Below are 213,479 nucleotides of genomic sequence, written 5' to 3'. Positions count from 1 at the left end.
CAGGGAGCAAGCTGCTGCAGATATGCACAATGCTGGATTGTGTGGTAAGTATGTAATTGCTATGCATTCTAAAGTGTTTCACATTTGTGAAACACCATTCATTTTGTTAACCACTTGCCGCTCCAGAGCAGTAGATTTACTGCAATGGAGCGGCATGGGCAGGGTCAGTGACATACATATACATGGCACCTACCAGGTCTGTAGGCACACATGCGTGCCTCCTGCTGACCTGTGCTGTCATTGGTGACAGCACAAGTTTGTCAGTATGTTCCAGACAATGATTTTGGCCAGGACCTTGCTGATTGGCTATAGTCTTTTGTAGACACAGACACAGGATGTTCTAGGTTCTAGGTGAGAGTCGCTGCGCATCGCTGGATCGGATCAGGCTCAGGTAAGGATAAGGGAGTGCTGGGGGGATCTTGTAGCAGAGAAGGTGTTTTAACCTTAATGCACAAAGTGCATTAAGGTAAAAAAAACTTTGAGGCATTAGAACCGCTTTAACAACACCCCTTGACCTTTTTTAGCTGTTTTTCACTGAAGACCTCTACAATTTGGTTGTGGAGCAAACTATCCTTTATGCTAACCAGTACATCCCTGCCTACCCAAATTTATACTTTGGCAGGCCATTCAGGTAGAAACCTCTCATGGTTTCTGAATTTAAAACTTTTTTTCGGTCTAACCCTTAACATGAGTATTACAAAAAAGAATAAATTATGGTCCTATTGGTCCACAGACCTGATTCATCATATGCCTGTGTTCTCTTCTGCAATGTTCAGAAACCACTATGAGACAATAATGTGTTTTATGCATTTTAGTGAAAATACCCTTTGTCGCCCTTGGAGTGACTCTGAATATGATCGGCTCTACAAACTACCTCTCTGAAAAATTTGCAAATATTTCTAGCCAAGCACACCCTTGGGTGATGCTTGGCTAGATATATAGGTTCAGCTCCCACCTGAATCTGGTGACACCTCCGTTTATACCCAGAACACTTCGACACTCTGAGAATATTTTTTATGGGTTTTATTGAAGAAGACAAACCCTGAAAAAGAACTAGCTGATTTAACACAGGTAATGTACATAAAACACAGATACCACTTTGCATAACACAGTTAGTAAGAAATCACTCTTCACCAAAGACTCCAAAAACTGACTAGTATCACATGAGAGTGACATTGACACATGAAACAATACCTGTTAATGAGGTTTAGCAGCTTATTGACATTTGTTATAGGAGTACTATCTAGAGCAGAAATATCCTACCTAACCACTGGCCAGTGGGATGAAATTTAAAGTCTCTCAACGTTGCGGCCCTTAATTCAATGGAAGAGTACTCACTCTCTGCATGGGAGAGTATTTGTAATCCAGGGGTAGCAGGATAGCACATTCTCATTTAGGCAGAATCTTCCAGTGAACATTGCAATAGAAAGAAACAACACTTCAACAAAATGTTTACCATACAGGTGAAATCCTGATATACTGACACTTGCTCAGTATATTCAAAGCAGCAAGCTTCTGTGAGGACTTTAAACTAAACACACTCTTCAGCCAAAGCACAAGTCTTGAGGAGACAATCACCAGTAATATAGAGACAGAGTTCTCTCATCAATCAGCAACAGGAATAGCTAATTCTGAGCAGCTTGGGCTTTCCAAGATCTGTGTCACTCTGAGAATTAGAGAGCAGGCTTTCTCATGACCATTCTCCAGAGATGATCAGCAAATGCAGGAATATCAAAATCTCCTTTCATTACAGAGTACTCACTGTTTCTGGATTGTCCTCTAGATAGCATTAGACAGTAGTAGAAATCCTCTCTCTTTCAGCAGCTCCAGACTTTGAGAGACACATGCACTTGAGTGGCTGTAATCCTGAGTATCAAGCAGGACAATCCTTGATTTGCACACTGTCCTCCTGCAACAATTCCTCTGCTACACACTCTCAGCCCAGCCCATGGGCTCTAGCAGCACAGAGAGTGATACTCTGTGACTTTACACCAGGAACCCTTGCTCCATGCGGTCCCGTGAAAATGTCTGCCTCCCCACATGTGCTTCTTCTTCCTTTTTCCTCTCTCCTTTTCTCCACAGCCAATCATACGTTCAGCTGCAACAGTGCTGCTATGGGTGGATCCTTCTCAGCTGTAGTAACAACCAATCAGAGCACAGTCCTGCTTTTCCTGTCTGTCACTCACAAAGAGAGAAAAGAAAAAAAATGCTTTGAAACTGCTGTTTAAGATTTAAAGCAACCAGCACATCTCTACATATGTATATGCCCCAACAAAACATCTGCGTAGACGAGTCCCTCATACATTTCACTGACAGGCTTAAAATCAACCAGTATCTCCCATGCAAGCGTGCTGATCTCAAAATGTATAAACCCTGACTGTCCAGACTACATGGGGAGCAGTGGCAAGACAGTATGGGACTTGATGTTGTCTTTTTTTCAAACGGGGTACCATTTGTATGTGCACCGTGAGGCCTAATTGCCTAATCCCCCAACAGCCCGTTAACACCCAACTTAGAAAGGGGAGAAAGCTTGCTTGTGGAATGGTAAAATACTCACAGTGAAGTGGAAGGACAAACAAGATGTATTCATCCTGCCTTCCATTCTCACAGACACGACGGTGCAATTTAACACAGCATCTGGCATAAAATACCTTCTGGGTGTCTAAGAAAAGGGTCATTTGGGGGTGTCTTAACTTTCCTTTCATTTTAGAGCCTCCAAAACTGTGATAGGTAGTCAGGAAGTGAAATGAGGAAATTGCGTCCTTTGAAAACCTGAAAGTGGTCATTGATTTTGGACCTCTGTACGCAGCTAGGCTCCTAAAAAGTCTCACACATGTTGTATCCCCATAGTCAGAAGAAGTACCAGAATGTGTTTTGAGTGTGATTTCACATATACCCATGGCATGTGTGAGAAATAGTGAGTGAGAAGTGACAACTTTGTGTAAAAAAAAAAAAAATAATTTGTCATTTTCCAAAAATTTGTGACAAAAAAAAAAAATCTTCCATGGACTCAACATGCCCCTCATCAAATACCTCTGGGTGTCTACTTTTCAAAAAGGGGTCATTTGGAGGAGGGTTTGTACTGCCCTGCCATTTTAGTACCTCAAGAAATGTGATCAGTCAGAAAGTAAAAGATGCGTAAATTCCAGCATCTATACTATAGTTTGTAGACGCTATAACTTTTGCACAAACCAATTAATATATACTTATTGGGTTTTTTGTACCAAAGACATGTAGCAGAATACATTTCAGCCTAAATTTATGAGGAAATTGTCTTTTGTTGGATGTTGTTTATAACAGAAAGTAGACTTTTTTTTCAAAATTATCAGACTTTTTCGTTATATCTCAAAAACAAAACACCCAGTGGTGATCAAATACCACCAAAATAAAGATTTTTGGTGTGAAAAAAAATAATATAAATTTCATTTGCGGTAAAGTGTTGCATGATTGAGTAATTGCCAGTTAAAGTAGTGCTGTTCTGTGCTGAATAGCGAAAAAATCCTCTGGTCAAGAAGAGGGTAAAATCATCCGGAGGTCAAGTGGTTAAAGAATAACTCCACTTTTTTATTGAGAAAAAAAATCCCCTCTGGATGATCAACATACATTGCAAGTATTTTAATAATTGTTTTGCAAATTCCGGTCTGTTGCTCCTCTGAAAAAAAAGCTGTATGTTTGATTATGCCATGTGCAAACTGAATCTGAATGTGAGTGACTTTTTCATTATTGCCAACAAACCCACGCTGTGGCCAATCACAGCTCAGATCAGCAGGGGGCGCAATCACCCCAAAACTGGAAGCAGCTGATGCACTTGCAGTGTTCTAATGAGGAAAATAAAAAGGTAAAAAATTACTCTTGCGCTATTTTCAGTTAAATGTGACACAATACAGTAACTGTGATATATACAGTGCATCCAGAAAGTATTCGCAGTGCTTAACTTTTGCCACATTTTGTTATGTTACAGCCTTATTCCAAAATGGATTAAATTCATTTTTTTCCCTCAACATTCTACAAACAACACCCTATAATAACAATGTGAAAAAAGTTATTTTTGAAATCTTTGCAATTTAATAAAAATAAAAAACCAAAAGAACCCCACATGTACATAAGTATTCACAGCCTTTGCTCAATACTTTGTTGAAGCACCTTTATCACCAATTACAGCCTCAAGTCGTTTTGAGTATGATGCTTCAAGCTTGGCACACCTATTTTTGGGCAATTTCACCCATTCTTCTTTGCAGTAACTCTCAAGCTCCATCAGGTTGGATGGGGAGCGTCGGTGCACAGTCATTTTCAGATCTCTCCAGAGATGTTCAATTGGGTTCAAGTCTGGGCTCTGGCTGTGCTTAGGGTCATTGTCCTGTTGAAAGATGAACCATTGCCCCAGTCTAAGGCCCAGAGCGCTCTGGAACAGGTTTTCATCAAGGATGTCTCTGTACATTGCTGCATTCATCTTTCCTTCAATCCTGACTAGTCTCCCAGTTCCTGCTGCTGAAAAACATCCCCACAGCATGATGCTCCACCACCATGCTTCACTGTAGGGATGGTATTGGCCAGGTGGTGAGCGGTGCCTGGTTTCCTCCAGACATGATGCTTGGCATTCAGGCCAAAGAGTTCAATCTTTGCTTCCTCAGACCAGAGTTTTGTTTCTCATGGTTTGAGAGTCCCTCAGGTGACTTTTGGCAAACTGCAGGCGGGCTGCCATTTGCCTTTTACTGAGGAGTGGCTTCCCTCTGGCCACTCTACCATACAGGCCTGATTGGAGTGCTGCAGAGATGGTTGTTCTTCTGAAAGGTTCTCCTCTCTCCATAGAGAAATGCTGGAGCTCTTTCAGAGTGACCATTGGGTGCTTGGTTACCTCCCTGGCTTAGGCCCTTCTCCCTCAATCGCTCATTTTAGCCAGGCGGCCCGCTCTAGGAAGATTCCTGGTGGTTCCAAACTTCTTCCATTTATGGATGATGGAAGTCACTGTGCTCATTGGGACCTTCAATGCTGCAGAAATGTTTCTGTACCCTTCCCCATTGAATGAATTTTATTAAAAATATTGCACTTACATGTTTAAACACCATTAAAATCACATATGAAGTAAACAATCACAGACTGTACTTCTGCATATGCCACTTCCGGTTCACGTCTGCCTCTGGCCACATTTTTGCAAAGTTTATGAAAAGCAAGATATGACTAAAAATACATTAAAAATAATGTTAGGGCACATAAATACCATATATTGCCCAATTGTTTAGTAAAATAAATAATGCTTTAATAGCCTCTACAAGTCACCAGTTTAGAGATAACAGTAAGTAATGGACCTAGAACTATTGCTCTCACTCTGACATCCACAGCGACATACTGTATAACATATGTAACAGAATTGACATCTTTGTGCATAGGTGCCAAGATCACATGCATTTATGTATGTATGTGTGTGTATATGTGCATGTATGTGGGGGTGAGCTTAAGAAATATTTCTGGGTGATTTTTTTGTGCTTGGGTGTAACTTTAATTTTTTACACTTTTGTTTACAGTTTTTTACTACAGTTTTTTTACTACTGATGAGCAGAAAAAGTCAGGCAGATCACAAGTTAACAATTACTGATATAGATAATGTACCTAACTGATTATTAAAACTTCATTTTTTGGAGTAATATATTTTGAAAACTGTCTTTTTATTGATTGAAAAGGTATACAGAACAGATAAGGTAAGAATCCACAATGTCTCACAATCAAGACCAGAGTGGGTGTACTGTGCTTCCATAACAAATAGAATGAGCATGTACCAATGTGGGTGATCTACCTTTCAAAGAATACAGCAGGGAGCACAACAATCAAAACATCAAATGGCAATCGCAGTATAACATGAGAGAAATAAGTAGTGCAGACATAGAGCACGCATACAGACTGTAATATGACATTATCAGGTAGGCATTTTAAGTAAATAACGGTGGATACCTGAAAATGAAAAATAGAAGACAGGAGAGGAAGGAGAAGGGAAGAGGAAGAAAAGGGTATCCGATGCACTCCATGACCCATCCCCCAAGGCAGAAATGATGACTGGTCAAGGAGGATATTCAAAGGTGTGCCACAACTCCAAAACACTACTATGCCTGTCTAAAGAGTCATATAAGGAGGCCGTTAGGAATTTCATCCTTTGGACATCACAGAGAAAGCATGAAGCTCCGTCCAGAGAAGGAAGCTCACCACGTTTCCATTGAAGAGCCACCAAGCACGGTGCTGTCTGAGAAGGTGCAATAGCAGCCTTTTAGATGTTTTAGAGAACTTAGAAGGGGGCAAGAGGAAAGTTTTTGGAGTGAATGGGAACCAGTGATCAAAGATTCAAAGGATAAGGACGTGTACTGCTCGCCAATAAGGTTAGCTGCCTTGAGACATATTGTCTGCCAGGTGCAAAGGGTAGCTCCTCTCCCAAAATGTGTTCCCAGTTTGCATATAAAGATGCTTCAGAGGGGGATGGGAAGGTGAGGAAATTAGGACTTTGTAGATTTGGGAGATTAGCTCCTTGCTAGACAGGCCATCTAAGCAAATTCTCCAAACATGGTTAATTTAGAGGGATTGAAGGGATTTTGTCAGAGATTGGGAGTAATGGCAGATTTGCCATATAAAAGCATGCTTAGGAAGGTCATGGGCTCTCTGAAGATCCTGGAAAGACCATATAATCCTAGTTCTGGGATCCACCAAATGGCCATTTTGGAACAGACTTGCTCCTTTCGGAGTATTCAAATGTTACTTTGGATTCTGCATTGGATCGGCGCAATGCTGGGGGTGCGACTCCTTCTCACGACGTCTTGCAGGAGGCACGTATGTGCTCGCTTCTGCAGTCTGCGGGGCTGGTGGACGGTTGGAGGGAACTTCACCCTACTGAGTGTGACTTCACGTTCTACTCCAATCCTCATGACAGTTTTTGTAGAACTGACCACATATTTATACAGGTGCAACATCTTCCATTAGTCAGGTGGATATCTATCCCTTTCTTGCCCTGGTCGGACCATGATCCCCTGGTCCTACTTCTTCGGGTATGGCACGGTGCCCTTTTCATTGGCGTATTAATGAGTCTTTATTGACAACTCAGGTCACCTGTCAGCAAATTGAGTCCTTCATATGGACATATTTTGCGGACAACTCAGGATCTGTTTTTTCAGCAGTGCCCCTATGGGAGGCACATAAAGCTATGGTGCAGGGTCACATTATACAGCAGGCTCAAATGCGGGAGCAGCACCTTTCAGAACTTCCTTCTCTTTTGGCCTTGGCAGATGCTCCTTGGAAGTCACACCTGTCTGCTGCCCATAAATGTACGTGAGACACCCAGTCTGTAGAACTGGACTTACTTGCTTCTTCGGAGGCTGTACAGGCCCAATGTTGTACCAAACATAAGCTTTATACCTGTGCTAATAAGCCGGGTCCGATGCTGGCTAGGAAACTTAATTCTGTGGGGAAACCCTATAAGCCGGTCCAGTTGCAGCTGCCTGTGGGGGGTTGTACTTCCAATCCCCAGTGGATCGTCTCGTGCTTTGCGGACTTCCTTTCGCATTTGTACGCCAAACCGGATTCCTTTCCTGTAGATCAGGCGGAAGCATTTTTTCAGGATTTGCGGCTCCCTGGGTTGTCTGAAGTGGCACAGATAGCCCTCGATGCAAGTGTGTCTGTATCAGAAGTACTTCAAGCTATCAAATCCTTGCAGTCCTCTGCGGCCCTGGGTCCAGATGGCTTCTTGGGCCTCTATTACAAGAAATTTGCAACTCTGTTGGCACTCTTTTTGGCTAGCTACTTCAATTACTTGCGACAAGGCTCTTTGCTGTCTCCGGATGCGCTCAGAGCCATGATTCCTAAGACAACGGAGGATGTGCAGGAACTGCAAGCCTTTCAGCCCAATTCACTTCTTAATGAAGATTCGAAGATATTGGGCAAGACTCTCGGTCTTTGGATCAATAAATATTTGTGTAGCCTGGTCCAAAGGGACCAAGTGGATTTCGTCCCTGGGAGGCAGGCGGGCGACAATGTTCGTAAGGTGGTTCACCTTATACACCTTTTGCAAAATTCTGGGATTCTTAATGTCTTTGGACATACAGTATACAAGGCTTTCAATTCCTTATCCTGGGAATATCTGAGGTTCGTGTTGTCCCATGCGGGATTTTGGTGATTCTATCCTTTCTTGGATTCAGGCTTTGTACTCTTCCCCTTCGACTTCGGTTAAGTATGCAGAGTATTTCTCAGATCCCTTTCCTATTTGGCGAGGGACAAGACAGAGATGTCTTCTGTCTCCGGCGCTCTTTGTCTTGGCGCTTGAGCCGTTGGCCTTAGAGCTCTGGGCTGATTGTAACGTATTGGGGTCCCATATGTGGGATAAAAATTTAAGCTGAGTTTTTTTGCGGAAGATGCCCTCTTGACTCTCACTAATCCCTTGACGACACTCCCAAACGTGCGACGGGTGCTTGTGCATTTCTCCTTGATTTTGGACCTCCCTATAAATTTAGATAAGACTGTCTCTCTCAATATCACCTTGGCCTTGGATTTGGTTTCGTAGTCCCATTTTCCTTACAAATGGGCTTCATCTTCGTTTGAATACTTGGGCATCCATCTGACCCCACTTATGGTGCTTTGTTTGCTGCCAACTATTTTCCATTGCTTCGTTCCGTGTCCTCTCTTATGCGATCTTGGCAATTTCCGTTCTTGTCTTGGATAGGATGAGTTCATTCGCTGAAAATTACTATTCTGCCAAAGTTGTTATATTATTTCCACACCCTTCCAGTACGGGTTCCCTCTTATTTCCTTCGGCTGATTCAGGCAAGGATTATGCGATATATCTGGGCTGACCAGCGCCCCAGAGTCTCTAGAAACACGCTTTTTGTTCATAGGCTGCCTGTAGGCTCATCAGCAGAAGTTGGCCTCCTATTTGTTGTTGGCAACAAGAATGATCGCTCAGGCCTGGAAAAGTACATCTGTCCCTCTTCAGGGGTTGCGGGACCGTATGTCCACTCTGATGCTTTAGGAACAGATGTCGAGTATCCATACTGACTCCCGACGCAAATTTTAGAAAATCTGGGAGCCATGGTTGACACATGTTTTTCCCACGCTCCCCCAGCTAGTCTGGGTCTAGGTTGTTGATCAATATTAGGTGTTCCCGTATCCCTAATGTAGGTCTTCTCTTCTTTTTCTTTTCTTTTTGTCTTTGTCTGATTTTTGTGAGGCGGTAAAGATCTGCCTTTGGTTTACTTCACTGTTGAAGGTGAAACACTATATTTTTCACATTTTCTGTGCCATTGATGGCCCCTGCACGGGCGTGCCTTTTGCACTGCTGGTGTTGTAGCATTGTTTCTTTTGTACCCTATGTGCCATTGACAGCCCCTGTGTGCCTTTTGCTCCAGCTCTTTCTTGTTTAAGATACCGTATTTTCCGGCGTATAAGACGACCCCCTACTTTTCCTGCTAAAATGTAGTGTTTGGGCTATACTCGCCGTATAAGACTACCCCTCTTCCAATGCACACCAGTGGGAGGAATAGTGCCCCATCATCGGTGTCAGTGGGAGGAATAGTGCCCCATCATCGGTGTCAGTGGGAGGAATAGTGCCCCATCATTGGTGTCAGTGGGAGGAATAGTGCCCCATCATTGTATTAGTGGGAGGAATAGTGCCTCATCATTGGCATTAGTGGAAGGAATAGTGCCCCATCATTGGTATTAGTGGGAGGAATAGTGCCCCATCATTGGTGTCACAGCGACGAATCGTGCCCCATCATTGGTGTCAGTGGGAGGAATAGCACCCCATCATTGGTGTCAGTGGGAGGAATAGCACCCCATCATTTGTGTCAGTGAGAGGAATCGTGCCCCATCATTGGTATCAGTGGCAGGAATAGTGCCCTATCATTAGTATCAGTGGGAGGAATAGTGCCCCATCTTTGGTGTCAGTGGGGGGAATCGTACCCCATCATTAGTATCAGTGGGAGGAATAGTGCCCCATCTTTGGTGTCAGTGGGAGGAATAGTGCCCCAACATTGGTGTCAGTGGGAGGAATAGTGTCCCATCATTGGTGTCAGTGGCGGGTGGAATAGTGCCCCATCATTGTTGTCAGTGGGGGGTGGAATAGTGCCCCATCATTGGTGTCAGTGGGGGGGGAGGAATAGTGCCCCATCGTTGGTGACAGTGGGGGGAGGAATAGTGCCCCATCGTTGGTGTCAGTGGGAGGAATAATTCCCCATCATTAGTATCAGTGACACCAATGATGGGGCACTATTCCTCCCACTGACACCAATTACACTTGCTGACCGATGTTCTAGTATGGTGTTGCTGCAGCCAGCATATGTGGTTGCAGCAGCACCTCTACACTGCACACTTACCGGCCGCTCCTTCACTCGATTTTCGCGGGGCCGCTCGGCTCCGCCCCCTCGCCGGTGATTGGCCGCCTGTGTTCCTTTCCTGACCTACAGTTCTGGCGGCCAATCACCAGTGAGGAGGCGGAGCCGAGCAGCCGCACTAACATCCAGTGGCCGAACTGAAGGAGCAGCCGCGCTTCCTGGACCGGATCGTCAGGGGACCGGATCCAGGTAAGAAACAGCAGCCCCTGCCCACCCCTGTGCTTAGTGTCCCTTCCGTTGGAAGGGGGGGGCGGCGGCGGCGGCGGCACCACGCCGCCCCCTAAACAGTGTCAGTATGCCGTATACGGGCGTATAAGACGACCCCCTACTTTGAGAGGATTTTCAAGGGGTAAAAAGTCGTCTTATATGCCGGAAAATACGGTATTTAAAATTAATAAAAATAATTGAAATACAAAAAAGTCCCTGACCATTTTCAAAAAATGCACTGGGTGAAAATGCAGAGATGTGAACCTGTCCCCTAAGAAATCATGTTAAATGGACTGCTGCGCGTTTCTGCAAAATGCAACAGAAAAAGCATAGGTGTGAACCTAGACTTATTAGCGTCACCATTGTCTGGTTTTCATGACTTTTCCATTAAAATACACCAAATAAAAGGAGAAAGGACATTAGTGATGTAGTCTGTTCCCATGTAAAGATAAACTCTGTGCCAGTAAAAGATTGTTGTAGTAACTAAACAGTGTCTTGTAAACAAAAAAAAGATGAGAATAAAGTGTTCATTTATGTGCACTATATGATCTGCTAATAAAACTTACAGAGGAGGCAAGTGTAACCTGGACTGTAGCTAATATTACAGCTTACTGAATTTGATTTTTAGGCTTATTTTCCTTTATTTTTGCCGGGTGATCCTGCCAGTAACACGCATGTCCTGTGTGTGACTCCACTCTATGGAGGAGCAACAGAGACACCTTTGGACAACAGCACTGTCTGGAGAGAGTAGTGTTAGATGGACTAATAGATTTAAGTCAGCCATACACTAAGCCCTGGTTCACACAGGCATATTTGGATGTATTTTGAAGTGCAGTGATTTACATGACATGATAAATAACATGTTCACTATGGATTACCAGAAAGGTTTGTGTCCGAATCTGAACCTGTGTGATATGATTTTTAGGTCTGTAGAGAGAGGGTCATCAACCAGTAGATCGAGACTAGGTGACTGGTAGATTGTGGTCTGGGTATGTTGACCCGTTATCTCACAGCACCAAACAGAGTGCAATGCAGAGGGACTACTTGGAGCTATAGTAGGGAGCAAGAGCTGCATAAGCCGATGCCTCCTCTATAGTGCTGGCTCCTATCCCATGCAGAGTGATACCAACTGCACTCCACCTCTTATCCCCGCAAAGTGGTCTCCAGAGTGGTGCTAGCAGCAAGAAAGAAGAGATCTTCAGGTCATTGTGAAACAATACATTGTGCATAATAATAAAGGGCTGCTTTCACGCTGATGTGCTGCAGTTTACCCACACAGCGGGTGCAGTGCAGTGTACCTGTAGCTTTCCTGTGGATTTGCTGTGCTTATCCATAGACTTCTATTATATCCTGTGGTGAATGCAGGAGTTTTGGTAAGCTATTCTGCACTACAAACAAATAGGATATTAGCGAGCGCTACCACAAAAATTAGCCGCTGGAACACCAAAAGGCAACCAAAACAATCCTTCCAATGTAAATAATAGAAAAATAGGTGCAGCGCTAAAATAAGACAATATGCATATTAAAGTGCAGAGTGATCATTGATAGCATAACCATCTAAAACATAAATGCATTGATATTAAATATATAAAGTGCAAAGAACATCACTCAAAGGTGATAGTGGTAGTGACAAAATATCCCAAAATAAACGCGAGGATCCTTTCCAGGTCACAATCAGCGTGTATGGGTAACTGATCCAGGGGTGACAGATGAAGTAACTAAATGAACAAAATGCGCACTCACCAGAAGTGCGTTTAAAACACGCATTTGAAATTATTCCTGTCTCATCAGGTAAAATCTGGTCATCTGCTCCCAGGTTCGGCCAGGTTCCTATACATCATAGGGTCCTTATGTAGGTGTCACAGCGTCTGGTCACGTCTGTGTCAGGTTTTTCGTGGTCATTTAATGTGTATCACCCTGTAGGGTCATCACTCAGATGGGCTCTGCGAATGACGGCGCTCACAAGGAGAGCCTATTTGCTGTGACAGCATGCTGGCTCTCTTGAGTCTCAGAAGAGGAGTTCTCAGTTGCCACGTAACAAGTGCTCAATAGATGGTTGCAGAGTTCACTGGGTGTTGTAGACAGGTAGGATTCATTACTGAATATTGGATGTACATCAAGGAGCACGTCTTCATCCTCACATTAGACCGTTCCTTCATCAGCTCCTCCTCCGACATGTAAAATTCAATAAAATGCAGAATATAATAGAAGTCTGTGCCACAGTGCAGCTAACCAAGAAAGGTTGCATATGCACTGCATTGCATGCATGGTGCAAGTAAACTGCAGCACATCAGTGTGAAAGCAGCCTTATAGGGGGCTCAGAACAGTAAGGGTTAATTTATATTTGCAGTTTGGGGGTAGTAAAACCCCATAGTTAGGACGTGTTTTTACCACCCCTGCCAGAACCACGCCCCCTTTAGCTGCAGTGGCCAGGGGTTTACACCTTGCATCTGACAAGCATGACCTATTTAAGTTAATGAGGCTGCTCTGCAAGTGCCTTGCAACCTTGTGAAGAACAGAAAACAAGAGATTAAAGCAGGCAGCATTGTGTTGCTTTCTGCATACCTGCTTTAACCACTTGGACTCCGCATAAGCATGCAGTTGCAAGGCGCTTGCAGAGTTGCCCCATTTACTTCAATGGGTTGCAATTGGAAGGCGGTAGCACCCACCAAAAGCAACAGGGGGTTTAATTCCTGCTGTGGCATGTGTACACCCATGGCTGCTGCCCCAGCAGCTAAATGGGGTAGGGATTGGGGGCAGTAAAACTGCCGAATGTAATTAATTAATTAATTAAGGGCTCATTCACAAGTGCAGCAGGCACCGTTGCGCTTTTGAACAGCGATACAAATGTGTTTGACAAGTGGTGAGGAGGAAGCGATATGTTGCCTCCTCATCACCTAATTCAAACCCATGAATGCCGTGCAATGGATGTGATTGCAACATGGTAGTACAGCAACTAGAAGTTTGAATCAGTTGTGAGGAGGCAACACTGTGCCTGGTGATCGTTGACTTCTCCCATGTTGTTTAGGTAAATCTCCACCTCTTTAACCTCTTCACGCTGACCGTACGCAAATATGTGGCCTCCCAACGGCTGAGCCTTGACGCCAAGCGGCTGCATATTCGTGTACCATTTGTAAACAAACACGTGCTGAGAAAGCGCGCCCTGCGTGCTCCCAGCACATTTGTCAGCATCCCACAGAAAGGTCCTGATCTCTCCTTGCGATCAGGACCTTTCCGATCCTGTGACTGCCAGGACAGCCAATCACGGCGGTCACATGACCCTAAACCCTGCCCCGCCTCCTGATGTCAGAAACCCCTCAAAGGGCCTGGAGGCACCAGCGTGAAGGGGTTAAGGTTGCTTTCCTCTGCTATAGAGGTTAATGAACACCATAATGGTTCTGTGTTCACATGTAATCCAATTCCAATGCGTTTTTCAGAGGTTTATAATGTGCTCCTGATGAGAGAGAATCCAAAGCTGTACAAAAATTGCATGAAAAACACATTCCTATGCTGCAACATTTGTCAAGCCATCAAATATACTGAGAATTTTGTTCGCAAATCTAATAGTGCTTTAGCCATATCCAAAAGTCAAAAGCAGGTTGACACCGGTCACACAATGTTTGAATGTAAGACTGGCGTGAGCTTCAGCAGGATAAAGTTCCTATGGTTTGCTCGGGACAGTCTGCTCTTATAAAGCTGGGCACATGCTCAGTGACTGCTTCAAGTGAATGCATTCTGATCAGTGCCTTAGGATATTATTACACATCTAGACTTCACAATATATGTTTCAAAAATATATTAGCCTTGGCACAACTTCAACTAGATTTATTAGCCAACAGGGCATCCTCAGTTCCCAAAGGGTTACAATTTTAAAACAACCAGGTAAGTTGATAACATAGCATAAGCCTTTTTTTTTAAGTCAACCAGGTCTGTAAATGCTGCTTGAATATTTTTAACCACTTCAAGTCTGGATACTTTCACCCCCTTCCTGCCCAGGCCAATTTTCAGCTTTCAGTGCTATCACACTTTGAATGACAGTTGCGCGGTCATGCAACACTGTACCCATATGAATTTTTTAGCATTTTTTTGAGACAGATAAAACTTTGTTTTGGTGGTATTTATTTATCACTGGGAAGTGGTGTTTTTATTATAACATTTTGCAAATAAATAGTCTTTCTTCATAAATATTGGCCAAAATGTATTCATCTGTCTTTTTAGTAAAAAAAAAAATTAACCCAAATTAGTTAATAACCAAAAATTCTAATTTAAAAAAAAAAAATTTAATTTGTATTTAATTTTTTTATATTATTATTATTTTTGGGTTTTTTTTTAACATACTGTCTCCCTAGCAGTACAGTGTCATCATAGTGACACTGTACTACTTGTGGGGGGTGATGAAGATTTTTTTTTTTTTAAATTCACTGATTGCTTTTACATCCATAAAGGCTGTAAAAGCAATCATTTCTCCTTCTCTCTGGCTGCATTCTTGCAGCCATTGAGAAATACAGTGGGCTGTTGTGAATAGTCATGTACCATGTGACCTCTGTGATCATTCACAGATTTCACTAGTAGTAAGCAATGATGTCAGGAAGTGACATCTTGCTTACTACTATTCATGTGATCACTGATTGGCCAATCAGTGATCACATGACGCAGACCTCACACAGAGGTCTCGTACAGCGATCAGGGGAATGTGCACAGGCAGGGAATGCGGGAGGACATTTATAAACGGCCACCCACTCCTGCACTGCTCCCGTCCGGCCGTTTATGTACATGGGCCAGACGGGAAGTGGTTAAGTAAACTCCATCTAACTCATCCATCAATACACCTGAAATGTACAACAGATCAAGTGCTTGATATCAAAATAGTTGAACTTCAAGGTCTGGTTTTTAGGTGTTCCCCTTCACTTAAAAAAAAAACACTTGAAAGGGTTAAAAAGATAAATATTATACTTACCTTTTGTCCAGCTATCCTGGTGCAGGGGGTGATTGTCATTATCCTGATGAGATCCCAAGGCATGGTGAGCACTCCAAATCTTGTGGGAGGATCTATAGCACAGTTTTGGGAGCATCTTCTCAGTGAGATTTAGTGTAATTGTCCATAAACTTGATCTGCACAACCGACGTAGCTATAAACTTTTGTCTTTATTCAGTAAACCACAGTGTAAAAGTTACAGTAACAGGCAGTTGACGTGTTTCAGACTAGACAGCTTTAGTCGTAACTAAAGCCGTCTAGGCTGAAATGCGTCAACTCTTTATTACTGCAACTTTTACACTGTGGTTTACTGAATAAAGACAAAAGTTTATAGCTACGTCGGTTGTGCAGATCAAGTTTATGCACAATTACACTAAATCTCACTGAGAAGATGCTCCCAGAACTGTGCAGATCAAGATCGGTGCAGATCAAGTTTTATAGACCTTAGATTGTACACCCCTTGAGGGTTAGGGACTGATGTGAATGTACAATATATATATGTGTAAAGCACTGCGTAAATGGGCGGTGCTATATAAGAACCTGAAATAAATAAATAAATAAATAATAGACAATTATTATCAGCTGTGTGACTGGAGATCAGGAGCCCGCCAGCTCTATTAATAGAGGTCTGTATGAGTAGTAGCACCACATTTTCTTATCCTCAGTAATAGATTTAGAGTAATGTGTTGTTGGACTATACAACAATTTCCTAAATTAGAATTGATTGGTGGGAAAAATCATAACATAAACATGACTAAATGATAAAATAAAGTTTTTATTTAACTACAAACATAGGAATGTCACAAACAATGAAAAAAAAGATGTCTTCATATTTAATGAGCTATCCAATTGTTACAATGTAGAGGTGTGGTGGATCTGAGGAATTGATTGGCTGGATTTTCCAACCAATTTTCCAGAGATCCACATAAAAATGCTCACTGAAATGCCCTGTGTGCTGTGAACTTGTAGCTGCTGGCCAGGGACTCTTTGGACTCTTTGCTACCTCCTGTGGATTATTTGCCTTAATGGATACTTGCCATCTGCCTGAGGTACAGCCACTTTATAAAGCACTTAGAGAAATCTGTATAGGAATGGGTGTGAGAAGCTACTTTTCAAGGACTATTTCTGTATGTTTGCCTTTCTTCAGTAAAGTTACCATTAACTGTTAATTGCCTGGTCTGAAGTCTCTCTGCATGCACAGTATATCTAAAGAACATTGCTTGCAACACAACAAGGGAACTACGGTAAGTTAGAGGAAGATGCAATACATGGGTCTAACATACGGAGTACTATCCAGTGGAAGACAATGTGTTGTTACTAAGGACTACAGTGTTTATGCCATTGCTTGAGGCAGTCAATAAGCCAGGACAAGGGTGACAGGCAGGGGTAACGTTTCCTTTGGTAATAAAGGGGTGTTGTGCTTGTCCCCTTCACTAGTGTCCATTTCCCTGCATTGTGGACTGGACAGTAAGCCCAGAGTGCCTAGGGACCCAGTCTGAAGTCAAGGAAGAGAGAAAGCACAGTGGTTGGAAAAGAAGAGAGAGAAAAAAGTATTCTATATCCCATAGCAACCATGGAATGTGTCACAGCTTTTATGAATGAAACTCATTCATGACAGTTCAAAGCATTGCTGTTAAAGTGACCATCACTATAACAGCAATCAAAGTGTTAAAAAAAAACCCAGATCCATGCCCCCCAGAATAGTACAGTGCTACTGTGGTGACAAGGAACTACTCTAATGAAAGTATGTGAAAAAAATAATAAAACAAAATTATAAAATGTTTTAAAAAATTTAATACAATTTTGGGTTTTTTTTTAACATATTGTTACTACTAGTCAGTGTCCCTGATCACTGCCACACCAGTCATATGATAACGCTGTACTGTGCTGGTGACAGTATGTAAAAATAAAAAAAAAATTGTGAAAAATTATGCATTTAATTTCTTCATTTTCCCAAACACTGGGACAAAAAATTACAACTTTAAAAAAACTCGCCATGCCTCTTACCAATACCTCAGACTGTCTTCTTTCCAAAAAGGGGTCATTTTGGTGGCACTTGTACTGTCCTGGCATTTTAATAGCCTCAAGAAGTGAGATCAGTACATCAGGACTGATCAATTTTCAAATTTACTGTATATACCATAATTTGTAGAGGCTACAAACGTTTGCACAAACCAATCAATATGCATTCATTGGGATTTTTTTACCAAAGACATGTAGCTGAATACATTTTGGCCTAAATTTAAGAAGAATTTAGATTTTATTTTTTTTCATTGAATATGTTTCATAAAAGAAAGTAGAAAATAATGTTAGTTTTTTTTCATCTATATAATAAAAAATAAAAAACCCAGTGGTGATCAAATACCACCAAAAAAAGCTCTATTTGTGTGGAAAAAAGGTTATATAAATGTCATTTTTTTTTTACAAATTTGCATGACCATGCAATTGCCAGTTAAAATAGCGCAGTGCTAAATAGCGTAAAATGGCCTGGTCATGAAGGGGGTAAAACCTTCCGGAGCTTAAGTGGTTAATGTTGACTATCACATGACCCCAGCTCCCAGCCTGAAGTTCAGGCATTAGTGAGTGCAGTTCCACTTGTCCCCACATGGGCGCTTAAGCCCCACCTACAACCATAATAAAGACACACCTACATCAACACCTCTCAAAACATGCCTCTTGAGTCTTCTGTCCAACCAACATTTTTCATAGGATTCTACCACGATTATTGATATCGTTCAGCAGATAACACCAGCAGGAAGGGCATTAAGAGATCCGGCATCCCTCCACACAGTGTGTAACTGGCTACTGCAGCTGCCAATCCGATCACAGAAATTCAACTGGAATATAGCAGCCAGCTACACATTGTGCAGATCAAGGCTGTGTCTGTACGGGAATCTGATCTCAGTTACGGTGAAGGAAATAAGTATTTGATCCCCTGCTGATTTTGAATGCTTGCCCACTCACAAAGAAATGATCAGTCTAAAAATCGAATGGTAGGTGTATTGTAACACTGAGAGACAGAATAGCAACAAAAAATTCAAAAGAAATGCATGTCTTAGGCCCCATGTACACGGGACACTTCTGGATGATGGAAACTGACTGCTGGAAAACGTAGGTAAAAAAAGTCTGTTTAGCCGCATTTGCATAACGCGCTGATGTGCGTTTATGCGTGTTTATGTGCGTTTGCATTTTAGAAGCGTTTTTTAACCATTTCAATACCGGGCACTTTTACCCCCTTCCTGCCCAGGCCATTTTTCAGGTTTCAGCGCTCTCACACTTTGAATGACAATTGCGCGGTCATGCAACATTGTACCCAAACTAAAATGTTATCATTTTCTTCACACAACTAGAGCTTTCTTTTGGTGGTATTTAATCACCACCGGGATTTTTATTTTTTGCTCAATTAACAAAAAAAGACCAAAATGTTTGAAAAAAAACACGTTTTTCTTTGTTTCTGTTATAAACATTTGCAAATAAATAATTGTTCTTCATAAATTTAGGCCGAGATGTATTCTGCTACATGTCTTTGGTGAAAATAACCAAAATTAGGATGTATTTATTAGTTTGTAGGAAAGTTATAGAGTTCACAAACTATGGTATAGATCTGAATATTGATCAATCCTGAAGTACTGACAGCCAATCTAATTTCTTGAGGTCCAAGAATGTCAGAACAGTACAGATATCCTTCAAATTACTTTTTTGCAAAGTAGACAGTCCGACGTACTTTATAAGAGGCATTGCAAGTTTTTTGAAGTTGTATTTTTTTGTCATAATTTTTCGGAAAATTAAAAAAATTATTTTCACTATTTTTTTTTACATACTGTCACCAGTGCAGTGCAGTGTCATCATATAACTGGCATGGCGGTGATCAGGGGCACTGAGAGTATGAAAAAAAAATATATAATTTTTTTTTTTTTTTTTTTATAATTTTTTATTTTTTATTACATTTTTTTTCTTTTTTTTCTTAAGATTTTTTTTTCATATTTCACTATGACCAAAGTAGTACAATGTTACCATAGTAACATTGTACTAATTTGGGGAAGTGATCAGTATTTTTATTTTTTTTTATACAATTTGCTTATAGCAAAGAATTACTTTGCTATAAGCAAGCATTTACCTGAATGACATCGATTCATTCAGGGTTTTTTTTTTTTTTTGTGCTTAGCTGTGATTTGGCCATGGCTAATCAGATGACACAGCTGGGCTGTGATTGGCCCAGCTTGTGCATGTGATCGCTGTGACCATTCACAGCTAGGCACACTAGTATACAATGGATGGCATGAATGAAGCCATCCATTGTATACAACTGTCATGTGACCTGCTGTGATTGGTCACAGCAGGTCACATGGTACTGGCAACGGGGCCGGTACTCAGATCTGTCATCGGCCATGTCCGAGGTACGCGGCCGGTGACAGATCGCGCTGCTGTGCGGCTCTGCAGGTGCGCAAACTGTGCATGCCCGGGAGGATGCCATATGGCGTCCACCCAGAACGCTGAGGGATTTTGCCGGCCGCCAAACGGCCATTGGCTGGTGTCAGGGAGTGAGGAGCCAGACACACAAGGAGGTGCAATTAAAGGTAGGTTTATTAATATCAAAATAAGACAAGAGCCTATGCAAGTCCAATAGTGGAAATCGCAGTCGGGATCAAGAGTCAGGAAGAATCGTCGCAGAGCCGGGATCAGGAGCCAAGAAGAATCGTCACCAGAGCCGGGATCAGGAGCCAGGAAGAATCGTCACCAGAGCCGGGATTAGGAGCCAGGAAGAATGGTCGCCAGAGCTGGGGTCAGAAGCCAGGAGGAGTCTTAGCCAAAGCCGATTCGGTATCCAGGAAAGCAATGAGTAGCAAAACAGGAGCTTGCTGCTGTGCAAGAGACAGGACACGAATGCAATGGACAGCTACAAACAGCAGACTTATATGTGATAAGCCGCCACCTCCTGGGGGAGGAGCCACAGAGGGCTGAAAGCATAAAGGATCCCACAATGTTTTGCAGACACCTAAGATGGATGCCAGCACATGGAGCAGCACAAGCCCTGAGGAAGGGTAGGACCTTAACAGCCGGGCAGCAAATGGTTAAAGATAAGCACAGGAGAACCTCCCAAATGCCCAGCATGCACTGAAAAGTGGTAAATTATTAACTATTTCAGACTGTTTCAGAGAAATACACAGAGTAGAAGCAGAGACAGCAGTATATGTTGACATTAGCTAGGTGTGAGTTGCTCATTAACATTTCTTTTGTTCCAAGGGTGGGAAGGTGTCTGCTGGAGTGAGTCATTAAAGCCACCTGGCAGGGGGCCTGCAAGAGGAATTTGAGGTGTGAATGGACATTAACATATATCTTCCACTAGACCATCTGGGAATATTAGTGTCATATTGTGCCATATTGGGGCACTCTATTACTGTATATGTGGGTAATGTGTGATATTATGTGCTGGCCTTGTTTTAAATCCCATTATGTTATTTAGGGGGGCACCGCATAGTGTTGTGTGCATATATTAGAAGGTTCTGATGTACTTTTGCAGTGACTAATCTGTGTTTTGCATTATAGACGGCTGTATTGTGAAAGGGACATTTTATATATATCTTGTGTGCAAGGTAATTTTTTAATTGTATTGTTACATCCATATATGAATGAGGGCTAGCAATATAGTGCAATATCAATAACTGCATAATCATTTGATTCCATGTTCTTTATTTTTTTGTTCTAAATTTTTTTTTTTTTTCCCCCAAATCACAAAACCTGGTTTCATGGGGCATTTTACGTTTCCACATCCATGGTCATGAAAATTAAAAGCAGGAATAAAATTCACTTTCTGTCCATTTTCTTCTGCATTATGAACATATCATGACCTCAGTGCCTGAATTGTGGAGTCAGTGTTGAAACATGGCACTTATAGATGATGTTTCTCGATCCTTTAGGACAGCAACATTTTCAAATGCGCCTCAGATTAATTTTAATGTGTACGGTATCTGCGGGAAATGTGCCAAAACATTCAACAGCTATCATGTAACTGTAAAGAGAATAAATAGCAGAAGCAGCACTTTAGTATATTGTACACTGCTTGTAGCTTAAAGGCATAAGTCCACGTTTTGCAAAAAATTGAAAAAATGCACCCTAAGGCACATTATTAAAATAAAAATGTGCATTAGTTCAACGTTTGCATTGTTTACATCTCATCCCCAGGTCCATTCAATAGTATACAGCCTACCGGTCTCCCTGCCGCAAGTATGGTGATGTAATTGTTTACCGATACCGCTGCCATTCAGATCTGTGAATGGATGACACAACTGTGTGGGCAGAGCAACGCAAAGTGGTTTTAAATAAAAAAAAAAACAATAGGGTGCTTTAGAGAGAAGCACCTCGCAAATTTAAGTAAGTGGGGAGGAAGGACGGTTTTGAGGGTGCTGTCAGAATACATTGACCAGTGGCTGCAGATGATGGATTTCTGCTGAGCAGGGATGGCCACACACTGACCAAAATTCATCCAGTCCCTCCTGAATAGGCCGAATTTTGATCTGTCTATGGCCATATGGGTGTAACATGGAAAATGTTCGCAAAGGTGAACTAAACCTTTAATAAACCTCCATTGTCAACTTCTGGTCTCCCTAAATATCATTAACACAGTTGGCAAATACTGTATTGTAGCATCATAATATATTACTATTCATTACATGTTGTGAAATAACCCATGAAGCAAGGTTTACAGAAACCAGAAAACAAATGTAAAGTGAATTTTATATATCTCTATTAAAGTATTATTAACCACTAGCCTACAGGGCACTTATACCCCCTTCCTGCCCAGGCCAATTTCCAGCTTTCAGCGCTGTCACACTTTGAATGACAATTGCGCGGTCATGCAACACTGTACCCATATGAAATTTTTATCATTTTTTGTGACAGATAGCTTTATTTTGGTGGTATTTAATCACCTCTGGGTTTTTTATTTTTTCTTAAATAAACCAAAAACCACTGAAAATTTTGAAAAAAAAAGTTTTTGTTATAAAATGTTGTATATAAGTGATTTTTCTCCTTCACTGATGTGCGCTAATGAGGCTGCAGTGATGGGCACTGATAGGCTGCACTGATGGACACTGATAGGTGGCACTGATGGGCACTGATGAGGAGGCACTGATAGGTGGCACTGATGGACATTGACAGGCTTCACTGATGGGCACTGATATATGGCACTGATATATGGCACTGATAGGTGGCACTGATAGGCGGCACTGACTGGCACTCATAGGCAGCACTGACTGGCACTGTTAGGTGGCACTGATAGGCAGCACTGACGGGCACTGATAGGCAGCACTGATGCACACTGATAGGCGGCACTGACTGGCACTGATAGGCGGCACTGACTGGCACTGATAGGTGGCACTGATTGGAAGCACTGATAGGTGGCGCTGATAGGCATTGATAGGTGGCACTGACTGGCACTGAAATGCAGCTCAGATGGGCACTGATATGTGGCATTGATGTGCACTGGTAGGCACTGATATGTGGCATTGATGTGGCACTGATGGGCACTGGCAGGTGGCATGGATGAGCACTGAGAGCTGGCACTGATGGACACTGACAGGTGGCACTGCTGGGGCTACACAGATCATCAGGGCACACTGATCATCAGTGCCCTGATGATCAGTGTACATGTCCCCTCCGAGGAATGCCGATTACCGGCTCTCCTCTCGAGCTGTTAGCGTGACAGCTCGAGAGGAGAGAAATGCCAATAACCGGCATTTCTCTATTGACATATGATCAGCTGTGATTGGACACAGCAGATTACATGACCGAGCCGACATCTTTCGCTCTTTCCGTGGATCGGTGATCCGCTGTGTCCGAGGGACACAGCGCACTGCCGATTGCTGCGCTACGCGCTCCCAGAGCTGCGCATGCGCGGTGAGAATGGGAGGACGTCATATGACGTCCTCCCAGAACGAGAGAACCATCTTGTGCCTGTCATTGGACTATATGGCGGGCGGGAGGCGGTTAAACCCACCGTGTTTTTAGCTTAGCACATTAAGCACAATAAAATAAACACTCCCCTGTAAACTTTTAGTTAAAATTCTTACCACTGCACTTTTTTTTTCTATGTTCAATGCTGCTGGCTCCTGCTCTCTTTGTGTCTTTGTGCTGCTTCTCCGAAATTCTGGTCTTCAGAGTTAACAGTGAACAATGTATTCTCCAATCAGTCTGTTAGCTTGGAGAAATGGAGAAGGAGAAAAGGAGTGCCTTACCATTCTAGGCCAAGGCTCTGTGTGTTTCTATTGATGCATACAGTGATGGGCAGACCAGGGCAAATTGCGGACCTAGGGCCACAACCAGCCCTTTGGCTGTCCTAATCCATCCCTTAATGCCTCCAGTCACTGTCACTATGCCTCTCTGAACCTGTTAGCTTCTTTACTTCCTAAGAGCCCCACTGCATGGGGAAAAAAATGTGCCCAGAATTCTGGTTTAATTTACCACCTACAGTCCTGAACTGTTTGGATGTTTTTTTTAGCCCTTAGAGAGCAATATGTGACTGCTGGAGACCCAGACCACAGTGTAAGAGTTGTAGTCCATCTCTCCAGCATGCTGCCAACACAGGGAGGCGTTCACAGTACTAAACAAGCACACAAAATAAAAAAATTAAAAACTTATTCTGTTAAGCAGCCTGACTGTATATGAACAAAAAAAGTAAAGCTTCAGCTGAGCTTTAAACAAATATATTTTTTGTGAATCTGCTGCAAAGTTCCTCAAAATTGCGCCAATAAGAGCAGTTCCTGTTGTAGACGCTTTATATAATGTGAATCCTTGTGAGCTATTAAGAATGAGGTATTCTGTGGGTGTTAAACAATTAAGTGCTAGTTTTTTGTGTTAGGTGCGCTGGCACTTACACAAACTCACTTGGTAGTGTCAGATCAATATATAAGGTATTAATAATGCCGCGCTCCTATTTGTATACATATATATCTCTATGTCTCTATATCCAATCTGTGCTCATTCTACTTAATAAATAGTGATATTCCATAAACTAATATAATTAAATAATTGCTGATATATTGCCAATACACACATACACAACCTAAATTTGTGTGATAAATAATAATCAATATAGGACCTTGATATAATGTGAATAATAAATAAGTGAATATATCAATAAAAGTATAAATATAATTAGTGCCACTCTAATTATATGTGATCAATCCGGCAATATTAGTGCAAAAATATACTAATGTGCACGTGCATAAGTGTAATACATGAAAAATAAATAAATAAAGTCTTTATAAGCAAGTGCCAAAGTGCAGGTGAATCCTTGTTCCCTCTTGCCAGGTGCCTTGTGGTCTTCCTATGCGCTCACCTTTAAGTTTGCCTGAATGAATTCAGGCAAAAAAGCTTTTTGATCCTTCCAGGATCGGTGGGTTGATGCTCTGTGTGATTAGATGTGCCAAGGTGTAGATGTAGGTACTCCTGTACTCTCCTCTTTCTCCTTTAACAACTGCTAATACACCGATATAAAGACCAGCTCTTTCTCCTTATTCCCCTCCAGGGGTCACCTCCTTCTCATTTCCTCCTCTCACCCATGTGGAATTTAAGGGTCAGATGTAGATAAAAGAAAAACAAACCATTGTGCTTTATCCTTTTAAAAGTGGAAATTTATTTCTGCCTGTAGCGATATTTCACAGCGATACACAGTTCCTTGGTAGTCCAGGGCGGCATAAATAACACAGTCAATAATGGGTGAGCAATCCTGTACCTCTGCTCTCCCTCCCTGCCTGCCACTGTCTGCGTTGGAATCGCCGAGCCTCGCCGCTGCAATGTCGTGACGTCAGAGCCCCTCCCCTACGCGTTGCGTCACAGGGTCACGTGACTTCATCAGGGGGATAATGATTGGATCCAATCATTATCCCCCTGATGAAGTCACGTGACCCTGTGACGCAACGCGTAGGGGAGGGGCTCTGACGTCACGACATTGCAGCGGCGAGGCTCGGCGATTCCAACGCAGACAGTGGCAGGCAGGGAGGGAGAGCAGAGGTACAGGATTGCTCACCCATTATTGACTGTGTTATTTATGCCGCCCTGGACTACCAAGGAACTGTGTATCGCTGTGAAATATCGCTACAGGCAGAAATAAATTTCCACTTTTAAAAGGATAAAGCACAATGGTTTGTTTTTCTTTTATCTACATCTGACCCTTAAATTCCACATGAGTGAGAGGAGGAAATGAGAAGGAGGTGACCCCTGGAGGGGAATAAGGAGAAAGAGCTGGTCTTTATATCGGTGTATGAGCAGTTGTTAAAGGAGAAAGAGGAGAGTACAGGAGTACCTACATCTACACCTTGGCACATCTAATCACACAGAGCATCAACCCACCGATCCTGGAAGGATCAAAAAGCTTTTTTGCCTGAATTCATTCAGGCAAACTTAAAGGTGAGCGCATAGGGAGACCACAAGGCACCTGGCAAGAGGGAACAAGGATTCACCTGCACTTTGGCACTTGCTTATAAAGACTTTATTTATTTATTTTTCATGTATTACACTTATGCACGTGCACATTAGTATATTTTTGCACTAATATTGCCGGATTGATCACATATAATTAGAGTGGCACTAATTATATTTATACTTTTATTGATATATTCACTTATTTATTATTCACATTATATCAAGGTCCTATATTGATTATTATTTATCACACAAATTTAGGTCCTGTTGTAGACGGCTCTGTGCCTTCTTTCCATTGCCCATGGGACTGTGAATGCCACCTGAAGGTCTGATAAGCAACTACCCAATGACCAAGTGCAGCAGCATGAGCAGCAGGATCACCAGGCAAGAACCTTTAAAAGAGGTTCAAAAACTGTTTAAAAACTGCATTATACAATGAGAAAGTATGGCAGGCATACTAGTGAAGATTTTGAGTTTACATCCACTTTACAAATTGCCTTGACATTCATCTAACAAATGCCAGAACTTACTTATGCTTACCTTAGTTATGGAAATCAACCAAGAAAAAAAAAGTAATAATGTTTTTGATTTGTGTCTTTTGGACCGGCTTGAAGTTCAGCTTTAACCTACCTGGCTCAGCCCCAGCTCCTGTCATCCATCCAAAGGAGTGGTGTTAATTCTCATAAATAATAATGTTTCATGAATAAAGTATTGCTATTTCAATTTTTTTTAGCCTTGTTTACTTTGAACTTGACTGTTCAGCTCAGGAGTAAGAGGTCATTTACAGCTAGCCCTGTTAATACACAGAAAAGAAGAAGCCCTTTTATCCTGCCAAAATAATTGTTATTTCTGTCCAGGCAGTCCTGAGGTTTACACAGCTCTGCCACATAACACAGTCCTGTCTGGCAGGATATGAGACCTATTTTTCTCTGCTGCAGTTAAGGGATAATTAAAGCTGAATTCCAGATGAATATAAAAGACACACATTAATGTAGCTCTGTATTTCTGTGCATTTGGATCCATGCACCCGCTCCTGCCCGCATGTAAATTTTGACATGCAACTGTGGTCATGCAGCCACTGCATCTGCATCCACTTCTATGGGCTGCCTATCTGCAGCTCCAAGGTGAATGCAGACACATCAAGATGTGGCTCTGCACTGTGGACAGGGCTCATTGTCCATCTGAATGAGCCATAAATATTCAGCATTAATCCTTGTCTCTTTCTTCAGTCTCTACTTTAGTGCATACTGATCCAGGAAGGTAAATGAACTGTTATCTTTGTATATAAAAATGTATCACAGGGAAAGTTGCTGAATCTATCATGGGAAAACATGAAGAAGGAGGACGGATTACAGTGTATGGAAATGTATTTGACAAAGAGAAAACAGGTGTCGCACACACCTAGTGCATTATCCAAGGTTTATTGTAAAGAGTAGAAAAATGACGATGGCCACAACGGCAGGCAAGGTGTCCTCACTGTCAGTGCGGTCAAATGGCTGACGCGTTTCGGGGACGAATCCCTTTCCTCAGAGCTAATGACCAGCCTCTGATGCAGATGTGTAATGGATGAAAAGTGGGAGCCTTGCTGGTGATGGCTGAGTGGGATGGTGTGGGAGTGTGCTTTGTGCCTGTGGGGCAATGGCTGCTGGAAAATTATTTTTTACTCTTTACAATAAACCTTGGATAATGCACTAGGTGTGTGCGCCACCTGTTTTCTCTTTATCCAGTGGCTGATTTCCCCGTCTGAGGAGGGTTGCACCCCTGAAGCATTTCCTTTGGTTTTCGCTGTCCTGATACCCTTGGCTTCCCTTTTGGCTGTGCATATCCTGAGGCGCTGGAGAGTACATACGATATCCGGTTCAAATGTATTTGACAGATTACAGTGTATGGAAATGTATTTGACAGATTACAGTGTATGGAAATGTAATATAGTTATTTGGGTCTTACATGCTAAAAATCAGACTTCCCTCTTATTTTTTAAGTGTGATTAAGGTTCACTTTTTCATTAATAAGATGACTGTTGTGGTCATTTTTGCTTTAGTAGCCCTTTATTAGGGTAAAGAGTGAATTCTGCATTTTAAAAAAATCTTTGGAACCTGTCCCTATTATTTCTAGATTGTGAATACACTGATCTGAAGCTCATATTCATCAGCATATTTGTGTAATTTGGCTTTGGATGCAGAACTCTTCACTCGAGGCTTTAGAAACCACAGGGACTCAGACACATGACACAGGGATGTCATGAAACGTATACAGCTAATGCTCATTTCCATGCAGCTACTGCTCATGCACATGTACCAGTACATAGACAAGCTCGGGTTAGTATCTAGCATGCACAGACACATCAGCGCACCTGTGTGTGCCAGAGTGCATATTGGTGCACGTGGCCACACAAATTGGTGTCAAGCTGCCTATTTAAAGGAGACCCTCGTGTGTGCTAATCGCTGTTCTTCAGCTTCCTCATGGTCAGTGGTCCTGCTTTTGGTGACTGATCTTCCATTGCTGACCTGGATTGTTCCTGACCTTGCTCTGTGTATTTTTGGATACCAACCCTGGCTTGCCTCTGACTGTTCTCTGCCTGGTATTGACCACAGCCTGGTTCTTGACAACATTACTGCCTCACTGTGTATGACCCTGGCTCACCTTGACTACGTACTTGACATGACAGTCACATCCTATTAAGTTATTTGCACCCATGCTTCTTTGAGCCTTGTACCTCCATCACCATATTCAGACCAATACCGCAAGGGAAGCCCTCTCGTCAACTCGGCCTCCAATCAAGGTACGTAACACCCTTGCTTTGCCTCTGAGCAACCAACAAGCAAACCCCCACTGTCACATTTTATATTCAGTTTCAAATGGTGCTTTATGCATTGACATACCTCCTTAGACCCAGTCTGTCTGGATAGTATGGTCACTTGCTGACTTGGCACCATCCACAGGCAATAGATTATTAAAACAGTGCAGCGCATGATCATTTAGAAAAACCTTTATGATATAGATATGTTGGAAAAATATTTTTATGCAGATAAGTGGTGTATTCGGGCGGCACAGTGACTTAGTGGTTAGCACTTCTGCCTTGCAGTAATTGGGTTATAGGTTCAATTAACAATCATGGTGCCTCCTGTGTTCGCGTGGGTTCCCTCCGGGTACTCCGGTTTCCTCCCACACTCCAAAGACATGCTGGTAGGTTAATTGGCTCCTGTCTAAATTGTCCTAGTTTCATCCCTGGTAGGAGTTGGGGAAAGTCCTGGCAACCTACCCTGTAAAATAATTGCTAAGAGAATTCATGAAAAAAGTCGCTTACAAGTGACGGTCCATGCAATCGCCAAGGGTCGGATACGACTGAATGGATAGATAGATAGAATTGGTGTATTGCAGGTTTATTTAGTTTTGTTTGTCAATATTCACCCTGAAAATGACTGCGCATAAGTGTCCTTGACTTATTTATTATCATCCACAGGCAGCTTAATTCTTCAAAAGGATACAGCATTTGAATCCAAAGCAATTTTACTTCAGTTAATTGTAATACAGAGGATATTTTCAGTCTTTTCAACTGTAAGAAGACAAGTTTCCTGAGCTATATCTCTGCAAAGCACTGACTGAGGGAACATGGAAGAAATGGGGTGGATGGGTGGACTGAACTAGCTATTGTTAAAACAGGAGGGGAGGACAGAGGAAGAAACCAAAATAACATAGTGAGCAAGTTGTATTGGCTCAAAACCACCACTAGATGACACTACCAATACTACATGATACTAATGAACAATAATAACCTGAAGCAATTCAATATACCACAGAAAAATACATATAAGTGGGATGAAATACTTAACATTGAATACGAGAACAAACTATGTACAAACATGAATACAAATAAACGTGCAGCGCTTAGTCCTCATGCACACTTGATTTTTTTTATAGCTGCTGTTTTTGGCTTTTGACTTTTTTTCTACAGCTAGTAAACCCATGGGTGGAGCATTACATGCTGACGTCATGCCGCCGCTGCTGGAGCTTGGAGCGGCGGCCATCTTGGTATGATTTTATACACACAAATATGAATGTATCCACATGGATTGCTTTTAAGGTTTTAAAATGAATACTACACTATAGTATATACAGTATATAAGGGGGGCAGCAGCAGCAGGACACCTAACCAATAGGAATGCATATGGTCAGTAAACTTTTTGATTTATCTTTGTATGTACCCCACACCAACCAACCCTGAATAAAAAGCATCTAAAGCAGTATCACGCTATGAGGTCTCTTATTGGGCACTCTGTGTGAGTGCTATCATTCACAGTGCCCATCTGGAGGACTCAGGACCCTGGTGGTGATACCTGGTAGCGGTTTCAGATTACTTCACTTCTGTGGAACTGAGATGGTGACCTGGGTACAATCTGATCTGGGATCTGATGATCGTTTTATGGCCTGGTGACGCAGGATTACATATTGCGTATATTATACGCACATCTGGTGAGTGCGTTTTTCACCTATTTGTGTGATCACACCTATCATCACACCTTGGATCAGGACGTCCACTCACCTTTAATTGGGATCTCTGCATGATCCGCACTATTACACTGAACTTTTGTATTTATTGATCACCATAGAGTGATATCATGCATGTTTATATGTTGTGCGTATAAACTGTGCTCTAGTATTTAGCGCTGCACCAGTTATTTAATATATATGTTTGATTTGGAGGTTTTACTTGGTTACCTTTACGGTGTATCAGCTGCTCACTAACGTTTTTGTGTATATATATATTGATACACTTTTTGCATTTAAGTCGCGCTCACTATAACATCTTTTATTACAATACTACACTATATGCCATACCTTCGGCTCCTGTGGTGAGCTTCTTTTCCCTAGTAGGTATCTGTAAGCCCCTTTTCCTGGTGAAGTTCGGTCCCTGCTTATGGCTTTCTGAGATACCCCACAAGGATCAGCACAAACGCTACTATACCAGTGGCGTTCTGGTGAGTGCACACCCATAAGAGGTGGTGGATTCCCTCTTTGGATCATGAGCACTTTTTGAATATCCCACTTGGTAATGCTGCACCTTGTAGTACCACCGATTTCTTCACTAGATGAAGAACACATATTTATATCACCTTGGCATTGCTGTGATTTGTAGTACCACAGACAATTTGTATTTATCACACAAGGTCTGCTGAGACTTGTAGTGATATGGAAATTTTCAAATTTTTTATTATTTATTATATATTATTTGATGTATAAAGATTTGGTGAGGAATATGTGTATTTATCAGGTTCATATCACATTGATACTGTATGCACACTATATTTACTTACGCAGTTTATGACTGAATTGGAGTTTTAATATTTAGTGCTGCACTATTATTTGTTTTCAGTTTTGTGGGTCTTATTACCTCTGCCCAAATTGTGCTAGCAGCTTTATACATTCTGTACTCGCCTTATATCGTGTGTACAAACATAGACGTGACAGTGGACTGGAAGTTGCAAACATCTTAAAATACTTTGAGGTGTCCCACATAGTCCCAGTAATGGCACATAACATCAAAGCAGATAAACCTCCCCTTCTGGTTTAGCTACAAAGCTCTATATGCCTCATCTACTGCATGTCACTTGACACAATACCTTGAATCCTGTCCAAAGATCACAATACTTCAGCACTGTGCTCAAAAGCAATCTTATGACTTGGGATCCAGTATTATTCTCAAGCTCCTTAATCTCCTCCAACCTGCTATTATCAACACTGCTTAGTACCGGTAATCCTCTTTTGCTCCCAGCTTTTAAATGTCATCTTGCATTTTGATGGTGGACCTCCTACAACTTTCCTCACCACTTGCCAGCTACTATACCCCAGAAAGCCTATCCGTGGGAAACCATCCTTGGGCTTGAACACCTTCCCCCTAGAAAATTATTTCCTCATATTCTGATTAATTATTGACTTGCATACGTTATATCAAGTAAGAACCTTTCTCATCACCTTACCAATTTTGAACTTATGTTCCTTGACAATTCTTGCACCCACTAGGGTCCTCTCACAGCTCTACTTAAAGCCGAACCCACTATCCTCCAACTGGACAAGGAGCTAAGATCAGTAAAGTCCCTAGAAAAACAGGCATTCATCGAGAAATCCGTATCCAAATACTCTAATATATCAACTGTAGAGCCATCCTATGATGTTATGATGAGATGGCACTTGGTCTTCTTTAGAACTGGGCACTTCAAACCTTTGTCCTCCAGGAAATGCCTCTATGGCTGTGAATTGGATAATTTTATGAAACACAGCTGGTGGTCCTGCCACACAGCAACCAGATTTTGGTCCAAAGTATTCTGCATCCTTTGTTTTACATTGATATTAGATCAGTCCACTGGCCAGCACTTCTGCTGGTAAAATCAATGCCCTTTTTCTAAGCCACCAAAAGCTAGCAAACTTCATCTTCCTGGCAGCCAAACAAATCATACCTTGCATGTGCGACTCAATGTACATTTAGCAAAAACATTGCTGGCAGGAAGGTAAGATGCTTTTTTTGCAATAGAGACATAAAATTATTTTCTGCTTTAAAAACTTGCCTCTCAGCAATGTTTGTTAAATATGACTTTATTTACACTTTAAGTCTTTGTTTACAGGGACAGCCTTGGGATAGTAAAACAGGCAGTTGATCTGCACTTTTGTCCTCTTGACCGCCCACTGAAACTGGTGGCCACCAGTGTTCAAGGAACTTCACTCAACCTCTGGAGGAACTCTCGGGTAACATCAAACCCTGGTTTAGAAGCCTGGTCTAAAATGACTGGAGAAGCCACAAGGGGTTATTTTCCTAGTAGGTGGTCCTCTAGATGAACACCAGAATTCCAAAAATACACACAGGAGTCAGAAGCAGACAAAAGACTTCCTCTTTAAACTTGAAATCCCCTTTAAACCATTACACACTTGTGAAAAGTTTATGCTTTTCCTGTTTGTTTTTGTGGCCTGTGCTGCGCTCCTGTGGTATGACTCCATACATATTTTATTACCCACAGAAGTCATTAAGGTCTTATGTGCTTTGTAGGAGTGTACATTATTAACAGTTAGAGTTTCAGTCAATTGTCTGAAATAGAATCAACTGTCAGTACTGTGAGGGTTTAACCAAAGTGATATAAGAAGAAGTCCATGAGGTGAGAATTCCTTCTAAAGACCATGGTTTCATTTGACCACTATTGGAATTTAATAATCACGTAGAGAATTCTTGTTCCAAGCAAGGCAGCTAGGATAGTTGAAGATATGCTTAGACACTTGTAAAGTGAAGCCTTTTTCTGCCATAGGAATCAAGACCGTCCTTATAAGCTGTAGTGATCCAATGCTACCCAGGTATGCAAAATGCAGATCTTGCCCCATGCAAGTTCACTTAAAAAGATACAAGACTTGCAACTGAACACAAACTTGGAATCTAAAGGGACTGGAGTAATACCATGTCACCAAAGCTATTTTTTATTGGGGCTGTGTTATAACTCTATTTGTTTCTTTGTTGGGGGGTTGTATTTAGGAGTATTTATTTAATCTCTTTGCATCATCTAAGGCTAGGTATTTCAGTGGGTATATGCAACCACTTTAAAGTTTATTCTTCCTATATTTTGCCATTCTTGGCTCCATCTCCTCTTTTATCAAAATGCTACTAAACTGTTCATTCATTACATTCTTAGTTTATACCCAGTGATGTCATTAAAGGGTCTCTTTGCTGTGTGCTGTGCTGTACATAACATCCTGGAAACCTCACCTTGCCCTGCCTCATTACTCTGTTCAAGAGCCCTCAGTCCTGATGTAAGCAGTGGGCTGGCTCTTGGGAGGAGTTATGCAAATTTAAAAGTACCTTGATGAATGGGTGTCAGTCTGAATTAGTAGGCATTCCTAGGCAGGCAACATTGACATCCAATGAATAAAGAGTAGGGGTGCACGGAAATTTCAGGTGGAACATTTCGGCCAAAAACACCCTTTTGGCTGTTGACCAATATGAAAATAAGCACCGATACCGCTGCTGAAAATAACCCCGCTAACTCACCACTGCTGCCCCTCGCCACTGCCCACCCGCCACTGCTGCCTCCTGCCTTAGCTGAGTAACCTCCAAATGATTTTGATGCTGGGCATAGAGATAAGTGAAGGAAAGATGGCCTCCACTCATCTCTATGCCCTTGGAGGCCCGGAGCGATGTCACTTCCGGTTCTGGCACCTTGAAAACAATGCCTTTTTTTTTTTTGATCTAATGCTTTACATTGTACAGGAGAGATGTGGGGTCTTATTGGCCCCATATCTCTCCATAAAAAAGACCTGTCGCTAATTATTTCTATCACAAGGGATGCATGCATTCCTTGTGATAGGAATAAAAGCGATTACATTTTTTTAAAGGGACAGTGTAAAAAAACAAACTAAAAAAATTAAATAAATCATTTTTAAAAATTTTTAAAGTGCCCCCGTCCCCCCACGCTCACAAGTAGTGGTGAATGCATACGTAGGCCATGCCCACATGTAAACGGTGTTCGAACCACACATGAAATGCATCGCCATAAATGTCAGAGCAAGAGCAATAATTCTAGCACTATACTTTCTCTGTAACTTTACACTGGTAACCTGTAGAATTTTTTAAAGAGTCACTCATGGAGACTTTTAAGTACTGTAGTTTGACGCCATTCCACGAGCATGTGTGCAATTTTAAAGCATGACATATTGGGTATATATTTACTTGTCTTAACATCATCCTATATATTTAAATAAAAATGGGGTATATATTGTGTTTTTTTTAAATCATTAAATCATTTCCAAAAAATATATATTAATTTTTAAAAACTGTCCATTTCGGTTTCGTTTTTCGGCCAAGTGAATCCTGAATTTTCAGTTTTGGCACCAGAATTTTCATTTCGGTGCACCACTAATAAAGAAGGTAGGTCAGAGATAATAAAGCTGAGAAGGCTGGATGTCCCCCAGCCAGGAGATGACACAGCTTCTAATGCACACTATGAGAAGCTCACAACCTGCAGTAAAATCAGAATAAATAATACCAGTAGAGAAGAGTCTGCAATACTGTACAAGACTGAAAGTACGGCTGGAGTTCAGCATTAAATTAGGAATACTGACATTCACAAATGCATATTTGGTTTATACACACATCTTTTATGCTAATTAAGAAAAAGAAATCAACTTTTTACTTGAGAAGTGGTTCCACTGCACTGATGCTTGACACTCTTCTACATAGAAATATGTATATTACTTTTGACTATTAAACTGGAACTATACTCACCTCTACTCCAGCAATGCGGTGTCCAGGAGCTCCCTCGACAGCAACTAACATTTTCATTCGGTCTTCTAGGTTCTGATCTTCTGCTATTTTGATTGGTCAGTTTGAGATTACATCAGTCCTGTGTATTTGCCGGAGTTCCATCATCTTGGCAGAAGCCACAATTGTACACTGAGCTGCTTGTTAAGTAAGGTTGGTTCTCAGGGGAGACATTGTTGTATGCAGTCCCTTTGTTGACAATTAATAAATACGGCAAGAGGAGCTAAGAGCAGAGGCATCCCTAGGGTTGGTGTCACCCAGTGCGGTAACACTTGGTGACACCCCCTCCGACGATCCCCGCAGGATGGATCGGATCTGCGGATTGAGCATAATGGATCGGACTCCGAGCCATTATGCTCAATCCGTAGATCCGATCCATCCTGCGGGGATCGTCGGCTTTCTTTACAACTTACCTTTTCTAGGTGCATGCTGACGATCCCCGCAGGATGATTTCACCATTTTTAAGCTGACCTCATCTGATTTCTGATGCCATATTTTAATATTCATAGAAAACTTTCCAGGCACCTACTGTATATGTTACACAGCAGCCGAGTATTACACAGTATGGCAGAACATTAAAGTGGTGCTAAAGGTTCAAGGTTTTTTATCTTCATGTATTCTATGTACAAAGGTAAAAAGCCTTCTGTCTGCAGCAGCCCCCCTAGCCCTCCCCAATCCTTACCTGACTCTTCCTCCTCATTAACTGAGACAGCAATGGGAGCCCATTGGTTGCCTCTGCTGTCAATCACAGACAGTGAGCCAATGAAGAGAGAAAGGGGGTGGGGCCAAGCCGCAGCTCTATGTGTTTTGTGGATGCATAGAGCAGCAGCGCAGGAACAAGCATGCAGTGGTGCCCCCAGAGCTAGCAGCTTTCCCTGGGGGCACTGCTCAAGGGGAAGGAGCCAGGAGCGCCACAGGGACCCGAAAAATAGAGGATTGGTGCTGCTCTGTGCAAAATCACTCTACAGAGCAGGTAAGTATAGATATGTTTGTTTGTTTTTTCTTTTTTAAACAAACTTTAGTGTAACTTTAACCTCATAAAGTAATTTTTACCATGTGTATTCCTTGGTACCTAAGGTAATAAGATTCCTTGCATGGTAAGGTGTTATTTATAGGGTCACAGTCATGCTGTCTATTTTATATACTGTATTCACCTAATTCTACTTGTATATGATTTACATTCCAAGTTGGCTAACATGTACTGTGATTTTTTAAGGAAAAAATGGTGCATAGTGGCTATCCCTGATGGGATGTAGTGTCTATATCAGACCTGGGCATTTTTTGACCCCCTGACCAATCTACCCCTTTGGCTGTCCTTGTCCAACCCAGGTGAGGTCAGTCACGAATTAGAAACCCCTGGACACAGAGTGGACATTCAACAAGATGGAAGTGGCTGTGCTTTCACCCTCGTTGGTCCACCAGTCATCAAGATGGTGTCAGTTGTATTTCCCCCCTTTCTGAGCAACATCAGTTGTGTAGGAGGGGTGGGGCCTACCCTCAAGCAAATGGGGCAGACTATGGCAGGTGGACAACAACGATATGATGCAGGTGAGGGCATATGGGGAAGTCTTGCCAGGTCCCGTTCGCCACCTCACAGGTAAGGGGCTGAGCCTACACCACCAGTCAGCCTTAGATTCCACCTTGCTGTGAAAGTGATGTCACACTGTAGGAATGCGTATAATCATTAGGAAATATATAAATACCCTTATGGGGTGTCCATAGACAGGCTGCTCTACTGACTATGTATGTTTGGCCCAAAGAGGCACTAGCTTACCATATTTAATATGGCTCTCCATAACAGGTCCAGTTTCTCAAGTGGCCCCTTGGGGAAATGAATTGCCCAATCCTATGTAGTGAATCCCATGATGATTAATTGCTTCAACTGCCATTATTTTTGGTGACAATTCTCAGGCACAGTGCTATATTGTGCAGTAAAGTTACAGAACCAGAATGTAGGATGGAACATATCCTGACCTCACAATAATTCATTTATGAAATATTGACGTTTTTTTATTTTTAGTTCAAACATAAGCTTGGTCTCTACTACTTTCTATTCCCTGTGACAATTGGCTGGAATATTTGCGGTATCAACAAATCAAACATTTTCCTTGCCTCATGTATTAGGAATCAGAAATTCATGATCATTTCTCTGAAAAGCAAGGACTAAATGGTAGTTCTGTAACAAGTTTAGACACAAGCTTCACACAAGTGTAATCTGGGTGTATGACTCTAATAATTTAATCACTGAAATGCTTGATACACTAAACCAACTAATTGTTTGACACTCTTCTGGAACAGTGTTTGTAACCACAGACAGCTCTTATAGACAGATTGTCACAAACTTGACAGCAACTCACAGGTAAACTTACTGTGTCAGAGAGGCCTAGAGTCACAGGGAAGGCCTACATGGCATTTGCTCTCACTGTTCCAACTTTTCCATATTGATTTTAAAAAATGCACCATCTCACACAGCAGCAAAGGATTATTTATTTTTTATGAAGCTCTACAAACTCCTAGTATGTTGCCAAAGCACCACATAAATATACTCGAACACAAGCACAGACAAACTTTGCTTATCAAAGCTCTGTGCTCTCCTTCCAAATAGCACTCTACTCACCCTTATAACTTCGATGGTCACCCGGCACTGACACCCAGCATTTTCTGTGAGCATAAGAATTGGAAAAAGAATGAAAGGGTTCATATTCAGCCATTCAGCTGACATGCTAATAAAAAATCAAAAGTTAAAATAAATTATTTTACTTCTTCCCACCTTCTCCTGGTGGTCCTCTTGTCAGAAGAAGGTGGCTTCCCAATCACATGATCATTGCAATATGTAATCACATAATCAGAAGCCCTCATGCTGGCTCCCAATTGCAAACAGAGACTGGGAGATATTGGGCAAAACATATTAGTGTGCTGGCGCATGCAGGTCCAGAACCTCAGAGCCCATGGACACATATGTGCAGTGGCTGGGCATTAGGGCTCACATACCCTGCTATCACACATACAAATTACACTGCCATAAAGGGGTGTACAAGAAAAATGACATTTCCAATCTGGCACAGAGGCCAAGGACTAACAGGCTTCAAGAAAATTAACCAACACAATAATGTCCAAACCAACAGGATTTCTAAACGTAACGTCACCAGAGACAAAACCACCCAGAATGGGGTTTACTGAAAGCGGAACATCACTCTCTAGTCAACATTGACTATTTTTAATCTTTATGCTGCTAGCATTAGCAAACAAATAGGAAAGTAAATCATATTTACTTTTTTCAACTTTTTTTACATTTCCTCAGTTACTTCCTTGTTTTCATTCCTAGGCAAAGGATATCATACATCACAGGAGTCCTCATGAGGGGAGTAGGGGAGGTTTTCTCAGCTAAGCACACCTTACTGCCTGCATGCCTAAGCTACTGTAAGGGCAGATGGATTCCAGGAAGTAAATACATGAATCATCTGCCCGTACTTAAGATGACTGTAGCAAACTTGCTCATCAGTGTTGGACGCAGAGTTCCCCTTTTTTATTGGGAGTATGCCTCAATCCTTTATTCTCCTTCCCCCTCCCTTCCTGAGAGGCACAGTGACAAATGGTGGGCTGGTTATGGGTCAACAGCAGGTTAAGGCATCCTTAGTTCAGTGCCGAGCAGTCTGCGTAAGTGTAGCCTTCCTCACCTAAGTCATGATAAGGCCAGTGTTCCTCAGAGAATTGGGAAGCACTGATCCAAGAACCTGTGTAGGCTCACACATCATAAAACAGATAAGGCAGCTTCTCCCAGGAATTGAAAGAGATTGTACCTCATAAAACCTAACAGTTAAAGGTGACAGAATGAAATGAACATTCCTCAAGTCAGGTTTTCCCCTATGTTTCATGTCATGGATTATGACAGATGTTGGTTCTAATTCAGAGTTCGCCCGACTGACCCCTCCCAAAACAGCGTATTGGCCAGTTACTCAGCGCCATTCCCCCTGCTGGGGGACTTTTAAAAACTAAGGTAACAGGCCTAAAGAGTTAAGAAAAAGACATCTCCTAATTTTAACATCGTAACAGCAGGAGATCAAAGACCTTTTCTGTTCTGCAACTTGGATCTGCTTACCTTAAGGCTTAACATGGCAAGTAACTTAACCTTTTAACTTCTTCCTGTTATCTCTTTGCTGTGCTGGGCTGTTTCCTATTTTTTATATATAAATATATATCTTAGTTACATCTTTTTCTGTAAATATTTTATTGCACCTGTTTGACTCTTTTAGTAATAAATCTTTCTTTATGAAAGTGTTAAACTGTTTCTAAGCACTTACTTGCAATTCACGAATTCCTGCCTTTTGAAGAGACGCTACTGTGTTTGTTTAATCCTCTGCCCAATCGGCCTGCGGTGACCGTATTGGACAGGCGACTTTTCAACCATTACAGTGTATATTGGATAAAGAGAGTTTCCCCTTTCTCTGTACAAAAAGGGGTGGTGGTGACCCAGTAACAAGCGCATTCAGGCTGCGGTGCGTCGATTGCGTTCCATTAGCTGGACAATCGTTCTGCAGGGCGCAGCTAAGTGTGGCATTGTCACGTGCGTCACATCGCGGTTTTAGATCGGCCGGTCCTTTGGTCACGAGTTTGGTGAGAAGGTCTGGGGTCTGGCGCTGCGGGAGTGACATATTATTGTTGGTTGCGGTCGTGCGATTGTCGCATGTTGATGGTGGCGATCACGCGACCGTGACAATGACCACTGCCAGAAATACTAGGGGTTGGTTTTCAAAGTGAGTTCTCAGCAAAATAAAGCATGGGGACATGGATGGGTGGGGGGGGGGGGTGGGGGGAAGGGGGGGGGGGGTGAGAGATCCTTTGAATATTAAAAATTCATGAAATAGCATTTTTGATTTGTGGTGCTCAGATGCAGTGTAATTCTGCTTTAATGTTACAACCCATTCGCATTACCTCCTTCTAGCTCATATCACCATCAAAAACCAAATCAAAAGAGTGACATTTTTTACTCATGGCGAAGAGGTACCACATTTTCTTTTCATTGCATGTCTTTAGACCCAACGTCTTCTGCTCTTTCTTGGAGAAAGTGTAGTCAGATTGGTTTATTTAGTCAAATATAGAGAAACTACACTGTAATGTACAGGCATTGTGGGTTTGGGGCCACACACCCTCCCCTGCTTACCTGTCAAACTGGCCTGTGGGTTGAGTCCGTGCAGCTGCTGTGTCTGCATTCACTTATGCCAGGTGAAGCAAGCTAGTCAAATGCCTCATTCACACTGTATAGTCCTCAGTGCCCATGTGAAAGAAGCCTTACTGTGTGGGCAAATGAAGGTAAATATTGCAACAAAAAAAAGTTATTTTCAATAATGCTGGCCTCTTAAATATTATATTTAATATTACATTTGTATTCTGTTTTATTTTACTTTATTTGCTTATAAAATACTTCTTGCTTTAGTTAAAAGACCCTTATCATGGGAGAAATATAGGCAGCCACAGCTGACTTACTTTTTAAAATTCTACATGCCTGGCTTCCATGATGATCCTCTGGTTTCAACAGAAGAAGCAAAACTCCTGATCTGCATACGTTTTCCATGTCAGTGACCCAGAAAAGATTGAAGCCAGAGGATAAGGCAGCATTGATGCCAGGCAAGAGAGAGGTCAGAATTGGTAGGATATATACAGTATATTTATTCTTTAGTACATAATTCTGAAAGGTATGCAAAGGAGTGTAAAGGAAATGCATAGTCTGATTATTGATCTTTTCAGATATACAAGAGAGTTCAGTTTGATTTTAAGAATGCAATCAATGTTCGTTAATATTTTACATTTTTTTCTATGTACAGTTTGTAATGATATATGTGCAGCCATATTAATTTATTACATATGAAGACTCTTCTTCCTGCTTTGCAGTGCTACACGATAGGTCTGCTTTATGGCTCCTCTTCACTAGACTATAGAGGACATTTATCAAGTCCATCATACAGCAGGGCAATGGTTAACAGGAGCAGTGAGACAGATTAGGAAACAGATTTGCAACAAGGTTACAGTTTAAACCATAAATCCCTCCCTCTGCCAATCTAGAATAGCACTGAGACAGAATAAAACCTGACCTTCACCACTTCTTAAAGGAGAAGTACGGACAAATCTCTATGGATCACAGGAGTACAGTTAGATCTGCACTCCTGTGACCTGTTTTCAGCAGACAGTGGGTTAAAGTCCATTGTCAGCTGACGTCAGCTAGTCCAGGCTGTGGAGAAATTCTAACTTTAATGTCAGGATGCACCCAGATGCCGCTGAGAGTCTGAGTCAACCACTTCCGCCCTGAGGAGGCACAGCCCAGCACTCCAATGAGCACTGGATGGTCAGAGCAGAGAGTAAGAGACTGACAGTCACCAGCTCTCTGTTCAGTGAAGGCCCGAGATCTGATCAATCAGTGGTCCTTGATCGCTCAGTTCTTGGTCTTAGAAGGGTGGGGGACAGATGCAGCATCGGACTAGATAGGTAAGTATGACTGTTTGTTTTTTTACAGTACTGCACTTCTCTTTTATATGTGCATCTGTTTAGGACCTGTCTCATCTACAGTGATAAATCTGTCAAACACCTGTACCTGGACAATATTGAAGCAAAAAAAAAAAAAAAAACATTCAGTACATCTCTCTAATACATCCATATTTTCCCATGCGTTACATGCTGTAAGTATAGAAAATACTTGCTAATATTCCAGAAAGCCATCATGATCTGTTTGAGCTGACAACACATTGCCTCTAGTGTGCTAAAATATCAACCAGACTTGTCTGTACTGGCTTCTGGACTACAGATCTCCACCCCTACCCCTCTCTGCCTCATTCTACCTGCATACTTAACCAAAAAAGTGCTACTGCTTTCTTTCCTTCCACATTGCTGTCTCCCACTCGTGATGGGCTGCATGTTCGAGTCAAATGTAAGAATATGGGCCGTTTGTGTGTTCGTTGAACGCACGAATGATGCGAGCGTTCATTGGGCTACTCTCCCACTGCACCCCACAATACACTGTGCTCTGTGCATGGTAATTGGCAAAAAGCAGTGCACCTGACAATTCCTTTGACATTCAGCTGTCAGCAGGGAACCCTGCTGACAGCTGAATCATGAATGAATGTTTCACTTCTAAAATACCACATGACAATAATATAACTCATGCAGTATTTCAGTAACTGAGTGGTATCTTACCGTATACTCAAATGCGGTAAGATACCGCTCAGTAAATTTTCCCTGTTCAAAGTTCGCAGTCAAACTTTTGGTAGGTTCAAATGTTTGACTGCAAACCAAACAGGGGGGTGTTCAGCCCATCGCTATCTGCCACAGCCTCTTCTCCCCTATGCACCGGCAGTCCCAGGTCCTCTGACATTACCAAATACAATGCAAAGCCCTATAACCCTGCATTGGATGTGAGAATGCCAAGGGACAGACAGAGAAGAAGGAAGGGGTACCATATGCCAGTGGAGTGGGGGATCAAGTAATTAAAAAAAAGTTTTTTTTCTGGTATGCTAGACCTAAATGAGCATTTAAATCTTGCAGTGGGGCTGCACCCCCAGATTTCCCCCAGAAATCAACTTGAAAGCTGGTTTTGCTACATGAACAAAGTTAAAGAAAAAAAATAATGCTGGCACATAATCTGGAGGTGGGGAAGTGGGTCTGGATGTGAATTTTAGTCATGCATATATAATTCCTTTAAGAAGAGAGGCTAAAAGACTGCAGATTGATTGATTGCTCATTTGAGTGGCTAATCTACCAAAAACACATCACACATCTACAAATAATACACCCTGTTCCAAATTATTATGCAAATGATATTTTTCTTATTTACCTAAATAATTGATGTAAATAACAGTCAGCATAATTCTCATGTTATCAACTGTTAAGAGTACAATTCAAATTTTATTGAACAAACCTCCTAATGATAACAGTATTTTCGCTAAACATAAAAAACTTACAATGCACTGTTCCAAATTATTATGCACAGTAAGTTTCAAAACACTTTAAAGGTTGTAAAGAACTGAAAATTGTCATTTGTTGTGTTTGCAGCATATTTACTGAAATCAAAAGCTATTTCAATCAAACTTTTAACAACATTTTAACTTTTTAAACATTTTAACAGGTCACGTTACATTGTAACATAGGACCCCTTATTTGATAGCAGCTTCACAAGTCTTGCATCCATTGAACTTGTGAGTTTTTGGACAGCTTCTGCTTGAATTTGTTTGCAAGATGTCAGAATAGCCTCCCAGAGCTGCTGTTTGGATGTAAACTGCCTCCCACCCTCATAGATATTTTGCTTGAGGATGCTCCAAAGGTTCTCAATAGGATTGAGGTCAGGGGAGGATGGAGTCCACACCATGACTTTCTCTCCTTTTATCCCCATAGCAGCCATTGATGCAGAGGTATTCTTTGCAGCATGAGATGGTGCATTGTCATGCATGAAGATGATTTTATTACGGAAAGTATAATTCTTCCTTCTGTATCAGGGAAGAAAGTGGTCAGTCATAAACTTCAAATACTTTGCAGAGGTCATCTTTACACCTTCGGGGACCCTAAAGGGGCCGACCAGCTCTGTTCCCATGATTCCGGCCCAAAACATGACTCCACCACCTCTTTGCTGACGTCGCAGCCTTGTTGGAACAGGGTGGCCGTCCACCAACCATCCACTACTCCATCCATCTGGACCATCCAGGGTTGCACTGCACTCATCAGTGAACAGGACTTTTTGAAAATTAGTCTTCATGTATCTTTCTGCCCAACGCAGCCGTTTCTGCTTGTGAGCATTGGTTAGTGGTGGCTGAATAGAAGGTTTATGCACAGTTGCAAGACTCTGAAGGACTCTACACCTTGATGTCAGTGGGACTCCAGAGGCACCAGCAGCTTCAAATATCTGTTTGCTGCTATGTAATGGTATTTTAGCAGCTGCTCTTTTGATCCGGTGCATGGATCTGGCAGAAATCTTCCTCAATGTGCCTTTATCTGCACAAACCCGTCTGTGCTCTGAATCAGCCACAAATCTCTTAATAGTGCGATGATCACGCTTAAGTTTTCGTAAAATATCTAATGTTTTCATACCTCGTCCAAGGCATTGAACTATTTCACTCTTTTCAGCAGCAGAGAGATCCTTTTTCTTCCCCATATTGCTTGAAAATGGTGCTCTGCTTAATGTGGAACACCCTCCTTTAGTAGTTTTTCCTTAAATTGGACTCACCGGCCAATCTAATTATCACAGTTGTCCGAGATTGTTTTCAGTGATCAAAAGAGCCCTGACACACAATGCCATCCATGAGTTAAACTGAAAAACAAAATATTTCCTCTTTGTGACACTTAAATAGAATTTGCATAATAATTTGGAACAGGGTGTATATTTCATAGAGTAACAGTATAATGAAAGGGCAAATCATGAACAATATAAAAATGCTATCTACTCAGCAATAAACTCTACAATAATAACTCAAAATTTGTACTGCATGAAAATACAATGTAGTTTCGCTTTAAAACCTGTCCAATGTTAATATGTGGTTTACTATTGTCACCTAGTGGTTATATTATGATATTACAACTTGGTTAAATGTACTTTTTAACTAAACTTGTAGATGATAAGAACTTTCCAGTGGTTCTAAATATTTTAGTGGGCCCAGCAGTCTTTGGAACAATGTATTTTATGGCAGTCATCATAGCTAGAATTTACTTTGCACAAAGGTGATTTTTATGTTTTGTTAATAAAACTATGTCAGGTTTAGAACTACATATAATAAATATAACAATTCCAAATGCACATGCACCACTTCAAAGTCCTTTAACTTTCCAAAGTAAAAAAAAAAATGCTATCAAATGGCAGTAGCTTCTGTGTAGTAAGTATAATGTCTAATTCCCTACAAAGCATTAGTAAAGCTGCATTACACCCCGGTCACATCGGGGGCAATTGGCATGTGATTTGAATGCCCTGCGACTTGCAAATTACATGCCAAGTCACACCCTATTGTCCGCAATTAGATAGATCCTATTGGTGCGGTTCTGACTTGGTTGGAGCTGCACCGATTTCTAAAGTAGTACATGCACCACTTTTGTTGCGATTTGCATAGACATCTGTGGCAGATGTCTTGCAAGTCGCAACTGAAATCGGCAGGTCACCTGATTTTGAAATTGTGCAATTTCACTGTAAGTCGTAAAATTTCAAAATCGGCTTTAATGTGACCGGGGTGTTAATGTCATAATGGTAGGGAGAACAAAAGCTGTATGAAACAAAAGGAGCAAAATATTGAGCATGCCACTAGTGCATTAATTATGTGCAATTACTGAGATAATGTATGAAAAATTGTGCAATCACAAATGTTCTATAGTAAACTAGCACAGGGATCTCCAAAAATTTCAGTGTGAGGGTCATGTTATATATTTTACAAATATTTGTGATTTGAATAAAAAATCTGTTTTAGAAATTAATGAATACACTTGAATTGAATGAATTGGTTTTACTTGGAGTTTTTTTCACAATGATATGATTCAGAACAACAGAGAAAAAACATTACTAAAACAAAGCAATGTTCTTACAGTGCCTTGTGCTGCATTGTGCTGTGACTGGCCAAAGCATTGCACCTGATCTATGGTCAGGTGCATTGCTTTGGCCAATCATGGTTCTCACAATGCACTGTGAGAGCACAGTGCATTGTTGGGCGCTCGGCAGGCCAACAGCCCGACTTACACCCTTACTGTTCATGTGTTTGACTCAAACATCAAGCCCAACACTAATAAGGACTAAGCACCACTAAAAACACAAAAAAATGTCACTGGTCACTCTAGATGAAGGGGCAACTGAAAGACATCTTTGGAAAGCCACATTGTGAATCTTGGGAGATTGAAGTTTTAGATAGACTAGCTTTAGCTTTAGATACATTAAACAAATTGATGCCAAACTCCATCTAACACTTTTTAAGCAGTTACAGCAACAGATTATTTCCTTTTGGGATAAAGGTTTTACATAAATAAATAAAAGCTGACCATTGTAAGCACCCCTGTCAGTGTTAAATGATTTGTCTCGACACCCTAACTGCTAAATCTGCAGGACAGCTTAGTCACTGACCTGAACACCAGGTGATAATAGAAGAAAGAAAGCCTAAAGAAAGGAAACTAATGCAGTCATCACATATATAATAATACATCCCATATACAATAATAATTGGTAAGCTGCAATCTAAGAAATGTTTGCTTTAAGGTTTAATACCACTTTACCAAAATTTTAAAAAAATGTATACATTGGTAAAGGAAAGCTGTATTTTTTTCATATTTGTGTTCATTTATCAGCTGTTGCAGAGATACAGTTTACAGTCTGTAAAAAAACAAAAACCACAACATGTAAAAAAAAATATAAGCCAGAAAGTCCAATTTTTTTTTACATTTTTTATCAGTTCATAATAAAAACCTAAAACGTATACACACTTAGAAAATATAAAAGTTATTTAGGTGCGCAAATTAGTATAAAGGTTTAGCAAAGTTAGTCTATGCATACCAACACTGTTAAATTTGACCTGGGCATCCAGATATCAAAGACCTCTCAACAGAGTGAAAGAGAAAGTCTGCCATTGTTGATCTCCTGCTTTTTTAGCTGTTTGGCTGACCTGGGAAAAAACATGTAGCTAGTCAGAGGATAGTCTGAAATAATTTTTATTGGTAGCTTAAAATGTACATCAGACCAAAAATGTTTTATCTAGTTTTAAATAGAGTAGGGAGAGATTATAACTCCTGTCACATTTTTTACTACTACCTCCGGAGACTTCCTTGACTTTAGAATACACTGATCAGTGTTGCAGCATATTGACTGCGGAGCTGATCAAGCGGAAAAATACGAACGAGCGTTTGAACAGAAGTTGAATGGTACATCAAGCACAGTGGCAGCACATGGATCAAAGTTCAACTATGCCCTACTAAACTTGCTGACTTTCTATCCATGAATGGGCAGCTTAAATCTTTCATCCAACTTCTAAATTGTTGCACTTGTTCATTTCAAAATAAAGAAATGTAATGGCAAAAAACACTCATGGGTTTAACCAATAATTTAGCCAATAATGATTTTGTGTATTTATTATTTTTTGTATATTTATTCTCCATAATAGTGGTGTGTTTTTGCCTACAAATCTTCTTTATTAATAGGTGTCCCTGTTTGCTATCTCAGAAATTTGAGAGGGATATATGTATTTAAATTGTATATTTAGCTGTTTGGCTGGAATTTATTGTTTTGTGTCTGCTGGGCCAAAAGCATGTTTGGTATTATTGTTGTAACACATAGTTTGAGAGGCTAACACAATAAAAAAAAAAGTATGATAAGACAGCGCTACAATACCATGTGTGATACATGTGATTTAAAGCAATATTATTATTGTACAGTATTTATAAAGCGCCAACAGTTTGCTCAGCGCTGTACATTACAAAGGGAGACAGAACATGCGACAGTACAATAACAATACAATGTGACACACGAGGGGTTCGAGGGCCCTGCTCCTTCGAGCTTACAATCTAGGAGCAATAAACAAATTGTCCACATTAAAGAATCCAGATTAAAAGTGCTCCTGTGCCCTTCCCATCAAAGTAAGTTAATCAGACAACACAATTCCTAGTGAATCCACCTTCTGTGAACAGATCACCCCGTTCACCTGCGCGACTCTCCATCACACCCCGCACTCACCAGATGTATGCAACTTCTAGCCTACACAAGAAAGTCAGTAAGAGCTTCCTGGTACCCAATGGACTCCAAAAGAATGCCATAAGGCCTCCAGCCAATCAAGTCCTCAATATAGATACTCTGCCCCTTTAAGGATCACTTCACTCATCCAACATGTCCAAAGGGCATGGATTTAGTGGATAAACTGAACCATGCCAAGATAAAATAATGTTTACTGTTTATTAAAATATATTCAAGTTAAAAATGCTCATAGGCACTCACAGTAATAGCATATATTGCAGTAATGTAATCCAGTGTTACTAGGCCACAGAACGGTCTATGTTGGGGCTGGAGCTCATGTTCTGTGACCAGTACCCTCCAATGTGATGATGGAGAGGATCCCGGGTGGGAGCACAGTATAGGAATGTATGACTCCTGACATACAAAAAGGAAAGATTTATTTCCCGCATTCTATCTATTGCATGTAGATCTTGCCAGGATATGCAAGGACTTGGGATGCTAAATTTTTAATTCATTGCTGGGCTCTCCGACAAGCATTTGACATGGAGACAAACACCTCAGAGGTGGAACCTGAGAAAACTTAGCATTGACCCTTTCTGGTCAAGTGGAGGTAAAAATTAATACTGCCATTGGGAACAAACCCTGAAATCTAGATTTAAAGCTGTATTAGACCTCATATTAGTGTGAGGTTCACCTAAGAAGGTGAGGGTAGACATGCAAATCATATGGTGGAGTGGACACTGGGGAGAGTTTAGAGTCATTCACTTGATGATGAATTGCATAGAAGTTTCACGGTGGTGAAGGTTTGAAGGACTTGGGCCATTGTATTTTATTCACTGAACTTTGCACTTGGGCAGTTTGCTTTTATACTCTGGAATTTATATTTTTTCACATTAGGACTATAGAGGTAAAGAACTATTGGTTATGTTTGTTTCTATAAAGAGATTATATGGGTATTATGTATTTTTTTTTTCATCACATACAGGAGGAAGTGTTTTTGTCACTCTGATAACATTTATTGATTTTTTTAATTAATTTTTATATACATATTTTTGCATGATATAATAATTTATCACATATATGAGAGCGTTTTATCACTGTGATAACATATATCAGTGTTTTATTTATTTATTCATTTTTAATTCATTTATAAGGGGAAGTGCTATACCATTTATATATTTGCACAGTACTTGTTTATCTTTTTTTGTTTTTCATAGTACTTTTTTTTGTTTGTTTACCCAATGCAAGGACAGGGCAATTATGTCATATGACTTCACATGTTCACATCAACATGTCAGAATACAAAAGCACAGCAGGAGAGATCCCTGCATCAACATAACGTGTGTTGATGCAGTGATCTGTCCATTTTTTTGTTTTTTGGGGTTTTTTTTTATTCAACCCGCTGGTTGATTGAACGAAAAAAACTGTGTGTGTGTGTACCCAGCTTAAGGATCAGTAGATTGATGTTAGATGCCAAAAGCCTGACCACTCTAATTGCTGTGGCAAGATTAAAAAAACATCAAAAGTAAATATATCTTCATCTGCCATATCTTCTTTTAGCATGATGTGTCAATGTCTGTCAACAGCTTATAAAAATAAAGAACTATATGATATTGAGGAGAAGGCAGTTATTTTGAACAGCTTAACTTTATGGTTGTGGAATTATTAAGCTACAAATAACTTTTACTGTAACACACATTCATTTTTAGCCTGAGGACCAACTAGTAGAGGTCATACTAGAACGAATATGTACAGTGTAAAGTTCAGCCATGTACACACAGAAATAGAACATAATCATCACCTGTTAAATAAAGAAAAGGGAAAATCAGTCAAATGAAAACTTATTGAGGGAAAAGGCTTCTTTCAAAAAGCTTCATTTTCCAACTCAGTAAACCACCCCTGCTTCTATGTTTTGCACTCATTTAAGTAACCTATGCAGATTGACTCTCTGCCTGATCTAAAATTAATATCTAAAGAATAAAGAGGATACAAAATGTTTGTTTTCTGAAGCCCGGAGGTTTTGTAGAGCTTTGAATGGAATAAAATCTACATTCCAAGGTCCACATCTTACCTGGTAGCAAGACCTCATTATTAGTCTCAGCTGTCCCAGGCCTTTATATGTGAACTGACTGATGCCCAGGGCTGTCTATCACTTGCTGTTTTTGCTGTGAGAACATACTGATAGGTGAAAAGGCTGGCTGTTGACAGAACACTAAAAAGGTACAAGTGCTATCTGTTTGTGTTGGGGAACCCGTTAAGTGGCATCCTGTTAATCAGAAACTGAGATTCGTTATTAGCTTAACCAAGCAGATGTTTTGTTTTGTTTTTTTTATATTACTGACTTGCCATGTGAAACCCTCCTATCTGAACACTGTGCTTACTTGCTGCCTTGCTGGATAAAATTCTTCAATTATCTAATCAGCCAATCATGTGGCAGCAGCACAATGCATTTCATCATGCAAGTACAATTCAAGCAATTCTGGAGCTTTAGTTCGGAAGTTCAGCATCAGAACTAGATAAAATCTGGTCTCAGTAATTTTGATCATAGCATGATTGTTGATGCCAGCAGGGCTGGTTTAAATATTTCTGTAACTGCCATTCTCCTGGAATTTTCATGTACAACTGTGTATAGAGTTTACTAAGAATGGTGCAAAAACTAAGAAACATTCAGTGAGTGGCAGTTCTGCATACAGAAACTCCTTCTTGATGAGGGAAGTCGAAGGAGAACAGCCAGACTGGTTTAAACTGGGAGAAAGGTTACAGTGACTCATAAAAATACCCTTTACAGCTATGGTGAGCATAGAAGCGTCTCAGAATGCACAACTCATCAAAAATGTAGGATGGAAGACAACTTAAGGTTCTGCTCTTGTCAGCCAAGAACAGAAAGTTGAAGCTGCAGTGAGCACAGATTCGCCAGAATCGGACAGGTAAAAAGTAGAAACGCATAGTCTGGTCTGATAATTTTTTGCTGAGACACAGAAATGATAGGACAGTCACCAGAATTGAATTCAAGATGTGACAGAGTGGAAAATGTAATCTGGCTGACAGTTAAACTCTTATTAGAAACACATCCATCTTTGGTAACAAGGCCCCTTTTTACTCAGAAGGTTTGATCAGGTTCGCCTGTCAGTTTTTCTGATGGACCTGATTGGATGATACATTCACCCCTTTGGACAGGTGGGTGTAAACAGACGCGTGTCCGTTTATACTGCCTACCGCTAATCCAGTCTGCTAGAAAAAAAAAAAAGGGAAGGGAATCTATCCTCTTCCGTTTACGCAGATTGGAGGGTATTCAGATGTAAACAGACAGCAAAGTCCGCTTACACCTGCCCACTCATAGAGCAGAATGGACTCTGTCCCTTTTTGCTTTGCAAAAACTGAGAGAACACTGATGTATCATCTGCCCACTCTGCTACAATCAGCAGGGGATCTTTGAGCAGATGCCCTGCTGATTGGAACAAAGTCCTCCTCCTCCAAAAGAGGCCTAAAGGACAAGGTAGGGTAGAAATTACAAACTATGTACACAGATAAACTCTAGGGAGGTGGTGCAGGGTGAGATTTGTATACTTCTAGTTACTATACCTGGAACAGTTATTTGGTGGCAATGCCAAAAAAAAAAACAAATTTCACAAAACAAAGTGCCTTTATAAATAGTAAAAAGTGAGCAAATCTATAACACCTTTTTACCCATCTTTGTGGCTTTTTTATGTTGTAATGGCACTCAATCTCCCCAGAGGTCCAGATCTGGATGCAGGGAGAGCAGTGTATGTCATTTTTTATTCAGTTTTACCCAGGTGGAATTGAAAGTAGAATAAAGGTATACTGTAGGTAGGAAATGTCATAATTTTTCTTGTGTTTATGCATTCAAATGTATGTTTGAAGGGACACTGTTAGCGTACCTATTCAGAGAAAAGTGACCTAACCACAGATACTAACTTTCCACCATCACTCCTTCCTCTGTTGCAGCCTTATGTTTACGCAGCTTTGGGGTGTGTCCATCAGACCCGGCGACTTTTTTAGCTTATGTATTGTCATTTGCAATACATATTTGGACTGTAGCCCGGGAGTGGTGTGCGAGGCCCACAAGATTGTATACAAACATATGATATACATACTATGGAATCTCGCCACAAGCATGCCCCCTACTCTGGAGAGAGATTTGTTGTATGTCCGTTAACAGGTGATGGACCTTATATGATTCAGGGATAAGGCCATACTTCAATCCTCTCATCAAGTATCTTATGAATTGGGCAACAAATGTGGTTGACTTCAAGCTAGATCACTACAAGACCAACAGGTGATGACCTAAGCACTCCGTATCACCAGCACAGATAGAAGGATAGCTACCCTCTCTAAACCTATCACTCAGGCCTTTGGGGAATTTTATTACCCCTTGTACAACCTTTGTACTCCGCCTCTCTCCCAAGGACAATTGGAGAAGTATCTGACATCCTCTGGTATGCCCAGACTCCCCTCACCAATCAGACAGAAATTGACAGCCTTTATTTCCCTTGAAGAATTACAGTTTGCAGTAAGCTCCACTAAATCGGGCAAAGCCCCAGGCACCGATGGTTTTCCCTTACAATACTAAAAATTTTTGCTTCCTTATTTGGGCCCTCATATGGTCAAGCTGCTCAATTCTTTGGGCGATTTGGCCTCCTTCTCCTGGGAAACCTTGCAAGCCCATAAAACAGGTCTCCACAAGGGTGGTCAGGATCCTTCCTCTTGCAGCAGCTATAGGCAGATTTCCCTCCTAAACATTGATTTGAAGCTGTTTACAAAGATTGTGGCTTCTCGTCGTCAACAATATCTACCGTATCTAATCCAGCTAGATTGGGTGAGGTTTATTACGACCCGTGAAGCTCCTTTTAACACTATTATTAAGGTACTTTATCTGATTCAGGTTGCCAACCAGACTAATACCCCCTGTGTGTTCCTTGGCACCAATGCAGAGAAGGCCTTTGCGTTGGGTTAACTGGAGGATTATGTATTCTCTCTGATCCTTCCCCTATTAAGAATAGCACCAGGCGGGGTTGCCCATTATTGCCTTTTCTCTTCACCCTCACTGTACATCCTTTTTATGAATCATCAGGTGGAATCTGGATACCCAGGGGCTGGGGGTCGGAGGTGTTCATCATAAGATCTCAGCTTGTTGATGATATGATGTTTGCACTTACCTATCCTGGGATATCTATCCCCAATTTTCTCCATAAGTTTGAGTGATATGGGGCCCTCTCCCATCTTAAAATTAACTTTGCCAATTTGGAGGTAATGGGGGTGGTGATACTACATTCTCTCTTTTGCTCTTTACAGGCAAACTTTAAATTTAAGTGGACCGCTACAGCCCTGAAATATCTGGGCACTTTGATCCCTTCTCAGTTGTCTGACACCTTTGATTTTAACTTTCAATCTCTTTTGACTAATTTGCACCGGGGCCCTTGCTCTTTGTGCATTGTAATATCATTAAAATGTGTATGTTACCCGAGTTTCTTTACTTTTTTCAATCTTTTTCCCATGCACATCCGCTCTGTGTTTTGTAAACAGGCCCACGCTCTCCTGTATGATTTTATATGGGCTCATGGTAGGCCCCAGATCATTGTCAACTTTTGACTTTGCCCAAGCAGTTTGACGGGTTAGCCGTTCTGCATTTGCAAAAATATTATCAAGCAATGCACCTCAGGAGACTTGTAGAACAGTATCACCTTGGAGAAATTATAATATGGCCAAGCATTGAACAGGCCCAAACTTTGATACCACTCAGTCAGGCTCCATGAGGCCATGCCGATTTGCCTCCTCCGCTCAAAACGAACCCACTAATTGGCTCAATGTCATATGTATGTTCCCTTCTTTTCACGTCAACTTCCCTGGCTCCCAAGAATTCATCTGTTTCCAGTTTTAGGAAACCTGGGCTGAGAGTTATAGACAGCTTCTTTAGGACTCTTCTACATTTAGGCCATTTCCAAGACTCTCACTTTTTGATGACAGGCTCTTGGTCTTCTATGCGGAATCTTATGAATCCGACAGGTTCCTATCAGTTGGACTTCTGGAGGGCTGTTTAATTATGTCTCTCAATTACTTTCTCCGCCCACTTCCACCTCCAAATAGTTTTTAATGTACATTAACCACTTTGGAAGACTACTGCTCAAAGTGCTCTCAGAACTGTATGCGCTACTGGTTCTGCCTCCCGTGGATTTTTCCTTACCATACGTTGCGAAATGGGAAGCGGATCTGGGGAGGACCTTTAAGGAATCCCAGAAAACCACCATAGTACGATTTGCCATAAATTCCTCACTTTTCACAACAATACAAGATAATAATTTCAAAATCTTAGCGCACTGGTACAAAACCCCTTCAGTTTTGCACAAGCTCTTTCCAGTTACCTTGGACAGATGCTGGCAGTGCCAAGTGGAGCAGGGAACGTTCTTAAACATTTTCTGCTCCTGTCTTAGACTCAAGCACAAACAGTTAAAAAATTTACAGTTTACCCTGTCCCTGACAACCCGACATTTTTCCTCCTGCATGTTACCAATATGCAGTCTAAAACCTATAAACAGTGGGTTCTGCATCATCTTCTCATTAAATATTTAAAGTAAGGTATGGCGCTTCACATACATGCTTAAACAAACAGTGTTTTGACTACAATACAAAAAATAAACACATAGTGTTGTATATAAATTAGCCCAAAAAAAAGTCCAAAAAAGTCCCACACCACAATTGTGAATCAGAAACAGTGTATAGTCTTCTGATGCCTAAACAATTGCTTCATGCAAATCCTCTTTGTGCTCCACCACCGTATGCCATAATATTGCACTCACCAACCATCCATGACCCCTTATTTAAATGAAGGTCTAATGTGCTTTGTGTATTAGAATATCAGTGGATTTCCTCTCAACTTTCTCCCAATTTAATTCTGCAGTTCAAAATCATCATAAATCGGAAGGAATTTCTCATAGTGTAGTAAATTTATTGTAAAATCTATAAAAACAAGAATACACTCACATTAGTTGGGGCCCAATCCTCAGCACTAATACACTCAGCTCTGTACTGCTATCGCCGCTCATGCACTAGAGTCGGCATGCGTTCCATTGACTGGAAGCGGATGTGACGTCAATGGACTCGGATGTTGCCGGACGCAACACTCTGCCTCTACATGTTTACCCAATCTGGCATCTTAAGGAAGTTCACATCTGTCATTTTCCCTGGGTCTTTTATACTATGCACAATTTTCCTATTTGGTTATACTACAAAGGCTACCATGTTATTACCGGGTAATAATATATTTGCTAATTATGGTCATATCTGAGTGGATTTTAGCTGAGGTATGAATCCCAATATAAAACAACATAAATATACATCAGTATATACAATGCTGATTGAAATGTTTATACAATACCAATTAAAATATTTTAGAAGGATTAACAAAACCCCTTTTAGCCCCCTTTTTATTTATTTTTAAATCCTATCATATAACCTAAAGTTCAAGTAATTTAGCAGGTACCCAAAATTCATAAAAACAGAACTAAACCACCAGGTAGATCCATCATTAGTGGGAAAGAGCCTTTGTATTCCAGATTGGGAGAGTACTTAGATATATACCTTCAGAGTTTAGCAGGCAAGGGCAAAGCCTTCTTAGAAGATAGGAAAGATCTCTTAAACATACTTAAAAAAGTTCCAGTAAATAGTAACCCCATCATGGCAACAGTAGACATTGAGTCATTATACACTAGCATCAAACAAAAGGATGGATTAAAGGTCACCGAATGGGCCTTATACACACTTCCTAATCTAAATAAATTATTACTTGGAATGTTTGGAAATGGCCATGGCTAATAATAATTTTTGGTATGGAGGTGAATACTATGATCAAATAAAAGGTGTAGCCATGGGGTCAAGATATGCACTAAGTGTGGCCAATATTTGAATAAGTGGAAGGAAGAGGAAGTTTTTTCTAAACAGCTTCCTCAATTAGTTATAAAAGATTTATCGATGATATATTCATTGTGTGGGAAGCTAATAAAGAGGAATTGCTATCATATCTGGAGTGATTAAAAAACAATAAGTATGGTATCAGGTTCACTAGTAACATTGATGAACAAATGTTGGAATATATAGATCTCCAAATTTGGAAGGAAGGAAAAACATTTTGCAAACGTACCCCTTTCAAGATGAATGATAGAAATGGGTATATATCAGTCAGGAGTTGTCACCATCCAAGATGGGTGTGAGCCATCCAGAAGGGACAATTCATGAGGATTAAAAGGAATTGTCAAAAAGAGGAAGATTACAAAATCCAGTCAAATAAATTAATCGAAAGATTTATAGAAAAAGGATACAAAAAGGAAATATTAGAAAAAACAAGAGATGGGGTAAATAGAATGGACAGAGAGGAACTATTGAAAGATAAAGAGAGGGTTAGGAATAAATTTGATCTGGCTTTTTATAACTGGTTATAATTTACAGTATAAAAAATTTAGAAAGATGTATTGAGAAATACTGGCCAATTTGACTTAATGACCACTCCCTAAAAAAGATTTTGCAAAAAAAACCTTAGTTTATATATAAGAGAGCTCCGGGGATCAGGAATATAATAGCAAACAATGTAATAAAACCTCCCAGAAAACAAGTAACCTTTCTGGAAAGAAAGGCTTTTTACAGATGTTACAGATGTAGAGCATGTAAAACAACAAAGGATAAAAAAAGAATGATGTCAGAATTTATCTCCAACATGAGGAAAAAATATCAAATCAACAAATTCTCAACATGTGACAGCAGATGTTTCACCTATCTGCTAACTTGCCCATGCAGCCTATATTATGTAGACTGCACAACTAGAAAGTTATCTAAAAGAGTGGGAGAGCATTTAACCAACATCAAAAATGGTTTCAAAAAGCATAGAGTATCAAATTCTTTTAGGTTGGTACACAATAAGGATCCTACACTTTTGTCTTTTTATGGCATTGATAGAGTCACTAAGCATTGGAGGGGAAGTGATTTAGTTAAGGAAATTTCTATAAATGAAATAAATGGATATTCAAACTTAAAGTGATACTAAACCCAGGACCCTGCATTCACTATATCTGGTCTCCCACAGTACACACAACACGGAAATGCAATTATTTTAGTAAATATAAACTGCTAAATACCTTTCTCATCAGCAGTATATACCAGTCTTGTGACTTCAGTCACTGCTCTAGGAGGATGTGAATCCTTCTGTCTGGACAGTGCTGATTGGCCCTGTGCTGATCACATGCACTCTCCCAAGAAAAAAAAAAACCTCTCTAGCAATACACACCAAACTGAGCATGTGCATGTGACTACAGATTCAGTCTGGATCTGGCAGTCATTTCAACAAGAGGAGGGGCAAAGAAGAAAGGATTAAAGAGCCTTTTTACACAATGCAGAGGATTAACCCCTTAGGTTCCACAGTGAGTATAACAAGAATGCTTTCCTGCATATACAGACTGATTTTACTGTTCTGGGTTTAGTAACACGTTAACTCATTGGTACCAAATGGATTAAACATAGATATTGTTTTTAAGGGCTTTCTTTATCCATGTTGAACAAATATGAAATACTGGTTGGGATATATTGCCTATAAGATAAGAGGGAAGAGGTATAGAGGGTTTTCTCTAAAAAGTATGTGTTGTTAGTTTTTGCCCATTAGATGGCACTTCAAATATGATAGGATTTAAAATTAAATAAAAAGGGGGTTAAAAGGGGTTTTGTTAATCCTTCAAAATATTTTAATCGGTGTTGTATAAACATTTCAATCGTCATTGTATATACTAATGTATTTTTATGTTGTTTTATATTGGAATTCATAACTTGGCTAAAATCCACTCAGATATGACCATAATTAGTAAATATATTATTTCCCAGTTAGCTGCCTAGCATGGTAGTCTTTATAGTCAGTGGCGTCCCAAGGGGGGTGCGGGCCACTCCGGGTGACACCATCACAAGGGGTGTAGGAGCAGGATGCCAGCAGAGCTTCTGGGATAGCTGCCTCTGATGTAGCAGTAAAATGAGTATCCTGGACCCGTGAAGATGTATCCCCTGAAGAAATTGCTCATGTGCCGGTTTCAGGTGAAAGAAGCCCGACTTTAGCACACAGCTGGTACAGTTAACCCCTTACAGGCTGCAAACCGCTGAAACTGATCCCGTGGATCACTATGGGTTGCAAGATCAGTTAACCCCGTATAGGGGATACATATCTTCACGGGTCTGGGATACTCATTTTACCGCTACACCGGCACTGCTCCTTCCTTCAGGGGATACATATCTTCACAGGTCCGCTCCTTCCTCTCTGAAGGGGCGACACCACATATTACCGCACCGGGTGACACCAACCCAAGGGACGCCTCTGTTTGTAGTATCACCCAATAGGAAAATTGGGCATAGTGTAAAAGACCCAGGGAAAATGGCAGACTTGAGCTTCCTGAAGATGCCAGATTGGCAAAACATGTAGAGGCAGAGTGTTGTGTCCGGCCACATCCGGGTCCATTGGCATCACATCCGCTCCCGGTCAACGGAACGTTTGCCGACTCTAGTGCATGAGCGGCGATAGTGGTACAGAGCTGAGTGTATTAGTGCCAAGGATTGGGCACCAACTAATGTGAATGTATTCTCATTTTTTTTTATATGTTTACAATAAATTTACTACACTATGAGAAATTTCTCCTTTTGATTTATGATGATTTTGAACTGCAGAATTAAATTGGGAGAATGTTGAGAGGAGATCCACTGATGTTCTAATACCTTGGGGACACAAAGTGCATTAGACCTTCTTTTAAATAAGGGGTCATGGATGGTTGGTGAGTGTAATATATTGGCATACGGTGATGAAGCACAAAGAGGATTTGCATGAAGCAATTTTTTGGGCATCAGAAGACTATGCACTGTTTCTGATTCACAATAGTGGTGTGGGACTTTTTTTGGACTTGCTAATTCATATACAACACTATGTATTTATTTTTTGTATTATAGTCAAAACACTTTGTATAAGCATGTATGTGAAGCACCATACCTTACTTTAAATATTTGATCACAAGTGATTTTGCACTTTAAGGGGCAGCTAACACATCTTACTTTATATGTTGGTTTGTTATATGGTTGATATAGAATTTCACCTTTCTTAGAGAATACACAATTATACAGTATATTATCCTTGGATGGGAAGAGAAGGCACTCAGTTTTTATACTAATTGTCATCTTTTGAATGCTGCCAAGTCCTGTATCTCTCTGCGGTGGAGGGAGCTGCAGCCTCTGCCCACTGGGTTTTGGCTACAGGTAAAGGAACTGAACCAAATTGAGGATCTTGTGCTGATGCACCAACATAAATGTAAGGTTTACTCCAAAACTTGGACTCTTTGGAACGTGTTTATATATTCCGAGGAGGGAAAGTCTCTTCTCTCAGTGAGATCTACTGGCTGTTAAATATATGACTGCTTTTTCAAGCTGGATGCAGGTGTAGTCCTTAATGGCACCTCTCCCTCTTTCATCCCCCCCCTCCTTTTTTTCTCCCTCCCTTCTTCTTGCCTTCTCCCATTCTTTCCTATTTGGTCTAGTCTTAGGAAAGCTATAAAATATTCAGCAGTATCCCACATCATCTTTTAGACTTCATAGGTCCTCCTTTGGCTGTTACTTCTTGACCTCCCGATCCACGGGGCAACCCAATGTTTCCAAAGTCCTTATTTGGGCTATATTTTATAAGTTGTAGTTGTATACATTGTAATTGCTGAGAGGGTTCATTTTGTATTTGGTACTTTGGCATTATTGTATTTGCCTTGTTGTAATGTTCTGCATCAGGGATCTCAAAAATTTCTAAACAAAGGGCAAGTTTATTATCATTCGTACTTTAGAAGGGCTGGACTGTGGCAAGTAGAAGTCAAAAATGTCCCAGCATTGTTAACCATTCCCCATCGTTGGTGTTTGCAAGAGGAATATTAGCCCCATTATTGATGTCTTTAGAAAGCATAGTGCTCCATCATTGGTGTCAGTGGGAGGATAAGTGCATCATCATTGGTGTCATTAGAGAAAAGAGTGCCCCATCATTGGTGTCAGTGAGAGGAATGGCGCCCCATCATTGGTGTCATTAGAGAAAAGAGTGCCCCATCATTGGTGTCAGTGAGAGGAATGGCGCCCCATCATTGGTGTCATTAGAAAGAATAGTGCACCATCATTGGTGTCAGTGGGAGGAATAGTGCCTCATCATTGGTGTCATTAGAGAAAATAGTGCCCTATCATTGGTGTCAGTGGGAGGATAAGTGCATCATCATTGGTGTCATTAGAGAAAATAATGCCCCATCATTGGTGTCAGTGAGAGGAATGGTGCCCCATCATTGGTGTCATTGTAAAGAATAGTACCCCATTATTGGTGTCAGTGGGAGGAATAGTACCTCATCATTGGTGTCATTAGAAAAAATAGTGCCCTATCATTGGTGTAATTAGAAAGAATAGTGCACCATCATTGGTGTCAGTGGGAGAAATCGTGCCTCATCATTGGTGTCAGTGGGAGGAATAGTGCCCCATCACTGGTGTCAGTGGGAGGAGTAGTGCCCCATTGTTAATTTTAGTGGGATGAATAGTACCCCAAGGGCTAGATAAAGGCTAACAAAGGGCTGTATCTGGCCCCCGGGCCACACTGTTCTATGTTGTTGGATCCTGCTGCTTTTTTAAATAAAATAAAAACAAAATAAGCTTTAATTTAGTTGTTTTAGAACATAGGGGGAAAAAATACTATACATTAAAAAACTAATTATTGACAATTCGATCAAAAATAAGAAAATGGCAAATGTGAATAGAAACATGGTAAATATTCCTAAATATTGAGAATTCTGATGTTATACTGTTCTATACATTATATAATCCTAACTACTGTTCCCTTTACATACCCCAGACCACTGCACTGTGTAAGTTGTGCTGAACATCATATACTTCTTACTGCTGAACTTTGTATACTGTGGTATACTTTGCATACCTGACTGTTGCACTTCCAGCTTACAGAGTTGTGAGGATTATGTAATCTATAGCCCCATGTACAAGGCAAACTGGTCAGAAGTATGTAACACACCAATCAGAAAAGCCAAAATGATATCTCTCCAGGTGAGTGGCTGACTCTCACATGTTGTGAACTGGAACCCAGAGTGCTGCACAGCTCATCTGTGAGATTTAGTAACATGCACAAATCTGGAATATGCCGCACTCCTTGGTATCTTTATTGAAGCATTAAAATGACATTCCATGTATGACAGGAACATTAAAAAGGTGGTGCGTTTCACTCTCATAAATGAAGTGTAAGTGGTGAATTTAGCATGAAACTCATTACCTTTTTAATGATCCTGTCATACCTGTGATGTCATTTTCATACTTCAATAAAGATACCAAAGATACCAGCAATATTTCAGATTTGAGTATGTAACATACAGTTCTTTGCATAAAGAGCAGTGGTCAGAAGCGAGTAACAAAATATCCCAGCACACAGACTGCAGTTGTACAGAGTGTGTAATGTGCAGCACAGCATACAGAGTACATGGCTCAGGAATATAAAGCATTCATCAGTTCAGTCCAGCAGCTATTAATATGTAACATACGTCAGTAAGAGGTATGTAACATTTAACAAGCATACAGAGCATGGCAGTCAGGATTATGTAATGTACAAGGTATGTTACTAAAACCTCACTGTTGAACCCTGTATGCCATGCTATACATTACATTTGATCATTGAAGTATGTTTACATTGCTGTCCCCCAGTAAGTCTCAGTCCTCCTCTGCAAACAAACCCCTCCTCAATCCCCAAAGGTAACCATCCACAACTTACCTCTGCACACCCCTTTCACCACTTACCTCTTTTCCCTACTACCACAGCTCACCCCGTGTCCCCATCCACAGGTCACCTCTGAGTCCCTGTCCACAGCTCACCCCTGGGACCCCATCCTAAGCTCACCTCTACACCCCAGTCACCAATCCCTTCCTTTCCCTGCTCTCACCTCTGTAGCCACCCTGCCCCCATACACAGGTCTCATCCCTGCAACCAGCATTCCCCTCTTGTGCACAGCTCTCATCTCTGCATCCAGTTCCCCCCTACATCATCCACAGTTATCACTTTTGCACCCAGCACTCTCCATCCACAGTTCTCACCTCTACATTCAGCCTTCCTTATCCACAATTCTGAACTCTGCACCCAACCCTCCCCTTCCACACCTCCCACTCTATACCCAACACCTCCCCATCATCCACAGCTCTCACCTCTACACTCAGTCCCCCCCCCATCCACAGCTCTCACTTCTGCACCCAGTACTCTCCATCCACAGTACTCTCCAGTCTAACATCTGTACCCTCTTACCTCCACCAATCACAGCTCTCATCTCTGTACACCACAAAACCTTTCTCCCATCCAAGGTTTACCACTTGTTTTCTATTGTAAAGAGGTGAAATTATCCCTGCCACAGCCTGCATGGATGGACGCAGCATAATGACTTGCTGCACTGCCTCTATAACCAGTCAGCTGCAGTGTGCAAGTAAACATGGCAGAAAACCTTAGCACCTGAGAATCCAGCTGAGAAATGTGGGGCACATGTCCCAGGTGCCCAGCACTAAGCATGTGCGATTGTTTTGTAACAAATCAATTTTCATCTGAAAATTTGATTTTCGGAGATTCGGATGTACTGTATACAAACCTCCAAATGGACATAGTAACAGATGTAAAGTTATCCAAAAACAGTTGTAACAAAATTAACTAATGCATTTGTTTCATTCAGGTGACATCACATGATTTGGCAGTAGTTTGGGCCCATGGGGAAATTAATTACATTTTCGAATTTGTTTGATAATTCGGATTCCAGTAAATTTGTTATTTAACCCCTTGGTGCTTCCTGGTCCCTTAGGGGTTTGTGATGCCGGGAGGGGAGGTGAGGTTTAGGGTCATGTGACCACCGTGATTGGCTGTCACGGAGGTCACTTGATCGGAAAGCTGCTGACCCTGAGTAGCGAATGAGTTCTTTCCGTGAGGCGCCGGTAAATGTGCCAGGAGCACATCCTGTATTTACACTGAGTATGCAAATATGCGGCTCTTTGGCGCCAAGGTCCAGCTGCCGAGTGTTCACATATTTGCATGCACTCAGCGCCAACAAATTAAACTGAATTTGTAATTATCACAGTTAGTCAGTTCATTTCCACAGTCTAATGCAATTCTTAAATTTGAAACATTAGAGGCCACTGATTTTTGTATTATTTATTCTATTTTGTCCGAAAATATAGAATCGTCCTGAATAGTTTTCGATATATGAATATTGAATCCACCTGAAATATATAGCAATCTTCTGAAAAAAAAGCAAATTTTTTTCAATCCACCCAGACCTAACAAATGCCAAATCTAACGAAATGAATCCCGAAAACGAACCGAATCAACATAACAAATTTCCAGCTTGCACATGTCTACCCAGAGCTAGTGACAACCTGGATCCAGGGATCTTGTGATCTACACTGCCTCGGCTGAGAACTAAGGAACAGAGATTTTCTACTGTATTTACAACTTGGCAAGGAAAGAGCTCTTTTTATTACTTAGATTAATTGTGATATTTGGTACTGCAGGCATGTGCCCTACTAAATTATTTGAAGAGTAAATATAAATGGTTGGTTCACCTAAAAGTGATACCATAGCTATATGGGGAACCCTAAGGACTGAGGTAGTCCCTGATTTTCCTATGTGTTGATACTTCACCATAAAAACCTCCCTCAAAGAATTCCTAACTGGTGTCTCTGTCTACCTGGGATATTTCCATTCTCCATAACATAAAATATGTAATCAGTATAGAGTATGTAGCAATATTCAACAGGTAGAGTGAGAACCCCCCATAAAGGCTACAAATGGTGTACAGAAGTCTCACCAATGGAATCCCAGTGAGATATAACAAACTAGCAGATTTTTCCAGTATCAAAAGCTGAAATATTCTGAACAAATTGACAAATTTGATAAATCCAGTTTAAAATTCTTATCAGATAGGATTAAAATACACTGACAGTCATGGCATTAGGGTACCCTCATGGAAGTATCTATTCTGAGTGCTCAGATTTATCAGTAGTAGCCTAGACATAGCAGTTATCAGTGAAATGTAAACGTAGTTATTTTCTAAACTACATTTGATAGCTGTTTAGCCAATTTGTATAAGAAAAAAAAGAAAAATCAGGCAAGAAAATAATAATCTATAATCAGCTTGATGTCCTAGGCCTCCTTCACTCGGGTGACTAGGGTCATACAGATGATTTCAGTGACAAGAATTTGCGGATTGCATGTGATCTGCTTTGGCCACTCAGCCTTTTCAAGGCAATGACAAGGTTAGAGAAGCTGTCACTACTTACATGAATCAACACATCCAGCAGTGACTTGAGGGTAGGGATAGATGTCTGAGCACGGATGCATCCAGGGTCAGAAATTTGTCCCTTTATGCAAAAATCTGCTGTATGTCTCTGTTAGCCCATGTCAAGGAGGCCAGTTAGGATCTGTAGGAGCTTAGATATAGCAGTTATCAGTAATCTTTAGCATTTTGTGTACCTATTTATATATGCAATTATTTGTTTGTTTGACTATTTGGTTGCTGCTGTTTCACATATCCAGTTTGGTGTATAGGCAGACTGCAAGATGCAAGCAATGAGTCTGTAGCTTGCCCATTCCATATCACTGATTACATTTATTAAATGAACAATCACTCAATTCCCTAGAACTCTGCGATGACATTAATTCAAAATTATGTTCAACAGATCTTCTGAGGAAGACTCTACAAAGTGCTTCATTTAATTTGTGCTTGCCCTCTCTGCCTCAGACAAGCAGTTATAACTGCAATATTGCCCTAATTCATTTATGGAATTTTCTTGATAATATTAGAGTGAAATGACGCTGCAAAAAATAAATGTATAATTTTCAAAGGGCATGCTTGCTGAATTACAGTTCAGCAGTTTGCAGGAATCTTGGCTAGACATTCTCATTTTTTATCTTGCTAATGTTTTATTATAGAACTGTGTATGTACAGTATACAAAACATCAGTAATCTGGGAAAAATGCAAGAAGTATTTTCAACATTTCAACTTAACTTTCAAGCAGTATAAGCCACTTGCCTACCAGGCACTTTTACCCCACATGGCACTAACAATTACTAATATTGAAACAAACTTGGTAAAAGCAGTCAGACAGGCCTGTACTGAAAACCTCCATATTTCTTTTACAGCAGATGTGCAGGTTGTGTAAATATAAAAGGACAGTCTAACAGGCAATAGAAATGTCCCAGTGCTCTCCTTAATCACACAGACCTAGTCAGACATGCCCCTTACCCTTCTTTGCAATACATGTCGGTGTAAAGAACCTTGCGCTGAGGGGTGTGGCTATTCCTCAGCTCTGCCAATGGAGTCCATTTCACTGTAAGAGGGAGCAGCAATTTCATTAAGATAAAAGGTATTTAAAACAAAATTACAAGCAAAAAAGATAAAGGAAGTGTATGACTTAAATTTAAAGCCCATCTCTGACAATGTTTTATTTTAGGTATAAAAGATCCACCTGTCCCTCTACAGTGCCCACTTTTTTTGTTTTATTTTTAATTTTCTTCTGTCTAGCCCTGCTCTTCGGCATGTAGTGGTACAGGGGTAGGGGTCTGTAGGGCATCCTCCATGATGTAGGTGTACCCTGCAGTGGTAGGGCATGTTGCGGAGAACAGTCACCCAGTGCACAGCTAGGCAGCTCTGGTTCCTGGTCTCTGCACCAGGAATTGCTGCAGTAATAGCAGTTACCTGGCAGAATTTTCTGATGAATTAGAACTAAAAGGAGCCACTGTTACATAAGGGAACAATGTTGATCTATGTAAACATAAGATTAGTCCTACGTCTACATTTAAAGATCAAGTGCACTTTGCTATAAAGTGTCTTTTTCTACTGTCCTTCACCCTCCCTTACATAAATAAAGTATGCTAATGAACGCTGATCTCCTCCCTTAAGCTATGGCTTTGTGTAGATACAAATAACAGATCCATGAAGCTTACTGATTAAGGAACCTTTGATGCATTTCACAGTGAAAGTACTTACTCATAAGGTCAGTCTGTGAGTAAGCAGTCTCAGTGCATGACAAGTTAAAGCTTCCTTGTTGATATTTGCTTGTTAGTGCCTTCTATCTGTTTAATAAACCTCAGATTAAGTAGAAAGTGCCAAGGAATAGTTTTTCTGTTTTTTATACTTGGGGTGGTGTGAATGGTAAGGACCAGGAACTGTGAGTTAATACTGCAATAGTAGACTGGGAAGTTGGTCTCCCTGATGGCAGCAAAATTAAAATTAGTTCTGGCTTTGTTTATGGCCTTCAAGGCATTACCCTATGCAGTTGACTGTGCCTACAGAGTTCTGTTCCTTGGAAATTAATTGGGATATCTCATAGGGCTGGAGATGCTCTAAATCTTTTCTATAAGACATAAAAGCACAGGCAAGTATTTCTAAAGTGTGTATTTATATTGTTTTCAAACCTTTTTGTTAGTTTATCAGAAAATGTAGGATCAGTCTTCTGTTCATATGTTTTCAAAAATAAACAAACTCCTTTTATTTGGATAAACGTTTATTTGTTACTTTATAAATCTATATCTAGTAGCACTAGGCAGCAAGTAATGCATGTTCTAATAACCTTCTATGTCACCAATTTGGCTTCCATTTCATTTCCAGATCAATTTTTGGGTACAAAATCCAATCTGAGAACTATCAGGTCTTATGCAGATTGAAAGAACTTCCATTTTTGGAATTGTAAGGTGTAAAAAAGTATTATTCTAGATAAAAATAAGGAGTGGAAACAGAACAAAAAAAGCTCTACGTTCTCACCGTTCATCCTACATTTCTTTCCAAACAAAGTCATCTTTTTCATTAACAAAGTCTGGACAGTCATGAACCTTTTCCAGTTCCGAATTCCAAAGTTTCCTCTAAAACATCTTCTCTAACAGTCCCAAGGCTTGAATGATCTTATAGACATCATCAGCTTCCAACTCATGCCCCTAAACCTTACTATTACTTTCATGTACATTAACAATCTTTTATACTTATTCAGAACAATCCTTTCAAAGGTTTGTTAGTTGACCAAACTGTCCTATTTGTGTATACCATTCCAGTGTATTACTGTAAAAGGTTAGAGAGGGGATAATACAAATTGACATGTTTTATGGAATACCACCAATTACAGAGTATGCCATTATCAGATATTCATGTATGAATTGCCTGAATGAAGACCCCTCCCCTTTATAAGTGTAACCCAGGAAATGGAGAGTCCGGCTTTTCGGGGGAATGCAGACTTAGCTGCTAGGAGGAATGCAGACTTACATGCCACTGGTATATTGTATGTGGTGCAAAACAAAACCTTTGTTTAATTTGCATGTGACAGTTAAAAAGAAATTACAATATTCAAATGCAGAACCTCCATTGTAATTTAGCAGAGTATAGCAAAAAGTATGGAAATTTGGTCTAAACAATAGTGCTTGTACAGCCTCAATGGGCATAACTAAATGTAAGCGATTATCAATTATCGATTTTTTTTTTTCTATGCCAGGCATTTCAGAAGGGAAGGCCAGTGATGACAGCTTATAATTATTTTAAATGGATAAAACAGCTGAGATATTTGTCAAAGCAACATATGATCAATTAAATGATGCGGTAAATAAAAATGAAAATCTCTGCGAAACAGTCATCTTGCAACATGTGCATTTGCAAGCAGTGTTAAGCCAGGAATGATCACATGCAGCAGAAAATAATTGTATACTTTAATTATGATTTAGTACAGTAACACTACAAATAGTAATCCCATTGTTGCCACATTACTTTTTGGTAACAGGCCAGTTGCACCACATCACATTTTAGACTAAATTTATGGTCAAGCCATGTTTTCATACCTGCATTCCAGGCTAACAACTATACAGTATACATTGGTGAAAAACATGTAAGGATAATATTTTTCCAGCAAAAGGATTTGCAATTCTGATAATCCAGTTCTGAGATTTACATAGCTCTGTCACACACAGGGGCGGACTGACAGCTCATGGGGCCCCCGGGCAATAGGGGATCATGGGGCCCCTGTGTCCTTGCCCAAACTCAAAAAAGCGTATGAAAAAGGTACCAGGGGCATCTCATGGGGCCCCCTATGGACCCTGGGCCCCCTACGAACCCTGGGCCCTTGGGCAGTGCCCGAGTTTCCAAATGGTCAGTCCACCCCTGGTCACACAGACTGTCTAGAAGGACAAGAGACCTGATTTTTTTCTTTGCTGCAATTCTATAACACTTACAGATTTTATCTCTACCCCAACCTGTGACTTAACAGTGAAAGGAGAAGCAGGAGACTGATGAACTCTCTGTGATACTGTGCTCTGCTATTAGCATATTCCTAGCACTGCAACACAACTGATTGGCATCTTAAGCTGTTTTTTACTCTCCCAATCTGATTTCAGCTGTACAGGGGCTGCAAGAAACTGACAACGCAAATTCAGGTACTTACACTAATTAAATAAAAAAATAATACATTTGCGGATGTATAACTAAGTACATGGCAGTATTTACAGCCTGGAATTCAGCTGTAATTAATCTATAAAAAGTAGGAATTTGTTCAAACTATATGGCAGTTTCAAGAACCTTGCTTTAAGTTTGAGAAATTTGCGTTGAACCTCATTGAAATCTATGGAGGAAGAATCTTCATTATTTAATTCTGGCCATTTGTAGGGCTAATAAGCAAGCTATTGTTAAATAAAAGGCATAGGAAGTCAGGCACTGCCATGGAGGGAAGGGAGCATGTACTAAAGCCAAAACAAAAAGCAAAACTAAAAAAAAAAAATGTAAAAATGTATCTATTCTATCTATTCACATTACTGTTAGCTCTCCCAAAGAGCTCCAAAACACAATGATACATTTTGCTGTTGTAAGCCCACTCATTTATAGAAAATGGTCTGGGTTATCTATTTCTTCCTTCAAATGATTGGCTTTTCTGACCAGGATTAAAGCCTATGCACTGCATTATAGATTCTCCCTATTTTTGGCTGAGAACCTGCATGTTTTGGGGCAACAGTTGGTGATTTGAAAGGCTCATAAATCATGGAGATTTGCTGAAAACCCATGGTAGTGGCGAAACCAAAATGTATCCCTGATGACCATATATACTATAATATCTCTGTTCAATGCTATGTAACAAGACTAAGGTTAATTTGGAAAAAAAAATGAAAAATTACCTTTACTTCTTGAGTTAAGGATAATTTGCACTTGTTGAACAAATCTCACTCAATTCATTAACATCTCTTTATTACGTACAGTATATCCTAAAAACACTAGCATAATGGGCCTGGAATAAAGAACTGGACAGCACCAATTTACTTAATGCAGCTCCATATTACACAGTGCTATGTTGAAACCTACAGCAGTCAATCAGAGCAGCGTTCATTAGTACGACTACAATAAACATTTCAAATTTATTTTCTGATTAGTTTCTGTAGGCCAGACAAGTCATTAATATCTGCATTAAGTATTTAAAAAAGCCCCAAGACATGTATAAACAAGACATTTGCCTTCAGTAAATAAGTCATTAAACTATGTTCACAAATGTCTTGTATTTATTTTACAAAAGAAGCCACAAAATATTGTGATGTAACAGATGTGTTAATTAGACATGCACACCAAGTTCAAACAAGGTAACATGCAGTTTCATCTTCAGCAATGATTCAAAAGAAAATTAAAAAAGAGTTGCACCAACACAGCAATATGGTTACTTGATATTTCAGGTTTGGTAATGATCTCCCAATATTTTAACCTGGACACAGGTGCAGAATGTGCATGCATGCCTTATTCACTGACTAAGTTAATTTTGCACTTATTATATGTCCATTCTGATCACCAATCAAATGTCATTTTATTGTTTATGGTGGTATGACAGAAAACATATTCCTTAATTAGCCCCTTATGTTTTGATGCACCAACCTTCTACCACATTAGATGCAATGTCCACATTTTTGTTCAACCTTTCTCAGTACATGCTCATTCTTTAAAGCATTTTCCATTACATTCCTGTTACGTTCTGTACATTTCAAAACTGAGTCTTTTCTTATATTCATATATATTTTCCTTCAGGTTATAGTTCATCTTCATTTTTCAATTCGTAATCTATCAACAGGTATTTCTGACCATTTATATGTATTTCAACTTGTTTAGTTTCTTGGCATTGGTGTACAATGTACATTGGTGTCTCAAAAGAAAGGAGCAAGGACTGCACAAGTGTTATTCTACCTCTGCATGTTACAAAACATCTAAGCAACAGAACTTCCAACAACATTTTTACTAAAAGAGCAAAGAATATCAGAGATGATTATCTGCAAAATTAGAAGTGAACTCTGGCTGGCCTCCATACGTTAGGCTGCATTCCTGTTTTCGCAGCAGAGAACCTGGGTTTTGGCACCTGGATTCTAGAAATTGGTGCTCTGGGATTGGTGACAGAACTTGTAGGACTTAAAACTGTAGCAGCATTATAATTCTCATGTGGAGATTCCAGAATAGGAGAATGATATTGTGCAGTGCCAGAAACTTTGGCAGGCCTAGGCTGGTTGGTCAGATCTGTTCTCCAAACTGGTTCTGCAAGCGTTGTTGCTGATCGGGGGGTTAGCACAGTTGGAGTCATGTTTACAGATGATGACATTGGAGTTGGAGTTGAGAAGCGCTTAATCTCATGAGCTCTAGTTTTCACAGGAATCTGTCTGCCTTGACTCACAGAGAGATTTGGTTTTGGGGCATCCTGTCTAGAAGAATCAGCAAAACAGAACATTGCTGGATTGAGCTGGTAAGGTTGATGACGCATAAAATCAATAGCTTGCATTCTCGGCTTACCAGCAACACCTTTTTTCACTTTGCTTTCTACCTTGCTCCCTTGAGATTTTGAGGCTGCTAATGGACAAAATGGAGACACCAAAGGATTGTATGCAATTGGAGGTGGTGCACGAATATTTGGTGAATATTTCCAAGAGGAGGGAAGAGATGGAGTTGGTGAAGGTGTTCTTGGCCTTGAGTTAGGTCTGGATTGAGATCTGTGTTCTGAGTCTACCACGAATTTGTCCACACGGCTTTGTCGTTTTGCAAACAACTCTGCTCCTTTACCTTTCAGCTGGGGGAAATCTTGGCACCCATTAACAAATTCTTCTACAGGTGCTTTTAAAATAGGTTTTGGAGCCACAGGTGGAGGAACTTTATTTTTTCGTGCTGAAGGCTGCATAAAATTGCAAGCTTCAGCACCTAAGCTAAGAAAATCCTCTTCTGGGCCAGACTCAAATCCTGTTGCATGTTGGGGTTTGTCATCAAGGTTCTGAACCATAGTCAAAAGTTCTGGGTTAGGTTGGTATTTTTTTTCCTCTTTTTTAACAAACATCTGTTTCCTCCCCCCTCTTTTCCGAGCATCGTTTAAGATACCAGTGCGCCCAGCAGGCACAGAGATTTTTTGTTCTCTTGAAGTTGCAGAATCTGGGGATTGGACTGCTGGTGACAGATAAGATGTGTGACTTGCAGGACTCATATACTGTGATGCTGTAGGTGTCACTGGGGTTGCTGGAGCATTAGGTACAAGATTTGATTGTGAAGTAATTGGTGGTGGTCCTGATGGACGTGATGGAGATGAGAGATATATTGAAGCAGTAGTAGTCCGTGGTGTCCCTGCTGCTGGAATATAAAGAGATGCAACTGAGCTAACTGGAGTTTTTTGAGGACTTATAGATGTGTCAGGTGTAAGTGGTGTGAATGGAGGAGGAGCAATATTTTGCACTGGTATGCTTTCATTTTTTTTTGCTGGCATAGGATTAAATATGACTGATGAGGCTACAGATCGTTGCTCTACTTGACCTGGAGTAAATGGTCGTGCAGACCTGTTGAAGATCGCCATTCCAGAGACTGGTGACTGGGTATTACCAAGTTGTGGAGATAGAGTGTTAGCGGGGGCTAGTGATATCTGTGCACTTGTCACTTTTATGTTCTCTGAGCCTTGAGCCTGCTGGCTTCTTTCTAAATTAACCTGATGGTTCACATTTCCATTGACCATTGACTTCCGAGGAGGGGCAATGGGAGTTTTTTGAAAAATCTGAGGGTTTTGTACTGAAATATTTTCAACAGCATGTTCTGACCTTTGCCTTTGCAGTTCAAACAATGCTGCACCTTTGCCAGATGCCTCACTCAAACCCTTTTCTTCCAGATGTTCATGTTCCATCTTTGGCTTTTCAATGTCAAGATATGTGCTGTCCCAATCAGAATTGTTTGTTAGACTACGTGCATCAGAAAAGCCTTCCTCATCAAATTCTGATTCACTTGTTGGAAGGACACCGTCTTCGTCTTCAATGTAACGATCTTCGTCTACACTTCCGTAACTCACAAGTGTATATTTCTTTGCTCTTTGCCGTCTTTTCTTAAACATAAGAACCCCCTTTGAGTGGGGATTTGGAGCATCAGTTAACAAAGATGCAATGGTTCTACATTTGGTTCTAGCTTCTTTTACATTTTTCTCCTGGGCACTTTCACTACGGTGCAGTTCTGAAAGAGAACATGAGAAAACAATGGCTTAGTAGCTATTCTTATGAAATTAATATTGTGCATATTTATAAACTGTAATATCAACAATAAGTTTAGCACATTCTTTTAAAAAGGAGGTTCCATCATTTTTTTAAGTCCTAGGGAAATGTATACTTTGTTGTCTTGGAATCAGGGCCAGATTTTTGCATATCCAACATAAACTGTGACCCAGAGCAGCAGGACTTCCTGGGCAGTCTAATTCTGTACACCTAGAACCACACTTCTAGCAAAGTAAGGTGACATTTTGCCCTGCTCTTCATCAGTTGTAAACATAATTATGCAGAGTAATCTCTTTCAGATTTCCATCCCTGTCACTAGCATATTTTGTATAGCATTGACACCTAATGTTGTTAGCATGATGATCGGTGAGAGTGGGTGGCACAAGACAGTTGGCCTAAAGTACAGAAAGGATTAATCAAACCCTGCCTAGGATAAAGCCACAGATTATTAGAGTTTTGTACATTGGAATAATTTCATACATAAAGACCTGTTGTATCCTAGGCTCCCTAAAACATCTGATCAGTTGATAAGTATACTAGAAAACTCAAGAGACCTCAACATGGGAAGTTTTTGAATGGTAATACAAGGGTCTAAGAAAGAGCTGCACAGTAAGACATAATAGTTTACATTCACATGGACACATGAGCATAAACATCCACATGCATGTGAACACTGGAGGGAGAATCAGACTTTTGATTCCCAGATCATTAAATCACCCAATCACTCTTTAATTGTATGGCTAACTTTTGGCAAGGAGCATACATAAACCACTCTGGAAGTATTACTGAAAATCAGAGTCACTTTCAAGCCATTGTTGAAGGCAATAAAGGGGGATTGCATTACATCTGTGGTTTGTCATTGGGTATACTAGCCAAGGTTGGGCATACTGAGTTTTTTATTTAAGGTACATCTTTACTTTAAATGTATGTTTACCAAACCTGTGCTGATAAACACGACCTGTGTTTCAGCAGAAAGTGATTTTCGAAGTGGGTAACTTTGCTGCTACAGTATATCTAAAAGTGGGTGTGTGCCACCAAAGGAATGTTATAGAAAGTTTTCTTTTAATTGTAACTTTTTTTTTTCTTGGCTTTATTGGGATTTCAAATAAGCACAGGTGTGCATTATTTGTAAAGCTTACTACTCACTTAAATTGTCCTGTTGAAATAATACACTTAATTTCCGCTGTACATCTGTTGCCTGGAGAGTTGGCAATGTAAGTGGCATTACTAAAAGGAAAGATGGCATGCTGTATTTATATCATATAACGATGAGTGTACTGTCATAGATTCTGTCCTATGAAGCTGTTTACCTTAAGATAACATTTTTAACTTTCAAAAAGCAAATTAAAAGTATTTTTTAATGAGTAACTTTTAAATAACCTTTTCAAATGAGTTGAGTTTACCTATATTTTGTGATATGTGCTGCAAATAAGCGATTTGTACCATTTTTTTCATTTAGTTTTTTTTTTTCATAATAATGCATGCAAAAAATTAATACACATTATTGAAAGCAAAGTTTCTGTCCCTATGAGATGGTGACAGGAGAACACCCACACAGTTTTACTTAGATGTATATAAAACACTATAAAATGTAAAGTTATTTTAATTTCATACAGATATGGTTAGGATCAGCACATTATTCAATAGATGAACTCCTGTAATTTAGAACTTTCTGCATAAAACAAACAATAGCTGTGCCCTGAAACCAAGCAAGGGAATGACGTATTATTTATACCTTTCAACTACAGTTTTGGAATAATACAAAGAAAATGAAGTAGCAATCTAAAAATATAAAAATCATAAAAAAGGTTATTAAAAAATTCTTATAATTTAATGTAATGTGAACAAATATGGACTAAATTTTTTCAGATGCTTTGTATTCTACTCCAAAAAAAAAGAATGTAAAACTTTCAGTAAGCTTAAAGGTCTATCTATAACTTTCACAATGATCACCACACAGAATGGGATATTAATCTATTCAAAGCGAGTATTGCGACAACCAGGAATGTGTTACTATCAACTGAAGCAAATCAACCCACTTTAAATGCACTTCTCTTACCAAGCTCTTCACATTGTCAAGCCAGTCACTCAACACCTATGCCTTCAATGTATAAAGAGAGCCATGACAAATCAAAGTTTTCACTGTACTAAAAATATTAACATATTCATCATTTCACTCTAAACAAACAATAAGTATAAGCCGATAAAAAGAACACATTCTGTTGTGTAGCTGAATCTATTATTTTACAATTAGGAGAATTACCTGCATAGAGATTATCTGTGCTGTGGTAGGAAGATATCGGTGAATCAGGCATGACACATGCACCATTAGAATCACAATGTTCCATATAGAGCTGACCGGGGACAAGTACACTCCAAGCTGGAGCCAAACCAAAGTAGGAAAATCTCCCCAGCTCCGCACTGCCCTTTCTACAAGCCTTTTTAAGTCCCCACTTTTGTCTTCCCTGGCATAGCTGTTGGCTTCACTGGCTTGCAGAAACTGATGAGGTCATAGAGTCTATTTTTAAGTGCCAGGGCTTATCACTGAACTGGGCTATGGACATTGTCACCTGTCACTTCAGCTATGTTCCTCCACGTCTGTGATTGAGTTAGAAAGAAATATTTTCTCCCAGCAGTAATTCTTCTACCCCCCTTCCCCTTTAAAAGAAGCGTGAAACAATGATATGTATTCCGGTCTGGAAACATTAGGTCAATGCACTCAAAATACCATAGTTATCCATAAACGTCCTGATAGAAAATCAGTATTCATCTTAGCTTTGCCAAACAGAAGAGTAGAAACGTGTGGGCAATGGGGTTGCTATTGAAAAGGCATCATCGAACTTTGGGCTAGTATTTGCAGTCATAATTAGACTAAAGGAAGATTTACTAAGGATGTACTTTTTTTTTTAAGTTATTCTGCATTCACTTTAAAGACCCAATCTAGTACAGATCAATTTAAAAAAAAATATGACTTTTCTGCGCACATGATTGGTTAATTGAAGTGATTTAAAAAAGATGTACTCCTTTAGTAAACTGACTCTTCTGAGTTCTAATTAGCCACCTTGTAATTGAGAATAAATAGTATTTTTGTGAGGAAATAATAATTTTTTTCCAAATTAATTTTTTCACAAATTAATTGATTTGTTAGGGCTGTCCCAGAAAATTCAAACAGTACATACTAGCTAACAACAGGATTGCCCTAAAGAAAAACGGAACTCTGGAATCTGTACTCAAAAAGAATTAGGCAGAGGGCAAAGGTGTAGTCACCAGAATTGAGCAAGGTCACCCTGCAGCTGCTCTCACTTAGAATGCCTTATTTTTCACTATGCCTCTGTGCAGGCAGCTATCTTGGTAGAGGCAGGGCCAGGGGCGGACTGACAACTCATGGGGCCCCCGGGCAATAGGGGATCATGGATCACAGTCAGTCCGCCCCTGGGCAGGGCTTACTTACTCATATCTGAACCTCCAGTAAAGAGAACAGTCAACAGCAATGTAGTGACATCACCAAATTTCACTACAAATCTCCTAAGAATAGCAGTCAGAGGCAGGACTGCCTTAGATCTCATACAACAGATAGGCAGCTATAACCCTGTAGGACAGTATTAACTAGACACCCTCACATACAAGGAAGTGCACTGCTACTTTTCAGAAGAAACTCCGGACAAAAGTTAGATTTTTCAGTGTGTCCTGCTCACTGCTGCACAGTGAGGGAAATTTTCTCCCCACAGCCATTGGGTCCTTCTCATAGTGCTGATCTTCCCATGCCGCTGGAGCTAACATCAGCTGCTGCATGCATAAAAGAGTCAAAAGACTTGCTCGCCCCTTCTGTTCCTCTCCTCCATTGCAGTAATTTTTCCCAGAATGTAATTGTTTTGTGATTTGAGGAGCTGAATCCTGCCTTTCCTCTGAGTGTCCATTCATAGAATTCCTTTTGCCCTGGGAAAGAATAGTACAAGTTCTAAGAATGGAGGAGATGGGCAGAAGGGGCAGGTGAGCAGAACAGCTCTTTCACATTCACAGAGGCTGATGTAAACGCTTGAAGATCAGTGTTAGGTATATTTATGCCGAGTTGTTCCGGTGGATGGTCGTGTCCCCCACCGAGCTGGCTAGCGGTCTGGTCTTTTGTCCCGCCCGCTACCTAGCCTTTATGTGGGTGTTTTACCCACAATGGATAATTATATTGTTTGAATCAATCTCCATGCTACACAGGTATCTTGGTTGTATATCAGATGTCTTATTGTCTTCTTTTTTCTTTTTCGTCTCTTTCTCTTTGTCCTTTGTCATGTGTGTTTTGTGTTTTTGCAAATTTTTTTCCAGGGCTCCCGGGGACCGCGGTGGATTTACTCTTCCTTTTTTAGATCACCATGTCGCTGAACTGGTTATCACTGAATGTCCAGGGGATGAACTCTCCACAGAAACGGGTAAAGATATTTAAGTTTCTCCGGGCTCGCCAAGTTGACATTGCTTGTTTGCAGGAAACTAATTTTTCCACTAATTCTGACCCAAAATATTTTGATGCACGTTACCCTCAGATATTTCAAGCTAATGGCCCTACAAAACAGAGAGGCGTATTGGTCGCCTTTCATAGTAAAACTCCATTTGTCTGTGTGAGGAGTATTGCAGATCCCAATGGCAGATACCTTTTGCTCCAGGGCACGATTCATGGAATAGATGTTACTATACTGTCCTACTACGCTCCTAACGTTAACCCTGGGCCTTTTCTGTCACACTTATGTTCTCTTCTGGCTACACACCAACGGGGGCACGCTTTTGATGTCAGGGGATTCAAATTTAGTACTAAACCCTGCATTAGATAAATATCCAGTAGAGCGCTCTGACCCTTCAGCATCAGCGAAGTCCTTTGTACGCATGTTAAATACCCATGATCTGGTAGATTTATGGCGTGAATTTCATCCTCGGGGGAAAGACTACACTTATTATTCACACCCTCATCATTCTCATTCCAGAATTGACCATGCATTCGTTTCACGTAAACACCTCCCTTTGGTTTGCTCTATTTCAATTTTAACGGTTCCATGGTCAGATCATGAGCCTATTTTGGTAGTCTGCCGATCTCTCCTATGTAGGCCGGCCTCCTCATCGTGGATGATGAATGACTCCTTGCTTTCGCTGAAGGAGATTCAGACGGAGCTACATCGTAAGTCTCAGGAATATTTCCAATTAAATTCGGGTTCTGTCTCTTCTTCGGTAACGTTATGGGAAGCATACAAGGCGGTTCTTAGCGGTCATATTATCCACATAGCTTCGAGGCAAAAGAAGGAAAGACAGTTTAAATAACGTCAGTTGGAATCAAAGTTAGCTTCTGTGTCGGCCCAATTTAAACAGTCACCTTCCCCGTCGAATCGTAGAATGTTGGATCAGGCTCGTTTGGAATTGGATCTGTGCTTAACAGATGAGGCTGAGCGCTCCTTACGTTGGACTCACCAGAAATGGTATAGCAAAGCAAACAAACCAGACTCTATGTTGGCCCGTAGACTACGTTCTTTCGCGCAACATCCCAAACCGATATCTCTACGCACTCGCCACAATACCCTTACGAGCAATCCTGTAGCGGTCTTGGAGGAGTTCCGGCACCGACTAGCTAAACTCTACTCTGATCCCACTCGGGCTGACCCTCAGTCCATTTCTGACTTTTTAGCACGTCTACCCTTGCCTACTTTAACGCCGGCCCATAAGGAATTGATGGACCGTAATATTCAAATATCTGAGGTTTTGCAATGCATAGCAGACCTGAAAACGGGCAAATGTCCAGGTCCTGACGGATATACGGCATTATGCTACAAGAAATTAGCTGATGTGCTTGCTCCCCACCTTGCCGCTATGTTTAACACGGTGAAAGGAGGATCGAATTTTTCCCCGGACTCCTTAACTGCTAATGTGGTTATGATCCCTAAACCGGATCGAGATCACTCTTCTTGGGCGAATTATAGGCCTATTTCTCTTATCAATATCGACATGAAGATTTTTACCAAGATCTTGGCTACTCGATTGAATTCCTTCCTTTCTCGTTTGATCAAAAAGGACCAGGTGGGATTTGTTCCCCACAGGCAGGCTGGAGATGCTATCAGACGTATTTTACAATTGCAACATTTGGCCCACACTCGCAAACTCGATATGATGCTCTTATCCTTAGACATCAATAAGGCCTTCGACACTTTATCCTGGCCGTATCTCCTATCGGTCCTTCACCGCTTTGGCTTTGGCCCTTCCTTCCTGCGCTGGATCTCTTCGTTGTACACATCTCCTCAAGCGAAGCTTAGATACTACGGATTCGAGTCTTCTACGTTCTCGGTTGCCAGAGGCACTAGACAAGGCTGCCCGCTTTCTCCTTTACTTTTTATTTTAGCCTTGGAACCGTTGGCTGAAGCCATCCGTTTACATCCTGATATTAAGGGGATTGATGTGGCAGGCTCCCAACATAAATTGTCTTTGTTTGCAGACGACATATTATTGTCAATCTCGAACCCGGGGATTACTCTGCCCAATTTGCTCGCAGTCCTCGATTCCTTTGCGATCCTTTCAGGTTTACATGTCAACCCAGCAAAATCAAGAGCTATGTCAGTTACCCTCCCACCATCATTTTTGGTTACTTTGAAGCAAACGTTCCCTTTTCAATGGCTTTCGGCATTACCATATTTAGGAATTAAGCTTACCTCGACCTATGATGGACTGTATCAGGCTAATTTTCCTACTGCTTTTCATGAGCTGACTGAGTTATTGTCCTCTTGGTCTCATTTCCCGCTTTCATGGTTCAGCAGAATTAATGCAATCCGTATGACCTATCTCCCAAAACTACTTTACCTATTCCGTGTTTTGCCAGTTCCAGTACCTTCGCATATATTGCGTATCCATCAGCGAAAACTTCTGTCCTTTATCTGGAGCTCCTCTCGACCCAGAATTAGCAAACATATCTTATTTGCGCGACGGAGTGCGGGCGGGTTATCTGTTCCGAATCTCCAGTCTTATTATTTGGCGGCTAACATTGCCCCCTTGGCTCATGTTCGTGCATCTCATCACTTCCCTCTGTGGGCTGTTGTGGATATGATGGACTCTCACCTGATACCGCTCTCCTCCTTGCCATGGCTTCCTACTTCTCAACGTCCATCTACCCTTAGCCCAACGCTGACGTTTTCGTTACGTCTTTGGGATTCTATCAAATACTCCGCTAGCCTTATCTCTCCTCACCTGCCGCTGTTATGTCTATTACATAACCCATTATTCCCTCCGGGTAGGGATAATCCTAGACAGTTTGCATGGTGGCAGGCGCATGGTTTTTATGATGTTCACTCACTTTTATCTCCCACTAGAATAATTACCTTTGACGCTCTGCGCTCTTCTTATAATATCCCCCTTCGAGAATATTTTGGTTACCTTCAACTTCATCACTTCCTAAAAACACTGATACGTACGCATTCAGGACCTTATCGTCTGTCCCCCTTTGAAAGCCAGTGCAGACATAGACCTCATGCCCCAGGCTTGATCTCTCTGATTTATTCTTCCATTATATCTTATAGAACCCCTCCGGTTCGTTCCTACCATCAGCATTGGCAGTCTGAATTAGGGGGGACCCTGGATCAACAGGACTGGCAGAACATGACCCAAGCAATATCTAAATGTTCTAGGAATGTCACTATCCTTGAGAATGCCTACAAAATTCTATATCGATGGTATTATACGCCTGCTCGCCTAGCTAGTTTCATCCCTACATATTCCCCAGTCTGTTTTCAGGGTTGCCAACAATTGGGCACCATGGCCCACATCTGGTGGACTTGTCCTAAAGTAAGCAGATTATGGATTAGGGTGTACACCCTTCTCCGCACTATCCTTCACACGGATATTAAGCGTAATCCGTATGAAGCGCTTCTATTTAAACCATTGGAGGGTCTTCTCCGTTCTGAACGGCAGCTGGCATCACACCTATTTATGGCAACTAAATTGACAATTGCAAGAGCTTGGAAGACTCCTGTCCTTAGTTTTGAAGCCGTCAAAAACCGGATGAATTTCATCATGGTTAATGAAAAATTGACGGCTATATTGTTGGATACCCATACAAAATTTTTGCAGATATGGCGTCCCTGGTTGGATGTAGCTCAACCCTCGAGATTCGACCAATCCCTTCTGTCGATATGAAGTTGGATTTTGCTGTGATCCCCTTGGAGCCCCAACTTCCCCCCCTTCCCTTTTTTTTTCTTTTTTTTTTTTTTGTTGTTTGTGATGTCCGTGTCTCTCTACTGTATGTCTTTTCCTATCTTGCTTTTCAATCTGTTCTTAAATATATTTCACGGATTGTGCTTGTTGTTTTCTGCGCTACATCCGCAATACTATTTACGCAATTTAGATTTTCTTATACACTCTCTAGGTTGTGTACATGAACAATTTTTTGGAGAGGTCTCTTCTCGTGCCTCTCCTGTTGTTTATAATGTTGATGTAGCTAAAATTCTCTTTGGAGTTTACATTATCATTGACTCACAAAGGTTTATAACCCCTTCCCCCACCGTTTCCTACAGGGCTTCTATGTAAACTCTTCAGCATATACCTTTATTGATGCATGCCTTGAATAAGCTCTTTGTTATTTAATCTGATTCATAATTGTTGGTCATTGAATTTATGCTCCGAATGTCTGTTTATCTTTGCTTAATATTCAATAAAGCTCTTTGTAAAAGAAGATCAGTGTTAGGAGGAGGGCTTTAACTTCAGCTTTACATTTGACTTTACTTGTGCTTTGTTTACCCATTCTGCAAATCTTGTTCCGTTTCCTGGTTATAACTCCAACTTGTCCCTTGCTTCCTGGTATCTGTCTGTCTACTGGCTTATACTCATGCTTGTTTTTCAATTCCATCTGCCATCAGATTTAACCTTTAGCCTAAGTAATGACTGACTGGAATCTCAGCCTGCTTTAAGACTACACTCATTCCTGATGATTTGGTACTCTGGTTGAATGTCTGCTCATCAGCTGTTCAGAGGGATGCAAACCTCAAGGCTGTGACCTAGAAGTTTCAAACATTAAAAGCCAAAACTCCTTTTGAGGGTTCACTGATAAAGACTTGGTATTCCTTTAGTCTGTCCCTTGGGGGCCCACGCCAAAAACTGGTAAAAATGGGTTCATGCCAGTCTCCAGCAGCCACAAACACTCGTTCCATGTTGGTTGGTTCCATGCCATACCATGCCATGGTTGGTTTCTTCCATGCCAATGGCTATTGCTCCGGTCAACTTTACATTTTACATGTGTAAACTGGTTATACATGTACTCAGCCCTCTATTTACCATGTTCCAGTTATTATCTTGACGTTGTAGCTGTGTGACATGTTTTGCTAAGTCTTCCTGAATATCCACATCCTTAGAAAAGATCATAATGCTGTAAGCTTCTCTGTGACTAATGAGGCCTGTACCGAGAATTGCACTGAGGGGTTTAGGAGAGGGTTGCCCTAGTCTCCAAAAACCTGAAAGTCATGACTTTTCAAGGAACTCCTTCAGCACTCTGGAGAGCTGAACTGTTGCAGTAACGGTATAATCTGTCAGTTGTCCTGGCTTTTTAAAGACAAAATATACCATATTATGCGAATGTGTGACAAAGTTGGTAATGGCTGGTGATTAGACATGTTATTTAATATAATAAGGTTTTCATTGTTTTTAATGAGAGTACAATCTGTGCCCTTTAAATTGCATGCTACCAAATGCATTATCAGGGTCAACATGGGGTATACAGTGTGTCCTTTCTGTGCCAGACATTTAAGTGTTGCTCAGTGTATTAGGTTGCAAAATAATTGTATTTGTCACATATCTCCTCTCCCTGAAGTTAATGATTGGATCATAGTGCTACTGAAAACGACTTACAGAAATTGCTTTCTTTGCACTTGAATCACCTGTTCAGACATTCCACAGGCCTTAGTAGCCACAAGTGCTGCATACTTAGCATTACTTTCTTCAAAACTAGTTGATTTAACTCATGCTTACCATTTAGAAAACTTGGTAGTTATAGCATAGAAAGATGATAAAGGCACAGAAAAGGTTATCTATAAAACCTGCAGAGAAGGGGTAATCCTTGCTGCACACATACATCCATAAGGGCTCGTTCACACCATGGTGCAGAGACGTCAGTTTTTCTGCACATGTTCTGCAAAATCAGTTGTTTTCTATGTGCCCTATTCACACCGCAATACTCGTATCACGTGCAGATTTTTGCAATGTGTATAAAACTCATTGAAGCGCGCATGAAAATTATGTCTCTGCAAGTGAAATCTGTTGGTCAGTTTCCATCAGTTTTTCTGCACATGTGGTGTGAACGAGACCTAAGGGTTGCCAACTTAACTGACCTATGTAATTAATACAGGTTCCATGGTTTTTGATATATCATTTCTTGCCACAAGCCTGTGCAATATAAAATGTATATAAATCCAAAAACAACAATGCAATATATAACAGCTTACAAATCCTTAAATGTGGTGGCTGCATTAGACTTTTTGTGCGGGCTTTTTTTCCTTTATTTTCACCTATTGGTCTGACTAGCAACACACTTCCGGGCTTAGGGTGACTCCACTCTATGGAGGGGAAATGCAGCAACCTTTGGACAGCAGCATTGTCAGCCTGTGAGAAAGGTATTGTTAGATGCACTAGCAAATTTAGATGGACTTGACTAACAAATTAAAGCCAAACGCCAGCTAACACTTTTCAAGCAGTTACAGCAACAGTTTTTATTTCCGTTTAAGATAACGTTTTAAGATTAATGAACAGATTAATGAACAGATTAATGAAAAAGCAGACCATTGTAAGCACCTCATCAATGTTAAATGGTCTGTCTCAACCATTTATATGCCACTTCTGCTGGACAGCTTGGTCTGTTAACTGCCTGCCACCCGCCATATATGGAAATGACGGGAGGGTGGCAGTTCTCTCATTCTGGGAGGATGTCACATGACGTCCTCCCACTGTAGCTGCAGATGCGCGCCAGCGGAGGCACGCAGTGTGGCGATCGGTGGTACGTTGTGTTCCTGGGACTCAGCGCATCACCGATCACAATAAAAAGCTGATGACATAGGTTCTATCATATGATCAGCTGTGTCCAATCACAGCTGATCACATGTAAATAGGAATTGCCAGTTATCGGCTGTCCTCTCCTCACGCTGACAGCACGTGAGGAGAGCCGGTAATAGGCATTCTTTAGATGGGACATGCACAATAATCATCAGGGCACTGATCATCAGTGTAGCCCCATCCGTGCCATCTGTCAGTGTCTATCAATGCCACATATCAGTGCCCATTAGTGCACATCAATGCCACATATAAGTGCACTTCATTGTCACATATCAGTGCCCATCAGAGCTGCTTTTCAGTGCCAACTATAAGTGCTTAAAAGTGCTGCATATCAATGCCAGTCAGTGCCGCCTATCCGTGACGCCTATCAGTGCCAGTCAGTTCTGCCTATCAGTATTCGTCAGTGCCCATCAGTGTTGCCATACAGTTCCAATCAGTGCCACTTATCAGTGCCAGTCAGTGCTGCCTATCAGTGCTATATATGAGTGCTGCCTTTCAGTGCCCATCGGTGATGCCTGTCAGTGCCCACCAGTGATGCATCAATGCCCACCAGTGCCGTTATCAGTGCCCATCACTGCAGACTCATTAGATCACATCAATAAAGGAGAAAAATAACTTATTTACTACATTTTATAACGGAAACTAAGAAAAAAAACTTTTTTTTTCTTCACATTTTCAATGTTTTTTTAGTTTGTTTAGCAAAAACTAAAAAAACCCTAGTGATGATCAAATACCACCAAAAGAAAGCTCTATCTGTCTCAAAAAAAAAATTATAAACATGTTTGGGTTCAGTGTTGCATGACCGCGCAATTGTCATTCAAAGTGCGACAGCACTGAAAGCTGAAAATTGGCCTGGGCAGGAAGGGGGTAAAAGTGCCCTGTAGGCAAGTGGATAAAGAAAGCTGAATCATAACAGACTTACTGGCTGGCCCAATAGGTAAGAAGAAAGGAAAAAAACCTAAAAAAGAAATCTAATGTAGGCATCACTAATGAGAAAAGAAGTCTGGATGGCAGCATTTCTAAAACCCCCTTAAGGGAACCCCCTAATACATTTTGCAATGTACTAGCACTTACTCAGCTACAGTACTTCAGCTGTGAGCTCTGGTGGCACCTGAACAGGGGCGGACTGACAACTCATGGGGCCCCCGGGCAATAGGGGATCATGGGGCCCCTGTGTCCTTGCCCAAACTCAAAAAAGCCTATGAAAAAGGTAGGCCTGAGTTTCCATATGGTCAGTCCGCCCCTGCACCTGAATGTACTACTGTGGCAGATGGTAAGCTGCTTGACCTGGAGCAGTAATGTAGTCACCACAAGGATTTTGCTTTAGAGATTAGATACACTCTAAGTGGTTTAATAATTATTAAAATATATATTTGTGTATAAGGGCCAGTTCACACCAGGAATCACACAGGAACGTGCTCTAGGTTCCAGCATGATTCACATGTGGTTCAGTGCGGACCGCAGCAAAAACAGTGCATGCAGAGCAACCGAATCGCATGTTATCTGCAATCTGGTGCAGGGAAACACACTGCACTTGCAACCTGTTTCATTAACATATTATTATTATTATACAGTATTTATAAAGCGCCAATAGTTCACTCAGCGCTGTACATTACAAAGGGGGACAGAACATGTGACAGAACAATACCAATACAATGCAAAACATGAGGGGATCGAGGGCCCTGCTCTTTCGAGCTTACAATCTAGAAGGGATGGGATAGTGGTACAGGAGGAGATAGCTGTGGGGGATGGAGTGGTAGGAAGAGTGGAGGAGGTCAGCAAGTTAGCAGGGGGTGAGGTAGGCTTCCCTGAAGAGATGGGTTTTCAGGGTGCGCCTAAAGGAGAGGAGAGTAGGTGATAATCTGATGGGTTGGGGCAGGGAGTTCCAGAGGATGGGTGACACCCTGGAGAAGTCCTGGAGGCGGGCATGGGAGGAGGAGGCCAGGGAACTAGAGAGAAGGAGGTCTTGTGAGGAGCGGAGTGTGCGTGCTGGGCGGTACTTGGATATTAGGTCAGTGATGTAGTTCGGGGCAGTATGGTGGACAGCTTTGTACGTCAGTGTTAGGATTTTAAATTTGATCCATTGCGCAATCGGAAGCCAGTGGAGGGATTGGCAGAGGGGGGTGGCGGAAACCGAGCGTTTGGAAAGGTGAATGAGTCTGGCAGCCGTAATCAGGATCGACTGAAGCGGGGATAGCCAGCGGCGAGGCAGGCCAGTGAGGAGGGAGTTGCAGTAGTCGAGTCGTGATATGATGAGGGAGTGGATGAGCTGTTTAGTGGTTTCTGGGGTTAGGAACGTGCGGATTTTGGCGATGTTGCGGAGGTGGAGTCTGCACGAGTTTGTTAAAGATTGGACTTGGGGCTGGAAGGATAGGTTGGAGTCCAGAATGACACCAAGTACTCTGGCCTGCAGAGCGGGTTTGATATTGGCGTTGTTGGATGTGATGTAGAAGTCAATGGGGGGTGGGGTTCGGGCTGGGGGGAAGACAAGGAGCTCGGTTTTGGAGAGATTCAGTTTAAGGAAGTGGAGCGACATCCAATCTGATATGTCGCTCAGTAGGTGTGTGATTTGGGCAGAGACCGAGGGGGTGAGGTGGGGGGTTGAGAGATAGATTTGTGTGTCGTCGGCATAGAGGTGGTAGTTGAAGCCGTGAGAGTGTATGAGTTGGCCAAGGGAGGAGGTGTAGATGGAGAAGAGAAGGGGCCCAAGGACAGAGCCTTGAGGGACCCCAACAGAGAGGGGGAGTGAGGGGGAGGTGGTAGCATTATAGGTAACGCTGAAAGAGCGTTGTGACAGGTAGGATGAGAGCCAGGAGAGAGCAGAATCTCTGAGGCCGAGGGAGTGTAGTATTTTGAGGAGGAGGGGGTGGTCAACTGTGTCGAAGGCCGCAGAGAGGTCAAGGAGTAGGAGCACTGAATAGTGGCCATTAGCTTTGGCGGTTAGAAGGTCGTTGGAGAGTTTGAGTAAGGCGGTTTCGGTGGAGTGTAGGGGGCGGAAGCCAGACTGTAGGGGATCGAGGAGGTTGTTGTTGTTGAGGTGAGAGCATAGGCGGGTGTAGACGAGGCGCTCGAGGAGTTTAGATGTAAGTGGGAGCAGGGAGATGGGTCTGAGGTTGTTCGGGTCATTGGGGTCCAGGGAGGGCTTTTTAAGTATGGGGGTGATGTGTGCATGCTTCAGTGGGGAGGGGAAAGTGCCGGAGGAGAGGGAGAGATTAAAGATGTGGGTGAGGGAGCGTAGGATGGAGGGGGAGGGAGGTCGTAGGAATTGTGAGGGGATAGGGTCGAGGGGGCAGGTGGTGAGGCGGGCATCAGAGAGGATCTTGGAGACTTCCTCGATGGTAGTAAGGTCAAAGGTGCGGAGTGTTGGGGGAGCTTCAGTATGAGGAATGTAGGGTGGGGTGGGAGAGGAGGTCAGAGCAGTGGTGAGGCCGTGGGAGAGGGGTGAAGAGGGGGTAGCTAAGTGAGGGGGAAGGGGGTTGGAGGGAGTTTGAGCAGCGACGAAGTCCCTGCGGGTAATGTCGAGGGGGAGGGGGGATGATGGGGTAGCTGTGTGAGAGGGGACGGGTTGAGAGGGCGTGTGAGTTGTGGCAATGTCCTTGCGAATTGTGTCAATCTTGTTTTTGAAGTGATTGGCAATCTCAAGGGCGGTGAGTGAGGTGCTGGGTGGAGGTGGGGGTGGAGAGAGTAGAGAGTTGAAGGTGGAGAAGAGTCGGCGAGGATTGGAGGAGAGGGCCTTGATGAGGGTCAGGAAGTAGGCTTGTTTGGCTGCGTGGAGGGAGGAGGTGTAGGTGCGGAAGGCAGATTTGTAGCAGGTGAAAGCTTGTTGGGATTTTGTTTTGCGCCATAGTCGCTCCAGGGCTCGACTGCGTCGTTTGAGGGTTTTGGTGTGATCAGTCTGCCAGGGCTGGAGCGGTCGGAGTCTGATGTTGCGTGTGGTTAAAGGCGCTAGTGAGTCAAGGGCTGCTGACAGCGCGTTGTTGTAGGCAGTCATAGCCAAGTCGGGGCAGGACAGGGGGAGGATGCGGTCGTGGAGTTGATCAGCTGCAGAGTGGAGGGGGGCAGGGTTAAGGTTGCGGAGGTTACGGCTGGTAGTAGTGTGACATTTGGAGGGCTAGGCGTTGGAGGACGAGGAGATAGAGAAGGTGATCAGGTTGTGGTCAGAGAGAGGGAAGGGGGTGTTAGTGAGGTTGTGGGGAGCGCAGCGGTTGGAGAAGACAAGATCAAGGATATTACCGTCGGAGTGGGTGGTGGATTGTATGCACTGTGCAAGTGCAAAGGAGGAGGTTAAGTGGAGGAGACGGGCTGTGTCCGGGTTGTCAAGGTTGACAGGGATGTTGAAATCCCCAAGAATGATGGTGGGTAGCTCAGAGGAGAGGAAGAAGGGTAGCCAGGAGGAGAAGTCTTCCAGGAAGCGGGGTATGGATCCAGGAGGCCGGTATATCACAGCAATCTTCAGGGGGGTTGGGGAGAATAGTCGGACGCAGTGGGCCTCGAAGGAGGAGAAGGATAGGGAGGGGGGGTTTGGGAGGACTCGGAAGGTGCTCTGCGGTGACAGGAGCAGACCAACCCCACCACCTTTACGACCGTTAGGTCTGGGTGAGTGGGTCCAGGTGAGACCTCCATAGGAGAGTGCAGCAGGGGAGGTAGAGTCAGTGGGCTGGATCCAGGTTTCCGTGATCGCCAGGAGGTTGAGGGAGCGGGAAACAAAGAGGTCGTGGATGGCGGTAAGCTTGTTGCACACCGATCTGGCGTTCAGGAGTGCACATGAAAATGGGGGGGAGATTTTAGGGAGCAGGGGGACAGATACTAGGTTGCGGGGGTTGCGGTAGGACATGGAGGCGGGAGGGTGTTGTGCGGGTGAGGGAGGTGGTGGAGGGCCAGGATTCGGGGAGATGTCTCCCGCGGCTAGGAGGAGGAGAAGGGTGAGAAAGGTGGCATGGGAGCGGAATGTGCAGGAGCGTGAGAAACTCCTAGTGGAGGTGTTCGGGTCAGTGGGAGAGTGGAATAATAGGAGGAGGTGGTGGGTGCCATAGAGGGGCGAAGGAAGCAGTGAGGACACAATATACAAATGTTTAGGAGGAGCAGAGGGATATAGTGAATGGATTTTGGGAATGGAGGAGAGGAAAATGAGGAGTAGAAGAGGCATTTTGGGGGTGATGAGAGCAGTAGTAGGGAGATGATAGCAATGAGGGGGAGATGTGCAAGTTTTGGGGTGGAGCAGAGGGGTAAAGCAATGGGATTTGGGAACAGAGGATAGTAGTATGAAGAGGAGTGTATTATATATCACTGACGCACGCTGCAGATCACTACTGCAATAAGTTTTGAACACGGTGCGACATACCATCACGGAACACAGGTTTCCCACGCAACGTTTTTTTGTACAAAGGGCCTAATTTTTAAAGCTAACACACCAGGATACAGCTCCTTATTGGGGAATTCAGCTGGGAGCCAATGGATTATAGTCAAGTGCTTATCCATGTGTTAACTACTTGACCTCCGGAAAGTTTTAATCCCCTTCATGACCAGGGCATTTTTGCTATTCAGCACTATGCTACTTTTACTGTCAATTGCTCGGTCGTGCAGCACTGTACCCAAATGTCATTTTTATCATTTTTGTCATACAAGTAGAGCTTGCTTTTGGTGGGTTTTTTATTTTTTGCTACATAAACAAAAAAATACAGATTTTTTTTTAAACACATATTTTTCTTTGTTTCTGTATTTTTGCAGACAATCTTTCTTCTTTGGTAAAAATAACCCAAATCAGTGTATATTTTTTAGTCTGTGAAAGTTATTGAGTCTACAAACTATGGTATATATTTGAAAATTGATCAATCCTGATGTACTGACTACCTATCTCTTTTCTTGAGGTCCTAAAATGCCAGGACAGTACAAATTCCCCCCAAATGAGCCCTTTTTGGAAAGTAGACAGCCCAAGGTACTTAAAATAAGAAACATGGCAAGTTTTTTGAAGTTGTAATTTTTTTGTCACAATGTTTTTGAAAATGAAATTAAAAAATAGTGTTTTTTTAAATAAAATGTGTTTTTTTCCACCATTTTTTTACATGCTATCATCAGTGCAGTACAGTGTCATCATATAACTGGTGTTGCGGTGATCAGGAATACTGACTGGTGACAATATGTAATTCAATTTTTAGAATTTTCTCTTTTTTTTTTACTTGTTTTTTTTTCAACATACTATAATTAGAGTAGTTTAATGGCACCATAGTGACACTGTACTACTCTGGGAAGAGGGCAGGGGGGTGATCAAGTTTTTTTTTTTACACTGTGACCGCTTGTTACAGTGATGATCACAACAATCGTTTGAACAGTCATAAACAGCTTTCATTCATGACTCATTGTTTGATATTGTGATGCTCTGATTGGCCCACAGCTATTGCATGGTACAGGGTGCTGTGATTGGCCCAGGTACCATGTGATCACTGACAGATCACATACACTAGTAAACAATGATTTCATGAATGTCACATGTGATCACACAATGATCACAGGGTATCTGGGCTACTCATGTACAAGTAGACCAGGGGGTGCCCTAGTGCGCATGAGCACTTCAACATGCGGATATGCCGCGGTGCCTGGGGGAGTTGCCCACCAGCAGTAAATTTACTGTTGGCGGTTTGCTAAAGCTTTGTGATTTGAGCCTAATATGTTCTACCTCAGGTTTAGAGTGTCAAGAGCGCTCAGAGGACACACAGACTAAGGCTTGTCCTACACTAATAGCTGCCACAAAAGTCATAAGTCCATTCTGGGTTTAAAACTGAAGTTTTAGGCTGCACTTACAACTGCGATTAGACTCGCACTTCAATAAGCTGTGAGAATCCCAGCGGCGGTTCCCAAGTTAGCTGTGGGAGGCCCTATTGACAGCAATGGGAAGCTTCTGGCTCCCGCAGCTAATCGCGGTTACTTGCATGTAATCATTCATGTAGCAATCACATGCGAGTGATCGGCCCTGGATGCAGTTTGTGTCCAGGGCCAATCACTCACATGATTGTTGTATGAGTGATTATATGTGAGTGGCCACGATAAGCTGCGGGAGGCAGAAGCTCTACTGCGCAGGGCTCTCTGCTTCCAAATTGCATTATAACTGTAATGTCTACCTTCATTTTGTAAAATGCTACGCAAACTGTTGGCGCTATATAAATCCTGTATAATAATAATTAGCTGTGGGAGTCAGCAGCCTATCGTTGCTTATAATGGGGCTCCCTCCTACAGCAAATCACCGGAACCCCTGCTGTGGTTCTTGCATCTAATTGCAGGCAGGGTGCATTCACAAGTTTGGTACAAAATCTCGAAGGCTTATAAGGATTTTCTCGTGGTATTGTTTTCTTCCTCCACACTCTATTTTTCAAGCTTTCTCTTAGTTTCAGAGTCCAGCGTCATCACTCTATTTGCAGTCTGTGCCATCACTCTGCTTGCATCCAGCACTAAATTCAGAGTCTCACTCAGATGTTTAGAGATTGGAAGACAGAACAGTGCCCTCTAGAAGACCAACTGCCAAAGTATCACCGATATACTGTCACCAAAAAATTTTCAAGTAGCTAGTGATCGCAGGAGGTCAAGAAGTCATATGTTTTGGATGAGGCAAATGGCTGGAGAATTAACTTTTCGTCAAATTCTTAAATTACTTTTCGTAGCATGTCTCTACAGGGTTTGGAGAGCCTTGCAGAAGTAATTTAGCACGGAAATAAATGTACACCATTAATTAATGCAAGTCAAGCAAACTGTTATCATTCTCTCAATACTCAGTTGAATTAATTTCCTTATCTGTGGTTCATATATTTCTTGAAGTTCTAACTGTAAAATAAAAATAGACTGAGGAATGCAGTAGTGTACCTAGCATATCTGGCACCCGGGGTGGATCATTTTTAAAACAAAACCTGCATCCCCATACATCAGAATTATTTTTAGTAATAATCATGAAATTTATATTCTAAGCTGGCTGGGGTGGGAGCAGAATTGGCTGATGAAGGGCAGATAGCAATAGCAGCTGTAAGCATTGTTGAAACTTCATGCACAAATACTGAACCTAGTATGTCAATCTTCCCAACATGCAGGAGCTCTGAAAGGCCACAGAAAACCTGGAAGCATGGCCAATAAAGTGCATGACACTTTATGGTGTATTGCCTGTAGAGTATGATAAGTCCCAGTAAGTAATAAAAAGTAGTATTGTTAAACCCCATAACATTGGTAGTCAGTGAAAGGCTATAATAACCCCCCCCCCCCCCCAATTGGTGGTCAGTAGCTGGCTGTAATAATTGGTGATCAGTGGCAGGCTCAGGCTGTAAAAATAACCCCTGCCAAAATCATTGGTGGTCAGTGAAAGACTGGAACAATACAATAACTTTTCCCGGCATTGGTGGTTTACTTACCTGAGCACACACTTTTGGGCTGCTGCCTTTCTCTGTTGGCCGTGATTATAATTCATATGTCTGGCAGAGATCACTCTGTCTGACAATTTAGAAATGCAGGGAACAGTCCAGCACCTTGCACACAGCTCCCACTCTGCACCAAGGCACCCTCAAAGTAGCAGTACTCAATGTGGACTACCCCCTGCATTCCCCTAGGAACAACACTAGAGGAATATGATAGTGATACATGTTTTATTGAATGAAAAGACATAATAAAACACAATAAAACTATAAAATTGAGTCATTTTGACACTTGTAATAAAGACATACCAAATCAGATGCTATTAACTACACCAAGAAGTTTAAACATCAGAAAATTCAATTTACATTTTAATTATTGAATGAAGCGCATTTACCATGACCTCATATAATTACTCTTCTGCTTTGCTACAGTTATTAAAATAGATGGGAGCTTTTGATCGGAAACTGCACAATGCTGTGTCACATAAATCTATTTCAGATGCAAGCAGCTTGTCTAATAGAAAGTGATTACAACCTAAAGAATTTCTGTGGCTGTAAAATATTTGTAGTGCAAAAGCAAAGGAATTTTTTTTTCTAGCAAGGTTGAATTTTGGCTCCTTCACACTAGCAGCTTCTGAAAATGTAGGCATTATTGTGTGTGAATTGCCATGTGTTTTCAGATATATTGAGATTGATTTACTAAAAGGAGATTGGTGAATTGTTTACATCAATCATGTGCAAACAAATATTCTGTTTTAGATTATTTACTTTGCATCTTATTGACTATACAAAGTGAACATGGCTTCAACTTAAAAACTCACTGCAGTTTGAGGCCATTCAGTTGACTTAAAGCAGAACTACACTGCATATGAGCACCACAAACCAAAACTGCTTTTCATTCATTTTTAATATTCAAAGCAAATTCCCCATTCGATCCATGTCTCCATGCTTTATTTTGCTGAGAAATCACTTAGAAAACCACCCCCTAGCATTTCTGGCTATGGCCATCTTGAGTAAGGGCAGATGATTCATGCAGCATTTATTTCCTGGAATCCATATGCCCTTAGCTCAGATATGCAAACAGGAGGGTGTATATAAAGTGAATAAGTGCAGAGCTCAAAATAAAATATATGCGAAGTGTAAATATACAAAGTTCACAAAAAAATATACATGCATGTATACAATAGTTCTCATAAAAAAGTGCAATATAAATTAACACCACAAAGTGACAAAAAATGGTGATTGACACTGATGAGGGCACAATTCACTAAAGCTTATCTCATGAGTTAAGTCAGTCACACGACCACAAATTTCATGGGATAATGTCAATTCACTATTGCTAGTATGCGGTATTTACCGAAAATAGCAAAAACACTCAGTAAATACCACATAAAAAGTCAATTCACAAAAGGAAATAAATAATTAAATGCATGCAGTAATTAGGTAGTGGTCCAGGCATGCGGTATGTACTGGTATCTGTCAGTACTGTCATGGGTCGTTAAGGAATAGGAGGCCGCGGAGTCCTTAACAACCTATGAGTCATCAGCTGTCTGCGGGGTTCCCCACTGACAGCTGAATGTAAAAAAAAGAATAGTCGGCAATTAAAAAATATAAAGAAAAAAACAGCATGAGGTCCCCCTTCTATCCATACCAAGCCCTTTGGGTCTGGTATAGATTTTGAGGGGAACTCCCATGCCAAAATTAAAAAAAAATGGCATGGGGTCCACCCAAAATCCATACCAAGCATGCAGCCCAGCAGATCAGGAAAGAGGGGGGACGAGCAAACTTCCCCCCCCTGAACCATACCAGGCCACATGCCCTCAAAGGGGCTCCCCCCCAAAAGCACCTTGTTCCCATGCTGATAGGGACTCTTCACAACCATTGTCGGTGGTTTTAAGGGCTGCAGGTGGGGGGCTTATCGGAATCTGGAAGCCACCTTTAGCAAGGGGCCCCCAGATCCATGCTTGCAATTCTAGTGAGTGCATAGTTGTGGAGGAGTCACCCAGGGATTTTTCACTGGTTGATCATCTGCACTGATGAACTGTTATTTGTAAACAGTCTATTTCTAATTTTGGACATTTTCTTTATTTGAGTACTTTGTGTCAATCACCATTTTTTGTCACTTTGTGGTGTTAATTTATATTGCACTTTATTGATGAGATCTGTTGTATACATGCATATATTTTTTTTGCGAACTTTGTATATTTACACTTATATACATATATTTTATGTACTTATGCACTTTATATATTCATCTGTTGGTCTGTCACCATTTTTTGTGCCAGTTGCCCCTTTTCTCTGAGCACTCACTTTTTTTGCTATTGAAATAGGAGGGTGTGCTTAGCTGAGAAAGCCCCTCCTGAAGACTCCTGGGATGTATGACATCATTTGCCTAGGCAAGAAATCAGGAAGTAAGTGAATAAATGTAAAAAAAAAAAAAGATGGAAACAAGGAAATATAATACATATTCCTATCTATTTACTAATGCTAGCAGCCTAAAGATTAAAAATCATCATTGTTGATTGAGAGCATACCCGGGTTGGGACAAAAAATAGGCCCGGGCATTTGAGACTGAGCGGCCCAGTTTTTTTTTCTTTAAACCAAATTACAAATAATGCCAACTACCAGTTTCTAAGAGAGGGGAGTATGGGGGGGTGAGATAGAGGGGGGTGGAAGGATGAGAAAGAGAGGTATGGGGGGTGAGGGAGAGAGAGGGGGATGAAAGAGAGAGGGGGATGAGAGAGAGAGGGGGGATGAGAGACAGGGGAGGATGAGCAATAGAGGGGGGATGGGGGGAGAGAAAGAGGGGGGATGAGTGAGAGAGGGGGGAGATGAGGGGGGATGAGAGATAAGAGGGGAGATGGGGGATGAGAGAGGGGGGAGATGAGAGAGAGGGGGAGATGAGGGTTAGAAAGGGGGTGGGGGGGTGAGAGAGAGGGGGGGTGAGGGAAAGAGAGGGGGATGAAAGAGAGAGGGAGGATTAGGGTGGGGGAGAGAGGGGATGAGAGAGAAGGGGGGATGAAGGAGAGAGAGGAGGGATGAGAGAGAGGGTATGCGTGAGAGAGGGGTAGGGGAATGAGATAGAGCGGGGATGGTGGGAGAGAGAAGGGGGTGAGAGAGAGAGGGGGAGATGAGAGAGAGGGGAGATGAGGGGGTTGGGGATGAAAGAGGAGGGGGATGAAAGAGAGAGGGGGATGAGAGAGGGGGGGGTGTCAGGGTCCTGTCCACAGCAGGAGTTCTGGAAGGTCTGGCATTTCTGCCAATACTCTACATGGTCTCAGAAGGACACATCAGCCTCAGTCTGGTGCCAGACGGCCTTTATAAGGAGACTTATCACTTCCTCTGGTTGCTGGATGAACTCTAGCTCCCCGTGCTCTCTGCAGTCTGTGACCACTCTAATCCTGCAACTGGACAACCAATAGATGGTGTCCTCATCACCCAAACAGCAATGTGTGTGCTTTCAAAGAAGGACCCTCTCACTGCAATGAGGAAGAGACAAGACTTGAGACCTAGTGTGTCATGTAACCATAAATGTATCTGAAGATTTATCTGCTAAACTTTTGTCCTCCCTTGTTTCTGCCCCATCAATAAGCTATAATTTTTTTTAATAATACTTTTCTGTTTTCATTTCATACCTCATTTTAGACTCAGTGAGAAGCACAGTGTGCAGTGAAATCAATTATTTCAGTACAAGAAAGCAGCCTATAAAACTGTCCAAAACTGAAGGTAAAGCTTGAGTCCAACTTAAAGAAGTTGTAAAACCTCACATATACCCAGTGAGGTCATTGGCTTCAGGTGATACATAGAGATGAAACAAATACTCCTACATAAGTTGTACCCATCTATCTGCAGTCTTCTCTACTCTACATCCATGCAAAGTGCATAATAAGCTTGTCAGAGAGCTCAGAAAAAGGGGGTAAAGAGCTGAAATTCCACACTGTAGAGCATGAGGAGAGCTCTGAGAGTTGATCGGAGGGAACAGACACACCCCCTTTGCACAGAACACAGGAACATAGCTGATGCTGTCAATCTACTAGAGGTCCCTCCTCTGTCACCATTTTTCTCTTGGTGTCAGAAAAACTTATAAGTGATTCATGCTGATAGTAGAGGAAGTAAGCAGCAGACAGAAACGACACTTATTGCTCTTAATCATGACAAGTACACACTATAGAGGGATATGCTTTGTTCATATATCATCTCTGAGGTTTACAACCACTTTAAGGATTTTTTTAAAAAACAAATATGGCCATTATTTTACCCAATTAATCTCATGCTCCCCACACCTCTACAAAACTGTATAGCTGCAGTACAAAAGTAAATAAACTTTGCTAAAAAATCCGTAAAAATAAATTGTACCACTCTTTAAAACACTACTTAATAAAAAAAGCTAATGTGCTCAATAATATGCAGTCCAAACCAATGTGCTTATATAGAATTAATACAATAGTCCAACTCCTAAAACCAGTGCATACAATAATGAAAAAGGTGCTTATGATGATGACATCAAATAAAGTCTATTAAACCAATATTCTTCAATAAAAAGAGATATAGGTGAAAAAGTGTTCATTCCACCATCACCAACTCTTGTGGACAAACTCTAATCTACAGAGTTTGGACCTTAAAGTTATAAAAGGTCAAAAAGGTTGGGATGAGCTATAGTGGAGAATTAAACTCTCCCCTTCAAGACAGCCAGCATGAGGAAACACCCAATATTGCAACTTCTCTGAGCCATGCAGTCACCGCTCCCCTCAAGGTCCATGCACCACTCTCTGTCTTCTAGTCCTTCCAATTGCCTTCACTCCAGGCTTTGAGTTCCTTCTGTATGGGCGCACTCTGCAGCTCTCCTCCCAGCTGCTGCTTCTGCATCCAAAACTCATAAGACTTCTCACTCTACTCACTTTGAACTGCGTTTGGTTCAGTTTGCGCCATCTGCGCACCTTTTTCATTATTATATGTACTGTTTTTATTAACTGGATTTTTGTATTAATTTTATGTAAGTGCTTTACTCTGTGGTACAATTTATTTTTCTATGATATGGCCATTAGTTTTTGGGGAGACGTAATGGGAAAACATGTTTAACAAATCTGCATTGCATCAATGATCTATAATTGCCTGTAGAATAATAATTTAATTCTCAAACCTACCATTGTAAGTGTTAGGAAATATATCCAGGTATCTATATTCTCACACAATTAGCAGGCACTTGAGACCTTAACATTTTGCAATTTTTATATTGAATCTCTCTATAATGCTTTCTCTTTCTCTCTTATTTTAAATGTAAGCTGGTTTAAAGTGGATGATACTGGAAGCAACCTGTAACCAATTATAACCTTCAGTTAGCAGCCAAATGCTAAATATCTTGCTACTGTTAGTATGCAGAGCAACTCCAAGTATGAAAATGATCTGCAGAAGAACCTGCTTCTCCTCTAAACTGGTGTGCATGCAGGAAGGTCACTATCCCAGGAAGGGATTTACAGCTGGTATTAAATTAATTGATGATTTTATAATGAAATAATAAAGCTGACCATATTTAGAGGTTTAAGCAGCACAACGTCTCTATGATCTTTTAGAGGTGTCTGTACTCACAAGACCCAAGAGCAGATGCTTGTCTTCCTCTGTGATACCAGAACAGATGTTCAGTAGATGGCCATGTCTATATCTGATACAGAATGTCTGCCAAAAATGTTTTAGCTTTGGATAGAGTGGTAAGGGGTTAGAACCTCTTTGAGCTTTTATGCTTCCAATGTCCCCATTGGTGAAAGTTTTGTTTAGGGTTATTTCATACTGTACTGCACATTATTATTATTATACAGGACTTATATAGCACCAACAATATAAAGGGAGACAGTACAGCTACAATACAGTCAAAACAAGAGGATTAAGAGGGCCCTACTCATAAGAGCTTACAATCCAATAGGGTACATAAAAACGTGTTGCTCTGGATCGAAAATGCATTGTGTATGTGTGCAATTTTACATGCATTTTAACGTTCACTATGTTGCTTTTCTATGCACATTGGCATGAGTTTTCATGTTTGCAGTTTTGAAGTGACGGTAAAAATGCTAACAAATTATTTTGTATATCTTTATTTTTTGTTGCATTGTGTTGCAATTACATAAGAGTGTTTGTGCTGTGTTAAAATGCAGACAGGTTGCATTTAACACAGTACAACACACTGCAGCACACATTTACAAAACATTGTGATGTAAACAGGGCACATAGAAAACTACTGTTTTCTATGTGTCTGTAACACCCTACTAGATAGGTGCTAGGTTTAGATAGATTTATAGATTGATACCTTGCACACTGTAATCAGTGTTGCTGTGTTCTGCTAGTTAATTCTGTTTCGTGTGATCAGCTGCAGCTACACTGATAGCTTTCTCTGCATCCAGAAGGCTTGAGAAGCTTCTGGATAATAGATCTGGAGCTATGCCGATGGCAGAATGAATATTGATACAGCCATGGCCTATTCCAGAGAGAGAGAGAAGCTCTGAAGGAATGCAGGGTTACATAGTTACATAGTTAGTCTGGCTGAAAAAAGACAAAAGTCCATTCAGTTCAACCAAAAAAAAAAAACTTAGAATCCTATACCCACAGTTGATCCAGAGAAAGGCAAAAACATCCAGCAAAGCATGAACCAATTTGCTCCTGCAGGGGAAAACTTCCTTCCTGATCCCCGAGAGGCAATTGGATATTCTCTGGATCAACTTTACCTATGAATGTTAGTATCCAGTTATATTCTGTGTATCCAAGAAAGAACCCAGGCCTTTTTTAAAGCAATCCACTGAGCTGGCCAGAACTAACTCTTGAGGGAGTCTATTCCACGTTTTCACAGCTATCACTGTGAAGAAACCTTTCCGTGTTTGGAGATTACATTTCTTTTCCTCCAGATGTAAAGAGTGCCCCCTTGTCCTCTGTGATGACCTCAGGGTGAATAGCTTTACTCTGAGTTCACTATATGAAAAGCTGATGTATTTATACATGTTGATCATATCCCCCCTTAATCACCTCATCTCAAGAGAGAATAAATTCAGTTCCTCCAATATTTCCTCATAGGTGACCTCCTCCATGCCTCTTATCAGTTTAGTTGCCCTTCTCTGCACTTTCTTCAGTTCCCCAATGTTCTTTTTGTGAATTGGTGCCCAAAACTGAACTGCATATTCCAGATGAGGTCCTACTAATGATTTGTACAGGGGTAATATGATATATCTTTAGAAACTGCAGCTTGGAATTGCATGCCATTATTCAGCTTGTGATCTACCAGAACTCCCAGATCCTTCTCCACCATTGATTCCCCCAGTTGTACTCCCCCTAATACAGTATGTATGATGCATGCATATTCTTAGCCCCTTAGGGTAACTGTGTATATTCTGTGAGCGCACTGAGTTCTGGGTTTTTTCTGTTTAGGATTGTTCCAGCTTGAAGAGGACATGCTGACCTCCCAGGCAATGCTACTGCTTCTACTGCCATAGGCTGCAGGCCAATGCTGACACCTGAGTTCTGCTAAAGCAGACTGAAAGGCCATCTACTGAAGATCTGGTCTGGTATCACAGAGGAAGACAAGCATCTGCTCTTGGGCCTTGTAAGTACAGACACCTCTAGAGGATCATTGTGCAGCTTAAACCTCTTGTCAGGAATGGACTGGCCAGTAATGGTGGGACTCGCCTGCCTTATGGGCTGCAGTACCAGGGCTGGCCAGTGGGTGCTCCCAGCAATCAGAGACTCAACCTTGCAGCCAGCTAAACACCTGAAACTGCTTATACTGGTGTATTTAAGGGATGGCCAGGCCTGCAGACTCTGCCTTGGTGTGTGTTTTTCCTGAGCCCTGTATCCTGTTCCTGCATCCTGTTCCTGTTCCTGTCTTGTTGCTGACCCTGCCTGATCTGACCTCTGCTGACTTCTCCTGCTCTGACCCCGGCTCGTTCCTGACCATCCCTCTGCCTGACCCTCTGTACCACGCTGCCCGCTACCTGCTGAACCTGGCTTGTGACCCCGACCATTCTCCGCTTGCTCCCCCTGTACCTACCTGCCCGATTGATATTGACCCGGCCTGCCTGACGACGCTTGCATTGTATGTACTGTTATCTGTGGGTGGTTTGGTTTGGTTCGTTTGCACTGTGTTATGTTTTAGTATTGCACTGCGTTTATGTTTGTATTGTTAGTGTCAATAAATTATATTGTTTATAACATATCTGAAGTCTGCGTTTCCCTGCGTCAGTCACACACCTCTGGTCATACCCGGGAGCCCTGACACCTCTCTAGCACTAAGGAGTCAGCTACGAGTCTAGCTAAAGAGGACAGCAGCTGGTGTTCCACTTAATCTCCTACCTAGAGGGACTCTGCTCTAGTTTGCTACTACTATTACTTCTACTGCTGCCTTAAAGCTGAAGTGTACTCTTTATTTCAAGCATGGACTTCTTCATAGTTTATCTGAAATATTACCTAAAGTCCTCATCTGTACATAGTTTCTGTTTTTGGAGTATCCCGCCTAATTCTACCATCCCTACCCAAGTTTTCCAAAAATAAAAACAACAAAAACAACACCCCTAGACTGGTCAATGAAGAAAAGTGTGAATGGGCCTATGTGCCTGGCTGTGGGGCAAAGTTTTTGGGGAAGACCTGGACAGTATTCCTGTGGCTCCTGCGGGAGTAGCCCTACATGCCCTTACAGTGACTTGCATTGATCCATTGCAGGTCACCGCACTGTGCTGGAGACGGGAGGTGAGAGAAAATCTGTCCTAAGAGGGGAGAAATCCCACATTTGACACTTGTCACTGGATCAGGTATCAAGACGTCTTGAGAACGCCCTGTGGGAGGGGCGAAACGTGTCGACGCATCTCCAGTCTGCCGCTCTTACGCCCTGCGTCACTTCCGGTGAGTGGAACGCACGCTGCAGGGTGCGTTCCAGGAGGCCATCTTCATTCTTTGAGCTGTGTCTGTTATCCTCTGCAAACCAGGAGTCAGTGAGGTCACTGGATTGGATTTTGGTCCTATGGATTTGTGTGTGCCAATGGAGGCAATAAACTAATGCTTTTAACTTTCCTCAAACATGTGAGTGGCCTGGTATTATTTAATACTATACATGTTACTAGCAGTATTACACTGTTTTTTTTCTCTTTTGCACTGGTATGGAGCTTTTATTAGGAGTATATGGAAGGAGTACATCAAGCCATACAAGGTGAAAGAAGCTTTGGAAGATATAGAGTGGGCGTAGGATCCCTAAAATCCTAAAAGGCGCATTACTCACTAATATCTGGTGAGTGCGGTTGATGTTGATTTCACACTGATGAAGGTGGAAGCACATTTCTTTTGGAGATTTTTTACTTGTGTTTTGGGAAGAAAGAATTTGTTTCTGCACACAAAATCAATTTTTTTAGACACTAATTAATTATTTATTATTATTTTTATTTTTATTTCAATATTATATTTTTTATATATATATATATTTTTTTTTTTTTTGACTGAATAACAATTTTTTTGATTGATATAACATATCTTTGACTGATATTGTATATGGTGAGGAGGTTGATTTGCGCTGTTTATATACTATAATATCTATTGGTGTGATACACTGGTGCGCAGCAGCATTTTTTTACCTCTATTACTTATTGGCAGGTATTCCTGTGTGCTGGGGTGTGAGAGATATTTATAATGTTTCTTCATATCACTTCCTAACTACCTATCACAGTTTCACAGTATTTTGCAGATCTCATTTGTTGCCACCAGTTTTTGGAAAACAAAGTAAGAAAATGAAAATATATTTTTTCTTTTTTTTTCTTTTCAAAACCCTGTGACAAAAATGATATCTGCAAAATACTCACCAGGTCTCTTATCAAATTGCTTGGGGTGTCTACTTTCCAAAAAGGGGTAATTTGGGGGGGGTACTTCTACTATCTTGGCATTTCAGGGCCAACACTAGAAGCTTATGCCAGACGTCACCCACTTTTCTAACCACTTGAAGACCAAGCCTTTTCTGACACTTTTTGTTTACTTGAAAAAACTGTTTTTTTGCTAGAAAATTACTTTGAACATCCAAACGTTATATATGTTTTTAAAGCAAACGCCCTAGAGAATAAAACGGTGGGTGTTAAATTTTTTTATGTCTCACAGTATTGTGCAGCGATTCAGAAATTTTAGAATTTAAATAGACAAAAACACAATATATTGCCCAATTGTTTGATAAAATATAAAAGATGATGTTACACAGAGTAAATGGATACCAAACATGACATGCTTTAAAACTACGCACACCCGTGCAACGGCGACAAATTACGTAAATTTGTTGTATCCATAGGAAATGCTTTAAAAGCCTTTACAGGCCACCACTTTCGATTTACAAAGATGGTATAGTGCTAGAATTACTGGCCTGAATCTGCAATGAGACCTCACATGCATGGTGCAGTCTCTGTTTACATACCGCCATGGGACCACCACTTGCGTTTGCACAGGGATGGGGGTGAAATTGTTTTTTTAATTATTTAGTTTGCTTTTTTTAATTATTTTTACACTGTACCTTTCATTTTTTTTCAATCACTTTCATTGTTTTCACTGGGAATTTAAATATCCCCTGTGATAGCAATAGGCAGTGACAAGTATTCTTTTCTGGTCTATTAGACTCTAGAGCTCTCCTCTGCCCTTAAAGCATCTGATCACACCAAGATCGGTGTGATCAGATGCTTTCCCAATTTTGAAATGGTGCTGTTTATATCTAGTGAAACGGAAATGATGAAATGCTCGTAGCTTCCGGTCTTTTAGACCATAGATTCCAGTCTCCGATCAGCTCTATTGTCAACCAGTAGCTGGCTGCATTTTTGGGTTCCCCTGTGGGATGGGAGAGCCCAAGAAAACCTTGGAGGGAGGTGGGAGGAGTGGGAGAGTCACTTCCTGCTGCTTGTAAAAGTGATCCAGCAGCTAAATAGCAGCCAGGATTGTTTTTACATGAAAGCCATCTATCAACTGAAAAAAACAATACCAGGATGATGCCTGTAGCTGCAGGCATCTTCCCAGTATAACTACTCAAAGTCCAGCAAAGTACCAGTACATTGCTGGTCCATGTTGGGCATATATGTAATAGCAGAGAACATAGGCATATAATGAATCGGGTCTGTGGACCAATATGGCCGCAATTCATTCCTTTTTGTAATGCCCATGTTGAGGGTTAGGCCCAAAAAAGTTTTACATTCAGAAACTGTGATGTTTCCATGCAAATCATCTGGCAACAGCTGAATTTGGGTGGACGGCAATGTATCGCTGTGTGTATAATCAATCAATTGATACAAATCTTCCGTGAAAAACAACGGAGGGGCTAAACACTAGTGCTGACAGAGAACAGGGCTGATCCTGCTAACACTGTGTATTTGTGGACACTATACAAAGGAGACACTAGTATAGTTCTGTTCATGATCAATATATTGACCTGCAAAAATACTATACTAGTAATGGTGGTGATCAGCGACCTATAGCGTGAGTGCCATAGTGTGCAGGCAATCTAACGCTAGCTGACCCTGGCTGGGAGGGGAACTTACAGACCCTGACGTTATCTGATGTTGCTAGTGGCAGGAATACAGTGATCAGTGAAAAATCCTATATACTGACACTGTACTAATGGCACTGGCTGAGTAACAGGGTGATCAAAGGGTTAATAGGGGCGATCAAAGAGTTTTATGTGCTAATCTAATGTGTGTGTGTGTGTAACATGTAGTGTTTTACTCGGTGTTATGTTCATTCTTATCTCCCTGAAAGGCATAGGGGGTAGCAGGGGGCTCACGCATGTGCACACACACCTGGAAACAGAATGTGATGTAAGACTATGTCACTTTGCCCAGAGCCGCTGCTCACCCTCACATTGTTTGCGTATGGGCGGCAAGTAGTTTAACCATTTCAATACCGGGCAATTTTACACCTTCCTGCCCAGGCCATTTTTCACGTTTCAGCGCTCTCACACTTTGAATGACAATTGCGCGGTCATACAACATTGTACCCAAACTAAAATTTTATCATTTTCTTCACACAACTAGAGCTTTCCTTTGGTGGTATTTAATCACCGCTGGGGTTTTTATTTTTTGCTAAATTAACAAAAAAAGACTACAAATTTTGAAAAAAAAACACGTTTTTCTTTGTTTCTGTTATAAAAGTTTGTAAATAAATAATTGTTCTTCATAAATTTAGGCCGAGATGTATTCTACTACATGTCTTTGGTGAAAATAACCCAAATTAGGATGTATTTTTTAGTTTGTAGGAAAGTTATAGAGTTCACAAACTATGGTATAGATCTGAAAATTGATCAATCCTGAAGTACTGACAGCCAATCTAATTTTTTGAGGTCCAAGAATGTCAGAACAGTACAGATATCCCCCAAATGACCCCTTTTTGCAAAGTAAACAGTCCGATGTATTTCATAAGAGGCATGGCGCGTTTTTTGAAGTTGTATTTTTTTGTCATAATTTTTTGGAAAATTAAAAAATTAAAAAATTTTTCACTATTTTTTTTTTACATACTGTCACCAGTGCAGTACAGCATCATCATATAACTGGTATGGCGGTGAACAGGGACACTGACTGGTGACAGTATGAAAAAAAATATACATATATTTTTTTTTCTTTATTTAATTTTTTTTATATTTTTAATTTTTTATTACATTTTTTTTTTTTTTTAAGATTTTTTTTTCCTATTTTACTATGACCAAAGTAGTACAATGTTACCATAGTAACATTGTACTACTTTGGGGAAGTGATCAGTATTTTTTTTTTTACACAATTTGCTTATAGCAAAGAATTACTTTGCTATAAGCAAGCATTTACCTGAATGAAATCGATTCATTCAGGTTTTTTTTTTTTTTTTTTTTGTGCTTAGCTGTGATTTGGCCACAGCTAATCACATGACATGTGCATGTGACCTGCTGTGATCATTCACAGCTAGGCACTAGTATACAATGGATGGCATGAATTAAGCCATCCATTGTATACAACTGTCATGTGACCTGCTGTGATTGGTCACAGCAGGTCACATGGTACTGGCAACGGGGGCCGGCACTCAGATCTGTCATCGGCCGTGTCCGAGGTACACGGCCGGTGACAGATCGCGCTGCTGCGCGGCCCTGCAACCGCGCAAACTGCGCATATGCGGGAGCACGCCAAATGGCGCGCACCTGGAAAGGTGAAGCATTTTTGCCACCGCCAAACAGCTATAGGCCGGGCGGCTAATGGTTAAAAAAATAAAAATTTTAATTCTCTCAATAATTTTTTTTTTACTATTTATTTTTAACTACTTTCATCAGAGCTCTGCAATGTTACCATAGTAACATTGTACTACTCTGGGGGGGGAAAGTGATCAGGGATTTTTTTTTTTCACACTTTGCAATGCAGTAGCAATGAAGATCATTGCTCTGCAATGCAATGCTTGCCTTGAGCTGTCATGAATGTGTTAAGTTCATGACAGTTCATAATAACAGTGATCTGTGATTGGCTCCAGCTGATCACATGGTACAGGGTGCTGACCCCATGTGTCATGTGAGTGCTATGAACCAATCACAACCCTCCAGGAGTCGTCATTGTGATCATCTGATTGCATAGGGATCACATGATAACCGGGTCCCGATTGCCGGGATCCTCATTCTGCTGTGTTCTCCAGAAAATTGGAGAAACAAAAAGCCAAATCTGACACATACTGCGCAAAGCCCCCAAAATGGACTGAACAAAATTATTGGCACCTTCTCAAAATTGTAAGAAATAATTGCATTCCAAGTTTGTTATGCTCCTGTAATTTGTAATTACACTCACCTCTATGAATTAACAGATCTTAATGTTTCGGTGTCCACTGTGCGCAACATTGTCAAGAAGTCCATGAAACTGTAGCTAAGCTTCCTGGACATGGACGGAAGAGAAAAACTTGATCAGAGATTGCAATGAAGGATTGTTCAAATGGTGGATAAAGAACCTTGATCAAACTCCAGACAAATTCAAGCTGACCTCAAGGCAAAGGGTACAACTGTGTCAGCTCGCACTATACGTTGCCATCTGAATGAAAAGGGGCGCTATGGTAGGAGACCCAGTTGGACCCCACTGCTGACACAGAAACAGAAAAAGCATATTGGAGTTTGACAAAACTAACCTGAGGAAGCCAAAATTCTTTTGGGAGAATGTGCTGTGGAAAGATGAAACAAAATTGCAGCTTTTTGATAAAGCCCATCATTCTACTGTTTTCAGAAAAAGCAATGAGGCCTTTATAGAAAAGAATGCAATTCCTATGGTCAAACATGGTGGAGGTTTACTGATGTTTTGGGGTTGCTTTGCTGGTTCAGGCACTAAATGTCTTGGCTGTGTGCATGGCATTATGAAATCTGAAGACTACTAAAGAATTCTGGGGTGTAATGTAGGGCCCATTATTAGAACATTGGGTCTCTGTCAGAGGTCATGGGTCTTACAGCAGGACAATGACCCAAAGCACACATCGAAAAGCACCCTGAAATGGTTTCAGACAAAGCGCTGGAGAGTACTGAACTGGCCAGCAATGAGTCCAGATCTCAATCCCATAGAGCACCTGTGGAGAGATCTCAAAACAGCAGTTGGGAAAAGGAACCTTCCAATCTGAGAGACCTGGAACAGTTGGTGAAAGAAGAGTGGTCCAAAATTCAGCTAGAGAGGTGGAAGAAACTCATTGATGGTTACAGGAAATTATTGATGTCAGTTATTTTTTCCAAGGGGTATGCTGTCAAATATTAAATTGAGTGTGCCAATAATTTTGTCGAGTCCATTTTTGGGGTTTTGCGTGGAATGTGTCAGATTTGGCTTTTTGTTTCTCCACTTTTATGTGTCATACCAATACAAGCAAAAGAAATAAACATGAGAATGCCTAAACATTTGCAATGACAACAATTTTCTAGGTGGTGCATTATCTGACAGAAATGCAGGGGTGCCAATATTTTTGGCCATGGCTGTATATAGTAAAGAATTAATCACCCAGTGGTTATTAAATACATAAAAAAGAAAGTTATATCTGTCTCAAAAATAATATCAAATACATTTGAGTACATCACAGCACTGGAAACTGAAAATGGCCTGGTAATAAGGAAGTACTACAAGTTAGTGTTCAAGTGGTTAAAGTGTAAGTCTAGCCAAAACATTTTTTTTTGTTTGGATAGAATGGGGAAGGGTCAAATTCTGTGTTAGGTTTTTCCTGATATTCAGGTCTCCAGTCTCCAGATTTACCCTCACCTACTGTCCAGGTGACATCATAAATTGAGAGAGAATCTGCAACCAGGAGACAAACCACAATTAAAAAGCTTATAGGGGGTCCTATATTTCCAATAATTTACTTTTAATTGAATTTCCATCTGTGTTGCTAATTTAGATTTATGTTCCCTTCCTGTCTTGTGAAATCAATGCCACTGAGATGTAAGGGGAAATCTCTGTAACAGAACTTGGATAGCAAAACCAACAGAGGTTCTAACTTTAACTCACTCTATCCAAAATTAAAAAGAAAAAAAATTGTTAGGATATACACTTGAATTACTCTACAGCTGGCCATAGATGGATCACAATTTGGCTGTTTCATCAGGGACCAGACGAATTTCGATCCGTCTGTGGGCAGACTGGTTGTCAGACTACAATAGCTCCATGGGAGGGATTCCCTCATCCACCTCAAATGTGTAGATGGTGAAATCGATTCATTTTCTTTCATTCAACCTACTGATTGAACGAAAGAAAATGAATCATGTATGGCCTGCCTTCATTTTATTAGGGAGCGTTTCATATACACAGTTGTTATTTTTTTTAGAATGCCCTTAGTGCTATAAATGTAACAATGCTTAGCATTCTAACATAAAGCATATGGTATTAATTTCAATAATTCAAAATGTATTTTAAAAAAGATCTGTGAAAATACAGTTTACATGAAACTTGTTAAAATAAATATAACAGTAACAGCAAAAACATTAAGAATTCATGAACAATATCAACAGAAAGAATATAAAGGAATGGAGAAGGAAATTGGCTAGTAAAAATTAATGGGGAAAGGAACCATATTAGTGAACTTTTTTCTTCTTCAAGGTAGATAATCTAGGACAATAATGCAGAATGAATTTAAAATGTATTTATGTTACCTTTAAGAGGGGTAGATGATAGTGTTGATAATAATTGCACTGAGCAGTACAAGCGTACTCGGTTTAATAATTGATTGTATACAAATTTTGAACACTAGGAAAACCTGAACTACTCTGAGTTATTTGTTGATGATATAGGCATCAAAGAAATCTTCTAAACTTTCTCTGTAATTATTTTGAAATAAACAAGCATTTCTGGAATGAATGCTATATTTGTGCACATATGTATAATCATACGTTCGCTCAGAAATAGAAAAAAGGGCATACTTACTGAACAAAGACTTGAAAGGTCAGAATTCAATTGATGTGTCTATCATTAAGAATTAAGTTGGACAACCTCATGACTGGTACGTGGTCTCTACTTGGTGAAACCCCTCCTATAAAGTTGAGCTAATTTCTATGCTTCTGGCAGTGACTCTGCTTTGGGATGACTCCAGATGTATAACAGATGACGTTTACATCCATAAAGGCCGGGACGTTCCCTTCCACAAATGGAACTATTGACAAAATGAAGCCTCTAATCTTTCAGCTGTCTCTATGTAATAGTCTTATTTATATGACCTGCGTAATCATTATTAATTCTATAAACACATATGCAATAGTTACAGAGATGATAGCCATTCCATAATCAGCAACCTGATGTTTCTTGCTTGCATACTAGATAGTTTCCACATTATTAAAGACTCACACATGGTTGACCCTGCAGCTCAATCCAAAGGCTGAGCAACAGGATCATTATTCAGTTTGGCCATGTAGAGGGCCAAAATGATGAAGTAAGAGCTACTTTGCTCCAGCGATCAGCGGAAAACAAGTCAATAGCATTAGTCCCCTGAATAGGTTTTTGCATCATACTATATCAAAATACTTGTTAAAATATATCTAAATATTTTTTGTTTAGTTTTGGATAGAGTGGCAAAGTGGTGAGGTGTTGACAGATTTTTATTGCTGTCTTTTCCTCTCTTTTTGTCCAGTCGACCATTGTCACCAGCACCTAAAGTGAGAGGAAATAATATCTGGTGACCAATGCCATCAGAACAGGAATAGATGGGAAATATTGCAATGGGGTACTGCTGCTTGTTACAACTGTTCCCAGTAATTTCCCTCACTTTGGAGAAATTTTTTCTTACTTCATGTGTGTCAACAGTAGGGAAAGTGAAGGGAAATCTCCCCATGGAATCAAGTTAGCAAGAAAAAAAAAAGAGACAGGCATTTTAACTATTAGCGTATCTACTCTATCCAAAGTAAAAGAAAAGTTTTGCCAGATACATAGTACATACAATTACCTACAACATTATCTGCCTTCATTCAGCAGGAGTCATATTAGCAAATCACCTAGGCATGCATTCCTAACAATTTCAATTGCTGAACTAAAATTGATGACATCCTTCTGATTTCACTAGGAAGACCAACAGGATCTTCAAGGCATGTATTCCTCACACTTTCAATTGTTGGGTCTAAAGCAGGATATAAAATATTCATAAGCAAAGGTAGCCTTGAGAAAATTGTATGTCAAAATGATTAGTAAATCCAGAGATGTATAGGTAGTTGGTGTTATCTAAAAATGTCTACATATATTGGAAAATATAGGTTGGGCCCCTCACACTTCTTGAATCAAATTAGTGGTCAATGAGGCAATCCAATACAACTAAAGGAGAGGTTTGGGGTTTTCAAAAAAATAAACATTCACACTCGCCTCTATGCTGCAGCCTCGCTGTGATGCTGCAGCTGTCCCAACAATATTGTCAGGATCCTTCCAGGTCCTGGAGTGGTTCTGCTCCCAAAAGGAAAAACATGTTTGCTGTAATTGCTTATAATGTGTTATTTCGAGTTTGGCTTAAATTTGTTAGTGTATATAAATCTGCTAGTACATCTAACACATGCTCTCATCCCAGGCTGACAATGCTACTGTCCAAAGGTGTTTACTGTGCTCATTCATCCGGAGTGGGGGCACTCCAATATAGGATGTGCATTACTGGCTAGATCACTAAGTGAAAACAGAGGGGAAAAAATCCTAAGAAAAGAAAACTAATGAAGCCACCACATCTAATGTTTGGTAAGCTACAATATATTACATTTTTGATTTTGGGTTTAAAATCGCTTTAAGCTGGATTCTCTTGACTTTCTGTCCTAAAGTCACAACAGGAAGTTAGAGGCATTCTCTCCAAAGTGAGGTAAAATATCCTCTTAGACAGTTGCCACCCCAGCAACTGTCCCTGTTGGAAGATCTCCCCTCACCTGCTGTTCTGTAGACAACTGTAAAACCCATGACTTTATGTTCCATTGACAATAGTCTCCTGAGCTCACAAAGAGGGAGAATCTTCTAGCTGGGACACAGATGGCAATATAGGGGTTCTAACCATTTCCTACTCTATTCAAATAAAAAAAAATGTCTTTGCTACAGATGCACCCTAAGTAAATATAGGAATGTTAAAAAATAGAAAGGGGGTAGACCGATTTTATTGCAATAAAAGTTGTGGTTTGCATACAGTATTACTTCAAGTATTTCGATATCTGAATTTACTGATCATCCCAGTTATTATTATTATTATTATTACAGGTACTAATATTCATATATCAATTTACGCAGCGCTTTACACATATTTTTTTTTTTACATTCACATCAGTCCCTAACCCTCAAGGAGTGTACAATCTAAGGTCCCTAACACTCATTCATACATACACATGCTAGGGCCAATTTAGACAGGAGACAATTAACCTACCAGCATATCTTTGGATTTTACCTTTAATTAATCTTTCACTGGATCCTTAGTTTGAAATATACAGGTTTGCCATGACTGTACTTTAAGAAATCTTTCAACACGAAAACTGACACTAAGAACATTCTAGGTCGGATGAAACTGAAAATCTTAAACCCTGTCCATACTCGAAATCCAATTACTGTGACCCAGGGCATTGTTCTCATGCTGACATCACTGAATTGAGCTATATATGTCCAATCACTGATGTAAGATCAATAATTAGGCTTGACTTATTGGATCTCTGCCTAATGATTGATCTGACATAGGGCACCAGCATTCCCAGGCTTTGTGAAGGGGAACTTATTGTGTTATCTCTGCCTTCCTTTCTGCCATTGCCAACATAGAAAAACTGTGCATATTCTGCTCTATGTTATAGGAATAACAAATCAAGAGGCGGTGCAACTCTTTTTCCAAGTGGCACTTACAGGAACCTTGTTCATTTATCTTGTATTATTACTTCCTATTCTGGAAAAAAAGGAAAAGAGAGGTGAATCCCACCCGTGTAGGAGTGGCTGGAGTCTCTTATCTAGTGATGAGCTGGCCACACTTAGGTTTAGTTCAGGCAGGGTTCAGTGAATATGCCGAATCCGAACACAATTAAAGGATAAGTTAACCTTTTGACAAGTTTGCAGGTACAAAAATGTGCACTTATTATTTTTTGTCACAGGAGCCTGTAAAGCATGGCCTGCAGACCTATCAGTATATCTGCTTGCCTGTACGAGATGTACGGGCAAGCAGATATAGTGACAGAAAGAATCAATGAACTACCATGGCGCTCCACAGTCCATGAATGACTTGTAGTTCACAGAACTCTGTGAATAAATGATGCAACCATGTGGGTGTACCCCAGTATGGCCTCTGTTTTTAAAAAGTGACTGCTTGTACAGGGAAGGGGGAGAGAATCAGGCAGTGGCTGTTACATTGGGAACATGTTACATGTTCCACACTAAAAACAGGTGGAGCATGTAACATGTTCCCAAAGGTGAACTTATCCTTTAAAATCAATGGGATCTAAATGTTAAAAAATAATTCAACGAACAGTTAAAAATTGCTGGGAGCAGTGATCTTAGTAATGCTTAAAGTGAAACATTATACATGCAAAACTCAGTTAATTTACATTTCTGACTGATGCCCTGTCCCTGCCTGTGAAATGGGGCATCTGTGTGATGCATACAACCTACTGCAAGAACACTGACATTTACAAAGAAAAAAGGTTGTTTAAATCACCGACAAAATTACAGCTCCCTGTCACTTCGCTCTGTTTGTGAATAAAGCAGCTGGGGATTTTATTAATCTACACCAGACCCTTTTCCTAGATGTGGGTCTGGTATAGATATTAATGGGTAACCCCCCCTCCCCCCCAAATTCTATATCAAACCATTTGAGTCTGGTATGGCTTTCAATGGGGGACCCCACACAAATGTCAAGAAACGAAAGTGATATTCCACCCCCCCATTCCATATCTTACCTGTATCTGAGCAATGGCAAGCCAATAAAGGGGTGGGATGTATGTGTGCCCTCCTGAACCATACTAGACCTTATGCCCTAAACATGAGGGGGGATACTTTGCCAGGGAAGAGACCCCCTGGCAATGCACTGATTGCTGAGGACAAGGTCCTTTTCCCCCACAACTGTGGCCAATGGTTGTGGGGGTTTGAGGGTGGGGGCTTATCAGAATCTGTAATCCTCTTTTAACAATAGGGAGACTTCCAGATACTGCCCCACTATAGGAGAATGAGTAAGTGGCACATAGTGATACCTGGTATACATACTGTATACAAAACAACACTGGTTTTACTGCTGCCAGCTATTTTTTTCAGAACTCTTCAATTTATTTTGAATAACAACTTTTGATGTTTGAGAACAAGACTTATGTCCAGATCCAAGGCATCCACCATGGGCAGCTGCTGAACCATCCTTTGCCAATGTATTTGCTGGCTATTTAGGAGAAGCATACATTTACCCCTCACAATTGTATTGTACCAATGTGAAGGGCTTCATGAGATTTATAGATGACATTGTTGTCATACTGGATGGCAGTAACCTTGATTTTAAGGGTAAGTTCACACTAGCTTTGTTAGCAGGCATTAGACAGGCATTTGGGAAGTGTTTTTAATGCTCCTCAAACGCCTATGAAAATTCTGCACATGGCAGCACACAGTGCTGTTCACATTGAAGTGTTTGCGTTGCGGCACAATTGTCGCCTCATGTCGAGTCAGGAGGCGTTGAAGCCTCCAATTCAAGTCTATGGTGATGCTCCTCAAACACCTGGCAGGCATTTGTGGGGCGTTTGCGAGGCGGTTGCAAGGCGTTTGCAGAGCGTTAGTACGATTAAACCAGCAAACACCTATCAAACACCTCAAAAACGTGCATAGGGCATTTGGGGAGCGTTTGAGGAGCATCAAAACCGCTTCCCAAACGTCTGTCAAAGGGGCGTTTGGCAAGAGTTAGAAATTAGTCAAGTGTGAACGAGCCCTAAGGCGTATGTTGGATTTCTCAGTGGAATTTCTCCAGGAATAGTGTTTAACCCAGAGATCTCTGAAAGTCTTCCTTTTCCTCAGTGCGTATTATAGTTTTAAATGGAAAAATGTCAACTCCAGTGTTCAGGCTGCTACATTACCACAGCTCCTACTCTAGACACCTTGTACAAAGCCTACCCATTGCATGTATTATACAGTTGTTCAGATCCAGACAAAAAAACAACTGAGTGTATCAGAAATCACAAATCAGAAATTTATATGTGGGGATTACACCACGGCAGTTCTTGATCAAACACTTCAGAATGCAAGGAAACTGAGCACAAAGTTGTGAGACAAATTACTGTTGAAAGAATTTAACAGGGCCTCAGACTTTGTAAAGAAGTCTGATTAGAGAAGGCCACCATCTCTAATATGAACATACTACAAGCTGACAAGGACCTAGCCCCCAAGGTTAAGGTCACAGGTTTATCTGTGAAACAGAACACTGCAAGACTATCTTGTACAGGCTGACCCTAGGACTAGGTACAATAGAATAGTATTGCAAATGTGACATAAAACAGGCTGCGTCATTTATTTATATCCTCATTTTTATTGCATCTTGTTTGATCCTTTTACTGTGAGCCTCCGGGTGTCTTATGCCACACTGGGCAATTTTATTTTATTCCCTCTTTGTTGGTTGTTTTTTTTTGCCGTTCTCAATAGCAGTAGGATGAGATGAGGCCAAGATCACTTGCTAAAATCTCAGCCTAGAGCCAAAATTTGCTTCCCGACAGCCATTACAGTTTGCAGCATAGGCACAGGCAGGTAGGACCAGCTCATTCACAATGTTTTTGCAGAGGATGCATTAAGGTAAAAAAAAAAACCTTCTGCCTTTAAAACCACTTTAGGGTGTGCTGGCAACATATCTTCTGAACTTCTGAAAAACTTCCTGTCTGAGGACAACTGCTCCCCCCATTTCTTCTATGGCATCAAAGAGACAGGGAGTGAGGGAAAATCTCCCCAAAAGCTAGAAATAAAAAACTTTATATATTTTTTCTCTCTCTATTTCTGCTCTATCCAAAACAAAAAAAATGGCTAAAGTTTAAAAAAAAAAAACCTGTTGCTTAGAAGCCCTTAAAATAGAACTTATTTTGATTTTGGATAGAGCAAGGGAGGGTTATAGCCCCTATAAGATTTTGTTGCCATCTGTGTTCCCATTGGGGAAATATCCCTTCACCTCCTGTCCCATAGCCAAAACAAGAATTAGTGTTCTGTATACCTGTTCTGGTGACAATGCTAAATTTGGGATTTTCTTGCACTTTTACTTACAGTGATAACAGTAAACCAGAAAAGTAGAGAGGATGAACCTCCCTAGCGTAACACAGAAAACAATGCAAACCTGACAGATGTTCTGATCCCTCTCCACTCCATTTGATAATGATATATCCCAACTCCTATCACAATTAATTTTTTGGGACAGCTTGGCCTGCGTGTAGTTGTAAAATAGCAATATTGTGCACAACTGCCATGTTTACTACAAACATGTTTACTACATTGATTAAAATGAACTTGTTACTGTCAGGAAGCGTGGCGTCCTGTCGGCCGGCGCACGCGTACTGGCGATGGCTCACGCCGGGACACAAGCACAAGGTCCCGGCGAGCCGAAAATGACAGGACGCCGCGCATGCGCAGTAGGAGCCACGGGCACACCTCGGGCGGCCAATGACAGCCCGGGGGCGCGCCCTGGACGGCCAATGACAGTGCAGGGCGCAATATTTAAAGATGCCCTGCACTGTCACTATTGCCGCAAGGTCTATCTGTGTTCCTGGATCCTGTACCTAAGTTATTGACCCTGATTGACCCTGATTTTGCTGCCTTCTCCTGTGTTTGACCCGGATCGTCCTGACTACGCTGCCTTCTCCTGTATTTGACCCGGATTGTCCTGACTACTCTGCCTTCTCCCCTCCTGACTCCCGGCTTGTTTTGACCTATCTACGGACTGACTTATCCTGCTGACCCTGCGTGTGACCTGACGATTCTCCGCCTGCCGATTCTGTACCTCGCCTACCCCACAGGACCACTGCTCGTGACCTATCCTGCTAGGTTCCGCCGTCCTCCTCACATCTGGCTCTCCCGGTACCAATACATCCCCGGAGGTTCCTTCTGCCACTGGTGGGCCTGCTCAGAGGTCGTGACCTGGTCCTGGTCTGTTTCAAGTCCATCCCCACCATCAGGGGCCCTGGTGAAAGCACAGACCGGGACTTAGACTCCACGCTTTGGGTAGGTCTGTCAAGTGGGCTGCCAGAGTCACCACCTGGCGGATCATAACAGTTACATAGTTAACACAAGAAAACAATATAAGCAGAGGTTATCTCAAGTGAAAACCAGGGGCGGACTGACAACTCATGGGGCCCCGGGCAATAGGGGATCATGGGGCCCCTGTGTCCTTGCCCAAACTCAAAAAAGCCTATGAAAAAGGTACCAGGGGCATCTCATGGGGCCCCCTACTGACCCCGGGCCCTCGAACAGTGCCCGAGTTTCCAAATGGTCAGTCCGCCCCTGGTGAAAACCATATATCAAAACGCTCATTAGATCTGGGGATATAGTTTGCTAACATTATAACCACATCTACACTTTTCCTGCGAAACTCCAGCTTGGCCCTCCCCTTCCTTCTCCTGGGACTTTCTATTGACCAGTGATGACATTTATCTCACTATCACAATTATACAAGCAGGAAATTACATTTCTGGAGGTCTCCAGGTTGCTATATTGTATTTAAATGTACAGGACATTACAGCATCTGCAGATTGGAAAAGGAAGGTAATTTTTAATACAATTAAATAACATGGCTTGTGTAGCATTTGTACAGTATGTTATTTTAATTTTTTTTCAGCTATAATTTTTTTTTCAGAAAGGTGGAGTTGCCCTTTAACCTGCACAGAAAGAGTTAAAATTTGGCTATACTGTTTTAGTTGCTTATGCATTTTTTCTACTTATGCCCAGTTTTAACTGCCCATGTTTTTGACATGTTTATCACACTTAAAAAGAGGGAGGGGGAAATAAATTAGCAAAATGTAAAGATCCTTACAATTTGTGAAAAATAGTTTAAATAATATATCCCTTATTTATGCAAGGAATTTATCCCGGGTAACTGTGTACCACATTATATCCAGTATCAAGGTACAAATCCATTGATCTGATTACTTTTAGATGAAGATACTTTGCTTCGAATATCAGACAGCTGAGAACAGCTGAACATGCTTTTCTGGGTACTGATCTCATACCGAAAATGTCTCTTGCTCGCTGGTCAGAAAATAGCTAACATGTAATGTGTGTGTGAACTAGTAAAATAGTAATCTTTGTTAAAGCAGCTTCTTCATTTTGGTCTTTTGATGGGATGTAATAGAACTGTGCAAGTAGTTAAAACCAACTATCTAGAGTCATTACATGGACATTAACACATCTAAGCAGGATGTTGTACTAATGATTTGTGCTGCTTTCAACAGCTGTGTTACTTAATATGCCTTTTCTATTACAGTTTCAATATCTGCCGCATACTTTATACATACTTTATGCATACGTTATGCATACTTTATGCATTCCTGAGCATCAGGAAATCTATACCACACAGAGAAATGCTGCTAAGATCATATATATATATATATGTATATATATATATATATATATATATATATATATATATATAGTATATAGCAGGGGCGGACTGACAACTCATGGGGCCCCCGGGCAATAGGGGATCATGGGGCCCCTGTGTCCTTGCCCAAACTCAAAAAGGCCTATGAAAAAGGTACCGGGGGCATCTCATGGGGCCCCCTACTGACCCCGGGCCCTCAAGCAGTGCCCTAGTTTCCAAATGGTCAGTCCGCCCCTGGTATATAGCACCCTCCTAGACAGGTTAGGTAAATCTAGTACCTACCAGGCTCACTGTAAATCAGTGTGGCTGATTGTGATTGTTAAGGTCTATTCTGTGTTTCACAGGCTTCAGGTTTTATTGCTCTCCCTGCAATCCAGAATTCTCTGAGTGATTCTGGAACATAGACAAGGCAAATGGGCAGTATGAATATTTATACTGTCTTAGCCAATCCCTGTTGGAAGCTGCACAGATGGTTGCTGTGAAGGTGTATAAATAGTCTGAGACCTGGAACAGAAGGATCTTGTCCCCAAGGAGGTGCTCACAGCCTTGGGGGGGTGCTGTTTTGCCCCCTTGGCATGCCTGCCATGTGTCTGCTGTTCATTGCAGTCCCAGCTGGGCTGGCTGGGGGGCAAATTTTACTGAAAATTGCTGAAGCTGACTGAGGGGATTTGTCATCTGAGGAACTAGTCTTGTATCACTGGGAGAAAGTGTCTGTAAGATATTGGAAGGAGACAACCCATCATCTAAGGACATTAGTGAGTACAGACTGGTATGAGAGATCCTAGAGACTGTGTGCTGTTGCCACTCCTCTGGTGCAAGGTGGAGGCGAGGTTCTAGTATGGGCTGGTATTATTATTATAATAATACCAGCCCATACCAGAACCCCAAATCCACCTTGCTGGCGTCTGAGCCAAAGTGGGACACTATATCATTACTGATCCAGCCACGGGCCCATCCATCTGGTCTGTCAAGAGTAAAGTTTGGTAGAGGGGGGATTATGGTGTGGGGTCATTCTTCAGGGGTTGGGCTTTGACCCTTAATTCCAGTGAAGGGAACTCTTAAGGCCTCAGCATACCAAGACATTTTGGACAATTTCATGCTCCCAACTCTGTGGGAACAGTTTGGGGATGGCTCTCTCTTGTTCCAACATGACTGCGCACCAGTACACAAAGCAAGGTCCAAAAAGACATGGATGAGCGCGTTTGGGAGGGGGGAGGAACTTGACTGACTTGGTCCTGATCTCAACCCGATAGAACACCTTTGGGGTGAATTAGAGTGGAGATTGAGAGCCAGACCTTCTCGTCCGACATCAGTGCCTGACCTCAAAAATGTGCTTCTGGAAGAATGGTCAAACATTCCCATAGACACACTCCTAAACATTGTGGACAGCCTTCCCAGAAGACTTGAAGAGTTTCATATATATATGAAGTGTCCTGTGATTTATTCATGTGTAAGCAATAAACTGAGCTCTTTTGTGTTGCAACCCTTTCCTTTTTTGGTTTATTTTTGGTGGATTCACCTGGATGTGTGCATGACTTTTGCTGATAGTGCTGTTCACCCTTGCACACCTATACATACATATAACAATTTATGACCACCCCCCTAATATTGAGTAGGTCCTCCTTTTGCTGCCAAAACAGCCTGGCCAGTTGAGGCATGGACACCACTAGACATCTGAGGGTATGTTGAGGTAGCTGGCACCAAGCCACATCTCAAAGATGCTCAACTGAATTGTGATCTGGAGAATTTGGAGGCCTAGTCAGCACCTCAAATTTGTTGTGTTACTCCAAAATTCTTGCACCATCTTTGCAGTGTGGCAGGATATTACAGAATTTATATAGCACCAACAGTTTATGCAGCGCTTAACAAAATTAAGGGGGTCAGTACAATTACAAAACAGTTCAGTACAGAAGGAATAGGAGGGCCCTACTCATGGAGTTTACAATCTAAAGGGAGGGGAAGGTGGTACAAAAGGTAATAGCTGCAGGGGATGATCTGATAGGCGTGACTCAAGTACAGTTCTTAGGTGAAGGTGGGGTAGGCTTCCCTGATAAATGAGTTTTCAAGGCTTGCCTAAAGGTGGACAGGGTAGGAGCTGACCAGACATACTGGGGCAGGGAGTTCCAGAGGATAGGAGAGGCTCTGCAGAAGTCCTGGAGGCGAGCATGGGAGGAGGTAACAAGGGAACTGGAGAACCGGAGGTCTTGGGAGGAGCGGTTTGGGCAATAACTGCAGATGAGGTTGGTGATATAGCTGGGGGTGTTGTTGTGGATGGCTTTGTACGTTGTGATTAGAATTTTATATGTTAGGCTAGTGGAAGCCAGTGAAGAGACTGGCAGAGAGGGGCAGCAGTCACTGATCGGCTGTTGGAGCAGTGGAGAGCTGGGCTGCTGTAAATTTACAGTTGGTAAAAATTATATGATTTTTTTTTACCTGTCCATAAATGTCTGGGAGCAGGCAGCGAGTACCCATAACAAAGATGGCTATGGTCGGCTTTGAAACTGGGCATACCCAGTTCCAGAGCTGGCCGAATGGTACTTGGGCTTAGTGGGGGGGGACGGGTGCGTGGTGACATGGTAGTGCTTGGTCCCTTTCCTGAAAATTGTAAGAGTCTGAGAATGTAAGGAGGGGGAATGCCAGCCCAGGAGGAGAAGAGGATCAAAGCAAGGCTGACTGACCCTGCCCTCTGTGCTCTCCCTGCACCCAAGCAATTACAGAGGAGGTCAGTTTGACAACTCCAGCCAGGCCACACAGTCTGTGGGGAAGGGGGGGTCACTGATGCAAGGGTGGTGAGTTAATACACTGAGGTAAGGGGAGAAACTGATATCAAGGTCCCCCTTATAACAGTAACCCTCCCCCCCATTACCTTAGTGTATTCCCTCTGTTGAAGGTGGTCTGTGGTCACCAGAGTCCACCTTCTCCCCACCCCCCCCCCCACATCAGATTTCCCAGCGTTCAACTAGCTGCTGAGTGCCTGGAAGTAAAGGAATGGCAAGGCAAAGGAATATCCCCTTTTCTGTGCAGCCCAGCATGAATACAAAAAAATACATAAAAAATGAATAATAAAATAATGAAATACCATAAGTAAAAACAAAAATAAGAAATATACCTATTCAAGTGCATACGCACTTCTAGATGCTATCCATTAACTGGAATAACTGGAGATACAGTGGTGGGATTGCTTTTATAGAGAGTTTAGAAGGTAGTCAGCCTGCCAGGCTCTGAAAAACTACAAATACAAGAACAAATTGAAAAAAAACAATCACAATTTCTCATGAAGCGTTACGCTGATACTGCACAACTGAAAAAGCAGGATACCTGACGTGTTTCGAGGCAGAAAAAATCTCTTCTTCAGAGTTGCCTACATATAGGGTACGACAACCTGTAGTATAAACATAATCATAAGTATGCTGGTACAAAATATAATAAAAATGTATTCGTCATTGAACATCCTATACTGTATGCTACATACAATACTGACCCTTTTATGAGAAGACTGGTACATCAATAACCACCACAAGTGTCCTGCTTTTCCATTTGTGCAATATCAGTGTAAAGCTTCATGAGAAACTGTGATTGTTGAAAAAAAATAACCGCTGTCCAATTATTTCCTGATTTTATCTCATTTTGTATAATAAAGTTTTCCTTGTTTTATCACGTGAACACTACTTGTGCCTTAAAAGTCTCACCATTAGAGGGTTTATTCAATTTTGCTTAGTATAAGGACGATGGCATTGTCCAACACCACACCAATACCTGTTATGTGGTTTTGAAGTGTCTATTTAACTAAAGACAATAAGGTTTGATACAGCAAAAAAAAAAAAACTAACAAACTATACTATGAACCTATTTTACCACTGGCTAATCTGTATGAACTTGAGGGCTTTAGCTTTATTTTTTAAGAGTAAATTTCCTATAGCTCGCAGATCTGTTGTGGCAGCCACATACACATTTCCATTCAAGCCTATGTGGATAAAATGCATGCTTAGTATAGTAGCCAATAGTGCTGCCTATCTAAGTATGGGGTAGGGACAAGACAACTACACTGCACTGGCTACAGTGACAGTTGCTCCTCCTCCCCATCCTTAGCCAATCAGCAAACACTGTAACCCCCCCCCCCTCCAGCCCGCCACATTTTACTGTATACAGTATGTGGCTTACCGCCAAAGTTAAAAAAGCTATAGATAATAAGAAAATGTAAATATAAAAATAAAGGAACACTATCATCATTTAAACATTACAAAGAATATAACAGAATATGCAAAAAGGAAATAAAGGAATATAACATAATATGCAAAAATTGAAAACGTAACACAGAAGAAGATAGCAGAATCAACCCTAAGAAATTCTTCAAATATATTAATACTAAAATGATCCGGTCCGAGCATGTAGGCCCTTTAAAAATAATCTAGAGTGGGTGACTGGGGACACAGAGAAGGCAAATTTATTAAAAACCTTCTTCAGCTCTGTGTATACAAAGGAGCATGGGGGAGCTCTTGTCCATAATGGGCATGGTATTGACACAGCTCCAGATGATCCACATTGGCTCACAATTGATATGATCCAGAAATATTTAGACAGAATAAAGGTGAATAAAGCAGCTGGATCAGATGGCATACACCCACGGGTCCTTAAGGAATTGAGCTCTGTCATTTCAAAGCCATTGTTTCTCATTTTTAGGGACTCTTTAATGACTGGCATAGTACCAAGTAATTATAGACCTGTTAGTTTAACTTCTATAGTTGGATAGATACTGGAGAGTTTAATAAAGATAGATGAGTTCTTGCTAGAAAAAATATTTTAAGCAACAGACAGCATGGATTCATGAAAGACAGAAGTTATCAAACAAATCTGATTTATTTTAATGAGGAGGTGAGCAGAACCTTGGACAGAGGGGTGGCGGTGGACGTGGTATACTTGGATTTTGCAAAAGCGTTTGACACAGTTCCCCACACATGGCTAATGTGTAAGGTAAAGTCTACAGGCTTGGAAAAATCTGTTATGTAAATGGATAGAAAACTGGCTAAAAGGTCGTATTCAGAGAGTAGCGGTAAATGATTCATACTCTGAATGGTCTAGGGCTGTCAGTGGTGTACCCCAAGGTTCAGTGTTGGGACCCTTACTATCTATAAACGATATAGGGTCTGGGATTATAAATACCATTTTAGTCTTTGCAGATGACACCAAGCTGTGCAGTGGAATAACGTCCTTACAGGATGTCTCCAACTTACAAACCAACCTCAATGCACTGTTTATTTGGGCAACTATGTGGCAAATGAGGTTTAATGTTGATAAATGTAAGGTTATGCACTTGGGGGCTAAGAATATGCATGCATCATACATACTAGGGGAGTACAACTGGGAAAATCAATGGTGGAGAAGGATCTGAGAGTTCTAGTAGGTCATAAACTTAATAAATGCATGCAATGCCAAGCTGCGGTTTCAAAAGCGAGCAAAATCCTCTCTTGTTTTAAAAGAGGTATAGACTCCAGATAGAGAGATATTATTTTACCCCTGTACAAATCATTAGTAAGACCTCACCTGGAATATGCAGTTCAGTTTTGGGCACCAATTCACAAAAAGAACATTGGGGAACTGGAGAAAGTACAGAGAAGGGCAAATAAACTGATAAGAGGCATGGAGGAGCTCAGCTATGAGGAAAAATTAGAGGAACTGAATATATTCTCTCTTGAGAAGAGGAGATTAAGGGGGGGATATGATCAACATGTATAAATACATCAGAGGTTCATCAGGGTTGACCCTGAGGTCATCACAGAGGACAAGGGGGCACTCTTTACATCTGGAGGAAAAGAAATATAATCTCTAAACAGGGAAAGGTTTCTTCACAGTGAGAGCTGTGAAAATGTGGAATAGACTCCCTCAAGAGTTGGCTCTGGCCAGCTCAGTAGATTGCTTTAATAAAGGCCTGGATTGTTTCTTGGATACACAGAATATAACTGGATACTAACATTTATAGGTAAAATTGATCCAGGGAATAGCCGATTGCCTCTCAGGGGATCAGGAAGGAATTTTTTCCCCTCCAGGAGCAAATTGGATCATGCTTTGCTGGGTTTTTTTTGCCTTCCTCTGGATCAACTGTGGGTGTAGGATTATAACCTTTTTTTTAATGGTTGAACTGGATGGACTTTTGTCTTTTTTCAGCCGAACTAACTGTTTAACTGTGTGTAACTGTATTGTTGCTGTATTGTCTCCCTTATATTGTAAAGTGATGAGCAAACTGTTGACGCTATATAAATCCTGTATAATAACAATAATATCTGCAGTCCCTGACCATTTCCTGTAGTATGTCTGCAGTTTCTGACCATCTCCTGTAGTATGTCTGCAGTCTCTGACCATCTCCTGTACCATGTCTGCAGTCTCTGACCATCTCCTGTACCATGTCTGCAGTCTCTGACCATCTCCTGTACCATGTCTGCAGTCTCTGACCATCTCCTGTACCATGTCTGCAGTCTCTGACCATCTCCTGTACCATGTCTGCAGTCTCTGACCATCTCCTGTAGTATGTATGTAGTCTCTGACCATCTCCTGTAGTATGTCTGCAGTCTCTGACCATCTCCTGTACCATGTCTGCAGTCTCTGACCATCACCTGTAGTATGTCTGCAGTCTCTGACCATCACCTGTAGTGTGTGCCTGGTAGGTGTACAGGGAATTTTTTCTAAACTGGCGCACAGGCTGATTTGCATCACATGCTGTAGCCACATTTGACAATGGACTTGCAGTCCCTGCTGCTGGTGGAGTAATATTAGCCTCCTCACTGCCTGCCTCCTTCAGCAAGTAAGTGCTAAGGAGAGGGCCTCTCAGTCTTAGGGGAATAGCAGCAAAACAGTGCCAGGATCAGGCTGGCAGCTATCATCATTATCATCAGTGCAGCAGGCAGTGGCAGAGCAGAGGCAATGGTCAATCTCCAGGAGTCAGCACACAGAGGGATCATCTGCTTTCTCACAAAAGATACAGGGAGATCAAAGTGCACACACATTTCCCCATGCCATGCCCTGCTGTTGCCCATGATGAATTGTACAGTGAGAAGCCATATGTTATCATCATCATCATCACACAGTACAGCGGCTTTTGAGCCACAGCACTTGTATTGTGTGATTATCATGATGATAATAGTAGGACATTGAAATGCATCCTACATTGGCTACATTCACACCAGCGTTTAGGGCCAGTATAGCGGCAGTTCCTCCTGTATCTTTCAGCAGGTAGGTGCAGTTGCTGGCCCTGTTTTCTATAATGACAGGTCACTGGTGGCCTGCATTTTGTTTTGAGGCACACTCAGGGGAGGAGCCAGGGGTGGGGTCAAGGGTAGGGTCAAAGGGGTCCCCATCAAGTAGGCTATATGGGGCCCCATGATTTCTTACAGCTGTCCTGTCTGCAGTCTCTGACCAACTCTTGTAGGAAACTTGTAGTCTTTGCCTATCTCCTGTTGCTTGCCTGCAGTCTCTGAAAGCTTTCTGTAGCATTATCTTCAGTGAATTATATGCATGGCCCTTGGTGATATCAGATGCTGCACTTGATACCCTGTGTATTAAGAAACTTGATCGCCACTGCTTATGGCAAACAGCAAAGTTGATTACATATAATAAACCCGAACATGCCCTAATCTAGTAGGTTTTGTCAATCTTTCTACCTTGTTAATTGACATTCAAGCAAACATCTCAGCAGAGTTCACTGACTGAGCTCAGGTGGGTGCAATCAGAAAGGCAGAGATATGATCAAGAGAGTATTCTTTATCCACTGGAGAATGTCATTTTAAATGGTCTCATATATTTATGACATTACCACCTAAAATATTATCAGTAGCAAGTTTTATGTTTCATTCTGCCAAGCAGGTGACACTCCATGATTCCCGGTTCTGCAATGCAACATCCTGAGTTGCCTCTCTGTCCCCAACCTGTTCACTAGACCATGGACAAGCAACACCACCTCTATTCATTGAGCAGGCAGATGACATAGGAAGCTGTAGTACTGAACCAGGGAATAGTTAACTCTAAAATGTGGTGTTTGGTTTACAACAGTGACTGAACAGAATTACAAATCCATTTCAGGTGTGGGCCATTTTTGTATATCCCATTTAGACATGTTTGACATATGTTGCCATTCATCTGTATGGAATTTAGGTTTTGGATGCAGCAGGCTTTAAAGATATTCAGCAAATTACATTGCAGATAACAGCCTAAATGCTAATTACTATTCTGGGAATAGCTTAGAAATGGTATCACTGTCTATGATATACTTGTGAAGTACATTCTTCTTCTTCCGTCATCTGTGAGCTTGCTGGAATGGAATCCCTCAGACACTTTTAGGTGTCAGTACTCTATACATATTTAAATTTAGTCTTACCTGTCAGAAAATATTTCCTAATCAGGAGTTTTGGTTGGAATCCATGCCCCTTTTTTTTTATTATAGTGTGTAAAATTCTAGATTTCTATTAACCCCCAATGTGCAGTAGACACTGGGATGTAGGCTCACTGGTTCTTTACATTCACTAAGTAAGGGCTTGGGCATCTGACCAAAAATTCAAATGAAGAATGCTTTCATATACTTCCAAGTTGCTGTGTCTCGCTGCTACAGCACAGAACATCTTAATGCATGATAATGACTTGCCTTAATGCAACAGATAGTGCAAATGGGCCTTTATAGATTTTTGTACTTTATATAATTCCTATTGACTTATCAAAGTAAAGGAAAATAGGTACAGCACTGAAACTCATATAGGCCAAATAGAATTAATCTTTTACTGATTTGACTTACCTCTCTGACAAGAGTATAATTAAATTGGATTGGTTAAACAGTTATTAAATATTAAGCAATCAGAAGACATTCCTTAATAAAGCCTAAGCTGGTCCTATCACTGCCTCTTTTTACATTTAGGTGTTTTCTCTAAGGGCTCATTTACACTTGCTGTGAATTTAACACACATTAAAGCTCCTACCACTTCAACATGCTTTTTAATGTGTTTTTAATGCTTCGTTGATGCTTTGATGATGCTTCGATGATGCTTCAGTGATGCTTTTTTGAAGCTTTAATGAAGCTTGGCAAATGCCCTGTATGTGTGGGTTGATTTTTTATTTGAATGAAAGGGGCCCAAAAGACCCCCAGCTCAGTATTACCCCTACTCAGCAGATCCCCAGCTCATTAGTACCCCTGTTCAGCAGATCCCCAGCTCATTGGTACTCTCGTTGAACCCATCCCTAACTTATTAATACCCTCATTCAGCAGATCACCTGCTCAGGAGTACCCCTACCTCTTCTGATGTCACACTTAGTAGTATCCCCAGCTTTACTGATCCTCTGCTCATAGTAACTTCCAGCTCTGCTGATCCCCCGCTCAATAGTAACCCCAGCTCTGCTGATCCCCCACTCAGTAGTAACCCCCAGTTCTGCTGAACCCCCACTCAGTAGTAGCCCCCAGCTCTGTTGATCCTCTGGTTTGCCAATCATCACCACTCCCCTCTCACTATATTGCTCCCATGCTGCGAACCATGTGTGACATTGCTAGTTTCTTCTGCTCCAGTTCCCCAGCTCTGCAGATCCTCTGCCACTCAGTTCTCTCTCTCCGTTCCCACTCACCTTCTATATGTTCTCACCTACTATAGCATTCTTATGTTGCACACCACGTGTGCCATCTGCTAAACACTCCATTCCAGTCCAGACCCTGCTCCCCTTCCTGCTGCTTCTTGCTGTATACCAGATGTGACGTCTGCACCAGCCACTTCCAGAATATACACATGAACCAGAAGTGACTGCTGATTACTTCTTTCTGGTTCACTTGTTGGTTTTCCAGTGCATCCTGGGATATCTCATACCTGCAAAACCTCCAAAACAAACCGAAACTAAAGCTGAATAAAACCCTCTCAAAAGCTACAAGTTCTATAGCAAGCTTTGTCATAGATGTCTATAGAGACTTTGGAGACGCCTTGAAGCTCCAAGAAAGTGACACTGGTATAATTTTTTAAGCAAAGCAAAGCAAATGTAACATGTAAAAAGGACTGTAAGCTTACCATTTTATTTAATGACAGGTGCTTAGATTGACATATGGAGTATATAAAGTTACTTTCACTGGTAAATGGTTTAACCTGTTAGTTTATATGGTTGTCCCTACCTCTTCTTTCCTTTTCCTCCCCTATCCTTTTCCCTTCCCCTACTCTCCCTAAGGTTCTCAGTTGTACAATATTTTGAAAGTTTTGTTGCTCGCATATCTTGACCTATATTTTGTGGTCGTTATTTCTCATTGTAAGCTGGACTTGTTGCGCAACTATACTAACTGCCTGTATGACTCTGAACATATCAACGTTTCATGTTCCTTCTCCTGTAACTGTATTTGCTAAAATTTCAGTAAAAAGTATTTGAATATAAAAAAGCATGTCCAATGCCACATTTTGACGCAAGTGTCAATAAGCCCTAAAGCTGTATAGCAAGCTTCATTTCATAATGTAGTGTACAATAACACCCTATAATCACTCTGCCTGCAGTGTATAGTAAAACCCGAATTCTGACTGGCTGTAGTTGAATACACACACTATCATATTACATATTGTATATTTGATAGGACCTTCTCAGGAGATTCCGTTCACCTCTTACAAAGTCAGACAACTCCCCCAATTTCTGCCCTAAAGGTAAATTCTAGTCCTTTAAATTATTTCTTAACTATACATGAGGCTTAAACATCAATTGCATAAGAACATTTTTGGTAGGCCTAAGCAAATGTTTGAGTTGGCCATGTATGTTTCAAACTTCATTAGATTTACCAACACCTATGCACTGTGATCTATGTAGTACACAGGGGCAGACTGACCATTCAGGCACCCGGGCACTACCCGAGGGCCCCGGGGTCAGTAGGGGGCCCCATGAGATGCCCTTGGTACCTTTCATAGGCTTTTTTGGGTGTGGTTTGAGTGTAGGCAAGGACACGGGGCCCCATGATTTCCTATTGCCCGGGGGCCCCATGAGTTGATTGTATATACTGTACACAATGGATTGCTTATGCACACTCCATTAGTTGTGGTGTGCTGCATTAAAAAAAAAAAAAAGATGTAGGTCTGGTTTTTATTCTCTGTGTGATAGCAGCCTATTCTAAATAAATATACTGCCTGAAAGGCAATTTGTCACTAAAATTAAATTGCCTAAAAAGCTGTCCCTGAAAAAGAAGAATGTAAATATGTACCTCTATTGCTGCCTGCACTGCTGAATGCTGTTATTTTACAGAAAAGCATCCCCTCAGATAGTTGCAGAAACCAACACTTTCACTAAATACAAACCCATAACTCTTTAGGTGTTAGTAATTCTTAGGAACTCCAGCAATCATACTAACAGGTGACTACAGAGAGTGCTCATAATTACATGTGAGATTTCTACATAAAGAGGGAATTCAGTTTAATACAGTAGAATTCAGAATTCCCTTCCCATTGTTTTAACAATCAGGTACATATTAGAGAGAAAAAATGAAGTGGTTGAAGAGGCAGAAGGTTTTTTTTTACCATAATGCATTCTCTGCCTTAAGGTAAAAAACCTTCTGTGATCAGCACCCCAACCCCTAAATACTTACTTGAATCTCAATCCAGTACTGAACCTGAAAGCAAAAGCATTGCTTTCTCTCTCTCTTCTCACTGGAAATGGAGGCAACAACGGGAGAAATTGGCTCCTGCAGCTGTTAATCAAATCCAATGAGCAAGGAGCTGGGGAAGGGCCAAGCCACGCTGCGTGTATCAATAGACACACACATTGCAGCTCAGGATCAAGCCCGCAGGAATGCCCCCATAGTAAGCGGTTTTCTATGGGGGCACTCCAGAGGTAGGAGGAGCCAGGAGCACCGACGGGGACCCTAGAAGTGGAGGATCGGGGCTGTTCTGTGCAAAACCACTGACCCTATGCCTCAATGATGGGGCATAATTCCCAACACTGACACCAATGAAAGGTCACAACTCCCCCAATGACACCAACAATGGAGCCCAACGACACCAATGATGGCCACAATTCCTCCCAATGACACTAAAGACAAAGCTCAATTCCTCCCCAATGACACCAACAATGGGGCCTAATGACACCAATGATGGGGCACAATTCCTCCCAATGACACTAAAGATGAAGCACAATTCCCCCCAATGACACCAACAATGGAGCCCAATGACACCAACGATGGGACACAATTCCTCCCAATGACACTAAAGATGAAGCACAATTCCCCCTAAGGATACCAACAATGGGGCCCAATGGCACCAACAATGGGGCACAATTCCTCCCACTGACTCCAAAGATAGGGCATTGTTTATTCCACTGACGTCTGGCCCCCCTTAAGTCTGAAGGACAGTAAACTGGTCCTTTGTTTAGAAGGTTTGGAGACCCCTGCCTTACATCATCTGTAATGATCAGATTTCATCGTAGCCTCTTCAGCCTGGGCTCCTTTTAGTTTAAAATCTGGCAAGAGTTCGCTGCATATTAATCAGAATGTATAAAGGACATTTCACAGAGAAAGCCAACAGTCTACGGACGCATGTGATGGGGTGCAAGTGGGGCTGCATTTCCTCTCTTCAGCAGATCATCTCATCTGGATGCATGCATTAGAATTTCTGCTTTTATTTTGAAAAGGAAGGAGGTAATGGCTGTGTCATCTGAGGGCAGGCCAAGCAGCTAAATGTAGATCATTACCAAAGATGAGGTATGGAATATTGGAAGGAGACTGGTTGCTGAGAGTAGGGAAAGAGTTTTTGTGGGGGCTTTCATAATACCGCTTTTACCCTTTAAGAGGGATGAGATCCGAAAAGATCTAACATTACTTGACGTGTACATACGCCAGTCATTGCATGCAAGATGAGCACCCCAGAAGCTTGTTAACTGATTTACAGAACCATATTGCCTATTTATCTGTGCAATACCAGAAAAGAGCAAATAGAAAATTGAATAAAATCTGCACATGCCCAGTAAATATTTCATCTGATTTGGGTTCCATGAGATTTTGGATCCATAAACAGCCAGGCTATCACCTAACATGTGGAACAGAAACTGACAATTACCAGTAACAGGTTAATGGAGTTCAGACATCAGAAGAGATTGTCAGCATGCTTGAAAATATTTGACCCCTTTTAAGGACGTGTTTCCCTTTCCTCATATCAAAGAAAATGGTTCATTTACAGTTTTATAATAAGGAAAATTACTGATTGTGTGTATTGATCAGTACTATGATGGGTTGATCTACCAATCAGATAATTGGCCCGTGTATAGATAGCAAACCATAGCCCTTTAATATTGGTGGAGAATACAGTATATGCCTTCATTATGTGACCGTTTCTATTGTTCTCTCAGCAGTCATATAGGATCCAGCAGTCTGGCATTTGTGCTTAGCATCCAGCTGAATAAAATTTGTACAAATATGGTTGAGTGGCCCAAGTAAAATATGTATGGCCTGGGTAAGGATGACCATAAATGAACACATATCTTGCCTAAGATTATGAGTGGGGAGAAATCTTCTTGCATGACCTGCCAAAATCTTCTGCCTATCTAAGTTAACAGGTCAATGTGGCTCTGTGAAGGTTCCTGTCCCTTTCCCCATATAGGAAGTAAAGGCCACCAACCGGTTTCATTTTGGGAGATCTCTGTTTAATAATAGAACTACAGATCATGGCTCTTTAAATCTCTGGACAACTTGATCATCACAAATAATGCATAAAACTGTTGATTCCTGCAATCAGGGAATGCACGTGCAATCTTATTGTCTGCAGATAGATTATAGCCTCTGTATAAACAAGACTGTTAACAAGTCATATATAGGAAATGGGTATTGACGCCTACTGATGAAGTCATAAAATATTACATCTTTCGCAGGTTACCTATCAACACTACATAGCCAGAAAAAGGATATTAGAGAAGATATTGTAAACAAGAAGCAACGATTAAAGGATCAGTTTTCTACTGGCAAGATTCTTTAATTTGTGCTCAGACTGCTGAAATCTTATCTGACCTCAGTTAAGTAGAAAAACTAGAGCCGGAGAAGTAGATCATCTATTGAAAGTTGATGACATTTAATCCCCTAGCAAAGAAAGTTCAGGCATGCGGAGACAGAACTTTAATATCTCATCTGGGTATCTGGCATTTTAATATTACTGACAACTGCCAAATTAATGATAGCACGTCTAGGGGCAAATAATGTAATGTTTGGAATTACAAGTACTGAGACTGGTAGGGGATATTTTTGGAGACAGATGAGAGTTCTTACTTACTTGCTTCTTTGGCTTTATCTGAGTAGGTTGTGGTCAGATCTTCGTCTACCGGGTGATCCACCGGTCCTATCATAGGAATAAGATGCCTCTCAGCTCTGATGTTCTTGGTGGTATGAGGCAGAAGTAAAGACTCAGGTGAGTCTGCAGTGACATTGGATATTGGTTCAGACTCTTCAGCTGGCAGGAAGCCTTCCACATCTGAGAAGGGGGTTTCAGCTCTGCTAGCATCAGGCTCATATTTTATTTCTCTTTTGGCCACTCCGCTTGTTGGCTGCAAGATATCTTCAGCTGCACCTCCAGGACCACTTTCATACCCACTCATTTCAGATAATGATTGCTGCTCGTTCTCTGCCTTGGTGTTGCTTCCAGGCGGGGATCTTGGACTCTTCTTTCGTGCCCTACGGTGCTTCTCTTGGGGTGCTTGCTGCTGGTTATGATGCTGTTGTGCACTCTGGAGATGTCCTGGAGATGCCCTGATGTCAGCGTCGCTGTCAGTTTCCCCGTAGTAGGCTTCACTATCAGGAGGAGAGGTAATGCTCTCCAGGTGCAGCAGTCGTGGTTGGCCAGTTGTGGTGGAGATGGATGGGGATGTACCCCAGGAACTGGGGGGTTCTGGGCTTCTGATGGAGTTTGGGCTGCTAGGGGAAGGATTCACTTTGTGGGACCGAGGTGTCTGGGCTCCAGCTGCTGCCCTGTATGGGATGAAAAAAAAAAAACAAACAGGGTCACATTACATGTAGTCAGTTCTAAGTTGGGAGGAGTGCACAGAAGAGGAGAATGCTTCAGCACCAGTGCTATGAGATGGATAAAGAGTACAAGAGACACACAGGCTATCCAGGCTATATACTTATCCTCTCAATACTTCTCCTCCCTGGGGAAACACTATGTGCCAACATTGGGCTCTAGTGGGACAGGCTTGTGCTTAAAATTACAGAGCACTCAGTAATAACAAAATATTTCAACTTCAGAATTTGAATAGCAATTACTTTATCAGCTAATAATAAGAAAAAAATAAAATGGCAATATTTCTAATACGTAACATGCTACTGAAATTCCTATAAACTTAAGCTGATTTTCCCATTGGAACACACTTACTTTCCTGCAAACTGGCCTTCAGCAAACGTTGTTTCCTGTAGCAATTGTTTAACATTCTTTACCATTTTCAAAGCTGTAAAAGTAAAACCTACAGTAATTGTTTACTTTTCTTTTTCTTCCCTTCTGAAGCACATGATTCCTGTTAGGTTCTGCTAATCTGGCCAAACTGTGATTTTATGTATCTCACGTGACACTCATGATTAGACTAATGGGACTAAAACATCAGGACTTTAACTTAATATGTATATAATCTTTCCGTCCTTAAATTTTTATCACAAACTCGTGAACAGTTAATCCAGAAACATATTTAGCAATCAAACATTTTTGGTCATTCTACTTTCTCAACATTCTGCACATTTTTATTTTGCATGCTGCTTCTTAGCTTTCAATTATTCAGGGCCTTCTGTCACAGACTGTTAAACGTATTTGTTAAAAATACATTGCACTTTGCATCCTAGCATTCTCCTGAAAGGTCCAAGAATAGGGAGATAGCAGGATGCTAGCTTCTATGGTAGAAGTTCACCCCCTGCTGGGGCAACAACAGTACTGCTCACAGAATATTTGGCAAAATATTATACTGGAATTTTGTAGTGTGCAAAATGACTGTATAATTTAAAATACATCAGCTAAACACAAAAATTTGGGAGGCATGTTATACATTACCATGAAACTATTCTCTATTGTATGTGCAGTATTTAATAATACACTTTTATCCCCTGTGGATTTGTAAAGCACTCTCCTCCTGCCAGTCCTGCCCTGGACAAGTGCTGTGCCTTAACATCTTGGTTGCATTACTTTGTCTGCCTTCTATTTCTTTGGCTGCAGCATGTCCATTTGCATTGCAGGGAAGGCAATTAAATGTATGCATCTGAGTAGCTCTGCCTTTAAATTCAAAAGGCAGTGTTTGACAGCAACAACTGTGTACACAGGCCCTTAAAGAAAAGGACTTGGAGGTAAGTATTGTTCATTTTACCTTGAGGTTAGATAAGGAGGTGTTTCTCCTCTATATGACTCACTTAGTAGTCTGTGCATTCTGATCTCCCTATTTTTCATGGTTATTTTAGAGCACAGCTGTGAATCAGCCTCCATAAAGCTGCAGCTCTTACTTGGAGCATACCACCACTTGCAGGCTGCAAGTGGTAAATATAATATATTAATATACAGCATTTTAACTTTAACTGGTTAAAAAAAATATAATCAAATTAAAATAAAAAATACTTCTATCCCAATTAAATGGCATCTTAGTGTCATGGTATTGTGAGACCATGCTGCCTTGACAATGGGATCCCAAGTGATCCCGAAAAGTTAGCTCTTTGCTTTTAAAAATAAATTTCCTTTTTGAAGAAAGGGCAATGGGGACAATTCACAAAGCAATATCTTAAGGCATCCAACTATGATAAGGTAAGATACCGCAGAGCGTTTTACAAATAGTTTGCTGGCATTCCCTAAAAAACGCTACTAAAATACTGCATTAATTATTTTATGAAGTCGTGCAGTATTTTAGTACTGAAAACATGCAGTAATGTAACACCTGGTGGTAGCAGGCATGTTTATTGATAGTAGTAACTACCGGTTGTTAAGGAGCGGGTGGCCACCAGCGTTCTTTAAAACCAGTAATTGTCATGAATGGCAAGGAGCAGGCGGCCACCGCGTCCTTAACAACCTATGAATCTTCAGCTTTATTTCAACGGGGTTCCCCGCTGGCAACTGAATGTATAAAAAAGAATTGCTGGCAATAAAAAAATAAGAAAAAAAGGTGTTTTTAGGAAAAAATGCATGGGCCCCCCCCCCAGATTTATACAAGACCCTTATCTGAGCATGCAGCATGGAAGATCAGGAAAGGGGGGGGAGACGAGTGAGCAACTACCCCTTCTGAATGATACCAAGCCACATTCCCTCAACATGGAGCAGTGCTTTGGGGCAGGGGGGCTGCAAGAGCCTCTTCCCCATAACCCTGGCTAGTGGTTGTGGGGGTCTGCGGACGGGGGGCTTATCAACCCCCCCCCCATGTGAATGAGTATGGGGTATATGGTACCCCTACTCATTCACCAAAAAAAATGTAGGATAAAAAATACACATTAGGCAGTTTCGGACAAGTCCTTTATTAAAAAAACAAAAATTAAAAAAAGTCTCAGTGACATCACCAGGGCCCCGCTCTTAGTTATTTAAGAACTGTCAAATAACAGCCTTTGTCGGGAGCGGAGTTCTTTTTTTTTACGGGTCAGCGGTGGCAGCAGGCTGACGATGGATCTACACTGGGGGACTTTTTTACATTTTTGTTTTTTTAATAAAGGACTTGTCAAAAACTGCCAGCTGTCTTCTTTTACACTACACGTTTTTGTGGTGAATGAGTAAGGGTACCATGCACCCCATACTCATTCACATAAGGGGGGCTGGGATCTTGGGGCCCCCTTGCTAAAGGGGGCTTCCAGATTCCGATAAGCCTTACACCTGAAGACCCCCACAACCTCTGGCCAGGGTTGTGTGGAAGAGGTCCTTGCCCCAAAGCACTCCTTCCATCCCATATTAAGGGTATGTGGCCTGGTACGGTTCGGGGGAGCGCTCGCTGGCCCTCCTTTCCTGACCTGCCAGGCTGCATGCTCAGGGGAGGATCTGGTTTGTATTTTAGGGAGGACCCCACATAATTTTTTTCCTTAATTTTGTATTGCTGGCAATTCTTTTTTTTACATTCAGCTGTCAGCAAGGAACCACACTGACAGCTGATGGCTCATCAGTTGTTGAGAAAGCTGGCAGCTGCCCTTCCTTAACAACCAGCAGACATTCCTTAAAAACTGCATGCCTCGACCACTACTTAATTACTGCATGCATTTAGTTATTTGTTTCCCGGTCGGTGATGTCACAAGGGGCGGGGTCACTCAGTGACATCACCAGGGCCCCGCTCTTAGTTATTTAAGAACTGTCAGACAGTTGGAGCCTTTGTTGGGAGCTGAGTTCTTTTTTTTTTTACGGGTCAGCGGTGGCGGCAGGCATCATGATTGATGATGGATCTACACTGGGGGACTTTTTTAATTTTTGTTTTTTTAATAAAGGACTTGTCAAAAACTACCAGCTGTCTTTTTTTACATTACACTTTTTTGTGGTGAAAGAGTAAGGGTACCATGCACCCCATACTCATTCACATAAGGGGGGCTGGGATCTTGGGGCCCCCTTGCTAAAGGGGGTTTCCAGATTCCGATAAGCCCCACACCTGAAGACCCCCACAACCTCTGGCCAGGGTTGTGGGAAAGAGGTCCTTGCCCCAAAGCACTCCTTCCATCCCATATTAAGGGTATGTGGCCTGGTACAGTTCGGGGGAGTGCTCGCTGGCCCTCCTTTCCTGACCTGCCAGGCTGCATGCTCAGGGGAGGATTTTACGGAGGACCCACATCATTTTTTTCCTTAATTTTGTATTGCCAGCAATTCTGTTTTTTTTACATTCAGCTGTCAGCAAGGAACCCCACTGACAGCTGATGGCTCATCAGTTGTTGAGGAAGCTGGCAGCTGCCCCTCCTTAACAACCAGCAGATATTCCTTAAAAACTGCATGCCTCAACCACTACTTAACTACTGCATCCAATTAGTTGTTTCCTTTTGGGAATTGTCTTTTTATGCAGTATTTGCCAAGCGATTTTGCTATTTGTGGTAAATACCTCATACTAGCTGTAGTGAAATTACATTTTCAGTATCACATGCAATATGTTGTCATGTGACCAACATAACACATGTGATACCTTTAGTGAATTGTCCCCAAGGTGCTAGTGATATACTTTTGCATTTATACACAATCTTACCACTTCAGCACACTCAAAACCTTTTTTTGTGTTTATCTGATAAACCTCACATTGAATTAAGCTATTTAATCTTCCCTCTATCGCAGTGGTGTATTTAGGTTTCGTGCTGCCCTAGGCAATACAAAAATCATCTCCCCCCCACCACCACCACCACAGAGAGACCCTGATAGCGACCAACACCCCCCTCCCCCATGAAGAGAGCCTGACATTGACCAACATCACATCAGCCCCCCCCCCCCACCCACAAGAGAGCCTTCCAATACCAGCGCCCCCCAATACACTGACAACCCACCCCCCACCCCGGCGAGAGAGAGAAGACACTTACCTCCAGAGTTCCAGACATCCCTGGAAATAAGAGTCAGGCTCTGCATACACCATCAAGAAACCTGCAGCCTCTCTCAGATCCCACCTGGTCCCCATGCTGCGTGTTTCCCTTTTTCCAACCCTTCTTTTGAGGGGGTGGCGCTGCCCCCCTGGAAAATGCTGCTGCCCCCTTGAAAAATGCCACCCTAGGCAAATGCCTTGCTTGCCTTGTGGTAAATACGCCCCTGCTCTATCGTATCACAACTCTTTAGTAATCCCTAGATAGCAGCTGTGAAACTTTGTGTAAAAACTGGTTTAAACCACCTAGTAAACTAATGCTTAGGACAATACATTTTTCATCATTTTACAGTTTGGTACCCACATGTGAGAAGTGTAATATTCTAGACCAAATCAAAAAATATGTATTTGTTCTACTAAGGCCTCATTCACACGGATGTTTATATGCTGAAATGTCTTCCAGCATTAAATCCCTGGTACTTTTCTGTACTCAGGGAGCCTCACATGAATGGCTGTACCCAGGGCTGTGGATAAGGGGGCACCACCAGTCCACCTGTACGGGACCCAGGACAGCAGGGGGGCCTAGGCAGCTGGGTGAATTGGATGTGGGCAGGGAGGGTGATTGGCACAGTGGGGGGGGGGGGGGCAATTACTGGAACCGATCCCCTGTATGATGCTTTCTGCAGCATCTGCAAGCTGGTTTCTTCTCCTCTCCCTCCCGCTGGTTGTCAGCTGCAGCAGAGAGAGCCAAACAGGGGATTGGTTACAGTATATGCCCCCCCTCCCACTATGCTGACCACCCTCACTGTGCACATCTTATTCACCCAGCTGCCTGGGCCCCCACAGTGCCAGCTTTCCTTCTCTCCTTCCCACAAGCAGCTGCAAGCACACAATAGGATCCTTCTGGATGGAAAATGGGGGAAGGGTCTGATAATAATATCAAAATAACCAGCCCCTTCCTTTCCTGAATGAACACAATGTGTGATTGGTACTAATTACTCACTGTGTTTGTTCATAACTGAAGTACAGTAAACTGTTTTGTTTTATTTAAGGGGGCCCTTTCAGGTTGGCTGTATGGGGCCCCTTGGTTTTGAACAGCAGCCCTGGCTGTAGCTATCCATACTTGCTCCACATTTGTTGAAACATTCCTTACATGTCTGTAGAAGCGACCAGAGTGTACCCGCACATGCGTATATGGCACATTTCCCTAAATGCCATGTACAGCCTTTTATTTGTGTTGGTGGCTGTACTAGGCACCTGCGGCTCCCCATGCATTTTATTTTGATAGAAGACTTGTCAGCATGCAAATGTACATGGGCATCAGGCCTTAATTGATATACCAAAAAAAAAAAAATCAGACCTCAAGGCCATCATGGTCCCTGTTTACTCTACCCAAATTTTGGCCTCACTGAGCAGTCTTTCAGTTTTCTTGTGTGCAGGCACAACTTGTTCTATAGAAATAAATAGGAGTAACCAGCAATGTAACATATGATATGAACTCAACATGTCTATGTTGATTTTGTGCATTTTAGCACATCTGTGTTACAGAGATCCTCTCTTCCTTAATGTGGTTCCCCCAATATGCACAATGCATGAGCAAAAACATATGCCTGCATTGACCCATTAAGACAAGTTTAATATTTACATACATGGTACTTAGACTTTGAATAACAGTTGAGCTTATCAAAAAGTTTATGTAGGCACTAGATATGTGCCTTTGGAGCAGGAAGGCAGACAACTTTGGTTTATCTGCAAATGGATTTTTGGTGGTTGACCAATACTTTTTCCGACCAGGTTCTGTCTGGTTGGGCTAACTGACAAATAATAATTCTCTATTCAGCCCGGTTGAACAAAGAATCTATTGTGTGTCATATTGAAGTGGAACTGAACACAAGAAAAAATTTAAGTTGGCTGTTTTTGACATAGGGTTTGCATGTCTCTTCTACCAAAAAAAACCTCTTTTTTACTAGTAAGGCTTTTTGAATTAACATGGTCTGCTTCAGAAAAGTTGGCACAAGCAACTGAGAAGTGGCAAGGGAAAGTGCAAAACTGTAATTGCTGGAACATGGAAACTTGAAGTTAAAGCAGAGCTTTACTCAGAAGGGGAAGTTCCGCTTTAAGCCTTGTCCCCTGCTGCCCATTAAAGATTGGCACCTTTGGGGAGCGGGTGGGGGAGGGGGTACCCAAATTTGACTGGTACCAGCTCCCACTTGTTATCCACCCCCCCTGTAGTCTTTTGGGACACATGACAGGTTCCAGAACAGGGGCAGACTGATAACTCATGGGGCCCCCGGGCAATAGGGGATCATGGGGCCCCTGTGTCCTTGCCCACACTCAAAGCACACCCAAAAAAGCCTATAAAAAAGGTACCAGGGGCATTTCATGGGGCCCCCTACTGACCCCGGGCCCTCGGGCAGTGCCCGAGTGCTCGAATGGTCAGTACACCCCTGTTCCAGAAGACTATGGGGCCATTCACAAAGCACAGTGCTTCTTGCACATGCGGAGTGGGCACCCGGCTGTGAAGCCGCAAGTGCCCACACTGAAGATGCCAGGGAGAGAAGACGGCCGGTGAAACCAGCGGTGGTGAGGACACCGCTGGACTGAGGGACAGGTAAGTGTCTGTATTTTAAAAGCCAGCAGCTACAGTTTTTGTAGCTGCTGACTTTTTTTCTCAGGTGGAACCAGGGGCGGACTGACCATTTGGAAACTCGGACACTGCCCGAGGGCCCGGGGTCAGTAGGGGGCCCCATGAGATGCCCCTGGTACCTTTTTCATAGGCTTTCTTGAGTTTGGGCAAGGACACAGGGGTCCCATGATCCCCTATTGCCTGGGGGCCCCATGAGCTGTCAGTCCGCCCCTGGGTGGAACTCCGCTTTAAGATTGCAATAATGTGCAAGTATGTTGTGCATACTTACATATTATGGCAAGTGCTCCCGCCACATCCTCAGTTAATGCTACAGAGGAATCTGCTAGAACTGGCAAGGTAAAAAGCAAACATTATAAATGCTTTGAGTCAGGACCACTGTTAGATATCACAACCTACCTGACAGGCCCTCCCACTGCCAGAGAAAATATCACAATTATATTTATGGTAAAAAATACACTAAAAACTTTATTAATGAACACAATCCCAACAAAATTTCTGTTAAATCTAAATGATAAAGCTGTACTGAGCTAATAAATAAATGTGTGTGTGTAATTGAGGTCTTGGGGCCCATTCACATGGGTGCTGTGGCCTGTATCGTGTTAATCAGTAGTTTGTTTATGTGGCTGGAGCCGTTTGCAGGCAACCTATGTTACACTATGGAAACACTGCAGGTCCTAATTTGACAGGCATATGGGTGCAGGTGTACAGCCCTGAACACAGACATTCAGGGCCACTTCCCCACGCCTGCACACCTGTCAGATGAAAACCTGTGTTCATACAGCTGCTGTGTCCGCATAGTGTAACAGGTGGCTCGAGCCACATGGACAGCCCCCTAATTCATGCTGTACAGGCCAGAGGACCTGTGTGAATGTGGCATTTTTTGACAATTGTTTTTCCTCAACCCATTAATTTCAATGGGCTTCCTAACATGTGGGAACATGCAAAAATACTGCAGGCCTATTATTTTAAAAGTGTGTTGCACCTAACCACACAGTAGTGTGGTAACAAGCGTTTTGGTGGCTGTGAACGCATCTGTGTTTACCAGACATGTGGAGGTGCAATTAAGTATTCATGGTACCTGCGCACATCTGCAAAGGACATATGTGTTTCTTTGCTGTGCAGGTAAATGCATGCTCTTGCATGAGTTTCTGCACCACAAATGGTGTGAACAAGTCCTAAGGGCTGGTTCACACTATAGAAACGCAGTCTAGATGTGTTCCAGATGCGTTTTTGCATGCGCGTTTTTGATGCATTTTTAGCGTGTTCTGGTGTGTTTTTTATGCATTTTTGACACGTTCCAGTGCGTTTTTTATGCATTCCAGTTCATTTTTTCCCGTCTTTTTCTTCAATTAAGTTAGGGACATGTGCGTTCCAGTGCATTTTTGGTGCATTCCGGTGCGTTACAGTACAGTTTTGTGCAGAATAAATGCAGCATGTTCAACTTTTTTTTCTGCAACTGGAACTGCAAGCTCTGATGTGAACTATGACATTGAAAACCTACTTTCTGTGCATTTTGGTTGCAGAAAAAAAGCAACTGAAACTCATGTAGTGCTAACTGACCCTGAAGGTTATTATAGGTAAGGGAATGGGACTGACCAGGAATTGTGAACGCAATCAGACTAGTAGTGAGATTCAATTAGGAATCTTATAATGATGCTAAATTTGAGCTGTAGGTGATAGGAAATGAGACACATTAACTAGATCAGTAAATAAATAGTTAAATAAAAAGAGCTTAGAGGCGATATATCGATTGGCAGAGGGATCAGGTGGGGGGGGTCAAGTTGTATAAGAAGAGAGGTTTGTATCAGTGAACAGAAAGGGATCAGCAGTCTGGGTGAGAGGAGAGAAACAAAGTTGCAATCAAATGTAAACAGGAAACTTGAAGTGTCAAACCCTTGGAGTTTGCACTGGAAGTCCCCTTGGTGTACCTCCTCAGACCCCAAATTAATCCTTCCTCTTTCACCACTATGCACTGAGGGGATCCCTCAGCAAGGGATTCCAAGATCTTCCAATTAAGTAGTCCAGGGTGAGAACAAGTTGGGTCTTGCATCTGACTGCGCTCTCCCTTTCTCTAGCCCAGTGTTTCTCAACTCCAGTCCTCATGGACCCCCAACAGGTCATGTTTTCAGGATTTCCATTATTTTGCACAGGTGATTTGATCAGTTTCACTGCCTTAGTAATTACCACAGCTGTTTCATCTGAGGGAAATCCTGAAAACATGACCTGTTGGGGGTCCATGAGGACTGGAGTTGAGAAACACTGCTCTAGCCCAAGGGTGTCGAAGTACTCACACTGTCCTGTTCTGTTAGCTTGGTGGGTTGCAGCTGATTTCAGGTCCTACTCTGGGCTGGCTTCTTCCCTTCTAACAGGATTGTCCTCCCTAGGAGACTTGGAACAGTGGAGATCCTCCTTTCCAGCAACCAGCTTGCAGGTAGGCTCCCATCCCTGAGGCCCCCTCCCAGGCTCCCCTCTCCAGCACCTTCCTTCATTCCATTTTCCACCTGACTCCCTTGCTGCACAGGCTCATATTTAAGCATTGCCCTTGGCCACCATGCCCAACCTCCTGCCTCGGGATTGGTCACGTTCCCCTAAACATGCAAATCTGGGTCTCCTCCTCTCCTTTGCCCCTCTTCCAGAACGTTCCAGAAGTTTCTGGAAGGGTGGGAGGGCTCCAGAAGCCCTGACCTGTAGAGCCTCCCAGCCTGTCCTGAAGTGAACCCACTACCTCACTCCCAGGCTGACTCATCCCAGGCTTCTAACAAGCCTCTAGCTCACAAAAACATCCTATCTAGTACTAGATGGCTCTACACACTCTTGCATGCATGTATCAGTTGTGCCTCCCAACATTAGATGCAACAATAGAAACGGGTTCTCCCTTCCCCTCCATTCTAAGCTAACAGACTGTCTTGAGACTGCACTGTCCATTGTTAACTCTTCCCTGTGAAGTTCAGAGAAGCAGCACTGAGTGAGCTGGAGCCAGCAGCAATTAAAGGTTTAAACTGCAAGTCCTGTATTAAGAATTTTAGCAAATACTTACCTGGGAAATAGAGGAATGAACACTGCTCAGATCAGCCCCTGGAGCCGGATGTGTGGAATAGCCTCAGCTGCCGCTCCGGCTGCACCAGCTGACACCGGGGGGCTTGATCACAGAGGCCAAACTATTTTAAATACCTGATACAAACAGCAGCTATAAGCAGAGTAGGTCTGAAAAAGGTGGTTATAGACTATATATTAGTACAAAGAGATCTGATATTTTCCATTATCCATTTAGTTACTGAATCAACAAAATACTTCCTTTTCATTCAAAATGTTTTCATTATGTGATTTTCAGAAAGGTCTTACACTTCTTAATACTCTCTAGTACTATATTGATCTGGGTATAAGAATTCTGTTGTCAGCCATCTTACCTGATAACCATCACTGTAATGTTATATTATAGTCTTTCCTATTATTTTCTTACATCAACTCAGCTATATACACTGATGTGATGTAGAGAATAATTAAGATAGCACAGATATTTTGCTGTGTACGTTTGCAGATATGTTTCCAGAGCTATCAGTTGCCTGTGGCAAGGCCCTGGTTCCAGACAGCTATTTGAAAGACATTAGCGTTCAGCCAACAAGCAACTTACATGTGAGCTGTCAAGAGAAGCAGTTAATGCCATGTGAAAATCAATAGTGCACTGCTGTGAGTGATGCTATTTCTCCCCAACAGGTGGAAAGAGTCCTTCATGATGGGATTAGGTAAGGTGGGTGAGGGGATCACTATTTTCAGACATGTTAAGCTGTTGACTTTGCTGCTATAATAAACTATTATGTCTCCTGCTTGTTCAGTAGGCAGTTGTATACTACAGAAGAAAAAAAGGTCTGCGGGTCAGATTTCATGCATTTACTGATTTGATGCAGTTTACAGATTCCTTTGTCATTTATTATTTTTACACTTGTCATCTACATATTGTCATTAAACTCTGGCTGTCTCTAGGTCTTTATTCTGGATATCACAGTCACTGTTACTCATTTGTGGGTTTATTACAAATCAGAAAATACAAACTTTTCCCCAAACCCAATTAAAGTCTATAGGGGCTTAATCTTAGAGTCTAATAACCAAATTGTCAAAAAAGGAAGCCAGGCACTGCCATGGCAGAATATTATTATTATACAGGATTTATATAGCGCCAACAGTTTGCTCAACGCTTTACAATATAACGGGAGACAATACAGCAACAATACAGTTCAATACAAGAGGGATAGGAGGGCCCTGCTCCTTGGTGCTTACAATCTAGGAGGGAGGGGCCAGTGGAACAAAAGGTAGTAACTGTGGGGGAATATAAAAAAAATATAAATAAAATAACGTACAGTAGGGACAGGGCCTTTTCATGACTACAGTGAAGATACACAAAAATTTAAAATAGAGGAGGGTTGTTAAAGCTGGGGAGGGGGTTGTTAAAGCTGTGCATGGTGTTATATTTACTATATTGCCAAAAGTATTTGAATACCCCTCCAAATCATTGGATTCAGGTGTTTCAATCATCTCCATGGCCACAGGTGTATAAAATCAAGCACCTAGGCATGCAGACTGCTTCGACAAACATTTTTGAAAGAATGGGTCGCTCTCAGGAGCTCAGTGAATTCAAGCGTGGTACTGTGATAGTTTGTCACCTGTGCAATAAGTCCATCCACGGTCAACTGTCAGTGGTATTATAACAAAGTGGAAGCAACTGGGAACAACAGCAACTCAATCACAAAGTGGTAGGCCACATAAAATCATAGAGCGGGGTCAGCACATGCTGAAATGCACAGTGCGCAGAAGTCGTCAACTGTCTGCTGCGGTTCCAACATGACTGCACACCAGTGCACAAAGCAAGGTCCATAAAGACATGGATGAGTGAGTTAGGGGTGGAGGAACTTGACTGGGCTGCACAGAGTCCTGACCTCAACTCAGCAGAACACCTTTGGGATGAATTAGAGCGGAGACTGCAAGCCAGGCCTTCTTGTCCGACATCACTGCCTGACCTCACAAATGCGCTTCTGGAAGAATGGTCAAATAAATGGTCAAATTAAACAGGGCTTTTTTCTCAGAGAAAGGTGTAGGAACTCACCCCCTCTCCTAGGTCACTTTTTTTTCCACCTCCAAACCGCCCCCCCCCCCCCCAGAAAGGCCTTTATCTCTACCCCTATACACCTCCTAGCACCGCTACTTTAGAGAACAGGGAACAAAGTAAAATTTGGGGGGCTATGCAAGTAATTTGTATGGAATTTGTTAACAAAAAGCAATGCAGTAAAGTGTACAAAACATTGGAATTATCCATTGATTTTAACATTATTGTCATATGTATCTTCTCTTCTTCTCTCTTTGCTTCTCACATCAGAGACAACTCCCATATTCAGCAAAGAGCCATTCCTCACATGCAGCAAAGAGACAATCCCCATAGCCAGCAAAGAGACAGCCCAATCCAGCAAATAGACATCCCCCATTCAGCAAAGAGACAGCCCCCATATCCTGCAAAGAGACAGCCCCCATATCCAGCAAAGAGACATCCCACAATCCCACATATCCAGCAAAGAGGCACCCATTATTCAGCAAAGAGACAGCCCCCATATCCAGAAAAGAGACATCCCCATACAGCAAAAAGACATCCCCCATATCCAGCAAAGACACTCCCCAATCCAGCAAAGAGACCACAGGTCCACATCCAAGCAGCTTTGACAAACACAGCCCCATCCAGCAACATTGTCAGTTTACCAAAAAAGCAATATATAACAACTTTTATCCACTTCACTGTCTTCTCCACAGCACACTGAACACTGGACAGTCAGGACAGGCTACTCACAGTGCAGCTCTACCACACAGCTGTGGCTGCCGCCCAAAGGAGCATCTGGTCTGCAGGGTGTGCAGATGATATCACTCCACCTTCTGCTCTCAACTGGAACTACCTTAGCTGCATTGGCTTATGTGGCCAGCTCACTCCATGACTGCCCTGCTAAGCCGTATAGAAACTGCTTAGCTCCCTCACAATCTTTGGCAGAGGTGCCGAAATGCACGTTCCTCCAGAAAAAAAGCCCTGGGTTTAGATAAATTTAGTTTTTGTCTCTTCTGTAGCCAGTAGAGCAGGATCTGATTGCTTTTGGCCATTCTGGGTTTTGTTGGTTACAGACTCAACTACTCCCACTGTATTCTGGTAAATTCTGGAATATAGTGGGTTGGAAGAGGCAGATCCTGGGATTAATATTCAGGTAGCCTCAGCCAATCTCTGGTCAAGAGGGTTACTAGCAGGAGGTTGAGGTGTGCATAAATAGTCTGGGGCTTGGGACAGCCGGGTCCTTGTCCTAAAGGAGAGAGACTCACCCTGGAAGGGCTGTCTGCCCTTCTGGGCAACTTAGCTGAAGACTGAAGGAGATTCATCAAGGTCTCATCTCAGGGAGCGCTAGGGGGCCTATTGCTAAATCTGAGAGACTTATCTGAGAGACTGTTCCAAAATTGCTGGCTCAGGGCTGCTTCCAGAATGGTAGTTCCTGGAGCTGTATGTCCATATTCTCTTGCACAAGAGGTTTAGGCCTGTTCACACTTGAGTGTTTTGTAGTTCGAAGCTCAAAAATGCTCAACAAGAATTGTTTTTAATAGCTTTTGTTCACATCTGAGCGTCTTTTTGCTTGTAGCAAAAGGACTGTCACTCAAAAAAGTACATGAGCTACTTTTCAGGCAGAATTGAGTGGTTTTGTCCCCATAGACTTCAATGGAAACACCTGAAAAGCGCAACACAAGCCTTTTTTTGTCTGTTTTTTCAAGTGTTTTGTCACGCATTTTCTGCTGAAACAGCAGCCCTTTTTCAGCAGTACTCCACAACTTTTAATTGAAAAGTGCCTGAAAAAAACGCCTGAGGCTGCATTCACATATGGACGTTTTGAATTGTGGGCAAAATCACCACGATTCTGCCTACGATTTCAAAACGCTCTGCTAAAATGACAAATCACAGAACCATGTGTTCAGGTGCCATCATTTTAATAGCAACCAAAATTGCGATAAATCGCACTGCAATCTTGGCACACTGCATCGCGCAAAGCATGTCACCCAAAAGAAGTTCCTAAACTTCTTTTGGGCAACACACTTTGCACAATAAGGGTTTCCAAGATTGCAGCACTATTTATTGTGCGACAGTTGTGGTAGAATTGCCGTTCAGGAACTTCTTTTGGGTGACATGCTTTGTGCTATGCAGTTTGCTGCAATTGCAGTGTGATTTGTCATTTTAGCAGAGCATTTTGAAATCGCAGGCAGAATCTTAGGGATTCTGCCCACAATTCAAAATGCCCATGTGTGAATGCAGCCTGACAAAAGCTGCAAAACCATGCAATTCTGTTCCAAATAAACGCTCAAAAACACTTGAAAACATGCTTGGAAAAACACTTGAAAACATGCAATGAGGCTGCATTAACACATGGGCGTTTTGAGTCATTGGCAGAATCGACGCATGTCATCCAAAAGAAGTTCAGGAACTTATTCTGGGTGATGCGCAATGTTGTTTGCATAATTGCAGGGGGGTAACCGTGGCAGAACTGCACCGCATTTTAAGTTGTCATTCAAATTAATGGCACCTGAACACGCGGTTACGCTATTTGTCATTTTAGCAGAGTGTTTTGAAATCGCAGGCAGAATCGCAGTGATTCTGCCCGCGATTCAAAGCGCCTATGTGTGAATGCTGCCTTAAGTGTGAATGTAGCCTTATCCTGGAGAGGTTAGCTACTATTTGTAGCTAGTGTGAATGTGGCCTTATCCTGAAGAGGTTAGCTACTGCCAGATAGTGTCCTCTGTTAAATCTGCACTAGATTTTGAGTATCCCAAGACTCACCCTATACCTTATTCAAGTTCTTCGAGCAAAAAATCTTAAGACACTTCCTGTCTAGTTCTTGTGTAGAGACACTAGGAAGCTGCTGGGTGCCTGGATGCTTGCGCTAATTTGAGAATAGAACTTGGGACAAACAGCAGGACCTCTCAGGGGTCTGTGTGCTACATATAGAACAGTCTGAGGTTCATGGACAACCTGAGAGAGGAAGAGAGGGGTAAAGGGCATATTAGTAATGCTGGCAGACAACTGGCTGCTCTGCTCCTGGGAGGATGTAGGCAATGAAGGTTTTGTCAGCCAGTCAATTATCTGCTGGGTGCATTGTGACTGTATTGGTTGGCCACTTTTGGCAAAGTATCCCAGAGTGGGGCTGGAAAACATAGAATTCCCATGAGATGTGGTGCCCATTTTAGAGCAGACAAGGTATGATGGGAAATCTTGCATGGGAAATGGAGAGGGCAGCTACCATCATGTGAGCAGTGAGAAGTCTACATGACCACCCTTGCTTGGGAGCAGAACTGCTCCCTTACAATGAGAGAATCTCCCATGGCTGATAGGAGAAATGAGGCACAGGCATATTTTACGTGAGGAATTCCCCTTTGGGGAAAAACAGGAGAAACCATAAGTGCACCAGAATAAAGACAGCAAAGTGCTGCGAGTGTCCATGCTGGAAAAGACTTTACCCTTGGTGCAGCCTTACGATGATAGGCAAGTAAGAAGTGGCATCTTTTAAGAGACCAACTGAGCAGTATCACTGAGAACACGCAAGCACCCAAAGTTTTAGTAGATGTTTATTCTGTTGAGACTCACCTTGATCCACTATGTTGGAAATGTCTCCTCAAAAGTTATGTTATGGTAAAACCAAATAAAACAATCTGAATCCGACTGGACGTTCTGTGTACAGTATGTAATGTGGTGGGATGAAGAGTGAATGAGATCACTAATGGTCCCTGCGGGAAAGGAGTTAGTCTGTACAGGGAACACTGGGGTACAGTATTGCACATGGGTTTCCCAGTACTTTAAGTAGACCAACTGCTCCAGGGAACCCAAGGTTGCAGGAAAGAAATTTGCTCCGTATATGGGCTGCTTTAGAGTGGCCATACATTATACAATTTTCTTGTACAGTTTTTCTTTAGATTTATAAAACCATAAAATATGAGGTCAAACCTAAACACTTTCAATTTGTATGCAATCAGGCAGGCCTTTGCACTACATAGTTGAAGGTAAATCTAAAGGAAATTAAACAGGAAAATTGTGTAATGTATGGGCAGCTTAACAGATTCCTTTTTTTGATACACGCACAGGTAGATAAATCATACTATTCAGACACTAATTGCTCTACCTGTGTGTGCCTGGCGTTACTGCTGGTGGGGTTTCAGGACCAGTTTGGGAAACAGTGAAGAGTGAATGCAAAAGCAAGAGGATTTCTTTAATGTTCCACTACCTAGAAGAACATACCTTTATTTCCTCACATTTCCATTCAGCTGCTAGGAACAGGTGCTAGGAACAAAGGAAATACCCAATAATCTGGGGTATGGAGGAACATGTGGCTCATTCCCCTTCCTCTCATGTGACAACACTGATTCCTGATGATTGAACCTGCACTGCAAGTCCTCCTCCTTCAGAGCTTAAGCAGAGATTCCTGGCTCACTGCCAGCTGCACAGTAGGCCGAGTTCACACATCAACAGAGAGCTGCTGGAGTGTTTTACCACTCCAGCAGCTGTCCATTTCTGGCTGCGGTAGGGGGCAGTGTGGAGCGCGATTCAGCGCAACGCACTGCTCCCTTGTTTTTGTTTTGTACAAACTTTATTTGAAGTGTACAAAATGTACACTTCATTCACAGCAATGTGCAGCAGCACAATGCGCAGCACTGCTGTATATTAAAAGGAAATAAATCTCATGCATGCCACAGGATGTAAATACACCACCAGAAATATAATTCAAGCCACCAATGAATCTTCAGTGTTGTGCACCACCATGTTCCACCACCATCTGTCAAGCACGCTTATCTCATCATTTGACCCATATCCCACACAGGTCAAAAAGAGCTCAGTGATGTCAAGATCCAATCATTTGAAACTATAGGTCAGCAGCGTCCCCACGGGTCCAAGATGCGTGTCCACCTAAATGGTCACTTAGTCCAATAGGTATTCATAGAATAAAGAAAAAGGGGCTTCCCATAGTGTAATAATGATTAACCACTTTCTGACTGCATGATTTAGTTATACGGTGGCAGAGTGGTATTCCTGCAGTGGATCACGTCCTGGAACTTCTGGGTAGGGGGCACAAACGTGTCACACGATTAGACACAGCACAAGTCGGTCAGCGGATGCCAGCCAATGGATGACCGCTGGCACTGTCGGATCAGTGAGGAGAAAGACAGAAAAGAGCTCTGCCTATGTAAACAAGGCAGAGTTCTCTCCTGTCAGCGGAGGTGTGCTGGATTTTGTTTCCCTGCAAAACACATCCCTTAGTGAAAGCACCAGAAAGTACACACAAAAACACTGGTTAAGCACACATTTAACCCTTTGATGGCCCTAGATGTTTAACCCCTTCCCAGCCAGTGTCAATAGTTATTTGTCAGTGCATATTTTTAGCACGATCACTGAATTAGTGTCACTGATTCCCACAAAGTGTCAGTTAGTGTCAAATTGTCTGCCACAATATCGCAGTCCTACTATAAGTCACTGATCTCCGCCAATGCTAGTATTTAAACAAATCCAGTATACTGTATATTCCATAGTTTGTATAATGTTTGTGTAAACCAGGGCTCGATAAATCCCGGGCACCAGGTCACCACAGCGACCAGAAATCGTGTCCTGGTGCCCGGGCTTCCACTGCCAGCACCAGGTGCAGGGACCCCTCGGGCAGCCACCCACTGAGCTCCTCACCTTCTCTCCTCCATTGGCCATTGACCTTGAGTGGGGGAGCAATGATTGGGCAGTCTATCAGTCTCTTCCCTCTCCATTGACTGGAGCTTCCTGCCCTTTTGTGACCCCCCCCCCAATCAGGAGGCAAGCTGGGGATAGCAGCTTCTCTGATTGGCTGGCCAGGAAGATGGTGAAGACAGCGCACAGAGTAACCGAGAGTGAGCCGCGGCTCTGCCTGATGGCTGAGAGTGACCAGCCCAAGGTTGGGCCTAGGAGCTAGCCAAACTCTACTCCCCAGGTGAGAGGAGACACCTCAGGTACCCCACCAACAGGAATAGAGGAGAAGAGAGGAGACAGTGTATGAGGAGGGGGAGCACAGATTAAATTCTCATTTCCAGGAGTCGGAGGTTGGGGAGAGCTGCTTAGCAAACAAGGCCCATTAGCTTTGTCTGGCTAATATACACTATGGAACAACTGTGCATGTCAGTCCATATATACCAGTGAACCAAATCACTCGTCTTCTCCCATTAGATCAGTCATATTCATATTAGCATTCATGTGATCACTGATTGACCAATCAGTGATCACTTGAATCGGGACCACACACAGAGGTCCTGTACAGCAATTTGTGTCTGCCGGACACAACGGAGAACGGGCACAGATATTGGTGCTGCGCTCCCAGGGAGCACGCATAGGCTTTAGAAATGTCCCCCCTCGCATCGGCAGTGCTCCCTTCCGGCCGTTTATCAGCATGCGCCAAATGGGAAGAGGTTAAAAGGGCAGCAAACAACAGTCATAAAGAAATTTCTTAACGAATCGCACAGACCGGAACTGAAGCACTAATACAACTTGACCGGCAAGGTGCAGATATTGCAGCAGGCTCTGGTGGTTTGATGTGGTGAAAGTATAATGATTAGAAGGCCACAAGGAAGGTTAGGCTGGACAATCTTGGCCTTAGCCCATGTAACTTGTGAAACAAAGGATGCTAAACTGAGAAGAAAGTAACTGAAGATAGCAATGTCATTTGCAACTTAGATTATTTGGGTATGGAGCTCTCTCACCAGATCTGAGGCCTCAGTCAAGTAATGGATAGTCATTCTGTAGATGGGGGGGGCCACCAGCTCTCACCGTCCACTTCCTGTCCTCTTGCTCCCGGGCTTCTGTATTTATCTGCCCCCCGCCCATTAGCTAGCTCTTCTGGGAAATGTAGTTTGTTAACTCATTATTAAACAAGGAAGTCCTGCTATCAGCCTACAAGTCCAACAAAGCTTTTCTTCAACAGAGTCTGTCTAACTGGACTGCAGAACACTGCCATCTTGCGCCCATTTAACGTCCTGCAGCCAGTATTTCTGCAGGGTGTTACATCAGTATAATTTTCAGGCAGTTAGTATTGACAGAATGAGTAGTGTGCAATGGCCTGTTTGGGAAAGACTTAGTATTTATTACTAAGTTGCAATCTCTGGTTTTGAATTCCTCCAGACAGTACAAGAAGGTAATTCAGACATTCACTCTTACAAGTTATCAGCATTAAAGCTGAATTCCAGGATAGGAAAATATTGTTTAAATACAAGAGGTGTGTGTATTCTTACTTGAATCTTGATTTACGTTGTGTGTTTATTTCACATCTGTGCTATAATTCCTTGTAAAAATGTGCCTTTATGAAGGAGCTTCCTGTGATAAAGACCAGTCACTGCTACTCCCTCTCCTTGTGCAGGGTGACTGGTCTTGTATCCACACCCTCCTATAGTTTTCTGTAGATAAACTAGTGTGTGGGGCCTGCTGGGTCGCTCCTACAGCTCAGCTCATTCCACAGGTTATGTGCAGCAGAGTGCTGATGCCACTGCTACTTTTACAAGATAATACCTGGGTTTGCAAAAGCATTTACTGCACACAAATAAGAATTATATACTTTGAGTTATTTTAAAGGAAATCTTTAAATGAACGTGTTTGTACCTGGAGTTCACAATTAAGATAAATAAAAAAGATTTTTACCGTTTAACACGGATGTGGAGAGTGCCCCCTGATGAGTCTATTATCTGCATTGCTTCTGCATGAGATAGTCCTGTACAGGCTTTTCCATTGATGGAGATAAGTTCATCGTTTTCTCTTAGTCCGCCTCGGCATGCCTTGCTGCGCTTACGAACCTACAAAATAAATAAAGGAAAATATGATTCTTGATGTCATGTGATCAGTAAGGATTGAACTAAGCTGGCAATTAAACCTCCTTTCTACTGAGAGATAAAACTGTGTGCTGCCAGTCATCTTCAAGAGAAAATCGCTTTCAAGTGTAATTCCTGGCTATACCTAACTAATCTTAAATATTCTCCCTCCCCTCCTAACACATAATCTCACTAACCTATGTAGGAATGATGTATATACTATCATCAGGCCACTTTGGTTTGGTCATGTGATCCGGCTGCCCTGTGTCAGTCAGTTACAGCTGCAGGGGAGAGGAGGGAGCACTGACAGCAGATGGGCCACAGGAGCCTATGCGTGATGTCTCCGCTGTCATACATGATGAGCTGTTGTCACTGCTGGCTAACACAGGGGAGATCACCTGGCCAGACCAGAGCGGCCTGAAAATAGGTAAGCATACAGTATATATCTTTCTTACACAGGTTAGTCATCATAGGCGTTAAGAGGGGGGAGGGAGCATTTTTAAGATTAGTTAGGTATAGCCTGGAATTCCACTTTAAACCTAGTATAATCCATAACTTGTCAAACTTGCCGTACACCATAGCGGCCAATCAGATTTTTGTTTTGTGACGCATAATCAGTGAAAGCTGATTGATTGATTTGGGCTACTGTACTCTGCTTTTGTCTGACTGAAAAAGCTCATATAAGTTTACTTAAAGTGGTTCTATGCATAAAGGTGAAAAACCTTCTGTGCTGCAGCTCCCGTTTTTTTCTTTCCTGAGCCCGATCCGATCCAGCAATGTGCACGAGGGAAGCTGCTCTAGCTACTGTCTCCCTCCTCATAGGGCAGATTGATAGCAGCGAGAGCCATTGGCTCCCGCTGCTGTCAATCAAATGCTGTGACACGACAGAGGAGGGTGGGCCGATCTGCCTGCTCTGTGTCAATGGATACGGACAGGGCGGCACAGGAGTGAGCACACACGGGTGCCCCCATGGAAAGCAGCTTTCTGCAGGGGCACCAGTCAAAGAAGAGGAGCCTGGAGCACTGGCAAGGGACACCCAGAAGAAGAGGATCGGGCTGCTCTGTGCAAAAGCATTGCACAGAGCAGGTAAGTATAGACATGTTTGTTATTTTATTATTATTATATATATTGTTATTTTAATTTTTTTTAAAAATGAGGGTTCAACCACTTCTTGTCCTGCCCATGTACATAAATGGCCGGACGGGAGCAGCGCAGGAGTGGGTTGCCATTAATAAACAGTGCCCGCAATCATAACCTGTGCCGCTCCCTGGGAGCGCGCAGCACCACGGTCCGGTGCCCGCTGCGTCCTCCGGACACAGTGGAACACCGATCGCTGTATGGGACCTCTGTGTGAGGTCCCGATTCATGTGATCACTGGTTGGCCAATCAGTGATCACATGAATAGTACTACGCAAGATGTCACTTCCTGACATCATTGCTTACTACTAGTGAAATCTCTGAATGATCACAGAGGTCGCATGGTACAAGGCTATTCACAACAGTCTTGTACCATGTGACAAGCTGTGACCAATCACAGCTCTCACAGTATTTCTCAATCGCTGCAAGAATGCAGTCAGAGAGAAGGAGAAATTATTGCTTTTACAGCCTTTATGAGTGTAAAAGCAATCTTCATCACCCCCCACAAGCAGTACAGTGTCACTATGGTGACACTGTACTGCTAGGGTGACAGTATGTTAAAATAAACAAAAAACATAAATAGTAATTTAAAAAATAAAATAAAAATGTAAAAAAAAATTTTTGAAAAATTATAATTTTTTGGTTATAAACTAATTAGTTTTTTTTTTACTAAAAAGATAACTGAATAAATTTTGCCCAAGATTTATGAAGAAAGATTATTTATTTGCTAAATTTTATAAGAAAAACACTTTTTTGGACTTTTTAATTTATATAGCAAAACAAATTAAAATCCCAGTGGTGAATAAACACCACCAAAATAAAGTTTTATCTGTCTCAAAAAAATGCTAAAAAATGCATATGGGTACAGTGTTGCATGACCGCGCAATTGTCATTCAAAATGTGATAACACTGAAAGCTGAAAATTGGCCTGGACAGGAAGGGGGTAAAAGTGTTCGGACTTGAAGTGGTTAATAACACTTGAACATTTTATCTTAATATGCATTTTGTGCTGCACATATCATAGTGAATAAGAGTGTAACTCCATCCAATGTTCTTCTATTTTATACAAAATGGAGGGCAAGTGTGATCGTTTATCAGGATATTATTTCTGTCTGTGTTCTCACTGGAAAGATTTTCCCTTTTTCCTGCCCTGCTGGCAATATTGTCACCAGAACAGCAAGTGAAAAAACACACATGTAGTAATAAAAACTGTTGATTTCAGTTGAGAGCTCATGAAATTTGAAAATTACAATTACATTACTTCAAATAAAGTTCAGTATCCTTGTTTTAAAGCAGAATGAAACCCACCTTTTCCCAAAACAGTTATATTCAAGGCATGACTTGAATGATTACAGACACTAGTGTGCTTATATTAGCTCCTAACTGAACTGTCAAGCCATCAAATGGGTGGTGTCATAACTGATCACATGTGTAGCAACATGGCAACTGCAGACCCAACAGAGGCTAGGATGACAGCTTTCTTGGCTGTAAAGGATAGAAGGGTTTAGTTTTGCTTTAAAGCTGTGCAAACTGAGCCAAATGTCATTTATTATGATTCCGTTATTATACATACAGTCTATGGCTTAATTCACAAGGTTAACTCTGGAAAAAACATGTTTAGCTTCATCAGAGTGACAGTTATTATCAGAGTCCAATGAGGATTGAAAATTACAGCCACATAACTAAATTAAACATCAATGTCCTGGTGTGTTAGCCCTCACACACTGGATGGCTGTTTTTGGCGTTTGACATTTTTTTCTACAGCCAATAAACCCCCCCCCCCCCCCCGCATGTTATCCTATGTGTCCATGCACACATAGGCTGTAAGCAACGTTTTTTGGCTGGGACATTTTTTGGCAGAAAAAAAATCCAAAACTAGTGAGTTTCTAGAGGAGTTTTTTAGCTGTAAAAACGCTCTAACGCTGCAAAATGCTGAAAAACATGGTAAAATGCATTTGTGGGCATTTTTTTTACCAAAAAAAAAAATAAAAATAAAAAAACGCTGAAAAACGCTAAAAAAAATGAAAAACTCACATTTTTAACATGACTTTACACAGCTAGCGTTACCAGCATTATTAAAATGTCAAGTGTGCATGAGGGCTTAGATTTGTGAATTGAGTCTTAAATGACCAAAAGCTTGTGGATAGCTGACCATCACCATCATCATATTGTCTCTTGAGAAGAGGAGATTAAGGGGGGATATGATCAACATGTATAAATACATCAGTGATTCATACAGCGAAATCAGTGTAGAGTTATTCACCCTGAGGTCATCACAGAGGACAAGGGGGCACTCTTTACATCTGGAGGAAAAACAATTTATTCTCCAAACATGGAGAGGTTTCTTCGCAGTGAGAGCTGTGAAAATGTGGAATAGACTCCCTCAAGAGTTGGTTCTGGCCAGCTCAGTGGATTGCTTTAAAAAAGGCCTGGATTGTTTCTTAGATACACAGAATATAACTGGATACTAACATTTATAGGTAAAGTTGATCCAGGGAATATCCTATTGCCTCTCAGGGAATCAGGAAGGATTTTTTTCCCCTGCAGGAGCAAATTGGATCATACTTTGCTGGGTTATTTTTCCTTCCTCTGGATCAACTGTGGGTATCGGAATATAACTTTTTTTAAATGGGATGGACTGGATGGACTTTTGTCTTTTTGCAGCCAGACTAACTATGTAACTATCACACTGATATTAGCTTGTTGGACACCCCATTACAAAACGTTGGGCATGTGTGTCCATTTACCCAACAGACCATTTGTGAGGTCAGGTACTAATGTTGGATGGCTGTTAATTGGTGTACCACTTTAACCTAATGGTATTCGGTAGGATTCAGGGCTCTGTACAGGCTACTTGAGTTCCTCTGCACCAAACTCATCAAATTAGACCTTTATGTGTGCAAGAACACAGCCATGCTGGAACAAAAAAGAACCTTTTTAGCCACAAACTTGGAAGCGCACCTTAGTATGCCATAGCCCTTCACTGAAAACACCTGAGCCCAAAAATTTGAGGCGTTTTCCAGATACGTTTTACAAACATTCTTGAGCTGCGTTCTAACCAAATGTCTATACAGATGTGCTTTGTTCCTATAAGGAGTTATTTATTTATTACAAGTATTTATACAGTACTGTCAATTTATGCAGTTCTTTACATACTGTGAATTCACATTAGTCCCTGCTCTCAGGGAGCTTACAATCTAAAATATCTGTAAATCCAATGTAGCCAGATACTTGGCTAAGAATGGACAAGGAGAGAAACACTGGCTGCAATTGCTCTCTAGCTGCTGCCCTGTGGTGCTGAACTGGTTAACAGCTATATCAGTCAGAGGAAGGGGCTGTTGAGCAGGAAGGGTTCAATAGCCTCAGGCAGTGCTGCACTGTGGGAACTGTAGTCCAGAGGAGAGACACTCTACTGTAATCAAGAGCATTTCCCAGAGAGAGATTACCAGGAGGAAGGTAAATAGCTGCAATTTATCAGGCTGTAGAGGACACAGTTTACTTTTGCCGAGAAGGAGCCTGCAGAGTGCACATCACTGTCTAGTGTGCAAAACTGCTGCACATTAGCGGCCTGACCAGAATTCAGAATGCTAAGTCCAGGTGTGCCAACAGCCAGCATCACCCGGGTGCGGAGCAGAGAGTGGACTAATCACTCTTTGTGACCGGATGGTGAGCAGCAATGTCGCTTAGACTGTTGAACTGCCAATGTGGGGATTTACTGTCGGCTACTAGAGAGACTAACTGACCATACAGCTATCTTGTAGCCTTATTACTGCCTGCAGGTTTGAATGGTACTATTCTCATATGTATCAATGGTACAGTTGGGTATCAATGGTACAGTTGGGTATCAGTGGTACAGTTGGGCACCAACTGTAGCCGGCTGATGAGTTAGGATTAAAGAGTGTCCCTTTACAGCTGTTACACATAGACCTTCACCTATGTGTAACCTCTCATTGCACCATATCCTAGCCATTCCACTAGAGTGAACTCTAGACTAGTTATAATATTACTATTCACAAGGCAGTTATTGCTTATATGCTCTGTTTATTGCTGACTTTGCTGATTCATGAGTTAATCCCAGCCTAGTGGTACAGAACTCTGTTTTAAATTACCTTGGTATAGTGATTATACTGTCTGGCGGACTGTGTCTATACCTACTGGCTGTGTGTCCATTTTTGCGCAAAACACCATTTTTTCTAACCTGTACCAATGCACTTTCATTTACCACTAAACGGTCTTGTGTCTATTTCCTGGTACTAATTCACAGCCAAATTAAAAGTATCTATATTTGTATTCTTATAAGTGCTTGCAGTAACTTTTACTCAACCAGGTATGTCAGAGGGGTTGAGGTTGTTCTTGGGGTTGAGGCACAGAATTAAAAACCCATATTACCAAGCCACTCCAGTGAGGGAGGTTTTACACCAATCATTAATATTTTAATAACGGGGCTTTCAATAAATGCCACAAGTTACTGTTTTAATACTCCTAATGCAGGCATGGCCCAGTGTTCTTAAAGGGTTACTAAACCCACAACAGTAAAATCACTCTGTATATGCAGTAAATTATGTTTGTAATACTCATTCTGGAACCTAAGGGTTTAATCCTCCACATTATGTAAAAAAGGATGTTTGATCCTGACTTCTCTGATCCTCCCCTTCTTCCAGTGTCCCCCTCTTATCTCCTGATAATGCATATCGTATGGAGTCACTCTGCACAGGCTCAGTTTCGTGTGTATTGCTAGAGATATTTTTTTTTCTTGGGAGAGTGAATGTGATCAGCATAGGGTCAATCAGCACTGTCCAGACAGGGGTCAGTGGTCCTGCATCTCTTCGGGGAGTGCATATAGACAGGAAGTGTATTTTACTTTATTTTATTTTCTTTATTGACAGTTGTTTATGATACATAATGCTTTAGCAAACTAAATGTTATTTTGTTAAGGTTTACATCAACTTTAATCTGGATTTTTTAAAACGTTGTGACAAGCAACAATAAAATGTACTAATCCTATATAAAAGCGCATTCAATTTATGAGTTATTGTGGATTAAGCCATGCAGGGTTAAGACAGCTCATTCATTTATGAATGGATTGGCAGGTATGCAGTAACACATGAAAAATCAGCTTTTTTCCAATGCAGCACATCGAGGAGCAAACGTGGTTGACATCCGTGTATTATGGTATACTAGAATGCATGTGTGGTTAGTCAAGATGTGTTGGGGTGCCACTCAAAATGCATTGGGTGACAATACAAAACAATTAGTGTGAATGGGCATAATTCTACTGTAATTGGTACAATAAATATAGCCATTAATGGGCAGCAGCAGATCAATAACCATTGAACAGCCTTATACCAGTTATCAGTGATAAACTATTACTACAGCTTTTCCTATGGCAAAAATGTTCTGTTGTGTTAATTGAAATTTACAGTTAAAAATATGTAAAATCATGGAGGGCAAGTATATAGGGTGGCAAAGTAAACGTGCTTCCCTTCTGGCACAGGCAGAAAATCTTTTACCATATCCTGTGTACTTTAAATACTCAATGCGTTTTATCAGAAAAAAAAAAATTAAATTCTGATTGGGTTTTTATAGTGAGCTCAGGCTCAAGTTTAAATGACTCATTTTATAAATTAACTCCTGCATGTATGCATTTGACCTGATAAGCTTGTAATGTATGCACTAAAGGGTATCCCGATTTCCTGTTCCAGAACACTGCTTGGCATACCAAGCACATTGCCAAAGCTTCTAGTCTGGGAATGGAAACTATAATCTGTAAACAAGGTTGATTGATTAACACATATACTTAAAAAATAACAGTGGTAAAAATAAAAGAGTGGTGTGCTTTCAGTTGAAGCAATGTGTTTAAACAGGGTGTCACAAACACATTACTCATGATGGGCAAATCTAGCTGGGTTAGAAAATTAGCAAATTGTCAACGTTAATGCAAACCCTATAGAAGTCAATGGGAGGTGAATCTTGAAAATCAATTTTGTTCAATTTCAAGGCTAATAGGTAAGGAATTGTCAAACAAAGGGCATACCAATGCAAAAACATTTTTAAAAATACTGTTTAATGGTGAGCAGCTCTTTTAAAAAAGCTTAAAGGGCAGTATTAAAAAAGACACAGTGTACAAAAAAGTGGCAACCATCCCAACCGCAAGGTACACATGGAAAGGCAACGCACATCACAAAGGATTTTCCAGCACACTTACCAGCCAGCCTGCAAAATACCAAACTGGCCCTGTCTAACAGTTTACATTAAAAGCAGAGGGCTTTGTTTGCACACATTTGCAAATACAGTGCCTTGAAAAAGTATTCATACCCCTTGAAATTTTCCACAATTTGTCATGTTACAACCAAACATTTTTAAAACCATTTATCATTTTCCTTCCACTGCAAAATTATGTGTCACTTTGTGTTGATCTATCACATAAAATCCCAATAAATAAATTTTTACATTAATTTTTTTTGGTTGTAAAGTCCATAGCAATGTGCACATGGAAGGGCAATGCACATCACAAACAATCAAAGGATTTCCCAGCACACTTACCAGCCAGCCTGCATAACAACCAAATTGGCCCTGCCAAACAGTTTACTTTAAAAAATACAGTGCCTTTAAAAAATATGCTTCTGGGTTGCCTCAACTGTACACTTGAAGTGGTACACCTTTACAATTTACTAAAGCAAAACATTTACAAAGAAATAAAAAATGCCATTTAAGATGCTGCAAAATTACACTTCCAGCCACTTTGTTCTGTTTATAAACAAAGAGGCTGGGTCCTGCCTTCAGCCCTCTTTACCAGACCCTTATCCTTGATGAAATCCCCTCCTTAATAAGGATCTTCTACGGATTTTATGGGGGAACACCATGCTTGTGCAAGAAAAAGCGGGGGTGTAGGATCCCCCTACAAATCCAGATCAGATCCTTATCCTTAAAGAGGATTTTGTATAGATTTTAAGGGGGTACCCTGTGCAAAGTAAAGCACAATTCAACCCCCTAAAATCCATACCAGACCTTTATCTGGGCATGAAGCCTGGCTGACCAGGAAAGAAAGGGTAATGGGCATGCAGCCATACAACTATACATAACCCCAACCAGCATAGCATCTCATCCCTGGAATGGTAGAAGATAGGAGTTCACAGGGGAGGGACGGATGTTTATTGGAACCTGAAAGCCCACTTTAAAAAAAAGTAGCCCCCCCAGATGTAGTACCCCTGGCTAATCACCTATGAAAATAGTTAATAAATACAGAACACATGCCCCTTTATTTACATTCAGTGACTGTCTGAGAAAATGTAATTTGCAGCTAGAGTGTGATGGGAGTGGATCGTCTCATCAATTAGGGTGTTTTGTTATGGCAGCTGGGTTGGCAACGTTCACCATCATTGATGCGAATCTACAGTATATCGCTTGATGGTTGCAATTGACAGTTGATTTACACCATAGAATATTTTTTTTTTTGCATAACCACTTCCAGACCGGACACTTTTACCCCCTTCCTGACCAGGGCAATTTTCAGCTTTTAGCGCTATCACACTTTGAATGACAATTGTGCGGTCATGCAACACTGTACCCAAATGAATTTTTTACCATTTTTTTGAGACAGATAAAGCTTTATTTTGGTGGTATTTATTCACCACTGGGATTTGTATTTTTTTTGCTATGTAAATGAAATGTCCAAAAATTTTGAAAAAAAGTGTTTTTTTTATAAAATTTTGCAAATAAATAATATCTCATCATAAATCTTAGCCAAAATTTATTTCGTTATCTTTTTAGTAAAAAAAAAAAATCCAAATTAGTTTATAAGCAAAAATTATAATTTTTAAACATTTTTTTTACATTTTTATTTTATTTTTTTATATTATTATTTTTTATTTATTTTTTTTTTTTTTACATACTGTCACCCTAGCAGTACAGTGTCACCATGGTGACACTGTACTACTTGTGGGGGGTGATGGAGATTTTTTTTTTTTTTTTACACTGATTGCTTTTACACCCATATAGGATGCAAAAGCAATCATTTCTCTTTCTCTCTGTGTGCATTCTTGCACTCATTGAGAAGTACTGAGTGAGCTGTGATTGGTCACAGCTTGTCACATGGTACAAGGCTTTTGTGAATAGCCTTGTACCATGTGACCTCTGTGATCATTCACAGATTTCACACGTAGTAAGCAATGATGTCAGAAGTGACATCTTGCTTACTACTTTGCATGTGATCACTGATTGGCCAATCAGTGATCACATGATCGGGACCTCGTACAGAGGTCCTGTCCGACGATCGGTGTTTCACTGTGTCCGGAGGAGCGCGCACAAGCAGGTTGCGGGGAGGCTGTTTATAGACGGCCACCCGACCCTGCAGTGCCACCGTCCGGCCGTTTATATACAACGGCCGGACGGGAGGTGGTTAATAAAGGACTTTCTCCCTTTTTTTGTGAATGAATAATGTACCTCTTACTCATTCAGGTGTGTGTGTGGGGAGGGGGAGGATAGTAAAACCTATGAATGACCTTAAGGTCATGCCACAGCATTTAAATCGGGTTGAGGTCAGGACTCTGACTGGGCCACTCCAGAAGGCGTATTCTGTGCTGTTGCAGCCTTTGTTTTGTTGAATTACTTATATGCTTTGGGTCATTGTCCTGTTGCATCACCCATCCTCTGCGGAGCTTCAGTTGGCAGACAGATGGTTGTACGTTTTCCTGCAAAATGTCTTGATAAACTCTGGAATTCATTTTCCCATCAATGTCAACAATCCATCCAGGCCCTGAGGCAGCAAAGCAGCCCCAAACCATGATGCTCCCTCCGCCATGTTTTACAGTGGGGATGAGGTTTTCATCCAGGTGCTCTTTTGCAAACTTCAAACGTGCTGCAATCTTCTTTTTGGACAGCAATGGCTTCCTCCGTGGTGTCCTCCCATGTACTCCATTCTTGTTTAATGTTTTCCTTATTGTAGATGTGTCAACAAAAATGTTAGCATGTGCCAGAGATTTCTGTAGGTCTTTAGCTGACACTCTTGGATTCTTCTTTACCTCATGCAGCATTCTGCGCTGTGCTCTTGCAGTCATTTTTACAGGACGACCACGCCTAGGGAGAGTAGCAACAGTGCTAAACTTTCTCCATTTGTAGACAGTCTGTCTTACCGTGGACACATGAACATCAAGGCTTTTGGAGATACTTTTGTAACCCTTTCCAGCTTCATGCAAGTCAACAATTCTTGATCGTAGGTCTTCTGAGAGCTCTTTTCTGCCAGGCATGGTTCACATCAGACAGTGCTTCTTGAAACCAGTAAACCCAAAACAGGTGTGTGTTTTTTAAGGGCAGGACAGCTGTCAGCAACACATCCAATATCGTCACACTGATTGGAGTCAAGGTTGGCTCACTCCTGGCTCCAATTAGCTCTGGGAGAAGTCATTAAGCTAGGGCCTCACATAATTTTTCCTCCCTGCACTGTGAATGTTTACATGTTATGTGCAATTAAACCATGGCAACATCTAATGTTTGTGTAGTATTATGTTCAGCAGACTGTGTTCTTCAATTGTTGTGACTTAGATGACGTTCAGAGCACATTTTATGCCCAATTCATGCAAAACTCCATGTAATCCCAAGGGGTTCACATAATTTTTCTTGCAACTGTAGATGTAAGACTTCAATGGATGTTTCAACTGAAGTATCAGTTTTGGGTGCACTTAGCCCTTAATGCATAGGGCTGTGTTTTATAGCCAAGGACTATAAATATGTAAACCTATACAATATCTCTGGGATCATGTGCTGCTAAGAAATGCAATGGAGCAAATGTGTTTTATGGGCCAATACTCAGAATACATAGGAATTCCTTTTGTAAAGTAAAAAGATTGACCAGTAAGCAAGGGCACAGATGATGACAGTCATATACCGCTCAGTTCTGCTCAGCTATGTAGAGAGCTGTGAATAGAACTCATTCTGGGCACACAGTGGAGGCTATAAATACAACACCGGCTCTCCAGCTGTCTGGACATTCCTAAAAAGAGATTTAAAAAAGATTCTGGGGATCAGACTAAATTACATGACAGGTTTTCAATTTGGGAAACAGAAACCTTTATCATTGTGCAGTGGAAACCAACTGCATACATGGCAATAACAGAAAAGGTAAGGAAGCACTCCTCTAAACCCAGACATAGGTTTAAATTGTATTTGATTCATGGTGAATTAAAATGCACAGTGGTTGTATATATATATATATATATATATATATATATATATATATAAATATATATATATAATTATTATTATTATTATTATTTCTTTATTTATTTTTTTTGTCTGCTACAATTTAAACAATTAAAGATTACAAGGTATAGCACAGCTTTTGAATTTCACTACAGTTGGGTGCTTAGTCATAGAAATTACTCAGATAAAGTTTAGCTCATAATTGCATCAGCCCTTGAGATGGTGATCCACTCTGATATGCTGCAAGCTGTTTGTAAGCCAAGACCATGTTCCACTAATGTCAAAGGTTTAGACTTTTATTTCACAAGTCCTCCTGCTGTAATAACATGCACACTGCTGCCACCTTTGGGTCAAATGGTAAAGTACAAAGCAGTTTATCTGTCATGATTTGAAGGGTGCCATAACTTGCTGTAACCTACAAATGCCATTTAGAAAACAGCCTTTAAAGCAAACTTTTCAAAGGGGATAAAGTAACAAGGGGTAGCCCAAATGTGGGCACCTAGAGAAGCCTGAGAATCAGAAGCTCTTAAAACTCAAAATTCACCATAATGTATGCAATTTCTGGGCCTACACGTTTTTTTTGCCACTCGTCCGCTGTCAGAATACACTGATAAGCACTGCAGCTGATTGGCTACAAGTCACTGATCGCTGAAAGTTTTCCAGCAGGATTGTTTGACAGAAGTCGATCTAACGATCGGCTTCTGTAGAACAGGAAGGGGGGGGCATACACAGATCAAAATCCGGCCAGTCCCTGCTGCATTGGCCAAATTTTGATCTGTGTGAAACCCTGCTTAACAAAGAAGTTCAGATTATGGGAGAAGGGCAACTCAGACTCTGTTATCCACCGAATGACCAGACAGAGAGTAATTGTAACTTATAGTTAAGTAAACAGGTGGCGTGTTAGAATCAGTAATGAAAAACAGGTTCATCATAGAAAACTGCAGAATATTAGGAAGCAGATTATTAAGGCTGCACAAACATGGACTCTTTACAGCAATGTCTCTGTGGCTTAATCAGGGTAACATATGGCTTCATATCATGATGTCTGCAACACTCTATAACAACAGACAGTCTAGCTGAGAATCAGTACTTCAGTAAAACAGCTCAGAACACAAACAACTCAGTTGGTTTCTAACAGCTTAGAATCTCTTGCATCAGGGGGGGAGGAGCCTGAACATGGCGGCACAGGAGAGTGTGGAGTAAGCACTTTCCGTTAGCCTTCCCCACCTATCCTCCCTAAAGTGTCTTGGATGATTCTAAATAGCTGTGCTGGAGTGCGGCAAGAGACTAACCTGTGTGGAAGGGGTGTCCCGGCGGTGGTTTGACCGGAGTGAGGAAACGAGGCTCCCGTCCCCCTGAGACTTGACAGCGGTAAAGGCGGAGGAAGCGTAGGGATGCCATGCGACGAAGAGAGGTGGCGTGACCACGTGGGTTGCCGTGAAGGAGTGCTGGGAGAAGGAGAAGCCGGCCGGGGTCCTAGGGAGCCAGTGAAACGCCAGCTTTCATCACTAATCTGTTCCCAGGGGACTCGGGGGTAAAAAAAAAGGGGCCCAAAGGAATCCCCCTAAAGAGAGGATACAGCCACAGGAGACCAGACAACAAAGGATTGCAAATGTGGAAGCCGCTCCATAGAGGAGGGTGAGTGATAGCTACTGGTCTTCTTATGTGCTGGTATTTCTGACTGTGTTATAATTTATTGAATGAGATACCCAGTTTAAAAAGGAAGAAGGGGATTCTTAGAGAGGGTCTGAAGGTGTGGAAGAAAGAAGGTTGTTGCATGGCCCTAGAAAAAGAAAGGAAAGTGAAAAAAAAGTCCCATAAGTGACATGAAAGGCAAAAACATTAAAGGGTGTGGGCCCAAGAATTCCCAAACTGGTACGATTAAGAAGTACACGACACAGGGGAATTTGACTCCAGAAAGAGCTCAGGGAGTAAGTGAAAAGAGTGAACTGGAAATAAGTATGGATAATAGCTCGAGATCGTCCCTGGGATCGGTTAATAATAGTCAACAAATAATGGAAGGAATGGAGCTGAGAGAAACTGAAAAAGAACTGCAAATACCAAATAAAAAGGAAATGGCAGAGATGTTTAAAAACTTGGAAAAATCAATAAAGCAAGAGATGGGGATAAATCAGAAAGAAATGGGGCAGTTGTTAAATAGAGTGGAAGAAACGGAGGAAAAAGTTAAAAATCATGCCCAAATCATTCCAAAATTAGAGAAATGGATAATAGATATCAGGTGAGAACAAAAAAGACTGCTTTATATGATGGAGGATCAAGAGAATAGGGAAAGGAGAAATAACCTTAGAATTAGAAGAGTCCCAGAGCTGTTATAGGGCGAAGATTTAAAAGAGACAACATGTAAAATTTTGAACTCCATAATGGACAGATCTGTGGCGGAGACGTTTAAATTGGATGGAGTGTATAGGATAGGGAAGTTTCAACAAGAAAAAGGCTCAGAAAAATCAAGAGATATAATTGTTCAATTCCATAATTATGGAGACAAAGAGGGGATATGGAAGAAGATTAAAGGAAGAACAAATATTAAGTATGGAGGAAAAAATATTCAAAGTTTCACAGATTTAGCAGCCGGGACATTGAGAAGAAAGAGATCATTGAAACCCCTACTAGAATTGTTGAAAAAGCATAATGTGCAATATAGATGGGGTCGCTCAGCTTGTTTAATTGGATGGAGGGATGGAGTCACAGCATTTCTAAGATATCCTGAAGATATGAAAGACTTCTGTGATAAATTTGAACTGCAGCGAATAGAGATACCGGGATGGGAAGAGGAGGAGGGAGAGTCATGCGCTTTGGGAAAGGAGGAGTGGCAGCTAGTTAGAAGGGAAAAATGAGAATTTATAGATAGAGAGACACTGGGGAGGAGGGGGATTTTGATGGATTTTAAAAGGGGCTGTCTGATAGTGGCTGGAGACGTTAATGTTTGTATGGACCCGCGGATGGATACTACTTCTTCTGTGAGGAAGGAGGAAAACGGGTCCCTGAGATCATTAAAGAAATGGATGCATGAATGCCAATTGGTGGATATATGGAGAATTGGGCATATGAAAGATAGAGATTATACTTTTTTCTCACACGTACATGAGACTTATTCTAGATTGGATTATATACTGGTAGAACATCGATTTATAGAGTCTGTGGTGGAAGTAAAAATTGAAGTAAGTTCTTTATCAGATCATGCCCCGGTTGCAATGAAGTCAAGATGGGGCAGAGAGGAGAGAGGAGGCTTAGTTTGGAGGATGAATGAGGCACTCCTTCTGGATCAAGAGATCGATTGCAAGATCGAGATGGAAATTAAACGATTTTTTGAGGAGAACGATACAGAGGACGTGTCGGTTGCTACGGTGTGGGAGGCCCATTAGGCCTACATTAGAGGACTACTTATTGCAATAGGGGCAAAAAAGAAAAAAGAAAGGAGGGAAAAGATCAACAGACTTCTAAGTGAAATATTCAATCTTGAACAGGCTCATAAAAGGAAAATATCTAAGGAGATAATGCAGAAAATAATACAAAAGAAAGAAGAATTAGAGAATGTGATGGAAGTGGAAAAAAGAAGAGTCTTTAATAAAGTAATAAGTGAAAGGTATAGATGGGGAGATAGGCCGGGAAAGTATTTAATGAGAGCCCTAAGGAAAAAGAAAAATAGGAATTATATAGAAAAAATAAGAAACCCCAAGGGTGAAAATAGCAAATAGAGAAAAAAGAAGAACACACTTAAAAAATGCAGGTCTATTAAAATTGAGTGAAGTACAATTGAACTCCTTAGAATCAGAAATTACGTTAGAGGAAATAAAAACAGCATTAAAAAGTACCACGACGGGGAAAAGCCCGGGACCAGATGGATATACTGTAAAATATTATAAAAAATCAAACAGTTGCTAATACCCAAATTGAAGATATACATGAATGCTCTGGCAGGTAAGTTGGAAATGAGGGGAGAATCTCTACAGGCTAATATAGTACTAATTCATAAGGAAGATAAGGATCCCTCTCAGTGTGCAAGTTAAAGATCAATTGCACTGTTGAATGTAGATACTAAACTGTACGCAAAGGTTTTGGCAAATAGGCTGAAGGATTTGATGCCAGACTGGATACATGGGGGTTTATTTACTAAAGCTGGAGAGTCCAAAATCAGACTCCCTTCTGCATAGAAACCAATCAGCTTCTAACCTCAGCTTGTTCAATGAAGCTTTGGCAATGAAACCTGGAAGCTGATTGGTTTCTATGCAGAAGTGAGTCTGATTTTGCACTCTCCAGCTTTAGTAAATAAACCCCATGGGGACCAGGTGGGCTTTGTCCCGTGGAGAGAGGGTAGAGACCACGGGATGAGATGATTGTTGCTCATTCAGGAAGGTAAAAAAGGGAAAACCCTGGTAGTGTTAATGTCAATTGACGCCGAGAAAGCATTTGATAGAGTGAACTGGGGATTTATGATGGACACCTTGGAAGCGCAAGGGTTGGGAGATAGAATAAGAAAGTGGATTGGAACGTTATATAGCTGACCTTCAGCAGCTATCACGGTTAACGGAGGAAGATCGGAGCTTTTCGAGATGTCAAATGGAACAAGACAGGGATGCCCACTGTCCCCATTATTGTATGTGCTGGCGTTGGAACCATTATTATCTACAATAAGGAAGAACATAGATATAATGGGAATATGGGTATGAGATAGAGAACATAAGGTGGCGGCCTATGTGGATGACTTGTTGTTCTATGTTGGAAATCCTAGGATATCACTTCCAAATCTAATGAGGACACTGAAGGAATATGGGGAATTATCAAATTTAAAAATTAACCCGACAAAAACCGAAATCTTAAATATAAACCTTAAAAACAGTGAAAAAGAAAAAATGCAAGAGGATTTCCCCTTTGTTTGGAGAGAAAAAGAATTAAAGTACTTAGGGGTAAAAATGTCCGCCTCAATTAAAAACATGTATAAATCTAATTATATTTCATTATTAAATTAGATTAAAGAAGAATTAAAGAGATTGGAAAGTGGAAATTTGTCTTGGATAGGTTGCATAAATCTGATAAAAATGGTAATTGTGCCTAAAGTTTTATATAAATTTCAAATGATCCCAATCAAACGTCCAGAGGCATATTTTAAAGAACTCAAAAAAATGATAACGAGATATATATGGAGGAACAAAAAACCTAGAATATGTTATGAAATGCTGACTAGAAATAAAGAGAGAGGTGGTTTAGGTTTACCAGATTTTAAGAGATACTATAAAGCTGTAATAATTGCGAGAATTTTTGACTGGACTCATAATCCAGGGAAAAGTTGGGTCAAAATCGAAAATACACTGAGTGGAACAAATTTAAGTAGGATTGTATGGGTGCCAGCAAAATATAGGGGATTAGATGTTAACACAAGTTTGTACACTGTAATCGTTTTAAGAGTATGGGAAATATTACATAGACAAAAGGGTTGGGTTTTTGATTCACAGTTCATGTCACTGAGGAATACAGAATATTTTGCCCCGGGGAGAGAAGACATCACAGGGAAAAGGATTATAAAGCAGGATGCGCAATTGAGAGACATAATGGTGGGGGAGGAATTGAGATCATATAAGGAGTTGGTAAAGAAAAAAGGAGAAGTTTTCAATAGAATGGATGAGATACGATATCACCAATTGAAGCATTTTGTCGGGAGTCTCCCGAAGCCTTTGAGAACTAGAAAGGATTGGAACCCATTTGAAAGGTTGTTGGAAGCACGGGGTGATGGGAAACATGGAGTCGCTAAAATATATAAGATTTTCACTGAGTTAGACACGAGCACAAAACCAATATATATAGAGAAATGGGAAAGAGATTTGGGAAAGGAAATGGATGAGGAGATGCAGAGTAAAATATATAGATTAATTCACGAAAATATTAGTATGAGAGAGGTGGAATTAAATTATAAGTGTTTGGAAAGATGGCACATTACACCGAAAGTGGAGCACAAAATGAATGGGGAGATTTCACCAATGCGTTGGAGGGTGTCAGGGATCGCGGCTCCAATGTCAGGGATCGCGGCCTCTCTCCCTGCGCACGCGCACTGGCGGCAGATCACGCCGGGACACAGGCACTAGGTCCCGGTGAGCCGCGGCTGACAGGACGCCACGCATGCGCAGTAGGAGCCGCGGACGCGCCTCGGGCGTCCAATGACAGCCGGGGGCGCGTTCTGGCCGGCCAATGACAGTGCAGGGCGCACTAAAGATGCCCTGCACTGTCACAGATTGCCGCAAGGTCTATCTGTGATCCTGAGTTCCTGTACCTGTTTTGTGACCCTGATTGCCCTGACTACGCTGCCTTCTCCTGTGATTTGATCCGGATTGCCCTGACTACGCTGCCTTCTCCTGTGCCTTGACCCGGATTGTCCTGACTACTCTGCCTTCTCCTATCCTGACCCCCCGGCTTGTCTGACCATTCTGCGGACTGACTTACCCTGCTGACCCTGCGTGTGACCTGACTACTCTTCGCCTTCCGATTCGGTACCTTGCTTACCCCACGGGACCACGGCTCGTGACCATCCTGCTAGGTCCCGCCGTCCTCTTCACATCTGGCTCCCCCGGTACCTGCATACATCCCCGGAGGCTCCCTCTGCCACTGGTGGGCCTGCTCGGAGGTCGTGACCTGGCCCTGGTCTGTTACAAGTCCATCCCCACCATCAGGGGCCCTGGTGAAAGCACAGACCGGGCTTAGACTCCACGCTCTGGGTAGGTCTGTCCAGTGGGCAGCCTGAGGCACCACCTGGCGGATCCTAACAGAGGGGCTGTGGAGAAATAGGCACGTTATATCATATATGGTGGGAATGTTGAAAAATACAAATATTTTGGCAGAAAATAATTCATTTAGTAGGGAAGATCACTGAAATTAACATTATATTAGACCCATAGCTATGTCTTTTACATAACACAGAGCTTCCAGTGAAATTATATAAGGATTTGGGCATATGGCATTTTTTGAGTGCAGCGAAGAGCTTGATACCTAGGTTTTGGAAAAAAAAGGAAGCACCGACAGAGGAGGACTGGATGGTTAGAGTGAATCAGATTTGTGGGACGGAAAAACTTTATATATGCATATAGATAAGATGGAGTTATATTATAAAAAATGGGAAGATCATAGCGAGAAGGTGAAAGATATAAAGATGTAATACCCCTTTAGATGGATTCCAGATATATTTTGAATGTTTTATATAGTGTAGAAGAGGGAAAATGCAGAGTGGGGGGGGGGAGGGAGGATGGGACGCGGGGGGGTAATAAAGATTGTTTTTGTCAGTTAGATAGCTATGGTGGTAGAATGATATTGTTTTGATGTCTTTTTAATTGGAGAAAATGACTGTAATTTGTATTTGGTTGAAAATGAATAAATATTTATTAAAAAAAAAAAAAAAAAAGAACACAAACAACTACTTGTGATTATCCAATCCCCTAGCAGGAGGCTAGGCATGGTGACCAGGGCCACCATGATATATGACAAAGCCTTAGGAGAGCGGGGAGTCGGGTGGAAGATGGATTGAGAGAACGTCCGAGTGTGCTTTATTTTTGCCCATTCACCCTTTTTGTACATAGTTGCTAGGATGTTTGTCCTCAAGTTCTATAGTTCCTTGGGCATTCCATATACCCCCAGACCCCATCAAAGTTGTTAACCCCTAATAAAAACAACTAAAAACCAGCTCAAGGACTGTTTACTGACTCTGAGAGTACAGGTGTGGAAAATGCATTTTTTCTGGCTATGTGGGGCCTAGGGGGACCCAATCAAATACAGGGGCCCTTACGAGGGTTGTTCTACACATGTAACTAGTCACCTGCAGCCACTTCTCTTCAGTTTTCTGGCTGGTGGTCACAGTTATGATTTCATCATGGACAATGCAGGACCACCAGTCCTTCACTGTGAGGAAGGATGCAGAGAGCCTACCCACAACCAGAACGCTGGAGAGGAGAGGTAAGCACTAGCTGTCATGGATGCAAGAGAAAAGATAACTATTACTGGTATCCTAGGCTAAAATTAACATTTTACCACCTTACCATCTCTTCAGTGTTCAGTGTCTCTTTCAATCGCTCCACTGGTTACTGCTTGGCCAACAAATTCAATTTAAAATACTAAATACAACATACAGAGCCATCCACAACTCTGCACTGAGTGACGTTACCAACCTCATCTCAAAATGTTATTCAAACCATCCCTACCCCAATTTGTCTTTCTATTTCTTACTCTATCCACTTTTAGGCGATCCTTAAAAATTAATCTCTGCAAGAAAGCTTGTACTTTACTTTCTCCGTCAGCTCATCCCTCACAGTTATTACCTTTTGCACCCCTTACCCTCCCTTTAAGATTGTAAGCTCTCAGGAGCAGGGCCTTCTGAACCCTCTTGTATTGAATAATATTGTAACTGTAGTATCCCCCTTTATTTTGTAAAGCACTGTTGGTGCTCTATATATCCTGTATAATAGTAGTTTAACCCTTGCAATGCAGGAGCAGCACAATGCAGGGGTAGTTATTTCAGATTTCCAGAGTTCAGCTTTGAAGCAAATAATTAAATGCAAACTGTAGTTGTACAAAATTACTCTGTGCTTGATAGACTTACAAAGTTTCAATACAAAGCTGTATCTGGAAATTCCAACGTGCTGATACAATATAAATGATATCCTATGTTTATGTTGTGCCGACCTATTACGCAGCACTTTGTACGCTACGTAAAGTAGTCGTTTGTTGGTTAACGGATTTAGAACATTATCATGAACTAAGTAAGGAAAATGTTTTTTTATCACAATCACATTCTCTTTTCACTATCACTTGCTAGCTGTACATGGAAGAGCATGCTGGACACATTTGTGCCAAAAATAACTTAGCATTCTGAAGGGAGATGCCTTAAAAGGTATACATACCACCAAGAAATACTTCTATCCAGGGCTTTTCTTCTCAGAGCATAGGTGAAAGAACTTACACCAATCACCCGCACTGCATTGTGTACAGGGTACAGGGTTCAGGAGTGCATTACGCTCAGGGTGCAGGGTTCAGGAGTGCATTACGCTCAGGGTGCAGGGTTCAGGAGTGCATTACACACAGAGTGAAAGGTTCAGTAGTGGCCTACGCAAGTGTGGGGTTCAGGAGCGCATTACGCACAAAGTGAAAGGTTCAGTAGTGGCTTACGCAAGTTTGGGGTTCAAGGGTGCATTACACATAGGTGCAGGGTTCAGGGGGGCAATACCTACAGAGTGAAGAGCTCATGAATGTGATACACACAGAGCGCAGGGTTCAGGAGTACATATCTTAAAGGCCAAAAACAACCAAAAATGACCTCTCCCAAATTATCCCCAAACTCCCCCCAGTCTAGAGTTCTCCTTCCAACCCCAAATCCCCCCCCCCCCCCAACACACACAAATACCTATAGAGTACCTTAGAGAAGAGCTGCTGCAGAACAGAGTGAAGGCTCGGAGAACTTAAATATCAACTGTTACAGAAAGACTAGTGCAGTTGTGTAAATCCACCACCCCCTCCCCTGCTGTCAGAGAGTTACTGAAGGCAGGGTTGCTGTTAGAAATCACCAGGCCCCATACAGTCTACCTGAAGTGGCCCATTCCACAGCCCTCCCAATAGCTCCCGCTGCTGTCTCTCAGCCAATGAGGTTGTGAGAGACCCGGGAACGCAGCTGCTCTACAGCACATCTCTGGATTGTAATCAGGCTTGGGTAAGTGTGTGTGTGTGGGGAGGGGGGCTGCGGGGGAAGCTGCATGCTGAAGGTTTTTTTTTCTTCAAGCATAGAATGCATGCAGGTAAAAAACCTTCAGCCCTTAGAACCGCTTTAATAAATACTGTACATACCTGTATGAATTGTTGCTTTTATCTGCTTGGGGCTGAGCTTTAAAATCTTGAAATTCTTAGCATATAATTTTTTAGGTTTGTAACCACTTTTATTTCATATAAAACACTAGCACACATTTTATTTTAAAAAAATAAAATAATTATGCACAATTCTCTTTACTACCTTTGGTAGTTTTTTAAGGATTATTAGAGATTTATGGGGACTTACCTCGGTTTTCATGGCTGAATATATTTTAGTTGTGTAAATAATGTTGCACATTATTTAAAGCTCAAATTTAACCAAACTTTTAACTTTTTTTGGGGAAAGTGGGGAAAGTTTAGAACCTGTTTCAGTTTTTTATTACTGTCTGTGTCTCTACCGGGGAGATTTCCCCTCACTTCCTACCTGGACAAGAAGTAAAGGGGAAATCTTTTCAACAGAAACACAGACAAAATCTTGCATCCTGTTCAGGTTGAAAACAAAATAATTTTAGCCTCTCTAGAAAAGTAACACCTGAACACAGGTTCATTCTTGTATAGACTAGGGTTCCAGGAAGAAAGCACCAGACATGTTTCTGAAGTTCAGAAATCGAAGGGTTAAGGATTCAGAAGGCCCCCCCTTCCTTTATCAGGGCTGATAATAAGTAAAAAAAATTAAAAGGTATGCTTCCGTAATTAGCACATAAATTGGAACATGCATAGTCCATAGGGCGAAAACATTTCATCATACTGTATATGTATGAACCTCTTAGCAGAGTGGCTGCAGGAATAATTGTATCATATAATACTTAAATCCTATATCCAAGCGGAACAATAACCTTTTTCTCCAACTCTTACTGCCAACCTGCTACCTTCATAAATTAACACCATCTAAAAGGAAGATATTCTTCACCTCACCAAGTCAGTCTGAGCCCAGGCAGTATACCCTATGTTGGAAGATTTTCTATTCTGCCCTGGTTGAGATTGTGATGATTTATTTGTGAAAAATACTCAGTTATACATTTATATATTAATTTAGAGTTACATCAAAATTCTTTTGTCATGAGGAAATGGTTTTGGCATAACACATTGACAAAAAGAACTGAATGCTAAAATCAACAAATGTTACTTTTGTACGTAGTCTGCGCTGACATATCCATGTGTTTGGTCATTTAAAAAAAAAATATGGAGCGTGTTATTTTTATTTTGTTTTAATATTTATGATGAAATAAAACAATCAAAATTGTAATTTTTTAACTCCTAAATGCTACATATAGAATCCTGTGAGGTTGGTAGTATTTTTGGATGTTATACTATAAACAAAAAGCCCATACACAAGCTGGAGGTAATACAAAATATTAAACATGCAGTATATTGCCAAAAGTATTGGGACGCCTGCCTTTACACTCATATGAACGTTAATGTCATCACAGTCTTAGTCCATAGGGTTCAATAATGAGTTGGCCCACCCTTTGCAACTAGACCACCTTCAGCTCATCTGGGAAGGCTGTGTGTCTAGGAGTGTGTCTATGGGAATGTTTGATCATTCTTCCAGAAACACATTTGTGAGGTCAAGCACTGATGTCAAACGAGAAGGCCTGGCTTGCAGTCTCTGATCTAATTCATCCCAAAGGTGTTCTATCAGGTTGAGGTCAAGACTCTGTGCAGGCCAGTCAAGTTCCTCCATCCCAAACTCGCTCATCCATGTCTTTATGGACCTTGCTTTGTGCACTGGTGTGCAGTCCTGTTGGAACAGGAAGGAAACATCCCCAAACTGTTCCCACAAAGTTGGGAGCTTGAAATTGTCCAAAATGTCTTGGTATGCTGACGCCTTACAAGTTCTCTTCACTGGAACTAAGAGGCTAAGCCCAACCCCTGAAAAACAACCCCACACCATAATCCCCCCTCCACCAAACTTTACACTTGGCAAAATGCAGTCAGACAAGTACCGTTCTCCTGGCAATCACCAAACCCAGACCATCGGATTGCTATACAGAGAGGCATGATTTGTCACTCCAGAGAACACATCTCCACTGCTCTAGAGTCCAGTGGCAGCGTGCTTTACACCACTGCATCTTTGCATTGCACTTGGTGATGTAAGGCTTGGATGCAGCTGTTTGGCCATGGAATCACATTCCATGAAGCTCTCTGTGCAATGTTGTTGTGCTAATCTGAAGGCCACATGAAGCTTGGAGGTCTTTAACTATTGATTGTGCAGACAGTTGGTGACTTCTGCGCACTGTGCGCTTCAGCATGCGCTAACCCCGCTCTGTCATTTTACGTGGCTTAGTTGCTGTTGTTCCCAGTTGCTTCCACTTTGTTATAATACCACCGTAGAATATTTAGTAGAAAGGAAATTTCATGGATGGACTTATTGCATAGATGGCAACCTATCACAGTACCACGCTTGAATTCACTGAGCTCCTGAGAGCGACCCATTCTTTCACAAATGTTTGTAGAATCAGTTTGCATGCCTAGGTGCTTGATTTTATACATCTGTGGCCATGAAGATGATTGGAACACCTGAATCCAATGATTTGGAGGGGTGTTTCAATACTTTTGGCAGTATAGTGTATATGAAAGTAAAAGTATGTGATAAAAGTTTTGCATAAAGCATAAAAAGTATAGGGTTTGATTTACTAAAACTGGATCGTGCAAAATCCAGTGCAGCCGTGCATGGTAGACAGTCAATTTCCAACTTCAGCTTGTTCAGTTAAGCTTTGACAAAAAAATCCTGGAAGCTGTACTCTCCAGTTTCAGTAAATCCAGCCTAGGGTGAACTTAAACCCTAATAAAATAAATTTCTGGATTTTACAAACATTTCTGGTGCTTTCCTCAGTGAACTCTAAAAATAAAAAAATGGACACAAGTTCTAGCTGTTTCTCACTCTACCCAAAACTACCCAAAAGCTCTGTTGGCTATACTTCTTGTTCATTCTGCACTCCTGTGACCCGTTTTCAGCCGACAGCGGGCGTCACTTGCCGGTCCAAGCTGGGGAAAGATCCCAGCTGCATCCACCTAGGTAAGTATGATTGTTAAAAAAACCCATTCCATACTTCTCTTTTAAAGTGTTACTAAACCCAGGCCTCTGCATTCACTATATCTGGTCTCCCACAGTACACAGGACATGGAAATACAATGATCTTAGTAAATATAAACTGCTAAATGCCTCTTCTTATTAGCAGTATATAGCAGTCTTATGACTTGTATCAGTGTCCAGCTGAGCACTCGTTAATCTGGTAGGAGGAGTTTTCATAGGAAGCACTAATTGGCCATGTGATGATCACATGCACCCCCCCCAAAAAAAAAACCTCTCTAGCAGTGCACACCAAACAGAGCATGTGCAGACTTGCCACTGTACTCTGTCCATAGACAAATGGATTGGGGACAGTAGAAGAATGAGAGGATCAGAGAAGACAGGATCAAACCGCCTTTTTCCACAATGTAGATGATTAACCCCTTAGGTTCCACAGTGAGCATAACAAGCATGCTGTACTGCAAATACTGACTGATTTTACCGTTGTGGGTTTGATAAAGCCTTAAGCTTTAAATCCTGAACTAATGAAATGAGTAATTAGTTTTCAATGCTTTTATAAAAATAATTATTACAATTTTAAATAGATAAATATCAATAATATTATATTATTATTAATTTATTCCACTATGTGTGAGGGTTACTTTTCTGCATGAATTGTAGTATACTTTCTTGTTTTTAATGTTTTTTGTCATAATACAGACTTCATTGTGAAAACCCTACATGATATGTTGACCTCACCCTGCAAAGCCCCTGATGTCAGCTGCCAACCTCCAGAGATTAAAAGGATTGTTTGAATTCACTGTTAAGAATTCTTGCTGTGCCATAAGGTGTTAATCCACTTTTCAAGCCACCCTCCTTCTTTTCCCCTACCCTGGCTCACTCGGAAGTTTACACTTACTATACACATGATATCAAAATGTAAGGGTCCTTTCACACGGGCATTCTGTATGTCTGTTTTTCACCTGTCCATTTATGGATGAAAAATGGACACCCATCTATTTCTATGGACTAGCGGATGTAAACGGATGATCATCTATTCACATCCATTAATATCCACGCCCTACAGAAGAAATACTGCTACAGGGTGGCAGCGGTGCACAAAATCATGTATATATATATATGTGATTTTGCTTCTCCGAGTTTGGGGTGCATACGCCGCCCTAAACACGCCAACACTGGCGACTACAGCTGTCGATCACCGGGTCCTGGCCAGAGATTCACCGCCGGTACCCGTTGATTGCCGAGGAACAGTGACAGGGGAAAGATCTGCATGTAAACAATACAGATATCTCCCCTGTCAGCACCAGCATGCTGCTTTGTATTGCTCTGCATAGGGCCCCGGCCGGTAATTACTCGCCAGTGCCTGGTGATTTCCGAGGATCTCCTACGGGGAGGAGGACTGTTTTGTTTACTAACAGTCCTCCTCCCTGTCAGCTGGGGCACACTGCTGTGGATGGCTGTGCATAGCACAGCCATTCACAGCAGTGTGATTACAGTGAATCACACACACACCGCCCCCTAGTAAAACACCCCCAGCACACAGTTAACCCTTTGATCACCCCTCATGTTAACCCCGTCCTGCCCAGTGCCATTAGTACAGTCTCAGTGCTTTTTTTTAGCACTGATCACTTTAGTGATGCCATTGGGGATGTCAGTGACACCAAGTCAGTTCCCCCCAGTGTCAGAATGTCTGCTGCAGTCCTGCTATAAGTCGCTGATCACTGCCATCACTTGTAAGAATGAAAAAAAATAAAATACCAGTATATATTCCACCATTTGTAAATGCTATAACTTTCATATAAACCAATTAATTTACACGTATTGGGATATTTTGTTAGCAAAGAAATGTATCAGAATACTTTTTGGCATAAATTTATGACAAAATTAGATTTTTTAAATTTTTTTACTGGACATATTTAATAGCAAAAAGTCAAAAATATTGTTTTTTTCTCAATATTGTCAGTCTTTTTTTTCATAACGCAAAAAATAAAAAATGCACAGGCAATCAAATACCACTGAAAGAAAGCTCTTTTTCGTGGGGAAAAAAAGGATGTAAATTTCATTTGGGTGCAGCATTGCATGACCGCGCATTTGTCAGTTAAAGTAAGATAGCGCCGTATCACAAAAAATGGCCTAGTCAGGAAGGGGGTAAATCCTCTGGAGGGCAAGTGGTTAACATCCATTTTTTTTTACAGAAGAAAACCCTATTTTTCTTCCATAAAAAAATGGATGTTAACGGATGTTAATAGATGTAAACTGTCATGCAGTCCGTTTTTTAATCTGGTTTTGCATTGGTAAAGCATGTAAAAAAAACTGATGCAAAAACTGACAAGAAAATGACGAGAAACTGACAAGAAAATGATGAGAAACTGATAAAAAAAACTGATGTAAACTGATCCATTTTTTTGTTTGAAAAATGTGACTAAATTGATGAAAAAAATGGAACGCCCGTGTGAAAGAACCCTTACTTGAATTTTGGGTTTCTGCTACTATATACACAGTAATAGGCTCATTTGACTAAGCTATAGCACATACAGTAATTCAGTTTGCTATAATGATCATTGTTTATTTGGATTAATCAGCATTAGGGAAATAAAAATAACAAGTACAATAAAAACAACAAGTAATCTGAGCCAAATATGATCTATAATTCTTAAACATATTCTTACATTTATAGCCATGTACAGCAGAAACGTAATGTTGATAAAATAGTAAAGCCTTCTGTACTTTATTTAGCATTAAACCAAAATGATACAACTAAATGTGTTTTAAAACCTCTTACATGTACAAGGTTGAAGTGGATGCTTTACTGGGCTTCTGGTGTGTCTCTGCAGGGGAGAGAATGGCCTGCCTCCAGGCATACCTGCCCTTAGTTTATCAATTGCTATATACTGTATTTCCCAAGATGAGAGCTCCATTAGTCTAGAGTTAGGGCTCATTCACCCCTGCAAATAGGGATGGACAGCGGATTCTTGCTGCAAGGAGCAGCAGATTCATGTAACTGAATTCACAGCCTGACAGGAGCTGTGGCTGTCCACCTCTGCTGACTGGCCCGGTGCTGATCTCATGCACTCTCTGAAAAAAAAAAAAAACTCTCTAGCAATACACACCAAACTGAGCATGTGCAGAGTGCACATGATATGTCTTATCAGGAGATAAGAGGGAGACACTGGAAGAAGGGGAGGATCAAAGAAGACAGGATCAAACAGCCTTTTTACACAATGCAGATGATTACCCCCTTAGGTTCCACAGAGAGTATATCAAACATGCTTTACTGCATATACAGACTGATTTTACTGTTGTGGGTTTAGTAACACTTTAAAACCACCTTCATTTCGCCTTTGCTATTGACTCAAATTCATGGCTCACAATGGCACTGCTTCAAATAAAGGATCTATTTTGTAGGCGACAGCTTGTTATCCTAATATGCAGAGAGGACAAGCTTGATATAGAAATGTTATTTCTAGTTAAAAGACCCAAATCAAAAGTGCCAAAATGATCCCTCCCTCAGTCTGCTGTGGCAAATGATGGAGGGTGAGGTACATATGCCAAGACATAATGCAGTTTATCTAGCTCAAGTGCTTCCAGCCATATTCACTGCAAGTTGTCACAAATAGCTGGGGTCACCGGGGACCGGTCATTATAGTGAACACTGCACCCAACCGCTCTCATCCGCAGCTGTACACAAAAGATTCCTATTGGCCTTGATTGATGTGATGTAGAAATTATATATATATATACAGTATACGTTCGGTCTCATATATGACAGATAAGTATTGTTTGTCTGCCCTTCCGGGAGCTCGCATTACAGTTTTAAAAACCACAACAGATTTTCTTTAACCCCTTCACGCCCAGCCTTATTGTCCCTTTAACAGGGTCTTTGTGCCCGGGGGGGAGGGATTGCCCCAATCCTGTGACTGTCACAGTGGTCACTTGATCAGGAACCGGTAGCAATGGCACTGAATCATAACTAGAGCTCAGGAGATGTCTATGACAGTTTGGAAGCTCTCAGCACAGAAACCTTGACTGCCCATGGACACATATGTGCGGCATGTGGAGGCATTAGAGACAGCCCTTTTTGCTGCTGCAAACATGCATTACATGGATGGCAATTAGGTTAAAACAATTTGTTCAATTAGAATAATTTCATGTTCAATAGCCCTTGCAAACCTCTGAAAAGTGATCCACAGTTAATCCCTTTTCTGAAGGTGACTGACAGGCAGCTGGACGACAATATGTCACCTCTTCATTCCTGTTTTAACCCTACGTTTGGCTGCAGCATTGCCTGCCAAATGTGACGTGGTTTCATTTTTGCTGCTGCATGTGATTGCATATCTTTTTTTAACCATTTTGCCTCTTACACCTGTTCTCCCCTATGGCCCAGAGCAATTTTTACAATTCTGCTATAGACCTGTTTATTTGATGATAACTTTGTCATTACTTAAGGTAACAAGGTATTACATATATTGTTTTTATAAGGGAAAACAAGGCTTATTTTTCATAATTATTGTCTTGCAACAATTATAATTTTTTTTGGCAATCCAATTAAATGTAATTAAACTCAACAAAACACACTTCTTTTGTTTACCAGCGTTTGTTTTTGTTTAAATTGATACTAAAATTATGATTCTGGTACAAAGCATTGCAAAGTTATTTACAAATGTTGCTTTGCACTTTTTGAAATAGGAAATGTGTAAACATATGTTAAATGTGTAAAAATATTAACAAACAAAACAACAAAAACAAAAAATTTTTAAAAATGAATGGTATATAATGGTTAATAAACTAGAAATGAACAAACAAACAATTAGCAGGAAAATAACTGAATGGATAAGGAGAATAAGGAGTTAGTTAGGGCTGATTAGAGTACACTAAGGGTTAATAGGGGATTAAACAAAGAAACATTTTATTTAAATTAAAAAAAAAAAAATTGTCAGGTTGCTTTAACTGACATCATCTACAGATAGTTTATCCCTTTGATCTGCAGATGAATGAACAGAATTATACAAAAGTAACAATATGTTACATTGTATCCTTCTGTAGCATATGCATCATTATTTCTAATAGGACTGTTTTTTTGACAACCTTCTCTGTGTAGCTTTGATTAAAGTGGTAAACAATTTTAAAAAATCCCCTGCAAGGCAATTGCATAATGTGCTAGTATGCTTCACATACTTGCACATTATGAAATACTTACCTTAGGACAAAACCCTCCAGCAGTGCGCTGTCACTGCTGACAGGGCTTGCATCTTCACCCTGTCTTCATTCCAGATTTCTGGGCTGCAGCAGCTTGAATGGATGAGCCGCGATGACGTCACTTCTGCGCATGTGTGGGAGCCATGGGCAACACAGTGCTCTGAAGGAATGGCATGAGCATGCCGTTCCTACAGAGTGCATGCGCCGGCTACCAAAAATAGCAAATATCTCCTACACATTTAAGAGACATTAATGTTACCTACTGGTAACTATTAATAATATAATAATAATATATAATAATTTATTATAGGCTTACCTGTAGGTAAAAATCACAAAGAGGACTTTACTGCAGCTCCAAATTGTTGTGTACTGCAAGGGGAAGCAGCGGAGAAGGATTGGACATGCTATACATGTCCTGTGTACAATGATGACCCTTTATTTGGTTGTGTGTAGCACACCCAGAGTCTGCCACTAGTTAAGTAAGACTTAACACTGCAGTTCAACTTCTTGCTTTTACCACCCCACTTTCAAATGTACCCTGACATGAGTGTCTAGCTTGGCAGAACGTATTTGTTACAGGCATAACACTGACAACTTATGCAGCACTTTACATATCTTATGCATTCTTCTCAACCCCTGCATTCAAGGAGCTTACAACCTGAGGTCCCTATTTCACATGCATACTAAACACACACATATTATAACCAGTTCTTGGAGGATCCAGTTAATCTACCAGCATGTCTTTGGAGTACCTGCAGCAAGCCTGTGCAAGCACAGGGAGAAGGTACAAAATCCAAGGAGGTAGTGTCTTGTTTGGGATTTGAACAGATGACCTTAGAGCTGTGAGGCAAGCGTGCTAACCACTAAGCCACTGTGCTGCCCGATTATGTGGGCATTTTTCTTCATTAACCAATAAGACTGATAATAAATGTGCACTCTGTTCTGAATTCTGTCATTGTTAAAACAGGCTGTCTCTTATTCCCCCACCTTTCAACACATAATTCAGAATCATTGTATTTATATAGGTTTGTAATGGGTGCTTACAATCTAACCACGGAACATAGTTGATGACTATTTATGTCTGGGAAGCCATTGCCTGACATTAAAACGACATGCAGGCTCTCATTGTTGCATTAACAGATCATGGAAAGATGGCCATTGTCTGAGCATGGAAAAATTCCTGATCACTAGTTTCAGAGCTACAATTTGCTGTCAGTAAATAAATGCAGCACTGCAAATAACAGGCCTCTAAGGCAATGACCAATACATGCAGCACTGCAAATAACAGGCCTCTAAGGCAATGAGCAATACATGCAGCACTGTAAATAACAGGCCTATAAGGCAATGAGCAATACATGCAGCACTGCAAATAACTGGCCTATAAGGCAATGAGCAATACATGCAGCACTGCAAATAACTGGCCTCTAAGGCAATGAGCAATACATGCAGCGCTGCAAATAACTGGCCTATAAGGCAATGAGCAATAAATGCAGCACTGCAAATAACTGGCCTATAAGGCAAAGAGCAATACATGCAGCGCTGCAAATAACTGGCCTATAAGGCAATGAGCAATACACGAGCAATACATGCAGCGCTGAAAATAACTGGCCTATAAGGCAATGAGCAATACATGCAGCACTGCCTATTTAACAAAGCAATCAGCATCAAGTGTAGTGTCCACCCCCCAGCCCCCACACACACACCAACCAATCATCTTCCTCTGATCCTAAGATGGCCATGTACCAGTAGAATTTCACTTAAACATTTTTTTTTTTTTGGAACCTTCATTTGACTTTCTAATGATTATTGGGGTCAAATCAACTTTTGTTTTCAACCATAATGGCAAAAAAATTTGAAGAGGCAGAATGGAAAATATTTCTTGACCAAACAAAACTCTAAGAGTGAATGTGGCTTTTGTTCTGAAAAAAATCACATATATTGTAATGAAACCTGTTTAATATGTCTGGGATTACATTCAAATGGCAGGTCTGGATGAAATTTTAAAGGTTTTCAAACACAACTAGGTGATTTAATGATGGCAGGACAGAATGTTCTGATGAATGATTTTTTTAAGAATATTCAGCTGCTGTACTAAATACTGTACTAAAGTAAACTCAGGGCTGCTTGCTTTGGGTTACTTCATATTGCAGATCATGAACACAGTGAGGGAGATTTACTAAAACTGGAGCACTCAGAATCTGGTGCAGCTGTGCATGGTTGCCAATCAGCTTCTAACCTCTGTTTGTTCAATGAAGCTTTGACAATAAAACCTGGAAGCTGATTAGTTTCTATGCATAATTGCACCAGATTTTGCACTCATCAGTTTTAGTACATAACCCCCACCACTGTATAATTATGCCCTATTAAAAATGTGTCCCTTGTGCTGATTCCTCCTCTTTTAGTTGAAATCTTTCTTTATCCATGCCCCCCCCCCCCCCACACCACCACCTCAATCTTGGGATGCTGTGGGGGTTAATACAACAAAGGGGCTGTCAAAGGTTCTCATCAAGACTTTCCTGCCCTTTGTGCCCAGCTGCTCTATTTAAAGACACTGTACTACATCTTCTCCCCTAGCTAGAATGAACCCAGAAGCGACATGTAAAACAGGGAACCAGGGAAGAAGCTAATTGAGTGTGTTCTGTGTTAGAGTAAATGGAAGGCAAGTGAGACATCAGGAATCCTACGTACAAAATAGTTGCTTGCAATACACGTTACATGCCAGAGTGAGAGCAATAATTCTAGGGCCACTGATTGTGGTTAAAGCAATTCTAAAAGTTCATTTTTTTGGGGGGAGGGGAATAAAAACATGTTATACTTACCTACTGTGTGCAGTGGTTTTGCACAGAGCAGCCCGGATCCTCCTCTTCTCGGGTCCCCCACAGGCTCTCCTGGCTCCTCCCTCCTGTCGGGTGCCCCCAGAGCAAGCAGCTTCCTATGGGGGCACCCGCTGCTCCATGTGTCCATTCACACACAGAGCTGTGGCTTGACCCAGACCCTCTCTCCTCAGTGGCTGACTGGCTGTGATTGACCGCAGCAGGAGCCAACGGCTCCTGCTTGCTGTCTCAGCCAATGAGGAGGCAGAGACTCAGGACAGCCGAGGCTGTTGTGCACATTGCAGGATCGTGATGAGGCTCAGGTAAGTAATGAGGGGGCTGGGGGCACTGCTGCAAACAGAAGGTTTTTTACCTTCATGCATAGAATGAGTGAAGGTAAAAAAACCCAGAGCCTTTACAACCACTTTAACTCCAAACCGATGACCTTGTAGAGGCTTTTAAAGCATTGCACATGGAAAATATAAGTGTACTGAAGTTCAGCATCAGTTTGAGGGTGCACAAAAATATAAACCTTGACAAGAAGGGTATTAGTTTACTTGGCGCAGCCTCTTCTTTTATATTTTACCAAGAAATTGGATAATATATTGTATTTGTGTGCCCTAAAATTAACTTTAATGTATTGTTACTGAAATTTGAGCTTCAGAAATTCTTGCACAAATATTGTGTGGCGTAAGAAATTTAAATTATGACCATTTTATTCCTCATGGTGTCTGCTTTCAGAAAATATATAAAATTAATTTTTTAACCACTTGCCTACCGGGCACTTATACCCCCTTATTTACCAGGCCAATTTTCAGCTTTCAGCGCTGCCGCACTTTGATTGACAATTGCGCGGTCATGCAACATTGTACCCATATGAAATTTTGATCATTTTTTTCTCACAAATAGAGCTTTCTTTTGGTGGTATTTAATCGCCACTGGGCACTTTACTTTTTGCGCTATAAATAAAAAAAGTGCAAAAAATTTGAAAAAAAAAAAAAGTTTCTTTGTTTCTATTATAAAATTTTTCAAACAGGTATTTTTTCTCCTTCACTGATGTGCGTTGATGAGGCAGCACTGATGGGCACTGATAGGCAGCACAAAAGGGCACTGATAGGCAGTACTAATGAGGTGGCACGGATAGGCGGCACTGATAGACAGCACTAATGAGGTGTCACGGATAGGCGGCACTAATATGCAACACTGATAGGCGGCACTGATAGGTGACACTGATGATGGGTACTGATAGTCGGCACTGACTGGCATCACTGCTGGGCACTGACTGGCGGAACCCCTGGGCACTGACTGGTGGCACTGACTGGCAGCACTGCTGGGCTGCACTGGTGGGTGGCACTGGTGGGCAGCACTGGTGGGTGGGCACAGGTGTGTGGCACTGGTGGGCACAGGTGGGTGGGCACAGGTGGGTGGCACTGCTGGGCACAGGTAGGTGGCACTTCTGGGCACAGGTGTGTGACACTGCAGAGTGGCACACGTGGGTGCACTGCTGGGCACAGGTGGGTGCACTGCTGGGCACAGGTGGGCGGAGCTAGTGGCGCACTGCTGGGCACAGGTGGGCGGAACTTGCGGGTGGCACTGCTGGGCACCGATCATCAGGGCACTGCTCATCAGTGCCCTGATGATCGGTGCCGATCCCCGCTCTGACAACTGCCGGTTCTCGGCAGTACTTTCCTCACGATCTGACAGCGTGAGGAAAGTGCAGCCGAGAACCGGCACTTGCATTTCCCTCTGATCAGCGTGTCATTGGACACCGCTGATCACGTGGTAAAAGGCCGCTGTGATTGGCCTTTTACCACATCACGTGATCAGCTGTGTCCGTAGGACACAGCGATCACGGAGATCACCGGGTGCGCGCACCCTGGGGCGCGCAGGAGAGCATGTTCTGGGAGGACGTCATATGACGTCCACTCAGAACTGGCCGGCCACAGTGCAGCCGTCATTCGGCTATCTGCGGTCGGCAACTAGTTAAATCATGTGTGCATATGAGGATTGGGATTCCATGGTGGATAACATATGTAAGAGTTCTAGATCCCTTTCTGTCCGTGAGACTGCCCTCAAGGTATTAACTAGATGGTATTATACCCCATCAAGACTACATTTATTGTACCCACAAATATCCCCCTTATGTTTTCGGGGTTGCGGCCTCACCGGTACTTTGGTTTATACGTTTTGGGCTTGCCCAACTTTATCCTTGGTGTGGCGCAGGATATCTGAGGTAGCTACTTCACTGCGGGGTGTCCCGGTACGTCTGACTATACAGTCCTGTCTATTGGGTGCTCGTATCCCGGGGGTTTCTGATGATGTCATGAGATTGATACATACTATTTGTATTTCCACTTTGTGGGCTATTGCCCTACATTGGAAATCTATCACTGTACCCTTGGCCTCCGTTTTACATAGAGTTGATGCTGTGATGCTCATGGAGCGGATTCATTATACTCTACTGGATATGATGCACTTATTTGATAGAAAATGTGAATCATGGAGGGTTCATAGACATTTATTACATGACTAAAGACATTTCATTTGAAGGGTGATTGGCGTGTACTGTTGACAGATATATCATTCAACCTACATTCTCATTTATATTTCTCATGTACTGACAATCTATTCTCTTTTTCTTCTTCTCTCTTCTTATCTTTCTTACAAGATTGTGCCTTTCTGAATTGTACAATTGTGCTTTGTTATTACTGTACGTATTGTTTGAAACAGTATTTTTGTTCTTCAGTCTATTCCTTGAAAAATAAAATCATTTGTAAACAAAAAAAAATAATGTGTGCATAAAAAAATGCAACAATTACTCTGGAAGTGAAAAAGGTTAAAGTGTGAATAAAGCCATGATCTTCTGGTCTGGATTGCTTGCAGTATTATTTTGCCCAGCAGATCCTGCAAAATGACAGAGAACATAAGACTAACACATACAGCAACCCAACCTTTTGGCTGTTGGTCAGTTGTTTGATATAACCGTTCAAGGTCACTGAGGATTGTCAGGAACAAAGATGGTTTCTATCTTGGATTGTCAGCTGCTAATGGAAACAAATTATACGCATAAACAAAGTAAAGCTATCACATTCAGACGAATAAGGATGCATTCCTTCCGTGTAACACAGCATTGCTTATTGCATAATAATACCATAAGCTGGTGTAGACAAACAGTTACATATGTGTAAAATGTAACATCTTATTTTTTGATAAGCCTACGAGTCTGCCTTTGCTTGTTGAGAAACCCGGGTTATCATTAGCTGGGAGGTTCCTGTCCCACACATCAATCATTGTATAGGCATAGGTCATCCAGTTATAGATCTACTTTCAGGATGTTCTTTCAATATTCCCCAATGTAGACAGGTGCAGCCTCTTTGTCACAAGCTGTGTCTGCCATTTGTGGAAAAATGGAAGAGAGACATGAGTAGGAATCTCTCAGACATTCAATGAACATGGTGTTATATAACTTTTGTCAAAAGTGACTACATTTTAGTCATTTTTCACACGGGCGTACCTATGCATACATCTGAGCAAATGGTCATTTTTCCCTGCATGGCATGCGTGTGTTTTCCATGCATCCATGTACAGGCAGTCCCATTCATGTCTGTTGGGAAGCAGCGACTGCACAGATGGAGCCGCTGGTTCAAATTTGATGAGTGGGTGCAGGTATGTGTCCCCAAACACACACTGCGTATGGGGACATGCACCTGCATGGCTGTCAAATTGGGACCAACGGCTGTGTCTGGGCAGCTGATGCATCCCAAAAGACATGAATGTGGCTGCCTGCATGCAGATGCATTGAACACATGGGCATCGTGTGCAAGAAAAGATAGTGCTTCACACCTTTCACATAGGGCTGACTCAACCTGAAGCCCACTTGCTCAGCAGGGGATCTGTCTAATGGTCCCTCACTGAGCATGATGAAAGATCTGTGTCTGTTCCTCTTATGCAGAGCAGACAGGGACACAACCAGGGGCGTATTTACCACAAGGCAAACAAGGCACTTGCCTAGGGCGGTATTTTTCAGGGGGGCAGCACCTACCCCAAGATGAAGGGATGAAAGAAGGGACATGCACGCCATGGGAACCAGGTGGTATCCAAGAGAGGCTTCGGGCTGCTTGATGTGTATGTAAAGCCTGACTCTCGTTCCCAGGGATGTCTGAAGCTTTTAAGATGAGTGTCTTTCTCTCTATCGCGGGGGAGGGGGGGGTGTAGTGGAAGGGTCTCCCGGGTGGGGGGTGGGGGTCTTGTTGGTCAATGTCAGGCTCTCTCTGTGGGAGGGGGAAGGGGGGGTGTTGGTCAGTGTCCCTGGGGTAGATGATTTTTGTGTTGCCTAGGGCAGCACAAAACCTAAATACACCACTGGACACAACCCGCTCTCCTCTGTAGGTGGTCAGATGTAAATGAACCACCTGTCCGTCTTCACTTGACTGCCATTCGATCTGATCTGCTGGAAAGAAAGGGAGCTGATCCCCATCTGTCTGTTTTTTGCAGGTCAGATCAGATTAGGTGTAGGCAGGTGTAAATAGACACATGTCCGTTTACACCCTCTGCTCCATAGAGGAGAATGGAGGCTCCGATCAAGTCCGAATGAAAAACAGACCGGTGGACCCGATTGGAATGTTTGTCTGAAAGGGGTCCAAGTCAACAGTATACTGCACAAGCCATGTCCACCTGCATAAGTCAATGAATATTAGTGGATGGACTGTATGACAAAATCTGCTTCCATACAGCACACAATGATGTATGAGGAAATATCATAATAAGGAAGGAAGCAATAAACTCGAATCAATGCAGTTTGAAAATTATGTTTCCAATGTTCCATGATGTTATATGTATACAGGGGCGGACTGACAACTCATGGGGCCCCCGGGCAATAGGGGATCATGGGGCCCCTGTGTCCTTGCCCAAACTCAAAAAAGCCTATGAAAAAGGTGCCAGGGGCATCTCATGGGGCCCCCTACTGACCCCGGGCCCTCAGGCAGTGCCCGAGTTTCCAAATGGTCAGTCTGCCCCTGTATACTCTATCTTGTCTAATCTGGTCTGACAAATTAGCAGATATGGTGTCTGATGTCAGATATGGTGGTGGACTTTGCAGCCAGGGTCAATAGCCATTGATGGCTTAAACTGGCCATAATCTTGGTCTGGATGCGATTTTAGGCCAAAACATGTTTGGTTTCCCTAAAATTTAGTTTGGACCTGCATGTCCCAAATGATTACTCCTTGTTACAAAAGGTTCTGGACGCTGTATAATACAGTTCAGCAGCTTGTGCTGCCTACTCTTATGTGTGCTGTGTTCTGACCAAGCCATACTCATTTCCCTTGTATGGCCAGAAGAAAAGAAAAGTGATGTGGTATATCAGCCGTTCGGGGTGTGTTTTGTATCTTTATCAGTGAACAAGGCGTTCACTGATTGGCTGAAGTGAGAAATGAGTGGATAACCTTACTAGCTGCTGCACTGTATTACTGGATACACAGTGACTGGAACCTTGTGAAACAATGAGTAATCCTTTTGGCCACTTTGGTCCAAACAAAATTGTTATTAGGAATCCATTTTTTGGATAGAGTGGAGAGGAATTAGAACATCTGTCGTGTATTTATTGCTACCTCTGCCCTATTAGGGAGCTTCACTCTCTCTAATTGTCCCATTTACTGCTATCATGGAAAGTGAACATAAAAGAAAATCCCACATTTTAGGTTATCTCCAAAAAGGTAATAGAGGAAAACTAGTTCTGGTGACCTAGAGGGCCTCAAGTGATTTCCTTCATTTGCAGGATTTCCTCTCATTTCCTGTTTTTGCTATGGAACAGTAAATGAAGGTAAATCTTCTAAATGGGACACAGGTGGCAAAAAAAAAACCTGACAGGGATTACATTACTCTATCCAAAATGAGAAGAAAAGTTTTTTCTATAGTTCTACAGTAAGGGCTTTCAAGCTTGACGCAATGAGGGCAAGGTTGAATGCTCTGATGGACAATATTTCAGAGTTTCTGTACAAACATTCAAATTAAAGTGAAGTTCGACTCAAAAGCAGAAGCTCTGCTTATTAGCCTCCTCTCCCCTCCACTGCCATATTTGGCACCTTTTGGGGGGGAGCGGATACCTGTTTTTGACAGGAAGTTCGGCCCCCACCTTCCTCCAGCAGTCTCCTGGGAACTTTCTCAGGTCCCAGAAGACTGCTGGCCCAATCAGGAGGCGCAGCGCGACTCATGCATGCGCAGTGCGCACCAGGCTGTGAAGCTGTCACAGCCTGGTTCCCACAGTTGAGATGCTGGTGCTGTGGAGGAAAGAAGAGGAGAAGGGACAGCGCGGGTGAGTACATTGCTGGACTCTGGAACAAGTAAGTGTGTGCTTATTAAAAGTCAGCAGCTACAGTTTTTGTAGCTGCTGACTTTTTATTAAATTGTAAATTTTTATTAAAGGCCAAAGCCCATTTTTTCAAAACAGAAAATACAACAACACTTTAGGTGTAAACGTTGCAATTGAGAAAAACCACAATCTATACAAAAGAAAACATAAACAAAAGAAATATGAACATAATTATACAGCATGGCAAACTGCATAGTGCAAGGAAATAAAGCGACATGAACCTGCAAACTGTTGGGTTACATTATTTGTCAGGGGCTCAGTGAGTAAAGAGATGTCTGAGCTATATAAGGGGGGGAAGGGGAGAGTGGAAGAGGAAGGAGATCTACCAAAGGGAGAATTATCCCATGGTTCCCAAATAGATTGAAAATGACCTGAGTAGTCACCCACTAGAGCCGTCAGATATTCCATTTCTCTGATTTCAGAGATCGCTTTTAATAAATGATCCAGTGTAGGGACATCAACTGATTTCCAGAGTCATAGTATCACCTGTCTATCAGCTGTCAGAATATGTACTCCCAATTTTTTAAAATGTTTAGAAATACCCCTAAAGGGTAGCCCCAAAAGATAGCGTAAAGGGTCTAGGGGGAGGGCAATATTGAGTACATACTCCAAGACCATTTAACCCTATTCCAGTAACTCGTAATCTGTGGACAAAACCAAAAAATGTGCGCCAAGGTGCCTACTCCTCCCATGCACCTCCAGCACCTGTCAGACAGATTCGGGTTAATCTCATGAAACACTACAGGGGTCTTGTACCAATGCATCAATATTTTATATAAATTTTCTTTATACACAACACAGCGAGAGGTCTTAGTAACAGAGTCCCAAATCATCTGCCAACATTTCAAAGAGATTAGACATTGAAGTTCGTCTTCCCATCTCCTCATATAATGATGAGGGTTTTCAACAAGAGAGCTGTTATTGAGGACTGGTTTATATAAAGAGGTGATAAGATGTTGTTGGGAGGGACCTTTAGCAGCTATCCTCTCGAAATCCGTGGGGCAGTCTAGTGTTACAGTGGTTGTCAGGGCATGGAAAAAATGTCGGAAATGTAGGTAGGTATATCTGGCTGATTCAGGTATTGTGGATTTTTACACTCTAATCTTCTCAAATGACCTAATCTTGCCCGAAACCGGGTTGATCAGATGTCGGAGTTGAAATATCCCATTGATTGCCCAAGAGCTCATCTGTGGGTAAGATAGGCTATCTGAGAGTTCCAGATTATATAAAATTTTCAGCAGGGGAGAGCATATAGACATCAGCTGTTGAGACTTCACACATGTTGACCATATTTTGAGGGTGAATTTCACAGAGTCAAGCATAGGGGGGGCAGGGGACAGGGGTAATGCATAGTTAGAAGGGCGTAACAAAGAACATGTGTGGATCGGATAAATGTATCAATAAATGTATGACCGTAATGTTCAATCTCTGACCATCTGTTCCGGGGTTTTTGGGTGAACCATGATAATGTTTGTCTTAAATGAGCAGCTAAATAGTATTTGATAATGTCTGGTACCCCCAGGCCTCCGTTATTTTTAGATGTCAGAAGAACCGTTTTCGCTATTCAGGGTTTTCTGGCATGTTAAATAAATCTAAGAAATGCTCGCTGTAGAGTTCGCAGTTGAGACTGCGGTATTGCCACAGAGAGAGTCTCAAAGAGATAAAGTAAGTTTGGTAAAATTGACATTTTTAACACATTCACCCTGCCCAGGAAAGATATATTATAAGCATCCCACTAATTCAGGAGAGTAAAAATCGCCCAAAACAATGGGGGATAGTTAGCTTCATACAAATGTAGCTGCTGACTTTTAATAAACACAAAATGGCTGGAACTCCGCCTTGCATTCTATACCTGTCTATTTGTTGGTGGTATAGTGTGTTTGTGTGCAGTTTAAAATTAGAAATCACAGATCAACAAATATACAGTGTGCATACATATATATATATATATATATATACATACACACAGTGCATCCCTCACAGATTAAACATTTTTATTCATGCAGGATGAAGGTTTCGTATTTACGCAGAACATAAAAAGATTTTGGCCAATGCACAGTGCCTTTATCTATCTTGTCAAGGTAATGGAAGCTGTATAAAACGTGGTATGTTGAAGCAATAATAAAATAAGAAGCTGGCTCAGTATATATAGAAAAAAAAAACTGAACTAAAAAAAAATGACATCAGAAAATACTGGGTATCATAACTAGGACTGTCCAGTAAGAATATGATATTTACATTTAACTTTATCTATGAAACAGTTTGCTCCATGTTGTTCTGCTGCTGGAAATGATCATCTGCTGAAAGCTGAGAGAGTGTGTGGGAAGCAGTGTCAGCCGCTCATCCAAAGCACCGACACCATAATACAGAAAGTCACTAGACTCTCTCCTGTACAAGTGCACGTATCCTGGATCTCAAGGGGGTTGCTATCACTGCATTTGATTTTGTATAGATGGCTGCAGGCAGAAGCCATAATTCCTAATTACTGCACTCCATTTTACTGTACTCCATTCAAAGTGGGCAAGGCTGAGTTATTAAACCCCTTTTACTAAAAAGCTTGCCATCTTTAGCAGCGAGGAAAGATTTAAACTGGACACATTCAATATTATTTTGGTAGCTAAAATAATGGGTATCAACAATTACCATCTTTTTAAATGACATAATGTTTTCACCATTGTTTAATTTGTTGTTGCATCTCAGTGCTACTAATTTCCTGCGGCCTCTTTGCAGCCACTTCCTATCTACATCTACTCCGGCTAAGGTCGCATAGCATTTCACAGGGCGGTTTCGTTACATCAGTGGACAATTTACAACTGAAGGCTCCTGTATGAGGGCTGGTTCATACTAGCATGCGTGCATTCCCATGAAGTCTCACGCGTTCCAGTTTTGACCATCTATTCATTTCAATGGTTTGTCAAACGTATCTGAATAGGAAAAAGTAGTGCTAGCACTACTTTTTCCGGCTGTGGCACACCAAACCACATGGCCGCAAACTCGAGTTGAGTTTGTGAGATGCAATAAATCTAACGGCACCTGCTAGTGTCTCACAAGGGCAACACATTCAAGGCACCGTGATCCAGTGTGAACTAGCCCTCGGTGTCTAAATAAATGCAAAATCCAGTTATGCACAAGCCTCACAAAGTAAATAAAAAAATCTTTTACCTTCCCTGACTGAGCCAATTACTTTTTCATCTGTTTCTCACATGCTCCTTTCCTCACTCCTACAATATTTTTTCATTCCAGCAAGCAGAGCAAGCAGACACAGCCTAAATGAGAGTGACAACTCAACTCTGAATTCAGGAGCAATGCAACATTGTTGTCACACCATTACAGAAAGCTACAGTAGAAGAACTTCACTGACAAGCTCAACAGGTATTTGCTGGACTTTGCATGGGACCTAAGAGAATTATAATCAAGTGAATAATTAAGTGCATACATATTTTATTTTAGTGGGAGGTCATATTTCTATTTTTACATCTCCATGCACACAGGGCATTTCTATTCTAAATGCCTTTTACTCCTGGTAGGAGAAAGCTGCTTAAAAAACGAGCCTAAAGCTGCTTGTTGCACATGTGTTCAGGTGAGTCAAGCATTTGAGTGTTAATAGATTCCATTGGGGCAAATATTAATTTATTCTGGTTATTGGAATGAACAAACAAACAAATAAATCAGTGGTTCTCAACCTTCCTAATGCCGCGACCCTTTAATACAGTTCCTCATGTTGTGGTGACCCCCAACCAGGGGGCAATAGGGGATCATGGGGCCGCTGTGTCCTTGCCCAAACTCAAAAAAGCCTATGAAAAAAGGTACCAGGAGCATCTCATGGGGCCCCCCACTGACCCCGGGCCCTCCGGCAGTGCCCAAGTTTCCAAATGGCCAGTCCGCCCCTGCCTCCAACCATAACATTATTTACCCAGTAATTATAATTCATGAAGTGTCGTTTTACCTCCAATACTGCTGCCTTCTACACAGTAGCTGCTTTTAAAAGAGTAGCTGCTTTCAACACAGCAGCTGCTTTCTACACAGTAGCTGCTCTTACACATTGGAAATATGTGTTTTCCGATGGTCTTAGGTGACCCCTGTGAAAGGGTTGTTCGACCCCCAAAGGGGTCGCGACCCACAGGTTGAGAACCACTGAAATAAATGCATCTAGCATTTAAGTGCATTTAGATGTGTTTAGATGCATTTACACTTGTCAGGTGTTTTTTTCTGCTTAAAAGCTCCCCTTCTGAACGTGCTGGTGAAGATTTTTTTTTCTCATCCTGTTAATGCTCCTCTTCTAATACCCTTGTAAATTCCTATGTGTGCATGGACGCATAGGCTAACATAAAGGCGCTTTTACAGGCTGACAAATAAATGCCAAATGCTTGTAAAAGAGGTTTTTTGTTAAAGCCCTGTGTGCATGGGGCCTAACAAAAAATTTTAGTTAAAAAAATACCTCCTCTTTGGCTCTGTCACATGAAGACTCAACTCTCTGAAGTCCAGTGATAGTCCTCTTTTGAGTTGAATGATGCCCAACAAACAATTAAGGACGTTTTTGACATACATATTATGCCTTTTTTACTATAAGGCAGGCAGATCAACCATAGCAGTATGGCCACTGACAAGTAGGCGTCATGTACACTGGATGTTTTTGCATCTGCTTCTAGGGGTGCCTGGTGTTTTTTTTTCCTACCCGCTAAACTCTCCTGCATGTTAGCCTATGGGGGGGATTTACTAAAACTGGTGCACTCAGAATCTGGTACAACTGTGCATAGTAACCAATCAGCTGCTAACTTCAGTTTATTCATTTAGGCCAGTGGTCTCCAAACAGTTATGGCCCTTTGCTTGCTTTTATCTGGCCCTTGGGACACTATTCCATCCTCTGACACCAACAGTTGGGTATATGTCCTCCCCCTAACACCAGTGTACAGGCACAATTCTTCCCAATGACACCAAAAATGGAGCACAATTCCTACCAATTACACCAACAGTGGGGCACAATTCTTTCCAATGACACCAAAGATGGGGCGCAATTCTTTCCAAGGACACCAACAACGAGCGCACTTCTTCACAATGACACCAACAACGGGGCGCAATTCTTCCCACTGACACCAACAATGGGGAACTATTCTTCCCAGTGACATCAATGAAGAGGCAATATTCCTCCTAATGACACCAACAATGGGGCACTATTTCCACCACTGACACCAACAATGAGGCATTGTCTACTCCCACTGCCATCAGGACATTTTATACTTCCATTGGCCTCAGTCTGCCCCCCCCCCCCCCCACAATATGAAGGACTGTATACTGGCTCTTTGTTTAGAAAGTATGGAAACCCCTGATTTAGGCTATGACAATAAAACCTGGAAGCTGATTGGTTACTATGCAGAGCTGCACCAGATCCTATGTGCATCGGTTTTAGTAAAATCTGCCCCTATGTGCCCATGCACACACAGACTTTTAGCAGCATTTAGTAGCAGGGGCTTTTAAAGGCAGAAAAAAACCTACTGCCAATGCATCTAAGAGCAGCAAAGTTTTGGCAGAAAAAATACTTGACGCTTGCAAAAGTGTGTAAAAACATCTAAAAGCATGTTAACGCTAGGTGCATTTAGTGCTTGAGCGCAGGGGCGGACTGACAACTCATGGGGCCCCCGGGCAATAGGGGATCATGGGGCCCCTATGTCCTTGCCCAAACTCAAAAAAGCCTTTGGGCAAGTACACAGGGGCCCCATGATCCCCTATTGCCCGGGGGCCCCATGAGTTGTCAGTCTGCCCCTGGCCAAGGCTCACTAATGCCAGAGGAGAGCGAAGGCTGGCCCGTGCAATCTGATCTAAAAGAAGAGCTACTGTAATTCAAATTGCTGAAAAAGTTCATGCTGCTCCCAACAGAAAGGTGTCAGAAGGGGTTTATTTACTAAAGCTGGAGAATACAAAATCAAGTGCACTTCTGCATAGAAACCAATCAGCTTCCAGATTATATTGCCAAAGCTTCATTGAACAAGCTAAGATTAGAAGCTGATTGGCTGCTATGCACAGGTGCACCAGATTCTGAGTGAACCAGCTTTAGTAAATCTCGCCCACAGTGCATCACAGTTTATTGTGAATAGGGCTGTGTAGCTGAACACTAGTCAGGGTGCCCATGCTGACTCATATCTATAGCCACAATGTCTACAATGGGCATATTGTAGAATCAGAATTGGACCAAGGGAGCAATGGAAGATGGTGGCCTGATCTGATAAATTACAATTCCCTTTACATCATGTGAATGGCCAGGTGTGTGCGCAACACTTACATAGGGAAGAGATGGCATCAGGATGCATTATGGGAAGAAGGCAAGCGATCAGAGGCAGTGTGACTTAAAAGAGAAGCATAGGATTTTTTTCTTTAAATCATACTTACCTAGGTGGATGCAGCATCAATCTGATCCTGCATCTGTCCCACGCAGGCTCTAAGTGTGAGAACTCAGCGATCACATGACATGAGTTCTCACAGCCGTTCTGCCCCCTCCTCCCGCTGAGAGGCTGAGCCAGATGCCACTCCAGACTCTGGGGTGGATCCTGACTTTAAACTGTTACTAAACCCACAACAGTGAAATCAGTCTGTATATGCAGTAAATAATGTTTGTTATACTCACAGGTGGAACCTAAGGGGTTAATCCTCTGCATTCTGTAAAAAGGCTGTTTGATCCTTTCTTCTCTGCCCCTCCTCTTGTTGAAATGACCACCTGATACAGACTGAATCCATAGTCACATGCACATGCTCAGTTTGGTGTGTATTGTTTGAGAGGTTTTGTTTTTTTCTTGGGAGAGTGCATGTGATCAGCACAGGGGCAATTAGCACTGTCCAGAGAGAGGTCAGGGGTTCTGCATCCTCCTTGTCAGGGATCGCCACGGCGCATAGCTCTGTGCATGCGCAGATTGCCAAACCGCACTAACACGCGGGCGCTAGGACCAGGACCATTGCAGAGATTTTCCTTCCCTTCAGGTTCCATAGTTAAACAGGAAGTGAGAGGAAATCCCTGAAAATTAAGGGAATTTCTTGGGGACCCCCAGGTAACCAGAACTAGTGTCCCCAAGATTTTCCCCTCTATTACTTTTCTGGGGACAACCCAAAATTTGGGATTTTCTTTTACTTTCATCTCTGTAATGAGGGCACAGACCGCAATAAAAACTGACAAGCATTCTAATCCCTCTCCACGCTATCCAAAAAAAAAAATGTTTTGCCTTTAGTCATACTTTATATTGCCAATACACTGTTAACATCTTTCAGAGGCAATTCTAATGTATGACCTGCTGGCTCGCTAAAAGTCTATTTCTTACAGCAGTATTAAACCCAAAACCAAAAATATATTGCAGCTTACCAATCATTAGATGTGGTGTCTGCAATCATTTTCTTGTTTAGGCCTTTTTTACTCTGTTTTCATCCAGTGATGTGGCCAGTAACACACCTCCTGTATTAGAGTGCCACCATTCTGGATGAAGGAGCACAGGGGGCACATTTGGACAGCAGCATTTTAGCAGATTTCGACACAACAACAAATTGCAGGTGCAGCTAGCAATTTATAAGCAGTTCTAGCAAACAATTTTGTTCCCTTTGAGATAAAGGTTTTACATAAATAAACAAAAGATGATCATTGTAAGCATCCCTGTCAGTGGTAAATGGTTTGTCTTCAACCTTTTAACTGCTACCTGTGAGAATAGCTTGTTCTGTTTAAAAACAGCCCTGCGAGGGGACTCGTCCATCCATGCTATTTCAAACCGCACAGGCTATTACAGATCTGTCTGGTAATCTGTCCCATTAAGTCCACTTAAGCCATAATGAAGAGGGATTGTGCTAGCCTCCAAAACGTGTTGTTGGCTGTTCTCTATGATCATACCAAAAATTACAAAAACAATTGGATTCTTTGAGTCACTTTCTTGCTACACAGCAAAGGGGAGCCTTACTTCAAATGAGCAGTCTTACCAAAGCCAGTAAACTCATTGCATGATGACATCTTCTTCATTCTATTGGACAAATGTTTTGAAGTCTCAACTTCTTGGACATGTTGTTTGATTGAATTTTCCTATGCAGTTCGGTACCATAGGTGATGCCATAGTTCTAAAAGCTGTTTGTTACTTACACATGCAGTTGGTACAGGTGCCTCGAATGCCAGTTGGTCAATTTCTGACCATGCTCCTTCTGAGAATTTGGTGTGTAGAGATTTCTGAGCATGTCCCACAGACAACTGTGTGTCATAGGCCATTCCAAAGTCTTGAAAAGTTTTAGTTGGTCATACACATGATGGTGTCTTAAATAGCAGGTGTTCCACAGGAGAGCAATAAAACATACCAACACCAATTAGGGAGCCAGTGATCCTCTCTAGCTTCTCTATATATTTGGGTGGAATATTCCTGCTCTGGTATTGCATACATAAAGGAGGAGAAACCAAATTTTGCAGCTTAAAATTTTAATGCATGGTTTGCATGTAAATAAACACAATCATTCAGATATCCATCAGGATATACTGTTGATGGATTTTTATATTCTATTTTGCCTTATATAGTAACAATGATGATTTATTAATAGGTGGACATAGGTAGGCTTCTTGGATACTGTAGTAGAGGGATCTCCCAGCCATAATTCCCAATTCTGTTCCTGTCCACCTGACTTTTGTGAGTTCCTATGCAAAAAAATTCGACAGAGAGAGAAGCCTTCTTATTGGCCACAAACCATTGTCAACAAACCATTATTTTAGTAAACCTGCAGGTATTTTTTAGCTGAATAAAAACATACTGTACCTCAGAAGTCACACTGTTTCTCAATGAGAACTTGCTAGGCTCTTTCTTCATGTGGTCAGTGAATGGCTCTGAGAGGGATTTTTTCCTAGGGGGACATCCTAACCTCTCTTTTTTCCCTGACTGCTGAATTGACTTCCCTGCTCTGACACCATTTTGAAGAGGTTCTTTATGGCATCATGTATCAACTGTTCAAAGGACTTAACAATGTTGTTTTAGGAACAATCTATTTCATCCATAACAATAGATCATCTTTTTCACATGAACTGCATGTGTATCAAAAGTGGACTTTGAAGAAACTCTTTGAAATTGGCATGCTTCTACATATATGCAGTATTGATATCATTATGGATCTGTTCAAGATCTTTAATTAAGAGAGTTTGTAAACACCTCTATATGAAAAAGAAAAAAGAAATCTGTGATTTTATCTATATATTGGTAGTGAGTATTGGCATGCCACAAATATCCCCTCTTCTTTGAAAAGTATTTTTTATTTCAGAAGTTACACTTCTGGAATGGATGATTAAATATTCTCTGATGCATGATATACTGGTCAGAGACATCATCTTCTTATTTTTAAGGCTTCATTCATACAGCCATTAAAAATGTATATACCAGTGCTTTTTGATTATGGATCTGAATGCAGCTGCATTGTTTTCAATGAAGCCATTCACACAGGTGCATAAATATGAGCTGCTTTCAGATCTGTAACATATGCAGGCCATAGACGGGTTGAAAATTTTCGCACCGTTAATGGGTTAATTGGTCAGCTGTTTTTCGGGGTTTTGGCACATTTTTTTTATCTGTAAAGTTGGAAAAAAAATCGGCTGACTTTGCCGATCGGCCGATTTTCCCGGCAATGATGGGCAAATCGGCCGATCGTTTTACCGATAAAAAATCTGCGCAGGAGCCGTGACCTGCAAGTAGAAGAAAAAGAAGAAGAAGAAGAAGAAAAAGAAGAATAAGAATTCCAGTCCGCTATTATATTTGACATGAAAAAGTCTTGCGGTTTCAACAATGTTTCTATTTGTATCCGATTAAAAACATCTGTATCCGAAATGGATACAAATAGATACATTGTTGCAACCGCAAGACTTTTTCATGTCAAATATAATAGCGGAGCTCTCTGCAGAAGTAATTAAATGCTGGCCATAGACGAGACGAAAATCGGACGATTTTTTTTACCATTGGTGGTAACGTCGGCCTATTGAACGACCGATTTTTCGGGGTTTTTTTTTTTTTAAAACGGACGGTTTTCGACCCGTCTATGGCTGCAATAGAATCTAAAATCTGTGTCTAAGAACATGCACTTTACACGTTTACACATTTAAACATATGTACAGCTATATGCATTTGTAAGCACATAAATGAAGTCTAAACAAAGGGAAAATAAATTATCATTTAAAAAATTATGTATGCATATGCATCTTTACGCATTTAAATGTATCTATTACACAAATGTTTTACTGATCATTACACAGGAACTATTCTCCTAGAAAACACGTGTAATAATATCAGTAACATTTTTATAGCAGTGTGAATAATGCTGGCCATACATTATTCAATTTTCTTGAGATTTTTGTTTTAGATTTACCAAATACCATATAATAGGAGGTCAAACCCACATAGCACTTTCAGTTGTATCCAATTAGGCAGGCCCTTGCACTACACAGTTGAAGGTAAATCTAAAGGAAATTGGGCAGAAATTGGACAGAAAATTGTATAGTATATGACCAGCCTTAGGCCTAATAGTGAGGAAATCAGGTTGAAGAGACCAGGTGAGGTGATGCTGATATGGATATATCATTTATCTCCATGCTTCTGCTTAGCCAATCCTATTTTAGGGAAACCAATGCTGCAGAACTATACAGACTGCCACTGCTGATCTCTTTCCTCAAAATTAGTTACCTGACTGTCATGACGAGTCTCCGAATTCAGTACATTTTACGTCAAAATGCAGATCAAGACTTCGCTTAGTGTTCTGGGTGTGTGATTTAGGTAGTAGTAAAGCCAGACAACTAGAATTCGATCTCAGCCATGATTATCCACATATTTCTCTGTATTCTTCTTACAATTACTCTTTTTGGTTGTCATTTTCCAGGAAATTACTACATAGGTACTAGTAAAGATGAACAGGGGAATGGGGATGGATGTATAGATGACAGATTTCAACACATCAGCCTCACCTAATGTCCCTCCATGCCACAACTTTAAGTGAAGTCAGTTTAAAAATATACTGTAGATGCCCTGAAAAAAATGAAAATTGGCCCCTAATGTTTTAGGACCCATGTTTCTCTGTTCGAACAAATCACACTTGTAGATTGTACCTCAAAAGCAACCTCTGATTGGTAGAAAGCCTCAAAAACATGCCTAAGTGGGAATTAACAAAGTCAATGCAGTGAAAAAAAATTGGGGCTCATGTTTACTAATTCCTTTTCACTTGTAATGACCCATAGGGAGCACCACTGAATGGGGGGTTTTCTAACACTGTGTTAGAAGGCAAATCATTTTTTTATGCAACAAGAATGTCTTGTTATTCATCATCCTGTTTATAGATGACTTACAGTATATGCATATCATGCTTTGCAGCTGTTAAAAAGAGAAACCTTCATTGTGCTGGAAGGATATCCAAGAGATTCCAAAATTATTTGTGCAGTGTATGTAAATAAATGTATGACTCTCACTCATAGTTTACCAGCATAGGACATCTGCTCATTATAGGGCTGCTGAATAATCTAACCGATAACCTTTCTCATGAGATGAATGACATCACAGCTATCCTTCCTCATAAGCTGCTTGATGTCACAGCTGTCCTTCCATGAGAGATGAATGACATCACAGCTATCCTTCCTCATAAGCTGCTTGATGTCACAGCTGTCCTTCCGTGAGAGATGAATGACATCACAGCTATCCTTCCTCATAAGCTGCTTGATGTCACAGCTGTCCTTCCATGAGAGATGAATGACATCACAGCTATCCTTCCTCATAAGCTGCTTGATGTCACAGATTTTTTTTCTGCCTGACTTCCTTCTTCACCTAGGGGGCGCAGGATTCTTCTTTGTGTCCCTCCTGTGAGCTTGGTGGGTAGGTGTCTACCTTCAGGCCTTACGCTGGGCTGGGTCCTTCCCTTCTGCACAGGCTGTCCTCTCTCTGGGGATGATGAGGCAGAGATATCCTCCTATCAGCTACTGCCTGTAGGTAGGCCCCTCTCTTGGGCCCCCTCCCAGACTCCACAGTCCAGCCTTAACTCCATCTTCCACCTTACACACTACTCCCCTGCTGATCCGGTTCTCTCATACTTAAGGGCCGCCCTGACCCCATGCCAAGCCTCCTGCTTGGGAATTGGACAGAGTTCATTGAGCATTAAGATCAGCCCCTCCTCACCCCCACCCATTGCTTTCCACAAACATCTCAAGCTTCCAGAGCAGGGAGAGGTATCAGGGAACTAACCTGCAGAGCCCTCAGCCCTGACCTAGAGTAACCTGGCTGACTCATCCCAAGCTGCTACTCAACCTCGTCCAAACAAAAAACTAACTAGCTCCTCCTACCTAAACACGAGGAGTGCTACACTACTTTGCAAGATACATGATGTCACAGCTGTCCCTCTTCATGAGCTTAATGATGTCACATCTAGCTATAGTTACTTCATGAGCTAAATAGTTTCACAGTTTTCATACCTTATGAGATTACTGATGTCACAGCAATTCTTAATTGAGCTGAATGGTGTCACAGCTATCATTCATTAGCTGAATTATTTCATGGCTCTTCTCCGTAATGAGCTAAATGATGCCACATCTATCTGCCCTCATGAGATAAACAATTTGACAGCTTCCTACCTTATGAGATGAATGGTGTCACAACTATCCTTCTTCATAAGCTTAATGATGTTACAACTATCCTCCCTAATAAGCTTCATGATGTCAAAAATATCCTGGCTCATAAACTGAATGATGGCACAGCAATTCTTTGTATCAAAATTATTTAATTTCTATTATTCCTCATTATCTGAATTAAGTTGGAGTTATCCTTCTGCATAAATTGAATGATGTCACAAGTATTCTCCATTGGGAGTTAAATGATGTCACAGCTATCTTTCCTCATGATCTGAATGCCCATATCTGTGGATACGCTGATTTTAGTGTATGATTTTCCTTTTACATTTTCTCATCAAAAACTCAGTTTGAATTGCCCAGGTTGTGACAGAAGACTGTAAGTTTTATTGAAAAGTTAAAAAAGAGCGGGACACAAGATCATCAGACATAACAAGATGCTATGATGGCAAATGGACCAAGATTTAGCCTTTTCAATTAAACAAAAATGCATTTTGTTCGCTTCAGTCAAAATTATACTTTGTGGCCATGAATTAACTTCTTTTAAGGGGAATGTATAGTCTTTAATTTTTTTAGATAAACATGCACAGTAAATAAGGGATCGTCTGAGTGCAAGCTTTCCTGTCTACATGTTATATTTTAAAAACATTGTTTACCTTGTATTTACATGGGGGCAGCCATATTTGTTCATTATATGCAGGCACTGCTTCCTACTTACACATTTAGTGGTTATGCTTTACTCCTCCTAGTCGCAATACTGAAGTACTTGCAATATGACCTACTGAATGAGTAGAGAATATTTAGTGTGAAGCAGTGTTATTGTCAATGATCCACTTGTTTACAAAGTAAAATCCTTTTTCTTTTTTTGTTGTTTTTTTTTCTTTTTTTGCACATTTTCCTGCACGTAATTAGGTATTCAAAGTAAGCACACCTTCAACAACAGGAAATTATAACAAATCAGTTCCAAGCAGGGGAAATCCCAACTTAGACAGTTGTCACTAAAACAGGCTTCCCTTTCTGAAGATTTCCAATCACTTCCTGTTCTGATGACAACTGTAACATTTTAGATTTCTTGTCACCTTCTGCTTTGGTGATAATGGTCACCAGGACAAGTAGAGAAAGTGACGTGATTTGTAACATGAAACACACTTATTCACACCTGAGAGTTTTGTTGTATGTTTTACGAAGCATGTAAACATTCAAGTTGAAGAATCCTATTATCATGTACCTTGCTTTGTTCTGATTTTGTTCAATTCAATAAACGCAACTGTTAAAAAAAGAATCCTATTATCCTCGATGGTTTTGTTCACACTGAACACTCAAAAAAGTGCATGAGCTTCTTTGGAGGCATAATCACATGTTTTTTGACCCATAGGCTTTAATAGGAGTGCCTGAAAATTGCATGTTTATGTGTTTTCTGGTGTTCTCTTTAACCCCCCGGTCACATCAAAACCAATTCTGAAATCGTGCGACTTACAGTGAAGTCGCACGATTTCAAAATCGGGTGACCTGCCGATTTAAGTTGCGATTTGCAAGACATCTGACACAGATGTCTATGCAAATCGCAACAAAAGTAGTGCATGTACTACTTTAGAAATTGGTGCGGCTCCAACCAAGCACCGATATGACCGCTCTAATAGTGGACAATACGGTGCGACTTGTCATATGATTTGCAAGTCGCAGGGCATGCAAATTGCGTGCTAAGTCGCACCTGATGTGGCCGGGGTGTAAAAGTCTATGGGGCAAAAAAAAACCATGCAATTCTGTTCCTGTACTTGAAAAACAATAACATGCAAAAAAAAACTCTTAATCACTTGGCCACACTCATACTCAAATGTGAACAGGGGTTAAAATATCAACAGGTCTCCTGTTCTAAAACACTTGAATTCAGTATAAATGTTGAATATATTCATTTTAACAATGGAAATTTTTTTTCATAGAGTAGTTAACCTAGAAATTTTAATAGACTACGCAGTGAGAGAGACCACTTGTGCAATACGAGTAGAATGCTTGCTTTTCCTTACTACTGGTCTTGACCTTGCAAAATATGATGCCATGTGGCAGTGATAATCTGACAGCAATGCATCATCAGCAATATTTATGCTTCAAGTATGGTAAATATAAAATGCAGTGTAAAACTGGAGCAACACAGCTTAATTGCAGATTACAATATGTCTCCTTAGCAGATGGTGCCATTAACTGGCTTCCTCTTGGCAGTATTCTTGTGCTATAACATTTCTAAGTGACTAAGCATTAAGGTATATCTCATACAAGCCACAAATATGGTACAGATAGGTACGGAACATCTAAAACATACCAGTACGACCACTAGAATTGTGAAGGCAAAAAAATTAAACATGGAAAATTCTACATGATAAAGGACATGGAATACATTTTGCAGAATGTAATAATAATTAGACTCTCAGGCTGATTTTTTTTTATAAGATAGTAACCTGATGAGGTGTCAGTGAGTGCAGCCACTTGGCCTTGTGGTGGCATTCCTGATAACAGGTCCTTACCTTTGACACAAGAAGAGGTAAGCTCTTCTCTGCACCCCCATGTAGTCTGAAGCCCCAGGGACCTTCTCCGGACAAGGTGATGAGGATATGGTCGTCGCTACCCATGCTTGTATGTTCTGTTCTGCAAGTCTGACTAAATGATCTCCATCACAGCTCCTCTCCCTTGTATCAAGTGTACACAAGCAAACCCAGGACTGTGGATCCTGGCTGCACTAAACTCTTCTGGGAGCTTCAGCACTTGTTACGATGAGTCAATGATACTTTTGGGAAGAAGCCAGTGGTGTTCCCAGCACATGTCATGTCAATCTTGCTGATCGCTACTTCTTCACGTCCATCCCTAACATTACCCCTTCTCTGAAAACAGATCCCTCCTACTGCTCTGTGCAGCCTTGTCAAACAAACCTTCATTCAGTCTAATTATAGTCATCTCTTTCTGAACTGCCTTTCAATAATAATACGGTTTTACCCCTTCTGCACCCACCTGTTCACATTCTTTGAATGTCATCATTGGGTGCAATGCTTTTAACAAAGCTATAATAGACAAATATCTCAATTTCTAGATCTGCCAGGCATTGGGAAAACTCTTACCCTTTCAAGGCCAACTCCATTCAAAACTAATATTTCAGTTTTGCCTGGTTGCTGTCAAGTTAAATCATGCTTTGGCTTATCACATTACTACATGACCCAGGAGTTTCCAAATATACCTAACTACTGCTGCTATTATAAAGTAAAATGATAGTGTCATACTCTGCCAATGGATTCTCCAATATGTGGAATAAATAAATACCGTAATCAGTATTTATTCCATAGTTTTTTTTTTTACTGAATTGGTATTTTATACCCTCAAAATGTTCTCACAAACAGGGGATTCAGATTATTTTTATTAAATAAGATTAGACATTTAAAAGATTCCCTTCAGTGTATGTGAAACATATTTTTAGAGCAATAGAAATATAAAACAGGGATTTGATGTAACTTTTCCCACCAACTCAATTAAAGTTCCAGGACTTGGGTTCCATCTTTTGTAACCTAGTCACATAGTTAGGTTAAAAAAGACACATTTTGGTTTATTTACTAAAGCTGGAGAATGCAAAATCAAGCTCACTTCTGTATAGAAACCATTCAGCTTTCAGGTTTTATTGCCAAAGCTTAATTGAACAAGCTGAAGTTAGAAGCTGATTGGTTTTTGTGCAGAAGGGAGCCTGATTTTGCACTCTCCAGCTTTAGTAAATAAACCCCGTCTAGCCCAACCAATCAAGTCCATCACCTGGCAGGAGATAAGTATCTTCAAAAATACTTCTAACCCACATCATTTTTTGCAAATACAGTGTTTAGGCACATCTAGCACTTGGGAGTTTATTCATTTTAGTGGTCAAAATATTAATTTATTCTGGCCATTGAAATAAATAAATGCTCAAGCACTAAACGTGCCTAGTGCTTAGGCAGGTTTTGGCATTTTGTTTTCAACCAAAATGCTTCTCTCTTGAAAGCACAACTTATGGCTTTTTTTTCTGCCTATGTATGCGTGAACACATAGGCTAACATATAAGGGCATTTAGAGGCAGAAAAAAAAAGTCAAACGCCTGTAAAACAGGAATTTTTTAGCTCAGGTATGCATTAGGCCTACAAGTTCATAAGCTGCAATATAATAAATGTTTGCTTTTGGGTTTAATGTCATATTAAATGTAGTGGCTGCATTAGTTTTCAGTTTTAGTTTCTTTTCACCTGGAGATACAGGCTATAATTCACTTCTTGTCCTAGAGTTGCTACACTTACTGCTCCACTGCAGGGGCGGACTGACCATTTAGAAACTCGGGCACTGCTCGAGGGCCTGGGGTCAGTAGGGGGCCCCATGAGATGCCCCTGGTACCGTTTTCATAGGGTTTTTTGTGAGTTTGGGCAAGAACACAGGGGCCCCATGATCCTCTATTGCGCGGGGGCTCCATGATTTGTCAGTCCGCCCCTGCTCCACTGTATCTATGAAGGAGCAACAGCATCACTCTTGGATAGCAAGTCTGTGGAGAGGGTAATGTTAGATAGACTAGTAGATTTAGATGTAAATCTAAATTTGGTAAATTGCCATAGAAACTAAATTGCAGTCTTTTTTAACATATGGGAATTCCACCAGATGTTTCAGTAATTAATTGGGATTGTGACAGAAGTGGGTGGAAACAACACACGAAGATCAAGAGTGGTTTTAGGGCCCTTGACCAAGGGGTTCTTTATTAGGGGGGGGGCTGAGAAAGCAGGGACCTAGATAAGCAGAAGGTTACAGGGCAATTATTCCAGAAATAGATCACAGAGGACAAGCCATAGGTGGCATCCACCATTTTTTCCCTGCTGCAGCCCAGCGTACCCGCTCAGCATCCAGGGATGATATCCACTCCCAGAGACAGCGTGGCTCCTCAGGCCTCCCAGCCTCGGGTAGGACAATCTCTTTCCTACTGTGAGGTTCCTGCCAGGGCTGGTTCTCCTTCTGCCTCTGTCCTGTCAGGCTCTCCGACATTACTGCAGAATTAACCACCCACCAGTCATATAAGCCCCAATGACCAAGCTATGTGCTTGGGGAGCAGAACAGCCTTGCCACCCATTACATGTTCCATCTCCTCCCCAGCAGAAATGTCAGCAATCCTGCTCTCCCTTCCAGTGAGTCAGGACATGAACACTATTGCAACAAGGATTGAATCCTCTCTAAAACAGGATCTGACTGAAGTGAAACAATCTGTGTTAGATCTGGAGCAGACTGTTAATACTTTGTCAGCAGACAAGGGACTCCATTTTACAGAGACTGTAGACACTTGAAACACTTAACAGGCAACAGCTACCTTGAACTAAATCTCCTTGCAACATGATGATTTAGAAAACTGCCATAGGCGAAATAACATTAAAATACATGGGCTTCCCAAGGCTACTGGCCATGTGGACCTGGGGGACACTGTCATCTGTATATTCAATGATCTCCTAGGCAAGCCTGCTTTTTTCCCCTATAGAGATTGACAGAGTACATTGTGTCAATGTTCCTGAATCCTGGGGGAGCTGAGCCTAGGGATGTGCTCTGTTGCGTACATTTTTTCACTGTGAAAGAGGAGATCATGAGAATAGCCTGGAATGGTGTAACCATTTGACTGCTACAAGATCTTTCGTGCAGGACTCTCTTTATGTGCTACCAAATACTTTACTAAAAATGATCAGAGAACGTGGCAGCACTTATGTGTGGAGCTACCCCTTTGGCCTTACTATCTGCCTGCAAAATTAAAGCTTCCACCTGACTGATCCTGATCAACTTCTTGACGCTTTCCGGTTCCTCAAAACTGACCCAGTTGCTGTTCCGGACTGGCTGGTTTCAGATCTTGCTCCCCTTGGCGCTTCACTTCCACAATGTCGGCAATGTGTGCCTTCCCACAGATACAGATCCGGTCCTTCTTCTATGGATCCACTATTGAGTGAGCCTTGACAAGGCTTTTGTCATCTCATTTTTATCAACCTGTGCTATATTTTCCTGGCCCCTATTTGCTCTCTCTGCAGTAAGCTCGCCGCATGGGCCACCATAAAAATAGCTGGACAGTTCCATCTACTGTCATGTGTTCAATATAACAGGCACTAGTAAACCTAGTGTTACACTTTCAAGAATCGCCTATGTGTTGTTACTGTTCTAATACCATCTCAGTTATGTGAGGTTCTTTCACTGCTTGTTCCTTTTGTTGCTTGTAACTACTTATTGCCTGCATGTTCAATGGAGGCACTGTGTGTTTTGGCACATGACCCAAGTACAAGTGTACCTAATTTACTTCTGTGGTGTGTAGACCCCCCCCCCCTTCTTTTTTTTCTTTTCTCTTTCTTTAAAATTGATATTCTGACCTTAGTAATGTGTATAATTACATGACATTTTGCTCTTGATAATGTCCTTTGTGGGCCTGTTTTGCCTCCTTGGCTGGCTTTATATGTTCTAATTTAGTTCTGAGTGTCCTCTCACTTTATTACTCTGTTATTTTTTACTTTTGCAATGTGTGGGTTTTGCTCTGCCCTTGTCGTGATTACTTTATTCTTCCCCCGAATAGACTAGGAAATCTGTCTGTCGCCTCATTCTTGAGCCAGACTGCTCTCTATGGGCTTGCATAGCTGTTTGATTTAGTTAGTTACGAGGTACTAAGGATACTTTCCTGGCCTTTGCTCTCCACTCCTCTTTTTCCTATACCCTTTGAAAGGGGTTGTGTAGCCTCCTTGTTTATCTAACTCAACTACTTCTTACTTAAGCTTTTTCATCTTTCTTCTTCTCTTCAAGACCCCCCCCCCCTTTTTGTTTTACTATGGAGGTTCCTGGACTCCTCTGAAGCTTTGCTCTTTCTATGTCCGTGGCTTGGATTAACCTTCTAAACAGTCTCAGATCTTGTATGATTTCCATAACTCCAAGGTAGGTTTAGTCTTCTTTCAGGAAACTAATTTCCGCACTGATGATATCCCTGCTTTACACAACAAGTACAACATGTCATGGTTCCACAGTACCTATGCTCACTCAAAATCTCATGGGGTGGCCATTGCCATTCACAAGTCCATCACATACACCTTATCAGACATTTGCAATTGACACTGAGGGTAGATACCCTCTAGCCATTGGCAAATATGTATGTCACTAATCAAGAACAAATTGCCCACATAATCTGATATCTCCACAAATTATTAGACTTTGCTGAAGGAGTTATTCTCTTAGTGGGGGATATTAACTGTGTACTGAACCTCTCTATCGATGTGGGTCTAAGTTCTATCTCATATTCACAAATCAACAAATTTAAAAAATTCCTCCTGCAACACAATTTGAGGTATGTGTGGTAATCCCTTACCAACAGATAGAGGTTACTCATACTACTCAGCTGCTCACAATTCCTAGTCATGAATTGATTTTTTCTTAGTGAGTCACTTTGCCCTGACCTTACATCCACAGAGCAGTATCAGTAATATACTACAGTATGGTCAGATCAAGCATCAGTGTATTTGTCCTTTTCCTTATCAGACCTATTGAAACAAGAATGGCTGTGGCAGTTAAATGACTCACTTCTTCAAGATGACTTGTGGTCTAGGAAAATCAGGCAACCCATACCCAACGTTATCATTGACCATCAGAATGATGATACCCGTGCTCCAACTCAGTGGAAAGCACTGAAGTGCGTGGTTTTGGGTGTTTACATTAAGCACAGTTCTAGGCTTAAGAAGGATCGTCTTGCCCAAATTGCAGATCTTTTGGCTCACATTTCCACATAAGAAATCCCAAATCCCATAAGCAAAGACAGTCTCCCACTACCATGCTTGCGCTTCCTGACACTAGACTCAGACTTTTAGCACTACTGTTCCAAATGGCTGTCAGGGAAAAGATGTGCAGAATGTTTTATGTAGAGGCTATCAAACCTGGGAGGATGCTCAACAGGGCATTACATGCCAGTAAAAGCATTACCTCTGTCCTGAAACTCTAACGCCCTGACTGCCAACTTACCCATCGTCCTAAAGAAAATAACGGTTTATTCCATCCTTTCTATGAAGGCCTATACAACTTGCCTTCTTGCCCAACCACCATATCCTCAAGGGTCCACATGTCTACAATAGGGGACTACATTTCTAAGACCACCCTCCCCACTATCCCTTTAGCAATGGTACAAGATCTCGGATGCCCCTTTAAAGAAGAAGAACTTTCTATCGCACTCTCCCCCCTTTAGAACAATAAAGTCCAGACCCTGATGGGTATACTGCCCACATCTACAAAACATTTTGAGACCTCCTCACTCCACTCTTGTCACACACCTGGATAGTGAGCCTGATGTGAAGAGGAAGACTTCCCATACAACTCCGGCTCAAGGACTGCTGATGGTGAGACAGCGGTTGCAGCGGCACGGTGGGGTATGAGTGCCTGTAATCAGTCCGGTAATAGCAGGTGAGCTGATGAGTTGTAGGCAAGGAGCAGGGTTCTGATGTAGCTGTGCTGGATGTATGGATACTCGAGCGCAGCGTGCTGAGGATGCAGGGTCAGACGAGCTGGGTTTGGTATCGGTCAGGCAGATCAGGCTTACAGCGGCAAGAGGAAGAGTAGTCAGGTCACAGGACAGGTCTGCAACGGAAGATTAATCAGACAGGAGCAGAGACAGAAGAATAATCCAAAGACAAGCCAGAGATCAGGGCAGGAAGCAATCAAGCAGAGATCAGGAACAGACTGGTTCGGTATCAGGAGACAATCACAGGAATCAGGGAACACGAGCAGGGAAAAGACCATACGGCAATGAGACAACTACTGCAGCCAGTTTAAATAGCCCTTTTTGGTGCCAGCATTAGTGACAGACGCGCGTCTGCATGTGTGAGTGCGCGCCGATGTCCAAGTACCTGCACATCCGTTTAGCTTGTAAGGACTCTGTGCGTGTGCATATTTGTGCGCCGCGGAACTTCACCTGCACTATGGGCAGGCCTTCCCTGACAACTCCTGACCAAAACAATAATGCAGTTTCTGCTGACTCCCCTTTTCTGATGCAGTCACTCGAAGCTCACATCACTGTATTGCCTAAACTGGGTAAGAATCCTGCCTTATGTGGTAGATACCGCCCTATCTCCCTGACAAATATAGATATTTGAATGTATTCCAAAATAATTGCTAACAGGCTACACCTCTGATCCCTGATCCTATACATCTTGATCAGGTGGGCTTCACCCCTGCTAGGGAGGCTAGGGACAATACCTTTAAAACAATTATCCTAATGGAACATGCACAAAAATGCCATATCCCAGTCTGTTTACTTTCAGTTGGCGCTGAAAAGGTGTTTGGCCAGGTTCACTGGTCCTTCCTTTAACAAATGCTTCAACAGATTGGTGTTGGTCTTAAGTTTCTAGCTAAAATTCTGACTTTATATATGTTCCCCTCAGCAAGGATTTGCTCCAATGGCCTCCTATCAGATCCTATTTGGATCTGCAATGGCACTCATCAGGGGTGTCCTCTCTCTCATTATTATATATCCTTACAATGGAACACCTTGTCGTCGATATACGTCAACACCCTGATATACATGGCATTTCAGTAGGTCGCCATCAGAAAACTCTCCTTGTATGCAGATGACCCCCTACTTTACATTACCTACCTCCTTGTTTCTATTCCATCCCTGGTACAAACATTTGCTATGGCGTTTGGTGCACTGAGTAACTTTAAAGTGAACTATGATAAAACGGAGGCCTTAAATACTTCTTTATCTCAATCATCTGTATCTCACCTTCACCGTAACTTCATCTTTAAATGGAAACAGAATGCTATCAAATATCTTGGCATTAAAATTCCATTGCTATTACCCACTATGGCGGACCTTAATTATGCGGCCCCTCTTCAGACGGTTCTTACCTGTCTTGAAGCATATGACAAACCGCACATATTGTGGTTTGATCATATGAATGCCATTAACATGGAAATTTTACTGAAATTACTATACACCTTTCAGGCCATCCCTGTCCCTCCATTTCCGAGTTTTTTCTTGTCTCTAAATCAGCAATGGGCAAACTACGGCCCGCGGGCCGTATACGGCCCGGCGGACCTTTTAATCCGGCCCGCGGAGCGTGCTAAAAAAAAAACACAGCCAGGGCAGGCAAACATTGGCTGTCAGGATGTGTGTAGGCGGGGCAGCGTGACGAACGTGAAGGGAGCTAGGCTCCTCTCACAGTCCGCCCTAAAGACCAGAACGGCGCAGGAACACGGCGAGAGGAACGCGCGGAGCAAAGGTAAGTGAATTGACACAGGGGGGACTTGGCTTACTACTTGGGGGGGAATAGTACTGTGGGGGATGAAATACTATATGAGGGATGAATTAATATGGGGGATGAATTACTATAGGGGGGATGAATTACTATAGGGGGGATGAATTACTATGGGGGATGAATTACTATATGGGGGATTAATTACTATATGGGGGATGAATTACTATATGGGGGATGAA

The 213,479-nt window shown here is 41.7% G+C and overlaps 1 protein-coding gene across 1 annotated transcript; it reads right to left on the bottom strand.

The window, feature by feature from the left end:
- Window positions 1-66,492: 66,492 nt before the first annotated feature.
- On the bottom strand, window positions 66,493-205,767 carry SYNPO2L (synaptopodin 2 like). Its single transcript, XM_089680196.1, has 4 exons — window positions 205,528-205,767; window positions 151,713-151,864; window positions 131,160-131,851; window positions 66,493-72,473 (listed from the first exon to the last, which is right to left on the bottom strand). The coding sequence occupies exons 1-4, from the start codon at window positions 205,630-205,632 to the stop codon at window positions 70,288-70,290; spliced, it is 3,135 nt and encodes a 1,044-aa protein (XP_089536322.1). The 5' UTR covers window positions 205,633-205,767; the 3' UTR covers window positions 66,493-70,287.
- Window positions 205,768-213,479: the final 7,712 nt, after the last annotated feature.

Source organism: Staurois parvus, unplaced genomic scaffold (genome assembly GCF_062004578.1).
Source record: "Staurois parvus isolate SC_StPar_1 unplaced genomic scaffold, SC_StPar_1.0 ptg000236l, whole genome shotgun sequence".
Classification (NCBI taxonomy): Eukaryota; Metazoa; Chordata; class Amphibia; order Anura; family Ranidae; genus Staurois; species Staurois parvus.
Note: the sequence above shows the minus strand (reverse complement) of the source record. Positions and strands in the feature narration are given on the sequence as shown.

What these genes read in the sequence shown, in the direction of transcription:
- SYNPO2L (XM_089680196.1), bottom strand. Translation starts at nt 205,632, where the DNA reads ATGGGTAGCGACGACCATATCCTCATCACCTTGTCCGGAGAAGGTCCC. An exon ending in CTCCACATCCGTGTTAAACG is followed by an intron (nt 131,852 to 151,712) that starts GTAAAAATCTTT and finishes CATCCCATACAG; the next exon opens with GGCAGCAGCTGGAGCCCAGA. An exon ending in AGATAAAGCCAAAGAAGCAA is followed by an intron (nt 72,474 to 131,159) that starts GTAAGTAAGAAC and finishes GTTCTCTTTCAG; the next exon opens with AACTGCACCGTAGTGAAAGT.